Source organism: Acipenser ruthenus, chromosome 18, assembly GCF_902713425.1.
Source record: "Acipenser ruthenus chromosome 18, fAciRut3.2 maternal haplotype, whole genome shotgun sequence".
Taxonomy (NCBI): domain Eukaryota; kingdom Metazoa; phylum Chordata; class Actinopteri; order Acipenseriformes; family Acipenseridae; genus Acipenser; species Acipenser ruthenus.
Window position 1 is genome coordinate 14,574,044 of NC_081206.1, and position 267,549 is coordinate 14,841,592.

Consider the following 267,549-nt stretch of genomic DNA (forward strand, 5'->3'; position numbering starts at 1 on the left):
TGTAGATGTAATTCATAGCCCCTCCCCTTGCTGCTGTGAGCCCTCACAGAGGGAATGTAGTGGTAAGAAGGGTGAGCGCTGCAGCTACCTTTGTGGAATAGAAACCCGCTGGACAAGGCCTGGCCCTGCTCTCAAACTATGGAAGAATGTAGTAAACTAACACCAAGGAGTAGTGCTTTAAAGTCTGAACACAATTGTGGATCACTACAGCTTTAAACACCATTTAGTCTTGGTCATGGTTGCTGTGGTCTTACTCCCCCATGTTCTTATCACATGTATTAGGTTATTAGTGAAACAGTGTTGTTGTTCACCCTATTTTATTAATGCTGTGGTACCCCTACACTGCTAGGTGTCTTTTGCCATGATTCACTTGAATACTAAACACAGGCAGTGGTGAAATGTGAGCGGTAATGAATTAGCCAAAGCCCTGCTTGACTTACTTTCTTATAGTTTTGTCTTTAATATTTTAAATCTAGCCTTAATAACATTGTGTTAATGAAAGAACAAATACAAAGCTACAATGGGAATTATCCTGTATAACACTAAATTAAATAGGGCCCAATGATAAACCCAAAGGCAAGCAAAACCTAAAAGCTTTTTAAGAAGCTGTTGCCTCCAGTAGGTGATGCTGTTGTCTTGTGACAGAACCCCATGAATCAAGGTAAACTTGCGACAGACCGGAAAGCAACCCCGTCCCATAGATGTGTGCTTGAGAGCCATATAGCGTCAACGCCTGCTTCTGCACAGAGAGAGCTGCAAAGCAGCAGCTGCAGGCGAGATCAGTGTTCATGGAAACACAGTGCCATCTACTGCCCTCGCTGTGGTTGTATTCATCTATTCTGCTTGTTTCCGTTCCAAACTCTATTTCGCTTTGCTGTCTATAGAGTGGCTAACGTTATTTTCCAGAATATTTTTTTTTGTAATGTATACAGTATATATATATCCTTTTTTTTTTTTTTTTAATGTATACAAATGTATGTGTCCATCTAATCACACAAATACTTGCACCGTGAGGATAGGGACTTTTTTTTAATGTTACTAACACTACTAATTGTAATCTCTCCTCTTCCTCGTCGGTATATGTGTATATTTGCTGCTTCAATGAAGTGATCCTGAAGGAAATGTTCTTGCTCTTTAAACCTTTATTGGCAATGGACACGTCCCTCATCCAGAAACCCAGAGTGGCACCTGCTTAAATAACATATCAGTCAACAAGTAACTCAGCTGCCAAAGAATAACTTTTAAATCGGTCGGTCCACAGTAATTATATGATGGTTTCTGCCTGTCTGTCTTTGAAGCTGCATCTAGCCCATCACAAATAGCATCGCAGTCACCAAGCCATTTCAACTAATTTCTACAAGCCTTTTTAAGCAGTGAGGGGATGTATCATGCTGCTTATAGGGGCAACTGAAAATTACTAGCAAGAGTAAAGATGTGTCTACAAACTACCAATTGAGGAAAAAACTTCCGAATTCAGTAAAACTTATTCACAGTATATTTACTTATTGACAATATATTTGCTGTTGTATTATTCTCTTTCAGTGCAGCATAGGCTCCCCTGTGCCCTCTTGTCATAGGGAGAGTCACACTGGCTTTGAGGAGGAGTGTTTAAACTCCATTGCTTTTCAGTGAATGAAAAAGCTGAAGTGCTAGAAGCTGTCCTGTGTTACCCCGGCAGGATATCTATGTGGATAGGGGTCATCTTTTCTGGGAGACGTGGGCTGACTTTCCACTTGCTGTATGTCTGGTTGAAATGAGTGGTCTTCCTCTTAAGCACTCGCTGTGTACTATATATCAGCTCCTCAGGGAAGGAGTGTCTTTGTCTCTAAGCGATAGGGGTGCAGGGAGACACATTGCATATCACAGTATGTATCTTTCATTTTAACGTAAGGGATTTGTACAACAGTAAATCCTGTTCATTCATCATTCAAGAGCCACTTGCCAAGTAGCTGGGACGGAACCCTATTGCTGTAAACCTTTCATTGATCCCTGATAAAAGCTTTACTAAACTGAGGTCAGAAACACTAGCCCAGCCTTGCTAGGTATTCACTAAATAGAGGTTAATAGTACAGGCACTTTATAGCGGTGTTTGTAGAAGGACGTTTAATACAGTTATTGAAAGACAACATACCTTCCCATTGCCCTATCCAGAACTGTATTTATATTGAGGTCAAGACCATTTCTCGATTGCTCTTTAATCTGTATTAGCTGCGTAGTCCAGTGTCGTAGATCTTCAGAAAGCTATAGTATATATCCTGTCTGTATTCTGAATGCTGATAGAGATACTGTAACCATAATGTTTTTTTTCTCTTTTTAAGTTGTAAGATAGTGTAATATAGGGGCTATCAATAATACCTGCATGCACTACATAAACAAATGATATATGTACATGTACGCTTCATTCGGTATGATATGATTGTATACTAAGACCACTAAAACTGTAGATCTCTCGTCCGATTGTTTCCAGCTCCATTCGCCCGAGCTACCTGGCATGCAAAGCTACATACCTTTAACATGCAGAGAGCGGAGGTGAAAGGACGGGGAATCTGAAAGCTGCTGGTTTGGTTGCTTGATTACTACGGATTCTTTAAAAACAGTTTATAAAACTTGAATAACAAGATATTGGTCATTTAGGTGAGCTTGCTTAGAATAGGTTTGTACAAACTTCTATGCAGCCAGTGTGACTTCTTCATAGTCCTTAATATAGGTACTGTATACTTTATCCAGCCATTTGTGTCTGATTAATTGAGTGTTTAACATCATCAAGGCTTTATTGAATGTAGTATATGGGGCGATATGAAGTTTGTTTGGATAAGCTTATTTTCATGGCAGCTCATACAGTCCAGTGGCAGTTAAATCTTCAGATTATTTTCACCATTGCAACTAAAAGTGACTTTTAATGAAATCCTGTAATAGAAACTATATTGTTTTGAGTGTTTAATGTAAAAAGGATCATCACATACTACAAGTCATTTTTCTCTATAACACTGGAAAAAGGTCCTAGTAAATCGATGTATTAACATACACTCCCAGTGTCAAAGCACAGACAAGTAACTTTTAGGAACATTTCTGTGTTTTGACTAAAGTACATTTCTTGGTAATGAGTTAACCATTAATATAGCCTTGCTGTAGGCTCCTCTTCTGTCCAATAGAAATGCTCTAAACAGACATGAACACCCATTGGATCAAACCATAATGTTTTTCTGCCACATATAGCAAACAGGTTTTAACATATGTAATGTAATATTATGTTTAATCAAAATGATTTTAAAACTGGTTTTAGCTACTGTAAATAGCAATTCCATCATTCAGTGTTATTTTATATATGATCTTCACTACGCTCATTTGTGGTGCGTACTTTCAAAACATTGACTCCAGTCTTTAATTAAGTCAGAGAAAGACTCCTGCTTAGATCCAAACAGTGCAGTAATATAATACAAGCTCTGATGAGAATCTGCAAGTTTCTCTGGGATTTTTCTGCACTCAAAACATAGGAGTTGAATAAAAGCATGGTTCTGTATATGTAGTGGTGGGGTTCTAATACTTCCAGACATTGCTGTGTCATATATAATGCACAATACTGCACTCTTTTTTGATTGTGATGGTGAATCAGATCTCAAGACCTGTGTGGTTATTCATAGACTGTGACAGAAGAGAATGGCGCTGGTGCACCTTGTATCTGTATGTTGAAGCAGCCGCTTTCTTGGTTAACTCTTGGATCTCCAGAGCTCCGGTCTGTGCCTGTATCCCATTTCTGTGACTTGCTAGAGCGCTAACCATGGTTTTCTAATTCAGTTCTTAACTCCTAATTAGCGTTAGCAACATTATCACTGGTCCCCGTATTGTTGTACTGAAGATTATTTTGTTCTTTGCTTTTGAATTTGTTTTTATTTGTGTTTAAATTGCAGTTTCCGGGTATCTTATTACTGGCTGCTGCAGCTTCACTCCCGTGGCCTACCAGAGTGAGGCCAGACCACTGAACACATGAAGTGATGTGGTCACAGGAAGTAGCAGTTAAACTTGTGAAGCTGCTATGGTACTTGAAGCGTATGCATACCCCAATTAAAATTAAAAAAAGCTCAAGAGGGTTTCAACTCAATTAAGGGGACTTGTGATAATGCAGCTAATGATAATGAGCCTTGATTAGCACTCTTTAAGAATGAGTGTAGGTGCCCAAGGTGTTTCTTGAATAAGCTAGGGTTTTTAACAGGTATACAAAACCAGTTCAGGAAATTCAGCAGTGACCCGACGCTCAGTACTGGGTTGTAGAAATGGGGTATTATGACATGTTTCTATCAGCTCCATGAAACCAGTCTGTTAAACTCAATCTCATCTTGTTCCCAGTATTAAACTGGGGCTGCAGTCGGTTCCATCTGCAGTGTAGAATTGTTCTGCACTCCACGGTTTAGAACCCGCCACAAGCGTCCTTCACATTGTATTCACAGTGTGGCTGAGCACAATATCTCAGCACAGATTTCAAACTTGTGGAGTCCGAGACCCAGTGCTAATCATGCTGATGTAACTGCTGCAGATGGAAACAAACTGGGTTATGTGATCACTCAGCAGATATTGAGTAGAAACTATTTATGTTATTGGATTTCAGAGACTATTTAACTGACCATAATAGACTAGACTTTGGCCACTCTGTGTGTATGCCTGAATAACCATGTCAGTATAGGGGATTTTGTCCATGCTGTATCTGGAAATGGTATACAGTGTTAAACCATGTACATTCAGTGCTTTCATATACCACCTTGCAATTAAGATTAATATATACTGTAAAAAATAAAATATTTATAAAATAGTATGTGCAGTGATGAAAGAAGTTAGTCACCCTGGCTCGAGAAGTAATTCACACTGCTGATTGTAGAAAGATGAACTTTTATTTATTTATTTTATTTTGTCAGATCACTTTTCCAATACTAACCTTTGCAGTGCTGGACAGACGCCAGCTATCAATTGTCCTTTTTTGTTTGTTGTTTAATTTTTTTTTTTTTAAACCTGTAGTGTTCATGTTGCTTTCTGGTAGACTTCATGGGGATCAGTGCAGGAAGAGAAGAGGTTCTTTTTAAAATAGATTACTTTAATGCCACACAGAATTGATCTATTAAAACTCAGCTGTAGAAAGATTCCAGTTACACCATTCTTGCACTGTCTCTGAATGAAGTTGCTTGTCATGCAATTGTTTGTAACCTGGCTTCAGTACTGGTTTGCAAACAAGCATTACCCTTCAATTAACTGTAACAAGGGTATGTGGTTATGTACTGAAAATATCTTAAGAATTATCACATTATTAGGTCCAGTCTGTGTGCTCCTCACTAACCAGGAGGGGCAGGTCCAGTCTGTCTGCTCCTCACTGACCAGGAGGGGCAGGTCCAGTCTGTGTGCTCGTCACTGACCAGGATGGGCAGGTGGGGGTATATTATATGTGACTCAATTGATCTGTTACAACAGGTTGAGAGATAACACAAAACTGAACACCCAATTTAATCACTCCTCCCAGAGCTTTACTTATTGCTTGAATTACGCCTCTAAATGTGATCTTGCGCGCACACACACACATTCACAACTGCTCACACATTCAAGCTGCATTTCTTCCTGAATCTCACTTTTATTAATGTTACGACGTTGAAATGTATAGCAGTGGAAAGGCTGTGTACATCACTCAACTGAGAAATGCAATGTACATACAGCTGTAATTATTTATGTTGCTTTCATTTGTACCATATCCATGCCTTGTACAGTGTTTTATTATGTTCTGTTTTAAAATTATTTTGTATTTTATTTTTATAAACCGGTTATAAATAAAATATTCATTCAGCATGCAGACATAATTCTTGGTGTCGTTTGTTTAGTTTGCAATTTCTGAACAAGGTAGCTATGCAGTTACTGTAGGTAGTATTGTCGCCCGCTATCCTGCTTTTATCTGCAGAACGGCCCAGAGTTCCCCCTTTGGGATTGTTATGTCCTAAAACATCAGTGCTTTGTGCAGTCTTGGATATGGAAGCGCCGACCTTCAGTCCTCTAGCATAGTCAGGTCTGCTGTCTTACCCATCATGACTGAAAGGGGCCTGCAACAGGATGCCACTTATATACAGAAGTCTATTTAAACAAAGTGTGTACTACATATATATATATATCAGTTATTTTCAATTTTTTGTCAGCTGTATCAGAATCAATATCATGCTAACCTACTTTTGCATTGATCCCAGCCTTTGACTTGATAGGCTAACACATTTTTTGTGGTCAGAACTGGTGGCCCATCACTATGAACCAGTTGCAGATTACAAGGAGATTTCACCAAGGCCTTTGCAAAATGTGCAGTTGGTCATACAGCAATGAATAGGTGAGTATGGTTCCTCTCCAAACCCAGTGATATTTAACATCATCACAAATGTGTGTAAGGAAAACACTCCCAGCTCAGGTTTGCTGAAATCCACACAGGGAGGTAGCAATAGGTATTTGGTTGCTAAAGTATGCCACTAGACATGCCTAGAACCTCAGCTGTGAGTGTGGCTGCTGTTTGTCCCCAAATTCCATAATGTTACATTGACTATCATCTGCACTACGTAAAAGCACCAGGTACTGTCAGTCATGTCCATCACAGACTCAATGCGGGCCCTGGAACAGAAGATAAGCCCTGGATGCCTTTATCATGTCAATGAGAGACGTGCTGCTGCAGCTCCCTGCACTGCCAGGAATGAAGAATTCCAGCAGGCTTGCAGTGATGAAGCTCCGATCAGCTGCTTACAACATCCTGCCAGGAATGGATGCTGGAATTGAAGCAAACGGAAATCACATTGAACAGCATACGAGCTGAAGATGCTTCTGTGACTGCTTCACCAGTCATCCATTAAACTTCAAGTTCCACCTACCAGTTATTACTACAACAGACAAACACAAAATGGTGTGTTTAGAACAGGGTAACAGTAACAGTACTATGTGTAATAATAATTGTTTAGACACACACCATTCTAAGTCAATTGGAGATTTAGCTCCTAATAACACATAATACATCTCAGCGGTGTCATGTATATGAATCAGTCATCTGAGGGTCAATCTATTGTTGCAAAAGTGTTTGCAATGGAAACAAGAATCTTAAGATGACTTTGAATAACAAACAGACAGATGATTGAATACATTGATTATAATTTAACGGAGAAATACATCGTGTTGTTTGTATACTGTACTCTTGTTACCCCTGCGTCCGTTTGTCCGCCAGTGCGGTGCGCGCTCCCGAACTCTGTAAACGCGGCTTGTGGTGTGCGCGCGGCGCGTGCTCGGTGTAGAATGGCGGCTCTTTTGGAATCGGTGCTGCGGGAGGAGGTGGAGGCGAGTCGGGCCGTGCACTGGATCAAAAATGTGCAGGTGAGTGGTGGGGCTCTGCACTGCGCACTGGAGCCGGTTAGGGTCGGTGGCCGTGGCCGGCGTTGCTGTTTTTTAGTTTTTCAGTTTCTGTTGCATTGCTACGGGGCCTGCGAAAGGGTTGAGAAAATAGAAACTGTTAATCCCAGTAACCGTTTTCAGGTAATATACAGTGTTATATATATATATATATATATATATATATATATATATATATATATATATATATATAATATGCATTTAAACATCGTTCATTTGGAGAATACAGAGAGTAGCGCGGTCATGTCATGTTACGGGACGGGAGGATGACAGTGCTGTAGATTACATGTACTTCACGACCTGTGGAAACTTCTTACCCCTGCATTGCAAAGCCAATATGATATGCATTACATTGTAATAATTGGAGTTCAACATAAACTGTGTGAATTGTGTTGGTACTTTATTAACTGTTCAGATTAAGCGTGTTTAAACAAGCTTTTAAAACTATAAATTCATATCGCACAAAAAATCTGAAGTTGGTTATTTGAAGAACGGGTAATGGTTTCTTACCGTTTGAATTTTGAATTCATCTCGGTGTGCGGATCTGTTCTGTGGCGTGTTACCTGTGAATTCATTATACACACTTGAATATTTCGTAAATATAATAAGTGTATATGGCGGCTGAGGGGAGTGGGATTAATGTAAAAATGTAAATTCCAGTATTATTATTCGTGTAGTCAGAGTTGGGATTCTGATCCGTCCTGGCACAGTCATGCTGTTCTTGTCTATAGTAGGTGTTGTTATCCAGTGTTGAAGATACCGGATCTGTGTTTACACTGTACTGCCGCATCTATTCTCGTATACTCGGTTGTTATCCAGTGTTGAAGATACCAGATCTGTGTTTACACTGTACTGCCGCATCTATTCTCGTATACTTGGTTGTTATCCAGTGTTGAAGGTACCGGATCTGTGTTTACACTGTACTGCCGCATCTATTCTCGTATACTCGGTTGTTATCCAGTGTTGAAGATACCAGATCTGTGTTTACACTGTACTGCCGCATCTATTCTCGTATACTCGGTTGTTATCCAGTGTTGAAGATACCGGGTCTGTGTTTACACTGTACTACCGCATCTATTCTCGTATACTCGGTTGTTATCCAGTGTTGAAGGTACCGGATCTGTGTTTACACACTACTGCCGCATCTATTCTCGTATACTTGGTTGTTATCCAGTGTTGAAGATACCGGATCTGTGTTTACACTGTACTGCCGCATCTATTCTCGTATACTCGGTTGTTATCCAGTGTTGAAGATACCGGATCTGTGTTTACACTGTACTGCCGCATCTATTCTCGTATACTCGGTTGTTATCCAGTGTTGAAGATACCGGATCTGTGTTTACACTGTACTGCCGCATCTATTCTCGTATACTCGGTTGTTATCCAGTGTTGAAGATACCGGATCTGTGTTTACACTGTACTGCCGCATTTATTCTACTATACTCGGTGCATGCCGGCTCGTGCCCCCACAGTGATGTCACAATGAAGGATAGGAACCTTGTATGTGTTGAAACTACAGAGGGACTGAGCAGAACGGGGGCGATAAGCGGGGTTGACTTAATCGCTAGCCTGGCAAAATAAACATTAAAACACAAATATAATGAATAGGTTCCGGTTCAATGCAGATGTATACAATAGTATGCATTGCGCTTGCATGTAACCCTCCCGCTGTAGTTTCTGTGCCAGTGTTGTGCTTCTTGCACACTGTCTTTGAGCTCCACTGCTGTAACATTTTATACCCATGTTTTTAAATGCCCTCATGGCCAGCTATCCAATTGTGATGAAACCTGGCAATGATGTATTAGAAGTCATTCCACATACTGTAAATCAGTCATTTTAATATACTTGATACTAACACATCATTTGCATCTAGATCTCAAATGCCCCTGTACCATTTCCATTATTCATGCCATTTCTTATTCTGTACTGTCCTGCACATATAGTTGATGTACAGTACTGTGCAAAAGTTTTAGGCAGGTGTGAAAAAATGCTGTAAAGTAAGAATGCTTTCAAAAATAGACATGTTAATAGATTATATGCAAAGTGAGTGAACAGAAGAAAATTCTAAATCAAATCCATATTTGGTGTGACCACCCTTTGCCTTCAAAACAGCATCAATTCTTCTAGGTACACTTGCACAAAGTCAGGGATTTTGTAGGCATATAGTCAGGTGTATGATTAAACAATTATACCAAACAGGTGCTAATGATCATCAATTCAATATGTAGGTTGAAACACAATCATTAACTGAAACAGAAACTGCTGTGTAGGAGGAATAAAACTGGGTGAGGAACAGCCAAACTCAGCTAACAAGGTGAGGTTGGTGAAGAGTGTTTACTGTCAAAAGTCATACACCATGGCAAGACTGAGCACAGCAACAAGACACAAGGTAGTTATACTGCATCAGCAAGGTCTCTCCCAGGCAGAAATTTCAAGGCAGACAGGGGTTTCCAGATGTGCTGTCCAAGCTCTTTTGAAGAAGCACAAAGAAATGGGCAATGTTGAGAACCGTAGACGCAGTGGTCGGCCAAGGAAACTTACTGCAGCAGATGAAAGACACATCATGCTTAGTTCCCTTCACAATCGGAAGATGTCCAGCAGTGCCATCAGCTCAGAATTGGCAGAAAACAGTGGGACCCTGGTACACCCACCTACTGTCCGGAGAAGTCTGGTCAGAAGTGGCCTTCATGGAAGACTTGCGGCCAAAAAGTCATACCTCCGACGTGGAAACAAGGCCAAGCGACTCATCTATGCACGAAAACACAGGAACTGGGGTGCAGAAAAATGGCAGCAGGTGCTCTGGACTGATGAGTCAAAATTTGAAATATTTGGCTGTAGCAGAAGGCAGTTTGTTCGCCGAAGGGCTGGAGAGCGGTACACAAATGAGTGTCTGCAGGCAACAGTGAAGCATGGTGGAGGTTCCTTGCAAGTTTGGGGGCTGCATTTCTGCAAATGGTGTTGGGAATTTGGTCAGAATTATTGGTCTCCTCAATGCTGAGAAGTACAGGCAGATACTTATCCATCATGCAATACCATCAGGGAGGCATCTGATTGGCCCCAAATTTATTCTGCAGCATGACAACGACCCCAAACATACAGCGAAAGTCATTAAGAACTATCTTCAGCGTAAAGAAGAACAAGGAGTCCTGGAAGTGATGGTATGGCCCCCACAGAGCCCTGATCTCAACATCATCGAGTCTGTCTGGGATTACATGAAGAGAGAGAAGCAACTGAGGCTGCCTAAATCCACAGAAGAACTGTGGTTAGTTCTCCAAGATGTTTCGGCCAACCTACCTGCCGAGTTCCTTCAAAAACTGTGTGCAAGTGTACCTAGAAGAATTGATGCTGTTTTGAAGGCAAAGGGTGGTCACACCAAATATTGATTTGATGTAGATTTTTCTTCTGTTCACTCACTTTGCATTTAGTTAATTGATAAATATAATCTATTAACATGTCTATTTTTGAAAGCATTCTTACTTTACAGCATTTTTTCACACCTGCCTAAAACTTTTGCACATTACTGTATGTCATAGGGGATGTCTGTGGGGGATGCATGTTCCTGCCATATCTAGTCCCATTACACTGCATATGCTGGGTGTGTAGTGTGCCATATGGCTTTTGTTTTCATGTACTTATCCTCAGATGTTGGTTGGTTAGTTAACACAGACACACACAACAAAAGAAAAAACATACCTCAAGACTCACCTCTTCAGACAGCACCTGTAGAACTCCTCTTTTTTTCCCTCTGGACACTTTATCACTCTTCCTTAAATGCGCTTTACTTGCTCTTATCTGCCCCCTATTTTACTGCATTTAATCCTGTACTTTAGAGTACTGTAATCTGTCAAGTGTTATTTAATCTCTAGTATTTTGTATTTAATTATATCCTGATGTAACTGATGACACTGTTATCTGCTCTGTTATTGAATGGTATTTTGTTATACTTGTACTTGCTAGAACCAAAGTCATTGTATTTATCTTGCTCTTAATTGTATTATTACTTGTACTGTGATTCTTGAAATGTATTTTTGTTTACGACTGTTTACGTCTGCTAAGAAATAAATAATAATAATGGTTCACATTAGCATGGGAGTATCCAAATTATTGTTGATTTGATCGACATTCAGATATGACTAATATTCCAGGGATAGCTTGTGCTGTGGTTTAATTATTCATTAACCAATTAGGGATGGGCATTCCTGTGTTTTAATTATTGAATATAATTTACAAAACAATTACAGTATTACACTTAAAGTGCCAGTGGCTAAAAATAATGCTTACGTAAGCATTACGTAATGATTGCGTAATATCGCTTCCATATGCAGTTGGGCAGATCAGTGCGGGACGATACCGCTAGTCCCGCAGTGCCGCTGAGCGGTGCCGCTCAAATCGAATCCAAAGTGATTTTTTCTGGCTGCCGCGCGGTACCATCGGTGGATTAACCAATCACAGCCAAGTGCTGACAACACCAGGAAAAATCATGAATGAAACTGTTGTCTACGGAGGTGTCCAAGCACCCTGAAGGGTTTGATCCCTCCCGTATTTCATACAAGGACAGGCAGGTCTGTGTTTTATACATCGCCCCTGATAAGCATCCTTCCTGCCTTTTTTTATCATTTCTGTAGTTCACTGCTATTTTTACTGAATAACTGGCTGTAAAAGGATATATTTTCTCACACTTGATGTCAGCAACGTATTGTGTGTTTCTTTGGTCAGCTCAGATCGCTCATTTCATGCATCTGCATATAGATGACAGGAAAACAACATAAACCAGTGTTTTTATTTGGTAGATTATAGGGGAGGGGCATTACAGCCATGGCCAAATGTTTTGCATCACGTCCTATAGAATTAATAATGTCGCGTTGACATATTGAAGTTACACATCGCTTTGTAGTTTTCCAAAAAATGAAAAATGTGACATTTCAAAATCTAACATGAAATACTGTACTACTATTGTAGACTTTTGAGATGCCATTTTGTAGTGTTTTAGATTGCATGATGTTAAATAAAATATCGAAATTATGTTCATATAGGGTTTTTAATTATGTCTCCATCCTAATATTCTACTTTTGGCCATATGTGTTGATTTATTTTCAAGTACATAGCCTACAGCCGGAGCCGGCAATTCAATTTCATGACTCCAGTGTGCCGCGGCTGCAGAGATGCAGTTCACTTTTTGCTATCATATTTTAATCAAAACTTTACATGACTTTGCATAGCCACTTAGATTTGCATTATCTTCAGTGAATACAACTATGTTGTCATTTTTCCAAGCATTACATTAGAGGTAGCCTACCCTTTCCTGCAACGTGAACTGTCTATTTTGTGTAGTGTGTCGGTCCAGGTTCCTGATGTGATTATAAGCTTGTTTCAATTTCAAAAAGAAAACTGGACAATATCGTAGCTTTATCCATTCTATACCAGCACTTGCTCTTCTGTAAGGTCCAAACAGGAGGCCCTTTGACGATCCACCTGTGGGGTATACCTTCGGCCTCGTCTGTGATTCCATACTGGAATTTATTTGAGCACGCAGACTCAAGGATGTCTGTTTTTTAAAAATGTAGCACTAGAGGCGCAAAACAATTACATCCCAAAAGTAGACAAAAATCAAATCTAAAACAAAATGGTCAAAATGGTTTAATAGATCAATTTAAAAAAAAATCTGCGAAAAAAGGCACTTTACAGAGCGTTTAAAAGGGACCAAAAACAAAGTACACATAAAGAGTACTTGGAACTGCAAACGCAAGTCAAAAAGGAAGTTAGAAAGATAGAAATGAACATTGCTAAGGGGGCTAAAACCAATTCCAAAATGTTTTTCCAATATTATAACAGCAAGAGAACATTCAAAGAGGAGGTTCATTGTCTAAGAGATACAAATGGCAAAATCATAGACGAAGAAAAAAAAAATAGCAAATATATTAAATGATTACTTTTCACAAATTTTTACAAAGGAGGATACGGACAACATGCCCTACATGTCGACCTCTTCCTATCCAAATTTAAATAACTTTAGCATAACAGAGGCAGAAGTGTTGAAGGGACTAGGAGCTCTTAAAATAAACAAATCCCCTGGGCCGGATGAGATCCTCCCAATAGTATTCAAAGAAATGAAAGAAGTTATTTACAAACCGCTAACCAAGATTATGCAACAGTCTATTGACACAGGGGTTGTACCAACAGACTAGAGAATTGCAAACGGAATACCAATCCACAAAAAGGGAGATAAAACCAAACCAGGTAACTACAGACCAAAAAGCCTGACTTCTATTGTATGTAAACTTATGTAAACTATAATAGGATCCAAAATGGAAAATTACCTATATGGTAACAGTATCCTGGGAGACAGTCAGCATGGTTTTAGGAAAGGGAGATCATGTCTAACTAATCTACTTGATTTTTTTGAGGATGCAACATCGACAATGGATAATTGCAAAGCATATGATGTGGTTTATTTAGATTTCCAGAACACTTTTGACAAAGTCCTGCATAAAAGATTAATCCTCAAACTGAACGCAGTAGGGATTCAAGGAAATGCATGCACATGGATTAGGGAGTGGTTAACATGTAGAAAACAGAAAGTACTGATTAGAGGAGAAACCTCAAAATGGAGCGAGGTAACCAGTGGTGTACCGCAGGGATCAGTATTGGGTCTTCTGCTATTCCTAATCTACATTAATGATTTAGATTCTGGTATAGAAAGCAAACTTGTTAAATTTGCAGACGACACAAAAATAGAGTGGCAAACACTGTTGCAGCAGCAAAGGTCATTCAAAATGATCTAGACAGCATTCAGAACTGGGCAGACACATGGCAAATTACATTTAATAGAGAAAAGTATACTGCACGCAGGCAATAAAAATGTGCATTATAAATATCATATGGGAGATACTAAAATTGAAAAAGGAATCTATGAAAAAGACCTAGGAGTTTGTGTTGACTCAGAAATGTCTTCATCTAGACAATGTGGGGAAGCTATAAAAAAGGCCAACAAGATGCTGGGATATATTGTGAAAAGTGTTGAAGGGAAGTAATGTTAAAACTTTACAATGCATTAGTAAGACCTTATCTAGAATATTGTGTTCAGTTCTGGTCACCTCGTTACAAAAAGAATATTGCTGCTCTAGAAAGAGTGCAAAGAAGAGCGAACAGAATTATCCCGGGTTTAAAAGGCATGTCGTATGCAGATAAATAAAATAATTGAATCTATTCAGTCTTGAACAAAGAAGACTACGCGGCGATCTGATTCAAGCATTCAAAATTCTAAAAGGTATTGACAATGTCGACCCAGGGGACTTTTTCGACCTGAAAAAAGAAACAAGAACCATGGGTCACAAATGGAGATTAGATAAAGGGGAATTCCGAACAGAAAATAGGAGGCACTTTTTTACACAGAGAACTGTGAGGGTCTGGAACCAACTCCCCAGTAATGTTGTTGAAGCTGACACCCTGGAATCCTTCAAGAAGCTGCTTGATGAGATTCTACGATCAATAAGCTACTAACAACCAAACGAGCAAGATGGGCCGAAAGGCCTCCTCTTGTTTGTAAAATTTCTATGTTCTTCTGTTCTTATGACTGTTTGAAATGTCCCACTTCCTTAGGACTCTTTGAAAAAGGCAGAACCATTTTAGACTGAAAATACTCAGTCTAACCAATCTGAACACTTTTGGTTCTTGCACGGGGGTATGTTAGTTAGGTACACACCTTCTTTTTGCACAAGATCCCTCATACTGTCGGAATTAGGGTTTTGCCGTTGTTCTCATCCTTCTTGGCCGTTTTAGATTCAGAACTCTACAATTCCAGGAACAGCTTGAGTTTTAACATAAGCTGAACAGTCTATTCGTATAAATGGTGTCTAATAGGAAAAAAAACTGTTGTTAAAATGTGTAAGCACACAACAGTAAGCATACATAAATATCCCGCTTTCATCTCATGTTTCATTTTTTTGTGTATTTATGCAGCTTGCAGTATCTTTAATATTGACGTAATAAAACATTTTGTAGATTAGTGTATATTTCTGTATTATTTAAGGTACATCATTTTTTATGATTTTAGTGTATTTTACACAAATATTGAACAACTTTTACTGTAATAAAAAAAGATAATTTATTTTGTACAGCGCCTTTCATTAAAAGAAATCCCAAAGCTCTTCACATTTAAAAAAAACATAAAATACAATATAAACTATGCACTGCAGTAAGCCCATGTATAAAACAGAGTCTTGAGGCGCGATTAGACACACACTCAGTCCTATCCCTCACGTGTACAAAGAAGTGAACGGAAATAAAAGCAGTAACCTGATAACAGCACAAAATAAAACAATCATGTATAAACACTGTGTTTAAAATATTACACTGCATGCAGGCTATCCTCAATTTAAAATATTACACTGCATGCAGGCTATCCTCAATTTAAAATATTACACTGCATGCAGGCTATCCTCAATTTAAAATATTACACTGCATGCAGGCTATCCTCAATTTAAAATATTACACTGCATGCAGGCTATCCTCGACTTAAAATATTACACTGCATGCAGGCTATCCTCGACTTAAAATATTACACTGCATGCAGGCTATCCTCAATTTAAAATATTACACTGCATGCAGGCTATCCTCGACTTAAAATATTACACTGCATGCAGGCTATCCTCGACTTAAAATATTACACTGCATGCAGGCTATCCTCGACTTAAAATATTACACTGCATGCAGGCTATCTGATTTAAAATATTACACTGCATGCAAGCTATCCTTGATTTTAAAATATTACACTGCATGCAGGCTATCTGATTTAAAATATTACACTGCATGCAGGCTATCCTCGATTTTAAAATATTACACTGCATGCAGGCTATCCTCAATTTAAAATTTTACACTGCATGCAGGCTATCCTCAATTTAAAATATTACACTGCATGCAGGCTATCCTCAATTTAAAATATTACACTGCATGCAGGCTATCCTCAATTTAAAATATTACACTGCATGCAGGCTATCCTCAATTTAAAATATTACACTGCATGCAGGCTATCCTCGATTTTAAAATATTACACTGCATGCAGGCTATCCTCAATTTAAAATATTACACTGCATGCAGGCTATCCTCGATTTTAAAATATTACACTGCATGCAGGCTATCCTCAATTTAAAATATTACACTGCATGCAGGCTATCCTCAATTTAAAATATTACACTGCATGCAGCTGGTAAACAAAAATTAAATATGTATGCACGGTGGTTTAGAGAATATGTAATACCGTTAAAAAATCAATTCAACATCATTATTTAGTTTTTGTCGTCCTGCGTACCCTCCTGGAAGTACCCCCAGGGGTACCTGTTGAAAACCACTGGGCTACATACAGACAGTATAGTATATAATACATATGAGATATATTCATTGTGTTTAATCAAACCTTGCAAAAATACAAACATTAAAGTTGTCGCCGTTTTAATGATCATTAGTTTACCCACGCAGCATTACATGTGGACTAAAAAACACACACACCTTTAAAACAGTAAATTCAGCTCTTTGCAGGATAGATTAATTCAGTTGCACATAATAAAAAGAAAAACTGAAGTTTCACTTTTTACATACTGTCATTTCGGAGCCTCCAGTGCCTTGCATTTTTGCAGTGGACGCATTAAACGCCTCCCGGCTACAGTCAGAATAAAGAGAAAAATCACTGACCTGCATTGTCATAGAAGACAAGTTATGACAAATGTGCATACTATATAACTTGACTGTATAATAGTTGGTACAGAGGGTAGTGTTAGGATGTTTTGAGTTAACATGGGATTAATGAGTGTTATGTTACAACAGCGCCATCTAGGGGATTGAGGGTGTCACTTTGGGCGTTAATGTTGATTTTATTAATAAAGCAGGTTGTTCAGTTTCTACTCCTGATTCCCGCCCTCTAATAATAGCACAGAGTATAATAGTTTGGTACAGAGCAGTGAATCATTATAGTTGGGAGTACTGTACAGGTAGTATAAATACATATTTACATTAATATTATAATAAGGAAGCTGCAGATCATTTGAGATTCTTGCTGGACTGATCTTCTCCTGTACGGTTAAAAAAGGGGTGAGTGTGTTGTGCAGTATTTAAACTTGTAAACACTTTTTATAGTGCCTGATCTATTGATTTTAGTTCAATAACTATAACTCCTCCCGGTTGAACGAGCTTGAACAATCAATTGACTCGGAGCAGAACTCCAAACTGTGGAAGGCCATCCAGGTAAAAAACGCATGATTTACTACACATTCTAGTTTCGATTTAGTATGTGTTGTAATTCTAATTATTATGTGTCCTAATTTGGCTAATCAGATCGCAGAAAATGAAATGAGAACCAATGAATTTAAAGAAAACAGTCTGTGTAATAAATTATCCTATTAAGTCGCCTTACATTCGCCCAGTTGGTGGCGGTATATGGACTTGGCATTGCGCAAAGTCTGGTGAAAGATGGGTAGACCCGAACCGAGACGAGCATCAAGCGGCGGCTTCAGAGCCTCAGAAATCGCTTTAATTCAGCGGTAACTCCACTGTAACTAACATGTAATTTTAAAAAGTGTTGAAATCTCTGACATTTGAATCTAGTATTAGCTGTGGTAACTCAATATTTTTGTGTAAAACTGAAATAAACATAATTAAAAAAATAAATGACTGTGTACATCGTTAATACAAACTGACCCGTGGCACGGTCAACATTGTCTGTCTCAAGAAGTCGGCAGCACTCAGCAAATCTATAATTGCACCATAGAAGAAAATATCTCTTTGCCACGATTTGCATTTTCTTCTTCTCCTTTTTTGTAAGCGTATTTCATGTCTGAAATTAAAGATATCCCAAAGGTGACTGACTACTCTTAAAATGACCAGCCCCTACGTAGTTACAGTGCTACTGTAAAATGACCAGCCACTACTGTAGAAAATGCATTGTTAATTTACATTTATTTAGAACACATAGTTTTTTTTATTTTCTATGTATTCTGATTGGTCCAAATTAATACGTGTACTAAGTATTTGAAACGCATACTAAATAACGAGTTTTTGATCCAGATGGCCTTCCATACCAAACCAGAATTGCAAAGCTGCGACATTTTGCGTGTTGTCACACCGCGACAGCATCGCAACATTTAAATAGCTAGCTGTGGCTAACACTGTAGTTAGGGCGCTAATGCAAAAACTTGGATTTTGGAGCTGCCATCTTGAGTTTTGTATTTTCTTCTGTTTCTCGTTCCAGCTGGAGAATGGCAGCTGTGACAGCCTGGCTCAGTTTTCCGTGCTCCGGAGAGACTTTGTCCCATTCCTGCTCAACTTCCTCCGTGAGCAAGCCAGCCAGATCCTGGCCAATGGGCCTTCCACCCCGGCCAAGACCCCCAGCTCCAAGGGACAGCGGACCCCCGGGTACCCCAACGAGAGGAGTGGGGTCTCTCAGAGCGGCCGCGCGCCCCCGAAAGGAGCCAGCCGGGTGCAGCTGTTCTCGCCACCCCCCTGCAGTCCTGCGCAGCCTGAGTTTGACACGCCAGGCACCCAGTATCTCAGTGGAATCACCTTTTTGAGCAGCCCCAGCTTCACGGCCAGCCCTGCACCCCGGAGGTCTGACCAGAGAGCCAGCCTGGGAGAATTCCTGCCCTCCCCGGACCCCCAGCCCCCCCAGCGTCGCGGCAGGAGACGGGGTGGTCCGACCAGCAGTGGAGGCCGGCAGCCAGGCAGGGAGGCAGGACGCGGGCTTAATGAGGAGCCGGGCCGCTGGGACAGGGGAGGCAGGACTGAGACCTCTATCACCCCCCCTCCACCCCAGCTCAACATCAACAACCTGGAGGACTTCCCTCCTGTGGGGGCTACTCCTACACCAGCTGGGTGAGTCATCTCTTTACAGCCGTCAGGTTTAACGAAGGAAGCTGGTAATCATGCTATCATGATTCCTATTGTACCTCCAAATACTGTAATCAAGCATATCAAGTGAAGCAGCCAATGACCTGCCCAACAATTAAGATACCAAACACTGAAATGGCTGCTTCTCAGCAAATAATATATGTAATAAAAACCAGAAATCTAATTTGTAGTGATATTCCTAACTTATCTAATGCTTTGTTAATGCTAACTTGTTTACAAACAAAAGCAACAATAAAACAACCTGTTTTAAATTTGTTTGGTTGCCAAGGAAAGCGAGCAGCGGCTCCAATACCCAACTTGTTTAAAGTAAACCTCAGGTTGTTACTGTATGAAAACGTGTCAATAGCCACTGTTTACTGTGAAGAAACAGCAATGGCAAGGAATGAAAAAAAAGTAAAAGATCAATAAAATACGTTGTCAGCTTTATGTACTATTTTATTTACAGAATAAACAAAACAACGTTTAACTTGCACTGCTATTTGGCATCCTTTATTTTGTAGTGAATTCACTGGGTTAAAGGAAGTCCTACACAACGTATCCTTCACTCCTGGGATATTTTTCTATTTTAACGTGTTACATATTCTAAAAGCAATATAATGGCTTTTATTACTTTTTAAAAAAAGAACAAAATATATAAATTGAGCGAATATCCGAACATGAAAATCCCGTGTTCGCCCCAGCACTATATATATATGTATATGTATATGTATATGTATATGTATATGTATGAATGTCCTCTGTTTTCAGATGGAACAGTTCTATACATTTTCTACAGAATAATAAACCAGCCAATTTGTTTTATCGATCGTAAATAAAAAGTGAAAGTTTCCTTGAGAGCTGTTTTCTGTGCTGCAGTACAACGAAAGACTAATCAGAAGATTCTAAGGCTGGGGCGATGCCTAATCTTTCACTATTGATATATCGTTCTCCAAAAAAGCCGAACATCAATTAATCAACCGTATGAAAGGGTAAAAAAAATGCAGTAATCCATGTGGAGCTGTAGATTACTGTGTAACATTGCAAGTAACACTTTAAAAACGATTATGGATTTTACATTGATTACATCAGTTTATGCATACAGTAATTAAAAAAATATATTATTTATTTTTATTTTTTACCTTATTTGTACCAGTTGGGGGTCAAATCAAAATCCCCCCCGCCCCCCAAAAAAAAGTCATTTTATTCCACAGCAAGTCGGAGTAACAACCAATCAAAAAAAAGATAATTTCAAAAAAGTTATCACTGTCCACAGCATTTTAGTAACAAGAGTGTTGTCCATGGCTTATATTTGAATTGTGTTCAGGAAAAATGATAGTGTCCACATTTTGTTTTAATTTAAGCAATGACTGGCAATGGCTTACAATCTGCCCAGCATTACTGAATACCTGCTCACTAGGGACTGACGTTGCCGAGATGCTTAATACTTCCGACCAGAGATACAACTTTTGGAACGATCTTGGGTGTTTTTCTTAATTTTTAGACGAGGAGGGGGGTGGTGGTTGTGATGTATATATGGAGATTTTGTTTCAAGGTTTGTAGGGTGCCATCTCATTAAATGGTCACGGAAATTAGTTGTGTTACCGGAGTATCCCAAACATTAATTTCTATACTTTATTTTTACTTACTTTAGAAAATAATTGCCAAACATTGGAAGGCATTGTAGCTCGGTCGACACAGTATTTGTGATTCTAGCACAATGCTCTTAACTTGCGGTGTTACTTTGAAGACTCCTGCACAGATCCAATCCCATCAGTAAACACTCACAGGGTGGGGCAGGGGGGAGAATGTGAGATTCAGTGAGTCAGACCTGAGGGGAGCAGAGAAGCTCTGCTCTTAATGCAAAAAATAATTGCTGATTGCAAATGAAATAAAAAATAAAAGCTTTCCTTTGCTTAAATCCTTGCACAGAAACGATACGATGCATCAATTCAGGGTCACAGTTTACATGAAATATACTAATTCTCAAGAAGCCTAGTGGTAGGATTTCAAGATGTCTCCATGTCTGAAATTGACCAATATACCATTCATTCGGATGTCCCAAAAGTCTTGCTTTAAAAGTTGCATCTAATTTTTTTACTGCAGAGTAACTGCATCTCTTATTGTTTACGGCTGTGAAAAATTGAGTCATTTTTTCGACACAGCCCCGTGGTACTGTGAACCGGCAGCTAGTTAAACTGTACATGAAAAGTGTGGATAGTGCTTCAAACAAGTGTTTCAAACACTCCCTCCTCGTGTCTCTCCTGCCCTGTTTCCAGCAGTAAGACGAAGCCATCGCGACGGATAAACCCGACACCGGTGAGTGCAGAGCGGCCCCAATCGAAACCAAAGAACTGCTTCACCTCCACCCCGCTGAGCCAGCCACCCCCCTCCCCCGCCATCCCAGAGTCCCCGGGGGCAGGGCCGGACTGTTGGCTGCAGGAGGAGCGGGAGATGCTGCGCAGAGAGAGGTGTGTTCAGGCTCCGGCTTCAAGCGCCACTCCTGCGCTTCGCCTTGCTTGTACTAAGATGATGTGCCCTTTCCAGAGCAGGTGTGATTTAAAAGAGCACACAAACTGGCATTACTCATCATAGCCAACAAATATCTATAGACAGAGACAGTATGTGGGCCCAGAGTTAGCAGCTTACATTGTCATGCGAGTTTAATTGAATGGGGAAGGTTGCTAGTCTCTGAACTTGGTCTTCTCCAGACAAGATCAGCGCCAGGTAAAGGCATATTTAGAGATAAATAGTAATACTTTGATATTGGTGTAACAGAGCCAAGAACTGTGCACAATCAGTGCAAACAGCATCGAATCGTAAGGGGAATATAAAAATGTAAGGGCCGTATGTCATTGACCTGCTTATTTCACCTTCCCCTGATATGCTTCCTGTAACGGTCTTCTCCCTCTGTCTCCAGAGCCAAGCTGTCCCAGCAGACCAGCTCTCTAGGACTCCCCCCTGCCCTTGAACCCAGCACCCCCACCAAGCTGGGCTCCAGCAGAACCAGCGCCAGCGGGTCGGCGGACCGCCTCTCTCCGACCGCAGATTTGCACAAGGTCTCCACCTCCTGCCAGCTGGACCTGCTAGCTGAGCTGCACTGCGCCTGCATCGCGGGTAGGAGCCCAAGGACTCCCGTAGACTGTGTTGATTTGTTCTGCATTTCCCTTGTCTTTCTATTGCATTTGCAGTCATTGACAGTGCTGCAGTATTGAGTTCTGATTTTTACACGTTTTTGCGCTTGCCTGGAGAATAGCCCAGCACTCATTCCTTTACACCATGTGACAATATGACCTTTGAACTCTACAGGTCCAGCATACTTTAAATATAGAGTAGGTGGGATCAGCCAAGTTGGAAATTCATTCAATCACATGATTTGAATGAGGAATGAATATCTGTTCAGTCCTAGTGGGTTTGATTTGTTCCAGACAAGCTCGTTGACAGATGGACATCAATGGCAGGTTTCACAGACACCAATTAGCACTAATCCTGGACTGCAAACATTGGGTAGTCCATGATTAGTTCTTATCAGGGTCTGAAAAAATGACAAGTTAATATTTGATCAGCAGAACTGCAAAAATCATATTGGAAATATGGAGAAAAAAAAATAACATATGAAACATATTACTCTTTGGCTATCAAAGTTAACCCTGACTGTACCCTAACCCTAACCCAAACCCTAACCATGAAACATTACGAAACGTGAAAAACATGATGGCTTGACCTTTCATAAAAATACATGCATAAACAGTATGGCACCATTGATAAATCAATGCATACAAAATGAAAGGACAAGGACTAGAGGATTCAAAAAACAGTCTATAATATATTGTTTATGAACACTGAATATTTCCAGTATAGGTAATATACTTCAGGAAATTCTCCAGTGATCCACAGATCAGATTTTCGCACTCATGATCTCTTCAGAGCATTCTGGGATTGCCTTGAACACCCTGAATACCACATGACTGATGATACAGTACCACCATGTTCCCATGTCACTGATCACCTTTCCCTAGGTCATTCAGTGGTGCTTTGATTACATCTGTTGTATTTCTTTATTTCTACAACATATATTATACAGTGCATTTAGGTTCCAGAAATATTGAGCGTCTTCTTTAAGCACATATTTTTATTGAGACTCATAGGCTAAGTTAGAATAAAGGATGCAGGAAAACTACCATGAAACCCCTTGTAGGACCGAACTTTATGGGACATCTAGGGTATATTGCCGCTGTTATTGGAGTTGTTTCAGTGTTGTTCAAATTATGTTGCTGACAAAACAAGCACTTTACACTTTAAAAGAAAATAACAAAATACCAACAATTGTATTTTTTGTAATTTGGGAATCTGTAGTTATGTCCTGCCATATCAAATATTTAATTCTTTGGTGGGCCATTTCTCCACCTTGTAATCCTGCAAGTGTGTGTGCTGTTACCATGCTTGCCACATTTACAGCCTCGCTCAGTGCCTGTAATGTGCTTGTGTTTTGTAGAGAACCTGGTGCCCAATGTCTTCCTGGAGCTCTTCTTCGTGCTTCAGCTGCTGACGTCCCGTGGATCAGCTCCTTCTGAGGAGCGGCAAGGGGGTCCCGCAGTCTGCAGGGGTAGCTCTAAACACACCCCTCCTGCTTCCAACAGTGACTCGCAATATTCTCAAGTCTTGTTCTTGATTAGAACTTTTAATAGGATCAGCTAAATATGTACGCTGTCAGTAAAATACACTAGCTTTCAAAACCACAAAGGTCTCTTCCTTCAGGTGGTAGTGGATACTGAGGTAAAGAAAGTTCCTATCGAAAGCCAGTGTATTTTTTATATATATCTATATCTATATCTATACATGTATTCTTGCTGTGCTTCTCGTATCTGGACCGGCGTTTTTCCTGTTTGTTTTTAATACACATTCTTTTCCTCTCAGATGTGTTGGACAGGCCCTACTTCAACAGCGTGCACAACTGTGTGTACTTTGCAGTCAAGGTCCTGGAAAATAATTTTGAGTAAGTTCAGTCTGCATTCCATTCTTTTAAAATGTATCAAATGTTTTAATGCAAAAACAATGTGCTTTAATTTTGAAGATCATTTTGTTAAGCTTGTTATATTCAAAAGAGTTGATCACAAAAGAATATGAAAGTCTGTCCAAAATCACTTCACATGTGCAAATAACAGACAAGTAAAGGGGCTACCCATACAGTGCCTTGCGAAAGTATTCGGCCCCCTTGAACTTTGCGACCTTTTGCCACATTTCAGGCTTCAAACATAAAGATATGAAACTGTGATTTTTTGTGAAGAATCAACAACAAGTGGGACACAATCATGAAGTGGAACGAAATTTATTGGATATTTCAAACTTTTTTAACAAATAAAAAACTGAAAAATTGGGCGTGCAAAATTATTCAGCCCCTTTACTTTCAGTGCAGCAAACTCTCTCCAGAAGTTCAGTGAGGATCTCTGAATGATCCAATGTTGACCTAAATGACTAATGATGATAAATAGAATCCACCTGTGTGTAATCAAGTCTCCGTATAAATGCACCTGCACTGTGATAGTCTCAGAGGTCCGTTTAAAGCGCAGAGAGCATCATGAAGAACAAGGAACACACCAGGCAGGTCCGAGATACTGTTGTGGAGAAGTTTAAAGCCGGATTTGGATACAAAAAGATTTCCCAAGCTTTAAACATCCTAAGGAGCACTGTGCAAGCGATAATATTGAAATGGAAGGAGTATCAGACCACTGCAAATCTACCAAGACCTGGCCGTCCCTCTAAACTTTCAGCTCATACAAGGAGAAGACTGATCAGAGATGCAGCCAAGAGGCCCATGATCACTCTGGATGAACTGCAGAGATCTACAGCTGAGGTGGGAGACTCTGTCCATAGGACAACAATCAGTCGTATACTGCACAAATCTGGCCTTTATGGAAGAGTGGCAAGAAGAAAGCCATTTCTTAAAGATATCCATAAAAAGTGTTGTTTACAGTTTGCCACAAGCCACCTGGGAGACACACCAAACATGTGGAAGAAGGTGCTCTGGTCAGATGAAACCAAAATCGAACTTTTTGGCAACAATGCAAAACGTTATGTTTGGCGTAAAAGCAACACAGCTCATCACCCTGAACACACCATCCCCACTGTCAAACATGGTGGTGGCAGCATCATGGTTTGGGCCTGCTTTTCTTCAGCAGGGACAGGGAAGATGGTTAAAATTGATGGGAAGATGGATGGAGCCAAATACAGGACCATTCTGGAAGAAAACCTGATGGAGTCTGCAAAAGACCTGAGACTGGGACGGAGATTTGTCTTCCAACAAGACAATGATCCAAAACATAAAGCAAAATCTACAATGGAATGGTTCACAAATAAACATATCCAGGTGTTAGAATGGCTAAGTCAAAGTCCAGACCTGAATCCAATCGAGAATCTGTGGAAAGAACTGAAAACTGCTGTTCACAAATGCTCTCCATCCAACCTCACTGAGCTCGAGCTGTTTTGCAAGGAGGAATGGGCAAAAATTTCAGTCTCTCGATGTGCAAAACTGATAGAGACATACCCCAAGCGACTTACAGCTGTAATCGCAGCAAAAGGTGGCGCTACAAAGTATTAACTTAAGGGGGCTGAATAATTTTGCACGCCCAATTTTTCAGTTTTTTATTTGTAAAAAAAGTTTGAAATATCCAATAAATTTCGTTCCACTTCATGATTGTGTCCCACTTGTTGTTGATTCTTCACAAAAAATTACAGTTTCTTTATGTTTGAAGCCTGAAATGTGGCAAAAGGTCGCAAAGTTCAAGGGGGCCGAATACTTTCGCAAGGCACTGTATAAATTACATCTACAATAAGGGCCAAGTTATATAAAAAAGGATCAGCACTATAAGGATGTAATGCACACAAAACCTCACCCCCACTTTTGATTTGTGTTGCTCCTACTGCAATATAAATGGACTGCCAAGTTTGCCCCAATTGTCTTGTTCAACTGATCCTTTCTGCACATAACCTGTTCCCCTTTGGAGATCAGTCACATCTTTTATATGGCTGGTCCCTTTATGTTCACCTGTCTGTTTTTGCACATGTCAGATGTTTTAGGACAGATATAACTTCCCAGTGTGCCTTTCCTGGTTTATTGAACTCTGAAGCCACTGCTCCACCCAGTGTAGTGCTTTCTCATTGGTTTGTGGTGCTCACTGTTTATTGAGCTCTGAAGCCACTGCTGCACCGTGTGGTGCCATTGGTTTGTGGTGCTCAGTGGTGTTGCTCTTGTGTTGCAGTCTCATCTCCCAGCTGGATAAATGCACACTGCGGCTCCTCGCTGAGAACGAGAGGCTGGGCTCCTTCTCTCCAGCTCTGCGAGATCGGCTGCTTGCTGCCCATGAAAGCAGCACTGCCAAGGTGGGTGAGCGCTCTGTGTCTCCCAGAACAGCTTCCGGCCGGAGATTGACTTACTGACCAAGAGAACATGGTTTATATATGGCCCACATTGACAAAGTTTGCTGGTCAGGAAGGATTGATTTGCACTCCCAGAGAAATTTGCATAGTGCCTAACCTAAAGTGCCATTGTCCCTCACCTTTCATGAGTGTGTCCGTATCCTTGTAAGCTTGTGCATTTTTGGATTCCAGGTGATAAGGAGCCAACTTTTTAAAATATTTGCTTCATACTTGGTACTGTATTCTGTGATGCTCAAGGTTAAGTTCGATCGCTGATACCATACAAGAAAAAGTAACCCTTTTCTGGTAGTAATTTTACAGAGTTGCAGCTGCACTGTCAAAGCCTTAGATCTCAAAGACCATTGGAGGCAGTGACTTTTTTTAACCTTTCTGCTTTATTATGTATTGTCTAGTTATTTTGGTGATAACCTCTGGACATATCAGTGATACAGACCACATGATTTGAGAAGTGTCATTACCGGTGTTGTCCAGTAAAACTGTCCAATTTCACTGCCACATTGTTTTAACCTCTGGCCATATCAATAATACAGGCCACACACTTTTTCACATGCACATCTGGTTAGAGCAAGCTTTGCTTTGGTTCCCATGCTGAGGTTTTAACCCACCTGCTCTTGTAGGGTTTTCTAGAACAGGTATAAGCAAGAAATGGGAGCAGGAAGAAGAGATTGATCAGTGCAGCTCCTCAGTTCTGCACTGCTTGGCTCCATTGATGTTGAATGTGCTGTACATTTAGTGTTGCTGGTTTAGTGCTGCTTGGCAGGGCTACTGTTGCTGTTAAACTCAAAGATGCTATTATGGGGTGCCTGTTGTGTACATGCCTGAAAAACTGTTAGCAGTTATTACCCATGAAACAAATGCAAAATGGAATCAATGGAGTTTTATTAGAAGTAACCACACCATGACATCTTCTGAATTCTTTTGAATATCCTTTGCAACATTACACCTTCTGTGTCTATGGAGCACATCATGTTAGTCAGGCAGGTACGATCTGTGCCCTGTTTGGCATGACAGGAGTTCTAATGTGTCCTCCTTGTAACTGAGTTTTTTACCTCTGTATTGTAGGTGTCCCGAATAACCCCGTCCTTCATTCAGTCTGTTCCGTTCCAGCCAGCCACGGACAACCGCTCCAACTTCTGTAGTGACAAGGCCTTTCACATCTTCAAGAAGCAGAGGTACTGTGCTGGCATCACACTGAGAACGTGTGCTTCACAAAATACCCTAAAGAATCACTCACCTTTACAGTATCTATATTTGACTGGAGTTCTTTCATTGGAGCACCATGCAAGCTGCTGATTATGCAGGTTTTGACACTTTCACTTGGAGTTGTTTCTGACCAGCTGAGCTAACATGTTGTGATTGAGTGGGACGGAGATGCTTGTATCCAAAGTCAACAAATGACTGCATTAAGAACCCCTTGCAACCCGCTGACACATTAACAGGTTTCATAATGTTTCATTAAAGAACCCAAATTGGCTCCGAACTTGACGTTAACCTACTAAGAACCAGACAAGCATTGATGGGCTGAATGGCCATACAACGGAGGGTTAATTTGTATATTGTTATAAAGAGACCACCATATCATCCCAAACCTGTTTATTGCCCTATAGTTCTGCATTTGAGTAAAGGATATCCAAGCTCCTCACTGTGCAAGCAGGTATAGAGTTCTAGCTGCTGATCTGTGCTGTGCTCTGTATCCCCAGAGATATTTTCTACGAGCTGCTGAGAGAGTGGGAGGACTTCCACAAGGAGCCGGGCTGGGTGTTCGACATGGTGCTGGGCAGCAGAGTCAGGTGGGACCTGCAGCTTAATCTCTGTTTAGTCATCTGCAGTGAACTAAAAGCAGTGCACTAGCTGTGGATGATCCTGTGGTCAGCAGAGGACAGTACTAATGATAGACTGCAGGATAGGTGCAGTTGCAGTGAAATAGCTGGGGATCATCAATAATAAGAAATGTGGGGTCGGGGCAGTTAAACACGTGTTTCAGGGTTTCTTGTGAACATTTATGGTTTTATTTCTTTCAAAAATTATTTGGTCAAACTTTGAGAGTTTTGAAATTGATAAAACTTCACCTGGACATTTGTTCCACCACATGCTGCTTCTAAAATTGTTTTAGGTACTTAATTTATGAATGAAGGGGGTATAGCAGGCCACATTTACAAAGATTTTGCTTCAGTCCAGTGTTTGACACACTTATCCTCTGTGGGTGACCGGCACACGTTCGCATGTATGTCTCAGTTTTTTACAAACTGCATCTGAAGATTGTGACGAGTCAGGACGTTATTCCTGACTTACATGTAAAGATGTTTCTCCTCTCCCTTGCCCTCTCTGTCTTCAGGGGGATGGTGAGTCAGCTGACTGCAGCCAGCAATCACAGTCACTTTGCCAGGCTTTTCCAGAAGCAGCTCATCCAGGTAAGAGGTGCCCCCAGAGGCTGTTGTGCTAGAAACAGCCTGAGCTGCTGTCTGGCTATTGGGTTATCTTGACATAATGCAGTATATGGTATCATAATACAGGTATGTCGTTCTGTGATACAAACCAAAAGCACAGCGTAGCTCATTGTAGTTCTAGAATGAAGAATACGTATGTTTATGAATACGTACTCTCCCTATTTCATTACATTTAACAAAAGGGTCCATCATTGAATGATCATTTGATCTTATTATGCATCATGCAAGTAGCCCATCAGGCCCATCGCATGTATCGTGATATGTATCCTGTCATATCATGACATTAGTGTATCGTTACGCCCCTAGTCTCAGATGACAATCCTCATTCCTTAAGTAATGGGTGGCCAGGATGGTAGGAGTATTTGGGTTCTCCCCTCCCCGGTTTGGACTAGCGACTACCTTGATAACAAATCAGACCTTTTGAATTGTATAATACTAAGGGCTTTAATAAAAAACATTGCAGCATTGTGTTTTGTATAAGGATAACCAAACTGCTAATGTTCATGAACTAGCAAAGTAGCAACTCTGTGCATGTAGGAGCTCCTACAGGGAACCTCCTAAATTGTGTCAACTTAGTACTGGTATAAATACTAGGCTATGTGATTTGGCTCATAGTACAGTAATTTTTAACTCTCAACACTGCAGACCTGTGTGTGTGTCTTATTTCATCTTATCAGTAATGTGTAAGTTTACAGTAAGTATGAAGACTGACAGTGTTGCTTCTTTTTTTTCCATAAGAAATTGAACCAATTGAGTGTTGTGATGTTTGAGAGGTAAGACGCAGTGTTGTGATGTTAATGAGAGGTAAGACGCAGTGTTGTGATGTTAATGAGAGATAAGACACAGTGTTGTGGTGTTTGTGAGAGGTAAGACGCAGTGTTGTGATGTTAATGAGAGGTAAGACGCAGTGTTGTGGTGATTGTGAGAGGTAAGACGCAGTGTTGTGGTGATTGTGAGAGGTAAGACGCAGTGTTGTGGTGATTGTGAGAGGTAAGACGCAGTGTTGTGGTGATTGTGAGAGGTAAGACACAGTGTTGTGATGTTTGAGAGGTAAGACGCAGTGTTGTGATGTTAATGAGAGGTAAGACGCAGTGTTGTGATGTTAATGAGAGATAAGACACAGTGTTGTGGTGTTTGTGAGAGGTAAGACGCAGTGTTGTGATGTTAATGAGAGGTAAGACGCAGTGTTGTGGTGATTGTGAGAGGTAAGACGCAGTGTTGTGGTGATTGTGAGAGGTAAGACGCAGTGTTGTGGTGATTGTGAGAGGTAAGACGCAGTGTTGTGGTGATTGTGAGAGGTAAGACACAGTGTTGTGATGTTAATGAGAGGTAAGACGCTGTGTTGTGATGTTAATGAGAGGTAAGACGCTGTGTTGTGATGTTAATGAGAGGTAAGACGCTGTGTTGTAATGTTAATGAGAGGTAAGACGCAGTGTTGTGATGTTAATGAGAGGTAAGACGCAGTGTTGTGATGTATGAGAGGTAAGACGCAGTGTTGTGATGTCAATGAGAGGTAAGACGCAGTGTTGTGATGTTAATGAGAGGTAAGACGCAGTGTTGTGATGTTAATGAGAGGTAAGACGCAGTGTTGTGATGTTAATGAGAGGTAAGACGCAGTGTTGTGATGTATGAGAGGTAAGACGCAGTGTTGTGATGTCAATGAGAGGTAAGACGCAGTGTTGTGATGTTAGTGAGAGGTAAGACGCAGTGTTGTGATGTTAATGAGAGGTAAGACGCTGTGTTGTGATGTTAATGAGAGATAAGACACAGTGTTGTGGTGTTTGTGAGGGGTAAGACGCAGTGTTGTGATGTTAATGAGAGGTAAGACGCAGTGTTGTGGTGATTGTGAGAGGTAAGACGCAGTGTTGTGGTGATTGTGAGAGGTAAGACGCAGTGTTGTGATGTCAATGAGAGGTAAGACGCAGTGTTGTGATGTTAGTGAGAGGTAAGACGCAGTGTTGTGATGTTAATGAGAGGTAAGACGCAGTGTTGTGATGTTAATGAGAGATAAGACGCAGTGTTGTGGTGTTTGTGAGAGGTAAGACGCAGTGTTGTGATGTTAATGAGAGGTAAGACGCAGTGTTGTGGTGATTGTGAGAGGTAAGACGCAGTGTTGTGGTGATTGTGAGAGGTAAGACGCAGTGTTGTGGTGATTGTGAGAGGTAAGACGCAGTGTTGTGGTGATTGTGAGAGGTAAGACACAGTGTTGTGATGTTAATGAGAGGTAAGACGCTGTGTTGTGATGTTAATGAGAGGTAAGACGCTGTGTTGTGATGTTAATGAGAGGTAAGACGCTGTGTTGTAATGTTAATGAGAGGTAAGACGCAGTGTTGTGATGTTAATGAGAGGTAAGACGCAGTGTTGTGATGTATGAGAGGTAAGACGCAGTGTTGTGATGTCAATGAGAGGTAAGACGCAGTGTTGTGATGTTAATGAGAGGTAAGACGCAGTGTTGTGATGTTAATGAGAGGTAAGACGCAGTGTTGTGATGTTAATGAGAGGTAAGACGCAGTGTTGTGATGTATGAGAGGTAAGACGCAGTGTTGTGATGTCAATGAGAGGTAAGACGCAGTGTTGTGATGTTAGTGAGAGGTAAGACGCAGTGTTGTGATGTTAATGAGAGGTAAGACGCTGTGTTGTGATGTTAATGAGAGGTAAGACGCTGTGTTGTGATGTTAATGAGAGGTAAGACGCTGTGTTGTAATGTTAATGAGAGGTAAGACGCAGTGTTGTGATGTTAATGAGAGGTAAGACGCAGTGTTGTGATGTATGAGAGGTAAGACGCAGTGTTGTGATGTCAATGAGAGGTAAGACGCAGTGTTGTGATGTTAATGAGAGGTAAGACGCAGTGTTGTGATGTATGAGAGGTAAGACGCAGTGTTGTGATGTTAATGAGAGGTAAGACGCAGTGTTGAGATGTTAATGAGAGGTAAGACGCAGTGTTGTGATGTTAATGAGAGGTAAGACACAGTGTTGTGATGTTAATGAGAGGTAAGACGCAGTGTTGTGATGTTAATGAGAGGTAAGACGCAGTGTTGTGATGTTTGAGAGCTAAGACGCAGTGTTGTGATGTTAATGAGAGGTAAGACGCAGTGTTGTGATGTTAATGAGAGGTAAGACGCAGTGTTGTGATGTTAATGAGAGGTAAGACGCAGTGTTGTGATGTTAATGAGAGGTAAGACGCAGTGTTGTGATGTTAATGAGAGGTAAGACGCAGTGTTGTGATGTTAATGAGAGGTAAGACGCAGTGTTGTGATGTTAATGAGAGGTAAGACACAGTGTTGTGATGTTAATGAGAGGTAAGACGCAGTGTTGTGATGTTAATGAGAGGTAAGACGCAGTGTTGTGATGTTTGAGAGCTAAGACGCAGTGTTGTGATGTTAATGAGAGGTAAGACGCAGTGTTGTGATGTTAATAAGAGGTAAGACACAGTGTTGTGATGTATGAGAGGTAAGACGCAGTGTTGGAGCCCCAGTTCTCACTCTGAATGTCAATGCACTGCTCTGCTGTTTCCCACTCTGTAGATGTGCAAGGGGACGGGTGGAGAGGCGCCTGACCTGGATGTACTCGGCATGCTTGGAGCGGACAACCTGAGCCGTCTAAAGAGACTGCAGGAGCGCTTCATCCAGCCCCAAAGCATCATGGGACCGTGCCCCCCGCCCTCCTTCCCAGGGCATCAGGAATTCTTCCGGGATTTCCTCCTGACAGCTGGCAGGTGAGAACAACCACCAGTATTGCAACGTCCTCCAGGACAAAATAAACAACTGGCCTTGGCTGGAACAGTAATCTATTATCGTGATTAGCGATTCATTAGTTTGATCAGTTCTTGTACTGAAAAATGATAATCAAAGCTTACATTATCGGCTAGTGTTATCTGAGATGCAACTCTATTTTTCACCACCTTTGTGAAATGTTTCTTTTCTCTCCCCAGTTCCATATAGTAAAGCTATAAAACTAACTGCAGCTATCAGGGTTATCTGGATAAAATAAAAAAAATAGTGTCCAGGGAGGGAGCAATGTCATAGTTTGTTAGTGTGTTTGCAGAGTTGTGTATTATTTCTTTTTTTTTTCTGCAGCTACCAGCTGAACCAGCACCTGATGGACAGCCTGTGCCAGCAGATCCTGGAGCTTGACTCCATCTGCATCCTGGGGCCAGGCAGCAGCAAGGAAGAGGGGGAGGGTGATGTGGAGCAGCAGGTAAGAGGGGAGTGGAAAGGGAACATGGAGAAGGTGGTGAGGAGAGGATGGCATGGAACAGATGAGGGGGAGGGGAGCAGCAGATGAGAGGGGACGAGTGCTCCCCTTTTAACTCTGTAGTCAGTCAGTTTTGACTTGTTGGTACAATACAGTAAGAGCATGCAATACATGCAAATCACACACTCATTAATACTAGGAATATACTGGGTTGTCTTCTGCTTGGTTATTTTAAAATGAACTGCACAATCATATGACCTATTTGTAAACAGCACTCACATGAAACATGACTGTACATTGGAATAATATATACAATTAAAAACAATCAAATAAACATACAATTATATATGAATCCGGTTGCTTCCCAAGCAGGAATTCTATGAGGATGTGACATAATACAGGTCTATCGGGCCATCTGGGATAGTAAAAGGAGGGTTTTTGACAGCGAGGATATATCTTTAATTTGATGACACCACCCATAGTAAAACTGAGAATCCAGCCAATCGTATGGGTTTTCTTTATTAAGTGCCATCGTTAAAAATCTTTCTTTAAACGGGTGTGTGTGAGCTGACGCGGCTGTTGATTCTCTTGCAGGGTGAGAAGCAGCGGTTCTGCTCGGTGCTGACGACGGCTCGCCTTCTTGCCAAGTTCCTGGGTTTCATCACCTTCTTGCCGTACCAGACCAGGGAGCCACCAGCCAGGGGTGTGCAGGAGGCAGCCATTGGGGTCCGCAACAAGGTACAGCTCTGTCACTGCGAGCGGAAACTCGCTGCCTCCCACAGACACGATCAGGGGGCACTGACACTCACTGCAACTCGCTGCTTCCCACAGACATGATCAGGGAGCACTGACACTCACTGCAACTCACTGCCTCCCACAGACACGACCAGGGAGCACTGACACTCACTGCAACTCGCTGCTTCCCACAGACATGATCAGGGAGCACTGACACTCACTGCAACTCACTGCCTCCCACAGACACGATCAGGGAGCACTGACACTCACTGCAACTCACTGCCTCCCACAGACACGATCAGGGAGCACTGACACTCACTGCAACTCGCTGCTTCCCACAGACATGATCAGGGGGCACTGACACTCACTGAAACTCGCTCCTTCCCACAGACATGATCAGGGAGCACTGACACTCACTGCAACTCGCTGCCTCCCACAGACACGATCAGGAAGCACTGACACTCACTGCCTCCCACAGATACGATCAGGGAGCACTGACACTGCAACTCACTGCCTCCGACAGACACGATCAGGGAGCACTGACACTCACTGCAACTCACTGCCTCCCACAGACACGATCAGGGAGCACTGACACTCACTGGAACTCACTGCCTCCCACAGACACGATCAGGGGGCACTGACACTCACTGCCTGCTATATAGTTAGTGCAGATCTGTGTGAACGGCTGTTGAAAAGCTCCTTAGTGTGTGGTGTAAGTGTGTCTCTTGTCCTCATGTGCAGAGTGCTCCAGTGCTTGATGTGTGTGAGGTGCTGAGGCAGTCCATGGTGAAGCAGCGCACGGTGCTCACTGTCCCCTGGCTGGTCGAGTTTCTCTCCATGGTGGATCACACCGCCCCGTACCTGCTGCACTACAGGAGGGTCTTCACACTTCTGCTGCAGCTGTACAGGTGACATGACTTGCTCCCTGCTCCCCTCTCCCCACACCCCCAGGTCCTAGTGTACTGTACAGAGAGGCTGAGTCCTCCCCACACCTCCAGCTCCTAGTGTACTGTACAGTGAGGCTGAGTCCTCCCCTCTCCCCTCTCCCCACACCCCCCAGCTCCTAGTGTACTGTACAGTGAGGCTGAGTCCTCCCCTCTCCCCCCAACTCCTAGTGTACTGTACAGTGCGGCTGAATCCTCACCTCTCCCCCCACCCCCCAGCTCCTAGTGTACTGTACAGGGAGGCTGAGTCTTCCCCTCTCCCCCCAGGTCCTAGTGTACGGTACAGGGGGCTGAGTCCTCCCCTCTCCCCCCAGGTCTTAGTGTACTGTACAGTGAGTCCTCCCCTCTCTCCTCTCAATGACTTTACTTTGTGATGCAGTAATATTGCAATCTAAACACTTAAAGCAATATATTAAGTTATGAAAATGTAAATGTAAACATAGTAAGCAACTCACTTATCAAAGGGTCAATGCGAGAAACAGAACATTCTGTTAAAGTAGTTTAAAAAAAAAAAAACAACACAACTGCTCCTATCATGATGATCGCTGTATTGTGAAAGCGTGGACATTTACTATCGATTCATCCCTACAGCTAATGAGATTTAATTAGCCACATTTTTTATTACAAGGAAGCTTCACAGGTGTTGAAGGAATTTATCAAATTAGTTTTCCTCTCTTAACTATAGTGTCACATTGACACAGAAAATCCTTTTGTGGGAAACTACTGTAACTAGAAGCTTATTGTCATGGTCTGTAGTAGAGAAAATATTGTTTCAAGGAAACAAACAAAACTAGAATTGGAAACCAGTCTACTGTACAGCTCTTGCCAGAGGTTTAGCATCACCCTATAGAATTAACACGTTTCACTTCATAAAGTCAAATGAAACCTGCTGAATAATGTTAACATATTCAATACCGCTTGGTAGTTTTCCATATACTTAACGAAAAACTGACACACGTTGAAAAATGTGACATTTCGAAATCTAACGTGGAATACTGTACTGCTATTAAGGTTTCCGGTAGACTTGTGATTTATCATTTTGTACTTTTCTTTGATTACAATAAAATGTGTAAATTATGTTCATATAGTTTTTTTGTATTTTTTATTTTTTTTTGTCTCAATCATAAAATCCTAGATGTTGGTAAACTTTTGGCCATAGCTGTAGGTGCGAGAATGATTGAAATGTGTACATCCTTTTTCACACAAGGTCTTTGAGTCTCGGTTTGTTGCTTGTGTTCCAGGCGCACCTTGCTGGGGACGGACAGAGAGGGGCGCTTCCTGAACCAGCTGCTGATTGTTGCTGTGCTGGGCTGGCTCTTCCAGGTAAGGACACTGTACAAGTGATGTTGGGGAACTGGGGGAGAATTTTCTAGGATTTTATAGCCGTTTCATTTTCCAAATTTAATTAATGGTGTTGCATCCACTTTTCTTTCAAGTCGCATAGAAAGGATCTATCCTTTTCCATGTGATGTTGTATCCTGTAGTGCTGGGACGAGCTTGGGTTTTATGTGTTAGAATAATCTTTCAAAAATGTGATGAATATTGAACAGAGCAGAGGGAGGTTCTTGTACTCGCTGTACAGGACACAGAGCAGAGGGAGGATCTTATACTCACTGTACAGGACACAGAACAGAGGGGGGTTCTTATACTCAGTTTACAGGATGCAGAGCAGAGGGAGGTTCTTCTGTATTTTATGATTTGGTATTGGAAGGTATGGTTGAGCACCATATTAAACCTTGCTGGCTGCTTTTCTCTATTCCAGATCCCTGCTGTTCCTGAGGATCTGTTCTTTAGTGGGGATTTCAGAGATGAAACTGATGTCATTGAAACACCAGCTCCCACTCAAGGACTGGTAAGTATCTGTGGGCAATATTGAGAGAGACAGTGTTCCCTCACAAGTAGTGTTGGAGTTTAAAGATACAGTACATCATACACTGACTGACCAAAAAAATTGTATACAAGTTTGTGGTCACATGACATGTGATCCACTAGCCATATAAAAGCCATGTGAGTGTTGTGCAACTATTCGGCAACAATAATGGGAAAACGGAAGAATCTCAGTTACTTCATGTAACGTATTTGGACAAGCGACTGATATGCTCCAGTAGCCCAAATAGCAGAAACCGTCAACACTGGACTCACCTGTTGCTTCTCAAGCAATTCTGTACAGTTTCAGCCAGTCAGTGTACAGCAGCACGGATGCTGATATCAGGCACCGGTGCCTGTGCTGCCTCATTGTATTGGACAAGGCCAGCCAGTTACGGAAGGGGAGGGAGAGCAAGGTCTCATGGGTGGCCAAGATCAAATACCATTACAGTAAAGCACTTGGCATAGGGAAGGGCAAATCTGTAGCCTACCAGCACTCTAAAAAGGTATGTCGCGTAGTGTATGTATTCTGTGTTGATGTAGGTCAGGGTGACTGGTTCCTATAATGTGGTGTTCGTGTTGTTCTTAGGATTGTCTCCCCCTGGTGGATCAGCAGTTGCTTTATATCTGTTGCCCATATCTCAGTAAGTATGAACCCCATACAAACCCTTTTGCAGGGAGGATCGTACAGTTGCAGTGCTCTGATGGGCTTGTGAATATGACTGTACCTGTTGTGTTTTATTGCAATTCATTGTGTTTTCCTTATGACAGACATATTTAAAAAGACAATCAAGAAAAAAAGCTAATTAAACATTGTCCAAATTATTTTTTCAATAGATAAATGTGCCCCCTGATTGTATCAGTGGGTGCTCATGAGCTCTTGGTCACTGCATGGCTGAAATAGTCCTGTGATGAGTATTCAAACAAACACAGCTTGAAATGTATTCAGTGTGAAAAATGTTTTTTTGTTAATTTTGTATTCGTTCATATAATAGACTTTATAAACGACTATCAAATGTTTTGCAAAGGAAACCAATGCATCGTTGACACCTGAAATAAATAACACACATGTTTCTGTACAGAACAGTTTTCTGGTTTCTGGTATGAATTACAATATGCTTCTGTTATCCAGCAGGCATTCAGTAGACAACTAACCTCCAAACCCTCCCTCCCTCACAGGCGAGTTCCGCAAACTACTGGCTGCGTTTGTAGCAGGAAGTGCAGCGAAGAACGGGGGCTTGATCCGCAAAATAACACCAACCGCCGCGGAGCCACTGGAGTCTCCCGCCCCACTGTCCCAACAGAAACTACAGGTACCGCACAGCCGCACACGTGACGTGTGCTGATCCTACATACCACTACTCGAAGGGAGACCTCACAAACCACAAGTAATTGCAAATTTCATGACAGTCCCGCCTTCATTCTGTTTCGTGATTGCATCACAGTAATTAGGTCACAGTTGTCAGTTTATTTGTTTCCGTCTGTTTTGAATAGAAACAGAGCGTCGTTGTGAAGCGTGTGGTTTCAGATGGACACAAATGCAGTTGTGGTTACAAACAATGAACCCTTTTAAGGCCGAGCCCGAAGAGTTCAGGCCCTGGAGCACTTCCCTCAGGGCTGAGCCCGCCGTTTCACAGCGCTGCCTGATTTGTGCATCAATTGCATCATTTAAAATGAAGCTGAAATGTTATCTGTGTGTGCTGCTAGGCTTAAAACAGTCACGTGGACTGAAGGGAAGGAGTGAAAGCAGAGATGGATCATTTTGTGAGGAGTAAGAGATCACGCAGGATAGACGCGCAGGCTGCAGTGAAGTTGGTTTTAAGCCTGGGAGTGATTTTGATTACTCCAGTGGCAGGGAGGATCTACAGTGCCGTGAAAAAATATTTGCCCCCTGTCTGATTTTCTGCATTTTTGCACATTTTTCACATTGTATTTGGTCAGATTTTTTTGTGGGTTGTAGTAGTATATAGAGGGAGTCTGAGAGAAAAAAATTACACCAAAGTTTAGTGCCTCTTTCATTTGTTTGGTGCGCAAGGTAATCAAACATGCAATCTTCAGGTGAGACAAAGTTATTGCCCCCCTAGTTAACTCAACCCAATTAAAGGGATAATTAGGGTCAGCTGTTTGAGTACTTTGGTTAACAACCAGGCCTGATTTGGGCCAGCCCCGCCCAATATAAATCTGACTAACTTTGGCCCTTACCATCATAGTGAAGTTGTCAGCACACAGGTTCTAGAGGCACATCATGCCACGAACAAAAGAAATTCCTGAAGACCTCCGGAAAAAAGTTGTTGATGCCTATCAGTCTGGAAAGGGTTACAAAGCCATTTCTAAGGCTCTGGGGCTCCAGCGAACCACAGTCAGAGCCATAATGTCCAAATGGAGAAAGTTTGGGACAGTAGTGAATCTTCCCTGGAGTGGCCGTCCTGCCAAAATCTCTCCAAGAGCAAGGCGTAAAATCGTCCAGGAAGTCACAAAGAACCCTAGAACAACATCCAGGGATCTGCAGGCCTCTCTCGCCTCGGCTAAGGTCAGTGTTCATGACTCCACCATCAGAAAGACACTGGGCAAAAATGGGATTCATGGCAGAGTAGCAAGGCGGAAACCATTGCTCACTAAGAAGAACATGAATGCTCATCTCAAGTTTGCCAAAAAGCACCTGGATGATCCTCAAGAGTTCTGGAACAATGTTCTATGGACAGATGAGTCAAAAGTGGAGCTGTTTGGCCAACATGGGCCCCGTTATGTCTGGTGAAAACCAAACACTGCATTCCACAGTAAGAACCTCATACCAACGGTCAAGCATGGTGGTGGTAGTGTCATGGTTTGGGGGTGCTTTGCTGCATCAGGACCTGGATGCCTTGCCATCATTGAAGGAACCATGAATTCTGCTCTGTATCAGAGAATTCTACAGGAGAATGTCAGGCCATCCGTCCGTAAGCTGAAGCTGAAGCGCAGCTGGGTCATGCAGCAAGACAATGATCCGAAACACACAAGCAAGTCTACATCAGAATGGTTGAAGAACAAGAAATTTAAAGTTTTGGAATGGCCTAGAAAGTCCAGACCTAAACCCCATTGAGATGTTGTGGCAGGACCTGAAACGAGCAGTTCATGCTCGAAAACCCACAAATGTCACTGAGTTGAAGCAGTTCTGCATGGAGGAGTGGGCCAAAATTCCTCCACGGCGCTGTGAGAAACTAATCAATAACTACAGGAAGCGTTTGGTTGCAGTTATTGCTGCTAAAGGTGGCGTAACCAGTTATTGAGTCTAAGGGGGCGATTACTTTTTCACACGGGGGCATTGGGTGTTGCATAACTTTCTTTAATAAATAAATTAAATACGTATCACATTTTTGTGTTACTTGTTCACTCAGGGTCCCTTGTATCTAATATTAGGTTTTGGTTGAAGATCTGATAACATTGTGTCAAAAATATGCAAAAATGCACAAAATCAGACGGGGCAAATACTTTTTCACGGCACTGTATTACTATTCACTGTTTTACTATTTATTTACAATTTTGTATGTATTTATTTTAAAAAAAGATAGTAAATATATATATATATATATATAATATATATATATATATATAATATATATATATATATATATATATATATTTTGAACTCAAGAGGTCAAAGAAGTTAATTCTGTTTATGGTCTTCATGACTAAGTGAATCCATAAATAGTTATTGAAATATGCTTGTAATTTTACTTCGTAATCTCTTTGTAATTTCTGTGCCTTTTTATATTCCATCATGTTCTAAATTATGTAGATAGTTACTGGAAAAAAGTGTGTTCATATGGAGACAGATTGCTGCTCTATCTCTTGAGGGGACATTCCTGTGTCTGCAGCACCAGCATTGGGAGCCAGAACACTGGGGAGAGTAGAAGGATAATGGTGTTATGGGGAAACTTTTTTTCTGGTGACTATTCAAACTATTTGACTATTTTTACCTCAACTATTTGTCAAATTGGTATTTGCTCTTTTATACTAGGTTTCTGCGTGATGCATACTTTTAATATTTGATACACAGCTGTGTTTTCTGATTCTCCAGAACGGATTTTGTCCAGTAAAATATCATCTTTTCATCTCGGCGGTCGCCTTGTTTTGGCAGTACAGCCCACATGTTTTGAGCAGGTATCTTCACAAGTGGTACAAGGTTGTAATGGATTATTCTGCTGATCTTGTTCTCCTCTGCTTCTCTGGGTGCCAGGCGGAGTTGGAGCAGGCGTTCTTTCACAACCAGCCCCAGTCACTGCGCCGTACCGTGGAGTTCGTGGCAGAGAGAGTCGGCTCAAATTCTGTCAAACACATCAAGTGAGTAACGCAGTCCTGTGACATCTCTCCGACTCCTCCGTCTCTCAGCCTCCCAGAGGACTTTGAGACTCTCAGGTCTGTGCTATGGAGTTCAAGTTGCAGTCTTGCACAATTGATTTTTTTGTGTTTGTTTTTTTTTTACACCAATATACAATTCCTTTGTGTCCTGATTTTAATAAATTCTTCCACAGTCTGGACACCTTTGCACTTTATAAAATTGACAGGCCTGTTTACTTTGTTTTTAGTTGTACCTTCGAGCTATACTGCTCCTTCTGCTATTTTTTTTTTTTTTTTTTTTACAGGAAACCCTAAACCTTTCAGAATGTGCTAAAATGTGTGTATATATATATTTTATATATATATATATATATATATATATATATATATATATATATATATATATATATATATATATATATATATATATATGTGCGTATGTGGTTTTAATCTAATTTAATCGTCCGATCTGTTAACCGATTAATCACACCTGTTTGCTAGTGATATGAAATTGTATTGAAAGACAATTCTGAGTAATGCAAAGTATTAACAATGCTATTGTAGAAAGCCCCTTCCAGACCGATGTTTGTGAAACCAATCTATGTAACATTTATTCTTGTGCCCCGGATATACAGTAACTGATATTCTTGCAAGTTTAAAGCTGCCAAAGTAACGCCCTGATTACCGTAACTCCTCCACCACCCCTGCAAGCACTGCGGCACACACCATCACTCTCTTAAAGCTACAGCAGCTCCATTATAAATCTGCAGTACAAGTGTAACACAAACTGACTCCTCCCTGCCCCTGCAAGCACTGTGGCATGCACCATCACTCTCTTAAAGCTACAGCAGCTCCATTATAAATCTGCAGTACAAGCACTGCGGCACGCGCCATCACTCTTAAAGCTACAGCAGCTCCATTATAAATCTGCAGTACAAGTGTAACACAAACTCTTTTCATGATTACATTTTGAATGTAACTTTCAGATTATATGTAACTAACACTATTCACTGCAAATGTTGTATAATGCCAGCTAATGTGAAATATACAGTACATACAGCTACTACCGTAGAACAGGATGTGTCACACTCCAGTCATCCAGGGTCGCAAGGTCTTTTGGGTTTCATTACAACTTAAACTCTCAATTATCATAATGGATCCAATTGTTTGTTCAATTGGACATATTTAATATTTTTCAAAGTCTCTTACAGTTGATTTAGGAAATGCCCTTGATTTAAGAACATGACCAATGAAACATTCTGAGACCTCGGAAACTGTTGTTTAAATGTGTCAAATCAAATAACTCGACCAGTTAATCAAATAACTCTACCAGTTAATCAAATAACTCTACCAGTTGGGGGCTTCTGAGTGGCGCATCCGTTGAAGGCGGAGTGCAGGATGCTGTCTATAGCCTGGACGTCGCCGGTTCGAGTCCAGGCTATGTCACAGCCGACTGTGGACAAGAGCTCCCAGTGGGCGGCGCACGGGGGGAGGGAGGGCTTGGCTGAGCGTTGCCCGGGGGAGGGAGGGTTAGGTCGGCCAGGGTATCCTCGGCTCACCGCGCACCAGCAACCCCTGTAGTCTGGCCGGACGCCTGCGGGCTTGCCAGTAAGCTGCCTAAGAGCTGCGTTGTCCTCCGACGCTGTAGCTCTTGGGTGGCTGCATGGTGAGTCCGCAGTGTGAAAAAAAGCGGTCGGCTGATGGCACACGCTTCGGAGGACAGTGTGTGTTCGTCTTCGCCCTCCCGAGTCAGCACAGGGGTGGTAGTGGTGAGCTGAGCCTAAAAAATAATTGGTCATTCTAAATTGGGAGAAAATAATAAAAAATAATTGGCAACAACTAAATTAAAAAAAATAAATAAATAAAAAAGAACTCGACCAGTTAACCAAATAACTCGACCAATTAAGTAATTGAGAGCTTGGCTGGAATAAAAGCCAGAAGACACTAGGAACTGAGTTTGACACCCCTGCCCTAGAATTCTTAAATTTTGCTTCATAAAGTCAAATGAAACCTGCTGAATATGTTACGTGAACATCTTGAATTACATACTGCTTTGTTGTTTTCCCAGCTACTTAATGAAAAACTGATAAAAATTAAAAAATGTGACATTTTGAAATCCTGTACTTGTTCTCTGCAGGATCAATGTGCTGCATTCTCACTGATATCCTGCTGATATTAAAGGTTCTTGCAATCTATCTAACCTTTCTTCTTTTAGTGTCACCATCACTACTTGCTTTTACCTTGTGTAGTGAGGCATAGGGATGTATACAGTGGAGCACAAATCTGAATGTGTTGAGAGAGAAATGTGCCAAGGAACATGAAGCAAAAAGAGCATGTTGATGATGCAGTCAGAAAGAGTTAAGCATTGTTGAGTGCAGCAGACCAGCCCAGTAACAGTGCATCTCTCCTCTCTCTGTGCAGAGCCACGCTGGTCTCGGAGCTGGTGCAGTCCGGAGAGGCTCAGCTGCAAGGAAGGCTGAGGGATGAGAAGGCGAGCGTGGCCAGGCTCTTTGACTCCGTGTGCACCCAGCTGTGTGAGAGGGGCAGGCAGACGCTCAGCCGAGCCAGAGAGTAAGCACCTGCTGCTTCCAATACCTCCCTGCAGTACTGAGCCTGTGTGCCACGGCTGTGTTTTATAAATTAATATAATAAAATGTCATTTTTTATAACTAGCATTTAGCCCTTTGTCAGTGGCAAGGGGTGCCAGTGCATCCCAGTGACTGATTTCCGAGAGCAGCGAAAATGGTATGTCTGTCATATCTGCAGTAACACCGTACCAACTCAGGCTTATGCTGGCAGACAATGCCAATATTACTGAGAAGCGGGCGGGGGGGGGGGGGGTGTTTCTGTCTCTCTCTTGTCATTTCAAATCGCTTGCAGACTGGCTGGGCAGTGTTAAAGTGTTACAGAGCACCCTGCAGGCTACAAGAAGCACGTTGCATTACCGTTGCTGTGTCCCGCGGTGTCCTTATTGCACCATTACATAATGGGTCATAAATCAACCAGATCATGCACCTCCAGCACAGTGCTGGTTTTCTGTTCTCTCAATGCGCTACTCATTTCAATCAGAACACCAGCATGTTGCAGGAGGGAGCATGATCTGGATACGCTGCGATGCTTACAAGAAAAAAAGCATTCTCCTGGCGAACGTTCCCTAGTAAAATTTGAAAAACATTCAGTGTCTACTTGATTTACCTATGATGTGAGAATTAAGATAGCAAACTGTCGGCAATATGTTGGGGGGGGAAGAAAAGGCCTGCGGAATGACCAGCATGGGATAACACTGCAGGGGGTCCTGCAACACTAATGCAGAATCACAAGTGAAAGAAAGCAAAGTGATTGACAAAACAAGGCTTCAGAATCTAGCTGCTCCTATTCCACACTGACCTCCCTCACCAGTACCTCATTCTGTAGTGGAGATGTAACACTGAACCCACAGCGCCAGAACATTTATCAGGTTAAAAGAAAATGATTATGAAATATGTTGGCATCTGATTAAGAAAATTTACAAAAACTAGAATGTGTAAGAAGGCTGAGCTCCCATCTCTTCCTCTCATCCTGTTTCCTTGGCTTGCTCCAGGTTTTGCAGTGTGAAGAGCCCTGAAGCCATCAGGATTTTGCTTCCTGAAGAGACCTCTGCAGCAGTAAGGCATTTTAAAAATCTTATCGATCTTTTTTTCTTCTCTGTCAGTTCAACAAACATTCCTAATCATGTTGCCATGGTGTTTTCATGAATAGAAAACCGGTTGACCAGGTGCACACACTGCCATTTTTTTTTCAAAGGACGGTTTTAGTAAAAAATCCTATGGAATAAAAAATGTTTTTCTTAACTACATCTTCCCATATTACCCGTCTTATTGTGGGTCCGACGGGGGTCTGCATCATCAATAAACTGCAGAAGGGAAACCAAGCATTTCAATGAACAGCAGCTTGACTGGAAATGTTTTGAGGGTTAAACAACTCTAGTGTTTAGTTACTTTTCCAATGATCAAGATGTACTATTACTTCTCTTAGTCAGAAGGGTAATTGTTGGTTGTGGTTAGTTTTGGTGAGTCTTCAATATTCTGAGTATAAACTGAATTTAATTTTTTAAAGAACTACCAAAAATTTTAAAAATCTAATCAAAACTGAAACAGATTGTTGTTTTAGTCAGTGTTACTATTTCTACTGCAGTAATCTTGCACACAGTTATTTGGTGCTTCGTTTAGCCTCTGTAAGCACTACGGCCCCTGGTCAGAAGTGAATCCTCATTGGCTTCTTGGCAGTCACAGGAGCGTGCTTGTTCTGCAGGTTCTGAGCACAGCGGAGGACATTGCAGTCAGGTTAGCCACCGAGAAGGCGTGCACCTGGCTCTCTGCTAATATCGCAGGTAAGAGCCCACGCCTACTGGAGGCTTTAAAGTAATTGTAGCTGATAAAATAATTCCACAAAGCCTACCCATTTTTCACTTGTATTAGCTACACATTTCTCCTGGGCAGTTTCTAAAGGAACACACGTTATAACAAACATGCGTTTTCAATTGAAAACAGACTTCTGGTACTACACCACGTTCTCCGATTGCTTGCCTTACCGTCCAGGGAGTCTGTTACTGCTTTACTTCCTGGCAAACCAGGTGAAATTCACCTAGAATTTTAGAATTGAAACATAATTTAAAACAAAACTATATAAACATAATTTTAGATGTTTTATTTAACATCATGTAATCAAAATTGTATTGTAAAAGTCTACCGGCCACCATAATAGTACTACATTATTTCTTGTTCGATTTCGAAATGTCATGTTTTTCAGTTTGTCAGTTTAAGTATATGGACAACTATAAAGCAGTATGTAATTTAATTTGTTGACGTAACATTATTCAGCAGGTTTTGTGCAACTTTATGAAGCAACATTTGTTAATTCTGTAGGGTGATGCAAAACTTTTGGCCACAGCTGTACAGTTTTTAGACAAGTTTTTGGAATAACCAGTGGAACTTTATTGGCGGATTTCTGTCTTGCTAGCCCTGATTAAGCGGGAGTTGAAGGCGGCCTTCGACCGGATGATGAAATCCCTGCCGCCACCTCCTGTCGGTGCCTTGTCTGAGGGGGAGACCCCGAGAGAGCCCCCTGAACACACAGCGAGCAGACTGGAGGAGAAGGGGGCCAGCTGCCCCCCTGGCTGTGAGCACAAAGCCACGCTGCCCTCCGACCTCATCATTGAGATCAAGGTAAGCTGCTCTGTGTGTACTGAGCGGAGCTGCTCTGTGTGTGCTGAGCGGAGCTGCTCTGTGTGTGCTGAGCGGAGCTGCTCTGTGTGTGCTGAGCGGAGCTGCTCTGTGTTTCAGGAGCTGCTCTGTGTGTGCTGAGCGGAGCTGCTCTGTGTGTGCTGAGCGGAGCTGCTCTTGTGTGTGCTGAGCGGAGCTGCTCTGTGTTTCAGGAGCTGCTCTTGTGTGTGCTGAGCGGAGCTGCTCTGTGTTTCAGGAGCTGCTCTTGTGTGTGCTGAGCGGAGCTGCTCTGTGTGTGCTGAGCGGAGCTGCTCTTGTGTGTGCTGAGCTGAGCTGCTCTGTGTGTGCTGAGCGGAGCTGCTCTTGTGTGTGCTGAGCTGAGCTGCTCTGTGTGTGCTGAGCAGAGCTGCTCTTGTGTTTCAGGAGGTGCTGAGTGTGACGCTGGGGCCCCGGTCCCAGGAGGAGAGGGTCGGTTTCCAGCAGATCCAGGACCTTCTGCAAAGACTGGGGGAGACTCTGTGCTGCAGGAAGGTAGGCACACGCAGGCTGGTGGAGTGCTCTACTACACTGCACTTTATAACTAGCACTTGAACTGCTACAGCATAGATACACAGCAGTCGTGACAAAGTGTCAGAAGTGTTTTAGCAGTGATATATGAAAAATGCCGGAATTAAAACCTATTTCACGTTTGAGTCACTGGAGTTGGGTTTCCGCACTGAAACTCTCAATCAAGCCAGTAAATCGTGAGGTGCTGTTGTAGAAGCCCACAATAAAGCTGGCACTTAAACACCCATTGCTTTTTTCCTTCCCCCAGTTCATATTTCCAGTTCCAGAGCAGATGTTGGCCCGGTGCTCCGTCGGACTGGCTTGTGTGTTGGGTGAGTGAAGCTTGTTCATGTCGACCAGGGCGGAGTGCATGGAGAGTTAGACACACAAGTCTGTGCATATGGAGAGTTAGACACACAAGTCTGTGCATATGGAGAGTTAGACACACAAGTCTGTGCATTGATCTATTTATAACTTTGTGAAGTCCTCAGTGCTAATATGTAGTAGGTTTGTTAGATAATTAGAATAAAGACTAAACTTACAGAGAATAGGATTTTATTTTGCATGCCTGTACCTCAGTGTTCTTTGGAATGAGACTTTAGAAGCATGTAAAGAAGCACTGGATAACAGAAAAGATAAGTACATAATACCTACAGAATAAATAATAACTATGATCAAGAAAATAGATTTTTACTTTTGGAAATAAGTTACAAGCAGAATGGCCCAGAAAGGCTCAAAATATACCATTAGAATACATATGATATGTGGAGGGCATATTTGGAATATGGACACATGGAGAGAATCTCTTTTCCAGTTTCATCAACTAGTAAATAATATCCAGTCTAACATTTCAGTGGGTCTACGGTGGACAAAATCTGAAATTGAATTCTTAGATACCTTGGTTAAACTTGATCAAGGATCTATTCAAACAGATCTTTACCTGAAACCAGATAAATCCGATCCAAAGTAGAGCCATTCCTAAAGGACTGGGTATAAGGATAAAAATGATCTGTTCTGATGAAAATACCAATAAAACAGAGAGAAAGGAACAGAAAATAAATCTTAAGAGGATATAAAGAACATATTATTGAGAGAGAATTATTGAGTTGACAAAAAAAAAAAAAAACACTCCATTTAAGCGGTTCAGTGACTAACTTTCTATTCAAACAATAACTGCACTCAGACACTCAATACAATGTTACCGCGGCCGGGATTGAAGTACGGTGTGCCGAAAGGCTCAAGACACAGCAATGTAATTAACGCGTGTTAAAATAATTAATCTCTAAAAACATTTACGCGTTAATCACATATATATATGAGCTGTCAGTCAATTAATTTGTATATATAAAATATATATATATATATATATATATATATATATATATATATATATATATATATATATATATATATAAAAAGTTTTTGCTAAAAAAAAAAAAAAGTTACTTAAATAAATACATATTCAAAGTTGATCAGTCCAGAACTATATGTGTCAGAGGTGACATTAAAAACCTTCCCAGTATGATTTGTAAATGTCAGTTAGGAAAGAACACTGTTAAAATCACGAATAACATTCATTACTGCAGACTTCAAAAGAGGTCCAAGGCAAATAACAAAAAACTGCTTACTGCTCGTGCGATTTAAGGAAAATAACCCCTGTTGACACAGCAAGTTATATTAGGGTTTGCTCTGTTTCCTAATGCTGAAAAAGTCTGAGTCGTCAGTCATGCACGTTTGTTTCCGAGAAGCTTAGGCATAGTGTGAGTTATGGAATGGTTAGACAGCGTGTGTGTGTGTGTGTTGCGCTGAGCTCTGTTGTGTTTACGCAGTGTCAGGCCAGCTGCCTCTCAGTGAACCTGAGCTCCCTGCGGAGGAGGGCAGTGCCAGGGGGAGCCCGGTCCGCGCCCTGCTGGATCAGCTTCTGGGACTGTGGAGACACGTCTTCCGCACTCCTGTCCCTCTTCAGCTGCTCTTCACTGACAAACACCTGGCTTCCATCCTGGAGGCTGGACACACACAGGTAAGCCTGCCCTCGCCTAGACTGCATCTCTCCATCACTGCACAGAGGACCTACACTCCAGCAGCTCCAGGGAAAGGAACGTTTAATCAAATCAAAGTAAAGCAAATCCATCTCAATCAGAGTTTTAATTAAAATTTCCTACTGGGTGTGGTTCAAGTAGGAAGTGGCCACACTCTCCACTCTCCAAGTCTACAATATTATTGTGGGGGGTGGAGGGAGGACTCTGCTGTAAACCAAGCAGCTGCCATCTAACAGTCTCAGATCTGCTGTCCTGCCCATCGTGACTGCAGCTGACCTGCAGTAATACAGAATGCACGGTGGAGATGCTGTTTGCATTACAAATTCTATCTGTCATGTCAGGGACTTTTATTCCATGCTTATGGTAATTGGGTCATACCTCTGAATATTCTGAAGCCATTTTTAAAAACTGAACAGGTTACTGCTCTCTTGGTTATAAGGAGGACAGGTTTACTGTTGTGTTGCAAAGCCATTAAGAAAATTGCGAATGTACAGCCCCTTTCACACCGGCATGTTCTACCTGTGTCAGGACCTGCATGAAACCTTTATGCATGCGTGGCTGTTTGTTATTGCGTCGACTCACGAATGGCCATCATGTATTTTGTTCCGCTCAACCCAGGACAAAGCGTGTCGACCCACATCCTGAAGTGGGTCGCTGGGACCCACTACGTGGGATTAGGACGCGGGTTTCTCACTACGCGGGATTGGGACGCGGATCCTGACCCAAGTAGGAGTGCCAGTGTGAAAGGAGCTTACAATAGGGCTGTCTAGTTATTATTATTATTATCATTTGTTTATTTAGCAGATGCCTTTATCCAAGGCGACTTACAGAGACTAGGGTGTGTGAACTATGCATCAGCTGCAGAGTCACTTACAATTACATCTCACCCAAATGACGGAGCACAAGGAGGTGAAGTGACTTGCTCAGGGTCACACAATGAGTCAGTGGCTGAGGTGGGATTTGAACCAGGGACCTTTTGGTTACAAGCCTGTTTCTTTAACCACTGGACCACACAGCCTCCTATAATATTTAAAAAATGAAGTGGGAAGGAATGAGGCAATGTTGGGCAAAGGAGCTGAACCATGTGATTTACGGTAGTCTGACCATTTATTTACCCTCCTACATTTTGTTCTCGGCTCTAGGAGTCTGTATTGTCTAGCAAGATTAGAGTTTTGATTAGGTTATCTTACCCACAGTTGTCATACTTTGTACCTGGCATGGGAGGAAGTGGGAGCCCACATATTACCCTCCATGACTCAGGGTGCTGTATGTTTAAATGCGCTGTGATCGTGCCTTTGCCTGCAGTGGGAGGAGTTCCTGTTTCTTGTCAGCGAGCTGCAAGGAAGAGGCCTGCTGGGGGCAGAGGAGGTGCAGAGCAGCTGGAAGAGCCTGTCTGCGCTGTCTTGGCCCACGGTGAGTGCACTGAGACCGGGGCTCCGCCCACACTCTACCCCTGAACCATACACGGCGAGTGCACCGAGACCGGCACACTCTACCCCTGAACCATACACGGTGAGTGCACCGAGACCGTCACACTCTACCTCTGAACCATACACGGTGAGTGCACCGAGACCGTCACACTCTACCTCTGAACCATACACGGTGAGTGCACTGAGACCAGCACACTCTACCCCTGAACCATACACGGTGAGTGCACCGAGACCGGCACACTCTACCCCTGAACCATACACGGTGAGTGCACCGAGACCGGCACACTCTACCCCTGAACCATACACGGTCCCTTCTTTCTTGAGACTGTGCTAAATATTTGAGACACTTTTCATGTGCTTGATTTATCTAGTTTTGATGAAGCTTGCTGTGGACATTCATTATCTCAACTTATTAGTAGTATCAAAATATGACGGTATTTATTTGTGGCACCAGCTTTTTACATATTGAGAGAGAACGGATTTCCTAGCTAACTTGTTAATGACATTCTTTAGCAAAGTGTTTGATAGTTACACATCTATGGCAGGACTATGGAGACTTTTACATTTCCATTGGTTGGATGAAGATCATAGTGATGTCCTTTTTGGTGATGATTTACAGTTTACTTACATATTTGTTTATTTTTCTAATAGGACTTTATGGAACAAATCAACAGGGCAGCCTGCAGACTTCAGCAGGAGCAATACCAGGGAGTGCCACTGCAGAACAGTGACTGAACAGCAGGGGGTGCCAGTGGAGACTGGGATCCCTATATTGGAACTGACAATGGAGCCAGTGGAGAAGCACTGTGATGGAGTTTCTGAAACGCAAATGGTACAGGGGAGAAATTCAAGGAACCGCCTGACCCAGAATTGCACAGAAACTCGCCCCCTGTGGATACCAGTGATCTGGTTCACCTGTTCCATTGCAGTACCAAACATACAGACATGCCCCACCCAAAGCTACCTGCACACAGCATTTAGATTTCATCAGTAGGTGTGCTCTTTACAATAAGATGGGAGTGATTACCTCGCGTATGGTTTCCCCTATTACTTGGAGGTATTCCTGTTTCCCAGTGCAGGGGCAATCCACTGCAGAGAGCCAGCACCACATGCTGCTTAAAAAGCATCTGCTCCCGTTCACCTCTCTCCAGCAAGAATTGCTGCTGGGCTGGAGGGAGGGAAGAAAAGCCATAAAGTGGAAAGCCTTCCTAATGCAACTCACTGAGTGCCTTCCAAGCCTGTTTCTGGTGAGGTGAGGGTGCCTTACCTGCGCTGTACCAGGGGTGGGGATGAAGACTTGCATTCCACAGCAGTCCAAGCCATATCTCGGCTTTACTGAGACATCCAAGCTATTTCCACCTGTTCTGTTACTGGTGGCTACCCTTGCTCCATCCTTTGGCCACTGGCTATTGCCCCTTCTGTTGCCTTGGAGCCCAGCATGTTACCAGTGTGTGAGGAGCCCTGTGCCTCGTCTCGTGGTGTTTAACATGCTCTCATGCATGGTGTGATGCAGGCTGGGGGCTGCAGGAGCTGCCTTGAACCCTGGTGTTGATGCTGTTTCTGCCCTTCTCCATGAATGCTGACCAATGCGTTTGTGATTCCTCTCTAGTTCATATTGGACTTATTGTATCTTGTTAATCATGTCTTTTAAACCAAGTATTTGAATAAAATTATTTCTTTATTTAAAAATTTAATAGCCTTTTTTTTATCCCTCTTATGTAGAACTTCTCGTCCATGTATTTATGGCAAACCGTTTTAATGTTTAATCCTCAATTTCTGATACCAACAATTCTTTTACTGATATCCGTAATGTTTTGTTGGAGATATTGGTAATAACATTTGTGATATGAACAATAGACAAGATTATTGTTTGATATCAAAAGAATTGTTATCTGTAATTGTCACCATTTTTTATGTGAAAAATTGAATTGTTGATATAAAAAAATGAATTTTGTTATATAAAAAGCATACTAATTAGGTGACGACATGTGGTCTGTACTTTGCTTGTGTAAGCGTCATTGGAAAGCACTAGGCAGGCCTTTAGTACATGGCTGATAGAGAGGTATCTCCTGACAACAGTGTCGAGGGTATTAAGGCTGTTTTTTCCTCTATAGAAAGGGACAGATATGTGTAACAAACACAACGCTTCAGAATTCCTGTCATTAACACCCAGGTGTTTTCAAAGACGTTTTATTTTCAATTCTTGTTCAGTTTAAAATAGCTTTGCACAAATTTGATTAAACTTTGTTATTCTACACTTTGCTAATGCAGGTCTTGGTGACTGTCTGTTTAATGGTATTGACATCCAATGGCTGCTCTATTGATGGCTATATCTTGGGAACATCTCGTTTTAATTTTAATGAACCAGTGCATGGTAATTGTGTTATGAGATGTATTTTGCATGCAATGAATATTTTTTATGGAACTGGCCTCTTTCACAGTGGTGTTCTACCTTTGGTGGTAATGCATATTATTATTGCTACTTTCTTTCCATGATATTGTCATAGAGGTATGCATTGTTTGTATAAAGCACAGCACAGGTCATTGTTCACCAAGTGGTTCTTGAATGAAGAATAAGTGTGTTTCATAGTTGGGCTGATGAATACATACTCGCTCTGATGCATGTTTTCTTTAATAACAAAATAGTCCATCATTAAAATGATCATTTGATCTTATTATGTATCACACATGTAGCTCACCAGGACCATCACATGTATTAAGAATAAACAGATGTTACCCTGCACGCCCTGTAGGAATACAAGGATGTTACCCTGCACGTCCTGTTAGAATGATTTTCTGTTAATTGTCTGAAGGTGTTACTTCAAAAATTTGCTTTTCATTTCTCCACCACCGTGGGTTAAAAGGCAGTTTCTATTTGAGATCTAGTCTGAATTTCAGGGGAATTGACCTGCTTATTGTTATGACTTGTTATGCTGTGCACAGGCAGTGTGCTACCGCTGGCTTGACCCCAGTGCTGTCTACAAGTGAACTGTACATTCTTACATCTCGTATGCCACTCACTCCCTTTTTTCAGAACTTGATTTGCCCATTAAATTTAGAAGGAAACTTTTTCTAAGGAGTTGTCTACCATGCAGTAAGTGAAGGTTACACTTAGACTCTAGGCTCTTACCAGTGGTAAATTGTGTAGTGTAGCAACATTGTTTAAACAATGGAACTGTCTTGTAGTGGTAGATTATCAGGCTATAATCGAGTTTGGTCAGTCTTGAATTAAATTATTTTACCCCCAATTTTCTCCCCAATTTCAATTGTCCAATGAATGTTTCCTCATTTCAGCAATCCCCACACATCAGAAGTGAGGGTTCAGTGGGAATCCTCAGATCCCACAACCTAGCCAGCTTCCTGTTTTACACCCAGGATCTTTAGAGCAGATGTCAGCTCATCCTGCACACCACGTGATGGTTGAGCCAGGACCAGTCTTGATTATTTATTGAACTGAACGATTACGGGCGATCATGTTACTGACGTAAAGGTGTTTGACCCTCTAAAGCTAAAAAGCATCAGCACCACTGCTTGTGAGATGTTTTGTTCCTCTCTTGCTGGATATAGCCGGTATGTTCAGAGATGGGGGTTAAGTGTCATGTAATTGAACTGGGAATGGCGTTATTTCAAAAATCCAACAAGCAGGAAGGAGTCATGAAAATGTACTCTAGGAATAACATAAGTTACAACAGGATTTAAAGTAATCGTGAAGGTCAAACAGTCGGTGCTGCTTTATCGGGAAAAGGAAAAATATCCCAGAATAAGGGGCTGTTCCAATTAAACGAGAGGCAGTTGAGATGACCTTAGTCACACTTTTTTTTGTTTCTTAATGAAAAGTCAAAGGATCAAATCACATCACATTATGGTTAAATGTAATACATCATTCAAAATACAAGTCAATTACTTATTTTTTTTTATTCCTAAACAAGATTACTTGCTGTTTTGTTCTTTCTACATGAAATGATAAATAATGATATCACATCTTCTCACAAGGCGAGACACCTGCGATGTTGACACGCCAGCTTTCCTTGCAATAGCAGTCTGAGAAACCACAGGAAACTGCAGCTCCCTAAAGGGTTCAACCTGGTTTACGCAAGTCACAGCTAATCACGTACTCACTGCACTGCGCTACGCAAACCTGTCTTGCTCTGAAAAGCGATCTCCGGTCATTTGAAAATACAGTATCCCAATTAAACAACATGAATAGCACTGGGAAGAACCTCCCAGAGTTAAGAACATAAGAAAGATTACAAACGAGAGGAGGCCATTCAGCCCATCTTGCTCGTTTGGTTGTTAGTAGTTGATTAGTTTATTAGTAGTATCCCGATTAGGCAGTGCAGACTGTAATCATTTCTAGCAGGAAGGATATTTGAAAAGGTCATTATCATCCAACCCTACTGTCATAGCACCTGGAAATAATAATGAACAGTGAAACAGATTGTGTAAGAAAGAAAGAAAAATCCAACAAGCAGTACTTAAATAAAGCAAATATATTTGAAATAGAGATGTATAAATAAATGCAAAAACAAAACAATCAAAATATTACATGCTTTTATAAAAAAGTTACCAATACATGAATACAAAAAAAACCTTGATTTAAATACCACTTAAAAAGCATATTATATATGAACATGTAAAATAGGAACATGTAATATAGGAGGCAGTGTGGGCCAGTGGTTAAGGAAAAGGGCTTGTAACTAGGAGGTCCCCGGTTCAAATCCCACCTCAGCCACTGACTCATTGTGTGACCCTGAGCAAGTCACTTAACCTCCTTGTGCTCCGTCTGTCAGGTGAGACATAATTGTAAGTGACTCTGCAGCTGATGCATAGTTCACACACCCTAGTCTCTGTAAGTCGCCTTGGATAAAGGCATCTGCTAAATCTGCTAAATAAATAAAATTCTCTTACTTAAAAAAATAAAACCTGTACATTCTTCTAGTTTTCAGACAAACCTGGGGTAGTTCTTTTCATAATTCTTTGTCAATGGTTCCAGGAATTTTTGGCTGACTTTCAGCCTTTTCTGCAGCTGTAAATTAAATTTGTTTTCTTTTTTATGAAATTTCTGTATTTAATTCTTGAAGAGATGTTTGGATCTCATCAACCCCAAATTCAAAATATTTTCAGACTTGCGTTTTTCCTCTCCTCTCTCCCAAATACAGGAGATGTGGGTAACAGCCATTTGGAAGTAGTTGATAAAGAGCCTGTTTTGATTGGTTGATCAGGGTGGCTGATAAGCGCCTGTGGTTTTGATTGGTTGATCAGGGTGGCTGATAAGCGCCTGTGGTTTTGATTGATTGGTTGGTCTGGGTGGCAGATAAGAGCCTGTGGTTTTGATTGGTTGATCTGGGCAACAGTTTCCCAGGGATTGTTGCTGTGATGTCATTGCCGTTCACTGCTGACATAACGAGGTGAAGCACTTCAAGGCATCCGCTGCACGGTTGCAAGGAAATGACATCATACAAACGATTGTTCTTTCATTTCGGAGTCGTTGCAGGACAGGAGCTGTACCTCCTGTGTAGCTTCAGGCTGTGATTGTCAACACTTTCACTCACCTGCCCCGAGGTGGCATCCAAATACCAAGGAAACAATTCAGTTTTTCACATTTTTACACAGAATAAATTTTTTTAACCAAAGCTTACAGTGAATAAATCCAGTTTATATATAGTGGTTGTGTCTTGCAGGCTATGTTGGTAATGCTGTAAGTAAAATAACAGAAGGTGCTGTAGAGTGATACGAGAATACACCATGGTGAGGGTCTGTGTAAAGAGCGTTTGTCCACTCCATTTTAGATTTAAAAGTTTAAAGACGAGGTGATGATATACAAACCTCACCCAGTACAGCTGTGCTCCCCCTTGTGGTCAAACAGCTCACCACCACTCAATTGAGTGTGTAATCTGCCTCCTAGTAGTGCATCCGATACAGCAGGGCTTCCCAGCCCTGGTCCTGGGGACTCCCTGTGTCTGCTGGTTTTCATTCCAACCGAGCTCTCAATTACTGAACTGAACCCTGAATTGAACTAATAATTGGCTTAATTAGACCGTTTTAATTGTTCTCAGCTCCTAAAAAGTTGCAGAGTTCAAGTTACTTATAAAATGTTATAGCTTGAAATCTGCAACTGTTTTAAAAGCTGAAAATAAGTAAAAAGGTCTAATTAAGCAAAATATTTGTTCAATTAAGGGTTTAGTTAAGTAATTGAGAGTTCAGTTCTGATAAGAGTTCATACACTTTTTGTTAGCTACTAAGAAAACAAACTGTTACTGAATTTTAGCGTAATTGTTTAAAAAGCTGCTCGGGTCAACTGTTTGAAATAGATGCTTTAAATTCAATAAAACAAAGACTGATTCCTTAACAAAGTCCTATGTGATCAGGTAACCCTGACTGTACAGAAAACTGGACTGGAAACTACAGTACCAGCTTTAGATGTTTCAAGTTATAAAATGAAAACACTGAATTGCTTGAAGGCGATGCATCCTGAAATAAAGACTTCCAGTAGACTGGATTTGTCCCGTAATCTTTGGCACATAGTAGTTAATCAAAGGTAGTCTCTGTCCTCTCAGTTTGCGTTACACCAATCTTGGAGACGCCTTGTTCGTGGGCAAAGCAAGCAGGTAACCTCCTTGTCCCACGGTGGTAGCCCTTCCTAGAATATTTGTGCCCATCGTTTGCTGCCAGGATTCATTGATCTGTTGTGGAGGTTTGTTCCACAGCAGCACCAAGTACTCAACTGATCATCCTGTAGACACACAATTCCAGGTTACCCTTGTGTTGTGTGAGATTCTCCGGTGGTGGAATCCAGCGACGAGTGCCAGTGGGTTCTGGGAGGCTGCAGGGGGTCACAACCAGGTGCTGGTGCCTCTCACAGTGGGAAGAAGCTGGCCAGGTTTGCGATGACCATTGCCTGCCGCTTGGCTACGAACCCCAGCAGCCTCTGAGGCAGGGCAGGGGTGCCCAGGTCCACCTGCAGCGAGGGAAGAGAGACCAGGCTCAGCACTGCACAGCTATGCATGTACTCAGTGCTGACAATCTGTTTGTGTTCTGGTCCTAGCAGTAGCCCTTTGTAGTTCTGACTGCACCTTTTATTAAAGGGAGGGTTAATTCTCTTATCAGTTTCTTCTGGGCTAAGCCAAGAGGGTCATACAGCATGTCAAAGCTAGGTTAGATTAAGAGCTTGTTAGAAAGATGAACATTTTGTTTAGTTTAACATCCTAATAAGAACAAGCAAACCATTTATTTGTATTTAACTGCAAACAATAACTAAATAAAATGCATGTGTCAGCTGGTAGCACAGCCTCTGATTAGCACTAATGTTCCTCTACCACGCTGTGCCTGTAAGGTATTGCTTTTAATATTTTCACACGACGCAAACACTCAAGATGGGTAAGACCAGATTCCACCTGTTCTTTCAAGGGAAAGAGACTGAGCCCACCGGGGGTGTACTGCACCTGGGTCATGTAGACGACCTTGGTGACCTCCTTCCTGTGCCGAGTGTCCGGCTGCAGGACCCAGGCACTGGGCAGCACCTCCCCTCGGACCAGCTCTCTGCCCGGCCGTGGCAGGGCCTCGTCGTACACGGAGCGTAGTGCCAGAACAAACTGCTCCTCCTAAGGAAACACATAGACACGCACACACAGCGGGATCGGGGTAAGGAGCTGACTGATATGCACAATAGTGATGCTCAAACCGATTACTTGGAGCAAGCTGTCGACAGGTGAGTGTCATTGGTGCTGATTTCCCATTCAGAGTGATACAAGTGAAGAAACAGCTGCTTGGATTTGTGTGGATCGCTGTTCTCCACAGAGTGAGGCTGGAGATACACGTGCAATTTTTATTATCTGTCAATTCAACAAAATATTGACAACTGAATTTTGAAATGTCAAAGTAGAAAAACTGGACCAGACAGTGGCTGTGCCGCAGAAGTTCAGAGGTTCTTCAGTTTGTTTGTTGTCTCTGCAGATGATTTCCCTAAAATATTTGCTAATTCCTTGTATTTGTCATCTTTTATTGCGGTGTCTGTATTCTGCACATCTAACAGCCCATAACCACTGTCTATCATGAAAAAAAATACATCAATTCCAAAGTTTCCTCATGCGTCCACTTGTCTGTAGTCTTACTTCCTATTTACCAAATTGAGTGAAATCAGGTGCTTAGAAAATGCAATATCACTGGCTGAACACAAACAGCACGTAGACAGATTGTCAACTGATTTGTTGAAAAGAGAGAAGTGGTTTAGCAGAGCAACTCGATTGCCAATCTAAATTTTTTTGACAACTCTCGTTTCGTTAGTAACACACCGTTTTATTGTCAATTTGAGTTGCCAAGAAAAAATTGCTTGTGTGCCTGGCCTGTGCAGCACTAATGAGCAAACGCATCATTTAATGTTGTGCCAAATAGTGTGGCACAGCAAATAAAACAACTAATATTACAAGATATCCGTGCAGGAAAAGCTACTTTACCAAAAAGAAAATATCCCCTTCAGTGACTGTCTACCATGTTATGTTTCTGATCTATGCTATATTTTATAATGCATTCTGTATATGCTTATATGAATTACAAGTATAGCATTATAAGTCTTGGCAGTGCTACTTTACATACCTCATATACAGTTCACATAAACAGTTCTATTGTGTAGTATTCTCTTGGGTTCAGATCAACACAGCAGTGTTAAACACTGTATTCTATTGTGTAGTATTCTCTTGGGTTCAGATCAGCACAGCAGTGTTAAACACTGTATTGTGTAGTATTCTCTTGGGTTCAGATCAGCACAGCAGTGTTAAACACTATTCTATTGTGTAGTATTCTCTTGGGTTCAGATCAGCACAGCAGTGTTAAACACTGTATTCTATTGTGTGGTATTCTCTTGGGTTCAGATCAGCACAGCACTGTTAAACACTGTATTGTGTAGTATTCTCTTGGGTTCAGATCAGCACAGCAGTGTTAAACACTGTATTCTATTGTGTGGTATTCTCTTGGGTTCAGATCAGCACAGCAGTGTTAAACACTGTATTGTGTAGTATTCTCTTGGGTTCAGATCAGCACAGCAGTGTTAAACACTGTATTCTATTGTGTGGTATTCTCTTGGGTTCAGATCAGCACAGCAGTGTTAAACACTGTATTGTGTAGTATTCTCTTGGGTTCAGATCAGCACAGCAGTGTTAAACACTGTATTCTATTGTGTGGTATTCTCTTGGGTTCAGATCAGCACAGCAGTGTTAAACACTATATTCTATTGTGTAGTATTCTCTTGGGTTCGGATCAGCACAGCAGTGTTAAACACTGTATTCTATTGTGTGGTATTCTCTTGGGTTCAGATCAGCACAGCAGTGTTAAACACTGTATTCTATTGTGTGGTATTCTCTTGGGTTAAGATCAGCACAGCAGTGTTAAACACTCTATTCTATTGTGTGGTATTCTCTTGGGTTCAGATCAGCACAGCAGTGTTAAACACTGTATTCTACTGTGTAGTATTCTCTTGGGTTCAGATCAGCACAGCAGTGTTAAACACTGTATTCTATTGTGTGGTATTCTCTTGGGTTAAGATCAGCACAGCAGTGTTAAACACTCTATTCTATTGTGTGGTATTCTCTTGGGTTCAGATCAGCACAGCAGTGTTAAACACTATTCTATTGTGTGGTATTCTCTTGGGTTCAGATCAGCACAGCAGTGTTAAACACTATTCTATTGTGTGGTATTCTCTTGGATTCAGATCAGCACAGCAGTGTTAAACACTGTATTCTATTGTGTAGTATTCTCTTGGGTTCAGATCAGCACAGCAGTGTTAAACACTATTCTATTGTGTAGTATTCTCTTGGGTTCAGATCAGCACAGCAGTGTTAAACACTATTCTATTGTGTAGTATTCTCTTGGGTTCGGATCAGCACAGCAGTGTTAAACACTGTATTCTATTGTGTAGTATTCTCTTGGGTTCAGATCAGCACAGCAGTGTTAAACACTGTATTCTATTGTGTAGTATTCTCTTGGGTTCAGATCAGCACAGCACTGTTAAACACTCTATTCTATTGTGTAGTATTCTCTTGGGTTCAGATCAGCACAGCAGTGTTAAACACTGTATTCTATTGTGTAGTATTCTCTTGGGTTCAGATCAGCACAGCAGTGTTAAACACTATTCTATTGTGTAGTATTCTCTTGGGTTCGGATCAGCACAGCAGTGTTAAACACTGTATTCTATTGTGTGGTATTCTCTTGGGTTCAGATCAGCACAGCAGTGTTAAACACTGTATTGTGTAGTATTCTCTTGGGTTCAGATCAGCACAGCAGTGTTAAACACTGTATTCTATTGTGTGGTATTCTCTTGGGTTCAGATCAGCACAGCAGTGTTAAACACTATTCTATTGTGTAGTATTCTCTTGGGTTCAGATCAGCACAGCAGTGTTAAACACTATTCTATTGTGTAGTATTCTCTTGGGTTCAGATCAGCACAGCAGTGTTAAACACTATTCTATTGTGTAGTATTCTCTTGGGTTCAGATCAGCACAGCAGTGTTAAACACTGTATTCTATTGTGTGGTATTCTCTTGGGTTAAGATCAGCACAGCAGTGTTAAACACTATTCTATTGTGTAGTATTCTCTTGGGTTCGGATCAGCACAGCAGTGTTAAACACTGTATTCTATTGTGTGGTATTCTCTTGGGTTCAGATCAGCACAGCAGTGTTAAACACTGTATTGTGTAGTATTCTCTTGGGTTCAGATCAGCACAGCAGTGTTAAACACTGTATTCTATTGTGTGGTATTCTCTTGGGTTCAGATCAGCACAGCAGTGTTAAACACTATTCTATTGTGTAGTATTCTCTTGGGTTCAGATCAGCACAGCAGTGTTAAACACTATTCTATTGTGTAGTATTCTCTTGGGTTCAGATCAGCACAGCAGTGTTAAACACTATTCTATTGTGTAGTATTCTCTTGGGTTCGGATCAGCACAGCAGTGTTAAACACTGTATTCTATTGTGTAGTATTCTCTTGGGTTCAGATCAGCACAGCAGTGTTAAACACTGTATTCTATTGTGTAGTATTCTCTTGGGTTCAGATCAGCACAGCACTGTTAAACACTCTATTCTATTGTGTAGTATTCTCTTGGGTTCAGATCAGCACAGCAGTGTTAAACACTATTCTATTGTGTAGTATTCTCTTGAGTTCAGATCAGCACAGCAGTGTTAAACACTGTATTGTGTAGTATTCTCTTGGGTTCAGATCAGCACAGCAGTGTTAAACACTGTATTCTATTGTGTGGTATTCTCTTGGGTTCAGATCAGCACAGCAGTGTTAAACACTATTCTATTGTGTAGTATTCTCTTGGGTTCAGATCAGCACAGCAGTGTTAAACACTGTATTCTATTGTGTAGTATTCTCTTGGGTTCAGATCAGCACAGCAGTGTTAAACACTATTCTATTGTGTAGTATTCTCTTGGGTTCAGATCAGCACAGCAGTGTTAAACACTGTATTCTATTGTGTAGTATTCTCTTGGGTTCAGATCAGCACAGCAGTGTTAAACACTGTATTCTATTGTGTAGTATTCTCTTGGGTTCAGATCAGCACAGCAGTGTTAAACACTGTATTCTACTGTGTAGTATTCTCTTGGGTTCAGATCAGCACAGCAGTGTTAAACACTGTATTCTATTGTGTAGTATTCTCTTGGGTTCAGATCAGTACAGCAGTGTTAAACACTATATTGTACACATGTGTACAAACATACTGCCATATATACCATGTCAGGTTACAAAACTACCTTCATTTAAATCTGAGGAAGTGTTAAAGAACAGGTTACATTGTGTCATCTAAGACACAGGGTGGCAGCCCTTCAATCCCAACACCGGTGCTGAAGGAGCAGGAATGGGAGCCCCGGCTGGAGGGGAGTTTGGACTCACCTGCTTGGACTCTGCACTGATGCAGCAGAAATCCCGAGGTTGCTTGAGGCAGCAGAGCGAGGAGTCCATCACCAGGTACACTGGCAGCAAGCACAGGAGAGTCAGCAGGTATCAACACACAGTCAGGTACAGCAGGTATCAACACACAATCAGGTACAGCAGGTATCAACACACAATCAGGTACAGCAGCATCAACACACAATCAGGTACAGCAGGTATCAACACACAATCAGGTACAGCAGCTATCAACACACAATCAGGTACAGCAGCATCAACACACAATCAGGTACAGCAGGTATCAACACACAGTCAGGTATAGCAACATCAACACACAATCAGATACAGCAGGTATCAACACACAATCAGGTACAGCAGGTATCAACACACAATCAGGTACAGCAGGTATCAACACACAGTCAGGTACAGCAGCATCAACACACAATCAGGTACAGCAGGTATCAACACACAATCAGATACAGCAGGTATCAACACACAATCAGGTATAGCAACATCAACACACAATCAGATACAGCAGGTATCAACACACAATCAGGTATAGCAACATCAACACACAATCAGATACAGCAGGTATCAACACACAATCAGGTACAGCAGGTATCAACACACAATCAGGTATAGCAACATCAACACACAATCAGATACAGCAGGTATCAACACACAATCAGGTACAGCAGGTATCAACACACAGTCAGGTACAGCAGGTATCAACACACAGTCAGGTACAGTACTGTTAACTGTCAGCTAATTAGCCTCTTTTGAGCAATTTATGCACTGATTGGGAAATTTAAGAGCAACAAATTTCAGCCCAAAAGAAGGCAATGGCAACTTTACATACACGTCTGTAAATTAAAACCTTAATTTTATTGGAATAACATTTTTTTATTATATGGCAGCATTGCACGCATGTTTCTAAGTGTTCAGTGGCTGCCTCCAGTCAAGCTGAGAGTGTATTTTCATGCACTCTACTCTGTCAGGCCTGTCATACAAAGAGTACCAGTGAAAGTACACTCTCAACTTGAATAGAGGCAACCACTGAACACTTAGAAACAAGCCTTAATCTAAATAAAAAATAGATGATAACCAGATGTTAGCATACTTCATCTGTTGTTAAAGAACATTTCAAATACTTTGTCATTGTGAGTGTGAGATCACACTCAGTGAAACTGTAAGTGTAGCTGCTACTAATAGGTTCCAATGGGGACGGGACTTCTAATATTGCTAAGGATACACTGATTTCAAAGCGATCAACGGCTTGCGTTTGGATTGGGCTGGATTGCAGCCAAGCAATCGCTGGAAGTGAAATACTGTACAAGTGAGTGCAATAATGGGGTTAGAGGATTCAGAGAAAGAGCGAGCGTGAGAAAGAGCGAGCGTGAGAAACAGTAGCGCGAAAATTGGAGAGCACTTATAAAACAGAACAGAGCTATGGGATATACAGACACAAAGGTGGGGTAGCGGGCGGGGTATGTATATATATTTTTATAATGTCTTTAAATTGTCCGGCTCAATCGGTTGCTATTGGGTGTAACTGATTTCATGGGGTGATAATGATGCAATCGAACCCATTGAAAGTGCTTGTCTCACCCAGCTGAACCCCGTTCTCCACGCTGGTTACCCGTGCTGCTTTAATGGCTCTGTCGTAGAGGTGTGTCTTGGAGTGGTCTCTGATCAGACACCACACGCTGTGCAGGGGCTGCTCGATCACTCCGGCACACAGAAAGCCGTGCTTCGTGGGGCTCGGGAATGCCTTGTAATACGCCAGCACCCCTCTCTCTGTGCTCTGGTACCTGGCACACAAACACGTCTTACTCACAATGTGGGGCACTCCATTCACAATCATTAACTAAATAGCAAGTGGATGAAAAAAATACTTTAATTCTGTATATAAAACACATAAATATTACCATTGGTTTATAACAGCAATAATACCCCATGACAATCTGCCAGAAAACAGCCCATTATCTCTGCTAATTCCCTCTGGTACTTTCTTCACACTTGGATAAGATGTGCTGTATGTAAAACTGTAAGATTTTTTTATGCACGGTTGTATGAACCCTTGACAGTTATCAAAGCTGAAGGCTAGTCCTGTAATGAAATGGCTCTGTGATAGAGGACCCAGCAAGCTGAAGGCTAGTCCTGTAATGAAATGGCTCTGTGATAGAGGACCCAGCAAGCTGAAGGCTAGTCCTGTAATGAAATGGCTCTGTGATAGAGGACCCAGCAAGCTGAAGGCTAGTCCTGTAATGAAATGGCTCTGTGATAGAGGACCCAGCAAGCTGAATGCTAGTCCTGTAATGAAATGGCTCTGTGATAGAGGACCCAGCAAGCTGAAGGCTAGTCCTGTAATGAAATGGCTCTGTGATAGAGGACCCAGCAAGCTGAAGGCTAGTCCTGTAATGAAATGGCTCCCTGATAGAGGACCCAGCAAGCTGAAGGCTAGTCCTGTAATGAAATGGCTCCGTGATAGAGGACCCAGCAAGCTGAAGGCTAGTCCTGTAATGAAATGGCTCTGTGATAGAGGACCCAGCAAGCTGAAGGCTAGTCCTGTAATGAAATGGCTCTGTGATAGAGGACCCAGCAAGCTGAAGGCTAGTCCTGTAATGAAATGGCTCTGTGATAGAGGACCCAGCAAGCTGAAGGCTAGTCCTGTAATGAAATGGCTCTGTGATAGGGGACCCAGCAAGCTGAAGGCTAGTCCTGTAATGAAATGGCTCCCTGATAGAGGACCCAGCAAGCTGAAGGCTAGTCCTGTAATGAAATGGCTCTCTGATGCAGGACCCAGCAGGCTGAAGGCTAGTCCTGTAATGAAATGGCTCCCTGATAAAGGACCCAGCAAGCTCAGATTCTCCAGACTCACCTCCAGCTGGCTGCTGCCTTGCCCTTCAGCAGGTTCCCCAGGTCCCCTTCAGAGGCAGCCTGGATCTGAAACACAGGGCTCAACTTCTCACTCTGTGATCTTTAAACTTTACTGCAGTATATCATCCATTCACTGTCTAGTGGAAAGAACCCACAATAAACAAATCTCCCAGTAGCCAGTTTCACATCACTCATCATATCAACATGTATACAGTAGCAGACAGAAGTACTGGCACCCTACACTTAACATACGATCATTCAAGAAAGCATGCGAGATACAAGCATTTACTGAACATTAGCCACTAATAACATGACATCAATACTACATTTCTGGTAGTTTAACAAACAACCTTAATAAAAAAAATTAAAATAAAAAAGCACTTTACAATTTCAAACATTTGTTAAAAAGTATTGGCACCTTTACATTAAAATTCAATTGAACCCCTGCTCCTGCTCTGATGTTTAGGCTTGTGTTGCCTCACGGTGGTATAAAGAGTACACAGAGTACAGTGCACCTACCTCAGCTGTAGCACTGGCTACTGTGTGAGCGGCTATCTCCTGATAGGATGCTGACGTGGAGGAGGCGGAGCTAATGGAAGGGCCCCTCCCCCTCGTGCCTGAGCTGTGAGCAGGTTGCTGGCGTCCAGCTGGAACGTCATGGTGATTGGCAGAGGCTTCAGAACAGACATCTGGTTAAGAAGTGCAATAGGATTAGCAGATTAATAGAAGAGGCACACCATATTGAGGAAGGAAATCGTATTAAACTCATCAGAGTAGGCTGACTGAGCATCTTAAACCTGTAAATACTCCCAATTAGCTCGTCATTTTAAGCAATTATGTCCTTTCTAACCTTTAACTTTCAGTGGACTTTATTATTCTCTACTAGACAGGATGTATTGCTGGGATGTTTAACGTCCTTTGGATGAGAAGTAAAACCGCGGGCCTATTGTAAGTGACCCTGCAGCAGCAGTTGTGATGCATCGTTCACCCCCTAGACTCCAAATCGCTTTGGATAAAAGTGTCTGCTAAATGACTCATTAATAATAACTTCTTATTGTTTAAAGATGGCACTGACATTAAAAGTAGGAAAAATAACCTTAACATGAACAGAACTGCACAATGGGCCTACATAGGATTTGACACACATCATAAGGATGTGGCAATGGCCAAGTTATTTATGAGACCATGCCCCATGGTAGGAGAAACAACTCCCATAGTAAATATGACATCATCAGTCGTCACTCACAGGTCACATTCCCATCTTCTAGCCCCTTGTCTAAGAAACTACAGTGACAGCTGCACACTAGCTCGTCCATGTGCGGTGAAGTTCCTCACCGTGTTCTGACAGACACTGCCGTTGCAGTGCAGGCCGGCCCCTTGCTCCAGCCCTGGACTCCTCTGTGACCTCCGAACCCAGCTGAGGATGCAGAGAGAGGAGAGTTAAGAAGGGCACAGGACACCTCTGTGGCTACATATTTCCAGAAAAACACAAGGAAACTTGATCCAAAGCTGCAGATCACTAGATTGCACTGGCTCTCACCATCATGAAATCACTTCCAAAATGTTTTATAAAAAAACTAAATGATGTAGAAAAAGGCTGTAATTGAGTTGCTGGGCGCTGTGCTCTTACCTGCAGAGTGGCTTTGCTGCCCCCTGGTGGTGCAGTGGTGTTGCTGCTGTTGTACCCGGAGCTGGGCCCTGAAGACAGGCTGAGGCTGGAGCCAGTGCACAGGGTGCTGGTGCTGACCCGAGTCCTCAGCCTCAGCTCTTCCTGCGGAGGGAGGGACATGGAGCGGGGATTAGAGACAAAGAACAATACAGACTCCTCTCTCATGAGCTGAAAAACTGACAAGAAACCTGTCTAAGCAGATAAACACAAAACTATAATATTGTATATAGCACAATTACATACACAAGTATACCTTCCATTTTACCTGAATAATTCAAACAAGCTTCTGTATAACATTCCCTTATAAAATGTTTAAAAATACAATTATTTTCTTATTGACGTTTTCTAAGCTCCCATCCCTGTGCTCAGTATTGAATATGTTTGAATTCAATGCCAACCCAGCATTACATTAAACATGCCTTCTGCCAACCCAGCGAGGTGCGAGGTCTGTTATAAAAAAAAAAGCAGAAAATGTTTAATAAAAAGATGTATGATGTTAAAACATGGTGTATACTATACTGTTATTGATATACACCTAATTGAGTGTTTTTATTAATGTGTATCTGTAATAAAACAAAATGCTGTCCATGGAGAGCCCAGTGCATGAACCCAGACTGACCTTGACGAGCTGTGAGAGAGCCTGCTGCTGCAGCCGCCTCTTCTCCTGCTCCGTCCTCTCCCTCAGCCGGTCCCTGGCCCGCGCGATCTCCGTCCTCGCCTCCTCACGTGCCCTCCCGTAGTCGCGGAGCAGCAGCTCGATCTCCGAGGGGGTCTGCGCCAGCCACTTCTTGGGCTCCTTAACCCTGCAGGCACAGATGCACCAATCATCACAGAGCATCTTTCTGACCGATTCATTACACTGGATGAACAGGTCAAGCTGCAATTATTTAAAGACAGATCCAGAACAAAGATGAGAAGGGTTATCTGTAACATTTTAGTACAGGGATTCACTGTAAGTAACTATATACAGCCATATACATGTTATTAATTATGCTATTAACAGTTAAAGATTACAGTAACACTGGATACATGCTATACCATGTTGCAAGACTGTTACCGCCTACAATATCATATGATTCATAGACATATTAGTGAGCAATAACACATGATAAAGCAGCAGAGAAGTGGGCTGCATCAGTACAACCCACGCCTTCAAGTGTGTTACTGCACTTATTAAATAACACATGATAAGGCAGCAGAGAAGTGGGCTGCATCAGTACAACCCACGCCTTCAAGTGTGTTACTGCACTTATTAAATAACACATGATAAAGCAGCAGAGAAGTGGGCTGCATCAGTACAATCCACGCCTTCAAGTGTGTTACTGCACTTATTAAATGGCTTTAATGCAAATCAGTCCCTGTACGCTGGCGGTAGAGGACTACTAATTGTCTAGAACTTATCACTGCTGAATGAATTGTTCATTTGCAATGTAGATATGCAAATGTGTTTAATTATTTATTTAATAATATACTGCAGCTTTAATGTATTGCTCTTCTGAAAAGGAAAACTAAAAGACTTTAATGAAACTGCCTACTTGTATCGTCTTATACAATACTCCCACTCTGCACCTTTACATTTTAAACGCCACCAGTCCTCCAGACTCTCAGAGTGGCAGTGGCCTGTTGCTTGCTGGGAGCCACTCATAGTAAACACAAATGCAACTGTATTTCGATAGACACTATAACGTTGTTTACCCGATTACTTCTTGAACGGGTAACTTTAAAATCTGAACCTATTTTATTTTATTTATTTATTTATTTTCCCCCCATACGCGATCCCTTCGTAGTTAAGGTCCAACACAACTACGCTCAACCGCGGTTTTAGAAACGGTCTCAAGCCTGAGGCTTCAAAGGCGGTGTCACTGCGGCCGACCACATAGAAACATCGTGTTCTTAAAGAAATCACATCCGAGGAGATTGACTGTCATTTAAAATCTGTACGATTCCTGACGTGTTAGACCAAGAATTATGAATAAAGCTGATGTGGCCTCTAGCTCTTAATCAGCAGCTGCAATGGGGGTGAATTTCACTTTAGAAAGCTGTGGACCCAGGGGTGCTTTGATCTTAATGCATGGAATGACATGAGGTCTCACCCACTGGTTGTACTGTTTTAACAATATGGGTTAGAAATGTCAGCAGCCAAGCAGAACGCAGGACATTTCCAAGCCATTTGATAACCCCAAAGAACAGATTTCTAAAGGGTTACCTATTTGCATATCTCTATGAAACCGTGTCTGATCAGAACTGTACCTGTGTCTGATCATGGTTTAACATGTCTGCACATGGCTCTAACTAAACAATCCTGTCCATACCTAACTGTGCATGAATTGTACTTGTCCTCTCTTGTCCACGGTTGTCTCTTGTATTACCTACTTGTACGGTAGAGGTCTGTTCTGATTGGATCTGCCAGTATCTGGACCCATCTGTGCTTGTTCATGTATATTTCCTGTGTATTTCTAATGCCAACGGTGTGTCCTCCCCCTACCTGGTGCTCTCCACCACGCCCTGGCGAAGCTGCTGCAGGTACTCCCTGCGCTTGCTGGGCAGGTCTGGGTCCCGCGAGGCAGGTTCTCCCTGGGTCCCTGCACACAGCACTGGGTGTTTGTTGGGGCTCAAGCTACGCGCTCTCCTGCAGCTCTGCAGCCGCACCTCCCTCTCCCGCCGCAGCCCCTCGATGCTCTTCATGTGCCTGGGGACAGACAGCAGCACAGGGTTTGTACAGTACATGATCTGCTTCCCCCATTGAGGGCCAGCAAGATAAATGATATAGTGAAAGCCCTGCAATGTTCTAATGAATTTGAGAAGTCATGTCCCTTATTAGTACTACACTTGTAACTTTGCTGAGAGAGTAGACCTCACACTCAGAATAGAAATGACAAAACATAAGCAAGTTCTATAAAAATAAATCATGCTTATTATATGTTTTTTTGTCTGCTATTTATTTAGATTTAATGTCTCTTACACTTTTGTATGACAGACCCAACAAAGAGTGACACAACAAATACACTCTCAATATGATTAGAGGAAGCCACCTAAACAGGAAACATCATTTACAGGAACAGATTGTAAAACTGGAGACTATTAAAAAAAGGTTCAATACTGGTAGAATGGCTGTTTGTTAAATCACACCCTCATAGCCTGGTTTTGGTTGGGGGCAGGGGGTCACAGTATATTACATCTTATTTCTAAGTGCAGTATTATCTTTCTGTCTTTAGGTTTCCTGTTTTTTCGTGATATACATCACAGCATAAGACCTTTGGAATCCGAGGCTTTAGATTAAGTTGCCTACCTGTCATACAGCTGCTGTTTAATTGTCACTCCATCTGTCTCCTTCTCCGCCCCCGAATGCAGCTTGAGAAGGGTGTCCGTCTCCCCTAGCCCATAGTTCAGCTTGGCCTCAGTGAGTTCCACGGTCAGCTGATGAGGGTTCATCTCCAAACGGACTCCAGACATAATCTCAGTACGCTCCCTCCTCAGTTTCTCGATCTCCCTCATCCTTTCTCCCTCACATGCCCTAAACTCCGAGTCATTCTCCATCGGCTCGCCTTGAGACAGCCTCTTCATCTTCTGTGTCTGAGATCCACTGGCTGTCCCAACTGCAGCATTGCTTAAATGAGAGGGCGGGCGGAAATGAACACCTGACCAGTTGCTGAATTTGTTGTGCAGGGGTAGATCTTCAGGCACCCTGCATTTGCCGTGGTTATGAGAAGACGTTTGTGGATCGTCAACTATCGGGTTTATATTGAGGAGGACTTGTGTGTTGCACTTGCTAGGAGCTACTGATGTGGCATCATCGTTGTCTTCCTGAAGTTGGACGGTCATCTCACTCACTTCAGAAGGTTCAAAAGGATAAGGATCAGGAGACTGATTGTGACAGCTTGCAGATCCGATCCAGCCCTCACAACCATCAGAATCAGTTAGGTAGTGTGCTGCATTAGTCTTGCATGGGGTCCTGATTGTTAAAGAGCCTTCATGGGTCTGTGTGGAAGTGTTTTCCAGAGTGCTTATTGCTAGGCGCTCATGTGAGCTCTGTATCTGAGCAGATGTAGCACAGCCTTGCAACCTGCTAAAGGTGGAAGAACAAGATCCAGGGAGGTGTTGAACTGAGGAAGATTTCCTGAGATTTATTTCTTCCGAGCTTGACTGCCAGTCCATTTTCACTGGTATCTGCCTCCCACTCGTATCCACAAAATATTTGGTCCCAGCTGAATTACGGACATCTTCCATGCTAGAAGGCGCTGGCTTCAGGGGATAACTTTTTCTCCCCCTCATGCGTGGTTCACTGACGACGCTAACTTTTCCAACATCAGCCACAACTCTGTCGGTTGTCCTGCTAGTTGTAATGAAACGACTGTCTCTTTGCAAGCCATCTTCTGATTCTATCAGCTCACGGTGACTGTCTCTTGGCTCCTGGATGCCATACCTAAATGAAGATTGATATTTTCTTTGTCCATCTAGGGAGTCTTCTAGGAGTTCTGGGTTCTCCCCATCTGTGAGGCACTGGGTGGACTTGCTTCTGGCAACAGGACTACTTATTCCAGCCTCCAGCGTCAAAATGGGGGATGAAGCACGATCCACCATTTGAACTTGTTTAGAATGAGCTTTGGCTTTGCTGGACAGACTGCAATCCCTATCAGTGTCTCCCTCCTGGGACACCTGGTTTTCCAGTCTAGAGAGCTGTGAGCTGCTGATGGAGCAGCCCCGGAACACGTTACTTGGGGAACTGCTTTGCCCAGGGAGGCTGGAAGGAGGCCCAACAGGAGAAAGTCCAAGGATGATGGGGGCGCTATTCTGATCAGACTCCAGAGATGGTGTTGAAGCTCGAACACAAACAGGGGAAGCAACTGCAGAATGGTGGGATTCAAGAGATGTCTGAAAAAAACTTGCATTGCCAATCCTGAGGTCAGGCATGCTTTGCATCTTAACAGTTGCCTTTCTCTCCCTCTCCAGTAAGGTTAATGTGATGTCCTTATTCTCCTGAGATATGTTTAGAATATCAGAACCAACCACTTTGACTATTACATTGACTTCTTGTGGTCTCTTTGTGTCCTCGACTGGCAGGTGTTGTTTGATCACCCTGACTGCCTGGTGCAAATAATCTGTCTGAATTCCAACATCCACAGATGTCTGAGTGCAGCTGTCCATCGTTCTCCTTCCGTTCGAAGGTATGTAGCTATGCAAGGAATCCGGTGTATTAGACTGGAACAGTCTGATGGGCTGCAGCTGGGGATCCCCAGTTCCCAGGCTGTTGAGGTTGCCCAGAAGATCTGAGGTGTTGTGAAGCAGCTGGGAGAGATGGATGGACATGTTCTGCAAGCTTGCCCATGATGTAGGTCGTTGAGCCACATTTTCCTCGTCTTCTTTTCTGGAAACAGGAACCTGTGTGCTGCTTCTTCTGTGCCGGTTTACCTTTCTTTGTCTCGCCTCAGCTGATGTCTGGGTGCCCTGGTCACAGGTCACAGTTAGGGTAACTTCAGATAACGACTTTACTGTTGACTTTGGTTCAGAAGGGTACAGTAGCATTATTTCATCCACTTGAACACTGCTGTTGCCAAGAGCTCCTGGGGGAATCCGGTAGGAAGACACCCTGCTCTGTAAATTCAGTGCATCTCTGGGTCTAGGGAGGCTATGCTGGTGGGAATTATACTCTGTATCAAACAAATCTTGTCCCCGGAAGTCCTCCACACTGCTTAAAGTGCTGGAAGTCGCTCGTGCATTGGCATAAGAGCTCAAGTGGGAATGTAAGGGCGAGTTCTGAACATTCAAGCCATTATCCACACTGGAGCATCTCATTACTCTCTGGTTGCTGCCATCTTGGAGAGGTGGCTGGCAGGAGATGTCACTAGCACTGCCAAACGCGTGATGCTTCCAGCCAACTCTGGTGGTCTCTTCCTGTCGCCATGGGTGGACATAGGGGTTGATGTCACTGGAACCAAAGTGCATCATCTCTTTCTCATCATGCATGCCTGAGGTTCCTTCTTGAGGGTGGCATCGCTCTTTCCTGGAAGACTGTCTAGAGTGTCTCCTGTGGTGACTGAGAAAAGGAACTTGAGCTCCTTCTCCAATACTGTCATGGGTCATGACCTTTGCACCACTGGGACGTGTTGTCAGAGGCCTGGAACTCGTGCACTCTGGGTCTTCGTTGCATGATGTCTTTGTATTCTTCTTGAAAAGTTTTCCTTGGTGGCTTGGTGATTTAAGATTGGTTTTGGCATCCTTTAGGGCACCAGGCTGTAGATAACGTGTATCATCATCTGGGGGAATTGGAGATTTGCTCAAATGAAATTCCCCATTAGACTGAGCATGCATCCCTCTGAAGCCTTGATGGAAGTTAGCAGTGGATTCAACACCATGTTCAGCATCAGAAGGCAACCCAGCCATTAATAGTAGGGCTGATAACCTGTGCTTCTGTGAATGGGCCCTGTGCTCTTCATTGCTGTTTTCTAACCTGGAGTGTTCACTGTGCTTGTTCCCTCTATACCTGGGTGAGGATGCTGAGGGTCTGTCTGGAGATCTCCCAAGATGCTCGCCACTTTGTTCCTGAGATGAGCTATGTGTTGTGGCTTGTGAAGTGGAGCTGGAAGAATTATAACTTTCTGAAGGAGGTGGTTGTGGTTTTCCTCTTCTAAGTTTTTGTTTTTTCTTCTGGTTCTTGTCCACAGTTGCTCTGTCTCCATTATCCCAAAAGGCTCCCCTGTCATCTGTACTGGAAGAGTCTTCCTTTGCGGGGTCACTAACAGTGCACTCAGGGATAGAGAGGGACTCGAGGTCTTCCAGTGAGCTGCTTCTGTGAACGGAAGATGGGACTGAGGTTGAGGCCACTCTATGGCTTCCAACCATCGCCTCGCAGACAGTAGGGTATTGGATGTGTGTGTACGGAACTGTAATGTTCCCATCAGCTTCCAATTCTCGATGTCTCTGCGTGGCTTGTTTCTCAGTTATCTTTTGTTGCACATGCATCTCCCCTAAAGCTTGTGGGGAAAGCATTGTAGAAAACACAGGGACCTGGTTACTATTGAACTCAATGCCAGCAGATCTTTGTATTACCTGAATATCAACACTGTCGGCCTCAACATCTTTAGCACTGTTCTCTTCAGCCATTGGAAGCTTTATGAACCCCACAGCGCTTGTGGAGCCGATTGAAACGTTTCCCCTCCTGTAATCCTGAGTCACAGCTATTTCTGTTAATACTGCAGCAGGAAGATCTGTTTGTCTCTGCTCCTTGGAGGAGGACAGATTCAGAACACCTTGCTCTTGGGATTCAACTCCAGGTGTTCCACAGCTGATTTGTTTTTTTCCAATTCCTTCGGATGAGTTCAGAGCAGCTGATATATCAACTGGTCCTTCTACATGCTTACTCCCAGCAGACTTGTCTGTTAATGTGGGATTGTGTTGCTCTTCTGAGCAAGTCCTTTGAACAATGTGTTTATCTAGGCCTTGCAAACATTCAAATAGGGAGAAACTTGGCTTTTCAGTGAAATACAGAGGAGTGCCTCTGAGGTGTGTGGTGGACTTTAACAGATTGTTTTCAGGTTGGGCAGCTTTACTCGCTGGTCTGTCATGAACTGCTATGTTGAGTGGTGTTGATTTTAAAAACGCAGCATTGGGCTGATCATTGTGGTTATTGTTGGGGGTTTGAGGAGTAATATATACTGTTGTATATTCCTGGCACTCTTTGGGGTTGACTATCAGAACTATATCTCCGCTTGCCAGTTCCTCTTTTCCCTCTTTTTGACCCTCACCTTTGCATACCCCTCCTTTTAGTGCAGTAGACTGGACACCTGAATGACTAGAAGCAGTGTTCTCATTGTCTCCCTCCTCAGCGATGTCTGCACCGACAACCAGGGATGTCTTAGACCCCTTTTTCAACCTTCCAGCAAGTGAAATGAGAGATTCTGGGGCTTTGTTCTGGTCGGTTTCACTGCCAGAAAGTGCTACATCTGTAGAATCTTTAAGCAGTGCTGCGGTCTCATGAAGCTGTTCTAATTGTTCATGTCTTTGCTGGTAGGCTTTGTCAGACCCAGCCTCCAATGGCCTGTGTGTTAATACCACATCAGAGACAGTGTGGATTGCAAATGCACCCTCGCGGTTTAAACTGCCAGGAGGGTCTTTCTCAGACGGAGTTCCAAATGCCAAACTTTGATCACTGGATTCAATTCCTCTGCCCATCTCTGTTTCGGATCTAACTGCATGCACACTGAAATGTGAAGTCTGTAAAACTGAACTTTGGATCTGATTCATTTTGTTGAAATAGGTTGATCTTTCAGGTACAGACTGGACTGGCTGACCATGCTGAACGGTCCAGTTAGACATCCTTATGTCAAAATAATCTTGGGCACCAGGGTCCATCTGTATTTTGTAGACCCCTGGGGTTGTAGTTTGGGAGTCTTGCTGTGAAGTAGCTTTCATTTTTACACTCTCCTTAATCCCCCTTTCTGGAGGGGAGTATTCCTCTTTGGATGGTCTGGAAATGTTTTCCAGGTAGTTCTCCTCTGGTTCCAGTGAAGGCTCTGTGACGTCTTCCTGATTTCTTCGGTCTCTGTGATTGAATGCTTCACTCCCTACTGTATGAGAAGAAGGATACAGACTGCCCTCCAATGAGGACCTTTTATTTCCATGCTGAGTTTTACTCCATGGTGGAAAACCCTTGGCACCAGCATCCTGTGTCGCCATACTTCTCTCCTCCATAGATAATGGTTTATTGTGTTCACTGTCTGGTGAAACATGTTCAGTGTCAGTTGAAGCAGCCTCAGTGTTTTTGCTACATAAATGGTCATACATTATCATTTTTGCTGTATTGCTTGCCCCTGCTCTCTCGTGGCTATCATTTGTCCCCTCCACTAAATCAGCATCATCTTCTGCTATTCTAGGAATGTGGGTGCTGTAATGGCATTGTTTTGTGCCTATCTTTCCTGAAGTCATATTACCCGAAATCTGAATGGCAGAACCCTCCACTTCTCCTGGGCCAACTGCTTCTATTTCTTCAGATTCTTCCTCATACACAGCAGAGTGGAAGTTGCCAGTATCTCCAATCTGTGCATACTTTAGTCTTTCCATACTAGTCTCCCTCATGTTGCACTGGCTTGTACCAGGGTAGATTTTATGAGCTTTAGTCTGGGCAACATATCCTTCCTTATTTTTCTCTGTCTCTCTCACTCTCTCGTGATTCTGGGAGCAGGGTGGAAAGTGGGACTGTTTTTTAGAATCAAGGCAAAAGTTTGCCATGTCAATTCTGACATAGTTGTCTTTCAGAACTGCTGGTTTGCAAGTATTCAGTTGCTCAGGATTCAACAGAAAGCACAGTCCTTCTGAAGATGCACTGAAGTTTGGGGGCGGGCGCTGTGGTGAACCGATGAGATTGTTAGATCCTGGCCTTGTAGGTTTTTCTGTAAGATGTTTACTAATTAAAAGCTCTTCAGTTGTATTACTCTTGGAATGAGTTTCTGGAAATTCTAAGCTGTCACCTCCAGTGTTTTCAAGCCAATTCGTTGATGACATCAGGCCAACATCATGGTTTTCCATATGGCCAGATCTCAAGGGAACATCATCTGCTGCAATAAGGGATGCACTGGAGTCCTCTTCTGCCCCATCCCTTTCAGTACTGGTTCTGCTTTCAGCATTCTTCTCTCTGGTATTTGCATTGTTTGTTTCTTTGGGTATGCTAAAGGTGTACCTTTCTTTGTCACCAGTTGTGGAGGAGACGACATCCAGGACCAAATGAGAAGCCTCTGCACTGTCATTGCAAGCTTGCCCGTTGAAACTACCTCCAGGAGTCCTGGATTTCATCATGGATTCGGAGACACACTTCCCGCATTGCCCTTCTCTGATACTGCTTTGTGTTCCTTCCACTTTTATTTTCAGTAGGCCATTTGTTCCTTCAGTGCAGACCTCAATGGGCCGGCCTTGTAAACCTTTTGGAATATCAGATCTAGTCACGTGGTGTGGCTTATCAGTTCTAGTGGCCAGTGTAGGTCTGCTGTCTCTCTGTGGGTTCATGTTACCTTTGTGCATGAACTGTAAGACCGCTTGATTTGTGTCGGTGGAATTCAATGTTCCTGCTTCAACATCAGCATGCTGTTTAGGATTCCTCTCATTTATTTCTGTTGCTTTTCTGTCCTCTTGGTTTGTATGCAGCAACCCAGTGTGGTCTAATTTAGATTCTCCTGAAGGTATGGGACTGTACCTAGCAGAATGATGATGCTTTCTGACTTTACTGTTGCCGAGGGCATCAGCTGCTTCATTCTCTGCTTGATTTGGAATGACTGCTGCTTTTCCCCCTTCTCTAATGGTGCTATGCCTTTCCGCTACATCAAAGACACCACTATCTCTATGGATACTTGCTTCATTTGCAACCTTTTGAACCTCACTTTCCCTGTCCTCATTATTACCACAGTCTGGCACATCATTCTCTCTCACTGCAGAGCTACACTGTGCACTTTCCCCCGTTGAGATTCTCTGAACCATAGACCAGCTATCTGCTTTCTTCCCTTCTTTCCCCTCTCTTCGAACTGCTTGCTGGTTTCTCTCCACTCCCCCTCTAGGTTTCACATTCTCTGTGTCCTCCAGTCTCACTTCCTCAGCAATGTTTATTCTCTCTCCTGCTTGCCCAAGCTCTGTCTCATCACCACTCTTCTCTTCCTCCCTGCTTTCCTTAATAGCTAAATCAGAAACGTGGCTTTTACATGTTGGTGCTGTTAAATGGACATTCTTTATCTTTACAGCGCATATGTCTTTTCTAAATTCAGATGGTTGGATTTGCTTTTTGATAGTATCTTTCAGTACACTGGGGTCAACTTGACTGGTTTCCCCAGAAAGCTTGCAGACCTCCACACTGACATTGTCACTTGACCCCTCATTGAAGCCTTCATCAGTCATGCCAGTTCCCAAACTGCCTTCCCCTATTTCCATTCCTCTTTCTTTCTCTTTCTGTAATGGCTCTGGGTCAGCATCCAAACGTGGATTGGTGCTGCGTACAGTGGTTCTCTGATCCGACACTTGGACTGAACTGCATTCAAGCTGTGTTCTGTCCATTAGAAGTTTGATATCATTTTGAAGCTCTGTGGCTACGCTGTCTTTCCTCTGCCCCACTCCCACTCCCACTCCTCCTGAAAGCCTAAACTCATGCTTGGAAAGCAATGAGGATTTGTTCATGCTGGATTTGCCTTGGTTTTCTTCCACCTCAGCACCTTCTAAAAGTGTCTGACAAACCAAATCCCCATCCTTAGTCTTAGGAGTAGCCACATCCTTGACTGTAGTGGCACTTTCTCCTTCAGTCTGTTGCTTCAGATCTCTGTTTTTCTCAATAGAAGAGTTCACTTGCACACTCTTTAAACCCTTTTCTTCCCAAGTTGTCCTCTCTGGAGTGTTTGTCATGTCTGAAACCTCAGCTCTAATGCTGGTACTGCTGAATTCTTCAGTGGGTTGGCCTGTGTTGGGCCTGGCTATTTGCTGTTCTTGCAGGAAATCTGTTTGCATTGTTGTACCACAGTTTGGTTCTAAATTTGGAAAGCCGTTGTTCTCGTTCTCAGCCGAGGGATTCAAAATCAGCTCCTCTGTATCTCCCCCAGCTAAACTAAATTCCTTTTCCTCGTTGGTGATTCCAAGGTCTGGGACCAGGGCTGGATCTGCAGGGAAAGTTTCAAAAACAGCAGCTTGTAAGCTGTGATTCCTGTTTTTGTTCAGTAAAGTTCCTGCAGAACTCTCCTTTTTTGGAATCAGCATGCTCCCCATAGTGGGGTGGTCTTCCGACAGTGCTTCTGAAGAGGTGTAACCACGATCTTTCCTAAATTGGACTGACAGAACCTGCAGATTGGGTCCGGCACTGGGACAGGTACTGCCTGAAATGCAGGTAGCCTCGGCCTTCACGCTGTGCTTTAAGTCTCCAATAGCACGGCTGCTCTTAGTCTCCTGTTCTGAGAAGAATGGAGACGTATCAACCCCATCTTTTTTCACACCTTTGTCTAATGAGTGTTGGGTGTTAACTGGCACCAACATTAACTCTGTTAGCTCTTGAATTTGTGCAGCAGTTGCAGAGGCACTGGATAAGTCACTGTCTCTGATTATACCCTCCTCCTGTTCATTAATGCAGACTTCTCCACTGGATACACTTTTGTTCAGCTCTGCATGAATGTGGGTCCCTTCCACTACAGAAAGGCTCTCTTCAGGATAACCCAGCGAGAAATGGTTGCTACTCTCCGAGTCTGTAACATTGCTACCAGAGATAGCTGGATGCTTGTCTGGTGTAGTCTGGAGATGCTCAACCAAGTCTGGCTCAAAAGTGAGTGGGAGGCTTTCACTCCTACTGGTTGGTGATGGGCTGTTTATGCCCTGCTTTCTTCCATCAAGATGGTTGAAAACTGTTGAACCAGGAGACCCAATCCCATGTGATATAGGATCCTGGCTTTCTACCTCTGCCTCACTTCTCAAGCTACATGATAATGTGACAGCCAAACAACTCTCAGTCCTCCCAGCATCTGAACCGAGTGTGCTGGATTTAGCAGCACTGATAGCTGCGATGGGCTGTCCATGGTAAGCCTTGTTTTCAACACATGTGCCATTTAAAATCCAGTAGTTCTTTTCACCTTGGCTCAACTGCTGGTTTAAGTTACTGATGCATGAGTTTGTTTTACTTTGTAAACTTTCTAGCCCTTTCCCTGTAGCTGACAGATCTGGGTTGTCTGCTAACTGTTTTGATCCGTCAACCTTACTGGGGGTTTTGAAGATAGTCTGTTTTTTATGAAGCCCTTGGCTTTTATTCAGCGAGTCTTTGAGCATCCGGGGACTCTCAGATGACTCACAAGAGGACCATGCTTCAGTGAGAGACAGGGAAACTGCTCTTTCTCTGGAGTGTGTCTGAACAGAGGAAAGAGGATCTCCCAAACAAGGACTGTCATCCATTACAGGAGGGCTCGCCAATGTCCCCATTTCCTTTCTCTTCTCTTCACCTCCCATGTGTGGTTTATGCAGCACTGTGCTGTGCACATCTTGTGTTCTAGGGCTCTGGAGCTTCCAGTAAATCTCAGCCAGAATCTCATCTGAAGCTCCAGAGCCCTGGGGTGAGTGGTCTTCCGTTTCTTCCTCCTCACCATTAGCCAGGCTATCTAAAGAGACGCTTCTTCCCCACTTGTCGAGCCAGTTTCCAGGTGAACTGGGGTTATTAAACAGCCTTAATCCCTGCAAGCTTTGTGCTGCCACCTTGGGTGAATGTATAAGCTTCTTTCCACTCCCAGTCCCTGCCAGGGAGTCCTGAGACATCTGGCTGTCATCGCTCGCGCCATCACTCAGCTCACGCTCAGCTGTCTCCTCCTGCATTAGCTGCTCAGTCAAGGCTTTGGTGTAGGCCGAGGACAGGGAATCCAGCGAGGACAGGTTGTCAGAGTCTGAGGATTCACAGTCCTCTCTATCTTCCTCCCAGCCGTCCAGCAGCCTACCAGCTGTCTGCTTGATCCCATCGCTCAGGACCTCTGCGCTGTGCCACCTTCTCTCATGGCTGCAACCAGCTGTGGACTTGCCAAGCTGGTCCAGATCCTCAAAGGACGAGGCCATTTTGATGGGACGCTCCTTCACCGCACTCCTTTCCAGGCTGCAGGACAATCTGGTGGCTGCCTTTTTTGAACTTTTAGTTGCTCTCCCTGCCTGACCTGAAGGGGGCTTTCTAAACATCCCAGCTAGGATGGTTTTAATTCCCGGGCTAACGGATTGAGAAATCAGCATTTTTATTCGTTTTAAACATCTATTGCTTTTTGCAGAGCCCTTTGGTTCACTTGATGATTTTCCCAGAGGTTTTGATCTTCTGCTCTTGGATGCAGTCCTGTCTTTGTTCTTGGAGTGATCTAAAGCACTAGAACTTGGCTGCTGGGATTTGTGTATTCTATGTGTAATTGCGGCGGTGGTGGTGCATATTCTGGGTTGGTCTTTGTTAGGCCATGTGTGAAAGTCAGGCACCTTCAGTTTCTCCACTGAGCCTGTTTTGTGTCTTGAATGACGACGATCTCCTATGGAAACTCTTGTCCTCTTTCTAACCCCTGCCGCCGGGAGGCATTCCTCTGATAGACATTTCCGAGGGATCTGGGTGCACCAGTGGCTGGAACAGGCAGATGCTTCAGGTGATTTTTTCTGCTTCAGGAAATGGCTGAGGTGAAAAGGAATGAGAAAAGAAAGGCGTCAACCAGGCAGGCACCTTGAAACAACCAAGAACATCTTCTAGGAAAAAGAGTCTTAAATAAATCTACCTTTTTTGTAGTAGATACACACTTTATAGTGTGAACTAAATTTTAGTTATTTAATTTAAACATGCAGTAACTGGACAATATATTTGAGCAACACTTTTTTCTGCACCCGATGACCTGACAAGTAAGCAGTGGATGCCTCGGCATGTCCATGACAAATGTGCATTGGAAAATTATATTCATTTAATCATTTCATAACATTCTTTCCTATATAGACAGAGAAGATCGCAATTATGGGCATTTATATGAACCAATGGAATTAATTTCCACAATGACATTCATTGCGGATTACATGTATTGACAACACTGCAAGTCTGCCTGCACCTCCGGCATTGTGAAGCTCCCCTCCACTCTATCTGTGAGATGACTGAGCCTCTAGATATCCCCCAATTCTGGCAGCGCTCCATCAGGCCTCACTATGTGGTGGCGCTGTGAGAGTATGTCCCATTACAACTACAGTATCTGTATGTCTCACAGTTGATCTGGAGTAGATCAGGAGTAATTTAGAAGTAGGCATTGAAACACACATTACTGATGATGCTGGGTGACTGTGACGCGGCACATCGCTTATATTGTAAAATCAGGAATAATCTTCATGGGGATCTGCTGTCCTTGTTCAGTTCTTACACCAATCCTATGAGCTGCATGGAATTGGATGCTCAGGGAAGGGGTCCCAAAACAGGGATGGCAATAGCAGTAGCATAGCAGTTTGATCCATTCCTGGATTTACTATGAGTTTAATAAAAGACACACCTGAGCTTGTTCTCTATACATTAAGCTTGCATTAAAACCTGAAATGGGTGAAACTGCTATGCAATAGGAGTCTTATTTCTATCCCTGTAATACCAGCTAAACAGAACAGGAAACTGAGTGTATAACACCAGCGGTATAGTATTGTGGCAAGATAAATAGGATTCAGTACTACAATCTAAAAAGTCTAAAAAAGTCAAGGGACTTGTGGAAAGCTGAGAAAATGCTTGTTAAGCTCTTGGTTACCCGCATAAGTATCGAAGTCTTCCTTAAAAGTAGAGCAAAGTGTAGTAAAGCAGATTAAAAGGAAAGTGAGATCATGGTAAAGCACAGGCAAGCAAGGTGAATGACATCCAAGCCTGGTAAAGCATGTATAAATAAAGCATGTTTAACCATAAAAAAGCATGGCTATTACATAGCGTAAACATGGGAAAAACAACAGCAAACTGCAGAATTACTGTGCAAATTACTGTGTTAAATTGTTCTAAAGGTATTGCACCCAGTGCTGAATGCTCACCTGTAGATAGGTATGTGCTGGGGGTAAAGCCGGGAGAGCAGGTCGGCTGAGAAGGAGTGTCTCCTGCTGGGGGTGGGGGAGCTGCCTCTGCGCCGGCCCCTTGCCCAAGCGGGGATCTGCTGCTCTCTGAGGCTGTCCCTGTCCCTGTCCCTGTCCTCCAGCTGCTGCAGTTCCCTCTTGGCCTCGAGGAGCTGCTGCTTCCTGCCGATCCTCTCCAGCTGGAAGCGCACTCTCTTGCGGCGGATCCTCCTCTCAGCTCTCCTCAGCGCGTGGCTCCGGAGCAGCTCCTGCTGAACCAGCCTCTTCCTGTCCTCCAGAGAGGGCCCGCAGCCAGCAGCCTCCATCAAGACCTGCACCCCCGACTCAGAGCTCGAGGCCGGGTCTGTCTGCACCGCCAGGTCCCTCCTCTCCTTCTGCGCCAGAGATGCCAGGCGCTGCTTCTCCTGCAGCAGCCACTGCTGGTCTGCAGTGAATAAAATAATAATAAGAAGACATATACTAAATATATGAAATATGATCACCATGGTTTAATATAGTAGTGTAATGAAAGGTGGCCATAATGAACATGTTCAGCAATAGTTCATTATTCAGGTGATATGCACATACTGACTTGTTCTGTGTCTGTACCAAATTACAGCACAATACCGCCGCTAGGTAAGTCAAACCAAGTGTGGATAAACCCCAAGCAACTTCATGCCAGCCCTGCATTTGCACTGTAGAAGTGTGACTAACTTACGCAGCTTATACATATAAGTGCTATATAGTAGCAGGATAATAAATAAGTATGTACGAAACTTTTGGAACAAGCTGGAATTACACATGAAAGAGATGGACAGTTAGAATAGTTACAACAGTTTTAGTGTTCATGAATGCCATGTTTTAGTTTTCATGAATGCTATGTTTTAGTTTTCATGAATGCTATGTTTTATGTTGTTTTTAACACTTTTCATGGTTTGTTTTGGGATTATTCTGCATGTACTGTACAGTGTAACTTTTTGTAACTACCACCTGCTGCAGGACACTACTGTAAATTAAATGGTTTTTGTCCAGCATAAATATATTTTAAACAAAAGAATGTCTGTTGAGTCTTGTGGTGAGAATTTCAAAGCTGTTGCTGTGAACATGCGAGTATGACCGTGATGTACCTGATGCACAGTAAGTTGTGCAATCATGCGAAGGGCAATGCAGTAATAATAATAATAGAACTACAGAACTTTGTTTTGATAGCACATTAGCAACACTCATACACAGGCACTGACTCCACGGGGCTCCGGGGCTCAAGCACCCATGGGGTACAATAAGCGGGTGCTCAGCACCCACCCCATGATGTGATCAGATTAATGATCTGTCATGTTAAATACATCGCCCTGAAATTAAAACTTTAAAAAAACAGCTGAAACAAAAATTTCCCGCGCAGTGCAAATAAAGTACATAGCAGTCCAGTCCAATCAACTGTAGTGTGGATGCTTCCCAGTCACAACTATTGTAGCTGTTAAAGTCAAACATTCACTGGGCAGTTTCAAACAGGAAGGCAGAATAAGACCAGTAGACTGGTGTTCCAGGAGACTAGCAGTATGTGATTATGACCGTGATCAAGGAGACTAGCAGTATGTGATTATGACCGTGATCGAGGAGACTAGCAGTATGTGATTATGACCGTGATCGAGGAGACTAGCAGTATGTGATTATGACCGTGATCGAGGAGACTAGCAGTATGTGATTATGACCGTGTTCAAGGAGACTAGCAGTATGTGATTATGACCGTGTTCCAGGAGACTAGCAGTATGTGATTATGACCGTGATCGAGGAGACTAGCAGTATGTGATTATGACCGTGTTCAAGGAGACTAGCAGTATGTGATTATGACCGTGTTCAAGGAGACTAGCAGTATGTGATTATGACCGTGTTCCAGGAGACTAGCAGTATGTGATTATGACCGTGTTCAAGGAGACTAGCAGTATGTGATTATGACCGTGTTCAAGGAGACTAGCAGTATGTGATTATGACCGTGTTCCAGGAGACTAGCAGTATGTGATTATGACCGTGTTCCAGGAGACTAGCAGTATGTGATTATGACCGTGTTCCAGGAGACTAGCAGTATGTGATTATGACCGTGATCGAGGAGACTAGCAGTATGTGATTATGACCGTGTTCAAGGAGACTAGCAGTATGTGATTATGACCGTGTTCAAGGAGACTAGCAGTATGTGATTATGACCGTGTTCCAGGAGACTAGCAGTATGTGATTATGACCGTGATCGAGGAGACTAGCAGTATGTGATTATGACCGTGTTCAAGGAGACTAGCAGTATGTGATTATGACCGTGTTCAAGGAGACTAGCAGTATGTGATTATGACCGTGTTCCAGGAGACTAGCAGTATGTGATTATGACCGTGTTCAAGGAGACTAGCAGTATGTGATTATGACCGTGTTCAAGGAGACTAGCAGTATGTGATTATGACCGTGTTCCAGGAGACTAGCAGTATGTGATTATGACCGTGAGACTAGCAGTATGTGATTAATGACTGGTCTTGACAAGTCTGCTGTTCGAGAAAATCTGACAAGAATGAACCAGTCGAGCAAGTAATGGAGTTTTATGCAAATTACTTCAATGTGTAGAGATTAAACTTCATCGACACATTTTTTTGATATAACTCAGCAGAAAAATATCCAGTGTTCATGATGTCATGGGATAGACGAGGCTGAATCATGCTGCTGTTCTGAATGTTCATCAAGACCCTACCAGAGATCTAGATGTACATAAGACTGCTGACAATTTCATCCAGAGGGCTACAGTGAGATGTAATGTCTTTAAATTGGGACATTAGTGATGACCGTGTGTGTATGTGAGTACATTAATTATTGTAGTAATTCATAGTTATTTAAATCAGAGGCTGTAACCCCCAACTCCACAAACCAGCCCCCACCCCCCAGCACATATTAAACACACCCACTGGCAGAAACAAACATCAGCACTTCTTCACTCACAGTGACTCATTTAGATCTAAATGAATTATAAACAAGACACAATCAATTATACCAGCAACACCCACTTATTCAATATAGCGGAAATGCAAAAAGGTAGGACTGTATTTCTGAAAACATATTCGTTAATAGATGAAATGGTAGTTATGTTAGTCCAGAGATGATAGATAGACAAAGAGAAGGAGATGTGATACCTTTTATAGGACTAACTAAAGAATAATTGATCACAAGCTTTCAAGACCTCAAAGTGCTTCTGATTTGAAGTGGAGCGTGTGAGAGGCAGCTTTACCACCTCTGATTTGAAGCGGAGGGTGTGAGAGGCAGCTTTACCACCTCTGATTTGAAGCGGAGGGTGTGAGAGGCAGCTTTACCATCTCTGATTTGAAGCGGAGGCTATGAGAGGCAGCTTTACCATCTCTGATTTGAAGCGGAGCATGTCAGAGGCAGCTTTACTACCTCTGATTTGAAGCGGAGCGTGTGAGAGGCAGCTTTACCACCTCTGATTTGAAGAGGAGGGTGTGAGAGGCAGCGTTACCACCTCTGATTTGAAGAGGAGCGTGTGAGAGGCAGCTATACCACCTCTGATTTGAAGAGGAGAGTGTGAGAGGCAGCGTTACCACCTCTGATTTGAAGAGGAGCATGTGAGAGGCAGCTATACCACCTCTGATTTGAAGCGGAGGGTGTGAGAAGCAGCTTTACCACCTCTGATTTGAAGCAGAGCGTGTGAGAGGCAGCTATACCACCTCTGATTTGAAGAGGAGGGTGTGAGAGGCAGCTTTACTACCTGATTTGAAGCGGAGCGTGTGAGAGGCAGCTTTACCACCTCTGATTTGAAGAGGAGGGTGTGAGAGGCAGCTTTACCACCTCTGATTTGAAGCGGAGGGTGTGAGAGGCAGCTTTACCACCTCTGATTTGAAGCGGAGGCTATGAGAGGCAGCTTTACCACCTCTGATTTGAAGAGGAGCATGTCAGAGGCAGCTTTACCACCTCTGATTTGAAGCGGAGAGTGTGAGAGGCAGCTTTACTACCTCTGATTTGAAGAGGAGGGTGTGAGAGGCAGCTATACCACCCCTATTTGAAGCGGAGCATGTCAGAGGCAGCTTTACCACCTCTGATTTGAAGAGGAGTGTGTGAGAGGCAACTTTACCACCTCTGATTTGAAGAGGAGAGTGTGAGAGGCAGCTTTACCACCTCTGATTTGAAGAGGAGAGTGTGAGAGGCAGCTTTACCACCTCTGATTTGAAGAGGAGAGTGTGAGAGGCAGCTTTACCACCTCTGATTTGAAGAGGAGAGTGTGAGAGGCAGCTTTACCACCTCTGATTTGAAGAGGAGAGTGTGAGAGGTATCTTACTGTCTCGAAGCTGCTGGTTGATGCGTGTCTGCTCCCTCTCCAGCTCCTGCTCTGCACGGAGCTGCGCTGCCAGGATCTGCTCCCTCAGGCCCTCCACGTAGCGCTGCTGCTCCAACAGGCGCCAGCTGGGGGGGGTCTCGGGGGGCTCAGCCCCAGCCTGAGCCTCTGCACGCTCCCAGCTCCCCTCACTCAGACCCCTGCTGCACCAGACACAGAGAAAACCACGTCAGACACTTCATTTGTTTTTGGCAATCCATTTGTGTGCATCCATTTATCAGCATCCGATCTCTTAACATAAGCCAGCAGCTCATATCCTAGCACTGAAAAGAACTGTATTTATTGTGCCTTCGATCATGTTGCTAGGTGTCATTCTGTACCCAGGCAGGGACTTGTAAACCCTCAGAGTTTAGTCAAACAGAAGCTGCCGTCCCAAAGGCCCCTGTATTGATTCCTTGCTTTTCCTAGTGAAAAAGATGAGCTAGTGCACAGACTGCTGTTATATTAGTACTATACCTCAGGAAGCATTCTAATGGAGAAGTAGGCTCTATTAAAAAGCTACCTGGGCCTGCATTACCTCAAGATGGAAAATGACATTTCTATGGAGATTGATATATGCATAAAACTCCAAGCATGGTAAAGCATTGGTAAGCATTGTAAAGAATAGCAAGGCATGCCAAAGTATATTAATAAACATGGCAAACCAAGGTAAACTATGGTAAATGCATAGTAAAACCACGGGAAAACTGCAAAAATACTGCGGTAAACTTTAATAAGGGATTGCCCTGGCATACTGGCAGAGTCGAGCACTGCATTGTACAACGTGGTCAAATCCTCTCACTCACACGGCTCTCCCTGCACTTCACTTCAAATCCTCTCACTCACACGGCTCTCCCAGCACTTCACTTCACTTCAAATCCTCTCACTCACACGGCTCTCCCTGCACTTCACTTCAAATCCTCTCACTCACACGGCTCTCCTTGCACTTCACTTCAAATCCTCTCACTCACACGGCTCTCCCTGCACTTCACTTCAAATCCTCTCACTCACACGGCTCTCCCTGCACTTCACTTCACTTCAAATCCTCTCACTCACACGGCTCTCCCTGCACTTCACTTCAAATCCTCTCACTCACACGGCTCTCCCTGCACTTCACTTCAAATCCTCTCACTCACACGGCTCTCCCTGCACTTCACTTCAAATCCTCTCACTCACACGGCTCTCCCTGCACTTCACTTCACTTCAAATCCTCTCACTCACACGGCTCTCCCTGCAATTCACTTCAAATCCTCTCACTCACACGGCTCTCCCTGCACTTCACTTCAAATCCTCTCACTCACACGGCTCTCCCTGCACTTCACTTCACTTCAAATCCTCTCACTCACACGGCTCTCCCTGCACTTCACTTCAAATCCTCTCACTCACACGGCTCTCCCAGCACTTCACTTCACTTCAAATCCTCTCACTCACACGGCTCTCCCTGCACTTCACTTCAAATCCTCTCACTCACACGGCTCTCCCTGCACTTCACTTCAAATCCTCTCACTCACACGGCTCTCCCAGAACTTCACTTTCTCTTAGACTCGAAAACCAGCTTATATTTTTCTGTACCTTGATCAAGGCAGAGCTGTTGGGTAACCTAGCAACAGCAGAGTAAGCGACAGAAGGCAATGTCAGTCTGGCCTCACAGGGACTCAACTCAAAGATATTTAGTGCTGGGGGTGCATGTCACTGTTAAAAAAGCTTAGCTGTGATGCTGAAAATCTAAGACCCCGTTCACACTGCTGGGCTGGCCCAGGGCCGCCGCATATTTAGGTCTGCAACCTCGTTCACATTTGCGGTTTAAGGCGCCTTTACACGTTCACATATATGACTGAAAAGCAGGCCTAAAATGTATATTTAAAAAAAAAAAAACTATATATACAGTATATATATATATATATAATATTTTGACAATGTTATGGTGCATCAACGCTATTTGTGGATGAGAACAGTATTGTATATGTGTGTAAAAGCAAGCAGCTAAAGAAATGATCGTCATTTTAATGTAAAGACACACACTTCTGTAGCTGTGTATATCGCTGCGTACAAAATAAACAATGGTGGCTGAATATGATTATGAATCATTATTGAGATCCACACTCCTGCAGTTTTTATATTTATCACTTAGTTACTAAATAACAGGAAGAAAAGGTAATTGTGACAAGTTAAGCATAATTATGAATGCGCTGCAGCTCATATGTTATGTGACAGAAACAGCCTGAACTTTAACCTGCTAGATTGTGTTCTGTTTAATATTTTTATAATTAAAGTTGTATGATGTTGAAATAATTGCCATTCAATATTGATGCACTGCCATCTTGGCTAGCAGAGCATTCAGCTTTCTATTTACCTTTCACACGCGTGGGAGTATGGGAGTACTGAGCTACGTAACCACTTTGGTCATGTGATCTGAAAAGGCGGCCCTAAGTCTGCTTTGCATTCATACATATGTAAAGGCCGGCCCTGGTCCTGGATTGCAGGCCCTGAGCCACATCGAAACAGCGGCCTAAAGCACAATGAAAGCATGGTAAAATATAGGTTAAGAATTGAATTGAAAAAAGGGCTATGTTAAAGAATATTTAAAAAACATGGCAATGTAATATGTAAAAAGCATGAAAATAAATGACCATGCAAATTTACCATGGTATAAGGGTATTTACTGGTTTTATTTTCATTACAATTGGGTTAAATCATGCAGCAATAAAACTTCTCACATTCAAACCTTATACTAGCATTAATGCTAAAATATAAAATGAAATGTGTACCTCCAGACTGCCACTACATAAATACACCAATACTCTACATGCACTGCACAGGATTATGAAGTCAGGCAGCCCCTTTCGAATCCTTCTGTAGGAAAACCACCTACTGCAGAGCAAAAGCACTAACAGCTAGAGACACCAAATAAAGTGACCAGATTCTGACACCAATAAGTGTTACTGCTCAGTACAGTACAGACACCCCTGGTCATGTGCAGCAGACACCAGTAAGTGTTACTGCTCAATACAGTACAGCACAGACACCCCTGGTCATGTGCAGCTGACACCAATAAGTGTTACTGCTCAGTACAGTACAGACACCCCCTGGCTTCGGAGAAGGCTTGTACATACTTCTGTGCTTTAAAATGTTTTCACTGAGCTTTATTACACTTTGCTATGCTTTTACTAGGGGACACTTTTCTAAGTCTCAAAAGCACTGCAAGATATCCTTCAAAGAGTTGCAAAGCAGCCAAGTACTGTAACTTTATAACGAGCCTATGCAAATAAGTACCATGTATATGTGAGTGCGCGTAAACTAGAACAGCTTTTTAAATGAGCCAATACATTTGATATGTCTTCTATTTTTCGTGCTTCTCTTTTGATCCCATTAAACAATACATAAACAGGGAGGATCTAGACATGTTTAATGCATTTAACTATCTGTTGAACTCAACCCAGTTTCTCATATGAAGCAGTGTATTTATTGCTAGTCAATAGTTCCTGGAATTGCTGCTCGGACTAGTTTTGCCATCCACCCCCTACAATTCAAGGTATATTTAATAACCTGTTACTGCCAAGCTGGATAAGAACTGGATTATTTAATGAGGTTTAACAGCATTCTTACCATTACTGCAGCACTCACAGGAAGTCACAGGTCTACGGAATGTGATTTTATATTTCATGTAACTGACTCTGTAAAGCTGCTTGGTTATTTCCAGGCTGTTTCAGATTCAGCCTCAGTAACCATGACTACAGCTAGGCATGTGCTGAGCCCAAGTAGCCAGGCACTCCAGTCTTCACAACACAACACAGCACACTCAGGGCTGTAACCCAGACAATGCCCTGCCCACTAACATGCCAATCAATTCAAAACCAGGACCGGATCTTCAAAGCTCTTTACCAAATCGTTACTTAGGGTTACGATTTTTAAACTAATAAGAAACAATGCAGTTTAAATATACTGATGCTTCTTTCATTCTAGAACTCTTTTAAAACTTCATTTTTTGATCTAATTAGTTGACCATATTACCAGTCGTGCCAGTGTGCAGCCGTCAAAAGGGTCCCCTTTATTTTTTTGTTTCCTATTATTTGTTTATTTAGCAGACGCCTTTATCCAAGGTGACTTACAGAGACTAGGGTGTGTGAACTATGCATCAGTTGCAGACACTTACAACTACGTCTCACCTGAAAGACGGAGGACAAGGAGGTTAAGTGACTTGCTCAGGGTCACACAATGAGTCAGTTGCTGAAGTGGGATTTGAACCGGGGACCTCCTGTTTACAAGCCCTTTTCTTTAACCACTGGACCACACAGCCTCCTGTCCCACTTCCTCATCAAGAGATTAACATTTAAAGGAAGGGACCCTTTTTGAGTGCTGCACCTCAACACTCCTGGTAGGTCTGGTGTATAAGGTGAAAGCAACAGCTTTGTTGATCACCTTTAGCTCAAAATGAAAAGCTTGTAGTTGTTATGCCCCAGCTTACGGAATTCAATCCCAGTGGACATCAGGAAAGCCAGCGCACACTTTCAAATCTAGATCAGAGACGTATCAGTTTGAGAGGAACAGATTTAACCACAAGATAATTAGGGATCTTTTACATTTTAAGCACCCTGGGATGCCTTGGGATGAGAGTGCTAATTAAGAGTAAGTTTGTATTGTACTGTATTATCACCTTTACTAGGGATACATGCTTCAACAGACATCTGTACAGAGACTTGGGAGAAGAGAGAAGTGATCTGGGCTGTGCAGCTGACTGTGGTCATGGAAGATCACTGTAACCGAGTCAAGCATCCCACTATGTAACAGTAGTGTAGAACAGTGTTCCTCACGTCGACTCCATTCCACACCAGGATCCAGTCCAGTTTTTAATCATGTAAATGAACACCCCACAGCCATGTTCATGTTGAACCGAACCTTGGGGTCATTAGCGACCTTGCTGGAACAAAGTCCTGGACTGGAATTAACTGGGGCGAGCCACAGGTGAGTTTCTTTTTACATGTCAAGGATTAAAGATTGAGAGCGATAACCTGAGCAATCTCTTACCCTGTTTCTCCGAGCTGCTTCTCCTCCTCTGGTACCCCCCAGGGCTCCTGCCTGCAGACACAGACAGCAGAGCAGAGAGTTACTGTGCTGCCGTGACACACGCTGAGCAATAGGAATGTAGCAGCTTGTGAACAGAAAGCCCTTTTTAATTGGTGAGCAAAGTCTTAGTAAGGTTCCACCCTGCAACCCAGCACTCAAGTCACTATACTATGGGAAATGTGTATAGAGTAGTGAGGCAGAGTTAAAGCATGGTAAAATGAAGGCGTTTAGAGAAGTATAGACTAAAATGAACCTGCTTTCCTTTATTTTACCCTGCTTTCACTATGCTGTACTACATATTCACTATAGTATACTGTTAAGCATGAAACCATGGTAAATACTGTGTTGGTGCCTCTGTGTGTGTGTGTGTGTGTGTGTGTGTACTATCTGCTCTGTCTGTGTGTCTGTCTATGTGTGTCTGTGTGTGCATGTATCTGTGTATGTTGGTGCGTGTGTGTGTCTGTCATTTTTGTCTGTGCCTGCATTGTGCGTGCATGCATGTGTGTCTGTCTGTGTGTGCGTGCCTTTCTGTACTGTCTATGTGTGTGTGTCTGTTCTGCTGTGCGTGTGTGTGTGTCTGTCAGTACTATCAGTACTGTCTGTATGCGTCTCTCTGTGTCTGTATCTGTGTCTGCTTGTGCATGTGGGGTTGTGTCTGTTTGGGTGTGTGTGTCTGTGTGTGTTGTGTCTGTTTGTGTGTGTTTACCTGGCCGACAGGGATGGAGACAGGATGTACCAAGGGGATGGGCTAGACTCTCCCTCCAAATCCAGCCAATCACAGGATCTGCTGCTGAGCAAGAGGCCCTCGCTGGACTGCAGGGAGAAAACAGGAGGAGCAAGTTCAACAGCTGAGGGGACTACACAGCGCCTCCTCCTGGCATTCAGGGGAGAATTCAACCAAGTTCAACAGCTGAGGGGACTACACAGCGCCTCCTCCTGGCATTCAGGGGAATATTCAACCAAGTTCAACAGCTGAGGGGACTACACAGCGCCTCCTCCTGGCATTCAGGGGAGAATTCCTTCCTAGAGAATTCCCCTCTAAACCAATCAGAAAAACAGAACATTCCATTAAATCTTATGTTGCCCTGTTGTCTCACGCACAGTAAACTAGCAAATTACAAAAAAGACATGCAAATGGCATTACCGATGTTTTTGTTGTAGTTTTGTTTTTTACTGAAATGGATTTATATTAAGAGTATTATGTACAGCTGAGCCTGTCTCCTATGGTATAAGAGTGTTGTCTTCTTTCCTCTTGCCCACTAGAAGACTGTCCTGTACATTACTAATTATAAAAGGCACATCCCCATGGGAACCTATCTGCAGCAACTGCACTTAGAACGTTGCTGAGCATGTAGATCTCACACTCAGAATAGCAATGACAGAATTCAAAACTTTTAAACCTCAACAGGAATATGCATTAACTGACGAATACGTTAATATCAGCTTTTCTTCCGTTTTTATTTAGATTTAACAACTTATAATATGTTTCCCAGTGTTTAGTGGCTACCACTCATCAAGTTGAGAGCGTACGTTCTGTTGCACTCCTTGTATGACAGACCGGACTCGCTTCTCTCATGGATCTGACAAAGAGTGAGCAAGAAATACACTCTCAACTTGATGAGGCAGCCACTGAACACTTAGAAACATCCAACTGAAGCCTGAAATTGGTTCTGACTCATACCTCCCGTCCCGGGACAGGGCAGGCTGGAGGGAGAAGGGGTGTGACTCGTCTCCTCTGCCTGAGAACTGCAGCCTCGGCGGGGTGATTAAACCGGAACGTGTGGGTCCTGCCCAGCACAATCACTGCCCCTGAGAAAGAAATACAGAGAGAAATCATGTACAGGGTTACAATTCCATCAAGGGGTTCTGGTGATGTGATCAACCACGAGAACAAAGTAATGAACATACTTATATTTACACTTTTAATACAGAATAAACACAAGAATATATTTGAAAAAGCTGGTGTCAAAGAATTGAGAGTTGATTTCAAATCTTATTAAGTATACTTGTGATCTATTTTTATTTGTGTGATCAGACAGGAGTTTCACCACAAGACTGAAGGCTGCATGATTTATACAGTGAAAGTATGTAACATGTTTGTATCACATCTACATTCTATGAAATGTCAGGATTAGTACACTAATTCTCTAAAAGGCTCTTTTCCAAACGTTAAGTATGTTTAACGCTTCTTGCAGATAGAATGTGAACTCTAACCACATGTAACTCCGATGATGATGAAGCCCTGTGAAGGGATGTCACTCAGCTGGGTGTTACCTTGTGCCAGGCGGCAGGGCTCAGTGATCTCTCGTCCGTTCACGGTGCTCAGCCCCCCCTGGCCAGGCCTCAGGGTCACGACCCCGCGCTCATTCACAATATCACAACAGACTCTCTCCACCCCGGGACCCTGCAGGACTGCACAGCAACAGGAGGTTATACTCGTCTGTGTGTCCATGTCTGTGACAATGTGCATGTCGGTCTGTGGGCGTGCCGTCTGTGTGTGTGTGTGTGTGTCTTTATAATAGCTGCACAACATTAATGAATGATTAATCTGTCAGGTTAAGGATTTGTTGATCTCATTTGTGGTTAGAAATCTGTTTCTAAAATTTGGGGGGGGTGGAAATCAGTCTTCATCGAGTAAAACCTTAAAACCCAAGAGCATTTCTCTTTACCATAGGTCTGGCCTACTAGCAGTCTCGATGAATCAGGCCACCACAGCTCTCACAACCAGCTTGCTCTTTATTGTCAGTAAATACAGTAACTATTGCACATTGCTGCCATCTACTGGCTGCTTTGTGACATTGCATTATAAGTAACTATACAACATTAGAATGCCAGGGCACCACTCTTACTGATATCAGACTCGTCCTGTCCGTCACTCCTACCAATTCTGGTTGTTCCTTCCTGCAAGAAAGAGAAGGACTGGTTAACATCTCCAAGGGGGGTCACCTTCCATTCTAGCTGGGCTGGATGACTGGGAAAGTTACAGGGGACAAGCTTATCACCTGCACTATACTGAAGTGATTCTGGCCCTGGTTGGAAGGCTATTGCATTTCCATACAGGATATTAGTATTAGCACCCTTTTGTGCTGAAGATCTTTTGAGTTTTTTCTACTTGCTTGGTTAGAATTCTTTTTTGCAGCTGGCATATACAGACCCATAGGTTTTGATTCTCTCAATAACTTCTGCTACAGAAGGCCCTTAGCAAGCTTCATCACAATTGGAGACATGCATCTCTAGATACAGTAGATGTAAAACTAAAGATGTACAGAACACATCATCACATGAGAACTTCCATCATTTATCATATAGTCCATGCATTACACATTCCTGCTAGGCAGACACTGCAATGAATAGAATTGAAACAAATGAACACAAATCAATGCTTACAATAACTGGATAGGAGTGCTCAGTATATATAAATGGATAGGAGGGACAGCACAGCATGCTGTACGATCAGGCAAAACTGTGAAATTGCATGTTTCTCATGAACAGCATGGCAAGCACATGTCAGCTAGCACCTGCGTCTCATACCTACACTTCTACCCTCCTGCTTTAGGGTTCCCATCTTGAGCGATCCTCAGAAGTGACAGAAATAGTATTGAAAGACAGCACAGGAGCAGAAGCAACTACAGCCAGTGAAGAAAAGGCTACTTTACCTTTCATCACAGCGGAGTATCTGAAGAGACAGAGAGAGTGCGAGTGTGAGAGGAGGGAAAGAGAGATGAAGCAAAGAAAAATCTACAGGCATGGAAGAGAGGAGTAAGAAAAAGCACAGAGTTAGTGACATGGAACAGAAAAGAGCAGCATATGAGCTTGGAAACGCTGAGCATCCTTTACATTATAGTGATCAGGATTCGAACATCCTTTTCCTCACCCTCAATTACCATTGTCCTAGTCACATATAATAGTAATGACAACAACAATAGTCACATATAATAACACACACACATGGTATTATGTAAGGGGGATGTAACTGAAGTTTATAAAATACTACAGTATAGTGAACTCAAGTCACTACATAGAATAGAATATCTAAACACGAAGTACTGTTGCAACTGAAGTAATATGTCATCATTTTTTTTTATTATCTGCCTTAATATTTTACATAAGGAATCAAAAGCTAGCTGTAATGAACTTAACTGGGAACTTATTTGTACAGGATTGAAATACAATATATAAAATAAAATACAGACCGAGAGGCTGGTTCAACACCTTCTTTCATGGGGTTCGCTTCCCAAATCAGTCAAACGTCCTAAATGAGTCCATCCTGCCAAACCCCTTTCAAACCCAACACTCAGTAAACAAACAACCACATCACAACAGACAGACAAACGCAGACAGGCACACAGGCAGAGAGACAGGCAGGCAGGCAGAGAGACAGGCAGGCAGGCAGAGAGACAGGCAGGTACCCTGAGGTGATAGAAGACAATGCCAGTGCTCAAGACGTCTCCGTCCACGGCTATCAGGTGAGGCAGGTGGGAGTCGATGAGCACCCCGGCCTTCTCCCTGTTGATGTCCACCCTGTACTCCTCCATCAGCTCCTGCTTGTCCTTCCATTTATCACTCCAGTCTTTGGTGAGCTGCTCGACCTGTCAAAACGACACACAGGTGAATACTGGCCTGGCCTGGTGGGCGCAAGTCAGATCGGTTTTCTTTTCTTAAGACATTTTCAATAACTTCAGCAAAATAATGTTAACAGCAAGTTTATGACAACTGGAGAAGCAGCTCTCCAGATATATGGAAAAAAAATGTAAGTGTGTAGATTGTGTGAGTGAAGTGTGTAAGTGAAGTGTGTAGATTGTGTAAGTGAAGTGTGTAGATTGTGTAAATGAAGTGTGTAAGTGAAGTGTGTAGATTGTGTAAGTGAAGTGTGTAAGTGAAGTGTGTAGATTGTGTAAGTGAAGTGTGTAGATTGTGTAAGTGGTGTGTAAGTGAAGTGTGTAGATTGTGTAAATGAAGTGTGTAAGTGAAGTGTGTAGATTGTGCAAGTGAAGTGTGTAGATTGTGTAAGTGAAGTGTGTAGATTGTGTAAGTGGTGTGTAAGTGAAGTGTGTAGATTGTGCAAGTGAAGTGTGTAAGTAAAGTGTGTAGATTGTGTAAGTGAATTGTGCAAGTGAAGTGTGTAGATTGTGTAAGTGGTGTGTAAGTGAAGTGTGTAGATTGTGTAAGTGGCTTGTAAGTGAAGTGTGTAGATTGTGTAAGTGAAGTGTGTAGATTGTGTAAGTGATGTGTAAGTGAAGTGTGTAGATTGTGTAAGTGAAGTGTGTAAGTGAAGTGTGTAGATTGTGTAAGTGAAGTGTGTAGATTGTGTAAATGAAGTGTGTAAGTGAAGTGTGTAGATTGTGTAAGTGAAGTGTGTAGATTGTGTAAGTGAAGTGTGTAAGTGAAGTGTGTAGATTGTGTAAGAGAATTGTGCAAGTGAATTGTGCAGATTGTGTAAGTGGTGTGTAAGTGAAGTGTGTAGATTGTGTAAGTGAAGTGTGTAAGTGAAGTGTGTAGATTGTGTAAGTGGTGTGTAAGTGAAGTGTGTAGATTGTGCAAGTGAAGTGTGTAAGTAAAGTGTGTAGATTGTGTAAGTGGTGTGTAAGTGAAGTGTGTAGATTGTGTAAGTGAAGTGTGTAAGTGAAGTGTGTAGATTGTGCAAGTGAAGTGTGTAGATTGTGTAAGTGAAGTGTGTAGATTGTGCAAGTGAAGTGTGTAAGTGAAGTGTGTAGATTGTGTAAGTGAAGTGTGTAGATTGTGTAAATGAAGTGTGTAAGTGAAGTGTGTAGATTGTGTAAGTGAAGTGTGTAGATTGTGTAAGTGAAGTGTGTAAATGAAGTGTGTAGATTGTGTAAGTGAAGTGTGTAAGTGAAGTGTGTAGATTGTGTAAGTGAAGTGTGTAAGTGAAGTGTGTAGATTGTGTAAGAGAATTGTGCAAGTGAATTGTGCAGATTGTGTAAGTGGTGTGTAAGTGAAGTGTGTAAGTAAAGTGTGTAGATTGTGTAAGTGGCGTGTAAGTGAAGTGTGTAGATTGTGTAAGTGAAGTGTGTAGATTGTGTAAGTGAAGTGTGTAAGTGAAGTGTGTAGATTGTGTAAGTGGTGTGTAAGTGAAGTGTGTAGATTGTGCAAGTGAAGTGTGTAAGTAAAGTGTGTAGATTATGTAAGTGGTGTGTAAGTGAAGTGTGTAGATTGTGTAAGTGAAGTGTAAGTGAAGTGTGTAGATTGTGTAAGTGAAGTGTGTAGATTGTGTAAGTGAAGTGTGTAAGTGAAGTGTGTAGATTGTGCAAGTGAAGTGTGTAGATTGTGTAAGTGAAGTGTGTAGATTGTGTAAGTGGCGTGTAAGTAAAGTGTGTAGATTGTGTAAGTGAAGTGTGTAAGTGAAGTGTGTAGATTGTGCAAGTGAAGTGTGTAGATTGTGTAAGTGAAGTGTGTAGATTGTGTAAGTGGCGTGTAAGTAAAGTGTGTAGATTGTGTAAGTGAAGTGTGTAAGTGAAGTGTGTAGATTGTGTAAGTGAAGTGTGTAGATTGTACAAGTGAAGTGTGTAGATTGTGCAAGTGAAGTGTGTAAGTAAAGTGTGTAGATTGTGTAAGTGAATTGTGCAAGTGAAGTGTGTAGATTGTGTAAGTGGTGTGTAAGTGAAGTGTGTAGATTGTGTAAGTGGCGTGTAAGTGAAGTGTGTAGATTGTGTAAGTGAAGTGTGTAGATTGTGTAAGTGAAGTGTGTAGATTGTGTAAGTGAAGTGTGTAGATTGTACAAGTGAAGTGTGTAGATTGTGTAAGTGAAGTGTGTAGATTGTGTAAGTGAAGTGTGTAAGTGAAGTGTGTAGATTGTGCAAGTGAAGTGTGTAGATTGTGTAAGTGAAGTGTGTAGATTGTGTAAGTGGCGTGTAAGTAAAGTGTGTAGATTGTGTAAGTGAAGTGTGTAGATTGTGTAAGTGAAGTGTGTAGATTGTACAAGTGAAGTGTGTAGATTGTGCACGTGAAGTGTGTAGATTGTGCAAGTGAGTTGTGTAAGTGAAGTGCGTAGATTGTGTAAGTGAAGTGTGTAGATTGTGTAAGTGAAGTGTGTAGATTGTGTAAGTGAAGTGTGTAAGTGAAGTGTGTAGTTGTGCAAGTGAAGTGTGTAGATTGTGTAAGTGAAGTGTGTAGATTGTGTAAGTGGCGTGTAAGTAAAGTGTGTAGATTGTGTAAGTGAAGTGTGTAGATTGTGTAAGTGAAGTGTGTAGATTGTACAAGTGAAGTGTGTAGATTGTGCAAGTGAAGTGTGTAAGTAAAGTGTGTAGATTGTGTAAGTGAATTGTGCAAGTGAAGTGTGTAGATTGTGTAAGTGAAGTGTGTAGATTGTGCAAGTGAAGTGTGTAGATTGTGCAAGTGAAGTGTGTAAGTAAAGTGTGTAGATTGTGTAAGTGAATTGTGCAAGTGAAGTGTGTAGATTGTGTAAGTGGTGTGTAAGTGAAGTGTGTAGATTGTGCAAGTGAAGTGTGTAGATTGTATAAGTGAAGTGTGTAGATTGTGCAAGTGAAGTGTGTAGATTGTGTAAGTGGTGTGTAAGTGAAGTGTGTAGATTGTGCAAGTGAAGTGTGTAAGTAAAGTGTGTAGATTGTGTAAGTGAATTGTGCAAGTGAAGTGTGTAGATTGTGTAAGTGGTGTGTAAGTGAAGTGTGTAGATTGTGTAAGTGAAGTGTGTAAGTGAAGTGTGTAGATTGTGCAAGTGAAGTGTGTAGATTGTGTAAATGAAGTGTGTAAGTGAAGTGTGTAGATTGTGTAAGTGAAGTGTGTAGATTGTGTAAGTGAAGTGTGTAAGTGAAGTGTGTAGATTGTGTAAGTGAAGTGTGTAAGTGAAGTGTGTAGATTGTGTAAGAGAATTGTGCAAGTGAATTGTGCAGATTGTGTAAGTGGTGTGTAAGTGAAGTGTGTAAGTAAAGTGTGTAGATTGTGTAAGTGGCGTGTAAGTGAAGTGTGTAGATTGTGTAAGTGAAGTGTGTAGATTGTGTAAGTGAAGTGTGTAAGTGAAGTGTGTAGATTGTGTAAGTGGTGTGTAAGTGAAGTGTGTAGATTGTGCAAGTGAAGTGTGTAAGTAAAGTGTGTAGATTGTGTAAGTGGTGTGTAAGTGAAGTGTGTAGATTGTGTAAGTGAAGTGTAAGTGAAGTGTGTAGATTGTGTAAGTGAAGTGTGTAGATTGTGTAAGTGAAGTGTGTAAGTGAAGTGTGTAGATTGTGCAAGTGAAGTGTGTAGATTGTGTAAGTGAAGTGTGTAGATTGTGTAAGTGGCGTGTAAGTAAAGTGTGTAGATTGTGTAAGTGAAGTGTGTAGATTGTACAAGTGAAGTGTGTAGATTGTGCACGTGAAGTGTGTAGATTGTGCAAGTGAGTTGTGTAAGTGAAGTGTGTAGATTGTGCAAGTGAAGTGTGTAGATAGTGTAAGTGAAGTGTGTAGATTGTGCAAGTAAAGTGTGTAGATTGTGTAAGTGAATTGTGCAAGTGAAGTGTGTAGATTGTGTAAGTGGTGTGTAAGTGAAGTGTGTAGATTGTGTAAGTGGCGTGTAAGTGAAGTGTGTAGATTGTGTAAGTGAAGTGTGTAGATTGTGTAAGTGAAGTGTGTAAGTGAAGTGTGTAGTTGTGCAAGTGAAGTGTGTAGATTGTGTAAGTGAAGTGTGTAGATTGTGTAAGTGAAGTGTGTAGATTGTGTAAGTGGCGTGTAAGTAAAGTGTGTAGATTGTGTAAGTGAAGTGTGTAGATTGTGTAAGTGAAGTGTGTAGATTGTACAAGTGAAGTGTGTAGATTGTGCAAGTGAAGTGTGTAAGTAAAGTGTGTAGATTGTGTAAGTGAATTGTGCAAGTGAAGTGTGTAGATTGTGTAAGTGAAGTGTGTAGATTGTGCAAGTGGCGTGTAAGTAAAGTGTGTAGATTGTGTAAGTGAAGTGTGTAGATTGTGTAAGTGAAGTGTGTAGATTGTACAAGTGAAGTGTGTAGATTGTGCAAGTGAAGTGTGTAAGTAAAGTGTGTAGATTGTGTAAGTGAATTGTGCAAGTGAAGTGTGTAGATTGTGTAAGTGAAGTGTGTAGATTGTGCAAGTGAAGTGTGTAGATTGTGCAAGTGAAGTGTGTAAGTAAAGTGTGTAGATTGTGTAAGTGAATTGTGCAAGTGAAGTGTGTAGATTGTGTAAGTGGTGTGTAAGTGAAGTGTGTAGATTGTGCAAGTGAAGTGTGTAGATTGTATAAGTGAAGTGTGTAGATTGTGCAAGTGAAGTGTGTAGATTGTGTAAGTGGTGTGTAAGTGAAGTGTGTAGATTGTGCAAGTGAAGTGTGTAAGTAAAGTGTGTAGATTGTGTAAGTGAATTGTGCAAGTGAAGTGTGTAGATTGTGTAAGTGGTGTGTAAGTGAAGTGTGTAGATTGTGTAAGTGGCATGTAAGTGAAGTGTGTAGATTGTGTAAGTGTGTAGATTGTGTAAGTGAAATGTGTAAGTGAAGTGTGTAGATTGTGCAAGTGAAGTGTGTAGATTGTGTAAGTGAAGTGTGTAGATTGTGTAAGTGGCGTGTAAGTAAAGTGTGTAGATTGTGTAAGTGAAGTGTGTAGATTGTGTAAGTGAAGTGTGTAGATTGTGTAAGTGGCGTGTAAGTAAAGTGTGTAGATTGTGTAAGTGAAGTGTGTAGATTGTACAAGTGAAGTGTGTAGATTGTACAAGTGAAGTGTGTAGATTGTGCAAGTGAAGTGTGTAAGTAAAGTGTGTAGATTGTGTAAGTGAAGTGTGTAAGTGAAGTGTGTAGATTGTGTAAGTGAAGTGTGTAGATTGTACAAGTGAAGTGTGTAGATTGTGCAAGTGAATTGTGTAAGTGAAGTGTGTAGATTGTGCAAGTGAAGTGTGTAGATTGTGTAAGTGAAGTGTGTAGATTGTGCAAGTGAAGTGTGTAGATTGTGTAAGTGAAGTGTGTAGATTGTGTAAGTGAAGTGTGTAAGTGAAGTGTGTAGATCGTGTAAGTGAAGTGTGTAGATTGTGTAAGTGAAGTGTGTAAGTGAAGTGTGTAGTTTGTGTAAGTGAAGTGTGTAGATTGTGTAAGTGAAGTGTGTAAGTGAAGTGTGTAGATTGTGCAAGTGAAGTGTGTAGATTGTGTAAGTGAAGTGTGTAGATTGTGCAAGTGAAGTGTGTAAGTGAAGTGTGTAGATTGTGTAAGTGAATTGTGCAAGTGAAGTGTGTAGATTGTGCAAGTGAAGTGTGTAGATTGTGCAAGTGAAGTGTGTAGATTGTGTAAGTGAAGTGTGTAGATTGTGTAAGTGGCGTGTAAGTAAAGTGTGTAGATTGTGTAAGTGAAGTGTGTAGATTGTGTAAGTGAAGTGTGTAGATTGTGTAAGTGGCGTGTAAGTAAAGTGTGTAGATTGTGTAAGTGAAGTGTGTAGATTGTACAAGTGAAGTGTGTAGATTGTACAAGTGAAGTGTGTAGATTGTGCAAGTGAATTGTGTAAGTAAAGTGTGTAGATTGTGTAAGTGAAGTGTGTAAGTGAAGTGTGTAGATTGTGTAAGTGAAGTGTGTAGATTGTACAAGTGAAGTGTGTAGATTGTGCAAGTGAATTGTGCAAGTGAAGTGTGTAGATTGTGCAAGTGAAGTGTGTAGATTGTGTAAGTGAAGTGTGTAGATTGTGCAAGTGAAGTGTGTAGATTGTGTAAGTGAAGTGTGTAGATTGTGTAAGTGAAGTGTGTAAGTGAAGTGTGTAGATTGTGTAAGTGAAGTGTGTAAGTGAAGTGTGTAGTTTGTGTAAGTGAAGTGTGTAGATTGTGCAAGTGAAGTGTGTAAGTGAAGTGTGTAGATTGTGTAAGTGAATTGTGCAAGTGAAGTGTGTAGATTGTGCAAGTGAAGTGTGTAGATTGTGTAAGTGAAGTGTGTAGATTGTGTAAGTGAAGTGTGTAAGTGAAGTGTGTAGATTGTGTAAGTGAAGTGTGTAAGTGAAGTGTGTAGATTGTGCAAGTGAAGTGTGTAGATTGTGTAAGTGAAGTGTGTAGATTGTGCAAGTGAAGTGTGTAAGTGAAGTGTGTAGATTGTGTAAGTGAATTGTGCAAGTGAAGTGTGTAGATTGTGCAAGTGAAGTGTGTAGATTGTGTAAGTGAAGTGTGTAGATTGTGTAAGTGAATTGTGCAAGTGAAGTGTGTAGATTGTGCAAGTGAAGTGTGTAAGTGAAGTGTGTAGATTGTGTAAGTGAATTGTGCAAGTGAAGTGTGTAGATTGTGTAAGTGAAGTGTGTAGATTGTGTAAGTGAATTGTTCAAGTGAAGTGTGTAGATTGTACAAGTGAAGTGTGTAGATTGTGTAAGTGAAGTGTGTAAGTGAAGTGTGTAGATTGTGCAAGTGAAGTGTGTAGATTGTGTAAGTGAAGTGTGTAGATTGTGCAAGTGAAGTGTGTAAGTGAAGTGTGTAGATTGTGTAAGTGAATTGTGCAAGTGAAGTGTGTAGATTGTGCAAGTGAAGTGTGTAGATTGTGTAAGTGAAGTGTGTAGATTGTGTAAGTGAATTGTGCAAGTGAAGTGTGTAGATTGTGCAAGTGAAGTGTGTAAGTGAAGTGTGTAGATTGTGTAAGTGAATTGTGCAAGTGAAGTGTGTAGATTGTGTAAGTGAAGTGTGTAGATTGTGTAAGTGAATTGTTCAAGTGAAGTGTGTAGATTGTACAAGTGAAGTGTGTAGATTGTGTAAGTGAAGTGTGTAAGTGAAGTGTGTAGATTGTGCAAGTGAAGTGTGTAGATTGTGTAAGTGAAGTGTGTAGATTGTGCAAGTGAAGTGTGTAAGTGAAGTGTGTAGATTGTGTAAGTGAATTGTGCAAGTGAAGTGTGTAGATTGTGTAAGTGAAGTGTGTAGATTGTGTAAGTGAAGTGTGTAAGTGAAGTGTGTAGATTGTGCAAGTGAAGTGTGTAAGTGAAGTGTGTAGATTGTGTAAGTGAATTGTGCAAGTGAAGTGTGTAGATTGTGCAAGTGAAGTGTGTAGATTGTGTAAGTGAATTGTGCAAGTGAAGTGTGTAGATTGTGTAAGTGAAGTGTGTAGATTGTGTAAGTGAATTGTGCAAGTGAAGTGTGTAGATTGTGTAAGTGAATTGTGCAAGTGAAGTGTGTAGATTGTGCAAGTGAAGTGTGTAGATTGTGTAAGTGAAGTGTGTAGATTGTGTAAGTGAAGTGTGTAAGTGAAGTGTGTAGATTGTGTAAGTGAAGTGTGTAGATTGTGTAAGTGTGTAGATTATGTAAGTGAATTGTGCAAGTGAAGTGTGTAGATTGTGCAAGTGAAGTGTGTAAGTAAAGTGTGTAGATCATTCTAAATGGTTCTTATAAAATATTGTTTTACTTTTACTTTTTGCAGCTGTTTTAAGGTGATTTCTGAGGTCAGGAGCTTCTCTTCATTCTAGTTATTTTAGTCTATGATACTGTGAAGTATCTTTATATTGGTAATATTGTGTAGATTGTACAAGTGAAGTGTGTAGATTGTGCAAGTGAAGTGTGTAAGTAAAGTGTGTAAGTGAAGTGTGTAAGTGAAGTGTGTAGATTGTGTAAGTGAAGTGTGTAGATTGTACAAGTGAAGTGTGTAGATTGTGCAAGTGAATTGTGTAAGTGAAGTGTGTAGATTGTGCAAGTGAAGTGTGTAGATTGTGTAAGTGAAGTGTGTAGATTGTGCAAGTGAAGTGTGTAGATTGTGTAAGTGAAGTGTGTAGATTGTGTAAGTGAAGTGTGTAAGTGAAGTGTGTAGATTGTGTAAGTGAAGTGTGTAGATTGTGTAAGTGAAGTGTGTAAGTGAAGTGTGTAGTTTGTGTAAGTGAAGTGTGTAGATTGTGTAAGTGAAGTGTGTAAGTGAAGTGTGTAGATTGTGCAAGTGAAGTGTGTAGATTGTGTAAGTGAAGTGTGTAGATTGTGCAAGTGAAGTGTGTAAGTGAAGTGTGTAGATTGTGTAAGTGAATTGTGCAAGTGAAGTGTGTAGATTGTGCAAGTGAAGTGTGTAGATTGTGTAAGTGAAGTGTGTAAGTGAAGTGTGTAGATTGTGCAAGTGAAGTGTGTAAGTGAAGTGTGTAGATTGTGTAAGTGAATTGTGCAAGTGAAGTGTGTAGATTGTGCAAGTGAAGTGTGTAGATTGTGTAAGTGAATTGTGCAAGTGAAGTGTGTAGATTGTGTAAGTGAATTGTGCAAGTGAAGTGTGTAGATTGTGTAAGTGAATTGTGCAAGTGAAGTGTGTAGATTGTGCAAGTGAAGTGTGTAGATTGTGTAAGTGAAGTGTGTAGATTGTGTAAGTGAAGTGTGTAGATTGTGTAAGTGTGTAGATTGTGTAAGTGAATTGTGCAAGTGAAGTGTGTAGATTGTGCAAGTGAAGTGTGTAAGTAAAGTGTGTAGATCATTCTAAATGGTTCTTATTATAAAATATTGTTTTACTTTTACTTTTTGCAGCTGTTTTAAGGTGATTTCTGAGGTCAGGAGCTTCTCTTCATTCTAGTTATTTTAGTCTATGATACTGTGAAGTATCTTTATATTGGTAAGCACCAGCACCATACAGTGCACAGCTGTGTACTGCTAGCAATACTGTACAATAGGAATAGCTGACCACTAGATATGAACTGGCTCCTCTTCTATAAAGACACTTTAGCTAATCTAGGCTTTGTTACACATGTCTATAGCAGGCAACTAAATCTGAAGAGCAGCTCCTGAACTTGTAGCCACGGAACCTGAACACAGACTTATTAAAAAATGACAAACGCCATTGAATTCAATGAAAGTCCAAACATTTGCTAATGTATTTAAGTTTCTTTGGCTCTTTATTTTGTATGTGTTCTTAACCATTGCCTCTTAGTTTCCTAACTCACATTTTTTTTGTCATGTTAATAGTGTCACCATAATATTTTTATTATTTGTTTATTTAGCAGACGCCTTTATCCAAGGCGACTTACAGAGACTAGGGTTTGTGAACTATGCATCAGCTGCAGAGTCACTTACAACTACGTCTCACCCGAAAGATGGAGCACAAGGAGGTTAAGTGACTTGCTCAGGGTCACACAATGAGTCAGTGGCTGAGGTGGGATTTGAACTGGGGACCTCCTGGTTACAAGCCTGTTTCTTTAACCACTGGACCACACAGCTTCCTAGAGCCAATATTTGACCTGAGAGTGAGCAGTCTGTGAGCAAGGTGTAATGATCCTGTAAACTGTGCTGAAGCATCTTTAAAATCACAGGAATGGAGACACTGACCGTGAGCTCGTTCTGCAGCACAATATCTGCCAGGTTCCCATCTCTGTCCTCACTCAGGGAGGGGCTGGAGTTCCGCTGTCAGAGGAGGTGGTGGAGGAGGAGGAGGAGGAGGAGGAGGAGGAGGAGGAGAAGGAGAAGAAGGAGGAGGTGAAGGTTTTCGTATGACCATAATGTAAAGCTAGTGAAAGCATCGTAGAGTGGCAGTAAAGTGTCTCTTTTACTGGACACACTCGTAATGGAAGTTGTCTGAGAGAATACTGCTTTGTACCAAACATGAAGACAATATCTCAACGTGCGCTGTCCCTATCATGCAGAAACCTACAAAGTCATGTGACCTTAATATAACTCTTTTTAAAACTTAATTGTGTAATTCAAGCAATCTGTTATGAATGATTAAGCAGTTCATCTCGTCTCCTGTAGCACAGTATCAGAGTGTGTTCTTGTGAACACTTAATGATAACAACAATAATAATAATCTGGTACCAGTTCAAAGCTCATTAGCATTGTCTTCAGCCTGTCGATTTCTTCACGCAGTTCTCTGATCAGCTTCACACTGGCGTCCTGAAGGAGAAAGAACACAGTTCCAATGTGACCCCACTGTGGCAGTCAGTGCTGTAACACCCTACCCTTATACATGCTGTCCTATGACAGTGAATGCAGGAAAGCAGCCCCCGGTGAACACTGGGATTCTCCACCAATCCACATACCTGGGACATGCACCCCCACTGTATATAATAACCACTGAGAACAAAGCGGTGCTCGGCTCCAGCCCCCCTGAGCTCACCTCGTTGACCTGGGGCTTGTTGACGATGCTGCAGGCGTGTGATGCATAGCGAAGGGTACTGAGGGTATCACTGTAACTGCTGCTGGATGGGGAGATCGCTGAGGAACACAAATCAGCATTACCATTATTACAACTATATTGAGCGTTATTATATAAATACTTCTATAATACAAGCAAAAAGCAGCCGATAGGAGCTGCAGATAGCTGCAGAACACTTTCATTCTGGTTGTATACTTCAGAGAGTAAGCGGCTGCTTTTTTACCACCCCCTTATGTTTAGTGGTTTTGCAATCATGAGTCTGTCAAGGTGCTTTCACTGGAGTTCAAAACCTCTTCAGAACTAGACATGGCACGGACAACTGTTCTTCATTTTACTCCAAAACCTCTGCATTGGTGCTGCCAAAACTGGTACAAAATGATATCAGTCTTGACAGTCACTGTTGGGGTAATATGAAGAACAAGTGTCCAACACAGTCACTGCATTGGTAGCACATCGATCATATTTAGGGTACCACTGAACCTGTGGGGTGGCTTTTTAATTAAAATATCTCGCACATATTTAAAGAGGAGACAATGATCTATTCAGGGTGGGACACCAGGATATTTAGTGAGCCCCCCGCCCCCCAGCCATTCTGTTTCTGGCTGGTGACATCATCATTTTGACCACCACTGTATCCATGCTATTTAGAGAAGACCTCCAATAAGCAGCAGCACTCACTGGCCACCATGACGGTGTGAGAGTTGCCTCCGAGGCTCTCCTTGAGCAGCCAGGTGAGAGCGGAGTCTCTGTAGGGGATGTAGCAGTGCCTGCGCCCGCTGCCTGACTGGGAGCTGGACTGGCTGCCCGTGCTGCTGCCCTCCCCCTCGCTGCCCATGCTGCTAATGCTCTGGCAGCTGCTGAACATCTGACAGTTCTGGGCTGTGGAATCAAACACACACACATTCCTCTTAACACTCGGATACAAAACACACTCCACAGTAACAGCAGTGTCACACTCCAGACAGGGTTGCAAATCAGGGGACATTTATGCAGCCCTCTAAAGGTTTGGTGGGATTTGGATTGGTTAATTTTTTTTAAATACAAAAGGTGTAAATTGTGACCATAAAGTTACTGGGTTCTCTTGCCCTGCTTGCACCCCGCTGTACAACATCTGAAATTAGAGCACTTAATTCACTTGAATCCTTTGGAAAGACATTGCAATATACCCTTTAGTGTAGGCTGGCTATATACTGTATAACACAGAAGTAACAGTAAAGACAGCATGGCCCTGGTTAAAATGAGTTTGACACCCTGTACTAACATCCAGTTTTCTTCATGGGTTTTGATTGCAGATTTTGAGGTTCGCTCCTCAACCCATTTCATCTCTCAGTTTGCATGTTTTCCAGGCTTGCTTTCAGGGAATCTCTTACACTTACACTTCCTAGGTCAGTTCATCTTAACAGTGTCTTTGGGGTCGATTTAGAGTCATTAAGGGAATCAGCTGGCTGGTTAGTGACAGGAAAGAAGGCATAGTAAAAGGTCAAGCTACCAGACACTGCTGTGTTTTGTTTCTGCTCAGTTTTGTGCTCATGTTGTGTCACAGTTTGGTATAATAAATGTCACTGTGTTTCAAGACTGCTCATTTCAGTATGGCAGGGCACTGTATATTTACTGTATGCCCACGTGAGTCCTGCCAGGGACTGGGAAATGCATGACAGGTATGAATTATGGAATTATTTCACCAGCTAGAACCTCTTTAAGGTTAGGCTCCAGCTGTGTACTGTGAGTTTCCAACAGGCTTCCCTGAGAGCTGGAGTGGCTGTTCAGAAAGCAGAGCCCTGCTGGGATGCCCTACCCACCTAGAGTGGAGAGGACGATGCCCAGGGTGACCAGCGACTTGCTGGGAGGCCCTACCCACCTAGAGTGGAGATGACGATGCCCAGGGTGACCAGCGACTTGCTGGGAGGCCCTACCCACCTAGAGTGGAGATGACGATGCCCAGGGTGACCAGGGACTTGTTGATGTTGGCGCCCTCTGTGATGCGATCCCGGCAGTAGTTAGGATCCGCCCTCTCACTGCAACAAACACAAATTCAGAGGCACCAAGAAGTAATGATAGATACAGCAAGCACAGCTTAACAACATCACCAGCTGATTGAATCAACTGCATATTTTTTTTGTATGTCAATGAGCTGTGTTGATCTTGTGATGTCATAGGGACACACAACATCAAGGTCTTTCTCTTGTTGCCTGCTCTTTGGTATGTGAATTCTACGTTTTTGTGACCTTACATCTATTTACATAAAATTGTATTTGCCCCGTTCCTGCCCAGTTCTATATGCTGTGTTGGACACCCCTGCAGCTTTGTGTATCTTTTTGTTCCTTGTTTTGTCACAACAAAATATGCCATGAAGAGAAGCATTCCAGAAAATGGCTTTAAAAAGGTGCTGACGATGAAGGCTGTTTGATAAACTCATCAGTATTGAGGTTACAGTATGCTCAGGTGATATTCCGTTCAGCCACATGGGGGCACTGCAGTGTTAGAAAAAAGCACCACTAAAAAAACAAAGTGAAGCAGACTGCCCTACTGCATACAAGTGCCAATTTCCCTGATAATAGTGTGTAAATTACACCTTTACAATCGGTTAATTGGTACTTGGGAAAATACTAAGTGAATGACATCCCATACTACCAGTGCATAATGACTGGAGTGGAACTGTGATTACTGGCACGTGTGCCATATGCTGTGAGGCAGATCTGGAATAAGTGTGGGTGTGACCCTCAAATAAAGACGCTGTTACAACACAGTATCTTACCTCCCCGCCAAGTCCACCAGGTTAATTTTACTGATGATTTCAGAGGGCAGGTTGTTCTCCAGTATGGCCTAAATACAGAAATAAAAATATATATTAAGAATAGAAATAATAACAAACACATATAACTACCTCTTGTCTTATTAAATTAGCTCTAACCACTAGCCCACACTGCCTCCCAGCCCCTCAGCTCTAACCACACTGCCTCCCAGTCCCTCAGCTCTAACCACTAGACCACACTGCCTCCCAGCCCCTCAGCTCTAACCACACTGCCTCCCAGCCCCTCAGCTCTAACCACATTGCCTCCCAGTCTCTCAGCTCTAACCACTAGACCACACTGCCTCCCAGTCCCTCAGCTCTGTCCACTAGACCACACTGCCTCCCAGTCCCTCAGCTCTGTCCACTAGACCACACTGCCTCCCAGTCCCTCAGCTCTGTCCACTAGACCACACTGCCTCCCAGCCCCTCAGCTCTGTACACTAGCCTAGGCCACACTCCTCACAGTCCCTCAGTAATGTTGTTTTTTGCAGAATGTTTGTCAGCTGATTACTTTCCATGTACAGAAGTAGCCTTAAAAGCAACATTTGCTACACAGTAGCAGTAGGAGGGTCTTCATCTGAAATGAAAAATCTAAATTTCCAAATCAGCAAATAAAAAAATTAATTGCAAGCCAACTCTCACTCAAGGGGATTTGGGGACAATAATATTTCCGTCTATTCAATCCCTTCTGTGTAAAACGCAAACAGTCAGATGGCAGACTGTTTACTGAAAGACAGCTGACTGCCCTCTGTGTATAGCAATCCCCACCTGGCAAATCAATGCAGTGAAATGAATGGCTGATTCCAGTGCTATGATGGATGAAATGAAAGAAAACAAGCCAGATGAACTAATAAAAGTATACAAGGTATGCTGAATCGATAGGGCTCGTCTGTGTGTGAATGTGTGTTCACATCTGAAATACTTCATATACAGTATCTCTCGTCTGCTGGAATTCAAACTCCACAGTCCAGTGTACAGAGTATCTGAATGCTGGGTTTGATTTAGTGCACAATTTCCAGAGCCAAGTGAGAAGCCAAGTTCCTCCAGAGCCAAGTTCATTTTTTTCACAAAAAACAAAAACGGGTAAAATTACTGAAGTAAATGAGGATCTCTTTTTTTTTGTAGTTAGCTAACCTCAAGGTATGGGGAGCATTCATTCTGTCTTTAAATTAAATTGAATTTATTTTAAACACTACGGCTTGCTTTATCTCCATGTCTGTAACGGTTTGGAGCAATCCCAACACATAATACAACAGAACAGGACAGGGGCCTTCATTAGCAATGGTGTAGAGCCATGGATAACAATGAGAGATTGCATCACAAACAGATGTTCCTTAATGTTATACATGTTGGAAACAATGTCAAAATGAGCTTGTGTCATTCATATATATATATATATATACAGTATATATACAGTACACAATGCTTCCTCTTAAACTTGCAAAGCCACTTACATCATTCATTTTGAATTAGTGTTGTTTGGATAAATATTGCTTGGTTGGGGTGCAATACTGAATGTATTCTGATGCCCCCAGTGATGTTTTAATAATGCCCTAATGCTGTATTCCAAACTTGGCACAGTTCAGTGGTTCATAGAACAATGATGGAGAGGTTCACAAAGTATGTTAGGAATTGAGCAGGAAAGAATGGGGAGGACACAGATTATCACTCTACTCTGATGGGACCAGAGCCAGGCAGAAGAATTGGAATCCTGTAGACCAGGGGTCCTGCAAGCACGAGGGCCACATGGGAATCAATCCAAACACGAGGCCACATGGGAATCAATCCAAGCACCAGGGTCACATGGGAATCAATCCAAGCACGAGGGCCACATGGGAATCAATCCAAGCACCAGGGCCACATGGGAATCAATCCAAGCACCAGGGCCACATGGGAATCAATCCAAGCACGAGGGCCACATGGGAATCAATCCAAGCACGAGGGCCACACGGGAATCAATCCAAACACGAGGGCCACATGGGAATCAATCCAAACACGAGGCCACATGGGAATCAATCCAAACACGAGGCCACATGGGAATCAATCCAAGCACCAGGGCCACATGGGAATCAATCCAAGCACCAGGGCCACATGGGAATCAATCCAAGCACCAGGGCCACATGGGAATCAATCCAAGCACCAGGGTCACATGGGAATCAATCCAAGCACGAGGGCCACATGGGAATCAATCCAAGCACCAGGGCCACATGGGAATCAATCCAAGCACCAGGGCCACATGGGAATCAATCCAAGCACCAGGGCCACATGGGAATCAATCCAAGCACGAGGCCACATGGGAATCAATCAAAGCACGAGGGCCACATGGGAATCAATCCAAGCACCAGGGCCACACGGGAATCAATCCAAACACGAGGGCCACATGGGAATCAATCCAAGCACCAGAGTCACATGGGAATCAATCCAAGCACGAGGGCCACACGGGAATCAATCCAAGCACCAGAGTCACATGGGAATCAATCCAAGCACGAGGCCACATGGGAATCAATCCAAGCACCAGGGCCACATGGGAATCAATCCAAGCACCAGGGCCACATGGGAATCAATCCAAGCACGAGGCCACATGGGAATCAATCCAAGCACGAGGCCACATGGGAATCAATCCAAGCACCAGGGCCACATGGGAATCAATCCAAGCACGAGGGCCACACGGGAATCAATCCAAGCACCAGAGTCACATGGGAATCAATCCAAGCACGAGGGCCACATGGGAATCAATCCAAGCACGAGGGCCACATGGGAATCAATCCAAGCACGAGGGCCACATGGGAATCAATCCAAGCACGAGGGCCACATGGGAATCAATCCAAGCACGAGGGCCACATGGGAATCAATCCAAGCACCAGGGCCACATGGGAATCAATCCAAGCACTAGGCCACATGGGAATCAATCAAAGCACGAGGGCCACATGGGAATCAATCCAAGCACCAGGGTCACATGGGAATCAAGGTTAGCCCCCCACCCACTTGCAGTTATTTCCTATACTGTAGGTCACATTTTAGCACAGCATGACAGAGGGTTAGCAAGTTTAACTAGTGGGAATGGAAAGGTTACAGTGTAGTCTGGTGCTGGCATGCAGGCTCTGACCTGAGTGTACTGGATAGTGAATATGGCGTGGGAGCGGCTGCTGGCATCATGGACATGGGTGGCAGCAGTTATTCTAAAACAGGAACAAAACAAAACAAACACAACTCAGACACACCAAACACAACAGCAGCACGGACACCAGAATGGCAAAGGGTTCCTTCTGTGGAATGTTACATTTCTCACACTGATACTACTGCAAAAGGAAATATAGTTTGAAAACAAAACTGTGGTTGGGAATTAGGAAGCAGTGCCGCTCAGTGTCTGATTTCATATTTCTGAAATGGAACTGAATTAGGGGAAGCTTTAGGATTTCAATACAAACGCATATTGGATGGAGATGGATTTCATGGTACAGGTATGCCACAGGATAACAAAACAAACACATTGGTAGACTCCCCTGGGGTAGGGAAATAATTATGCATTACCAATGATTCCTTCTTCTCACAAATCAGATCACTGGATAAAGGGGTCTCCATTGGTCCCTAACCTGGCATTGGAGGCACTGGGAATTTGAATCTTTTAGTAAGAACTGTTGCTTCTTCCAGCATTTGTTAAAGTATTGGTGTTCTATGTGGAACTGCTTTCAATGCAAGCTCTCCCTTTCCCACCTACCTGTTTGCTATTCCCTCGTCCAACAGATCCACCACTTGCTTGTAGTCTGAAACTACATGTTGGGACAGGCCTGGAGGAAAACACAGAGTAGAGAGATTGCTATGGGTTCCATACCAACCAATAAACAGAACTCAGACCTTCGACCTGATAGAGACACACACCATCATCCATACAGAACCATTAAACACGCAATAGCCCTGGAGTGCACTGGAGTTTGAGATCTGTCCTCTAAATCACTGCAGGAAGAGAGAATCTGTTCCGTACCACATCATGGATCATTATTGTTATTGCTGTGGGCAATAATCCTAACACTATCAGCGCACTAGAGGGGCCATTTTGAAAAGAGCTTTGAAACAGACTAAAGTTAGAAGTGTAAAAAGTTGTCAGGTTGTTAACAATGAAAAGAAAAATTACAGGTATGTTATTTAAACAGTTGTAGCAACATGTGGGAATGTGTAATGCTATATTTTGATGAGTGGACAGGTACCGAATTACTGTAGGCAATTCAACATCTGTGAAAGCATGAGCTGAAAGCAATAACATTAACATCCAAATAACAATATCATGAACTTTGCAATTGGAACCAACTCCCCAGCAATGTTGTTGAAGCTGACACTCTGGGATCCTTCAAGAAGCTGCTTGACGAGATTCTGGGATCAATAAGCTACTAACAACCAAACGAGCAAGATTGGCCAAATGGCCTCCTCTCGTTTGGAAACTTTCTTATGTTCTTATGTTCTTATAGCTTTTTAGCTTTCCACTGTAATATTTACACGTGGCCTCTTTTCAAATGGTAATATTAAAAGACCAATAACCAAATCTGAATATCCTACGCATTACCTCTTATTAGCTTCAACCAATCACTGCCCGCTGCAGTTGTGCTGAAGATCCTTTTTCTGTATAGCTTTCAGATCAATTCAAATGCAGCATTGTGTAGTATATAAAAAAAACAATCTGCATACTGTAGCTGCATTAAGTAAAATAAACAAGCGATCTTCAGCACAATAGAAGAGGGAGAGCGATGAGTCTTACTGTCTTAATATTTTGTTACAAAGAAACACAAACGTAACACGAGACAACCAGAGACCCTGCTTTTCAATGTGAACATGGAGAAACCCAGATCAGCATTAACAATGGCATGTGTGCTGTTTCTGTGTTTCTACTCCTCAGCCTTTGTTTTCTTATTTCCGCATGGATGACTGGCATGCTGCCAGCCTACCGCACCCTGTCATGAGTTAATGAACCCCCCTAATTGCAAACCAGTCCATTTTCCACCTACATGTGCTGGTTTTCTGCTTCTGTGATTACTTGATATTCCCAGAACAGAAGCCGATTAGGGAAGGGGAATCTGATTATTACACCTCTCCGACTGCAACCCTCTTCACATCATCGCATCTGCACTACTGCATGCTGATCGCAGAGAGTAAAGTGGGGAGTCAGTTAAGCAGGTTTTCATATCTGGTAGATTCAATTCACAGGCGTGTTTATATCCTGAAGGAACGGCACACACAAAAAACAATGCAGTAACAGCACCAAACACTTAGATGCTGACCAGATTACTAAAAGCTACAATTCAAGCAACTGGGTATGAGTATGCAATAGCACAGTAATCTTAACTAATGTGTTCTTCTTTGAAGCTTTTCCTTGAATATGTTCTCTATGATTGCGACAGGATGCTCTCAGGCTAAATCATTTCCAGTAATTAAATACACAGTGTTAGCATGTGGGTCGGCCTTTAATTTGTCTTCTGTTGTGTAAAAGGGATGAGTTTGAGCATGCTGCACAGTCACTTTCAGGAGATCTATGAAGTTGTACAGAATGCCTATATGGTGCATATAGGTCATTTGTTCTTTGTCTGCGGAGCAAATAACACACGAGTGTGTCACAAGGAAATCATCCCCCTTGAGACCCGCTATTAATAAAACCAATTTCATAAAGCCAGGAAGCACCCCCCTCCAGCCTGTTAATAATCTTTCACTGAATTTGGCCACAACACAGCTTCCAAGGGGATGATGTCACTTCCTCAGTGCTGTCCTGCCCCAGGACCCCGAAGGAAGCCTGAAGCTTTTCCAGGACGAGGATGAAATGTGGAGCAGGGAGGGACTGCAGTTAACTCTCTCTCTCGCACTGCCTGGGAATGCATGGAGCAGGGAATGCAGACCTTAACTCTCTCTCGCACTGCCTGGGATCGCATGGAGCTGTTTCAATAATAGTAATGAGTTGTGTTGCAGTCTCCCTGCCTCCCTGCAGCTCTGCAATCTCCCTGTCTGAGAAGTCTCACCCTGAACGTAGGGGCCCTTCTCAGGGTGCTCCCGAACCCGAAGTGTGAAGGGTTTCTTCTTGTCAGGGCGCTGGAGCAGGTCCCGCACACGCTCATTGTAGATCTCGAGAAAGCTGGGAGATAAACAGTTAGAAATGACTTCTTAAAAACACAGAACTACAAAGTACTGACTGTTTATCTAAAGTGAAGACTAGTGCTTAAAGCTGAGCGACTGGGAGGGAGGCAGTGTGGCCTAGTGGTTAGATCTGAGGGACTTGGAGGGAGACAGTGTGGTCTAGTGGTTAGAGCTGAGGGACTGGGAGTGAAGCAGTGTGGTCGAGTGGTTAGAGCTGAGCAACTGGGAGGGAGGTAGTGTGGCCTAGTGGTTAGAGCTGAGGGACTGGTAGGGAGGCAGTGTGGTCTACTGGTTAGAGTTGAGGGACTGGGAGGGAGGCAGTGTGGCCTAGTGCTTAGAGCTGAGGGACTGGGAGGGAGGCAGTGTGGTCTAGTGGTTAGAACCGAGGGACTGGGAGGGAGGCAGTGTAGTCTAGTGGTTAGAGTCGAGGGACTGGGAGGGAGGCAGTGTGGTCTACTGGTTAGAGCTGAGGGACTGGGAGGGAGGCAGTGTGGCCTAGTGGTTAGAACCGAGGGACTGGGTGGGAGGCAGTGTGGTCTAGTGGTTAGAACCGAGGGACTGGGAGGGAGGCAGTGTAGTCTAGTGGTTAGAGCCGAGGGACTGGGAGGCAGCGTGGTCTAGTGGTTAGAGCCAAGGGACTTATAATAAGGCTTTTAAAGTAAAGTAATTAGAGCGGAGAGCTGCAGTGCAGACTGGCACTATGGGTTGTTCTGTATCCAGTTTTATGCCGGAACATTGAAAGGCAGTGGTGCACTAGACCATGGGTAGGTATTGAAGTCTCAATTGAAAGGCAGTGGAGCACTAGACCATGGGTAGGTATTGAAGACTCAATTGAAAGGCAGTGGAGCACTAGACCATGGGTAGGTATTGAAGACTCAACTGAAAGGCAGTGGAGCACTAGACCATGGGTAGGTGTTGAAGACTCAAGAGACAGCTCCTACCTGACTTCCACTCTGCAGGAATTTTGTCCTTCTGGATAATCATCAGCCCTGGAAAACAGAGCCTATGGAAACAAAATATGTTTTAATATTTCAGTATATTTTTCATTAAAAAATCAATGTAAAAGATACTGCAATAAAAGTATTTGTGATGAAGCAATACCTCACATATCCTGGGGGTTAACCCTAAAGACACCTGTTAAAGAGAAGGATGAAACTGTTACATTCAATATTTCACATACTGTACTAGCCTTCCAAACTACGATTGTATCTGGATATAGGAAAGACAACTCCACTCAGCAGAAGAACCTAATACATCAATACCCATTAATTTGTATTCAGTTTAAGGCACAGAAACTACTGAAGTAGTTACCTAGGGTAGTCTTTCTGTAAAATAACCCATATGAGCTAAAGCTCTGTAAATATGGCCAGGGGTCACTTCTACTTCTTTCTTTAAATAACTGGAAGTGTTTGTGGTTGCATTTCAGTTTGCTTGCTTTCCAAACACTAGACAAAACATCACATAATACATGTACTGTGATCTTTGGTTATCTGGTGTTTTGTGATGGGTGTCTCTTGTACTCAGCTAACTACTATTAACTATTGTAGCAGGGTGATTGCCCTGCACGTGTGTATTTTAGTGTGGATATAATTTGTATGGGGAAATGGGTTTATTGCGTGTCGTTTTGGAGTTGATTTGTTTAATTGAATTATTGTTTTACAGACGGGCGCTCGATTGAGATTTGCTGCCTGCTAGGCTTGGTTGAGGGGAAGGGCAGCAGGTGATTGGCTGTGCTGGACCTCAATCAGCAGGTGGGCGGGTCTTGACCGAATGTCCGTCAGTTCAAAAGCATCCACGGGAGATGGTTCGAGGCGACTGCAACGCCATGCCAGAGGGGAGCGGCGTATACTCTGGAGGAGAGGGTCAGCTCTGCAGGAACGACAGCTACGCAACCCTGAGACTGCAAGCGGTGCTTGTGAAGGCAATGCCCAGCCAAGGCCGTATGAAGCAGCACGAGTCGTTGTATGAATACCGGCTCATGAGTAGGTTAGTTAGGGGATTGTGATCCCATGTGATGTATAGCGAGGGTTCCGTAGTGTAGCCGGTTCCTGGAGCGGGACGCCTCGTTTTAAGGCTAGCGCTCGCCCTCTGGGGCACCTTTTATTTGTAGTTTTTGTGTTTTTATTTTGCCTTTTGTTCAGCTTGCTGTATGTGTCCTCTGTGCGTTACCATGGCTGGTAACGTCACATAACCACTTTTACTTTCTTTTCTGTTTGTATTAATAAATCCTGCGCGCCTGTGCCGGCGTTTCAACTTCACCACCCAATGTCTCTCTGTGTTGCTTGAACAGCGGTGATCCACGCACGTGACGTAAGACCCGGTCACAAATACAGTGCCTTGCGAAAGTATTCGGCCCCCTTGAACTTTGCGACCTTTTGCCACATTTCAGGCTTCAAACATAAAGATATGAAACTGTAATTTTTTGTGAAGAATCAACAACAAGTGGGACACAATCATGAAGTGGAACGAAATTTATTGGATATTTCAAACTTTTTTAACAAATAAAAAACTGAAAAATTGGGCGTGCAAAATTATTCAGCCCCTTTACTTTCAGTGCAGCAAACTCTCTCCAGAAGTTCAGTGAGGATCTCTGAATGATCCAATGTTGACCTAAATGACTAATGATGATAAATAGAATCCACCTGTGTGTAATCAAGTCTCCGTATAAATGCACCTGCACTGCGATAGTCTCAGAGGTCCGTTTAAAGCGCAGAGAGCATCATGAAGAACAAGGAACACACCAGGCAGGTCCGAGATACTGTTGTGGAGAAGTTTAAAGCCGGATTTGGATACAAAAAGATTTCCCAAGCTTTAAACATCCCAAGGAGCACTGTGCAAGCGATAATATTGAAATGGAAGGAGTATCAGACCACTGCAAATCTACCAAGACCTGGCCGTCCCTCTAAACTTTCAGCTCATACAAGGAGAAGACTGATCAGAGATGCAGCCAAGAGGCCCATGATCACTCTGGATGAACTGCAGAGATCTACAGCTGAGGTGGGAGACTCTGTCCATAGGACAACAATCAGTCGTATACTGCACAAATCTGGCCTTTATGGAAGAGTGGCAAGAAGAAAGCCATTTCTTAAAGATATCCATAAAAAGTGTCGTTTACAGTTTGCCACAAGCCACCTGGGAGACACACCAAACATGTGGAAGAAGGTGCTCTGGTCAGATGAAACCAAAATCGAACTTTTTGGCAACAATGCAAAACGTTATGTTTGGCGTAAAAGCAACACAGCTCATCACCCTGAACACACCATCCCCACTGTCAAACATGGTGGTGGCAGCATCATGGTTTGGGCCTGCTTTTCTTCAGCAGGGACAGGGAAGATGGTTAAAATTGATGGGAAGATGGATGGAGCCAAATACAGGACCATTCTGGAAGAAAACCTGATGGAGTCTGCAAAAGACCTGAGACTGGGACGGAGATTTGTCTTCCAACAAGACAATGATCCAAAACATAAAGCAAAATCTACAATGGAATGGTTCACAAATAAACATATCCAGGTGTTAGAATGGCCAAGTCAAAGTCCAGACCTGAATCCAATCGAGAATCTGTGGAAAGAACTGAAAACTGCTGTTCACAAATGCTCTCCATCCAACCTCACTGAGCTCGAGCTGTTTTGCAAGGAGGAATGGGCAAAAATTTCAGTCTCTCTATAGAGACATACCCCAAGCGACTTACAGCTGTAATCGCAGCAAAAGGTGGCGCTACAAAGTATTAACTTAAGGGGGCTGAATAATTTTGCACGCCCAATTTTTCAGTTTTTTATTTGTTAAAAAAGTTTGAAATATCCAATAAATTTCGTTCCACTTCATGATTGTGTCCCACTTGTTGTTGATTCTTCACAAAAAATTACAGTTTCATATCTTTATGTTTGAAGCCTGAAATGTGGCAAAAGGTCGCAAAGTTCAAGGGGGCCGAATACTTTCGCAAGGCACTGTATATACAAGAGTTGTCATCTTTTTAACTTTAGGATTGCTCTTTTTGTTTAATGGTATGCCAGCTGTGCACAGTATAGGATGTACTGAACTCAAATTTGGACAAATTCTTATCAGTGACTTTTTGACTTCTCATATGTGTGGTACAGAAAGAGAAGTACAGAAGAAGGAGAAAATGAGAGAGAGGGAGAGAATAAAAGGGAGAGAGGCAGCTTAAGAACAAAAATAAAAAAAAGAAAAGAGAAATAACAAGGCAATACAGCCACCCCTCCACAGCCCCCCCTGTGAGAGACCCAGCCCTTACCGGTGTTCCCATCATGGTGTAGGTCTTCCCCGAGCCCGTCTGCCCATATGCAAACAGACACACATTGTAGCCCTTCACAGCTCCAGACAGCACTGAAGTACCAAGGTCCTGAAACACCTGCCCCAGGAAGAAACACACAGACCCTCAACATCACAGCTGTGTGGAGCAGAGACCCTCAACATCACAGCAGTGTGGAGGACAGAAACCCTCAACATCACAGCAGTGTGGAACAGAGACCCTCAACATCACAGCAGTGTGGAGCAGAGACCCTCAACATCACAGCAGTGTGGAGGAGAGAAACCCTCAACATCACAGCAGTGTGGAGCAGAGACCCTCAACATCACAGCAGTGTGGAGCAGAGACCCTCAACATCACAGCGGTGTGGAGCAGAGACCCTCAACATCACAGCAGTGTGGAGCAGAGACCCTCAACATCACAGCAGTGTGGAGCAGAGACCCTCAACATCACAGCAGTGTGGAGGAGAGAAACCCTCAACATCACAGCAGTGTGGAGCAGAGACCCTCAACATCACAGCAGTGTGGAGCAGAGAGACCCTCAACATCACAACAGTGTGGAGCAGAGAGACCCTCAACATCACAGCAGTGTGGAGCAGAGAGACCCTCAACATCACAGCAGTGTGGAGCAGAGAGACCCTCAACACCACAGCACTGTGGAGCAGAGAGACCCTCAACATCACAGCAGTGTGGAGCAGAGACCCTCAACATCACAGCAGTGTGGAGCAGAGACCCTCAACATCACAGCAGTGTGGAGGAGAGAAACCCTCAACATCACAGCAGTGTGGAGCAGAGAGACCCTCAACATCACAGCAGTGCGGAGCAGAGAGACCCTCAACATCACAGCAGTGTGGAGCAGAGAGACCCTCAACATCACAGCAGTGTGGAGCAGAGAGACCCTCAACATCACAGCAGTGTGGAGCAGAGAGACCCTCAACATCACAGCAGTGTGGAGCAGAGAGACCCTCAACATCACAGCAGTGTGGAGCAGAGAGACCCTCAACATCACAGCACTGTGGAGCAGAGAGACCCTCAACATCACAGCAGTGTGGAGCAGAGAGACCCTCAACATCACAACAGTGTGGAGGAGAGAAACCCTCAACATCACAGCAGTGTGGAGCAGAGACCCTCAACATCACAGCAGTGTGGAGCAGAGACCCTCAACATCACAGCAGTGTGGAGCAGAGACCCTCAACATCACAGCAGTGCAGAGCAGAGAGACCCTCAACATCACAGCAGTGTGGAGCAGAGAGACCCTCAACATCACAGCAGTGTGGAGCATTTTTTAAACTCTAACCACTAGACCACAATGCCTCCCAGTCCCTCAGCTCTAACCACTAGACCACACTGCCTCCCAGTCCCTCAGCTCTAACCACTAGACCACACTGCCTCCCAGTCCCTCAGCTCTAACCACTAGACCACACTGCCTCCCAGTCCCTCAGCTCTAACCACTAGACCACACTGCCTCCCAATCCGAGCTCTAACAACTAGACCACACTGCCTCCCAGTCCCTCAGCTCTAACCACTAGACCACACTGCCTCCAAGTCCCTCAGCTCTAACCACTAGACCACACTGCCTCCCAATCCCTGAGCTCTAACCACTAGACCACACTGCCTCAAGCACTGCTGAAATGTAACCACGGGAGTTGCAATTAATAGCTCAGCAGTCCATCAATTAATAGAGTGGCTTCACCTTCAGGTCATGTACCTTGGTGTTTTGCCCAAGTGTGTACAGCAGCATTTCTCATATAGCCCTCATAGTAAAGTATGTGGCTCAGAGCCAGCCCTGGCTCAATTGTTTCCTGGGGAAATGTTTTCTTAAGGGTCAGGAAAAAACAGCGCTGCTCTAAAACTTAAGACTTATTTTGCATGAGTTGTAATCACTACTAGACAATGTCTTACTTAGTGCAGAGTGTAATAGTTCATTTTTATATTCATTAATAGCAGTTATTATAATACAGTTTCATTTCTCCTATAATTGACAGATGAATCGTTCAGTACTAAAGGAATTTAACATTTTGCCAGTAGTTAGTGAGACTGTGAATGTTCAGTTCTCCAATGCCAGCTTTTAGAAAAAAAAGAAGTGACATATTTTACAACTGAAAGTATTATTCTGTTATCACATATTACAATCAATAAGACAAATACATAGTGTATCACAATCACTAGTGTATCTGCACTAAACAGTGGACCATCAGTATTTGCTGCCAGGAAACAATTCATTAAACACAATAAAACATTATCCTGTCCCCAGCAGTAATGAGCTGTAAAGGACTGCAAAATAAACAAAAGATGAGGACTGCAGCACCTGTTTTTCAATATCAGGAAACTGTACCCTAGGTATAGTGTCCAAATAGAAACATCCACAGTGAAGATTAGGAGCTAGATCCTGGGTTTGATCAGTCCTTAATGCCATGTTTCCATCTGCACCACGAAACCAGTCTGTAAAACTCGTTCCAATAGCAAAGTGGGACTGCCACCCATTCCATCAGCAGTCTACAATCTGGTTTGCAACCAGTATCAAAGGGCTACAATCACCAGATATTAACAGAGTTGCATCACAGGTGAATGTACAGTATGTATTCTATTTACAAACACTATTATTAACCCAATTCATTAATCCTGTACAGTAGAACACTTTGGTATAAGATGGGTTTCAAAATGACAAGAGGCAAGTCTTTCAGTTAGAAAAAACAAAATGTGAACCGCAGCATCAGAGAAGCAACAATTAATAAATCAAGCGATTATTGATTGCCATGGCATTTATTTGGAGATCGATTTATTGCCCTGGTGTCCTATATGGAGTGTAACGCATCACATCACTAGATACCCAATAGCACAATAGTTTTCTAAATATAGTAATTGTATAATAATGTGCACACATGGATCTTTTCCGATTTCATTTTTTCTGCTTCTTGCTGTTGAATAATAAGTGTTCTGTTTTGATTATTAAATTGTTTTCTGATTACAGCAGCTTGCAGCTCTCTCCACCCCCTCATCTCAGGTGTTATAGTACAGAGTGCTTCCTCACAAGACACTGATGAATACACTGACGGAAACGCATGTCTGCTTGTGTCATACCTCCACTGAAATCCTCAAGGACTCACCTCACTGATTGCCTAGTGTGGGGCTGAGAGTATTTCAGTATTGTGCAGACTTGAGCTGGGGTGCAGCATACCAGGCTACAAAAACAACACTACCATGGCCAGTTTATGTACACCTTATACACCCAGATACAGAGAGGCGGTCTCCAGGGAGCACTGTGAAACCACAACACAACACAACTCCATGAACACGGATATGGAGCCACGACAAGGCAATGGACATGTGTGTCAACAGATTGGTCTTTCCATTATATCTCATCCAGGAGTAAGTTCTTAAACTAACAGTCTGTTAGCTCAATATATTAAGCATTAGTAGGAACCTTTTTTTTTACTTGACTTACTGGGAATTTAATTATAGTTTTTAAAAAGTATCAGATAACAAACACTTCGATAACTATACACAGTTTTGACAGGAATATACTTTGAAGTTTTAGGAAAAATCTGAAACTTTTTTACACTTGAAAAATGTTTAAAAGTTTAAAATCTAAGTTTCACAGTTTAGAATGAATTCAGTGCTGGGAAATGCACACACACTTGGAAGGGATCCCACAGAGAGAGGCTCTGTCCTGCCACTGGACCATGAACCACCCCGGGGAACGCCTCTGTCAGAGTGAACAAGAGTCTTCAGGTTAAAAACACTGTCACTGTGGGTCAACAAAGCTTCATTTCTACTGCTTAAAAACCATCAATTTATAACTAGAGAGACACTGGCCCTAGTCTCTTATGGTGCCATTTATTTGTCACTTTGCACAAAGGGGGACAGCTCCCCCACAGCTCCTGCTTTGGGGGCTCTGGTGAATTACACAAATCATGCTTTTATTCATGAAGAAAAGTCAAGAGATGGAACAGTGCCACTAGAGAACACAGACATTGAGCGCTGCAGCTTGAGCGTCTCCAGTGTCCTGAGGTTTCTGTGCAGTTCTGGGCAGGAGGTTCCTATAGGGCTTGCATTGTGATGCCCTTAATGAATTAGCGGGATTATCCTCGTCTGTGAATGGCCCGCTGTGGTCTAGCACTAATGAGCGGTCTGAGTGCCCAGAGAGCGCCGGCTGCCTGCCTGCCCGCCCATGCCAGCTAGGAGCTCAGGCGTGTGTTTGCTGAAACTGAGCTCCCACTCCTGCGCCACCCTGCCTGGCTGAAAACACTCTGAAAACACCACATATGCGTGCTAGTCTGCTCTTAGAAAAGGGCTGCGAAGTTAGTCCCACAGTGCATTTATACATATTTACAGAATGGTGTTTTCATATTTACAGTACAACGCATTACATTTCAGTTCGAATTTCCTTTCAATTTTCAATTAGTTTTGAATTAGCTGAAAAATGTATGATTCAAGTATAATACCATATTGCAGTTAAATCAAAACTGGCATTGAAAAAGACACTTGTCAAAGCCCCTGTCTACTTGACTATATTCTAGTTTAACCTCAATTCTAAGTCAGTGCAGCTGCAATTACTGTCCACCCTGCAACTGTGTCAACGGTGAGACAGTATATACATACAAAATCAATATGTCAGAGAGGACAAGAAACCCCTCCCATGTTAAAAGGGACATTTTTGACAGAACAGTTAGTAGGCTTGTAACTATACCGTAATGTCACGATTCCATACAAGCTATGGTCCTGATGAGCTGCTTTGTATGATGCATAATGAGATCAAATGTTAAACGACAACATATTAATAAGATGGAGATGTGTTCATCATACCAACTTTACAGAGCGTTTAAAAGGGACCAAAAACAAAGTACACAGAAAGAGTACTTGGAACTGCAAACACAAGTCAAAAAGGAAGTTAGAAAGGCCAAGAGAGAGATAGAAATCAATATTGCTAAGGGGGCTAAAACCAATTCTAAAATGTTTTTCCAATATTATAACACCAAGAGAACATTCAAAAGAGGAGGTTAAATGTCTAAGAGACACAAATGGCAAAATCATAGATGAAGAAAAAAAACAGCAAATATATTAAATGATTACTTTTCACAGGTTTTTACAAAGGAAGACACGGACAACATGCCCCACATGACGACCTGTTCCTATCCAGTTTTAAATAACTTTAGCATAACAGAGGCAGAAGTGTTAAAGGGACTAGGAGCTCTTAAAATAAACAAATCCCCTGGGCCAATAGTACCAATAGTAATAGTAGGTTCTGCAATGGAAATATTACAACTTGACCGCCGCTGGAACGAGGTCCTGCAATGGAAATATTACAACATGACCGCCGCTGTGTGGAACGAAGTTCTGCAATGGAAATATTACAACATGACCGCCGCTGTGTGGAACAAGGTTCTGCAATGGAAATATTACAACATGACCGCCGCTGTGTGGATGGAGGTCCTGCAATGGAAATATTACAACATGACCGCCGCTGTGTGGAACGAAGTTCTGCAATGGAAATATTACAACATGACCGCCGCTGTGTGGATGGAGGTTCTTCAATGGAAATATTACAACATGACCGCGCTGTGTGGAACAAGGTTCTGCAATGGAAATATTACAACATGACCGCCGCTGTGTGGAACAAGGTTCTGCAATGGAAATATTACAACATGACCGCCGCTGTGTGGAACAAGGTTCTGCAATGGAAATATTACAACATGACCGCCGCTGTGTGGATGGAGGTTCTGCAATGGAAATATTACAACATGACCGCCGCTGTGTGGAACGAGGTTCTGCAATGGAAATATTACAACATGACCGCCGCTGTGTGGAACAAGGTTCTGCAATGGAAATATTACAACATGACCGCCGCTGTGTGGATGGAGGTTCTGCAATGGAAATATTACAACATGACCGCCGCTGTGTGGATGGAGGTTCTGCAATGGAAATATTACAACATGACCGCCGCTGTGTGGAACAAGGTTCTGCAATGGAAATATTACAACATGACCGCCGCTGTGTGGATGGAGGTTCTGCAATGGAAATATTACAACATGACCGCCGCTGTGTGGATGGAGGTTCTGCAATGGAAATATTACAACATGACCGCTGCTGTGTGGATGGAGGTCCTGCAATGGAAATATTACAACATGACCGCCGCTGTGTGGATGGAGGTTCTGCAATGGAAATATTACAACATGACCGCCGCTGTGTGGATGGAGGCCCTGCAATGGAAATATTACAACATGACCGCCGCTGTGTGGATGGAGGTTCTGCAATGGAAATATTACAACATGACCGCCGCTGTGTGGAACGAGGTCCTGCAATGGAAATATTACAACATGACCGCGCTGTGTGGAACGAGGTCCTGCAATGGAAATATTACAACATGACCGCCGCTGTGTGGATGGAGGTCCTGCAATGGAAATATTACAACATGACCGCCGCTGTGTGGAACGAGGTTCCTAACGGAAATATTACAACATGACCGCCGCTGTGTGGATGGAGGTTCTGCAATGAAATATTACAACATGACCGCCGCTGTGTGGATGGAGGTCCTGCAATGGAAATATTACAACATGACCGCCGCTGTGTGGAACAAGGTTCTGCAATGGAAATATTACAACATGACCGCCGCTGTGTGGATGGAGGTTCTGCAATGGAAATATTACAACATGACCGCCGCTGTGTGGAACAAGGTTCTGCAATGGAAATATTACAACATGACCGCCGCTGTGTGGATGGAGGTTCTGCAATGGAAATATTACAACATGACCGCCGCTGTGTGGAACAAGGTTCTGCAATGGAAATATTACAACATGACCGCCGCTGTGTGGATGGAGGTCCTGCAATGGAAATATTACAACATGACCGCCGCTGTGTGGATGGAGGTTCTGCAATGGAAATATTACAACATGACCGCCGCTGTGTGGATGGAGGTCCTGCAATGGAAATATTACAACATGACCGCCGCTGTGTGGATGGAGGTTCTGCAATGGAAATATTACAACATGACCGCCGCTGTGTGGATGGAGGTCCTGCAATGGAAATATTACAACATGACCGCCGCTGTGTGGAACAAGGTTCTGCAATGGAAATATTACAACATGACCGCCGCTGTGTGGAACGAGGTCCTGTAATGGAAATATTACAACATGACCACCGCTGTGTGGATGGAGGTCCTGCAATGGAAATATTACAACATGACCGCCGCTGTGTGGATGGAGGTCCTGCAATGGAAATATTACAACATGACCGCCGCTGTGTGGAACGAGGTTCCTAACGGAAATATTACAACATGACCGCCGCTGTGTGGAACGAGGTTCTGCAATGGAAATATTACAACATGACCGCCGCTGTGTGGATGGAGGTCCTGCAATGGAAATATTACAACATGACCGCCGCTGTGTGGAACAAGGTTCTGCAATGGAAATATTACAACATGACCGCCGCTGTGTGGATGGAGGTTCTGCAATGGAAATATTACAACATGACCGCCGCTGTGTGGATGGAGGTCCTGCAATGGAAATATTACAACATGACCGCCGCTGTGTGGATGGAGGTTCTGCAATGGAAATATTACAACATGACCGCCGCTGTGTGGAACGAGGTTCCTAACGGAAATATTACAACATGACCGCCGCTGTGTGGAACGAGGTTCTGCAATGGAAATATTACAACATGACCGCCGCTGTGTGGATGGAGGTCCTGCAATGGAAATATTACAACATGACCGCCGCTGTGTGGATGGAGGTCCTGCAATGGAAATATTACAACATGACCGCCGCTGTGTGGAACGAAGTTCTGCAATGGAAATATTACAACATGACCGCCGCTGTGTGGATGGAGGTTCTGCAATGGAAATATTACAACATGACCGCCGCTGTGTGGATGGAGGTTCTGCAATGGAAATATTACAACATGACCGCCGCTGTGTGGAACGAGGTCCTGTAATGGAAATATTACAACATGACCGCCGCTGTGTGGATGGAGGTCCTGCAATGGAAATATTACAACATGACCGCCGCTGTGTGGATGGAGGTCCTGCAATGGAAATATTACAACATGACCGCCGCTGTGTGGAACGAGGTTCCTAACGGAAATATTACAACATGACCGCCGCTGTGTGGAACGAGGTTCTGCAATGGAAATATTACAACATGACCGCCGCTGTGTGGATGGAGGTCCTGCAATGGAAATATTACAACATGACCGCCGCTGTGTGGAACAAGGTTCTGCAATGGAAATATTACAACATGACCGCCGCTGTGTGGATGGAGGTTCTGCAATGGAAATATTACAACATGACCGCCGCTGTGTGGATGGAGGTTCTGCAATGGAAATATTACAACATGACCACCGCTGTGTGGAACGAGGTTCTGCAGCAGGAAAGGGGGGAGATGGCAAGACATCTTCTTAACTAAGTACTGTAGTGTCTACCTTTATAAAAGTTTACCACAGTACATCTGTACAGTCATTTTGCACTGATTGTGCATGTAAAAAAGTGTTACCTACTGACACAAGCACAGGTTCCTCCATACTGTACATCCTCTAATTCTGATACAATAGTCTCTGGCTAAGAGAACACCCCTCGGGAAGCAAGCAAAGTGTTCTCCAAGACAGAGTTGACCACCGGACACAATATGACAAGGCCAACCACAAAATGAATCAATAAATACAAATGTATTTATTACGTATGTCATGACGTACATGCATCAATATATGAAATGAACAGAATAAGTAAGAGAAAAGCAATAGGCAAGTGTATGTTAATAAACTATAATAATAAACTAAGTGACAAACTAAATTAACAAACCGCCCCTACATACAATAAAAACACAGAAAAGGCTCCAACTGTATGAGTACGAGAATTAATTTGAACACAGTGGTTATTAACACAGCAGCGCCACACACATCAAACATGCAGCCACAGCTCTACATTACTCTCCCGATGACAAGTCAGCTTTGAAAAGATTAAATAAACCATTTCAATTTGAGTCTGATGATGATGTGTTATCAGGTTACAAAACAGCAACAAATAGCTATCGCTGCCAAAAAGGTGTTCTTTTAAGCAAAGTCCTGTTCCTTTAGGCAGAGCATTTACAAGAGGAAAAATCTGTACCTGCTTACCCAAATTCTGATACTCTCAATAACTTGAATTTCCTAACCAAGTTTCAATGGAAGTGGACAAACAGTTGTATATGTAAAAATCTAAGCGTGCGTAGAGTCTGTGCATACATAAAGACAGATGGACAGGTGTCATCTTTTTATAAGGCACATCCCCATTGGAACCTATCAGCAGCAGCTACATGTAGAAGAGCTCCGATTTTATAAGTGTTTAAACCACAGGTTCTATAAAAACGGATTATAGCTTTTCGTCTGTTTTTTATTTAGATGTAATGACTTCTAATATGTTTCTAAGTGTTCAGTAGCTACCTCTACACAAGTTGAGAGTGTACTATCTATTGCACTCTTTGTATGACGGCCTGACACAGCAAAGACTGAGCGAGAAATACACTTGATTAGAGGCAGCTACCGAACACCTATACAGATACAATGTACTCAATACAATACTGCATAAGAACATAAGAACATAAGAACATAAGAAAGTTTACAAACGAGAGGAGGCCATTCAGCCCATCTTGCTCGTTTGGTTGTTAGTAGCTTATTGATCCCAGAATCTCATCAAGCAGCTTCTTGAAGGATCCCAGGGTGTCAGCTTCAACAACATTACTGGGGAGTTGGTTCCAGACCCTCACAATTCTCTGTGTAAAAAAGTGCCTCCTATTTTCTGTTCTGAATGCCCCTTTATCTAATCTCCATTTGTGACCCCTGGTCCTTGTTTCTTTTTTCAAGTCAAAGAAGTCCCCCGGGTTGACATTGTCTATACCTTTTAGGATTTTGAATGTTTGAATCAGATCGCCGCGTAGTCTTCTTTGTTCAAGACTGAATAGATTCAATTCTTTTAGCCTGTCTGCATACGACATGCCTTTTAAACCCGGGATAATTCTGGTCGCTCTTCTTTGCACTCTTTCTAGAGCAGCAATATCCTTTTTGTAACGAGGTGACCAGAACTGAACACAATATTCTAGGTGAGGTCTTACTAATGCATTGTAAAGTTTTAACATTACTTCCCTTGATTTAAATTCAACACTTCTCACAATATATCCAAGCATCTTGTTAGCCTTTTTTATAGCTTCCCCACATTGTCTAGATGAAGACATTTCTGAGTCAACATAAACTCCTAGGTCTTTTTCATAGTTCCCTTCTTCAATTTCACTATCTCCCATATGATATTCATAATGCACATTTTTATTGCCCGCATGCAATACTTTACACTTTTCTCTATTAAATTTCATTTGCCATGTGTCTGCCCAATTTTGAATGCTGTCTAGATCATTTTGATCATTTTTTAAAAAATAATGGTGCTGCCAAAACCATTACTAAACATAGATATTGCTGAGCCGTTAACTTTTAATTCAAGACAGGGTGCCAGCCGCCGTTTGATCTTACGATATAGTCCTTGAATAAAAATATATATTTTCTGGCCTAGTGCATTTAAAAGGCTCATGTTTCTGTAGGACGTTGAGACTGTAATTGAAAATGCAGCAGATGTAGGTGGTTGAGTTAAAGCTGGTGGAAGGCGGGTAATGCAGTATCCATTCCTCCCTCCAGGGCCCTCTTTCAGAATAAACAGCAGGAAGCATGCTCCCAGGCAGATCGGGAGAGGGAGACACTGGAAAAAACACATTCCTCATACAGGGCCAGGAAATATCTACAAACAATGAGACTGTAACAAACAGGGATGGCTTTTGGAAAGGGAATCCTGGTGCTGTGGATTACCTAAACAAAAGGGATGGCTTTTGGAAAGGGAATCCTGGTGCTGTGGATTACCTAAACACAGCAGTGGAGTCACCCGGATCTCTTTCAGCAGCATTCACTCAAAACTCGAATAAGCAGGGTGTGCAAAATGAATACATCTCTAACCTAATTATAGTTTCCCTGTAATGAACACTTACATCTCGTTAGTAGCAGCAATAAACCTCAGCCCAACACACTTGGCAGCAGGGAAGCTCGCACAGTTGTTGAAGGTGAGGCTAACATCAAACCAGTCTCACTCCCTTATCTTTAGCCAGACATGTCTTGTAATGATCTTTAGTATATATTGCTATGAGCCTTGCTGAGATCATTTAAAAAAAAAAAAAAAAGGTTTTAAAGATGTGATAAATAACAGAAACAAAGCAAGAATTGGAAACCAAATTCTTTAAAATATATGTGGGTGGGAAAATGATGTCATTGTGCACACTTGATTTGTTCTAGCTTGAAGACCTACAGACACAGACAGAACTCTTTAAGACTGTGTAACTCATGACTAGCTCAAACTAGGAGCCTCAGGCTGCTCAGAGTTATCCGAGTACAATTCTCAAAGGAATATGGTTCACATTGACATTTGTTGCCATTGTAGACTTGTTTGTACATTGGCAGTATTTAGCAAGAGGAGGTACTGTAGTTAGTGCCCCGAACCTCAACTAAGCTCCGAGATCACAGAGAGACTCCTTGAACCACAGGTCCCAGCTGACTGCGGGTTTGAAGTGGTGCTGTGCCTACAACCAACTTGGAAAACTCCAGCTTCACTACTGCAGTCAACGCTTCACAGAGTGCGGTTTCACAAAGAACCACATCTTTCTTTGATCAAAACAAAATCACCACCAGCTGCCCCCCCCCCATCCCCCTCCTACTGCCCGTTAGAAATGACGTACTCTATTACCAGATTGTAGGGATTGTAACTCTAGAAGAACCCTGCGCGATTTAGCCAGGATGTTTTCTGCTTCTGAAAAGCTTGGTGACAATCTCCTCAATGCACACATACATTAAATTTGTAAACACCTGTACTGTAAACACTGATTGATGATGCAAGTGCAGCCTGATTGGCTGATTTTCCAGTACAGACTAATTCTGTTAGAGCCAGGGCACAAGCTACTATAATTTATAATTTCACTGCCTTCCACACTGCAGCCTACCACCTTAACCACTGAGCTACTCAAATCCACTACCTTCTGCACTGCAGCCCAGCACTAACCACTGAGTTACTCAAATCCACTACCTTCCACACTGCAGCACAGCACTCTAATCACTGAGGTGTATACCAATTACCTTCCAAACTAGAGCCAAACAGTTTAGCTGCTTAAGTGTTCAGCTTCTTAAGTGGTATCTGTCTGAGTTGTACATTCAAATGCGGTAATCCAGCCTGGCACATGAAGTCAGCCACAGCTAATTATTTCAATCCCCACAAAGAAAGAACTATTAAAAAAACAGCTTTCTCAGAGGAGAGAGAGCGAGAGACAGGGAGTGACACAGACAGAGACACAGAGACAGAGACAGAGACAGAGACAGAGACAGAGACAGAGACAGAGAGACAGAGACACAGAGAGAGAGACCGAGACACAGAGAGACCGAGACACAGAGAGACCGAGACAGAGACAGAGAGACCAAGAGAGAGAGACCGAGACACAGAGAGACCGAGACACAGAGAGAGTCAGACAGAGAGAGACCGAGACACAGAGAGACCGAGACACAGAGAGACTGAGACAGAGACAGAGAGACCAAGAGAGAGAGAGACCGAGACACAGAAAGACCGAGACAGAGAGAGAGACAGACAGAGAGAGACCGAGACACAGAGAGACCGAGACACAGAGACAGAGAGAGAAAAAAGAGAGAGAGAGAGCGACAGAGACAGACAGAGACAGAGACCGAGGGAGAGAGACAGAGAGAGAGAGAGAGACAGAGACAGAGAGAAAGACAGAGACACAGACAGAGAGACAGAAAGACAGAGAGAGACAGACAGAGAGAGGGACAGGAAGTGCACTGGCAGTTGTTCATTTCCATTCTTGCTTGTAACACTTCTCTAGAATGTGTAGGTCAAGTCTCCCTAGGAGGGGGAGGGGGAGTGAATTTTCAGATTATAAATTTCAGATTATAATACTGTACTGTCTCTCTCTCAATTCTCCAACTGTTGAATTTATTTCTTGTTTTTCTCTCTCTTCCATTTAACAGTCGTTGTGTGCAAAACTGCATGCGTACATCATTTGATTGTACATGGAAAAGACTGTGAAGAAACATTGAATATAATAAAATTGGCTTACTTTACATTGTACACTTGCTACTATGTAAACACTAAGGCTAACACTTGTATTTGGCCTGCATATTTTTGACAGTGGTTAAATGTTAATTTAAAAAGTTGAACCCTTGCCAAACATTTTAACATTAAACTACTTACACTCCTAGTAAAAAAAAAACATGAACACTAAATTACTTACACCTCCCGTAAAAAAACATGAACACTAAACTACTTACACCCCCCATAAAAAACATGAACACTAAACTACTTACACCCCCGTAAAAAACATGAACACGAAACTACTTACACCCCCCGTAAAAAAAACATGAACACTAAACTACTTACACCCCCCGTAAAAAACATGAACACTAAACTACTTACACCTCCCGTAAAAAACATGAACACTAAACTACTTACACCCCCCATAAAAAACATGAACACTAAACTACTTACACCCCCCATAAAAAACATGAACACTAAACTACTTACACCTCCCGTAAAAAACATGAACACTAAACTACTTACACCCCCATAAAAAAAACATGAACACAAACTACTTACACCTCCCGTAAAAAACATGAACACTAAACTACTTACACCCCCCATAAAAAAAACATGAACACTAAACTACTTACACCCCCCATAAAAAAAAACATGAACACTAAACTACTTACACCCCCCGTAAAAAACATGAACACTAAACTACTTACACCCCCCGTAAAAAACATGAACACTAAACTACTTACACCCCCATAAAAAAAACATGAACACTAAACTACTTACACCCCCCATAAAAAAACATGAACACTAAACTACTTACACCCCCCATAAAAAAACATGAACACTAAACTACTTACACCCCCCGTAAAAAACATGAACACTAAACTACTTACACCCCCCGTAAAAAAAAAGAACACTAAACTACTTACACCCCCCATAAAAAAAAAACATGAACACTAAACTACTTACACCCCCCGTAAAAAACATGAACACTAAACTACTTACACCCCCCATAAAAAACATGAACACTAAACTACTTACACCACCCATAAAAAAACATGAACACTAAACTACTTACACCACCCATAAAAAAACATGAACACTAAACTACTTACACCCCCCATAAAAAAACATGAACACTAAACTACTTACACCCCCCGTAAAAAACATGAACACTAAACTACTTACACCCCCCGTAAAAAAACATGAACACTAAACTACTTACACCCCCCGTAAAAAAACATGAACACTAAACTACTTACACCCCCATAAAAAAAAACATGAACACTAAACTACTTACACCCCCCGTAAAAAAACATGAACACTAAACTACTTACACCCCCATAAAAAAAACATGAACACTAAACTACTTACACCCCCCATAAAAAAACATGAACACTAAACTACTTACACCCCCCGTAAAAAAACATGAACACTAAACTACTTACACCCCCGTAAAAAAAACATGAACACTAAACTACTTACACCCCCCGTAAAAAAACATGAACACTAAACTACTTACACCCCCGTAAAAAAACATGAACACTAAACTATTTACACCCCCGTAAAAAAACATGAACACTAAACTACTTACACCCCTAGTAACGAAAAAAACATGAACACTAAACTACTTACACCCCCCGTAAAAAAACATGAACACTAAACTACTTACACCCCCATAAAAAAAACATGAACACTAAACTACTTACACCCCCCATAAAAAAACATGAACACTAAACTACTTACACCCCCCGTAAAAAAACATGAACACTAAACTACTTACACCCCCCGTAAAAAAACATGAACACTAAACTACTTACACCCCTCATAAAAAACATGAACACTAAACTACTTACACCTCCCGTAAAAAACATGAACACTAAACTACTTACACCCCCCATAAAAAACATGAACACTAAACTACTTACACCCCCCATAAAAAACATGAACACTAAACTACTTACACCTCCCGTAAAAAACATGAACACTAAACTACTTACACCCCCATAAAAAAAACATGAACACAAACTACTTACACCTCCCGTAAAAAACATGAACACTAAACTACTTACACCCCCCATAAAAAAAACATGAACACTAAACTACTTACACCCCCCATAAAAAAAAACATGAACACTAAACTACTTACACCCCCCGTAAAAAACATGAACACTAAACTACTTACACCCCCCGTAAAAAACATGAACACTAAACTACTTACACCCCCATAAAAAAAACATGAACACTAAACTACTTACACCCCCCATAAAAAAACATGAACACTAAACTACTTACACCCCCCATAAAAAAACATGAACACTAAACTACTTACACCCCCCGTAAAAAACATGAACACTAAACTACTTACACCCCCCGTAAAAAAAAAAGAACACTAAACTACTTACACCCCCCGTAAAAAAAAAACATGAACACTAAACTACTTACACCCCCCGTAAAAAACATGAACACTAAACTACTTACACCCCCCATAAAAAACATGAACACTAAACTACTTACACCACCCATAAAAAAACATGAACACTAAACTACTTACACCACCCATAAAAAAACATGAACACTAAACTACTTACACCCCCCATAAAAAAACATGAACACTAAACTACTTACACCCCCATAAAAAAAACATGAACACTAAACTACTTACACCCCCCATAAAAAAACATGAACACTAAACTACTTACACCCCCCGTAAAAAAACATGAACACTAAACTACTTACACCCCCCGTAAAAAAACATGAACACTAAACTACTTACACCCCTCATAAAAAACATGAACACTAAACTACTTACACCTCCTGTAAAAAACATGAACACTAAACTACTTACACCCCCATAAAAAAACATGAACACTAAACTACTTACACCTCCAATAAAAAAAAAACATGAACACTAAACTACTTACACCCCCCGTAAAAAAAAACATGAACACTAAACTACTTACACCCCCCCGTAAAAAACATGAACACTAAACTACTTACACCCCCATAAAAAAACATGAACACTAAACTACTTACACCCCCCATAAAAAAAACATGAACACTAAACTACTTACACCCCCCATAAAAAACATGAACACTAAACTACTTACACCCCCCGTAAAAAACATGAACACTAAACTACTTACACCCCCCATAAAAAAACATGAACACTAAACTACTTACACCCCCCATAAAAAAACATGAACACTAAACTACTTACACCCCCCGTAAAAAAAAACATGAACACTAAACTACTTACACCCCCCGTAAGAAAACATGAACACTAAACTACTTACACCCCTAGTAACGAAAAAAACATGAACACTAAACTACTTACACCCCCCGTAAAAAAAACATGAACACTAAACTACTTACACCCCCCGTAAAAAAAAACATGAACACTAAACTACTTACACCCCCCGTAAAAAAACATGAACACTAAACTACTTACACCCCCATAAAAAAAAAACATGAACACTAAACTACTTACACCCCATAAAAAAAACATGAACACTAAACTACTTACACCCCCCGTAAAAAAACATGAACACTAAACTACTTACACCCCTAGTAACGAAAAAAACATGAACACTAAACTACTTACACCCCCCGTAAAAAAACATGAACACGAAACTACTTACACCCCTAGTAATGAAAAAAACATGAACACTAAACTACTTACACCCCCCGTAAAAAAACATGAACACTAACTACTTACACCCTCCATAAAAAAACATGAACACTAAACTACTTACACCCCTAGTAACGAAAAAAAACATGAACACGAAACTACTTACACCCCCATAAAAAACAAAACATGAACACTAAACTACTTACACCCCCCGTAAAAAAACATGAACACGAAACTACTTACACCCCCCGTAAAAAAACATGAACACGAAACTACTTACACCCCCATAAAAAAACATGAACACTAAACTACTTACACCCCCCGTAAAAAAAAACATGAACACTAAACTACTTACACCCCCATAACAAAACATGAACACTAAACTACTTACACCCCCCGTAAAAAAAAAACATGAACACTAAACTACTTACACCCCCCGTAAAAAAACATGAACACTAACTACTTACACCCTCCATAAAAAAACATGAACACTAAACTACTTACACCCCTAGTAACGAAAAAAAACATGAACACGAAACTACTTACACCCCCATAAAAAACAAAACATGAACACTAAACTACTTACACCCCCCGTAAAAAAAAACATGAACACTAAACTACTTACACCCCCCGTAAAAAAAAACATGAACACTAAACTACTTACACCCCCCGTAAAAAAACATGAACACTAAACTACTTACACCCCCATAAAAAAAAAACATGAACACTAAACTACTTACACCCCATAAAAAAAACATGAACACTAAACTACTTACACCCCCCGTAAAAAAACATGAACACTAAACTACTTACACCCCTAGTAACGAAAAAAACATGAACACTAAACTACTTACACCCCCCGTAAAAAAAAACATGAACACTAAACTACTTACACCCCCCGTAAAAAACATGAACACTAAACTACTTACACCCCCCATAAAAAAACATGAACACTAAACTACTTACACCCCCCGTAAATAACATGAACACTAAACTACTTACACCCCCCATAAAAAACATGAACACTGAACTACTTACACCCCCCATAAAAAAAACATGAACACTAAACTACTTACACCCCCATAAAAAAAACATGAACACTAAACTACTTACACCCCCCGTAAAAAACATGAACACTAAACTACTTACACCCCCCATAAAAAAACATGAACACTAAACTACTTACACCCCCCGTAAGAAAACATGAACACTAAACTACTTACACCCCTAGTAACGAAAAAAACATGAACACTAAACTACTTACACCCCCCGTAAAAAAAACATGAACACTAAACTACTTACACCCCCCGTAAAAAAAAACATGAACACTAAACTACTTACACCCCCCGTAAAAAAACATGAACACTAAACTACTTACACCCCCATAAAAAAAAAACATGAACACTAAACTACTTACACCCCATAAAAAAAACATGAACACTAAACTACTTACACCCCCCGTAAAAAAACATGAACACTAAACTACTTACACCCCTAGTAACGAAAAAAACATGAACACTAAACTACTTACACCCCCCGTAAAAAAACATGAACACGAAACTACTTACACCCCTAGTAATGAAAAAAACATGAACACTAAACTACTTACACCCCCCGTAAAAAAACATGAACACTAACTACTTACACCCTCCATAAAAAAACATGAACACTAAACTACTTACACCCCTAGTAACGAAAAAAAACATGAACACGAAACTACTTACACCCCCATAAAAAACAAAACATGAACACTAAACTACTTACACCCCCCGTAAAAAAACATGAACACGAAACTACTTACACCCCCCGTAAAAAAACATGAACACGAAACTACTTACACCCCCCGTAAAAAAACATGAACACGAAACTACTTACACCCCCATAAAAAAACATGAACACTAAACTACTTACACCCCCCGTAAAAAAAAACATGAACACTAAACTACTTACACCCCCATAACAAAACATGAACACTAAACTACTTACACCCCCCGTAAAAAAAAAACATGAACACTAAACTACTTACACCCCCCGTAAAAAAACATGAACACTAACTACTTACACCCTCCATAAAAAAACATGAACACTAAACTACTTACACCCCTAGTAACGAAAAAAAACATGAACACGAAACTACTTACACCCCCATAAAAAACAAAACATGAACACTAAACTACTTACACCCCCCGTAAAAAAAAACATGAACACTAAACTACTTACACCCCCCGTAAAAAAAAACATGAACACTAAACTACTTACACCCCCCGTAAAAAAAAACATGAACACTAAACTACTTACACCCCCATAAAAAAAAAACATGAACACTAAACTACTTACACCCCATAAAAAAAACATGAACACTAAACTACTTACACCCCCCGTAAAAAAACATGAACACTAAACTACTTACACCCCTAGTAACGAAAAAAACATGAACACTAAACTACTTACACCCCCCGTAAAAAAACATGAACACGAAACTACTTACACCCCTAGTAATGAAAAAAACATGAACACTAAACTACTTACACCCCCCGTAAAAAAACATGAACACTAACTACTTACACCCTCCATAAAAAAACATGAACACTAAACTACTTACACCCCTAGTAACGAAAAAAAACATGAACACGAAACTACTTACACCCCCATAAAAAACAAAACATGAACACTAAACTACTTACACCCCCCGTAAAAAAACATGAACACGAAACTACTTACACCCCCCGTAAAAAAACATGAACACGAAACTACTTACACCCCCATAAAAAAACATGAACACTAAACTACTTACACCCCCCGTAAAAAAAAAACATGAACACGAAACTACTTACACCCCCATAAAAAAAACATGAACACTAAACTACTTACACCCCCGTAAAAAAAACATGAACACTAAACTACTTACACCCCCCATAAAAAAACATGAACACGAAACTACTTACACCCCCATAAAAAAAAACATGAACACTAAACTACTTACACCCCTCGTAAAAAACATGAACACGAAACTACTTACACCCCTAGTAATGAAAAAAACCCACAGAACAATAGTGTACCTTTACCATGGCAACCCAGGCACCTAAGTTGGGCCCAATGAGTTTATAATAAGGCCTGTATTTACATCTATCACATTAGCCACGTACCTTCGGTCTCTCTTTGTATTAGTGCTTGTACTATTGAGATGTACCTGTGCTGGCCCTGCGGGCACTAAGTGAATAAACTAAACTAAACGTGTCCTTTAAGATTCCCCCAGTGATAAGTATATCATATTTCAGGTGTTCTGGCATCACAAGAGAAGGACAGTACGAGTTTAAAATCCACTGCTCGTACAACGGCAGTAATCAATGCCCTTTCCCAGGCTTGGAGTCACGTCTCTGATCTCTCCTGTGAGTCTGCCTGCCTCTCCCTTCCTATCTGTGTCACTGGGTCATGCTTTCTCCCACTCCGTGTTGGACTGCATGGCATTGCTGGAACCCCATTGTTTGGCACTAGGCTGTGCCACTTTTACCTGAGCCACACAGAGCATGTCTGCAATGAAGTTCACCAATTCTCCTGTACAGAAGAGTGTTCCTCTCCTTTCTTCATAGGTGATCTCTCAGGGACATTTTGAAATATGGTATGAATAATACTTTTGCTTTCCATTATTTAAAAATGAAAGAAAATTTGAACATGAAAACCCCAGGTCTGTCCCAGCACAAGTAAACACTGACACAAAAAATGAACCACAATTTATAGCGTTGAAACAATCTGTGAGACAACAGAACTGGGTTTTTGTGTTCTTCTCTTTTCTTTGTCTGTTGTGTGCCATTGACACTGTAGATTTATAAACCTTTCAAACTAGAAATGGGGGCTTTTATGAACAAAAACAAAGTCATAATGTAGGGAGAACAGAACGTGAACAGTTTGTAAAAAAAAAAAAAAGGTATAATGTGAAAAAGATCATAATGATTGATGTGCCAGAGGTAGTGAAACAGGTGACGCCCCTGTAATGCAACCTAACTGAGAGAATCATAGAACACAGCTGTGTACTAGACCATTAATACCCGTAGCTGTGCCCCACTCTGAAGTGTGCATACTAAATATCTTGGAATAACAGATAAATAGCCCCACTTCCAAATCTGCAAAAGCAATGAGCAACTGCAAGGTCTGTATCATTCCAGAAAACACAGAATACAGACTGACACTGGCAGGGGAAGCTTTGTAAAACCACTGCCACAAAATCATTTTTCTTGTACTCCTCACAATCAAACGTGGCCTACAGAACGTTAGAATACAGCTGTGTACCAAGTGTGATCCCAATATCGGAAATATAGCGAGGCCTTTATCATCCTGAAACCAAGGTCACAGGAACACAATACGACAGCCAGCTAGGACTCAGGTCCATGTTATGTTACAGTAAGAGTTTCCACAACACTGAAAATATGAAGTCGGCATCAGCTGAATAATCTATTGTGATAGTTTAAACGTTTAATTGACTCTTTCTCAGAGGTTACGATGGACTGTTTGAAATGACACATTATAGTGCATGTACAGACGTGCTCAAATTTGTTGGTACCCTTACATTCCTCCTGAAAAGTGATGAAATTAAAAGCTATTTTATCATGTATACCTGCATGCCTTTGGTATGCCATAGAATAAAGCAAAGAAGCTGTGAAAAGAGATGAATTATTGCTTATTCTACAAAGATATTCTAAAATGGCCTGGACACATTTGTTGGTACCCCTTAGAAAATGTAATAAATAATTGGATTATAGTGATATTTCAAACTAATTAGTTTCTTTAATTAGTATCACACATGTCTCCAATCTTGTAATCAGTCATTCAGCCTATTTAAATGGAGAAAAGTAGTCACTGTGCTGTTTGGTATCATTGTGTGCACCACACTGAACATGGACCAGAGAAAGCAAAGGAGAGAGTTGTCTGAGGAGATCAGAAAGAAAATAATAGACAAGCATGGTAAAGGTAAAGGCTACAAGACCATCTCCAAGCAGCTTGATATTCCTGTGACAACAGTTGCAAATATTATTAAGAAGTTTAAGGTCCATGGAACTGTAGCCAACCTCCCTGGGTGCGGCCGCAAGAGGAAAATCGACCCCAGAGTGAACAGAAGGATAGTGCGAATGGTAGAAAAAGAACCAAGGATAACTGCCAAAGAGATACAAGCTGAACTCCAAGGTGAAGGTACGTCAGTTTCTGATCGCACCATCCGTCGCTTTTTGAGCGAAAGTGGGCTCCATGGAAGAAGACCCAGGAGGACTCCACTTTTGACAGAAAAACATAAAAAAGCCAGACTGGAATTTGCTAAAATGCATATTGACAAGCCACAATCCTTCTGGGAGAATGTCCTTTGGACAGATGAGTCAAAACTGGAGCTTTTTGGCAAGTTACATCAGCTCTATGTTCACAGACGAAAAAATGAACCTTTCAAAGAAAAGAACACCATACATACAGTGAAACATGGAGGAGGCTCGGTTATGTTTTGGGGCTGCTTTGCTGCGCCTGGCACAGGGTGCCTTGAATCTGTGCAGGACACAATGAAATCTCAAGACTATCAAGGCATTCTGGAGCGAAACGTACTGCCCAGTGTCAGAAAGCTCTGTCTCAGTCGCAGGTCATGGGTCCTCCAACAGGATAATGACCCAAAACACACAGCTAAAAGCACCCAAGAATGGATAAGAACAAAACATTGGACTATTCTGAAGTGGCCTTCTATGAGTCCTCATCTGAATCCTATCGAACATCTATGGAAAGAGCTGAAACTTGCAGTCTGCAGAAGGCACCCATCAAACCTGAGACAGCTGGAGCAGTTTGCTCAGGAAGAGTGGGCCAAACTACCGGTTAACAGGTGCAGAAGTCTCATTGACAGCTACAGAAAACGTTTGATTGCAGTGATTGCCTCTAAAGGTTGTGCAACAAAATATTAGGTTAGCGGTCCCATCATTTCTGTCCATGCCATTTTCATTTGTTTTCTTATTTACAATATTATGTTGAATAAAAAATCAAAAGCAAAGTCTGATTTCTATTAAATATGGAATAAACAATGGTGGATGCCAATTGCTTTTGTCAGTTTCAAGTTATTTCAGAGAAAATTGTGCATTCTTCGTTTTTTGTGGAGGGGTACCAACAAATTTGAGCACGTCTGTATATGAAGTGCCAGGCAGACCCTGTTTGATTTCCTGCAGTTACTACTCTATATTACAATGTTAGGGGAAATAACTTGTATCTTTTCAATGTAATGCACAAAGTGCCTTGTAATAAACGCCTTTTCAGCAAAACAAAACTTCAGCTGTTAATAAAAAGCAGCATTGTGCTTGCGATCAAGTGACGTTCTTGGAGTAAAATGTCAGAGGGAAAAGAATAACGGACCATTTAAACTGCGGCAGCTGTGCTTTTGGCAAAACGCAGCCAGAGAGACTGGGCTCTTATGCTGCAGCCCCCACCCCCTTGAAGATAAGCATTCTCGGGGCAAGTCTCTGCAATTACAATACAGCCGGATTCAATTATTGCACAAAACAGCCATTCTGCTGCTGCTGGTCTTCTCCTCAGCTCAGACTCACAATGCCAGTGAGCAGAGGAATGCATGCAACCTTGCAAATATCCTAGAGGCATTCATATCTCCCCTGCAAACACCCACAAACTCGGCACAATATGCATGAATATTCTTTAGGATTCAACACAATTTAAAAGCTTAAACTTTCACATACTGGGAAAAGCATCACAAGAAGCCCTCCTTCCATTTTTATACATGACTGCAGTATCTGTGTAGAAGACTCTGTGTACAGAATGTAATTGTATATGGAAAAGACTTTAAATAAATATTGAATATGAAATGAATTGCACTGTACACTTAATGTGCATTTATTACTGACCCCTATTTGGACTGCAGACTATTAAAGCCTGTAGTTTTATCCCACTGACCCCTTGCATACTAAACATCATGAATCATCGTTATTGGTCCCATTTCAAATCTGCAATGAGCAAATGATGACTGCCAAATCTACTAGGATATAAATGTTGTGGAAGATGGTTATTCAACACATCATCTTTTTTCATATTATGCTTTTATTATACTGATAGCATTTTACAGGAATAATTAAACAACAAAAGAGGGTTCAAGCAGACAGCACACGTGTGCAGTGATATTAACACACACACACACACACACACACACACGCCCATTCACGCACACACACTCTCACACACACACACACACACTCTATTGACTGACTATTTTAATCTGTGTGGTATCTCATGTGTTTGGATGTGTTCATAGCTAACCTGAACCAATGCTTTAAGTGCAGCACAGAAACCAGCTGTAAATGCAGTGGAGACAGTCTTTGGACAGAGGGGAGGAGATACTTCTTCACACAGAGGGGCGAGGGGGTGGAATGGGCTGCCTGGTCATGTTGTTGAGGCAGAATCACTGGAATCCTTTAAGACCCAACATGATAAAGTTCTGAGATCAATCAGCTACTAGGAAACGCATGAGGCAAATAGCCCCCTCTCGTTTGAAAACTTTCTTATGTGCAGTCAGTCCCTAAAGAATTCCCTACATCAACAGGAGATATAAACAAACTGCTTCCTGAACGCAGAGTTGCATTTAGTGATACAAAATAAAAAGCCCCACAGGAAGCGAGAGGAAAGTGAGCCAGGCAGCACCTCTTAAAGGGAGGCACTGGAGTCTGCAGAGGATCTTGTTTCCATTAGAAGTGGATTTGAATCGTGGTTTCTTGCTTCCATCAGCAGTAAAGAGACTGAGATCAATCCTGTTTGAATGGGTACTCTGTCAGCCCCAGTTTGGATTGGAGCTTGCACTAATACTATTAATGTTAATTAATGAAGATCACTCCAGCACAAATGTTATATTAGGTAGGTGTCAATCCATGGACTGCAGGGGCTCTAAATGATCTTTTACAGCTTATTAAAATATTTAAGATAGAGAAATGGGAATTCTATACAAGCATGCCAGTAGCACACTGTACATTCCCCATTGCCACAGATGTCAATTTAAAATTAGAGCTCTCAGTAAGATGAAGAAGGTGATGCCCATGAGGGTGTGTGGTCCAGTGGTTAAAGAAAAGGGCTTGTAACCAGGAGGTCCCCGGTTCAAATCCCACCTCAGCTACTGACTCATTGTGTGACCCTGAGCAAGTCACTTAACCTCCTTGTGCACCGTCTTTCGGGTGAGACGTAGTTGTAAGTGATGCAGCTGATGCATGGTTCACATACCCTACCTAGTCTCTGTAAGTCGCCTTGGATAAAGGCGTCTGCTAAATAAACAAATAATAATGACGTGTATCAGCAGTGCAGAATGTTCTAGAATAAGTAATAGCAATGAATAGTTATGAAAACTAGATAAGCAGTATTTAAGATCTCGGCTACAGGTCATAAGGTGAGCAGATGAGGTGTTAGTGTCATAGTATAGCAATGACTGATTTACCATACATGGAATAACATGTTCTCACATTCAGAGAGACAGACCCTTCATGTGTGTTAAAGTGAAAGCTACTTGAAAAAATATTTGTTTCCATTCCAGGATCTCCCTAGAAATGAGACCTGGAGTCCACCCAGCACCCTGCCATCTCCACTTACACCAAACTCAGAGCTCAGGACAAACCACCCAGCACCCTGCCATCTCCACTTACACCAAACTCAGAGCTCAGGACAAACCACCCAGCACCCTGCCATCTCCACTTACACCAAACTCAGAGCTCAGGACAAACCACCCAACACCCTGCCATCTCCACTTACACCAAACTCAGAGCTCAGGACAAACCACCCAGCACCCTGCCATCTCCACTTACACCAAACTCAGAGCTCAGGACAAAGCACCCTGCCATCTCCACTTACACCAAACTCAGAGCTCAGGACAAACCACCCAACACCCTGCCATCTCCACTTACACCAAACTCAGAGCCCAGGACAAACCACCCAACACCCTGCCATCTCCACTTACACCAAACTCAGAGCTCAGGACAAACCACCCAACACCCTGCCATCTCCACTTACACCAAACTCAGAGCTCAGGACAAACCACCCAACACCCTGCCATCTCCACTTACACCAAACTCAGAGCTCAGGACAAACCACCCAACACCCTGCCATCTCCACTTACACCAAACTCAGAGCTCAGGACAAACCACCCAACACCCTGCCATCTCCACGTACACCAAACTCAGAGCTCAGGACAAACCACCCAACACCCTGTCATCTCCACGTACACCAAACTCAGAGCTCAGGACAAACCACCCAACACCCTGTCATTTCCACGTACACCAAACTCAGAGCTCAGGACAAACCACCCAACACCCTGTCATCTCCACTTACACCAAACTCAGAGCTCAGGACAAACCACCCAACACCCTGTCATCTCCACTTACACCAAACTCAGAGCTCAGGACAAACCACCCAACACCCTGCCATCTCCACGTACACCAAACTCAGAGCTGGTGTAGAGGGGTAAAAATGGGGTTGATTTTCGATACGAATTGCACACCCCTGATAAATGATCGATTAATCATATGATCTATCAAATCGATTAACTACACCTGTTTGCCAGTGATATAAAATTGTATTGAAATAAAATTACAAGTAATACAGCGCATTAATACAATGCTATTGTAGTCAGCTGATTGGTGAAAGCAAACCACTTCCAGACAGATACTCGTGTATATAGCCTGCAAGCTAGAGAAGACTTCAAGCTACCTTTCAAGAGCATCACAAAAGACACCTAGGTGCCACGTGCAATGAGAGTAAGTATATAAAAAACAAACAGCAATTACTCTGATTAGCGTGTGGGAAGGGCAGGGCTCAGCAGCATAATAATCAGGAACCCGATACAATCAGAACAACCTATTCTGTTTGCATCCTAAACAAGGCAGCTCCCCCAGGCTGTATCGCTTCCTTTGAGATTACAGAAACACTGTGTTATGTACGTATTTATGTATAACTCGATTCCCTCACTAATACAGTTTGTACAGGGTGTGGTCATTGCCACTTTACTGGGAAGGGGGTCATGAAAATCTCTGAGCACTCTTTTGTCCAACACAGCTTGCCACATTAGATTTCCAGAAAGCTTTTGACAAAGTCCCGCATAAAAGATTAATTCTCAAACTGAACGCAGTAGGGATTCAAGGAAATGCATGCACATGGATTAGGGAGTGGTTAACAGGTAGAAAACAGAAAGTACTGATTAGAGGAGAAACCTCGAAATGGAGTGAGGTAACCAATGGTGTACCACAGGGATCAGTATTAGGTCCTCTGCTATTCCTAATCTACATTAATGATTTAGACTCTGATATAGTAAGCAAACTCGTTAAATTTGCAGACGACACAAAAATAGGAGGAGTGGCAGACACTGTTGAAGCAGCAAAGGTCATTCAAAATGATCTAGACAGCATTCAAAATTGGGCAGACACATGGCAAATGAAATTTAATAGAGAAAAGTGTAAAGTATTGCATGCGGGCAATAAAAATGTGCATTATGAATATCATATGGGAGATAGTGAAATTGAAGAAGGGAACTATGAAAAAGACCTAGGAGTTTATGTTGACTCAGAAATGTCTTCATCTAGACAATGTGGGGAAGCTATAAAAAAGGCTAACAAGATGCTTGGATATATTGTGAGAAGTGTTGAATTTAAATCAAGGGAAGTAATGTTAAAACTTTACAATGCATTAGTAAGACCTCACCTAGAATATTGTGTTCAGTTCTGGTCACCTCGTTACAAAAAGGATATTGCTGCTCTAGAAAGAGTGCAAAGAAGAGCGACCAGAATTATCCCGGGTTTAAAAGGCATGTCGTATGCAGACAGGCTAAAAGAATTGAATCTATTCAGTCTTGAACAAAGAAGACTACGCGGCGATCTGATTCAAACATTCAAAATCCTAAAAGGTATAGACAATGTCAACCCGGGGGACTTCTTTGACTTGAAAAAAGAAACAAGGACCAGGGGTCACAAATGGAGATTAGATAAAGGGGCATTCAGAACAGAAAATAGGAGGCACTTTTTTACACAGAGAATTGTGAGGGTCTGGAACCAACTCCCCAGTAATGTTGTTGAAGCTGACACCCTGGGATCCTTCAAGAAGCTGCTTGATGAGATTCTGGGATCAATAAGCTACTAACAACCAAACGAGCAAGATGGGCTGAATGGCCTCCTCTCGTTTGTAAACTTTCTTATGTTCTTATGTTCTTATGTCCTTGTGCACCATGAAACCAGTCTCTAAAACTCACTCATCTGCTTCCAATAGCAAACTGGGGCTGCTGTCTGCAGTCTACAAAATACAATCCAATCACACCTGTATGTGTAATGCTTGCTAATCAGTTATTAAATTAATGCAACAACCTCTAATATTTCCCCGATGTAATAATATATTTGCAGTCCCTTCATGTCCAGCCTGCTGTACGGATTGTTTTTCTGCAGTCCCTTCATGTCCACTCTGCTGTACGGATTGTTTTTCTGCAGTCCCTTCATGTCCACTCTGCTGTACGGATTGTTTTTCTGCAGTCCCTTCATGTCCACTCTGCTGTACGGATTGTTTTTCTGCAGTCCCTTCATGTCCACTCTGCTGTATGGATTGTTTTTCTGCAGTCCCTTCATGTCCACTCTGCTGTACGGATTGTTTTTCTGCAGTCCCTTCATGTCCACTCTGCTGTACGGATTGTTTTTCTGCAGTCCCTTCATGTCCACTCTGCTGTACAGATTGTTTTTCTGCAGTCCCTTCATGTCCACTCTGCTGTACGGATTGTTTTTCTGCAGTCCCTTCATGTCCACTCTGCTGTACGGATTGTTTTTCTGCAGTCCCTTCATGTCCACTCTGCTGTACGGATTGTTTTTCTGCAGTCCCTTCATGTCCACTCTGCTGTATGGATTGTTTTTCTGCAGTCCCTTCATGTCCACTCTGCTGTACGGATTGTTTTTCTGCAGTCCCTTCATGTCCACTCTGCTGTATGGATTGTTTTTCTGCAGTCCCTTCATGTCCACTCTGCTGTACGGATTGTTTTTCTGCAGTCCCTTCATGTCCACTCTGCTGTATGGATTGTTTTTCTGCAGTCCCTTCATGTCCACTCTGCTGTACGGATTGTTTTTCTGCAGTCCCTTCATGTCCACTCTGCTGTACGGATTGTTTTTCTGCAGTCCCTTCATGTCCACTCTGCTGTACGGATTGTTTTTCTGCAGTCCCTTCATGTCCACTCTGCTGTATGGATTGTTTTTCTGCAGTCCCTTCATGTCCACTCTGCTGTACGGATTGTTTTTCTGCAGTCCCTTCATGTCCACTCTGCTGTACGGATTGTTTTTCTGCAGTCCCTTCATGTCCACTCTGCTGTACGGATTGTTTTTCTGCAGTCCCTTCATGTCCACTCTGCTGTACGGATTGTTTTTCTGCAGTCCCTTCATGTCCACTCTGCTGTACGGATTGTTTTTCTGCAGTCCCTTCATGTCCACTCTGCTGTACGGATTGTTTTTCTGCAGTCAGAGATTCACTTCCCTCTTGTGTGCTGTGCATTGGAAGCTCATTAGGTAACTCTACCATCAGCGCGGGTTGGAGAGATTGTGTTCTGCATGTCGCAATACTAACTGAGGCTGCGGGAATCCCAACTGATTTGATCTCGATCTGCTCATGTAAATGAGTCTGAATTCAAATCGCTTTTAAGTCAGGCCAAGTCGCATAACTGTCTTTAGCATTTGTGGTGTTGTGTGCATTGATCAACACAATCATTGTTTATACCTTTTCTACAGCCAACTAACTTACTCTAGACCTTTTATATTCAGGGATACCAAAATGAACAAAGAGGTCTCTGTGGTATAAAAGTGCTAAGAAACGCCCTAACCCCTTGACGTTTTGCATTCAGTCATCTGTCCATGCATACCTTGGGTGACCACATGGTTGTAGGTTCACCAGGACAAGTTTGGGACTGTACACACATTGTGATAGTCCTGTGTCTCTTATAGAAATGATTAAAACTGGTCACCCAAAGCATACTATTCCTACAGTATATCACACATAGTAGTGTTGGGACTAACATGGCTTTTTCATGTTCAAATATTCTGCCAATAGTTAAAAGAATGTTCAAATATTCTTTAATTTTGAATTTGCTGGAAAACTAAAAGTATAATTATTATATGTAACCGCATCAAATGTATATTTTATTTCAGATGTCATTTATGGATTGGTTTCTTTTTGTCTTATTGATACATTCATTTATAAATTCTAAAATGACCCAGTACAAACACAGTCTTTTATGCCACTGAATACATTCCAAGCAGTGTTTGTTCAAATACTTCAATATTTATCCAAGCACTACTGCATACATACATATTGTAACATGTTTAATTTAGAAACACTGTTGGCCGGTGTGACAGGGTGGCTGGGCGGTGATGTCACGACAGAAGCAGGAAAGTAAACAAACTGACACCAAATACTACAGTTGCAAAAGAAATACGCTGGTGGCCGCCATTTTATTTAAATACAAAAATAAATAAAAGGTTTTAACAAAAAGACTTGCTCACAGAGCGAAATAAAAAGGTTAAACAGAACAAATCTCTTACACAAAATACTACGAAAACAACACAAAACAATACAGGTCAGACTGGGCAGTAGCCTTCACTGTTCCTCTATTATGATTATTTTAAAGTTTAGTTTCGTTTTCGCTCGCTCTCTCCGCTCTCATTCCTCCTCTTGAACACTGAACACCCACACCATGAGTGCAGCGAGCTGCAGGCTTTTATGCAGGTGACCATCTCCTGATTAGCAACAAATTAAATCACTTAATTAATTCGGGAGATGGCCACCTTCTGCACGAGCTTTTCTAATTATTCCTGGCAGAGGACGAGTACCCACTCTCGCCTCTGCCAGAACACATTTTAAATAAAACAATAACAAAACCTGCGGCGCCTCGCCGTCACAGAAATAAATACATTACTAAATAAATACAAAACCACACGGCGCCTCGCCGTCATAAATAATAAATACATAAACAAACACGCACGACTTTCGCCGTCATACATTTAAATACAATAAAACAAATAAACAATACAAAATAACACAGGGGCGGAGGAGGAGACCCCGTTCTAAAAATAAACAAACCCTGTACAGGGCTGCTCGCTCTGTTACAGCCATTTACAATAGTCTTCCATTTTTTTAAACTTTGTGTATCCTGCCTCTCTCAGAAATATGACCTTGTGGACCAGTTTGTTTGCAGTTAATTTGTTTGATATTATTTCTCAGGAACCCCCTGTTGCGAGGTGGTATTTTCAACACTATTAACGTAGGGCACTAACAGTTTAAAACACAGCTGCTGTGCTATGTATAACCACATCAACACATTTCCTATGCAGTCCGCCCGAGTGTGAGGTCCACATTAAGTAATAAAGTAGTCATCTAAGAGAAAGAAGGCTGGTTAGTTGACAATGGACCAGGTTGCGATAATCTCTCTACTTAAATCCTTCAGCCTGTATACTGCTCCCACTTGTCAGGTTTATTTAAGATCCCCAGGCTCCATATCAAGAAGGGATGCTATGGCAACATTAAACTCAACCGGCTGTTTGTCTGTGTTAACCTTCCAGATAAACAACTTTGGGTTTGAACTTACAAAATACATTGTCCTGTCTAATTTACAATAAGAATGTATACAAAACCCACTGCCTTCCACACTGCAGCCCAGCACTCTAACCACTGAGCTACTCAAACCACTGCATTCTACACTGCAGCCCAGCACTCTAACCACTGAGCTACTCAAACCACTGCCTTCCACGCTGCAGCCCAGCATTCTAACCACTGAGCTACTCAAACCACTGCATTTCACACTGCAGCCCAGCACTCTAACCACTGAGCTACTCAAACTACTGCATTTCACACTGCAGTCCAGCACTCTAACTACTGAGCTACTCAAACCACTGCATTCCACACTGCAGCCCAGCACTCTAAAAACTGCCTTCCACACTGCAGCCCAGCACTTTAACCACTGAGCTACTCAAACCACTGCATTCCACGCTGCAGCCCAGCACTCTAACCACTGAGCTACTCAAACCACTGCATTTCACACTGCAGTCCAGCACTCTAACTACTGAGCTACTCAAACCACTGCATTCCACACTGCAGCCCAGCACTCTAAAAACTGCCTTCCACACTGCAGCCCAGCACTTTAACCACTGAGCTACTCAAACCACTGCATTCCACGCTGCAGCCCAGCACTCTAACCACTGAGCTACTCAAACCACTGCATTTCACACTGCAGCCCAGCACTCTAACCACTGAGCTACTCAAACCACTGCATTTCACACTGCAGCCCAGCACTCTAACCACTGAGCTACTCAAACCACTGCATTCCACACTGCAGCCCAGCACTCTAACCCTGAGCCACCCGACCGAACACTTTCTAGCGCAGGACTAAAAACTCCATGAGTTGCAAGGTTAATTCCGCTCTGTTCATGTATCAGGAGGGGTGTTGGCTGTACAAGCTCAGGCTTGCCTGTGTGGGACTGGGTGTTGCAGGCAGACCTCAGCACAAGAAAGACACTGTCCCTTGAGTAACACCTGCCATCTCGGCCTCAACCAACTGCCGTTTGACAGTAAACAAGCCGGTGACCCACAGCCCCATAAACTCCTCTCCATCACACAGCAACCAGTGATCGCTTCAGTTATAGAAATCAGTCTTGTATTTCAACCACACTGCAACCAGTGCTCGCTTCAGTCATAGAAATCAGTCTTGTATTTCAATCAAAAATCAGCTCAAAAGTTCCAACCTTGTCTTGGCTCACTGATGTTGAATGAGTTGTGCTACAGACGGGAGGGGAAGGGGAGGGGGGAACACTGCAATAAAACAAAAGGCAGCTTTATCTGCTCCACAATGAGCCAGTTCTTTACCCAACACTGGGGAAACTCATACTCACTGCCTGCCAGTCTGCAACCCCCCTGGCACTGTCCTATAGTAACTCCATCCTAGCTGGCTGCCCTATCCCTCAAGGGACACATTGAACCTGCACTTCAGCAACACAAACCTGCTAATTACAGTACATGCCATCGCTCATTCACACAATGCAAGCATCACCTCAAATGCTAAGAAAGCCATTTGCTATTTCCACTTCCCGCTAAGCAGGGGTGCCCAGTAAACCCGGTGAGTGAGTCCCAACAAGATAATCTACAGCTATGACCAAAAGTTTTACAGCACCTAGAATTTCAGGATTTTATTTAACATCATGTAATCAAGACACTACAAAATAATATCGCAAAACAACATTTAAAATAGTTTCCTTGAAATTCCCAGGAGATGCAGTTCCATAGCCCAGCCAGTCAATGGAGTAAAAAGAGTCGGCACTCACCTCTTCCTGGGATGAGTAATTCAGGTCATTGGGATCAACCGACCAGTAGCAGTAATCAAACCCGAAGCCCATCAGCTTCTCCCTGGAGTCTCCTGGACCATCGAGCTTCCCATCCAGCTGGGACAGAACAAAACAGCAAGGACACCAGGGTCACATATCACATGCAGAACAAAACAGCAAGGACACCAGGGTCACACATCACACGCAGAACAAAACAGCATGGACACCAGGGTCACACATCACACGCAGAACAAAACAGCAAGGACACCAGGGTCACACATCACACGCAGAACAAAACAGCATGGACACCAGGGTCACACATCACACGCAGAACAAAACAGCAAGGACACCAGGGTCACATATCACACGCAGAACAACACAGCATGGACACCAGGGTCACACATCACACGCAGAACAAAACAGCAAGGACACCAGGGTCACATATCACACGCAGAACAACACAGCAAGGACACCAGGGTCACACATCAGACGCAGAACAAAACAGCATGGACACCAGGGTCACATATCACACGCAGAACAAAACAGCATGGACACCAGGGTCACACATCACACGCAGAACAAAACAGCAAGGACACCAGGGTCACACATCACACGCAGAACAAAACAGCAAGGACACCAGGGTCACACATCACACGCAGAACAAAACAGCATGGACACCAGGGTCACATATCACACGCAGAACAACTAGGAAGCATTTGTAGCCCCTTTTTTTACCCCAATCATTTATGTTGCTCATTAAAGGTCAAAAGGACAGAGTCTTTAAGATAGGGCTACTGATTTTCCACGATCGCGGAATCATGGACGGAATCGCGGAATTAGGCATTGGGAATGGAATTGGCATTCTGGGAATGGAATTCTGCTTTGCAACTGTACCTTTAAAAAAAAAAAACTGCACAAACAGTCTTTTACCACTGTTATTCTCCTATAAAAAATAATTGATTTCTTTGAAATCTACACTACCCAGAAGCCAGGCGATGACACGTGTATAAAACGTTTCTGTATGTTATTTGGATCATTGGTGGTTTTGTGGGCGTTACGCTGATGGACTGACTGTCTCTGTTGCGGCACCGACTGTGTGCAACTAGCTGTTTCGTGAGAGTTGTGTTCTGTGCAATAATTTTGGAGTTGTATATACAGAAAAGTCAAAAGTACCTGAAAAAACGATTGTCAACTCCTCGATTAAAAAAACTTAATTGAATTTATGTATTCATTTATTTAGTTATTATTGCAAATCCATTACCCATTCACCCGCTCAACACAGGGAACGGTGGTTGAGGTGAAACCTTACTTTAGTTTTATAACTTGTTATTAACTCCTTAATAATACTGCGTACTCAAGAGTGATTTTTGGTTTTATTTTTACTTGTGTTGCTATAACATGGCTCTCTCAAAATTGTAGATTCAACAACGAGTGGACCAATAAATACTTATTTATTTTACCACCTGTACTGAACGCAAAGCCAATGTGTTTATTGTGCAATGAATGTGTGTCAGTACTTAAGCAATACAATATGAAAAGGCATTTTGAAACCAAACAAGGAGCTTTTGGAAATACGTATCCAGAGGGCACAGTAGTTAGAAGCTCAAAAGTAGAAGCGCTGATCTCTTCTTAAGTTATACTATTAATATGTCACATACATTTTAAAATGTTTGTAATGATACTCTGTTAAATTCTCACACTGTTCTATTATTAAAGTATTATTCATATGGTAAAATGTGTAAGTTTTGTTCAATATATGAACATTAAGTTATGTACTATTTATTATTGCTTAAAAATGTGCAGAGTAAAATACTCTGCCCTGCCTACTCCTAACTTTTTTTCCAATCAGGCCCCCTTAAATTTTAAAAAACAAGCGGAAGAGCCCTGCTCTAACTAAGGCAACTCTATCTGTCCAGGGTATACGAGGAACACATGCAAGCAGCTTAACAGCAAATACAGCATAAACCAGGCTGCGTTGTTGCAGATGAAACTACAGATGGAAGAGATAAAAGTGTCCTGAACATTGTATTCAATTTAATATTTTTGTAATAATGCCACTCGTTTTTGACTAGTCTGTATATTGTTATGCCAGCAATAAGCTGTTTTTTCAAAACACCTTTAATTCTTGACTGACCTACAGTACATTATTACTAGTAGACTGCTTTAAGAAAGATTTTCCTGAAAACTACAGTATCTCAGGGACTTATAAAAAAAATATCAATAGTTTTTTACTGTAAAAATGTTATTTATGTTCAAATTACATTGTTAATTCTTAATATAAATTGGTTAAAATGGAATTGGTCATTTTGAAAAATGGAATTTGCCATTCCCAAGAATGGAAAATCAGGAGCCCTAAGACAGGAACGTTGCCCAGAAGTGAAATTTAAAAAAAATAATAAATACTTTCAAAGTTGTTTCACTACCGTAGGGTATATTACTACTATGTGTATTGAATCCTATGTACACGCACACTTGGTAATTTCAGGTTCTTTTTTCTACTGTGCACCCATTTTTATAACAATAACATCTTTTAATATTCATCCCCTCTCATTCTGCTAAACAGCACGCTGAGGGCTGAAGAGGGCCTGCACTGGATTCAATACGCATGCAGAAAAGAAGCATGTGGCAGAACAGACAAGCTCCTTCCTGCAAATGGGAGAGTGGTCCCTATGATAACTCCAGCACAGGTGAAACACCTTCCAGAGGAGAGAATGTCATTGTTAGCAGCACATTTTCCTTCTAGACCCCCGTCCACCTGAAACTGAACAGTATTACTCAGTTGTTTGGTTCTAGTTTTGTAAAATTAGCAGGAGTTTTCTCAGGAGTTAATTAAAGGCTGGAGTAAACACTTTGAAAATATTCCCCTCATAGCAAGATTATTATTATTTGTTTAATATAAATCAAATCAAAGCCACAGATAGCCATTCATTTAGATTCATATTTTCAAAGCGTTTCCTCCATTCTTTAATGAACTTCTGGTTGTTTTAAAGGAGAAGAATCATGTTAATGTTACAAAATGAATCCACAAAACACAGTGAGAGTGCTGAAGAGGGCTTGAAATATACAGCATAGTTGTTTGGCTACAGTTTTGTAACACTAACAGGTGTCTCTCCTTTCAAAAAATACAGGAGTTAATAAAAGACTGAAATATGGTCCCACATGTGGTACAATTCAATGTGTAGGCCTATATGGAACAGAATATGAAAACATACTGAACATGAAACAGACAACCTGGCACTCTTCAGTTACTACTGTATGAACACAAAGGCCAGCATGTTCACAGTACTGCCAAGCTCACCAGACCTGTCCTCTCTAAAACCACACACACAGAAGAAAGAGGCACCTTTAATATTACTGCCTTGTTTACTAATGCTGGCTGTGTGGAAACATTCCCTTGGTAACCCGGCGCTCCTAGCTGTTCATTCCATATATAATCACAGAATAGAGAACAGTCCCATCTTATATACTGTACAAATACTTTAATGAGCACATTTAAAATACAGTGAGTGGAACCCCAAATAATATCCAAACTGGCCAGCGCAATGGTCTTCCATCCACATGTTTAAGAGTCTGTCTCAGTTATCGCCACACAACAGGAAGAATGCTTATTACTACTCAGCTTTTTCTGTGGTGTTTATTAGTAAAAGCTCCTGGATAACTGTTGCAGTTTCATAAACTCTTAATCATCACAATACTTTTTATTTATGTAACATCCTGGGCCCTTGGCATAACATCTTTTGAAAAGTTTGGACTTGTTTTACTGTTGATCATTTTGTTTTCTGGACTTTTAGTTCACTTTTCCCTCAGCTAATACGTTCTGCCACAAGTCTATAGTTAACTTCTACAGGACCCCCTCTCAAGCCTTATTCTAAGCGTTCAATTGGAAACTTGTGTATGTGGGGTCAGGGGGGGGGGGCCTATTACACTATTACATGTGTAACTGTGTCACACTGCCTGCTTATCCCGTTACCATGGAGATGTGTATTAACACTATTTAGCATAATGTATTGAAACATATCAGATTGTGAGGATATAGGGTGCTGTCTGTTTGTCTGTGTATCTGTCCATCTCTATATGATATTTTCATGTTTCCATGTCTCTAGAGAACTGCTTATAACTGCCCAAGTTCAGACGCTTCTCTTCATAAGTTACCCACCCCAGAGCAGCCACAGTGCCTTTGCAGTAGTAAGGGCCAGCCCCCTCTATGAAATGATCAGGTGCCACAATCAGACCCATAGACATGACAGACGAGACTTATTACACAGTATTAACTCCTGGGTAACACTAAAATAACAGCTGCAAATCCATATGAATTCCATAGCAGTAACATCTGAATAGCACATGTTTTGTTGTTATTTTGTAATGTTTTTTTCTAGTCCTTTAGATTATATAAAAAACAGGTACAAATTCACAATGAATTCCAGTGGAACACCAGAGGAACAGCAGCTCAAGCACTGGAATGCAATGCAACCTGCAGCCACTATTTTAAAGTGGAAATGTTTAAAAAAAATAAATTTTAAAAATCATATAAACTGAAAATAGAATCTATCGACAATCTTGAACAATTCCACGAATAGCAAACTGTATTCATAAAAACAGACTTTGTAAAAACATTTTTAAACAGAGCTTTTAAGAATAGGGTACATCATAGCATGCATTATGTCATGAGAAAGCACTGCTTCTCTGGATGAGGGCTGGCTCCCTGGGATGGGAAGTGCAGCGAGAGCCCATCAAACACGCCTAATTGCTCTGGAATACCCCAGAGGGGTGCTACTCCACTGCTTTCCCAGGAGTCGGGCTCTGCATTGAGAGCTTAGCAGGAGCGTGTGGGGATTGTCAGCTCTAATCCCTGCAGCGCTGCTGCCCTGTGCAGCTCAAACCATCAGAAACCCTGCGCTAAGCTGCTTAATAAACACACCCTTCTACTGGAGACTGTGCCAGAGACTGCACATTTGGGTTTCTGAATTTGTGATTATGTGGAGTTGAGGCACAAGAAACAAGGAGAGTTTTAACCATGTATCTCCGTATATCAATCCCCGGGCTTGGAATTGTATAGCAAGAAACCACATTGTCATTGATTTCTATACCAATACTATACAATAGTATCCACTTCCACACACAGTCATTTCGATTTATATACAGTGATCCCCTTTATAAAGCGGTCCTTTCTACTGTGCAACAGGCTGTACAGCAGCATGGGCAGGGCTCTCACTTTCACCACACTGCCATTCCATTAGCACTAGTATTCTAGTTATAAGGCAGAATACAAATAGCACAGTCTTATAACCATGGCTCCTGACTACAGTGTTATAAAGGGGAGCGCTGCACCAATACTACAGTGTTATAAAGAGGAGCGCTGTACCAATACAACAGTGTTATAAAGGGGAGCTCTGCACCAATACTACAGTGTTATAAAGAGGAGCGCTGTACCAATACTACAGAGTTATAAAGGGGAGCTCTGCACCAATACTACAGTGTTATAAAGGGGAGCGCTGCACCAATACTACAGTGTTATAAAGGGGAGCTCTGCATCTATACTACAGTGTTATAAAGAGGAGCTCTGTACCAATACTACAGTGTTATAAAGGGAAGCTCTGCATCTATACTGCAGTGTTATAAAGGGGAGCTCTGCAACTATACTACAGTGTTATAAAGGGGAGCTCTGCACCAATACTACAGTGTTATAAAGAGGAGCTCTGCACTATACTACAGTGTTATAAAGGGGAGCGCTGCACCAATAGTACAGTGTTATAAAGGGGAGCTCTGTATCAATACTACAGATTAATACATATTCAAATTAAATTAGTAAATGATCATAGTAATTTTACAATGGTTAGGGCTGTACCTTTTGCACTGTAAACAAAGTGCTTTATTTCACAGCATTTCACTGTCTAAATATAGATATTTCAAGTTATTTCACTATGAAACATAATAGTTATTAAAGCAGAACAAAATATGATCTTTTTCTCTGGAGCTATTATACAACAAATGTCCTTAAATATTTAAATACTTACCTGAAAAACAGTCAGTGCTAAATTGTTAACTATCAAAACAAAATTAAAACATAAATAAATGTTAAAATAACAACAGACAGATGAAATGTCCCCTTCTTGTACTGGACAGAGCGATCAGCAGAAATATTTCCGATTTTTGATGCAGCGCTTGTCTTTCGTTGAAGCCATTTTAAAGAAATCGTGCAGCTCTATGCAGTGTGTGTTCAATCATTTACCAGAAGCAGGCTCCTCCATGCAGTGGAACAGGTAGTGCGTCAGACCAGGTAAACATTTGCTGTAATTATTTTTAAGTGATAAAATGTATATTAACACTGTTCTTTCAGAAGTGGGCATTTTCACACAGAGTGCACGACGATGGGATAATTTCACAGAAATCGTGAAATCTGCGAAGAAAAATGACTATTGTTTCAAATATGGGTCTGATTTTTGTCTGCAATGTTTATTGTTTTATATGTAATATTGACTTAGAAAAACCTCCTTCCGTTGCTTACTGACAAAACTTTTATAACCAACTTCACTTGCCATCAGGGCTCCACTCCCCTTTCACATTGTTTCCTATGGGGTTCTAGACTCAGGTGTGGTCCTATTAGCTGGCCAGTCATGCACTTTCATTCACGGTGTACTGTAGCTCTCAAATGTGCAGTTTTGAAAGAAACACGTGTTATTTCAAACATGGATTTAAAAAACATGATGCTGGGTGCGGCACCATATTCTGTTTTTTAAACTGGAGAACAATTAATGAAAGGCAGATTGGACAGCGTACAAGGGGTAGAGGGTGGAGTTTGTGACTGACTGGATACCTTTAAAACACGACTCTGTTCTATCTAACCAAGTCAAATCTGAGTGAAAGACTCCAGGGAGTGGCTACTTGAATGATTCAGACAGCAGCAGCAGTACTTCAATCTGTGGATCTGAAGCTGGGTAAAGAGGAGCCTGCTCAGACTGAGTGTGCTGTTAATGAAGAGCTGCTGTGTGGGGGGGTGATCTATCAGGGTGGTTTTAACTGATGTGTTCTTCTTGTTTAGATTCACTTTGTACTAGGGCTGCCACTCAATTACACATTTTGATTGTTTAATTTATGGGCATGAGTTGATTAAATCGGTAGATTAATCCGTGCACATTTTTAAGAAAGGTAACAATCTTATAGCGGCTGTCCTGCATAGTAATACTAAAAAATCAATAAAATTAAAAAAATAAATAAATAAAAATCAGCCCAATGGGAATTTGGTCTTTTTAAAAGCATTTTTATTTTTATTTTCGTAAATGTAACATATTTTCACAGAAAAAACGTTGTTTCAGGGCACTGTCAGTCTCATACATGAAAACACAAGACAGCTGAGCTGCGTTTCCATTGTCGGTTATTTAATCTACCGTTACAGCTACGTACCGGCTTCCTGTACTTCTGCTTTTATTCATTCTGAATCTAGAGGTACCCGAGAATACTGTGGCTGTTGACAAGCGATTGCTTAACATGCTGTCGTAGTCAGAAATCAGAGGAAGTAATTCCACATAATTACCTCTGTTTGAGGAACTGGTGCTTCATCGTGCCCTCTTGCTTGCCAAGTTAAACAACAGAATCAATCAAGCGTTTAGGAACAGGAGTGTGCAATTTTTGAAAAAAACTTGTCCACGGGACAAAATACTAGAAAAATGTGCTTGCCCCCTCCCTGCTGCACAAAACACACACAAAAAAGTAGAATATAACTTGTAGGATTAGTGAACACAATCAATCAATTAGTGATTGACAGGGGCAGATCTAGCTTTGTAGTTTGACTAGTTCACTAAATTCTTCAAGATACACAAAAGCTTCCCTGTGACCCCACCTCACCTCAACAAATATATAACATACTTTAAGGAAATGTTCCTTTCAGTGCAGTGTGGAACACATTCGCTAGTAAATTTAAGTAACATACTAGGAGTATACTATAACTATAATAAGCAATACTTGGGAGTTATTCAAATATAAAAATAGCTACTGCCTGTTTTTTCCAAAAACTGACTTTTGGAATATTCCGATACATTTTCCGAAAACTGTGTTTACATGATATTTGATATCGGAATTAGTTTTCCGAAAAATATCGGAATTCTTATAAAAGCACTGAATGATTTGGTCTGAATACTTTAAACCCACCCTAACTACTGAGTGACAGCACATTCCTACATTGACTTTTTTGACCAAAAAAAAGAAACAAGGACCAGGGGTCACAAATGGAGATTAGATAAAGGGGTATTCAGAACAGAAAATAGGAGGCACTTTTTTTTACACAGAGAATTGTGAGGGTCTGGAACAAACTCCCCAGTAATGCTGTTGAAGCTGACACCCTGGGGTCATTCAAGAAGCTGCTTGATGAGATCCTGGGATAAATAAGCTACTAACAACCAAACGAGCAAGATGGGCTGAATGGCCTCCTCTCTTTGTAAACTTTCTTATGTTCTTATTGCTATTAGAGATTTCGCTTGCAAGATTTAAAACGAGATCAGGAATGTACATAAATGCCTACACACAAAATCCCCAGAAGAATGTGCCCGTGACCATAAGGATTTCGCTGTGGAATACAGCAAAGGAAAGGTGGTACAACTTAAGTGTGCAAGTACTGTCGAGTTACTACTGTACATATTTTGACATAAAAAAAACATTCAAGCATTTTGGAAAGTAACCGAAAACACTAATTTCATACAATTTCAAAAACGAAAGCCCCGAAAAAAATGATTTACATAAAACTCGAAAACAGCTAAAAATAAGCACAGAAAAATATAATTAATAAAACCCGATAAACAGAAGCCCTAGTTATAAGGTGTCACAGTTGTGGCTCCCATTTGCCCCTCCATCAGCACTTGCATTCTTGGTGGAACACAAATACCACAGTCTCATAATTACGGATCCCGACTACAGCATTACAAAGTGCACTGTACAAAGGTGTTCTTCTTTACATCCACTAGGGGCAGAGTGTTGCAGGGGGGCAGGTTAATGGTTACACTCTGGTGTACCGGATTTACTTGACATGATTGTGACTGAAAGTTGCTCTTCAAGACCACTGTTTAGATCATTAAAATAGACACCATTAGTTACCTAGATAGAAACACCAGTTTATTAAACAGCATAGCTGGAGGTATCCATCTTTAACCTGTTCAGGAAAACCCCTGATTTCCCAGCATTGGAGTTCTTGTACATTTCTGTGTTCTCTGTGCATTTCGTATCCTTAAGTGACCTGCCTGGGAAAGACTTGGGATCCTGACCGGACTGGATACAAACACCCCAGAGCTGCACCATCTTCCCAAGGTATCTGCAAGGAGAGCTGTGCACCAGGCATGATCCAAGTCATGCATGTTTCATTACAGCTCTCTCTAAATGCAAAGCAGCTGCTGCATGCATCCAACATGTGTTTGAACCTCAGAAAAGATAGCCTCCATATACAAAAACTGTTAAAACAACCTATCTATTGACATGGTGCCTTTTGTTTCCTGTAAACTACAAATTAGAAAAAAATGGCAGTGGAAGTTCATTTACAAGTGCATTTAGTTGCCAAGTGCTTCAGTGGTTCAGTCCATTTCAATGTGGTGGCTGTAGAATGAGTTGTGTTGGTCTATTTGCACAGTGCAGTAGTGAGGGAGAAGGCTGTCTGAAGTCAAGCACACTCACTGTGTCCTCTAGTTATAGCTATTGTGTGACATGTGCTGGACTTTGGACTACAGCTGCAGTGGCAATGCACACTGTTTCACATTGAGACTTTGTTTCTTTTGTTTATCCAAATTGCAGTGTGCAGGAGAACATGTTTAGGAATCCCAATGAAACTGAACAGTAGATATATGTAATAAATGAATGAATGCTCCTCAATGACAGGACTCCCCTGCTGTGCACTGAACTCCCAGCACAGCCCAGCGGCTGGCTCCCTGAATGCACCATGGCTGAGAAATACCGCAGTCTTACTATCAAATCTTCTGGACTGGATCATTTGAGGCGCATTCAGCTTCTTTTTCAAGCCCAGATTTATTTTCTGGAATTTGCAGCTGCCACTAACAGCTGGACCTCAGCATGCCTTCCCCATTTCAGACACTCAGACAAACACACACTCACTCAGACTGAGACAAACACACTCACCCACAGACCGAGACAAACACACACTCACAGACTCTGACAAACACACACTCACAGACTCAGACAAACACACACTCACAGACTGAGACAAACACACACTCACAGACTGAGACAAACACTCACAGACTGAGACAAACACTCACAGACTGAGACAAACACTCACAGACTGAGACAAACACACACTCACAGACTCTGACAAACACACACTTACAGACTCTGACAAACACTCACTCACAGACTGAGACAAACACACACTCACTCACAGACTGAGACAAACACACACTCACAGACTCAGACGCATACACACACACACACACACACACACCAGACACAGAAACTAATAAAATAAACTAATAAAAGTCCAAATGGGAAGTTATCCCTTAACGTAACTGTGACAGAGATCGAATGATTCTTGGTGTGAGGGCGCTGTGTAAAGGGAACAGATTACCCTGGACTGGTTGGCCCGACAATTCATTCCCAGGGTTCGGCGGAAGTCGACCATCTAGAAAGGGGGCGTAGCTACAGTACACTAAACCATTGACCCGGAAGGTTAATGCCGTGGCATCCGAGGATTGGAGGAGCGGATGTGTTAGTTAACCAAGGGGTCATGGTTGACGGTATAAAAAAGGGACATAGTGATGTGATCTGTTCCTTGTAATGGTTATGCTATGACCGAAAGGACCAGAGTGAGAAACTAACCATAAGTGTTTTTGTTTGTTTTGTCTGTCTGTCTAAAGTCTACTGTTTGTCTTGTTTGTTAGACTAGACGGTTAACACGATCCAGAGCTGTCGCCCACAGCCAGCACAAAACCCAGACAACAGAGCACTAACTGTTCACAAATAAATTGTACTTTCACCACCCGCACTGCAGCACTCACATCGCTGTGTATTGCCAGTCCTCCTATTTGTTGTATGTCTTTTCATTGTTGGATTACTGCACTGCACCTGCACGTACCACTTACCACTGTGCCACAGTAACCTATAAAACATACAACACAAAAGCACGCAGATCTGAATGCATTACACAACACTACACGTGGAGTCTGTGTTATTAGGGGGTGTGTCACTTAAAGAGACAGAACAAAATGTACTGCTCTTAAAGGCAAGCATTAACAAGTGGTCATTACTATACACAGAACAGAAAGACCTGTCCCTAAAGGGAAGAATTACTAACAATTACTGAATAGAATATACAGAACAGAAAACACTGTTCTTAAAAAGGTACAAGTAAGTATAGTATTACTGAGACCAAAATGGTAATTACATCCCCCCCTTTCTTTAGAAAATGGTCCGCCCTCAGATCCATAATGTAGCTACAGCTAACACTGCAATCACAACCACAACTTTCCTGACAGGAATGCCATCTGTTAAGGCACCATAACATAACTTACAGGATATTAGCATGGTTTTAAAAAGTAAAAAAATTCAATTGTGCGTCTGTAAACCTTGTTCCTATTATTACAGTAATGTTGCTGTAGACTAATCAATAAATCAATGGCCTATACGCTGACTTTTATGGGGTACACCGTGCTGTTAACAGACAGGACAGAATGAAGACGCTAATTCAGGGACGCGGTAAGACTACAAGCAAGCAAACTTCCGGAGAGACCGGGCTGCCTGAAGCTGCTCACAATCAAACAAAATACTGGAAGTTATTTCAAGTGATCCAGAATGCTAAGAAACAAGGTCACAGGTACTGCTCTCACTCTTTATAAACATGATGCTCACTCTTGGGGGAAGAAATCTAGCGAGGGAGGCCTGATTTAAATCAGTCACAGCCCCTTAGTACTGGTGGTAATGAAGTGGGTTTCAAATCAGCACAGGTTTTATACAGGGTTGATAGAATACGCTATGTTGGCAGTCTCTGCTGTATCATAGACTGCAGAGAGTAAATATGTTTAAGTTATACAGATGAGTCAAGTTATACAGTTCAAGCTGATCCGAGCCAGTGAGCTCAGCTGGGATCTGTGAACAGCTGTGCTGGAGCACAGGAAGAAGGGGAATTGCTTTCTCTGCCTGCCCAAGAGCTGAAGCCAAGATCTGCACTGGAATCATGTGTGGCCTGTCATGAGGGAGCTACAAACAGGACTGTGCAGGATAAGACTTCAGGCTGGCCAAACACAATGAATACAGGACCATGAATTTGAGAATGCCATCCTTCCTTCCATATCAAGAAGGGTGCTAGCTAGTACAGTGCTAACCAGGGGATCACTTCCAGCTCTATACAGGGCTGGAAATAAGATTCCTATTGCATAGCAGTTTCACCCATTCCAAGTTTTACTACATGTTTGATTAGCCACAGTGTATAGGTAAGGGGCCAGCCAAAATTATCGACATTTTCTGAAAGCGTACAAAGTGTGCATGTGTATGTGTGTGTGTGTGTGTGGGGGGTCTTCTTGAAAGGGAGCACACTATGTACACTTGCTGTAATTGACGATAATTTTGGACAAACCCTAACAAGCTCAGATGTGTCTTATTAAACTCTTAGTAAAACCAGAAATAGATAAAATTAAATGGGAGTCTTTTTTTCCATCCCTGCTACACTATCTTATTACAAATTGCAATTAAAAGACAGGAAAAACAGCATAATCAGATGTTAGTGTTCAACGTATCTCTTGGTTTGTGGGGGTCTTGCATTGTTATACTGCATATTTCAACTCACTTTAAAGCAGTATTACAACATTACAACTGACCCGATCCTGCAGACTAGCATTAGTAAGGTCCTCCATACTCACCACAGGATCATCACCAGCTAGTAACTGCTTTTAGTTCATTGCAATTGGCCCCAAGTGAGCAGGTAAAGGCAGTTTTTTAGAAGTGTATTTTCTGTTGTTGGGTTTACACTGCTAAGACCTGCAGAGCACTATGGGGTGAATGAGGTATCCTGTTATTGGTACATTGAGAGACACAAGAACATGATGAGGGCTCTGAAAATGGGAAACTATCTGTTTCACTAGCATGTAGCACCTCACTTAAGCCTTGAAGTATAACTGTGTAAACAGGAGCATCACCGACTTTTTCAGAAAGCAGTAAAAGAGAAAGATAAATGGGAAAATCTCTCAAAAATCAATTTCCAGCGGTTTAATATGGCCTTGCTACAATGACAATTTAACATGCTGTTATATAGTAATGCAGAGATCTCCCCGCCCCCTCAAGTCATAACTCAGCTTTGAGGAGCTTATACTCGGGGACAGGTCCAAGGGCTTATACAGGAAACCAAAGGGTTAACTGTCGTCTCAGAAAATAGCGAGTACCCAAGTATAGACCGCGCGCCTATCTGTGTGATTATACGACACGTGCGACTGTAAATAACGAACCAATTCCTTACCTTGATGTTTGTGATTCTCACCACTTTCTCGTCCACCTGCACAGCGATCCTGCCCCCCTCCGCACTCTCCCTGAGGACAGGACACAAAACAGCTGTAAGCACTCCAGCAAGCACGTGCACATTTTATAATGCACTCACTATACCCACTAGATGGCACTATGGAGTTGCGAGCCTGCTCCAATAAACTGAACAATGATTTTACTAGATGCTGACATGCCACAAGGGGAAGAGCAACACAGACAACGGAGGTAAGCAGCAAGCCCTAAGTCAAAATGATTTAGATTCAGAAAACATTCATTTAGTTTAAGGAATGCAAAAATAATCTACTTTGAAATAAACATATATATATATTGTAATATAGCGGGTTGTGAGAGACGGCAGGGAGGGAGAATGCATGTGAGAATGCACCGTGTTGTATTGCTTTATTGTTTCATTTAGTTTGTTAATTTGCTTATTGTTTAGTTTAATTGTTTGATTATTAATTATCATCCGCACCTGGGCTATTAGGGAATTAGACTCAGGTGCGGGAGTTTAAAAGGAGAGCAAGCAGTCTGCTCGAGGCTGCTGAATGGAAGGAGGCAGAGAGGGGTGCTGTCTCTGAGTAGCCAGAGGAAGAGAGAGAAAAAGAAAAGTAAGTGTGTGGTACCAAACGGGTGTTTTGAAAGGACGGGAAAACAGCTTAGCTGTCCCGTGTTAGGAAGGGTGTTCCTGGAAGTTGAGTTAGTGCTCCAAGAGGAGCTAGGTGTTTATTTTGCTTTTGTGTGTTTTGTTTTGTTTTGTGTTTATTAAAAAAATAGCGCAAACGCGCTTGGAAAAATCCACTTCTGTGTGCTGGGTCGTATTTTTAAAGGGGCAACGAACCCGAGCAAGGGTCAATCTGTTGCAATATCTATAAGAAGCACATTCACATAGGTTTGTACAGTACATTATAGATAGGCTCAATTGTTCATACTGGTTTAGGTACTGGTTTGCATTTCATTTAGTATCTTAATTACTGGCCAATATTTGTATTAATTTTACTGGGAAAATGAGCCTTATAAACAGAGCTCCCCTTTTTAACGCTTTATTCTGAAGCCATAAGAAGGAGACGGTAGGGGTCATCGTGATTAGCCTACACCCTGAATAAGCCACTGCTGGGTTTCATTGGTGCAGTTTACAGCACTAGGAGGTCCCCCTGGATTTCATCAACCACCCTTTTTAGTGGTAATCCCGGCCCATGGATAAGTGGCTGGAGCAATCCATGGAGATACCCCAGCCCTCTCCACTGTGTACTAAACTCAGAACATGGAGACACCCCAGCCCTCTCCACTGTGTACTAAACTCAGAACATGGAGACACCCCAGCGCTCTCCACTGTGTACTAAACTCAGAACATGGAGACACCCCAGCCCTCTCCACTGTGTACTAAACTCAGAACATGGAGACACCCCAGCGCTCTCCACTGTGTACTAAACTCAGAACATGGAGACACCCCAGAGCTCTCCACTGTGTACTAAACTCAGAACATGGAGACACCCCAGCGCTCTCCACTGTGTACTAAACTCAGAACATGGAGACACCCCAGAGCTCTCCACTGTGTACTAAACTCAGAACATGGAGACACCCCAGCCCTCTCCACTGTGTACTAAACTCAGAACATGGAGACACCCCAGCGCTCTCCACTGTGTACTAAACTCAGAACATGGAGACACCCCAGAGCTCTCCACTGTGTACTAAACTCAGAACATGGAGACACCCCAGCCCTCTCCACTGTGTACTAAACTCAGAACATGGAGATACCCCAGCCCTCTCCACTGTGTACTAAACTCAGAACAGTCCTCCTTAAATGTGGACTCCCTCTCAGAGCAGCTAGCTACTCTGGAAAGAGAAAACAAGTCAGGAACTGCCTGGGGATGTTTTAAAGTTCAGACCCCAACTGATGCAATACAGTGCAATCTGGAGAATAGTCTGCATTACTCTGATAATGAAACGTAACACACAAAATAACTTAATTCTGAGAAGAAAAGATATACATACAGAAATAAAATAAACTCCCATCACTGTCTTCAATTACAACTTTCCATTGATGAAAACGGAGATACGGCTTTTAATTTCCCTGATGACACTCAACTTTCTGTTGTCTAATTCAAAGATAAGGCTAATTCAAAGATAACCTATTGTAGTGTGAATCATGCATGACGTGTGCAATAGCTGCTGCCCTCCATCTTCACACAAACTGCAAACAGTGCATTGAGAAAAGAAAGCACGAAACATATGAAGCAATCTACACTGGATAGTCTTTTCAAGGGAAAGGACATGCAATTACTGTATTCAGCATGTTAGTGTACATTCCTTTTTCATTTCTTTACTGTTTTCTTTTAAACACACTGTTTAAATGTCGATCAATGTGAAGTCATCTTCATAAAGTACTATATATTGATGTTCAATTCAAATTTGGCGGTTCTTCATTATTTGGATGAAGCAAATTGCCAAAGCCTATTGTAATGAACAGTGATATAACAAACATTTCTCCAGGTCCCATGTGGGTTTGTTTAACTGCTGTACAAGCCAAGTCACTTGGTGATCATCCTTTGTATTACACACGAGAACCCTCACCATGGAAAGGAACTTCAGTTACACCTTCTGCTCACAACAAACCCCAGGCAACTGCAGCAGGTAAGACAGGTGTGTTTATTGAAGGCTGACAATGGGTTACCTGGAGGAGCAGCCAAGGGGCTCGGCATGTTTAATAAGAATGGCTTGTTCCTGGAACCACACTGATGGACAGCCAGGCTTTTCAACCCTCTAGAAAGTCAACAACAATGGATAAACTGAGTGTCTAAGTGAACTCTTCTGATGAATAAACTGAGCGTCTAAGTGAACTGTTCTGATGAATAAACTGAGTGTCTAAGTGAACTCTTCTGATGGATAAACTGAGTGTCTAAGTGAACTCTTCTGATGGATAAACTGAGTGTCTAAGTGAACTCTTCTGATGGATAAACTGAGTGTCTAAGTGAATTCTTCTGATGGATAAACTGAGTGTCTAAGTGAACTCTTCTGATGAATAAACTGAGTGTCTAAGTGAACTGTTCTGACTGGGGTTTTGTTGACGAATTAACAGTTTTGTGTGGATTTGTAGCACAAACTGTGGATTCATTAATCAAAAATACTACTCCACACTCCCCTTCCCTTCAAAGACACTCAGCCACTTTTAGTTAGAAGATTTATAGAATTAATCAATCAAAAGATTAAAGTGTGATGTCACAGAAAAGTTTGAAGAGGCAACATACACAGGAAGTGTGTTAAATATACAAGGTGCGTAGCATACTTGAGTGTAGTGTACATGTGCATCTTAGGTACATGAATACTAATCCACTTTTCAGTTACAGTCAAAACACAACTTAACCCAAAGCTTCAGCATTGGGATTGTCTGACTTTATAACAAGTGAACAGTTCATACTTAATTGATACATTGATAATATAGTCTATAAACACAGAATGATTGGTCCTACATATTATTATTATTTAAGACAGGGCACCTCTATATACCAGATTCTGAAACTCTTAAAAACATTTGCTTAGAATGTCCTTCAAGAGTTGTCATGACTGGACAATGCAAACAGTGACATGCATACAAGTGGTAGTCATAGTTTTTTATCTTGTCCACTAAAATACACACGTTAGTATTAGTTTTCGTCAAGGTACTGAATTTTAGTCAGTTTAGTTTTAGTCGTCGAAAATGTTTTGTTTTTTATTTTATATTTACTTTGTCACCTTGTAAACATACGACTTTGCAACCATGGAATGCAAGTCACGTGACCCCTCCTAGGCTCCCATAGTACTATCAGCTAGCATATAGTTCTGCATAGCACCCAATGCAAAACCGGGGCAGTGGGAGGCGCTACACTCTGCTGTTAAACTTTTCAAATAGTTCAGCACCAATTTTCACACCTCATTGGGATGGCTCAAATGCTAAGAATCTGTTAATCTAATCAACCCTAAACCAGGTCACCTCTGTCACCCGACACAATCCGGCAGGAACACAACTGTGTGCCCTCCGTGAGCTGCAGGCAGGTAAGGAAAGCAACACAGTACCATCTGCAATACGGATTTGTAACAGTATGGATACAGTAACAGCAAATCGTCAGGTTTTGTCATGCAAATCCGGGCGATGCTTTCCTCTTGAACTACATGGACGGGTTGATGCTCAACTGCATTTTGTAAGGATAATTTCCAAACCTACCCCTTTATATGCAAATACCAAGACACGCTTTAACTGAGACAATGACAATACCAGATTGGTATGGACAGGAGATGACGAAAGACAGACACGTTTTTTACTCTAGGCTTGGTTAAATCCTGTAACTAAACCCCGACACTGTTGCTAAGTGTAGGAGTTCTACGCAGACAGTGCAATGTTTGTTTTGAACTGCAACTAAATACCATACGTTTTCTTAAACAACGAACTGTTTGACCGGGGTTTTATGTTTTATTATACTGGCGAACTATCTTAACAAACAATTTTTTGCAATTTAATCTGACAGTCGCCTACGACTTATGAACAGAAAACAAGCCAACTAAAATGAAATGTAACAGATGTGTTTTTGTTTTGTTTTTAACCAGACGTAATCGCTTCGGTTTGACACATTTACGCTGTTTAAAAGGGTATTTTCTGGGTAGAGACGATTTCAATCTGAAACAGGCTTCAGTGACATGTTGGTGTCACCACAAGAACACACACTAGTCAAACAACTACGCATCATTTAAGACACCTAAATACAATATCTAATTAAAAATCAATTAAGGCTGCATTCATTTGGAAGGCTAAAAAAATCTCCTCGTTTTGTAACTCACGGTACAGCAACACAGAAGAATCATCCAGTCTTAGCTCATATTGCACAGTGCAAGCGAGTTTCCTTTCACTTTACAGATAATAATCAAAACTTAAATAATAACAATAATTGTTCTAACCTTTTGCTCAGCGGTCGGACTCGAACGGCAACTTTCACATTGGCCATGTTGCCAGGGAAACGGGTACTGTGCGTTTGTTGTTGCAATCATTCAACGCGTTAGATGGTTTCGATGTTTAGGCGCTCAGATAGCTGCCCCGGCTCAAGTCATTTTTGTTCCTTCTCTGGGTTCCTCGCTCGGCGAGTGTCAGCGGGACAGACCGCTCTCACTTCCTGCTGGGAGGGGATTCAAGCCCGGAGGGGGCAGAGAGGGCGGGGACGGCAACCGACGATCAGAGATCAAAATAATATTTCAGCGTGATGTCCAGTTTTTCCCCACACTTAATTTCTTCCAGATGAACGACTTGGCTGTCAGTCACAGATTGTAGGAGGTGTTGGAATAATGATATCGAATGGGGTCAGGGAAATATCCCTGTCACTCATGAAGGCTATAGGTAGTTTTTTTTTATTGCACACAAGATTCCTCCCCTAAAGCGTTCAATGCTGTTCTCAAAGATTATAATTTCACCATGCTTTCAAATGATAACATTTCTAAAATATGGACAAGTGTCTTTATACGGGTATGAGGCACAGCATACCCAATATGGGCATGGAGACTGAATTGCTTTCTATGTCCCCCCCAAGAGCTGGTGTGGTTCCTCACTCTCTCCAGCCCAGCTTACCCCTAATTGTCATTTTTAAACTGGCCATAGTGCAGAAGTGCCACCTTGCTCAGGCTTGCTCAGGGACAGTCCCAAATATCAAATGCTCTGGTAACCACTGTATGGCGAGCTACCTCCAGCGTTGCACCCAGCGTCGCTCACAGGAGTCTCTGCTGAGTTCACACATTATACCTGGAGATGGGCGCCCTCTGGTGGCTCTCTCATAATTATTATTATTATTATTATTATTATTATTATTATTTATTTCTTAGCAGACGCCCTTATCCAGGGCGACTTACAATCGCAAGCAAATACAAATACATTCAAGTGTTACAATATAAGTCATACAAAAAGAACAAGAAATACAATAATTCTCAAGTGTGACAAACCACAATTCAATAATACAGCAGATAATAGTGAAAGTTACATCAGGATATGATTAAATAGTGATAGTTACATCAGGATATGATTAAGTACAAAATACTACAGATTAAACACTTGGCAGATTACAATATTCTGAGGTACAGGATTAAATGCAGTAAAATAGGGGGCAGATAAGAGCAAAATAAAGCATATTTAAATGAAGGGTGATAGTGTCCCAGGATACAACAGAGGAGTTCTACAGGTGCTGTTTGAAGAGGTGAGGCTTAAGGAGGCGCCGGAATGTGGTCAGGGACTGGGCAGTCCTGACATCTGTAGGAAGGTCGTTCCACCACTGCGGAGCAAGGGTGGAGAAGGAGCGGGCTCGGGAGGCAGGGGAGCGTAGCGGAGGTAGAGCCAGTCTTCTAGTGCAGGCGGAGCGGAGAGGTCGAGTGGGGGTGTAGGGAAAGATGAGGGTCTGGAGGTAGCTGGGTGCAGTCTGATCAAGGCATCTGTAGGCTAGTACAAGAGTCTTGAACTGGATGCGAGCGGTGATCGGGAGCCAGTGGAGCGAGCGGAGTAGTGGAGTAGCGTGGGCGAAGCGAGGTAGAGAGAACACCAGGCGAGCAGCAGAGTTCTGGATGAGCTGGAGCGGACGGGTGGCGGACGCAGGGAGGCCAGCCAGGAGGGAGTTGCAGTAGTCTAGGCGGGAGAGTACCAGGGCCTGGACCAGGAGCTGGGTAGCATAGTTGGTGAGGAAGGGTAATAATAATAGTTCCAGACCTTGAAAAAGGCTTTCATTAGTTTAAATATTAAAGGTGCTGTGGCACATATTAACATATTGTTAGCCTATGGAGCCTATGATAGAAACATCTGATCTGTAGGGAGTTTCATGTTTACACTGTAATACAGTAACACCTATCTGAACCCCTGTTATCCGAGCAGTCCATGGTAACCTGTCTTGTTGTGTGCTGTGCTTTCCTGCCTTGTTAAAAAAATTCACCAACCAACCCTGACTCTGTTATTTACAGTAGTGCAGTACTTATTTAAAGGTAAAGTAGTGGTATAGTATTTTTTTAGGAGTGATTTCTTGATTAGGAAAGTCAGACAATTTCGCAATTGATTATCCGGACCCCCTGGTAGTTCTGATGACAGTGGTTTTAATACAAACATGAAATCACACCAGGCTTCTTCTCTGTTGGGGCATCTTGTGACCACACTGCGCCCTCAGGCATGTCTTCACTCTCAGTACAGAGGTACAGCTGGGGTGAGAATCAAACTGATATTTGAGAAATTTCAAACATCTTTCACTGATAACATGGAAGTGATTCGGGCACAGGTGCCCTCTGCTACTACCAGCGCTATTATGTTTCAGTATCACAGAGCTTAAGGCTGTGATACTGAAATGTAATCTTCAGACCTGTAGTTTGGATCCTTGGCCTGGCTTATTAGGAAGTGTCTGCCTGCTTTGGGTCTTATTGTAACTCAGATTGTTCACTCCTCTGACTGGAAGGGCTTCCCTTACTCTAACACTGACAGAGGTGAATCCCCTTCTGAAGAAACATAGCTTATCCCCCACATAATCTTGGAAATTACAGGCCTATTTCTAATATACCTTTTCTTGCTAAATTGATTGAAAAAATGTGAAGTAACTCCGCTTCAAGATCATTTGTAGGAATGGTTTATTAGAAACATTTCAGTCTGGATTTCGCCTTATTGAGGGTCTGTAATGACCTACTGGACACATGTCTGTTTTAGTGTTGCTTGATCTGTCTGCTGTGGACCATGGGATCTCACTGGAGAGATTACAGAATCATCCTGGCATTCCAGGCATTGCTTTGCAAGGGTGGCGCTCCTGTTTGTTCCATCACTGTGGATCTGTCTCTCTGAGTCAGTACTCTTCTGAGACAGGTGACATGAAGTATGGAGCTTCTGTTTGTTCCATCACTGTGGATCTGTCTCTCTGGGTCAGTACTCTTCTGAGACAGGTGACATGAAGTATGGAGCTTCTGTTTGTTACATCACTGTGGATCTGTCTCTCTGGGTCAGTACTCTTCTGAGACAGGTGACATGAAGTATGGAGCTCCTGTTTGTTACATCACTGGGGATCTGTCTCTCTGGGTCAGTACTCTTCTAAGACAGGTGACATGAAGTATGGAGCTCCTGTTTGTTACATCACTGTGGATCTGTCTCTGGGTCAGTACTCTTCTGAGACAGGTCACATGAAGTATGGAGCTCCTCGGGGCTCAACCCTGGCTCGCCCGCTCTTCAGTGTCTCTCTGCACCCCCTGGGATTAACAAATCTAACCTTATGCAGATTAAACTCAGAGATAGTGTTCTTTTCTTACTAAGCTGGAGATGGCGGTTTCTGTGCTATCAGTGCCTGAGTGAAATTCAGTCATGGATTGTGTAAATTATCTTTAGACAATAAGACAGGAGGTGCTATTGCTGGGCACCAGACACAGTTTGGCGAATCACCCTGTATTGAAATCTCCTTTGATGGCAATCTTAAAACTCCACTATGGAATCAACTGTTTGGATACCCACATGAGCTCTGTTATGAAGCTCTCATTTCATTGATGAGCATTGCCACATTGAGATCCATTCTATCTGATAAAGATGCAGAGATGTTGGATCATGCTTTTATTATTTCTCTGTTAGATTACTGTAATGCTGCAGTTCTTACTCGCACACGTCTTTCACAGCACAGCACTCCACTTCTTAATCCTGTGCACTGGCTTCCAGAGTTCATACTCACACACTCCGCTCACAGCACAGCACTCCACTTCTTAATCCTGTGCACTGCCTTCCTGTTAAATGCAGGATTCATTTTAAAATTCTGCTTACTACTTACAAGGCCCTTCATGGTTTTGGATCTTTATATTTACAGCAAATGTTGGTACCTTGTGCTCCTAGTCGCACCTGGAGATCAGCTCAGCTTGTGGTAGTTCCTAGAATCTCTGAAATCAGGAGGGCGAGGGCCTTCATGCTCTGTTCCCTGCCTGTGGAACTCTGTCCCGAGTCATATCAGGAATGCTGGCAGCAGAATCTTTTAAATCAAGTTTCAAAACGTATCTGTTTGCGTCGGCTTATTCTTGAGCTGGACTGATTGGCCAACGGCTTTTATTTTTAATTTTTATTGTAAAGCTCCTGGGATGCTCCGCATGAAGAGCGCAGTATAAAGCAAACTGTATTGTATTGTATTGTATTGTGTTGTACACCCGGTGTAACCATTAACCTGTTCCTCTGCAGCAGTCTGGTGGATGTAAGAAATGGAACATAGAACATACAGGGTATTTCTGAGTGTTGCAGGGGGACTGGGTAATGGTTGCACTGTGGTGTACCAGCTGTACTTAGAGAGAAGAATGTTTGAGAGCTCTAAAGGCCTGGTCACATGGGCGACTTTTGTCAACGGCAACATGGGGATGTCAGCTGGGGTGTGGCCTCCCTGGTCAACACCCCAGCAATGTGGCTCCCACTTTAGGACGATGTTCTATTTTTCAGGCGACACGGGGGCAACATTTTCAATACCAGCCAATCATATTTGATAGTAGTGTCACATGATAATAAAACGGCAATGTGGACACATGATTAGGAAATGAAGCTAATAGATTATTTAGCTTTTTTTATTGGTTTGAGAAATAATTACATAAAAGAAAATAAAAGGTTTCCTTTGTTTGATTTTTTTTTAGAAAAAAAAATGTTATAAGGTTTGTTTTTAGTGCAAGTTTAAAAACAAGTGATACAATAACATTTCTTCACATCTCATAACCCAGGGCCCAACCCCAAACTTTCTTTATTTCTACTCTCCTCCTCTTCTAACATTGCTATTAAAACAGCAGCAGCCTTTCTTTGCAGAATGGTTACATCTCGTGACTCAAGCGTGCATTATGATTGGGTTGCATTACGTCAACCGCATGCTTGTCTCTCATGTGATCACCGCAAACTGCAAGGCAACACGCAGAAGTCACCCGTGTGACCAGGCTTTAAAGGGGCTCTAGGAGGCTTTACCAGGATGTGCTGACTGAAACAGAAAGTGACATGCACAGCATATCTAAAGAGAACAGAAATTAACTTGTATTTCAGAGACATGCCAAGTTGCTCTATGATGAGTAAAAGGTGATTATTCCCAAATGCAATGTGAAAGGAGTCAATGATAAAATGAGAAGTTCAGTTACCATGTTCAGTGTGACAGGCGGACACGCTCGGTGCATAAGGACAACGGAATAAGGACTCTAATAACGAACAACACTCAGTAAGCTTTCATATTTATTTTATTTAAAAATCACATTTTAATAAATAGTCTGATACAAAATGTGTACAAAAGTTTTTTTTCTTCTTTTACATTTTTTTTTTTCAAATGAAACACGACCAAGTAAAAGGGAAATTCTTCTGTTCAGTTTTGATGGCAGATATCGGTTACAATCTGGATTTCGTACAGTAAGGCCCCAGGATTTTGGCAACAGAACTTCCACTCACTGTCTCGTCTTTGAGACGAATACACAGTGCAGTAACACTTAAACACACAGACAAAATAAATAAATAAATAAATAAAGAGACACATACAACAAAACCGGGCTCAACATGCAGGACACTACCCACCCCTCCAAAAACACACAGTCATCTGTATGGCTTACAAAACGAACATTACTGGTCTTTAGTGAAATGGAACAACATTGTTTCTCAAACTACTGGCTCAGTCATGTTAAAATAACAGTTTAAACTGCGTGCCCATTTCGTATGTATTCTTATCCTTATTATTAACATCATTACTACTGCCCTATATATGCTGAGAATCTCCTTGACTTTTTTGATGTTAATTCAGGATATGCAGGTATTTCAAATACAACCACATTGATGATCTGCTGCAACACATGAGTTTTTGAAGCACTGATTTTGTGAGAGAGAACATTGTTTCTGTTGATTTTACAAAAGGCCTTTTGTTGCCTATTTCACACAGTTGGCAATTACATAAATACAGTTAAACAGAAGTTTGTTAACTATGAGTCACACTCATAGGCAAGGCAAACAGTCCAGTCTAATGTACAAAGGCTGGACTCAATATTAGACTCCTGCCATAATACTACAAGGAAGACAGTGACTCTACTGTCTACTAGTGTTCTAATTCTCAATTACCTCTCTTTTCCAGCTTTTCTATATTACACAAATGTTTGAGATGCTAAAAGTGTGTGCTACATAAGGAGTTTCCATTTTTTTTCCAACCTCTGTACTGTATCGTTTGAAAATATATACTGCAGTCTGTTACACACACTGAAGCAGATGTCAAAGCACTATTTCAAGTCCTGATTGAAATACAAAAAGTGCTGGGTTCTGAGACTGACTGTATTAGACTTTGATTAATTATTATCATTAATGAATGGAAACGTTTCTGTATGTTCTAGAATTCCAAACCCATGAACCACTTTATCACAGCTGTTACTGACATGTTTAAAAATGCACAGACCCATTCCTAGCTACAGACACATTTAGATTTGGGCATTATCAAGGCTTTACCCCTATAACTCACTTATAACTAGGGCTTCTGATTTTCAGTTTTAACCGGTAAAAACCAATAAAACACCCCGATACTCGTGACCAGAAGAAGGTACAACTTAGGTGTGCAAATACTGTCGAGTTACTACGATACATATTTTGACAGAAAAAACGCCAAAGCATTTTGGAAAGTAACTGAAAACAATAATTTCATCCAGTATATAAAAAGCGAAAGCCCTGAAAAAAACAGATTTCGGGGTATCTCGGAAATCGCAAAAAATATGAACCGAAAAATAAAATTCATAAAAACCAAAAAACAGTAGCCTTACTTCTAAGCAAGGTGTTAAAAAAGTGTTCTATTATTCACACTAGCAACATTGCCTCTGGTACCCTTTGTGCTGTATGTTGTTGGCTTGACTAAAGCCATTCAGAAAGACTTATAGACATTTGACATTGAACTGGTTTCTTTTAGGATTTCTAAATAGCAGGACCTGAAGCAAAAGGAAGCAGGACATCTTTAAAACTTTCCAAATCTGGAGGTGTTGTACTGGAAAAGGCTACCCATTCAAAAAGAGGCAAGAACAAAACAAGAACTACAAAAGCACACCTGCAGGGCCTTGAGTTCCTGGGTGTGGAAGAAGAAGCTGGCTCGTGAGATCGGAGGGCCTCCACTGAGCTTCAGTCCTCCTGAGCTGTGTGCGGAATTGCTGCGGTGAGGGGGAGGAATTGAACATTCTAAACTGGGGAGAAATACGGGGTCAAATTATTAAAAAAAAAAAAAATGCTTTGGATTGATTTACAAACTAAAAACAAGTCATTTTAATATATTACATACCACACCAAATAATACCTTAAGAACTATTTAAATAACTATATATATATATGTAAATCTATACGGGAAGCTGGTCAGTCGCTGCTTCCTTTTCAATTGGAAATGTGAGTGCTGTAAAGGAAACAGAATTTACTATATAACGTATAAGTCTTATAAGAGGAGTACTCCCCGTAGTGGAAAATATAATTGCTTCTTCCAATAGCCAGAAAGTTTAACATTCACTATCAATTCAATGCAGTACATTGATCCTCATTCACTCTGGCTGTGGGGGCTGCCCTTCGCTACTGAAGTACAGTATTATTAATATGAAAGTGAAATTGCCTCAGAAGTACAGTTCTGTGCGTGTCTTTGTTCCGTTTCACCGCGTGTATAACATGAATAACAATGTGTGGCACTATGACATCCAGGAATGTTCTTTTAAGAAAAGTATATGATATGTTTCCGTTGATTTTCCTTGTTAAATCCTTTTTAATTAATAAATGAAAGTAGTCAATGTTGCACTAATATTGGCAGTGCTGGTCCTCAATATATTATTGTAACAGTTTCAAAACAACGGCTCTATTAGAGGAACTGTTTGTTCTCACCCCGTGCTGCCTTTGGATTTCCTGATTGCTGACATCATTGGAGAATCATATTATCAAATTGCCCTCGTCTTTCAATATAATATTAACAAAATGATAACGTATTAATAAAACCAATGGAACTTCAGTCCACTTGACAATTGAGACAGATGTCTTGAGAAAGACACTCTGTAACAGTCTGACAGACTAAAACACTAATAGATGTCTTAGCGCCGACACTAGATATTTTAGTTTTATGAAGTACGGTTTCTTCAAATGAACTAATCATTTGATACAAGAGCCCAGAGAATTCCGCATTCAGGATAAGATTTAATAAATTAACAATGTAGCTTTTAGTTCTCAGTTTTGTTCAGTTTTGGCTGGGACGCATGTGAATTTAATTATGACAGCTTAAAGAAGTCCTAAATAACAAATTGAAGACCGTGAGACTGATTTCTAGTTTGGCAAGGTTGGCAAAATGAAATCCTACCAGTGTTTTTTAGTTATGCGTGGACAAAAATGGGATAGAAGAAAACTGACGTATTTGGCATTTTTAGCTCAACGTATTTGCAATTGTCCTCATCACTAGTCATTCCATACTTCTTAAAGCCACTCCAGTAAAACCTCTGTTATCCTCCGAGCAGCCCCTGGTAACCGCCCTGTTGTGTGTTCTGCTCTCCTGCCTTGTCATAGAAAATGCACTTTTCAGCTCTCAATCTCTGGGATCAGTATCTAACAAGTACTAGATGTTATATATTTACTTGCAAAGGGGAAGAATATCTTTTTAGGGTTCTTGTTTGGCTATGAGAGGTTTTACTGTATTAGTAAAGTGGCACCATCATTCAAACTGTCTCCCAGCAGGAGTCGCACACCCTGTCTCCCAGCCCGAGTCGCACACCCTGCCGCCCCCCCACCCCCCGACCCCTAGCTACAACTGCTCCTCTAGGATGCTGTTGACGGCCTCCTCCAGTGCCGAGGTCCCGCGGCCCTGGAAGTCCTGCAGAGGGGGCTCGGACAGGGCTGCCTGGCCCTGCAGTCTCTGCAGCAGAAGGATGCTGTCGATGGCGCTCTGGAGGTCCTCGGTGAGGGCGCTGTCGTCTGGGGGGCTCCTGCAGCCCGGGTCCTCTGCCTCCGATCGCGGGCGCTTGGCGTGGGGAGGGGGCTGGCCCCAGGAGGCCTCCGGAGAGTCTTCTACTGTCCTTCGGCCAGAAAAGACAGGCCCTGCCGCCCCCTGCTGCTTCACTGGGGGCCCAGCCTGTGCCACCGATATCCGCTCCGCCAGCAGCCCATTCCGGCAGGCGTCAAACAAGTCCTGGCGATCCATAGCTTTGGGAACCAGAGGGGGGGAGACAGGAGGAGGGTCAGCTTCCCTGAAATCCAAACCATCCCATCGCTGTCCCCGAGTGGAGTTCCCGTTCATCAGCCCCCCCAAGCGCTCCCGGCTGTGCCCAGCTGTAGTGGCCTCTCCCTGGGGCTCGCAGGCCGAATTGCGCACCACTTTCCTGGAGCCGGCCTCCTGCTTGATGGTGAGTTTCAGCCCCCCCCGGCTGCTGGAAGGGTATGTCCTCAGCCCTCGGGGAGGGGAGCAGGGCGGTCTGCCCCCGCCCAGTCTGGAGGCCCTGCGCAGGGGAGAGATCGCAGACGAGCCGGGGGCCGTGACAGACAGAGCGGCTGGAGAGAGGCTGGAAGCAGGTTTGTACATTGAGGCGATGTAGCCGTCTGGGAGAGGGAATCAAAAAAAGGGGAGTTCAAAAAATATTCACAATATATAGTGCACAGCATGCACCTACAAACATTTTCATTTAATAAATCAGATACTGCAGGTCAGGGCTGGACAATTCCGGTCCTTGGGGTCCGGAGCCCTCCTGGTTTTTGTTCCAACCCTAAATGACTTCATTGAACCTTCCAGGTCTTAATCTCTTAATTACACTGCTGTGTTTTTACTATAGGACACTGTTATAAGGGTTAGTTTGCTATGTTTTTTTTTATATATATATGCTTTACCATACCTCTCTATGCTTTACAACACTTTCATTGTGCGTTTTTACTATGGTGAACTTTCTAAGGGACTATTCCAGGTAAAACTGCTGTTTAAAAGACTCTTCAAAGATGACTGCTGGGAAGTTTCTCACTGTAGCACAGGCCTCAGTGAACACATCCACATCACGTTAGAAAACCACAGTGCTTCCATAAGTGAAATAGTTAGTAAGCATGGCAAATAACGATCTAAGAAAAAGAAAAAGAAGATGACACCCAGATCACATAGACTAACCCTAGGGCCCTTTATTTATTTCTGGTGTTCGTTTTCGAGGGACACACAAAAAGCTGCAATAAATCACTGAGCTTTTAGAGGAACACGTTTGTTTTGAGCAGACCTGGGTCGTCCACAATGAAACTTTCTAATGATGCTTCTTCAACATAAACGTACAAAATAAACAGCCCAAGTATCCCTTTAAATTAGCTGTGTATCAAACTGCGATGCAATAAGAGTTCCGGGTGTTGGTTACAGTAGGGCTCCATGAGCAGTATTGCTAGAGAAAGCTGCTCTACTCTTACCCGGGTCCAGCCTGGCTCTCCTCCGCTCCTCTCCCAGCCCGCTCCTCTCATCCTGTAGGAACAAGCGCTCCAGCATGACCATCTCTGCTGACGGACTCACCTGCTGCAGGAGCAACAACCAGCGAAGAGACACAGTGACCCCTGCGCTGCTGCTAACACAGCAAACACAACGCTTTGCACAATCACAAGGAAATACAGCAGGACTAAACCTACCACTCAGGAACTGTATGATTCAACTAGAATGGCTAGAACTGTGCTCCACCTTTGTTAGCAGTACAGACAGCAGTGGAATCTCTCGGCTCCAACCACCAAAGAGTGAAATGTTGGTAGCTTGGTCTCTTAACTATGGCTCCCAACTACAGCTTTATGAAAAGCACTGTAGAACGAAACTTTCAGATCTGTTTCTACATGAATAGTGGTTGACAGGGAGTGGTGTTCTTAATGGTGAGCTGATCACATGTGACTGTATATATGCATTAACTGTTTGAAAGATTGAATTCATCATAGCTTTAAATACCCCGTAGCTAAAAGCTAATAGATTTATTTAGTAACCTTGAGTGCACTGCTACCTGCTGGTCTCAATATATATGTTGTGAAGGAATCATACTTTCCTAAAATTCCCCAAAAGCTTATAGAGAGAGGTTTTTAGCTTCTCCCATACCTTGCCTGCCTGACTGGTTCTTGGAATCATGGATGAGTTAAGGAATCACTGGTGGAGACATAGCGATTGGTGGCTGTTTTCATCTCCACCACTGGAACTCCTTCGTTGGGTCAGTTGATTCCATGACTCTCCCAGGCTCCTCTTGGTGCAATGGGGGGCTCAGCCCAGTGGACAATGTCAGGCATGTTCAGCATGCACAGTGATGCGCTCTTACCCTGGCCTCCTGGAGCAGCAGCAGCCGGTACTTGCTCAGCATCTCCTGGGTGCGTTTCAGCAGCAGGCTGGACACCACTCCAAACTGCTCATCCACTAGACACAGAGAAACACAGGAGCACTTCAAATCACAAGGAGCAAATCCGACCCCACCAAACACACAGAGCACTCACAGCAAGTGGAATTACATGCGTGAACTATTTGATACATTACTATTATAGTTTGTATAGGCTTTTATTAGGTATAAGACTCCTGTCTATCATTAAAGTCACAGACCCTTGTTAGCACTAACCATGGAGTAGCCAATGTGACTGTAGGTCCTAGATTAGTGCTAACCAGGGTCTGTGAAACCAGCTGTGTATGTCCTTTGCAACATTAAAGGTAAATGGATTCGTCACACTGTTTGGTTTCCAGTTCTGTTTAGCTCCTGATTTGTAGCACATCCTTGCAGCTTCTTTTTTGATTGTTTAAGCTTTCATGTCATAGATACTTTGCAATTAACGTGTTTGTAATTCAATAAATCTTGCCTGTCCTGTGGCTCCATTTTCAGGTGAGATGCTGTGTTGAAAAGACTTGTAGCAAAAAAGCATATTCATTTCAAAATATATATCTGGTACTACACTAGACTGAGTCTATCTCTGCTCATAAGCCATACTTTTAAGTAGGCATTTCCTTGGTCGTATTACTTGAAGACCAAGCGAGCAAGATGGGCTGAATGGCCTCCTCTTGTTTGTAAACTTTCTTATGTTCTTATGTTCTTAAGAGTAAAATTGTCCTTAAACACCCAGCTTTTCTTGTATTGAGTCTCATATTTTGCAGCCAGTAACATGCTTTGACCCCGAAGACACAGCTGAGGTGAAATGGCCTAGGAAGTGAAAGTTAGGCAAGCAAAGTGCGAACTTTCTGTAACTTAGTGATGTCCCAGGTACCCTGTTTTAAAATGGAAATACACGTGTGCTGTAAAACCACGCCTTTGAGACCTGATTAGCGGACAGAAGTGCAGCACAGGTAAGAGTTATGGAAATATTAGAACATAAGAACATAAGAAAGTTTACAAACGAGAGGAGGCCATTCGACCCATCTTGCTCGTTTGGTTGTTAGTAGCTTGTTGATCCCAGAATCTCATTAAGCAGCTTCTTGAAGGATCCCAGGGTGTCGGCTTCAACAACATTACTGGGAGTTGGTTCCAGACCCTCACAATTCTCTGTGTAAAAAAGTGCCTCCTATTTTCTGTTCTGAATGAATGCCCCTTTATCTAATCTCCATTTGTGACCCCTGGCCCTTGTTTCTTTTTTCAGGTCGAAAAAGTCCCCTGGGTCAACATTGTGTATACCGTTTAGGCATTCTATGTTCTGTTAGCTGTGACTACTTTAAAGCCTATATCCCTGCAGCTCTAACAACTGTAATGCCTGTCACCTCTTCACTGTATCCCCAGCCAGGGATTACCCTCCAGCGTTACTGTACCTATGTGGAATTCCCCCGTCGAGGGCAGTGTCCCCACGCAGGTGTGGTAGGGGAGGAGCCGGCAGAGTGTGTCCTGAAGCGAGACGAATGCAGACGTGCAATCGGGATCCATCACGGAGCTCTGATGACAGCGCAACTGCTCCTGAAACCTGCAATCCACAGAAAACAACTACAGCAATGCAATCCACAAAACACAACTACAGCAATGCAAACCACAGAACACAACTACAGTGATGCAATCCACAGAACACAACTACAGCAATGCAATCGACAGAACACAACTACAGTGATGCAATCCACTAAACACAACTACAGCAATGCAATCGACAGAACACAACTACAGCGATGCAAACCACAGAACACAACTACAGCGATGCAATCCACAGAACACAACTACAGCAATGCAATCCACTAAACACAGCTACAGCAATGCAATCCACTAAACACAACTACAGCGATGCAATCCACTGAACACAACTACAGCGATGCAATCCACTGAACACAACTACAGCGATGCAATCCACAGAACACAACTACAGCAATGCAATCCACTAAACACAGCTACAGCAATGCAATCCACAGAACACAACTACAGCGATGCAATTCACAGAACACAACTACAGCGATGCAAACCACAGAACACAGCTACAGCAATGCAATCCACAGAACACAACTACAGCAATCCAATTCACAGAACACAACTACAGCGATGCAAACCACAGAACACAACTACAGCGATGCAATCCACTGAACACAACTACAGCGATGCAATCCACTGACCACAACTACAGCAATGCAATCCACTGAACACAACTACAGCAATGCAATCCACTGAACACAACTACAGCAATGCAATCCACTGAACACAACTACAGCGATGCAATCCACTGAACACAACTACAGCGATGCAATCCACTGAACACAACTACAGCGATGCAATCCACTGAACACAACTACAGCGATGCAATCCACTGAACACAACTACAGCAATGCTGCCTATGAAGCCTGCCTCATGGGACACCCTGTATAGTGAAGGAAAAGCAGCGGTACCAATTCAGAATTCATTTGTGATGACCTACTTTAAACTTGCCATATATGAAACTGTGTCAAATGTCTCACAGTTTCTAGGTGAATTGTCACAGCATTACAAGCTCTTGAGGAAACGTCTGGGGGATATCTTTCCCCACTCTTCTTGACATATCAGCTGATCCGTACCAAGCTCGATGTGATTCAGAGCTGGAGATTTGATTGTACTTCCCAGTTACATCACCCAGGAGTAGTTGAAGTCTATGGGACTAATGAACACAACTCTGCAGTAAGATCTCACTTCCTACCATGTTTAATGTGCAACCCTCTATAACCCTGCGCGGTGATGGTTTGGTTCTGACCTTTGTCTTGTGAGCTGAGTGACGACACACCTCTCCACACTCACCGTCAGGGCTGGACGCTGTCAAAGAGAAGACAAGTCACTGTGACTGAAACAGCACAGGATCCCTTTCATATATGAGACAGAATTAAGCACCGTGGAGTGCCTGTAGGGGGTCTTGGTAACTAACTCAATTACTTTGCATTTTGTGGCCCCATAGTTGCACACGATTGATACAACCTGGTTAAAATGAAGAAACAAGCCATGGAGAAGGACAACAACCTTGTGGTGCTGTTTGCTATTGCACTGTGATTACTGAAGGGATTTGTTCCAATGGCAGTGAAAGCTGCCTGACTTCATGGAAAGTGCTTTTGAAAAGGTTCATTGCTCATGTTTTGCTGTATAATTTGTTCATGGTACATATGCTGTGTGAAGTGTGACACACACATTTATTACAACAACCCATTGATTCTGTTGTTTTGATTTGAAATTAAACCACTGTAATGGAAAATCTTGGAAAATTGTCAAAATAGGCAAATTAGTGATGGTCTAATTGAATTGATGTCTTTAATAGGCCATGCGTGCAATTCATTTAAAATAGTAAGAGAAAAGGAACACCCAGCCACAAGTCGTAAAATGCTTGAGACTTTTAGAAGTTGTTTAAGATGCCTAATTAAAGTGGTCTAACATTTTCACACATTGTTTCTATGTAACTGATTACTGACCGAAAATGGCAATACTCACCCCCAGAGGTTTTCACGCAGGCAGGTATATAAAGGATATAAATGACACATCTTGAGGGGTCTAATAACGTACACACTACTGTCTGCATGGACATACGTAAGTACAACCGCCTCTATTTTATCCCATCGAAGAGGATTTCATCACCAACGGGGGATAATTATGGTTTCTGAAAGTTACTGCAGAATCATTTTTGGTGCCGCTGCTACTAACTTGAATACACAGCCTGATGTCAAAACGAAAGCCCTCCCTCTACCTGTGGTCCTGGCTGCCCCAGTGGCTTGATGTGTAGGCCCTGGACCTGCCCCTGAATTTGCCGGGATTCGGGTTCAACCCCGAGGCTCAGCTTCCCGTCCACAGCAATGACAGCAGAGGGCTCTGCGGAGAGAAATGTACCGAGTCAAACTTCATGCCACTCAAATACGACAAATCCTAGCAACAGCCATCAATACTGCAGGTGAAAGATTGGAATCACAGATTGTAATTACCACTGATGAAGGCATTAGCTGAAAATAACTAAACACTTGTCATGTAATATCTATAACTAGATGCTACATCAAGGAGACAGCAGCCTCTCTCTCTAGTATAACATCCTGGACTGCCTCGGCATATATCCACTAGGAAGACTCCTCTTACACTCAAAGCACCCTGTAGTTATCACTTTGATACCCCTGTCATGAAGTGTGGCTCTTTCATAAGCAACAATCTGAGACAAGCAGATTGAATAGTGCTGCATTGAGGGGATGTTTGACTGCATGATTGCCTTGTCTCTTAGTCTGCTAAAGCTGCTGATACTCACTGCTCCGACAGAGCATCTGGAGAGGTGGCTGAGGCTGCACGGAGAGACCGGACTGCTGCACAGAGGGGGGCAGGTGAGTTTGTGGGGGGCTCACTGGGGTCAGCAGGGTCACAGTCGCCCCACTCTGTGAGCTTGTGAGGGTCACTGTCTGTCCGAGGAGAGGGGAGGACAGGGCCCCTGCCTGTCCATTCACTGGGGGAGTGGGTGTCACTGCCTGCCTCTGATTGGCCAGCGGAGAGGAGAGGGTCACTGCTTGTCCAATCACAGGATTAGTGGGGGCTGATGTCTCTCTGTGATTGGTTTGTGTGGATGGCAGGCCCACTGTTTGGCCAGTAAGCAAAGAGGGAGTGGTTACAGTGTTACTGGTAGGTGGGTCTGGCAACTGCAGGACCTGCTGTTAAAAAAACAAAAAACAAAGAGTGAGTGAACGAATGTAAGAATGTAAGTCAGACATGTGTTCATGCAGACAGACAGATTCAGATGTGTACAGAATGTCGAAGCCAGGTTTGATCACGATTGGATGTGTTAAATGTAAAAATCAGCTAGACATTTGTATGGGTGCAGGTATGCATCATGGTTTTGGCAAGAGTAATTCAAAGGAAGCTCAAAGCCAGATAAAGCCAGAGAGAATCACGATGACTGAATACTGCTGTGCACACTGGAACATGTATTTTTTGTCAAGTTTAATCAGAGGTTAAATCTTGCCCAGGACTACAATCCCACAATTCACTGCACAGTTGACACTTTTCTATGGAAACGAGCAAATTGAAAATCAGGAAGTGAACTCAAAATAATTTGATATCAAACAGGTAAAAGATAAAATAGTGGTTGGCGTCATGGCTGTGTGAAGTAGGCCGGTCTTCGCTGGGGACTCCGAAGGGAGGCAAAAGATAACCCTACTGGCCAGGCGCCCAGAGAGCTCAAAGGCAGACACGTGCAGTGCTGGCCTTTGTCCTCCAGAGGTTGGTAGTTCGCTGACATCTGCTCTCGAGTTTGGGTAAAAAAGCTGGCTTGGTCGTGGGATCGGAGGACGCCCTCTGAACCTTTAGGACTCCTGAGCCATGTGGGAAATTGCTGGGGTGAGGGGAAAAGCGACTGGGCATAATAACTGCACACACTAAATAAAAAAAAAATTACAAATTTACAAAAAGGGAATTTCTCAGATTTTCAGAGTATCTGCTCAGCTGTACTATTTACCATGTCTTGCAAACATGGGCCCTATTCACAAATTATTTAAAGACAATAATGACCCTTTTTTGTTTTGCTCTCTGAGCCTACCTGCTGCAGATGCTGTACTGCGAGCTGCTTGGGGTCAGCGCTGTTCCCAGTAACAGCTCGGGGGCCAGGGCCTGCTGGCTCTGACGGCAGGCTGTCCTTCACAAGAGCAGCCGGGTCCAGCAGCTGAGCTGAAGCCTGGGCCTGGAGTGAGGACACAGCCTGCGACTGGAGCACGGCGGCAGGCAGGATCTGTAGCTGAGTTTGGGACTGGGGCTGGATTTGGTTTGCAGTTTGGAGGTGGATTTGGTTCTGAACTTGAGGCTAAAAGATACATACCGTATATAAACATATAGTTATACAGGGTCACAGTCACTTACTAGTTAAACAGTAAGCAATCTATATATTTCACTGGGCAGCTTGTAGCAGTGTGACATCACAATAGCAGCTTCGCCAGCCTTTGAATTCAGAGCGCCTCACAGCAACAGCCAATGTTTAATTCGTAAAACCAATTTTTTTTAAAAATATTCCTATCATTAGTAAATGGTTAACTATGAGCGGTATAAACAGAAAACACGGTGGTTCTTCGTGGGTAACTGAATTAATCAATTTGTGAGTAAAGACAGAAACAACTCCCTCTGTGTTTATGTCTTCCCTCTCTGACTGATTATTTTTGTGTTCCTCACTTAGAACCATAATGTATCATGGTTTCTTTTCAACATGGAAAGCTAGCATCCTGCTTATCCTTTTCTCCACCTGACCTCAGTCAGACGGGACTGGAGCAGTTACCTGTTGCAGGTGTAGGAGCTGCCCATTACTGAGGGGTCCCTGCAATCCAAGCACACTCTCCTCTCTGTGTGCTGTTGACGGTTGAGCTCTGGGGGCTCCCTCTGCTCCTACCAGAGGAGTCAGTGTGGGCCGCTGTCCCGGGACCACGGGCTGTCCATTCACAATGGACAGCGAGGCCAGGTCTGCGCTGTGCTGGACACTCACTGCTCGACCCAGCACTCCAGAGCTGTTGAGCACTGTGATATGGTTCGCCAAGGGGGCGCTGTGGAGCAAGGTTTGGGGCGGCTGCACAGTTGTTGCTCCCCCTCGAGGGCCGGGCGGCTGGGGGGTGAATGCTCCGGCCAGGTGGGCTGGCATCTGGAAGATACCAGGCTGGAACTGGAGGGGGCCCGAGAGGATGGTGCCCTGCCTCACTGCCAACTGACCACTGGGCGTCGTGAACACCGGTCCGAAATTCAACTGGCCAGGGAGGATCTGGGGTGTGTCCATCACCTGACCAGAGGAGTTCCGCCTGACCCCTTGGGTGGGCTGACCAGCAGAGCTTTGGTTGGTCAATCCAGCCGTGGGCTGAGGGATCGTCACTGGGGGGTTGCCTGCCAGATGTCCCGGCAGGATGAACTGGTTGGGAGCTGGGAAGATGCCCTGGGGTTGGATGACGATGCTGCCGGCTTGGTTCAGGAGCTGCAAGCTGACGGGCTTGGCCAGGCCCTGGGGAGGAGGATGCTGCTGCTGCTGCTGCTGCTTGACGATGCTGTTGTGTGGCGGCCCAGAGAGAAGGAGGTTCTGTGAGGGGCTACCAGAGACAAAGGTTAGCCCTGATGGGGGGTTGGGATGCTGGGCGGTCGTGATGGCAGTGCCAGGGGGTTTGGGGCTGATCTGGACCAGCCTGGGCTGGATGCTGATGGGGAGTTTGGGCTGGATGGGCATCAAGGGTCCTCTGGGAAAGAAGAGGCCTGGCTGGGGGTTGGTTCGGAGTGCATTAGCGATGGAGGCGCTGGTGAACAGAGAGCTCCCATTGAAGTTCGGCAGGGCCTTCTGAATCAGAACACTGGAGCTGTGGGCCGGGTTCAGGGTGAGAGGCTGCTCCATGGTTGGAGTGGGGAAAACAGTCCCTGGGAGGAGGCTCATAAGCTGGGGAGGGGCTGGCTTTCCCAAGAGTGAGGGGCAGCCAGGGCCAACAGCCATCAAGGAGGGCTGGGGGGGGTCCACCGCCCCTTGGGTGTCTTTGGGTATGTTCTGGAGGCCTGCCACCAGCCCATGTAGTGGGTGCACAGTCAGTGCTTTGGGCAGGAAGGGGGCGGCAGGGCCGGGGGTACTGACCGGCGCCTCGTACAGGGGCAGGACATCCCCAGGATGGGTCAGGGCTCCGGCAGCCAGGCCTGCCTCCTCTGCCAGGGTCTGCTCAGTGATATCCGCCTCCTGGAGGCTCTGTCGCAGGATATCGCAGGCTTCCTCCACCTCCACCTCCTCCTCCTCCTCCCTCTCCTCGCCCCTCTCTTCGCTCCCCGGACCCTCACTCGAGGGTCGGGGGGGAGATCCCAGCAGAGTCTCCTCCAGGAAGGACAGGTCCACGCAGCCCGGGGGAGGGGTGCCCTGCACAGGGGGGTCATCAGCCAGCAGGGAGACCGGGCTCTGCAACACAATCATATTTAGTTTTGCACGCCTAGATAACTCACAGAGCTAACAATATACAGGGAATTCTACTTACCTAATATGTTTTACCATCATTTCACAGATCTCACATATAAAAAACAAACACATTATGGTATATTTGTATTTGATTTCTTTAATAGCATTTTTTCAAATCTACTTTTGAAATAAACTTAAAGAAGTCACATTACGGAACACAGAACTAAACAGCGACTTGATTACAGTGGTTGAAGCTTTTTGAGTTCTGAACCTACACAGTATACTAGATCACCATGACCTACACTGTCTATAACAGTGATGTAATCCACTAGTATACTAGATCACTATTACCTACACTGTATACTAGATCACGTTTACCCTCACTGCATACTAGATCACTATTACCTGCACTGTATACTAGATCACTATTGCCTACACTGTATACTAGGCCTACATAATATACTCACAGTGGAATCAGTGAACAGGGAGCTGTCTGTCCCAGCAGCGTTAATAAGCAGGTCTTCAGTCTCCAGCTGCTGAGGGATCAGAGAGACAGATTACACATAATGTGATTTTTTTCAAACATTTCTATCTTGGGTAACTTTTGTCTGTGTAACTACCACCCCCCCGCTACTGACATGTGGGCTTTACAGTGAAAGCTGTAGAGCACTGCAGTGCGGTAAACAAAGGCCTACCTCACTGGTCCCATGTAAGAAGTCATTCAGGGCTTGGGGATCACTGCAACAGAGAGAGCACACATCAGAAAAGATTACTGCATCCGCAGTGGAGCTGCGAGGCAGGGCACAGCACTCGATATGATCTGTCACATACATACATTCACTGCAACAGAGAGAGCACACATCAGAAAAGATTACTGCATCCGCAGTGGAGCTGCGAGGCAAGGCAGAGCACTCAATATGATCTGTCACATACATACATTCACTGCAACAGAGAGAGCACACATCAGAAAAGATTACTGCCATCCGCAGTGGAGCTGCGAGGCAAGGCAGAGCACTCGATATGATCTGTCACATACATACATACAAGCGGCTCAGAATGTGAATTTTCGGCATGCTTTAGGGGTTATGGGCGATGGCTGCTGCTACTACTCACCACAAAACATCAAGCAAACAGGTGCCATCTTCATCATCCATGTCAACTGAGGAAGAACAGTCAAGAATGAGCAAACAATGAGGAACAAAACGCTGCTGGGAAATGCTTGTACTGGTGACTTGGTGGTGTATTTTGTGGCCATATATAGTTCTAAAGCAGTGATGGAAACACTATAAAGAACTGGGTCATTGCATGAGCACACTTCGAGTATTGTCATATCATTTTTCATGTAAGTCATTTTTTACAAAGTAATGGCATTGTATGTTACATCAGCTGAGTTTTCTAGTACCGTACTTTTTTATTTAGAGTGCATCCCCAGTCTGTTCTCTAAGGACAACAGATCAACGAACAACCTACAGATTCATATCAGCTCTTGGATGAACACAGGTTCGAATATGTCTGATATTTTAATATTTGTTCCAGCACTAATTTGTATCCTGCCATTTATCATTTGTTGCCTTGCATCATTGTGTAAGAAACGCCAATTTTTAAGACAATTTTGTTAAACGTCTTTCACATAAAATGCAATATCACTGTGCATGATAAGAAAGAGATGGAACCAAAGAGATATGCTCATGAAGTTTGACAAGAACACACCACAATCTACTTTCAAATCCTATGCATGCTGGCCATTTTCTCATGTAACTTTCACATGCCATTCAGAACTACTGAACAGTATTTCTAATTTTAGAGTAGAAATACTAAAAATACTAAAAGAAAATAAATTAAATGACAAGCATTTTAACTAAGGGCCTTTCTCTATGTCTTCTTGTCTTATTCTAGTTGAAATGTCTGCCATTGAATTTATTACGTTTCTTTTTGTATTTTTACACTTTCACATACCCCAGCCATCACGACACAATTTGTTACAAGCAAGGAGGCTGTGTGGTCCAGTGGTTAAAGAAAAGGGCTTGTAACCAGGAGGTCCCCGGTTCAAATCCCACCTCAGCCACTGACTCATTGTGTGACCCTGAGCAAGTCACTTAACCTCCTTGTGCTCCGTCTTTCGGGTGAGACGTAATTGTAAGTGACTCTGCAGCTGATGCATAGTTCACACACCCTAGTCTCTGTAAGTCGCCTTGGATAAAGGCGTCTGCTAAATAAACAAATAATAAATACTTTTCTAAATGAATTGAGGGAGCTCATTAGGGAGACCCTCCTCTCTCAGGACAAACCAAGTAAAGCCCACTCACTTCACAAGGACTCAGGCTCCATCGAGTGCACACTTGTTGAGGGGGTCCAGGAGCTGCATGGAACTCTGGTTGGGGCCCTTAAGGCAAGGCTGGGGTTTGGCGCGGTGCCCAACGGGCTGAGTTCAGTAGCACTGGTCCCCTCTGCATTTCCACTGCAGCTCTGCAGTATGCACAAAGTCACGAAGGTCTATTCAAACACAACAGGAAAACAAGGGAGTTATTGTACAACCGAATCCACCTCATAACCCAGAGCACAGTGTGAGATAAGATGGGACTTCTTCAACTCACTCACAGCTTGGATGACTCCCTGTGTGATTTGGATGTGGTACATTATAATGTGAAAGTTATATCAGCATTAATTAAAAAGTAAATCACCATATTTTCATACATACAGGCAGGTTCCTCAATTCATCCCCATTCAAGTGTGTGTGTATATATATATATATATATATATATATATATATATATATATATATATATATATATAGATAGATAGATAGATAGATAGATAGATAGATAGATAGATAGATAGATAGATAGATATACTGGATATGTATAAAAATGTGACATACGGGGCTCCCGAGTGGCGCATCCAGTAAAAGCACTCGCTGGAGTGCAGGATGCGCTCTATAGCCTGGACGTCGCGAGTTCAAGTCCAGGCTATTCCACAGCCGACCGTGGACGAGAGCTTCCAGGGGGCGGCGCTCAATTGGCCGAGCGTCGCCCGGGGGGAGGGAGGGTTAGGTCGGCCAGGGTGTCCTCGGCTCACCGCGCACCAGCGACCCCTGTAGTCTGGCCGGGCACCTGCGGGCTTGCTTGTAAGCTGCCCAGAGCTGCGTTGTCCTCCGACGCTGTAGCTCTGAGGCGGCTGCACGGTGAGTCTGCAGAGTGTAAAGAAGCGGGCGGCTGACGGCACACGCTTCGGAGGACAGCATGTGTTCATCTTCGCCCCTCCCGAGTCAGCGCAGGGGTGGTAGCGGTGAGCTGAGCCTAAAAAATAATTGGGCATTTCAAATTGGGGAGAAAATAATAAAAACTAATTGGCAACGACTACATTTAAAAAAAATAAATAAATAAATAAAATTTTAAAAAATGTGACATACGGTCAGATGGAAAGGCAGACAGCATTTCATCACACTTGGAGCTCTATATATGTGTCTAAAGTGTGACATGTTTGCAAATCTGCTTGGTTCTTTTTCTTTGCATAAACCTTTTATTAAGTTTTAAAGGGTACAGTGGACAGAAGTATTCACTAACACACTGTAACAGGGTGGAGCCGTGTGGGTGTGTACTCGCTACTGAGTGACAGGTAGGAGATCCAGACAGAGGTTGGAGTTGATACGGCACGCAGGTGTGCAGATTTTATTTACACACACACAGACACTCACGTGACACTACCTGCATTGGTAGCGCACGGAGGACATACAAAGGAATGTACAAAAGCAAAATAAAAAACTATCTAATAAAAGGTGCCGTGTAAACAGCAGCGCTACTCCCTGATACATGGAGGGCCCGCTTATTCACCTCGCTATACTTTAGATCGGAACTAATCTTCATTCTTGTCTATAAATAAACCCGACTCCGGCTACACACCCGGCCAGATGTGGTTTCGGCTTCTTGTTTAGGCGCCAATCCCAGTTCACCCACACGAGCGATCGGAGCTTTTCAAGATGTCTCTGTCTCTTTGTCCGGGTGGACGATCTTCAGCCCTTCAGCTGTGTAGGTAAAGAAGCTTCTGCCGAGGCACGATTATAATGGGTGACCTTCAAAGATAAACAGGAACAGCAGACAATGGCAGGTAGCTGTGACAGGCGAGTGCTGTGTGGGTGCGTGCATTCACTGCTGAGTGACAGGCAGGACATTGAGATGGAGGTTAAGGGTGATATGTCTGGGGTGGTGTGGACGATCTTCGCCCGCTGGTGTATAAACAGGACCTGCTGGAACACACCGACCTGCTGATTCGATTCCACAGCTGGTAATCACACACAGCAGGCAGGCTCTCCCAGGAACGGCAGGTACTTCATTACCCCCTGCTTGCCCCCTATTTGCCCCGTCTGCCCCCTAAATTCATAAAAAACAGATTTGCCAAAATATATGAAATTCTTCAACAAAATTCTCTGGACCAATGAGACTAAACCAGAACTTTTCAAAAATGGACAACAGGATGTTTTTAGAAAAAAAAGGGAAAGCCTTTAATGAAGAAACTCTTGTACCTACAGTTAAAAATTGAGGTGGTTCGATCATGATAAGGGGGTGTTTTAGCAGTTCAGGGACTGGAGACATTCATGTGATTGAAGATCAAATTAATGCAGCCATGTATCAAAAATTCTACAAAGTACAGTAGTCTCTGCGTATAGGAACACCTCCTAAGAGAACACTTCCCCTAAGGGAACACCCTTGTGGTGAAACAGATTGTTCCCATCGTTAATGCTCTGGCTAAAGGAACAGGAACTTCACTTAAAAGAACACCTTCTTGGCAACGATAACGATTTGTTCACAACGGACACAGTATAACTTATCATCATCACATTTAAATTAAAATGATTTATTCAGTCTTTTCAAAAGCGACTTGTCATCCCGAGTGTCTTGACGCACACTGATTGGTTTATTCAATCTTTCCAGAACCACTGTCACATCATTGCTTTGTTTTGTATTCTGATTTCCACGAGTGCACCTCATCGCTACAAAATGGCACGTAAACAAACCGTAAGATGCGCCTCCTGTTTCTCTTGCTACACAAAGTTGGAAATTGTTCGAGCGCCTGAAAAAACCCTGAATCAGACACTAGTAACAGAGTAATTTGGTGTTTCCCATTCTGTTAAATAATGTGCATGCCTGGTATAGTGCTGCTGCATTTTTTAAAGTGTGTAGGGGTGTTTAGTTTGTCTGTTACTTTATTATTATAGTTTATTAACATACACTTGCCTATTGCTTTTCTCTTACTTATTCTGTTCATTCCATATGTTGATGCACGTGCGTCATGACAAGTAATACATATTTATTTATTTATCGATTCATATTGTGTCTGGTGGCTCACTCCGTCTTAGAGAACACTTTGGCTATAAGAACACTTTGCTTGCTTCCCGAGGGGTGTTCTCTTAGGTGGAGATGACTGTACAATGATACCATCTGCTCGTAGGATGATTGGCAGACAGTTGACCTTCCAACGCAACAACGACCCAAAGCATACGGCTAACTCAACTCTGGAGTTATTGAAGAAAATGAAGATAAAAGTTCTGGAATGGCCTTTGCAATCACTAGATCTCAACACAACAGAAATGCTTTTGATTGATCTGAAAAAAGCTGTAGCCAAGCATTGTGTATCCAATCTGTCTGAGCTGAAGGAAACAGGCCCAGATTTCACCAACAAGATGTAACACACTGGTTAAGAATTATCATAAATGTCTGAAAGCCGTAATAAAAGCAAAAGACACAAAATACTAAAGCAGGGGGGGCAATACTTTTGTCATGAATGAATACTTTAAATGAAATAAGTTTGTTGTCTTATAAAAATTATTTGTTAGATTACTAGACATTGTGTATTTAGCTTTTTGTTTTATTAAAAGTGGTTTAAGTCTATTAAATGCTTGTCCTTAATCTGTTACCTTGAATTATGGTATAATAAGCATAGGGTGCCGATAATATTGTCTGCGAATGTAACCCCTCATAGAATTTATAAAAGCATTGCAAAGTGTAAGAATAATAGTGAATCTAAGCCTTAATCCAAAGTAGCAAGGTAAACCACACTAAAAAACATGGCAAATCATGGTATAGTATGGGAAATGCGTAGTATACCCATGGGAAATGCATGGGGGAGCACTGTGCAATGACCATGGCATCAGGACCTGCCTCACTCACACACAATCACAAAACAATAAACCTTGGAATTACAATATACTGCTTTTTAACTAGTGTTCTGTCTGATCTGGATCAATTCAATAGACATTCAGTTTAATACACCTGCACTGGTGTAATTCACTGACTCTAGATCAGACAGTTTGAAGTCCTGTATTTAAAGTTGTAGGGTGCAATTGTACACTAATAGAATTATTTCTTGGTACTAAATTCTTCCAGTCTATACATCTTTGTGCTCTGCTTTATCAGCAGCCTTGACAAACACTGGCCCCTGCTGTGCACTGTGCTGTAATGACACGGCATGCCCTTGTTTAAAATGAGCCACTCTACTGGCACCTGAACATGTTGATCAGTACTGGTTAATACTAATACACCCTGAAACCTGAAGAAGAAATCGCTTCACAGGAAACCGAATTAACACCAATGACTTCATAGTGTGTGCCAACTGGAGGGGCACATACTGTTTTCTCACATGGCTGGATGCTTATTTGAATATTTGGAAGTTTGCTTCTATGACATTTAGTTTCTCTTACAGCTTGTTAAAATGTGCACACACAGGGGCTCCCGAGTGGCGCATCCAGTAAAAGCACTTGCCTAGAGTGCAGGATGCGCCCTATAGTCTGGACGTCGCGAGTTCGAGTCCAGGCTATTCCTTTGCCGACCGGGGACAGTAGCTTCCAGGGGGCGGCGCTCAATTGGCCGCGCGCCACCCGGGGGGAGGGAGGGTTAGGTCGGCCAGGGTGTCCTCGGCTCACCGCGCACCAGCGACCCCTGTAGTCTGGCCGGGCGCCTGCGGGCTTGCCTGTAAGCTGCCCGAGAGCTGCATTGTCCTTCGACGCTGTAGCTCTTTGGTGGCTGCATGGTGAGTCCGCAGTGTGAAAAAAAGCGGTCGGCTGACGGCACACGCTTCGGTGGACAGTGTGTGTTCGTCTTCACCCTCCCGAGTCAGCGCAGGGGTGGTAGCGGTGAGCTGAGCATAATAAAATAATTGGCCATTCCAAATTGGGAGAAAATAATAAAAATAATTGGCAACGGCTAAATTTATGAAAAAAAAAAAAAATGTGCACACACTTTCTAACTGGAGTGGGGATGAAACAGGTCCAGGTACAGATTAACAGAGCGTTAGCGTTCCCCAAAAACACTGGCAAACACCCCCCAGCTATGAACACAACACAGGGCATATTAAACACATGAGCACCACGCCTTCAATAGGTAGAGTAAACAGGGAATATAAACAGCCTGACAGACTACTCAGTTAACACATTCATACTGTGTTCTTATGTGTGCAGACTGGCACGGGTTGTGTGTATGGATGCATGCAGACAGATATTTGGAAGTGTTTTAATGAAAGCTTGTGACTTGTTGGGATTGATTTGAGAATGTTATAACAATGTGCTCCCTCAAAACAATACACAACCTCCACTAGCTACTAATAGACATATGAGCATATTCACATTGGCGTGTGATCTGCTGGGTTGGGCAAACACCCTTCCAGGTATTATTATTAGAGGGTATTAAAGCAGAGAGAGACCCATCAATTGGCAGGGATGAACTATTGGTTAGCAATCTTTGTATTTTTAACACTGGTCTAACTAACTCATCGATAGCTTTTGTTTAGTTAGTTATTTATTGCATTGTAAAACTCAACAAGTTGAGATTACTTAAGATATAGACAAAATGAACTGGCTTATTAAAATTTAGTGACCTCAGTATCTCAGCTCATACAGCTTGTATAATGTGAGTTCCAGGGTACTGAACAAGCCACTATAAACTAGAATGGAAGGATAAATGACGAAAAAAAACGTACTGTGAAGTCTCTTTTAAAAGTTTAATACAGTAGATTTGCACGACAATTCTGAAGCTTTCCCTGTCTGTGTTCTTTTCATGTGTTTTACCATACCTCTCTGTGCTTTACAATGATTCCCTATGCTTTACCATACCTCTGTGTGCTTTACAATGATTCCCTATGCTTTACCATACCTCTCTGTTTTACATTGCTTCCCTATGCTTTACCATACCTCTCTGTTTTACAATGCTTCCCTATGCTTTACCATACCTCTCTGTGCATTACAATGCTCCCCTATGCTTTACCAGACCTCTCTGTGCTTTACCACACCTCTCTGTGCTTTACAATACTTACCTGTGCTTTACCATGCTTTCACTGTGCTATATTTTACTATGGGAACCTGCTAAGGGGTATATCTGGGAGATGTTTCTGTTATATATAGAATAGTTTTTGTGTGTTGAATTGACCAGTGGCTGTCTTTATTAACACGATGGCCACAACCCTAAGTTACCACTACAGGACACTGCCCTGAGCATGCTCAGCTCTGAAAGCAGAGCTCACTAATACCGTGAACTCCTTGTGACAAAAGTAAAACGAAAAACATAAAAACCGCTCACTCCAGTTCCAAGGGAACTTTGTTTTTAACACACATGAACTAAACTGTAGCAGGAATATGGATGCTAATTGTGCCGTTGTAAACTATGCACAGCATTTCATTTGTAATTTGTTTTAGGAAGTAAAGTTTAAATATATGCTATACTAATAACATTTTATAAAAGCATCACAAAAATTAGATTCAACATATGATAATATAACACCCTTCTTAAAGAGGCCTGCGATATGTACTTTGTTATGCAAACAGTATTGTTGCAAAGTAACATCTAGAGGCGTGCTTCCCAGCCCTGGTCCTGGGGACCCCCGTGTGCAGGTTTTCATTCCAGCGCAGCTCTCAGTACCTGAACTACTCATAAGCTTAATTAGACCTTTTTATTGTTCTCAGCGTTTAAACAGCTGCAGATTTCAAGTTAACTATACTATTTTATAAGTAACTTGAAATCAGCACCTTTTTTAGGAGCCGAGAACAATTAAAAAGGTCTAATTAAGCGACAGTAATTAGTTCAATTCAGGGTTGAGTTCAGTAACTGAGAGCTCAGCTGGAATGAAAACCAGCAGTCACAGGGGGTCCCCAGGACCAGGGCTTGGGAAGCTCTTCTCTAGAGGCTGCATCTCCCTGCTTCAATCAGAGCTGCAGTCAATTCCCATTCTAACCACCTCATTGTAATTGGAGTCAGTGGAGCCTTGGCACACCTGTGTACTTGGAATTGTAACTATACAATAGAATTAGACCCAGTCAATCACACTTCTATTACACATTTACTTGCCATTGTTATTATTTCACAATGTTATAATTTGATAAGCATATGCTTGACATTAGAAGCAGCTTAAGCAGATCAAATCTAATTGCATTTACCAAACAATGAAAGAACAGTATATCTTGATCAGAGACCAACGGTCAAAATGAATTACACTTCAATTGAAATACATGTGAACAGCTCATTATGAAATCTCATCTGTAGTTCCATGTTGTGTTTTACATCGAGTGATCATTATTCTCAGATTCTCAATCACTTTTAGTGACCCCATTTGTTTGAAAAAATAAAAGTGACATGGTGTTTGTGTATTTGTACCTGTGATTATTTAGAACAGAGTAAACATGTGAATGTGTGTAGTTGTTTATGTTATTTTCAGTACAGTTGTAATTACTGTAAGTGTAATTGTAATTTCTGTAATTGTAATTGAGCCCAGGTCTGGTTTCAAGTCAGTATCGGTTACAATGGGCTGGGCAGCAGATACTTTCAACAGAGATGCTAGTGCTTGTTTGACAGGTGCATTTGTATCCAAGGCTGCATTTCTCTACAGCTATGGCTAGTGTGTAATTCAATAGTTAACGTAACATTATTCAGCATGTTTCATTGGACTTTATGAAGCAAAATGAGTTTATTCTATAGGGTGATGCAAAATTCTCTGAAGGAATTACAGACTGTAATCAGCTAGAAGGGTCACTTAATGAAATCACTGTGCAGACTGGTCATGTTGAATCAACTCAGGGTGGCTCTGAATCCTATTTACAGTGCTATGGCAGGTGTTTCTCAGTCTTATTATTATTAATAATATTATTATTATTATTATTATTATTATTATTATTATTTATTTCTTAGCAGACGCCCTTATCCAGGGCGACTTACAAATAATAATAATAATAATAATAATAATAATAATAATAATAATAATAATAATAATAATAATAATAATAATAATACAACCGTTTAACCATTTTAGCAAATTAGGAGGACATTATTCTGATTTCACAGTTGTAGTAGGCAACCAGGCATTAATTCCCAGCTCACTTCCAGCATCATCACAGCGCTGCGTAGCCGAGCCACATTGTGTTCCCCAATACCGTACTACACAAAATCACCGTCACGGGTAGCGAGCTACGTTTTATCAACGTGCTTTTTTTTTAACACAATATCGACTTTAACATAAAAAGGGCATAATGTCTTTGTCATGTACATGCAAACATACACTGCATATTATTATTATTATTATTATTATTATTATTATTATTATTATTATTATTATTATTATTATTATTATTATATGAAACCACTGCGTCTACTGCAGCTGCAAGAACCCCGACATATTGTTACTTTGTGAGAGACCGTTCGGAGGGGCGGTGTTGTTCTTTGTACTGTTCGCTGTCACGCTCCGTTTCTCCAGTACTATAACACACATATTATCTTATATTCCACACTCAGTATATGTTGCAAGAACGCCCTTCTCTATTACTAACAGAGCAGACGGTTCAAATTTGGCAGCACGCCGAAGATCTGTTTTTACATAACGGGTTTTGTAAACAAAGTGACCTCGTTGGCGCAAGAGCTGCTTGCTAAATCTCTGTCAATACTTTGTTATTACGCTTATTATACTAACGAAATGCAAACATTTCATGGGTTTACAGGTGTGTATTAATATAAACGTCTTCCTAACCTAATCTCTTCATAGAAACCAAAGCAAGAAATCACAAGGCGTCATTTACTGCTAGAACAAAATATATCACAACTATGCAGAATACGGCTTTTGAACTAATGTTTGCTCCACACCGAAGATAATCTCTCTAGGCACGCATTCTAGAAGTAAACGGCCACACGCCAAGTATTAACATGTCCACCCACCCACTCAATGTACGGCTAAATTGTCTATTTAATCCGCATCTTGATTAAGTGAAGAGAACGGAAGCTCTGTTCCAATTATAAAGCAAACTCCTCCAAACACACGTTTTTTTTACCAAGGGAGGAGGTCCTTCTCAGAAAGCAAAGACCTCCCAACCCTGTCTCTTTTTCTTATTTTATTTACAACTCGCAACACAACTGCTACATGGCGACTTCTTTTACAACGCTCCTCTGCTGGCATGCACGCTGCTCTGTGTACTAAGAGAATTCAAAATCACCAGCCATCTCATTTATTGTTTTTGTATCTCAAACGACAACGCGCCGAATACAAGCTCGTGTCCATTTCGGCATGAGAGAAGATGTATTGTGAACGATGCGAGCCGAAGAACAAAGATTGCTTCTGTCTGTCTGAACAGCACCAGCACTCTGTCTAGCTAGCAACAGCAGCACAGTGCTGCGGAAAAGGCACTGTAAAGGCTACGGATGATGCGGCTTTTTTTTCTGCAAAACACAAAGGACACTGTTTTCAATGCATGCATTCTCCCCATCACCCCTTTTGCTCTGCCTACAATTGTATTTAACTTTCTTTTAAAGGAAACTCACCGGTAATGTGCGTTACTGTCTTGTCAAAGAAGCATCTGCGCCATCGATTCAGGGCTGCCTTTTCAGATGCTAAGGGGGGAAACAAGACTGAGAAGAAATCACAACACAAAGGTGAAAGAGGCTGGGGCTCTCGGCTCGGCTGTGTTAGCTTCGTCCTTCACGGAGATGCTCGCATTGTATACAGCAAACCTTTAAAATACCCGCTTTTCACGGAGAGCAGTTATTGTACCAATTCAAGTTCATAATATTAAAGACGCATCATTTCGCATCATTGCCGTCCAGTTACAACGACCCCTGTAATGTTACCGATTGTTTGTTTAATCCTAAAACGTGCAATTGCTACATACAATAACCACCTTTACACACGTATCAAAGTAAAGCACCGCTACACAAACTAATCGCTACAATGTGCCTTTTTAGAAAGTGCACATCACATCAGACACTATTGTTAACACTTCCCATATCACTATTTCCAACCCAAATGCGCACAGTCTTGTTATATTTGAAATGATGGAATCGGTCTAAAAAAAAAACAACAAACAAACATGCCTTTAAAAACGTGCTTTCAAAAAATCCAAAGACAGGTTAAAACGAACAAGGTGTACAAAGGTGAATCAATAAGTATCTCCCGCGAGCTCCATCATGTGTGAAAATCAATACCTCTTAGGAACAACAAGGGGCACCCCTGCCAAGTGATTGGCCAGAGCCCCGCTGATTGACAACTTGATTGTGTTTCTAAGTGCAGCGGTGGGCGGGATCACTGCTTCAGGTTGAAGTAGCTGCCCCGATGCGCTGGGGCTGACGTTGCGGCAGGTTGCATGTGCATTGATAGAACCTGACATTTGAAGCCTGCCTGGTACTAGATAACAGATTCATTTTAATCATGTGCTAATGTACAGGGTCAGGACACAGCGCTGTTTTTAAATCGTTTTGTTGTTTAGAACGACCGATGGAGTAATCAATTTGGAGAAGAATCAGGCTTTCCAATTGGCTTGTTTCGGAAGCACCTGCTAACCGAGCTGCTACTAGCAGCCTTTCCTTGAAGTCTGCCAGATGCAGCTTTGTATACTAACAGCAATGCTTTTAAGGGTGCCATCGTGACACTTATTGAAGTGTGTGTTTGATGGTCATTTTGCAGCTTGCAATGGTCGACCAGCCCTTGATATATGCGCTTCCATAGTTCCCATTCATCCCCCATGCTTGGCAATGCTTTTAAGGTGTTACGCTTTAACCACTGTTTACAGCACCTTTATAAGGGGTGTTACACATTGCAAGGATTACACCAGCTATACCATCAGATTATAATATTACACCAGCTATACCCTCACAGAGATTACAATATTACACCAGCTATACCCTCACAGAGATTACAATATTACACCAGCTATACCCTCACAGAGATTACAATATTACACCAGCTATACCCTCAGAGATTACAATATTACACCAGCTATACTCTCAGAGATTACAATATTACACCAGCTATACCATCAGATTACAATATTACACCAGCTATACCCTCACAGAGATTACAATATTACACCAGATAGACCCTCACAGAGATTACAATATTACACCAGCTATACCATCAGATTACAATATTACACCAGCTATACCCTCACAGAGATTACAATATTACACCAGATAGACCCTCACAGAGATTACAATATTACACCAGCTATACCCTCAGAGATTACAATATTACACCAGCTATACCCTCACAGAGATTACAATATTACACCAGATATACCCTCACAGAGATTACAATATTACACCAGATATACCCTCACAGAGATTACAATATTACACCAGATAGACCCTCACAGAGATTACAATATTACACCAGCTGTACCCTCACAGAGATTACAATATTACACCAGATATACCCTCAGAGATTACAATATTAGACCAGCTATACCCTCAGATTACAATATTACACCAGCTATACCCTCACAGAGATTACAATATTACACCAGCTATACCCTCAGAGATTACAATATTACACCAGCTATACCCTCAGAGATTACAATATTACACCAGCTATACCCTCCCAGAGATTACAATATTACACCAGATATACCATCAGAGATTACAATATTAGACCAGCAATACCCTCAGATTACAATATTACACCAGCTATACCCTCACAAAGATTACAATATTACACCAGCTATACTCTCAGCGATTACAATATTACACCAGCTATATCCTCACAGAGATTACAATATTACACCAGCTATACTCTCAGAGATTACAATATTACACCAGCTATACCCTCACAGAGATTACAATATTACACCAGCTACACTGAGACAGATTGTAATTAGGTCATGAGGCAAGAGAGTTCATAAATTGGTGTTTGGAAGAGCATTTTACATAAATAATAATGGAATTTGCACAACACATTGTTGCAACATGGCATGTGTTTGTGATCTGAAGAAAGTGTAAAATTGACAGTAACCATACATGTCAATAACCATAGTTCCATATGTTGTGTAAAATAAACAGTTTCTAGTAATTATAAGAATCTGGATAAGGACGTCTGCTAAGGAATAAAATAATAATAATCCCATTTTCATTCCTAAAGAAATTATTATTAGTTTATTTAGCAGACGCCTTTATCCAAGGCGACTTACAGAGACTAGGGTGGGTGAACTATGCATCATCTGCAGAGTCACTTACAATTACGTCTCACCCGAAAGACGGAGCACAAGGAGGTTAAGTGACTTGCTCAGGGTCACACAATGAGTCAGTGAGTGAGCTGGGATTTCAACCAGGGTTACAAGCCCTTTTCATTAACCACCGGACCACACAGCCTCCTAAATGCTGAAATATGAGTTCAACATTTAAGAAGATCAGTAGTAATTACATAAATGTACACAAGTCTTGGTAAAATGATTTTTTAAATTAATAACAATTCCAACAGTTTAGATGGAAGGCCTGCTTCAAAGGACACGAATGAAATTAAACATACAAACAAGACAATTAGCAAAGTTATGAACAAAAGAGGGCCATTCGTTCCATTAGTGCTCGTCCGGTTCCTGGCAGCTGGTTCATCCCAGAATGTTCACTAGTCTGTTCTTAACAGATCCCTAAGTGCAGCAGCACTTTCTATACAGACAGTGGTTAGGGTATGGAATGCACCACTCACTGGACTCTGGTACTGGGCTCTGTGATATACATAGAATGCTGGCGAAGGTTAACTTGGATTTCATACATTTAGCAAACGACATATAATAAAAAGAGAGATTAGCCTACTAAAGCCAGTAAGAGCTTTATATATATATATATATATATATATATATATATATATATATATATATATATATATATATATATATATATACAGACGTGCTCAAATTTGTTGGTACCCTTACAGCTCATTGAAATAATGCTTCATTCCTCCTGAAAAGTGATGAAATTAAAAGCTATTTTATCATGTATACTTGCATGCCTTTGGTATGTCATAGAATAAAGCAAAGAAGCTGTGAAAAGAGATGAATTATTGCTTATTCTACAAAGATATTCTAAAATGGCCTGGACACATTTGTTGGTACCCCTTAGAAAAGATAATAAATAATTGGATTATAGTGATATTTCAAACTAATTAGTTTCTTTAATTAGTATCACACATGTCTCCAATCTTGTAATCAGTCATTCAGCCTATTTAAATGGAGAAAAGTAGTCACTGTGCTGTTTGGTATCATTGTGTGCACCACACTGAACATGGGCCAGAGAAAGCAAAGGAGAGAGTTGTCTGAGGAGATCAGAAAGAAAATAATAGACAAGCATGGTAAAGGTAAAGGCTACAAGACCATCTCCAAGCAGCTTGATGTTCCTGTGACAACAGTTGCAAATATTATTAAGAAGTTGAAGGTCCATGGAACTGTAGCCAACCTCCCTGGGCGCGGCCGCAAGAGGAAAATCGACCTCAGATTGAACAGAAGGATAGTGTGAATGGTAGAAAAAGAACCAAGGATAACTGCCAAAGAGATACAAGCTGAACTCCAAGGTGAAGGTACGTCAGTTTCTGATCACACCACCCGTCGCTTTTTGAGCGAAAGTGGGGTCCATGGAAGAAGACCCAGGAGGACTCCACTTTTGAAAGAAAAACATAAAAAAGCCAGACTGGAATTTGCTAAAATGCATATTGACAAGCCACAATCCTTCTGGGAGAATGTCCTTTGGACAGATGAGTCAAAACTGGAGCTTTTTGGCAAGTCACATCAGCTCTATGTTCACAGACGAAAAAATGAAGCTTTCAAAGAAAAGAACACCATACCTACAGTGAAACATGGAGGAGGCTCGGTTATGTTTTGGGGCTGCTTTGCCGCGCCTGGCACAGGGTGCCTTGAATCTGTGCAGGGCACAATGAAATCTCAAAACTATCAAGGCATTCTGGAGCGAAACGTACTGCCCAGTGTCAGAAAGCTCTGTCTCAGTCGCAGGTCATGGGTCCTCCAACAGGATAATGACCCAAAACACACAGCTAAAAGCACCCAAGAATGGATAAGAACAAAACATTGGACTATTCTGAAGTGGCCTTCTAAGAGTCCTCATCTGAATCCTATCGAACATCTATGGAAAGAGCTGAAACTTGCAGTCTGGAGAAGGCACCCATCAAACCTGAGACAGCTGGAGCAGTTTGCTCAGGAAGAGTGGGCCAAACTACCTGTTAACAGGTGCAGAAGTCTCATTGAGAGCTACAGAAAACGTTTGATTGCAGTGATTGCCTCTAAAGGTTGTGCATCAAAATATTAGGTTAGCGGTCCCATCATTTTTGTCCATGCCATTTTGATTTTTTTTATTATTTACAATATTATGTTGAATGAAAAATCAAAAGCAAAGTCTGATTTCTATTAAATATGGAATAAACAATGGTGGATGCCAATGACTTTTGTCAGTTTCAAGTTATTTCAGAGAAAATTGTGCATTCTTCGTTTTTTGTGGAGGGGTACCAACAAATTTGAGCACGTCTGTGTATATATACATTGCCTTGCGAAAGTATTCGGCCCCCTTGAACTTTGCGACCTTTTGCCACATTTCAGGCTTCAAACATAAGATATGAAACTGTAATTTTTTGTGAAGAATCAACAACAAGTGGGACACAATCATGAAGTGGAACGAAATTTATTGGATATTTCAAACTTTTTTAACAAATAAAAAACTGAAAAATTGGGCGTGCAAAATTATTCAGCCCCCTTAAGTTAATACTTTGTAGCGCCACCTTTTGCTGCGATTACAGCTGTAAGTCGCTTGGGGTATGTCTCTATAGAGAGACTGAAATTTTTGCCCATTCCTCCTTGCAAAACAGCTCGAGCTCAGTGAGGTTGGATGGAGAGCATTTGTGAACAGCAGTTTTCAGTTCTTTCCACAGATTCTCGATTGGATTCAGGTCTGGACTTTGACTTGGCCATTCTAACACCTGGATATGTTTATTTGTGAACCATTCCATTGTAGATTTTGCTTTATGTTTTGGATCATTGTCTTGTTGGAAGACAAATCTCCGTCCCAGTCTCAGGTCTTTTGCAGACTCCATCAGGTTTTCTTCCAGAATGGTCCTGTATTTGGCTCCATCCATCTTCCCATCAATTTTAACCATCTTCCCTGTCCCTGCTGAAGAAAAGCAGGCCCAAACCATGATGCTGCCACCACCATGTTTGACAGTGGGGATGGTGTGTTCAGGGTGATGAGCTGTGTTGCTTTTACGCCAAACATAACGTTTTGCATTGTTGCCAAAAAGTTCGATTTTGGTTTCATCTGACCAGAGCACCTTCTTCCACATGTTTGGTGTGTCTCCCAGGTGGCTTGTGGCAAACTGTAAACAACACTTTTTATGGATATCTTTAAGAAATGGCTTTCTTCTTGCCACTCTTCCATAAAGGCCAGATTTGTGCAGTATACGACTGATTGTTGTCCTATGGACAGAGTCTCCCACCTCAGCTGTAGATCTCTGCAGTTCATCCAGAGTGATCATGGGCCTCTTGGCTGCATCTCTGATCAGTCTTCTCCTTGTATGAGCTGAAAGTTTAGAGGGACGGCCAGGTCTTGGTAGATTTGCAGTGGTCTGATACTCCTTCCATTTCAATATTATCGCTTGCACAGTGCTCCTTGGGATGTTTAAAGCTTGGGAAATCTTTTTGTATCCAAATCCGGCTTTAAACTTCTCCACAACAGTATCTCGGACCTGCCTGGTGTGTTCCTTGTTCTTCATGATGCTCTCTGCGCTTTAAACGAACCTCTGAGACTATCGCAGTGCAGGTGCATTTATACGGAGACTTGATTACACACAGGTGGATTCTATTTATCATCATTAGTCATTTAGGTCAACATTGGATCATTCAGAGATCCTCACTGAACTTCTGGAGAGAGTTTGCTGCGCTGAAAGTAAAGGGGCTGAATAATTTTGCACGCCCAATTTTTCAGTTTTTTATTTGTTAAAAAAGTTTGAAATATCCAATAAATTTCGTTCCACTTCATGATTGTGTCCCACTTGTTGTTGATTCTTCACAAAAAATTACAGTATCATATCTTTATGTTTGAAGCCTGAAATGTGGCAAAAGGTTGCAAAGTTCAAGGGGGCCGAATACTTTCGCAAGGCACTGTATATATATATATATATATATATATATATATATATATATATATATATATATATACACATACACTGAGTGTACAAAACATTAGGAACACCTGATCTTTCCATGAAATAGACTGACGAGGTGAATCCAGGTGAAAGCTATGATCCCTTATTGATGTAACCTGTTAAATCCACTTCAATCAGTGCAGATGAAGGGGAGACAGGTTAAAGAAGGATTTTTAAGCCTTGACACAATTGAGACATGGATTGTGTATGTGTGCCATTCAGAGGGTAAATGGGCAAGACAAAAGATTTAAGTCCCTTTGAACGGGGGTATGGTAGTAGGTGCCAGGCGTGCCGGTTTGAGTGTGTCAAGAACTGCAACACTGCTGGGTTTTTCACCCTCAACAGTTTCCCATGTGTATCAAGGATGGTCCACCACCCAAAGGACATCCAGCCAACGGCAGGAAAGTGGTCGAAAACGGCTCATTGATGAAAGAGGCCAAAGGAGGCTGACATGAATTGTGCAGAGCAACAGACGGGCTACAGTTAGTCAACTGACAGTCCAGTACAACATTGGTGCCTAAAGACCCATAAAAGAATGCACAACTCGTCGTACCTTGACACGAATGAGGTATGGCAGCCGACGACCTAACAGAGTTCCACTTCTTTCAGCAAAACACAAGAAACTGCGGTTGCAGTGGGCTAAGGAATGAAAACACTGGAGGATTGGAAAAACATTGCCTGGTCTGATGAATCCCGGTTCTGCTGTTTCAAGCTGATGGGAGGACTAGGGTATGGAGAAAACCACGAGTACATGCATCCATCATTCCGCGTGTCAACATTGCAGGCTGGTGGTGGTGGTGTGATGGTGTGGGTGTGTTTTCATGGCATACATTGGATCCCTTGATAAAAGTGGAACAACGTTTGAATGCCACAGGATATCGGAACATCATTGCCAATCAGGTGCAACCCTTCATGGCAGCAGTGTATCCATCTGCTAATGGATTTTTCAGCAGGATAATGCCCCATGCCACAAGGCTAGGATTGTCCAGGAATGGTTCCACGAACATGACAGTGAATTCAGCTTACTGCAGTGGCCTGCCCAGTCACCAGATCTCAATCCAATTGAGCATCTGTGGAATGAGATGGAACAAGCCATTCGGAGTAGAGATCCACTATCAGCCAACTTGACACAACTGTGGGAAGCATTGGAGTCAACATGGGCCAGCATCCCTGTGGAACGCTTTCGACACCTTGTAGAGTCCATGCCCCGACGAACTGAGGCTGTTCTGAGGGCAAAAGGGGGTGCAACTCAATATTAGGAAGGTGTTCCTAATGTTTGGTACACTGAGTATATGTATATATAAATCTGTTTCCTTATATACCTATTTATTTAATTAGAAAATAACACAGCAGTATTCACAAAAATATGACGTGGTGTTATAGTTAGTTGATAAACCGTCCATGTAAATAAAATCCATCTTGTTTTGTTAAAGAATGTGGTACATGTGGTCATGTCTGATAGTAATACAGCAATATGGGGTTTTGTCCTTACTGTGCATTGCTGTGTGAGCACTCCATCTAGTGGCTTTACCCAATATTGCTTAAAATCTCAGTTTCAAAATTCAGCCTTTACAGTACTTCATTGACTAGGAAAAGTAACACATCAGACATACAATAACGAGAACTACTGCCAAAAGATTCAGTCTCTACCTCAGTGTTACACAGTGTTCCCTCTTTATAAGGCGTTTCCTTTGTAACATGGATCATTCAGTATAGTCGAGGCTCCTATTGTCCTCTTATGTATGGCAGTGTGACAGAAATACAATGAGTTCTGGTGATAAATCTTCCTCCCGACCTGTGAGGGCGCTAAAGAACGGGAGGAGAAGTATCTGGAAGGGCTGGCCTGACAGTTCGTTTCCGGGACCGGAAAGTGGGTCAGCCTGGAAGGAAGCGAGACTCTGTTGTAAGACCGTATTGATTTGACAGGTAAACAAGGGGCAGCTGCAAGTAATAAGGCAGCTGCAACCGTTTACCTAGATATCATGCGGGATTACATATAGGGGCCAGGGTAACGCTGTTCTTTTCCTTCGTTTGGGTTAAACGTTTGGAGAGAGAAGGATCGAGAGAGGAGCTCTCATCGTTAAAAAGAAAATAACTACGTGTTGTGTTGTGTTGTGTTTGTCTGTGTAATTGTCTGTGTTTTTCACCACCACACCAGACAGTTAAGCACTACTCCGGAGCTGTCGCCAAGGGTCAGCACTATCCGGAGCACCACTGCACCCCGCACTATCTGTGTTTGCCCCAGCAATACTGCACTCACCCAGGACTGGTGACCGTCTGTTTGTTTTTGTTCAGGACTGTGCCTTGTTTATTGTTATCCCCGTGCGTTACACATCGTTGTGTATCGCCGGGGATTTAGTTGCTTTGCGGTCACCAGACCTGGAAAAAGAATAAACCACTGTTTTCACTGGAATACCGTTGTCTGCCTGTCACTCCTGCACCGCATCACCGCTACACCTGTTCCCCTTACTTACCACTTTGCCACACGTGGTGTCAGACTACGGGATCATGGACCGCAACGCACTGGCGGAGCTGCTGCAGGCGCTGGAGAGCAGGCGCGACGCAGAGGAGAGAAGGAGGGAGGAGCGCTACACGGCGCTCATTGAACGGGTAGGGCTGGCCGTTGCTGCAGCGACGACCCCTACCACAACACCGCTGATGTCGCCCCCGAAGGCACGGGCAATGAAGATGTCGGCGGAGGATGACCCGGAGGCGTATTTGGTGGCGTTCGAGCGGCTGGCTACCGCGGCGGCTTGGCCGCGGGAGTTCTGGGCCAGCCAGTTGGGACCCTGCCTGATTGGGGAGGCTCAGGCAGCCTACCAAGCCATGAGCGACCATCACGCCACCGATTATGACCTGGTCAAGCAGGCTATCCTCCGCCGGCTGAACATCACCACGGAGACCCACCGGGCGCGATTTAGGGAGTACCGGAGAGCCCCGGAGACACGCCCCAGGGTGGTTGCAGAGCGGTTGTGCGACCACATGGTGCATTGGCTGACCCCCGGGAAGAAGACCGCCCAGCAGATGGGGGAAGCCATTGTGGTAGAGCAATTCTGCCATGTGGTCGGCGCCGAAACCCAGGCGTGGATACGGCGCCACAACCCCGACACCCTGGAGGAGGCGGTCAAACTGGCCGAAGACTTCGAGGACTCCCTGACCTCTGCCCGGATCGGGATCCTGTCGGCCCCTGCCCTTCGGAGCAGCCGACCTCTCCCTCCCTCTCCTCCAACACCACCACCACCACCACCCCCCACGTTCCAGGGACCCAGACCTCCCAGAGCACCGACCCCATTGGGCCCCCTTGCCTCCCCCCCATGGAGACCAAGGTTGGCCCCCAGCTGGGGTAGAGGTGCTGCCCCTGCCCCGTTGCCATACCAGCAGCGGGACAGATTTCTGACCTATGCCCCCTCTGTCCCTCCTATCTGTTTTAGGTGCCACCAGCCGGGACATCTGGCCAGGTCATGCCCCGCTGCCATGGAGTGTGACGTGGCCGCGTGCAATTGGGCACCTGAAACTGGTAAGCGTGGGGAATATGGTCGGGAGGGGCCTTGTTTGATTAATGTTGTGTTAGGGAATGTGAAAACCCACGCATTAGTGGACACAGGGTGTGAGCAAACCTTGATTAGGACAGCTCTCCTGGGCGGTGTGTCGTGGCGGCCACGAGGTCAGGTGGCCATCTCCTGTATCCATGGAGACACGGCGGCATACCCCACATTAAAAGTATATTTATCGGTAGGACCGATAAAACGTCACCTTGTAGTCGGGGTGGCGGAAAGGTTGCCACACCCAGTTATTCTGGGTCGAGACTGGCCAAAATTCAAAGAATTGATGCAAACAATGGCAGTCTCAGCCACACACGTAAACGTGGCAGAAAAAAAAAAAAAAGAGGAACGAATTGGTGATGTGTTTCCTTTTCACACTGAAATGTTTTCCCCTCTTTTCCGTCCTAGAAAAACAAATAAGGAGAGACGGACCGCGAAATGGGAGGGAGCATTTGTGAGACAAGGCTGGGGTCTGGTGGGAGAGTGCTGCAATGGTAACAAACGCCAGTCGAAGGGAGTGGGAACGCAGTGTGACCGAGAGAGCGAGGTTACTGGACCGACTAGAGCAGAGGTTATTCCAGCCCCTCTCAATGTACCGGACCCGTGGTACTCAAGCGCGGACCTAGTGTGGGGCCAACAAAACGACCCGTCACTGGTGCACGCTTGGGGGCAGGTCCGGTCCATTGAAGGTAAGGATGTTGACGGCGCTGGGGCGCTAGTATATCCACATTTCAGTATCAAGGGGCAATTACTATATAGGGTAAACCTAGCCGCGGGCACAGGACAGCCTGTAACACAATTGTTGGTTCCCCCGTCTTGTCGGACCGAGGTCATGAGGCTGGCGCATGATATCCCTTTTGCGGGGCACCTCGGAGCCGAGAAGACGAGGGAACGGATATTGGCTCGATTCTATTGGGTAGGTCTTCATACTGATGTGTCGAGATATGTAGCCACCTGCCCAGACTGCCAGCGAGTAGCGCCGGGTCGAGTGCGCCCCGCCCCTTTGGTCCCACTGCCGATTATTTCCACTCCTTTCGAGCGCATTGCAATGGACATAGTCGGCCCTTTGCTACCTTCTGACTCCGGGTATACGCACATTTTAGTAGTGGTGGATTATGCAACGCGATACCCGGAGGCAGTTCCATTGAGGTCCACTAGTGCCGCTGCAATAGCCACCGAGTTAGCACAGATTATGGCCAGAGTAGGGATCCCCAAGGAGATTTTGACCGATCACGGAACTAACTTTTTGTCCAATACGTTACAGCAGGTGTACAAAATATTAAAAATACGTCCCATCAGGACGTCCGTTTATCATCCACAATCGGACGGTCTGGTGGAACGTTTTAATCAGACCTTAAAGTCGATGCTGAGGCGATTTGTGACACAAGAGCAGAAACATTGGGCATCACTTCTCCCCTACCTCCTTTTTGCAGTGAGAGAAGTGCCGCAGAGTTCAACGGGGTTCTCCCCCTTTGAGCTCCTGTACGGCCGGCAGCCTCGCGGCATTCTCGACCTGCTGAGAGAGGGGTGGGAGGAGCACAAAGGCTCGTCTAAAAATGTAGTGAAGTATGTGCTCCTACTCCGAGATCGCCTGGATTTGGTCGGTCGTTTGGCCCAAGACAACCTCAGATCGGCTCAGCACCGACAAGAGCAGCATTATAACAAAAATGCACGGATTCGAACCTTTCGACCAGGGGACAAGGTAATGCTGCTACTTCCCTCATCAGAGTCAAAACTGTGTGCTAAATGGCAGGGGCCGTATGAGGTGATTCGGGCTATAGGGAAAGTAAATTATGAAATTAGACAGCCCGATCGCCGGAATGAACGTGAAATTTACCACATTAATTTGTTGAAGCCCTGGCAGGCAAGAGAGGTCTTATTTATAGCCCCAGGCAATAATGGAGGATGATTTAGGTCCCTGTCCAGAGACCCCGAGCACAAGAGCGATTTCAATGGGGGAACAATTAGTTCCGGATCAGCAAAGAGAGCTGCGTAAGCTTATTGAGGAGTTCAACGATGTTTTTTCTGATGTGCCCGGCAGGACGAACTTAGTTGAATATGACATTATCTCTCCCCCAGGTGTCACAGTGCGAGAGAGACCGTACCGGATCCCGGAAAGTCGACGAAGTGGCGTTCGCAAAGAGGTACGGGATATGCTCGAGCTTGGAGTGATTGAACCTTCCAGGAGCGAGTGGTGCAGTCCTATTGTAATAGTGGCTAAGAAGGACGGCACCAACCGCTTCTGCGTAGATTTCAGAAAGGTGAATGCTATTGCCAAGTTCGATGCGTATCCCATGCCTCGGGTCGACGAACTTTTAGACAGACTGGGAAAAGCGAGGTTTATTTCCACTCTGGACCTGACGAAGGGATACTGGCAAATCCCTCTAACCCGCAGCTCCAGAGAGAAAACCGCATTTTCAACACCAGAGGGGCTGTTCCACTTTAAAACCATGCCGTTTGGGCTACATGGTGCGCCCGCTGCCTTTCAGAGACTGATGGACCAGGTTTTACGCCCACATCATGAATATGCAGCAGCGTATATTGATGACGTGGTGATTTACAGCTCCACCTGGCGAGAGCATTTGGCTAGGGTTGCAGCCGTTCTTCAGTCTCTAAGGGCAGCCCGGCTGACAGCTAACTTGAGGAAATGTGCGTTTGCCAAGACAGAGACTCAATATTTGGGATTTGTAATGGGAAATGGAAGGGTGAAACCTGTGGTCACCAAAATCCAGGCTTTGGTTGATGCAGCGATCCCCAAAACCAAGACTCAGGTGAGGTCACTACTGGGCTTAGCCGGTTATTACCGCCGCTTCATCCCCGAGTACGCCACAGTGGTTAACCCGTTAGTCGACCTCACCAAAAAGAGTGCTCCAAATTTAATTAAATGGTCAGCTGAGTGTCAGGGGGCGTTTGATACGATTAAGCGTAAACTTTGCCAGGCCCCCACTCTTATTACCCCAGATTTCACCAAGAGATTCATCCTCCACACCGACGCCTCGGATGTAGGTTTGGGTGCAGTCTTGTCCCAAAAAGTAGCTGGAGTAGAACACCCGATATTGTACCTGAGCAAAAAAATGTTACCTCGGGAGCGTAACTACTCCGTAGTCGAAAAAGAGTGTTTGGCCATTAAATGGGCTACTCACTCTTTACGATACTACCTGCTGGGACACTCATTTGATCTTGTCACAGACCACGCCCCACTCCAGTGGTTAAGCACCATGAAGGACAGCAATGCCCGGATAACTCGGTGGTATCTGGCATTGCAGCCCTTCATGTACCATATGGTACACCGTGCGGGGAAAGACCACCAAAATGCGGATTATTTTTCCCGGGAGGGGGGAGCAATGGGAAAGGTAGATTTAGCCGAGTGTTCCTTCGGCTCCACTCTGAGCGGTGGGATATGTGACAGAAATACAATGAGTTCTGGTGATAAATCTTCCTCCCGACCTGTGAGGGCGCTAAAGAACGGGAGGAGAAGTATCTGGAAGGGCTGGCCTGACAGTTCGTTTCCGGGACCGGAAAGTGGGTCAGCCTGGAAGGAAGCGAGACTCTGTTGTAAGACCGTATTGATTTGACAGGTAAACAAGGGGCAGCTGCAAGTAATAAGGCAGCTGCAACCGTTTACCTAGATATCATGCGGGATTACATATAGGGGCCAGGGTAACGCTGTTCTTTTCCTTCGTTTGGGTTAAACGTTTGGAGAGAGAAGGATCGAGAGAGGAGCTCTCATCGTTAAAAAGAAAATAACTACGTGTTGTGTTGTGTTGTGTTTGTCTGTGTAATTGTCTGTGTTTTTCACCACCAGACAGTTAAAGCACTACTCCGGAGCTGTCGCCAAGGGTCAGCACTATCCGGAGCACCACTGCACCCCGCACTATCTGTGTTTGCCCCAGCAATACTGCACTCACCCAGGACTGGTGACCGTCTGTTTGTTTTTGTTCAGGACTGTGCCTTGTTTATTGTTATCCCCGTGCGTTACACATCGTTGTGTATCGCCGGGGATTTAGTTGCTTTGCGGTCACCAGACCTGGAAAAAGAATAAAGCACTGTTTTCACTGGAATACCGTTGTCTGCCTGTCACTCCTGCACCGCATCACCGCTACACCTGTTCCCCTTACTTACCACTTTGCCACAGGCAGACATATATATCACTATCAAGGACTACAAGTGTAACCTTCTTATGCCCAATTAAAAATACACAAAAACAAGCAAATACATACAATTATTAATATTGCATTAATGTTTCACCCCCAATTTAGTGTTTCACGCGTAGGAAGCTTCCGATATCATTCTCATATATTTGATGTACATGTCCATTCTTTTTGAGGGGTTCAGTTTGCACTCAGACACTCTGCCTGGATTTAGATACAGTAGCTCTCATGCTCTGGTTGCCAGATGGTTTTTCAGCACAGACAGACATAAAGCAGGCGGAATCAGCAAAGCGTCTGCATAGCTTTAGCAGCCAGTAGCATTAAGTGAACAGGAATGGTTTGCAGGTAGTGTGTATTGACAGCATTACAAAAGGAAACTTGAGTCACTAGATAGCGCTCTCTCTTAAACTGCACAACACACTTTGCTGATCCAGCCATGTTACCTACATATGAACTCAGGACAAGGCACTAGAACACAGATCTTGCAAGAAGAACCACTCGGTGTTACTGGAAACACAAAGTGGTAAGAGGACTGTCCTTTGAAAGCCTACATATTTTCAGAATAGTAATTGATAAGCAAGTCCAAGACTGACTCAAGAAATGAGGAGCATGCTGTTCTTTTTCAGGGACTAAAACCATCATGATTAGCCTGCATGGAGGGTAGTTTTGGAACTTGCAGTACTTGTCGCCCCCATGGCCATCACTAGGTATGAGGACACCGCGGGTGCGTCCGCAGTTTTTTTTTTTTTTTGCATCATCAATGCTGATGCTCATGTAAAAATTCTTGTGAAGTACAAAAAGACTCCTTAATTTTCTCTGTTGGTTTGCCGTTTAACGTGGATTTGGAGGTTGAATAGTAAATACAAAGCAGTCATATAAATACTGCAGCTATGGCATGAAACTTGAGTGTGACCTCGGTAGAATGTGAGCTCTGGTATACGACGCTGGTCGTCTCCACTTGTTTTCAACAGATGTACGATTGCTTATAAAAAATAAAAAGTAACAATGTGCCCGTACTCTCCAAAGAACATTAAAGTGGTTGTAGCCTGCAATACCGTGCATTTTATTTATTTTTAAATTTGGAATCACCAATTTTTTTTTTTTTTTACCCCATTTTCTCCCCAATTTGAAATGCTGAATTCTTTAAGCCTGGCTCACCGCTGCAACCCCCGCGCTGACTCGGGAGAGACAAAGACAAACACACATGTCCTCCAAAACGTGTGCCGTCAGCTGTCCACTTTTCACTCTGCCGACCCGGCATGCAGCTACCTTCAGAGCTACAGCGTCGGAGAACACCGCAGCCCTGGGCCACTTGCAGGCAGGCCCGCAGGCACCCTGCCAGTCCACAGGGGTTGCTGGTGCGCAGAGAGCCAAGGACACCCTGGCCCACCTAAATAAGTTTCAAAATGTTAAAATAACTGTTAGCTGCTACAACCACCACCAGTACTGTTAAATATGTTTGTAGAAACATGCTTACCTCTCCACAAGAGGATCAACACTGGTCAGTCCCACTTTTTTGTATTTCAGAGACAGTGCTACAACATACAGAAATCACTTGCTGTGTTGTCTCGCTCCAATGGGCTAGCTGAAATGTGGCCATGTGGTCTGACCTCACAGTAAGCGATTACTGACGGTAACATGTTCTTTTGATGAAGTCAGAATTCAAGTACTAGATTTACATTCAAAGCTACAAATGGAAATACAAAACAAGTGATCAGTAAGGATGGAGAAGTGTGAGTACAAACAAGCACCTCCCCGGACTCTGATCCTTTAACACTCAGAGTGCCCCAACTAAGTTTCACCACAACTGGGTAAGTGGTTCTCTGGATGTATACAATATCAGCGCAACATGGCATTGGGAACCCTTTAGAATTTCTCAAGAATACGTAGAATTTATTTATTTTAAAATTACAATGGTAGCACTCTTGGAAGCTACATTTGAACACGAGGACCACATTTCACAAGAATAAGTGGGCACATTATTATTCCAGAGAGGTTTACCCTTTTAAAAACAAAATACTCACAAAAAATAAACAAATATTCCCAGTTACAACTAAACCAATTTCCCAGAGTAAGACGGAACACAATGCCCCTCCCAATCGAGGTGGTCTGCAGGACCAGTGCACGTCGCAAACGTGCTCATTCACAAAACCCAAACAAGGGTGAAAAAAAGTATAGAACAGGTACACAGAGGAATTTTATTTCAGTCAAAATACAGTAAAAAGAAAATGTGTCATTGTACAGAGCACTCACACAAGACCTACAAAAAAGAGCAATCATTCAGGAGAACTTAAAACATCTGCATTGGAAAGAGATTTGCCGTCAGATTTGACACCGACATTTGTTACGAGACCTTTCTCCAAACAAGTGGTGCAAGGTCACAAACAGTACAATACAGGTCTAAAGTAAATCACTACCAAACCCAACTTAGAAACATGTTCATAGCGTGCAGGAATTGTCATGAATGGTAACCTAGCAGAATGATCTATAGAAAAAAAATAGGCAGATAAGGTAAAGAAACACACTTCTAGCAAGTGCCACCTGACGGAACTGCAGCACTACAACAATGAAAACCCCTCTGCACAGGGGTGGGCAGCCTGAGCCCTTCCATGCCAGGTCCTTCATAACATGAGAGGAAATAAACCTCTGACCAGGCCCTCAAGCAGTTTAATTACAACTATTAAACCATGAGTGCAACAGCCCTCCAGGACCAGGGCTGCCTGTCCTCTCTTCCATCAGAAACTAAAATAGGTCTAAACTTCTGAAAAGACATTCATTCAGGGGCAACTAAAATACAGAAAGCTTTTTTTTTATTTTTTACTTTTTTTAAACAAAACAACCCCACTCAAATATAAATTCAGTGAATTAGTCAAGAACTCAATGAACACTGAGCTACTATAATACAAACAGTGGTGTACGGTGACTCCACCACGCTCTGCACTGCCCTGCCCTGCCCCCCCCACGGTTCCAGCTCCCTCTCTATTTGCCTGCCTGCTGGGCTTGGCGACGCAGCAGCACATAGATCTTCTCTTTAATCCAATCCTTGTTGTAGGGCTGGTATGTCTGAGTGTCTGCCCGGTATCTACAGAGGAAGAAACAAGCACACATTACTCAAAGAGGGCAGCAGTGGTGCTTGGGGAAGATGGTTACCAACACAAAGGGACTTTGTGTAACTAATCAAAAAGCATAATGGGACTTTGTGAATATAGAAAAGACTTTGAATACGTATGAAGTAACCTTTCTGTACACATCCCCCTGTACAGCACCACAGGTGACCTATACTTGACAATGTTTAACAACCCTTGTGCTTGGAATGGATTACCCGAATGAATAACACTGTTCTGAAACCGTGCTTACTGATGAAATGCTCAGGCCCTGCTCTCAATGTTAACTCAGTCAGTGGACTACAATTATTTCAAGCAGAGAGGTAAATAAATAACCTTAAAACATAGTATATTAGTGGCAAGAACATTGTTACAAAATGTAGCGGCTCATTTATATTAACTCAATTATGATTCTCAGTTATAATGTACGCTTTCATATCCAAAAGAAAGGTACCATGAACATCTGTGACACCTAATAAATAAATTGCACATCATTTATTTCCATGAAGAGGATTTTGTTAGGGTACTACTGGCTGGTAAAAGCAGTTGACCACTTAATTCAGACTAAACTTTTGTGAAATTCTGCTTTTTTTATGGCGTTCTGCCACAAGGGGTGAAATCATGTAGCTTCAAACATAGTGATACAAAGGAACATTCACTTACACAAGGCAGCTGAGATCAGCAAGGTCGTCAATGAAATCAAACAGCTGGCTGATATCGTACGTAATGGATGGGCTGTTGGGATTCATCCTCTTCAAATGCTCTTCATACATCTTGCAGACGCCTGCAAGAACACAAATCCTTTTAAAACATGCCAGACCATCATTCACAGACTGTTCTCCCCAGCATGCAACAGTCCTACTACTCCAGGGGCCTGGATGCTTCTTTAGCAGGGTATACTCTGGACTCCATGTCTGGGAAGCACTTGCTGTGCATCATTCTCACACCTGGTGGTGTTCATACCCCTTGCTGCAAGGTCAATGAAAGTTCCCATCAAATACTAGATTTCATTGTCAAACATTAAGGTTAAACAGAAGCTAAAATGACATTTTCGTAACCATCAAAAAAGTGATCATGAGAAGCCCTCCATTAGAGCCCTGCTCCCTTATTATTATTATTATTATTTGTTTATTTAGCAGACGCCTTTATCCAAGGCGACTTACAGAGACTAGGGTGTGTGAACTATGCATCAGCTGCAGTCACTTACAATTACATCTCACCCGAAAGAGCACAAGGAGGTTAAGTGACTTGCTCAGGGTCACACAATGAGTTAGTGGCTGAGGTGGGATTTGAACCAGGGATCTCCTGGTTACAAGCCCTTTTCTTCAACCACTGGATCACACAGCCTCCTTATGATAACTGCAACATTAAAGTGGATGAGACCGTGGATGTTAAACACTAGAACCGCCACGGCAGTCATTGACGGTTTTCACTTTTAAAATTGAAATTACTTTGTGTGTGTGAAAGATACAGTTGTCCATTCTTCACTTTTCCTAAATACATGTGTTAAATACCGATGGCGTTTGAAAGGCAGGATCGCAAAAAAAAAAAAGTTATAATCCCCTCTACCTAGAACCGCCAAAGCAGTCATTTTGACTGCCTTTTACAATATATGTTTATTTTGAATATAACCTACAACATTCTATTTTACGTTTATATACAAGCCTGTTCTCACTGGACCTGGCAGCTACCAATTCTTTCGTTTTGTACAAGGAATGCAAAGGGGGAAAATATCAGAAGGAGAGATCTTGAAGCTAGCCACAGCGCTTCGGCAGAAACATTTCGATCAGAAAACTGCAAAGTAACAGAGAAAATATGTTACTTTTGTTTAATTAAAAACTACTTTTGTTTTTACAGTTTTGTATGTACATATACCTGTTTACATAGTTTCTTTTATTCACTAGTTTTGTTTATTTTATTATAGTTTTTCATTTTTTGAAGTAGTGCTTTATTTTCATATATAATTTTTTTTAAAATTTGGAATCACCAATTATTTTTCTGATTTTCTCCCCAAATTTGGAAAGCCCAATTATAATAATTTTTTTTATTTCAACCCGGCCCGCCGCTGCCACCCCCGCGCTGACTCGGGAGAGAATAAGACGGACACACGCGTCCTCCGAAATGTGCGCCGTCAGCCATCCACTTCTTTCACTCTGTAGGCATGCCATGCAGCCACCTCAGAGATACAGCATCGGAGGACCATGCAGCCCTGGGCAACTTACAGGCAGGACTGCAGACCTAAGCTCTCCCCCACCCGGGCGGCACCACCTGGGAGCTCCGGTCCACGGTCGGCAGTGGAATAGCCTGGTCTCGAACCGGCAACCTCCAGGCTATAGGGTGCATCCTGCACTCCACGCGGAGTCCCTTTACCGGATGCGCCACTCGGGAACCCTTGAAGTAGTGCTTTATATGTGTTAAGTTAGAAAATAAACCCTTTTATGTTTAATTGTTCATTTAAATAGTGTTTCGGATGTGCAGATGTTTGATATGATTGAATAAAACTGAAGTTGACCGATAGTTTGTTTTGCATTTTAAACATTAAAATGAAACCGTCATAATGACTGTCGGCGGCAGTTTTAGGTATGAGTATAACCGCAGCGGTTCTAGTGTTAGACATATTTAAAAAATAACTTTACAGTACAAGCACCAGAGCTGACCTCTATTTATATATGCTAAACGTCGGTAAAACGACTAGCTATTTTTTATTCTCTTAAAAAATAATTTAGAAATCCTCTCTAGTTTGTGTAGCTTTTATAGTTGGTCTGTCCCATCTCCGTTCCGCTCTGAATGGCTGGGAGTCACTGTCAGTCATCTCAGTGGTCTGTTAGTACATTAGTTTCACCCTGTTCGGACAGATCTCATTGACTGAAGCAGCGCTAGAAAGCTCTTTCGTTTAAATGACTGTCAATCAAGACCTGCACCGACTGTGCACTTTCATTTGCCAGCTACAGCGCCTGTCATTCAAAGCGCCTACTTTGAAATTAGCGGGTTAAGGTGTAGGTAAGCTTTTGTTTTAGGTACACGGTGAGAGTTACTAGCTTGATTTGAAAATGAGGCGCAAGAGAAAAACACTTAATGAATATTGAGCACAATACCCTGGCCGACGGCTGAAGTCCGCAGCAGGACAAAGCTCGCCCGTCTGCCTTGTGACTCTGTGTCCAGCTGTACTGAAGCAGGAGAGGGGCGGAGCTCAGACTGATTAATAAGTGCAAGTTAGTTCTGTTCAACTATTTAATGTTTTGTTCAGTACATATTATTTTCACTCGTAAATATAAGCTATAAAAGTCTGTGCAATACACTTATATGCTGCGTTTTCTACGGTTTATTTGAGACTATTTGTGTAGGATCTCTCTTTACAAGCTATAGCTCCGCTGTAACCAAACGTTATTTCAATTAGAATGTTGGTAACCATGGTTTTGTTGCATGTTGAATATGATAAAGGGGTTTCGCTAAATGAGACGTTTTTGAATGGCATAAAAGGTATTTTCTTTTTTAAAGCATAAAGGTCGATTTCACCCACTCTGCTTGAATTGAAAAATACATTTAAAAAAAACAAGTTATTCTTGCTAAAATAAATGTCGATTTGGCAAAAAAATAAGTGGAATAGTAGCAAGTCTAAATACATCTGTACATATGTTTTTGTAATGCTCAGCTTACCTTCCATGCACTCGTTGACAGATTCATAATCTGCATACGTCCTGCCTTCTGGCCTCTTGGTAGGTTGGACTAGCAAAATTGTGTGAGACTGAAAACAGAAAAAGTGAATGTTATTACTTGCTTTCCCAAACATAAGCTAGCTCTGCCATTTTTTGGTTGAAATTTCATTTCCACATATACCAGAACTTAACAAGTACACCTGGCTGCAGTAAACAATGTATAACTATCTAAAATGAAGAAGATATGGAACCATCTCATACAACGAAATAGTAAAACTAGAATTCAGGAATAGTGGTTTACAGGGGTGTAGCAATACAGGAACGTCACAATGTAGAACTATCATAAGCAAGCCCAAAGACCCCAGACACTATACACGTGATACTTAATAGCGGAGCATGCATTCACACAAACGTATAAATTACATTTATTTATCAATCATGAACAATTTGATGGGACTACAAGCTGAGGATTTTGATCACAAATCAAAAGCATCCTGATTCATCAATACACAATGAACCATCTTATACAGTGCTCAGGTCATGCTTTCAACAGCAACTTCATGGCAATCTGGAGATACCTCGCGCATGGGTCAGACAGTGTACTTCTTAACATTGACCGTTACAGGACTGAATATAGCTAGCTCCAAGCACAGGGGTTCTCAAAAGAGAGGGCTCACTGCAGCTAGCTCCAAGCATAGGGGTTCACAGAGAGAGGGCTCACTGCAGCTAGCTCCAAGCATAGGGGTTCACAGAGAGAGGGCTCACTGCAGCTAGCTCCAAGCATAGGGGTTCACAGAGAGAGGGCTCACTGCAGCTAGCTCTAGGGGTTCACAGAGAGAGGGCTCACTGCAGCTAGCTCCAAGCATAGGGGTTCTCAGAGTGTGGGGTGGGAGAGGTCTCATGTTGTATTGTTGCAATGGGATAAGCCAGTCTGGCAGGCCATACCAGTTGCTATGCAACACTACACATTTGGGTGCCAGTACATTTGAATAAATCAATAAGGTTTTGGCAATGTAGACTGCTATGCTGGTTAAAAAAATAGTATGATTTAAAATGCGATCCACAAGGAGGCATGAATAAATAAAGCACAGAGACAACATGAACGTGGGTACGTGTTAGTTATTTTACTCAGGAGACAAGAGAATGATTAAATCAGCACGAGAGAGGGGGAGGGGTGTCCCTCTCAGCCAGAGTACACTCAGAACTGTTCTAGCACGAGCATCTAGAATAGCTTGTTTAGCAGAAAATGATGTGCAAATCACATTACTTCAATTTAGGCGCAGCACGCACCTGTGAACACGAGTTTTAATCAAGAACGTTTTAAAGCTGTTTTAAAGTCGTGGTCGCATATAACTAATAAATGTAAAACAAACATACGATAAAAACATGTATGCGGTGCCTGGGCCTTTCACGCTTCATCTATATATTTTTTTTTATTTTTGCAGCGCTCTAAAGAACTAGTAATCCTTACTCATTGCTTGTTGTATTGACTAGGTAGGATTAACCAGTGCTCACTCGTGTACACCACATTACAGTTCAATTTCCTCGACTGTTAGAGAACCGTAAATAAGACACTAAACAACGCATTTGTTAAGCCATTAGTTCAGGTGCTTGCGTTATTTGTTTTTAGACGTGGCTACGACTGAATGGAAAATACAATAACGATTTAACTAACATTTCCCACAATGCACTCCGCATCTCGGCCTACACGCTAAATGTGTGAACGGTTTGATACGCTCTATCAGAAAGGCAGTTGGTACAATAAACCTGTGTCGTATTCACTTTCACACGGGGTGTACAATTATCTATAATTTTCTCCTCACCATCTCTGAGTTCCGCGGCCTGTTCTGTAATGGTTTCTTTTCGGTTTCAGTAAAATTGTTCAGCGCTTCTGTCTCTTTTCTGCAATAGACCACAGCACGACTCAGTTCAGTGCCTTTCACCAGCGGAAGCGAGGTATGACGCAGGCCCGGTTTTCAGGATGGAATCGCACAAGAGTCTCGCGTTTTGATTGGTCCTTGTCTGTCACAGGAATATGACGTGGGGAAGCTTGGAGGCATTGTGATCGGAGAGGGAGAGAGGATAGAGGGATAAATGTGTTTCCGGAATGGATGATGGAAAAACCAAACTGTTGTATAAAATTGAGTGAGCAAGTGAAGAAAGGAGGAGAAAAAATGGAACTGAAAAGAAAGAGTCAAGCTTTTGTAGAGGAGAAGAGTATGGAGGCATTATGTATATATACAGATGGATCCAAGGATCCAAAAACAGGAAGAGTGGCAATAGCATATTATATCCCAGAATTAGATATCTGTAAAATAGCGAGGATATCTGACCATTTATCTGTATTTGTTGCAGAAATGGTAGCTATACTATTTGCAATAGTTAAAATAGCTGAAATAAAGCCTAAAAAAATGGTCATATTTTCCGATTCATTAAGTGACGTTATTGCATTAAAAGGGGAGTTTAATGATAGAAGAGATATCATGGTTGAAATAATGCAACAATATAACGAATGTGCAATAATGGGGATCGAAGTGATTTTAGTTTGGATTCCTGGTCACTCTGGCATTCTGGGCAACGAGATGGTAGATCTGGCAGCAAAAAATTGGTTAAAAAGAGAGGAAATTGATGTGGTGATTCCTTTGGGATCGCAGGAAATGGGAGGTTATGTGAAAAAAATGATAGTAAAAGAATGGCAGGAGAGATGAGATGAAAGCATAAAAGGAAGGGTTTATTATAATATCCAGAAAGAGGTGAATAACAGTTGGGTAAACAAAGAGTTGGGAAGGAAAGAGGAAAGAGCATTGGATAGGTTAAGGATTGGGCATAGTTCTTTAAATGAACATCTTTTAAGACTGGGGAAACATGAAGATGGAAAGTGTGAAAAATGTAAAGTAGCAGAAACAGTAGAACATTATTTATTAAAGTGTGAGAAATATGAGGAGCAGAGAAGGAAAATGGAGAGGAGGCTGAGAGAAATGGAGGTATATGAAGTCAATATAAAGAACTTGCTGGGAAAAGGGAAAGAGGAAGGGAGACTGAATAGAGAAAGGAGACTGAATAGAGAAAGGATACTGACGAAATATATAAAGGAAACAGGAAAAGAAGGGACGTTATAATAAATAAAGATGACAGAAAGATAAAGTAAAACAGACAGACAAAGGATTACAGATAGAGTGCGCTAATCATCTAAAATAATAGATGGAATGTGCCCTATATATTAACCAGAAGAAGAAGAAGGAAGGAGGGATACTGTTTACTATTAAAATATATGTTTTCTCTGTCTTTATGTATTTTAGTTGTTTGTGCCATGTATGTGCTTTGGCAACACAATTCTTTTTTTTATTGTCGTGCCAATAAAGCCATATTGAATTGAATTGAGAGAGAGAGAGAGAGAGAGAGATCTGCTTCCCAGAACCTTTCAATTAAAATATAATGTGGTATTTTGCTGTACTAATATAACAAACTATGGGTGACTATTACTTTATATCAATTGTTATGCACAAATACAAGAATTGGCTTTCTGTAGCGATCTATTTCTTTCAAATAGCATATACAGTGCCTTGCGAAAGTATTCGGCCCCCTTGAACTTTGCGACCTTTTGCCACATTTCAGGCTTCAAACATAGATATGAAACTGTAATTTTTTGTGAAGAATCAACAACAAGTGGGACACAATCATGAAGTGGAACGAAATTTATTGGATATTTCAAACTTTTTTAACAAATAAAAAACTGAAAAATTGGGCGTGCAAAATTATTCAGCCCCCTTAAGTTAATACTTTGTAGCGCCACCTTTTGCTGCGATTACAGCTGTAAGTCGCTTGGGGTATGTCTCTATAGAGAGACTGAAATTTTTGCCCATTCCTCCTTGCAAAACAGCTCGAGCTCAGTGAGGTTGGATGGAGAGCATTTGTGAACAGCAGTTTTCAGTTCTTTCCACAGATTCTCGATTGGATTCAGGTCTGGACTTTGACTTGGCCATTCTAACACCTGGATATGTTTATTTGTGAACCATTCCATTGTATATTTTGCTTTATGTTTTGGATCATTGTCTTGTTGGAAGACAAATCTCCGTCCCAGTCTCAGGTCTTTTGCAGACTCCATCAGGTTTTCTTCCAGAATGGTCCTGTATTTGGCTCCATCCATCTTCCCATCAATTTTAACCATCTTCCCTGTCCCTGCTGAAGAAAAGCAGGCCCAAACCATGATGCTGCCACCACCATGTTTGACAGTGGGGATGGTGTGTTCAGGGTGATGAGCTGTGTTGCTTTTACGCCAAACATAACGTTTTGCATTGTTGCCAAAAAGTTCGATTTTGGTTTCATCTGACCAGAGCACCTTCTTCCACATGTTTGGTGTGTCTCCCAGGTGGCTTGTGGCAAACTGTAAACGACACTTTTTATGGATATCTTTAAGAAATGGCTTTCTTCTTGCCACTCTTCCATAAAGGCCAGATTTGTGCAGTATACGACTGATTGTTGTCCTATGGACAGAGTCTCCCACCTCAGCTGTAGATCTCTGCAGTTCATCCAGAGTGATCATGGGCCTCTTGGCTGCATCTCTGATCAGTCTTCTCCTTGTATGAGCTGAAAGTTTAGAGGGACGGCCAGGTCTTGGTAGATTTGCAGTGGTCTGATACTCCTTCCATTTCAATATTATCGCTTGCACAGTGCTCCTTGGGATGTTTAAAGCTTGGGAAATCTTTTTGTATCCAAATCCGGCTTTAAACTTCTCCACAACAGTATCTCGGACCTGCCTGGTGTGTTCCTTGTTCTTCATGATGCTCTCTGCGCTTTAAACGGACCTCTGAGACTATCACAGTGCAGGTGCATTTATACGGAGACTTGATTACACACAGGTGGATTCTATTTATCATCATTAGTCATTTAGGTCAACATTGGATCATTCAGAGATCCTCACTGAACTTCTGGAGAGAGTTTGCTGCACTGAAAGTAAAGGGGCTGAATAATTTTGCACGCCCAATTTTTCAGTTTTTTATTTGTTAAAAAAGTTTGAAATATCCAATAAATTTCGTTCCACTTCATGATTGTGTCCCACTTGTTGTTGATTCTTCACAAAAAATTACAGTTTCATATCTTTATGTTTGAAGCCTGAAATGTGGCAAAAGGTCGCAAAGTTCAAGGGGGCCGAATACTTTCGCAAGGCACTGTATCTATAGTCCTTTGCATGATTTATTTTAATTGCAAATATATACCCTGCCCATTATTACAGTTTTGTTAAAGGATTCGTTCGCTGACAGCCAAGTTTCTAAGTCATGTATGCTCAGTTTACCATAAAAAAGTACACGAGAACTGGATTTAAGAGTAACCCTTAGTACATGAATCAAAGTGACTTCCATGTCATGTATAGTGAGGCCAGGAGCTGTAGACTGTTCCAACATCACCACTAACTCATTGACGTAAATATTGAACAGCGTTGGACTCAGGCTGCAGCCTTATCTCACTCCATGCCCCTGTGAGAAGAACTCTGTTCTTTTGTTGTCAATTATATTAATTATATCATGAACTTTACCCCCTACTCCGCTTTGGAGAATTTTATAAAATAAACCCTTGTGCCAAATAGATGCTTTTTTGAAATCAGTGAAGCATGCAAACATTTTGCCCTTATTTTTTTGGTGGACGTGTTTATTAATAAGGGTGTGTAGGGTGGTGTTTTGGTAGAAACTCAATCTGACCCTTACTCAGGACATTGTGTTCGATAAGAAAGGCCAGTATCCAGGCATTAATGATACTGCAGAATACCTTCCCCAGATTACTGCTCACACAGATTATTATTATTATTTATTTCTTAGCAGACACCCTTATCCAGGGCAACTTACAATTGTTACACAATATCACATTATCTTTACATACAATTACCCATTTATACAGTTGGGTGTTTACTGGAGCAATCTAGGTAAAGTACCTTGCTCAAGGGTACAGCAGCAGTGTCCCCCACCTGGGATTGGACCCACAACCCTCTGGTCAAGAGTCCAGAGCCCTAACCACTACTCCACACAGATGCCCCAGTAGTTGTTGGGGTTGAATTAGTCACCATTCTTGTAAATTAGGGATACAAGCCCTTGGTTCCAGATGTCAGGGAAACTGCCTGTATTCAGTACCCGGTTGAATAATTTAAGCAAGGCCTTCTGCAGCTCAGGGTTGCTGTATTTGAGCATCTCAGTTCTGATGCTGTCAGAGCCGCAGGCTTTTCTGCATTTAAGTGTTCGGAGCTTCTCTGTTAACTCTTGCAGGGTGATTGGGGTGTCTAGTGGGTTTTGTTTGTTTTTAATTGATGACTCAAGCATTTTTAATTTTTCCTGAATTATTTTTTGTTCCAATTTTAAATCCTTTTGGGGAATTTCTTTATAGAGGTTTTCAAAGTATTCGTTCCAAAGTGCTCCATTTTGAATATCCAGTTCCTGCGGTTTTGTCGTGTTTAAATTATTCCACATTTCCCAGAACTGATTTTGATCGATGGATTCTTCAATTTCGGTGAGAGTTTTGTGGATGTGTTTTTGTTTTTTCTGTTTGAGGGTGTGTTTATATTGTTTCAAGTTTTCACAGTACTGCAGGTGTAAATCTGGGTCATTTTTAGTTAGTGATAAGTTGAACTAATTGCTTTGGTAAATTTGTCTGTGCTGTTTGCTGCCCATCTGTATGTCTAGTTTAAGTTGTACAGCTTACGGGGCTGTGTGTGCGTGTTCCTGAGTTGTCCAATTCTTTTCAGGAACACCGTGATTTGGCTGTGTTCTGACAGGGGGGGGTTGTGGCCTGACAATGTATGCGTTGATAGAGTAGGGGTCCATGTCAGTGATGGCATAGCCGACTACACTTGTCTCAAGAGCTGAGCAGTAGATGAACCTCCCTAAAGAGTCCCCTCTGATCCTGCCATTAACGATGTACAGACCCAGGGCTTGACAGAGATTCACTAACTCTCTCCCATTCTTGTTTACAGCACGGTCATGGTTGTTTTTGTGTATTGTGGTGGGTGTGAAGTACAGAGGGGTCTGTCCAAATACATGGCTGTTACCCTGTGTGCTAATACAGTTAGGCTCTGTGCCTGTCCTGGCGTTGAAATCCCCACAGATCAGCACATTTCCCAGGGCCTGGAAGTGGCCGATCACTGTGTGGAGGGTGTTAAAGTATTCCTCATTGTAATAGGGGGATTCAGAAGGGGGGTGTAGGCTGCACATAGATAGATATCTTTGTTACACAGGGCTATTGCCCTTCTTTATTCTGAGCCATGTGTGTGTTGGTCCTTGTTTGACTGGGCTGATGTAGTTAGCCAGCTCCCCTCTGTACCACACTATAATTCCCCCAGACTTCCCCATGACTTCCCTGTAGCCTGAGGGACAGTGAGTGATCACGTCTGTGCGGCACCACGTCTATAACAAAATTACAAAGTTATTTACATTTTTAATAAACTCTGTGCTCTTCGGCCCGAAAGCCGAGGAATACAAACCCTGTATGTTTCAACAACTGATTGAAAAAAATCTCATGTTTAATTTCTATTTTTTGTTTGTTTGTTTGTTTATTTTTATACTAATAGAATGCAAACAACACCACAAAAATAGTTTTTGGTACTCATCTATACAGTATATAAGTATATATATATATATATATATATATATATATATATATATATATGTACAGAGTTTTTTCTTTTTTTAAATATTATATATATTATTTTTACCTGTTTATTTATTAGTTTTAATTTTCATGTATATTTTCAATGTGAATAAAACTATCCAGATGTAGGTGTATATATAAAGGCAGAACTGTACCCGGGTGCAGTGGAGCTCAGTTCAGCATGCTGAGGAGCTGCCTGATCTCGCACAGCTCATTGGGGGCGGGGGGGGCAGCTGGGCCATGGCTGCGGCATAGCTGGGCTGCTGCTGGGTGGCGTTGGGTCTGGGGGAGGGGGGCCAGGTGCGGGGGGGCTGCATGAAGGTGTGGGGCATTAGGGGGTGTGCTGTGACACCGGGGGGTTTCATGTTGCGTTGGGCTCTGCTGGGGTGTTGAGACGGGGGCTGGTTGGACCACCGCCGAGGGCTGCATCCTTCAGGGTCCTGGCGAAGACCCCCACCTCCTTCTTGTTGAGGTGCACCTTGTCGTACAGGTGCTAGGATGGTGTGCCAGGTGCACATTGGACAGGGTGGCGCAGTCCCTGACTAGCTCTGTGTTGATGGCGTCGATGATGTGTGGAGGGGTGTCGGCTTGTGGTAGCAGTGTGGAGATCACCACTCTGGAGTCGGGGAACTCCTCTGCCACTCTCTTCATGGCTCTGCCGGTGTGCTGGCACAGGGAGCCCAGGTCGATGATGTATGGAGGGGTGTCGACTCGTGGTAGCAGTGTGGAGATCACCACTCTGGAGTCAGGGAACTCCAGCGAGGCTCTCTCTGCCACTCTCTTCATGGCTCTGCCGGTGTGCTGGTACAGGGAGTCCAGGTCGATGATGCCGGTGTGGATGACGATGCAGGCTGGGCTCCCCAGCGTGTGGCGGTCCAGCAGCTGCAGGGCTCGCTCCGTGTTCACACAACGGATCTTGTTCACCTGATGGCCGGGGAACAACCTCGGCGTGTCAAGGTGTTTCAAGGTGTTTCCCATTGGAGTCAATGAGAAGGGCCACTTCTGCTTTGGTCTTCTTTATGGCTGGTGTGTTTGGCAGTGGCTGTGTGTCGGGGTGGGGGGGGGATGTGTTTCATGGGGGAGCTATGTGTCGGGGTTGGGGGGGATGTGTTTCATGGGGGAGCTGTGTGTCGGGGGGAGGGCTGTGTGTCAGGGGGGAGCTGTGTGTCGGGGGGGAGGGCTGTGTGTCGGGGGGGAGCTGTGTGTCAGGGGGGGAGCTGTGTGTCGGGGTGGGGGGGGATGTGTTTCATGGGGGAGCTGTGTGTCGGGGGGGAGCTGTGTGTCGGGGGGAGGGCTGTGTGTCGGGGGGAGCTGTGTGTCGGGGTGGGGGGGATGTGTTTCATGGGGGAGCTGTGTGTCGGGGGGAGCTGTGTGTCAGGGGGGAGCTGTGTGTCAGGGGGGAGCTGTGTGTCGGGGGGAGGGCTGTGTGTCGGGGTGGGGGGGATGTGTTTCATGGGGGAGCTGTGTGTCGGGGGGAGGGCTGTGTGTCGGGGGGGAGGGCTGTGTGTCGGGGGGGACCTGTGTGTCAGGGGGGGAGCTGTGTGTCGGGGTGGGGGGGGATGTGTTTCATGGGGGAGCTGTGTGTCGGGGGGGAGCTGTGTGTCGGGGGGGGAGCTGTGTGTCGGGGGGGAGGGCTTTGTGTCGGGGTGGGGGGGATGTGTTTCATGGGGGAGCTGTGTGTCAGGGGGGGAGCTGTGTGTCGGGGGGGAGGGCTTTGTGTCGGGGTGGGGGGGGATGTGTTTCATGGGGGAGCTGTGTGTCGGGGGGAGGGCTGTGTGTCAGGGGGGGAGCTGTGTGTCGGGGGGGAGGGCTTTGTGTCGGGGTGGGGGGGGATGTGTTTCATGGGGGAGCTGTGTGTCGGGGGGAGCTGTGTGTCGGGGGAGGGCTGTGTGTCAGGGGGGGAGCTGTGTGTTGGGGGGGGAGGGCTGTGTGTCGGGGGGAGCTGTGTGTCGGGGCGGAGGGCTTTGTGTCGGGGGGAGCTGTGTGTCGGGGTGGGGGGGGATGTGTTTCATGGGGGAGCTGTGTGTCGGGGGAGCTGTGTGTCGGGGTGGGGGGGGATGTGTTTCATGGGGGAGCTGTGTGTCGGGGGGGAGGGCTGTGTGTCGGTGGGGAGGGCTGTGTGTCAGGGGGGGAGCTGTGTGTCGGGGTGGGGGGGGATGTGTTTCATGGGGGAGCTGTGTGTCGGGGGGAGGGCTGTGTGTCGGGGGGAGCTGTGTGTCGGTGGGGAGGGCTGTGTGTCAGGGGGGGAGCTGTGTGTCAGGGTGGGGGGGATGTGTTTCATGGGGGAGCTGTGTGTCAGGGGGGGAGCTGTGTGTCGGGGGGAGGGCTGTGTTTCATGGGGGAGCTGTGTGTCTGTGGAGCTGCTCCCTCAGCCCCTGCAGCTCCTTGGTGTGGGTCCTCTCTCTGCACTTCATGTCCTTCATGACACTGGCCAGCTGGGCTCTCAGGTCTTCATTCTCCACCTCGGTAATCAGTTTGCTGATGGCTCTCTCTCTCTCTCTCCAATCACAATGCCTCCAAGTGTTCCCACTCATGTAGATGTCATATTCCTGTGACAGACAAGGACCAATCAAAACGCAAGACTCTTATGTGGTTCCAGCCTAAAAACCAGGCCTGGTTCATACCTCAACCACGCCTGCTTAAACAAGTGTAGGGACGGGTTTCCACCGGTCTAACCAATCATAGCCTAAACAGCGGGTGGGTGTAGCCTGCGGCAGTGGCTTTCTAATTAAAGATGCAGAATCGTTTTTATTTTTTATATAGTGTGTGTTGTTACAACCGATGCTGAAAATAATAATACAAAAAAACATTACAGTTATTTACTGAAAAATAGTATCAGCGTAAAAATAAAATCCCGGAGATCTGTTGTATATTAATTTCATACCTTTATAAAGGCCAACACCAGTCATGTGCAATTTGACACTAAAAGGACATTAATTTCTGCATTTTTCAACGATTATCATTCTGTGTACAATACAACAATACAGAAAGCAGACCTGGTTGACAGTCCACGTTGTTTACATTCCTAGTTATTATTATTATTATTATTATTATTATTATTATTATTATTATTATTATTATTATTTATTTATTTATTTCTTAGCAGACGCCCTTATCCAGGGCGACTTACAATCGTAAGCAAATACATTTCAAGTGTTACAATACAGGTAATACAATAAGAGCAAGAAATACAATAACTTTTGTTCAAGCAAAGTACAAGTGTGACAAACCACAATTCAATAGTACAGCAGATAATAGTGATAGTTACATCAGGATATGATTAAATAGTGATAGTTACATCAGGATATGATTAAATACAGAGTACTGCAGGTTAAACACTTGGCAGATTACAGTATTCTGAAGTACAGGATTAAATGCAGTAAAATAGGGGCAGATAAGAGCAAAATAAAGCACATTTACATGAAGGGTGATAGTGTCCCAGGATACAAACAGAGGAGTTCTACAGGTGCTCTTTGAAGAGGTGAGTCTTAAGGAGGCGCCGGAATGTGGTCAAGGACTGGGCAGTCCTGACATCTGTAGGAAGGTCATTCCACCACTGCGGAGCAAGGGTGGAGAAGGAGCAGGCTCTGGAGGCAGGGGAGCGTAGCGGAGGTAGTTTTGGTTTTATATATATATTATATTTTTATATTATATAAAATTTAGCAGACGCTTTTATCCAAAGCGACTTACAGAGACTAGGGGGTGAACTATGCATCACAACTGTTGCTGCAGAGTCACTTACAATAGGACCAATAGGTTTTACGTCTCATCCGAAGGACGGAGCACAAGGAGGTTAAGTGACTTGCTCAGGGTCATAGGGACCGCCATGATATCAAGCGCCTTTCTTTAATCAGTGGGCCTCCATTTACTTATATATAAGTTATCATACTGAAGAATATATTTAAAAATGACTCTTCTTCTCATTTGTGTTTTTGTTATAGTGAAACAAGTAAATGTATTGAATCTGTTTCTGTGTTCCTGCATATATTCGTCTTCAGAACGGAAGAGAAATATAGTGGACTACACTTTACGTAGTAAACGAGTGATGTAACTTCCTGTCCAGATGCGAAAGGAAGTTGTGGAGTAGGGGTCCCTCGACTGGCAGAGTGAAATAATAAGGATTGAAGAAGCGTTGAAGTGTACGGTACACTAACATCAATATACAAGCGAAATAACCCGTACATCCAGTAATTACTCAAATACACCTTTTAGGATATCGGTGTTGAATTAGCGCTGTATCATTGGACTTCAACCAGGTAAGATATGAACATGTTCCTCTGAGCACAATCATTCAGTTGTCTTAGAGAGACGTCTCGCGGGTAGTGTACTAGTTTTCTTTGTTGGAAAAACATACCCTCATCGTTTTGCGGTATGTCATCTGTGTTTTGTATAACCACAAAAAAATGAAGTCATTCCTAGGTTTTGTATTATTCTCCCATGTTTCCAATTGTGGGATTATATTCATACGTAAGTCTTCAGTGAATTAATGTAATATTTTGGTATGACTTGATTGGCTGGCTGTTTTTGGATGAACACCAATCATTGTCATACATCCTGTTATGTGTTGTTGAATCATTCCTTGTTTTGTTTTGATAAACCAACGCCAACAATTCATTCAATTGGAAAAAATCTCAACAATCACTAAATCACTTCAAATTTACATAGACTGACAATAAGATTCCTCATCCCGCTTTACAGACATGTGGAGTATAACACTGGCTCCGGTTTGTAGGGTATTGTCACGATTCGCCCTTAGAATTACTGCCATGCTGAGACACCCCCTCTGCTCCGTATCTAACTGTTTTGTGAAGAGTTGAGACCTCAATCATTCTAATACAGATGACACGTTTAAACTACAACATGTATTTCATAATGGAGTCAGAGCCTACCTTTACCCATTAGTTGTAGGTTTACCTGGGGTAGTCATATGCAACTGTTTATATTTTCATATGTATTGTTAGTGCCCCTTGCGGGTTTAAAATTGTTATTTTATGAAGGTTAAACAAATTCTGATATGTTTTGTGTAACTTTCAAACACAATTTAGAGAAAAAACCTGTCTATAATTTCTATTTTGCTTTGAGTTTGAACCATTATAACATCGGACTGCAGCAACACTTGTGTGAAAATGTCTGTGGGGTTCATGTATCGTTCTAGTAGCAGACAGGTTTCAAACGAGCAGAACGCTTTTGTTTCTTCTGTTAAATCTGTCTTTGGGGAATGTAAACAAACATGGTTGTCAACAAGGCCTGTTACTTGAGACAGTGCACAGAACTAATATTCTAAGAGTTTAGTATGGTTTTGATGTGGAAGACGATTCATGGGACAGAACAGCTTTAAAAGTTTGTCTTTTCTGTAACTAAAGCACAGTCGTAAAATCTGGCCCTATATATGTGATGTCTAAAAGAAATCTTACCCTATATATGAGATATCCTAAAGAGTAGTTTAGGGGCTTGATACATACTGACATACATACAGTACAGACTTGACTCTAACCTGGCTGAGAGCACTGTGCAGCACTGTGCTGGGCTTGATACTGACATACATACAGTACAGACCTGACTTCAGCCTGGCTGAGAGCACTGTGCAGCACTGTGCTGGGCTTGATACTGACATACATACAGTACAGACTTTGCTCCTTGGTTCCCACCCCTCTGAATCATCCTTTTGCCAAGATACTGCACTTTTATCTCTACTTCCTTACTGGAGGCATCAAGCTGTAAAGTGAGTGATAAAATGAACTTCGCTGTATAAGTTTGTAATTTACTAAAACATGACTTATTGTCAAATACCAGCACACCCTTTTATACCTTATATTCAAAGATTATGTTTACATAAAGTTAAAGTATGATGGTGGATCCCTCTTGTTTTCCTTTTCCATTGCTTTTCCACTTTTCTTCTGTAGTATTTCTTACTAGTGTGTTACTTTTCCTAGAGGAGGAGTGTTGGAGGGGCTGGTTAATAATTACTCTGGTGTACCATTACCTGGAGGTTAGACGTGATTCTTGGTTCTCTATCGAGGCCGTGGGAGTGCTTTAAACTTTTGAAAAGTCAGCCGGAGGTAATGACTGAAACAGAAAATAGTACAAAGTGAATCTTAACAAAAACAAAATACATTTGCTAACATAAGGCAGATATTTAATACCTGCACCAAGCTGCTCTTTAAAGCTGTGCAACGAGAAAGCTGATAACTGGACCCTTAACATTAAAACAATATTGAAGGCATATTGCTGGAACACTGCTGCTGTTTTAGCCCCCCTATTGAATTCCTTGTTTTGTCTTTTGCTGCTGTAGGTTTGTATGAGCGCGGAAGAGGAGACTGTTTTTCCAAATGGCTGAAAACCTGGCAAACGTTTTGCATGAGCAACTGTCTGAGGGTTTTCCAGATACCCACAGAAATAATTCGGTAAGGTTGTTTTATTTTCTTGTTTTTTTATTGCAGATTTGTCAAATCAAATTCTCCTCACCAAAAGTCATGTGTGCAGCTAGGTCAGAAAGTTTAGGTGTAAAAACAGCAAGTAAACATGAGACAGAAGAAGCATGTAAATACAAAGCAAACAGTGTGGCTTAATGGGTAGAGCTCTGGGACTGGGAGGGAAGCACTTGTACTTAGTGCTGTGGTTGAAATCCTCCTGGTTGTTGGTCGTAGTACCTTTGAACTGGTGTCCGTTTTATTACTCTCTCCATTTTTGCAGCTACAGGTGTATCAACATGTTGTTTGCAGGGATGGAAATAAGAATCTTCTTGCATCACATTTTCACCCATCACAGGTTTTAATCGGAGTTTGATTAGTGTATAGGTAACAAGCTCAGGTGAGTGTCACTAAACTCACATTAAAATCAGGAATGGATCAAACTGCTCTGCATCCCTGTGCTTGTATAGGTGCGAGAATGAATAATAGCTGAACAGTACATCTTGCTATTGCAGCTTTTCCGTGTGGATACACCTTCACTCAGCATGTCTGAGCCTGCAGGACTAGCAGGCTGGAAACGTGTTCACAATGTCATGTTGTTTCTGCTGCACCCTTTATGGTGTGTGCAGCCATTTGAGTGCTTCTCATTGCAATTACTGCACACACATACTGATTTTATTTTTTTGGTTTGATAAGTCTATGTTAAGGTGATTTGATTGAGTTCTGGAGCTGCTCTTTATTTCTTTATCCTGCAACAGATATGTGTTAATGGACTAGATCAGCCAAAGTGGCTTTCTAGAAGAGTAGTGGTCCACCACTTTGGATCAAGTTTCCTTTTGTTGTTCTGGCATTACACAGACGGTGCTGGAGTTTTTTTTTTATATAAAAACATGTTAGCTGATCAGTGTGTCTGTGGCAGGCAACTGCAACTGAAGAGCAGCTCCTGAACTCAAGAGTCAAAGCACTTCACCACAAACTTAAAGAAAAACATCATCAATGTTACTGTGAGGCGAGAGCTGAAAAGTAGTTCTAACAAAAATAACTAAGAGCATGTCATCTGAAGGTCCTTACTCTTTCAGCGTGTCCTCCTGTATGTGGGGTGGTGCTAATGCACTGTACAGCAAAACTAACACTTAGCAATAATTCCAAAAAAAGGGAGGGGCCAAGGACTTTACATTTCAATATGTTTTTAGTTCCACAAATGCCTCCTCTTTTTTTCAGTTTGCTCCTTATTTAAGCATGTTGCAATGTGGTGATGTCTTTGTTTCCAAAAACAGCTCGGCTTTAATTCCAGATGTGTGCTGTGGAGAGGGTGTATGCTGATCCTGGGCAGCAGGAAATGGAAATCAGGCTCCTATTGCATAGCAGTTTCACCCATCAAACTGTTACCAGCTTGATTAGCCACATAGTATAAACAATCTTAGGTGTGTCTTATTACATTTGTAGTAATACCAGGACTGGATCAAACTGCTATGCAATAGGAGTCTTATTTCCATCCCTGTACAGTTAGTCATTTTTGGATGGCCTGTTCAGAGTCTCATCTTACCACAGAGGTTGCGCTTCATGCTTAAAACCAGCGTTTTATATGAATTGTACTGCAGTACAGTAGAACCTGTACGATACCGGATCCTGTACGATGTCTTTTATTAACCAATGGACCTCTGGCATGTGTTATTTGCACATGCTTCTACCAACTGAACAGTACAGAAGGAAACTGATCAATGTACATTGTATTAGGATTGAAAACAGGAGATTCAGCTATTAGCAGGACAGCAGATACAAAAAAAATAATCAAATAAAAAAAGACGGTGCATTTGTTTTGCAGTAATATTCACAGATTTTCTTTGTATAGTTGCAGTACGTACTGCCATGTTTTAGACATGCTGATGTACCTGACATTAACTACAGCTCAGACATGTGAGAGTTACAGTATTCACATGTCTGATGGACCCCGGAACCAATTACATCGGCTATGACAGGTTCTACTGTGTTCATATTGCACCACCATTTAAAACATGTGTTTATGCTACTAGAAACAATAAAACAATCTCACTTTCTTGGACTGTGTTCAATCAGAAATAGTGCAGCAGCAAGCATACTCAAAAGCATGACAGAAAATATTACCAATGTAATGTTTGTGGATGATTTTCTTCTCTAGATCATTATGTAGAGTTTTCATTCATGCATTGGGATCCTACAGCACTGTATGTGTGCAGTGTATCATAAACCCTACCACTCCCAGCACACTGTGCACTGTATGTGTGCAGTGTATCATACACCCTACCACTCCAACCACACTGTGCTCTGTATGTGTGCAGTGTATCATACACCCTACCACTCCCAGCACACTGTGCACTGTATGTGTGCAGTGTATCATAAACCCTACCACTCCCAGCACACTGTGCACTGTATGTGTGCAGTGTATCATACACCCTACCACTCCCACCACACTGTGCACTGTATGTGTGCAGTGTATCATAAACCCTACCACTCCCAGCACACTGTGCACTGTATGTGTGCAGTGTATCATAAACCCTACCACTCCCAGCACACTGTGCACTGTATGTGTGCAGTGTATCATAAACCCTACCACTCCCACCACACTGTGCACTGTATGTGTGCAGTGTATCATACACCCTACCACTCCAACCACACTGTGCTCTGTATGTGTGCAATGTATCATACACCCTACCAGGAGCCACCATGCCCACCACACTGTGCACTGGCCAGGGCCAGGGTGCTGCATCTGTTTGAAAGGCGAGGGACCCGTATATGAATAGAGTGTGTCGCGGGTGCAGAATGAAGAGTTGGGAATTGCACAGTTACAGTTGTAATTGACCTCAGGTCTAGGTCTGGGTCTGAGATCTTATTAAATCTGAGTTTTGGAAATATATGGCTGTCATTTTTCACTGTGAATTTGCTCCAGACATACAGTAGAGACCAGTACATAATGATTTTGATAGACCAAACCAGTTCAGATTGGAATGTATTCATTTTAACCAGGACAAAGAACCCTGAAATACAGCTCCTTCTCACAGGGCTCCTGGTAAGATGACGGCAGCAGTACCAGATTAAAAACAAGTACACGATTTCTAACAATACATAACCAATTATTCGTTTTCCTCAAGTGATTAGAATTCAGCCATTCCTGACCTATTGAAGCTCTTTCAGGATTCTTCACTTTCATCTCCTCACATTTACAAAACCATTTGAGATTTGCAGGCAGAGATAAAAGCCTCCTGGAAGCACACAGATTAAAAACTTTCCGATACTGGCTTCATGTTTGATACAGATCTGAATTATATTAAATTATATTATAGGGTTTGGTCCCCTTGAGCTGGACTGAGCCCTGTTGATTTTACCCTACCTTGATCCTACCTGGATCCTACCTGGATATTCATCTGTTTTCCAGACTTCATTTTCATTGAAGCTGCCACCACACTGTAGGATCCGCTCCCCATTCACTTCCTGTGTTACAGGTAATAGGCACAGCTTCCTGTGTGCAGAATCAGGTGTGATCCTATTACTTTTAGCACAGGAAGGGAAAGCACAAGGGCAGGGAAACCACCTTTGAAATAAAGCTACAAAAAAATCTGTAATTAACAAAACAGTTTTTATAGTCTAATGCTGGCCAATGCCTATTACACTCCCTGGCAAAGGCACGCAGTGTTGAGTCCACTAGAGGGCGCCATGACTCTTATATATACTGCAGGTGTCAGTTAAATCTGTTGGTGCAAGTACATGTCATTATTATTATTATTTATTTCTTAGCAGACGCCCTTATCCAGGGCGACTTACAATCGCAAGCAAATACAAATACATTCAAGTGTTACAATATAAGTCATACAATAAGAACAAGAAATACAATAATTCTCAAGTGTGACAAACCACAATTCAATAATACAGCAGATAATAGTGAAAGTTACATCAGGATATGATTAAATAGTGATAGTTACATCAGGATATGATTAAGTACAAAATACTACAGATTAAACACTTGGCAGATTACAATATTCTGAGGTACAGGATTAAATGCAGTAAAATAGGGGGCAGATAAGAGCAAAATAAAGCATATTTAAATGAAGGGTGATAGTGTCCCAGGATACAACAGAGGAGTTCTACAGGTGCTGTTTGAAGAGGTGAGTCTTAAGGAGGCGCCGGAATGTGGTCAGGGACTGGGCAGAGTTATTAAAGTCTTTCAAGTCATAGCTTGAACATTGGGCACAGAACTGTTTTAAGTATCAAACCCTAGTATTGTGCTCCCAAGTGAGTGCAAGAGTACATAAACTTATCATACAGTGCCCTTTAGGAAGCAACATTCAGAAATAATAAAGCAAAGATAATATTGCTGGTGCCTTATAAAAAGATTTGATTTTAAAGGCGTGCTACCTGAAGGTTTTAAAATCTGCTTTCTTAACTTTTGATTAGCACTAGCAACATTATCACTGCCTCCCTTTAAATGAATGCTAAATGGGTTTGAAAGCACTCTTTTTAAATCCCCTCATATCAGTCTGTTATCCCAGTCAGAAGAGCTCTAGTGGTCCCTGTCTCACTACATGGTGTGTGTGCTTGTGTCTCTGCAGGACGAGGGTGCAGACAGGAGACGGGTGGTGGAGGGGGTGGACCAGGAGCTGAATGGACAGCCTCCCTCGGCACGCCCATCCCAGCGCCTGGAGAGCGAGGAAGACGAGGATGAGGAGCTCACCCTGAAATACGGCGCCAAGCACGTCATCATGCTCTTCGTCCCTGTCACACTCTGCATGGTTGTCGTCGTGGCAACCATCAAATCGGTCAGCTTCTACACGCAGAAGGACGGGCAGCTGTGAGTATTGAGCTGAGATGGGAAAGAAGAGACTGGCTTCCTTTAGGTTAGAGCTGAGGGACTGGCAGGGAGGTGGTGTGACCTTGTGGTTGGAGCTGAGGGACTGGGAGGGAGCAGTGTAGCCCACTGGTTAGAGATGTGGGACTGGGAGGTAAGCAGCGTGGCCTACTGTTAATAGGTAATACAATTGCAGTTCCACCAGGTCTCACTAGATGGTGCTATGTTTGTTTGAAGATAATACACTTCCATTTTAACAGAACTCCACACTTAAACACTGAGATCTTTAATTGACACTTTTCACATCTTTATTTCCATTTACTGTGTATTTGTCTTCTCTTTTTCTCTCATGCCTATGTGACTAACTAGCCCCTCACCCCTCTGCAAGTCCCTCACCCCTCTGCAAGCCCCTCACCACTGCAATGTCCCGTAGGGTGATTAATGTGCCCATTAAGAGACCATTCACACTTTCACAATCGCTCCAAAAGAATAGAAGCATGTGACTCCAAAACCATTCCAACATTGGAAGACATTGAAAAAGACTTCTAGTTGAAAGGCTTGTCGTTGAATTTCTTACTTTCAGTATATCTAAATTGAGCACTATAGAGAGTGTAATAGTTATGGATGATAATACAGAATACAACTACAGAAAAGTGCATCATTGTTCTAGTTTTAGGTATTCAAGGATGGACACAAGACACATTTCAGTGTTCGATCTATTCCAGTCTTGTTAACTCAACACTGTAGAGCCCTGTTAACGGCTAATTGGCAATAAGGATGGAAGTTCCATATTTAGACATTGTATTTAAACAGCAGTACAGTCCATTTGTATTGTAAGGCTAATATAGTCTTTTCTTTATATCCACAATGCTGTACCTGTGGAGATTTCTAAACACATTTGATATAATATATATATACAGTACTGTGCAAAAGTTTTAGGCAGGTGTGAAAAAATGCTGTAAAGTAAGAATGCTTTCAAAAATAGACATGTTAATAGATTATATTTATCAATTTAACTAAATGCAAAGTGAGTGAACAGAAGAAAAATCTAAATCAACTCCATATTTGGTGTGACCACCCTTTGCCTTCAAAACAGCATCAATTCTTCTAGGTACACTTGCACACAGTTTTTGAAGGAACTCGGCAGGTAGGTTGGTCCAAACATCTTGGAGAACTAACCACAGTTCTTCTGTGGATTTAGGCAGCCTCAGTTGCTTCTCTCTCTTCATGTAATCCCAGACAGACTCGATGATGTTGAGATCAGGGCTCTGTGGGGGCCATACCATCACTTCCAGGACTCCTTGTTCTTCTTTATGCTGAAGATAGTTCTTAATGACTTTCACTGTATGTTTGGGGTCGTTGTCATGCTGCAGAATAAATTTGGGGCCAATCAGATGCCTCCCTGATGGTATTGCACGATGGATAAGTATCTGCCTGTACTTCTCAGCATTGAGGAGACCATTAATTCTGACCAAATCCCCAACACCATTTGCAGAAATGCAGCCCCAAACTTGCAAGGAACCTCCACCATGCTTCACTGTTGCCTGCAGACACTCATTCGTGTACCGCTCTCCAGCCCTTCGGCGAACAAACTGCCTTCTGCTACAGCCAAATATTTCAAATTTTGACTCATCAGTCCAGAGCACCTGCTGCCATTTTTCTGCACCCCAGTTCCTGTGTTTTCGTGCATAGTTGAGTCGCTTGGCCTTGTTTCCACGTCGGAGGTATGGCTTTTTGGCCGCAAGTCTTCCATGAAGGCCACTTCTGACCAGACTTCTCCGGACAGTAGGTGGGTGTACCAGGGTCCCACTGTTTTCTGCCAATTCTGAGCTGATGGCACTGCTGGACATCTTCTGATTGCGAAGGGAACTAAGTATGATGTGTCTTTCATCTGCTGCAGTAAGTTTCCTTGGCCGACCACTGCATCTACGGTCCTCAGCGTTGCCCGTTTCTTTGTGCTTCTTCAAAAGAGCTTGGACAGCACATCTGGAAACCCCTGTCTGCCTTGAAATTTCTGCCTGGGAGAGACCTTGCTGATGCAGTATAACTACCTTGTGTCTTGTTGCTGTGCTCAGTCTTGCCATGGTGTATGACTTTTGACAGTAAACACTCTTCAGCAACCTCACCTTGTTAGCTGAGTTTGGCTGTTCCTCACCCAGTTTTATTCCTCCTACACAGCTGTTACTGTTTCAGTTAATGATTGTGTTTTAACCTACATATTGAATTGATGATCATTAGCACCTGTTTGGTATAATTGTTTAATCATACACCTGACTATATGCCTACAAAATCCCTGACTTTGTGCAAGTGTACCTAGAAGAACTGATGCTGTTTTGAAGGCAAAGGGTGGTCACACCAAATATGGAGTTGATTTAGATTTTTCTTCTGTTCACTCACTTTGCATTTAGTTAATTGATAAATATAATCTATTAACATGTCTATTTTTGAAAGCATTCTTACTTTACAGCATTTTTTCACACCTGCCTAAAACTTTTGCACAGTACTGTATAATCAGAACTCTAGTGGGCTTTGTGACATTTATGAAATGGAGCAGCCATGTCCTATATGGAGTGCTGCACTAACCAGCGCTCACACTAGGTGGACTTGACTACCAGTAATTCTAGTGAGGATCGTTTGAAAGGGGTTGGCTTCTTTAGGCAAATGACATTTCAGCATTACTAGAATGAGAACATTCCAATCATTTAAGCACTGCCCTTAATACCTAAAGGCACTGCGAAATGACTGCTTAGACACAGCGTTTGTACTTGTGGCACCCAGAACCACATCATTAGTCAAATTAAGCAGTAGAATTACAGATATTTAAAGTGGTAGCAGCTAACAAAATAACTTCACCTTGCCTGTTCTGCACTAACTATATACGTCTCAAATGTGTGCAAGAAACTGGTGTTCAAGCAAAACATGATCTGGTACTAAACTTGCTTAAAGAACATTCTCGGTTTCTATGTCTTGCCTTCCAGGAAGTCTGTTACTGCTTTACTTCCTTGGTCATTTCTGTCTTTGTGGTCAGCATGGTTACTGACTGGGAAGGAGGCCCTGATGGGTGGGGATTTCGCTCACCACCTGAAGTGACACAGGAAGTGTGAGATAATCTGAAAGCATTTCTTGCAAACAGATATTTCTTGAACCTAGTGTAGTACCAGAGATCATTAGGGTTTATAATGAAAATACAGGCTTGCTAAAATGTGTGTTCATTTCAAAACTCCACATTTGTGACCTATATAGTGGTGTGGATGTGCATGGTATGGAGAATTCATGCAGCTATTTTTTTAGCCAATCAGTTTAATAACGACATCGGTCAATAAGTCAGTGTTGACACTATGAGCTCTGAAGGTATGTCCTGTAAAACATTCACCTTCCCTGAACAACAGCTGAGCTTTCGCATGATGTTAAACCGCTCCTGCAGCTGCAGGTACAGCAAGAGCAAGAGCGAGAGAGACTTTTTTTATAGAGTGACAAGAAGGTTGTGTGCCTGCAGCGGAAGCTACCCATAGGGAATGTAACCCTACTGAAGAGCCAACTAGGTCTGCTCTCTAATGAAGCAGAGTGCACACTGACAGGTAATAAACAGTAACCAAGGAATTGGATTCTAATAATAGCGAAAATGAATGTTGGACCCTACAGACCACCACAGAAGAGCTGCCTGAACCCTGCAGACCACCACAGAAGAGCTGCCTGAACCCTGCAGACCACCACAGAAGAGCTGCCTGAACCCTGCAGACCACCACAGAAGAGCTGCCTAAACCCTGCAGACCACCACAGAAGAGCTGCCTAAACCCTGCAGACCACCACAGAAGAGCTGCCTGAACCCTGCAGACCACCACAGAAGAGCTGCCTGAACCCTGCAGACCACCACAGAAGAGCTGCCTGAACCCTGCAGACCACCACAGAAGAGCTGCCTGAACCCTACAGACCACCACAGAAGAGCTGCCTGAACCCTACAGACCACCACAGAAGAGCTGCCTAAACCCTGCAGACCACCACAGAAGAGCTGCCTGAACCCTGCAGACCACCACAGAAGAGCTGCCTGAACCCTGCAGACCACCACAGAAGAGCTGCCTGAACCCTACAGACCACCACAGAAGAGCTGCCTGAACCCTACAGACCACCACAGAAGAGCTGCCTGAACCCTACAGACCACCACAGAAGAGCTGCCTGAACCCTACAGACCACCACAGAAGAGCTGCCTGAACCCTGCAGACCACCACAGAAGAGCTGCCTAAACCCTGCAGACCACCACAGAAGAGCTGCCTGAACCCTGCAGACCACCACAGAAGAGCTGCCTGAACCCTGCAGACCACCACAGAAGAGCTGCCTGAACCCTGCAGACCACCACAGAAGAGCTGCCTAAACCCTGCAGACCACCACAGAAGAGCTGCCTGAACCCTGCAGACCACCACAGAAGAGCTGCCTAAACCCTACAGACCACCACAGAAGAGCTGCCTAAACCCTACAGACCACCACAGAAGAGCTGCCTGAACCCTGCAGACCACCACAGAAGAGCTGCCTAAACCCTGCAGACCACCACAGAAGAGCTGCCTAAACCCTGCAGACCACCACAGAAGAGCTGCCTGAACCCTACAGACCACCACAGAAGAGCTGCCTAAACCCTACAGACCACCACAGAAGAGCTGCCTAAACCCTACAGACCACCACAGAAGAGCTGCCTAAACTACCAAATGGTCAGTGGTGTGATACTGACCTGCACTGTGAAACCATTGTTAACTCTTCGGCACCTGGACTGTGAAACCATTGTTAACTATTCCGATCCTGCACTGTGAAACCATTGTTAACTATTCGGATTCAGACTTCTAGGTAAACTCAAGTAGGAAATGCAGTTGTATTTTGAATTACCATGCTACTTAATACATTTGCTACCAAGACCATTACTTGACCTACCTTTTATTGTGAATATACTGTAGTGACATGAAAGTTGAGGGACGGTAGCACTTACTACTGTGAAGCAGAGCTTCCTCTTCCAGCTCTGCGAGAGAGACTGCATCTCAATCCTGACCTGAGCAACCCCTGTCTGTCTGCCGTCCAGTCCTGGGTCTCTCTCAAGCAGAGACTCCCATTAAATGTCCACTTTGAGGTGAAACCCATTTCCCTTGAGCTGGATTCCGACTCGGGGTACCCCTCTTCCTGGCTCTGTGCCGAGTTGTCGCTGATCCTGCTTTCCTGTGTGTTGCAGGATCTACACCCCCTTCCCTGAGGACACGGAGACGGTGGGACAGCGAGCGCTCAACTCCATCCTCAACGCTGCCATCATGATCAGTGTGATCATCGTCATGACGCTGCTGCTGGTTGTGCTCTACAAGTACCGCTGCTACAAGGTGAGTCTGCTGGAGACACTGGCTCCATTCACACCGCTGCACATCGGCACTTCTGCTTAAAGAAGGGTCTTATGTTTCAAATCAAGTTCGGTATGCATGAAACTGTTCTTTACTGTGGTTCATGAAATCACCAATAGGCCAGAACAGTTTCAGGAAAGTGAACCTTGATTTTCTTCCTAGTAACAGACTTTGAAAAACATTCTTTGAACAACTCCTGAGTTAAGTTTGTGAATAACAGGAATTCCAATTGCATTATTCAATCCATTTGCTATTTACGTTCATAAACTAAAAAGATACAAAATACAACTATTTAATATATTGTAGACCCTGATCTCTTTCCATAAAAACAGCCCAATGTGGATTTATTTAACACATGTACCCGCATGATTAGAAAGCTTTTGCTGCAGCTGACAATGTGCAAATTGATTTCTGAAACTAAACAAGAGAAAGAAAATGTTTGGCACTAGAATGCGATGCTTGAATGAACTCTGTGCCTAGAGTTTTTTTGCAAAGAATAAGGTTATAGAAGATGGGGATTTTGCGTACAAGTGACGGACACAAATGCAATATTTACTGTGGAGGTTGTTCCATCTTTAATGGAACTAGCATTAGGTATATTTGCAGAAACTAACTTGTCTATTGCCACATTCTTCATTTTTTCATTGTGTTTTGAATACTATGTACCATATGCCCACTTGTGCAGTTGTGCTCATTTTGAGGTTCAGTATTTCTCCTAATTCCATCTCTTTATAGTGTGAGCACCAGCTTTAAACATGCTGCTCTGCAGTGTGGTATTTAGCATTATGAGATGTCATAAGTAATAAAATAAAGAACGTGTCAATATACAAGTTAATAAACCCCATGGTAGTTACATTAAAGGGGAACACTTCCATAGTAAATCTTTCATTTCACTTGTAGACACAATTCTTCTAGGCGCCAGTCCTTTTCAGAGAGGAATAAAATCAATGGAAGAGTATAAAACAAACAAGATGTGAGCAACTTGCAGGAAGGAATGTTCAAATAATTGTGTTCCTGTCTTAAAAACCTCCTGCTGGTGCAGGTAGAAGCAGAAACGTGCCTCTTTATTACACAGAGAGAGGAAGTGTCTGTGCGTGCAGCTGAAACTACCTTCTGGGAATGGAAACAAACTGGTAACCAACAAGGTGTGGCTTCTGGTGAAGCATAGGGCATAGAAGGGTTGACTACATTCCTAACAGAACAAACTCACTCAACTATACTTGAAACTGGGGTAGCAGAACAATCGACTAGTCAAATAGAAAAGAGAAGGTGGAAAAGTCTTAATGTCATTCTATTCAGCTGTTTTGTTTGAAACGGAAAGTCATTGTGAAGCGCAGTTGTGGTTGAACTGGACATATGAGAACATTTAATAAATAGTTTTCCAGAATTCCAGGTAGTTTTAAGCTGTAGTGCACAAACAGTGTTACAAAACCATACGTTCACAAATAGAGCACCAGACATTTATTTATTCATATTTTTATAGGGGCAATGAGTTGACCTATTTAACTATTTTAGTAGCCATTCTACCATTAGTTGAAACTTTAAAACAGCTAAAAATACATGCATCTAAGATCTAAGAATGATGACATGAGGCTTGACCCACTGTGGTGCGTGCCTGTCCAGTGAGCGATCTTTAAAAATAACTAAACAACTTGAAGACTGCTCTCACACTCGCCCTTCCTGTTAGCCGATAGCAAATTCCAACAGTATGAAAAACATAATACAAAAATATGTTTAAAACAGAAGAAAATCCTGTTTACACTATCTGTGGGAGCTTGCAAAGCCAACACTAGTATTATCATTTTATGAAAAGCGTTGAATGTATTTGTATTTGCTTGCGATTGTAAGTCGCCCTGGATAAGGGCGTCTGCTAAGAAATAAATAATAATAATATGCCCTAAAGTTTAATATGTATAGAAACACACACAAATTCCAGATTTAATTAAATGATGTCTTCTTTCAAGAGGTGTGTGCCTGCCAAAGGCTGCTTTCTATTGTTCCTAATATTATCTTGATAAGAAGACCCTTCTTTGAGAAAGGGTTATTGGAATACTAAAAAACCAAAGTTTTAATATCCATAGTTTTGTACATAGAGGATACGCTGTGATGGTTCTTGGAGTGTTGTAGTTATTACACAGACATTGTTTTACAATAGCCCTTTGTGTACAGCTATCCTCATGAGGTAAAATATAACAAGTAGGCTTATATAACAAGAACAGTGTTTGTAAAAGAAAGTGTGTTTAAACCTGTATTTGACAGCTGATATCACAAGAACTTTCCTTGAATCAAACTCTGTATCTGCTTAACAACGCTGTGTAATGTGCAACGTTATTCAGACTCGTAACAGCTGGTTTCACAGACCCTGATTAACACTAATCTTTGACTGCCTAATGGTGCCTTTAGCTAAAGAAGTTCAAAACTAGTGCTAATCGGAGTCAGTGAAACCAGCAGTAAATGTGTGTCATTTTAACCCTGGGTTAAGTATGTTTTGTATTTAATTATGTTTTAATTGAACACACTGTAATATATAGAACTATGGTTATTGAAACTTATTTCAACTGCCTGAATGATCTGAGTGTGTGTGACAACTGCTCTTGCTCTGCTCTCCAGGTGATCCACGGCTGGCTCATCATCTCTTCCCTGCTCCTGCTTTTCTTCTTCTCCTTCATCTACCTGGGGTGAGTACACCAGTCACCTGTCCACTCCTCGGCTGTGCTGGGTAGGACTGCATAGGTAGCTGCTTCATTGCTGGGGGAGTGACAGGATGCAGTTCTAGTGCTGGTAACCAGGCATCACCTGCGGGGTCACAATCCACAGCAGCAGTGCTTTATACACAGGCACTGTGGGCTCCCGAGTGGCGCATCCAGTAAACGCACTCACTAGAGTGCAGGATGCGCTCTGTAGCCTGGACGTCGCCGGTTCGAGTCCAGGCTATTCCAGGGGGCGGCACTCAATTGGCCGTGCGTCACCCGGGGGGGAGGGAGGGTTAGGTCGGCCAGGGTGTCCTCGGCTCACCGCGCACCAGCGACCCCTGTAGTCTGGCCGGGCGCCTGCGGGCTTGCTTGTAAACTGCCCAGAGCTGCGTTGTCCTCCGACGCTGTAGCTCTGAGGCGGCTGCACGGTGGGCCTGCAGAGTGTAAAGAAGCGGGCGGCTGATGGCACACGCTTCGGAGGAGAGCGTGTGTTCATCTTCACCCCTCCCGAGTCAGCGCAGGGGTGGTAGCGGTGAGCTGAGCCTAAAAAATAATTGGGCATTTCAAATTGGGGAGAAAATAATAAAAACTAATTGGCAACGACTACATTTAAAAAAATAAATAAATAAATAATAAAATTTAAAAAAATGTGACATACGGTCAGATGGAAAGGCAGACAGAATTTCATCACACTTGGAGCTCTATGTATGTGCCTAAAGTGTGACATGTTTGCAAATCTGCGTGGTTCTTTTTTTTTTGCATAAACCTTTTATTAAGTTTTAAAGGGTACAGTGGACAGAAGTATTCAGTAACACACTGTAACAGGGTGGAGCCGTGTGGGTGTGTACTCGGGGGGGAGGGAGGGTTAGGTCGGCCAGGGTGTCCTCGGCTCACCGCTCTCCAGCGACCCCTGTAGTCTGGCCGGGCGCCTGCGGGCTTGCCTGTAAGCTGCCCAGAGCTGCGTTGTCCTCCGACGCTGTAGTTCTGAGGCAGCTGCAAGGTGAGTCTGTAGAGTGTAAAGAAGCGAGTGGCTGACGGCACATGCTTCGGAGGACAGCGTGTGTTCATCTTCGCCCCTCCCAGGGGTGGAGCGGTGAGCTGAGCCTAAAAATAAGTGGGCATTTCAAATTGGGGAGAAAATAATAAAAACTAATTGGCAACGACTAAATTTAAAAAAAAAAAATACACAGGCACTGCTCTGCTACAGAAGGAAGGCGCAAAATGCTGCAGTAAACAATGTCAATTGGGTTGGGGGGTTTAATAGGATGCAAGTACCCACAGGTTCAGAAGAATCAGTGCCAGTGAGTGTGGCATGTAAATGCTGCTAGTTTGTATTGGGACTCAAAAAGATTCCATTAGGAAGGATGGATTCCTTGTCCATGTAAACGTTGTAAATGCCGAAAACTCGTTTTCGTGTGCCTGCTTAACCAAGAAGTTTCTATTGTTTAGCTTGGTTTTTGGTTGCAGAAATACATATGAATCGAGAAGCTCTGTCCTTGTGTAACACTCCTCCCCCTGCAGGGAAGTGTTCAAGACCTACAATGTGGGGATGGACTACATCACGCTGGCCCTGATCATCTGGAACTTCGGGGTGGTGGGGATGATCTGTATCCATTGGAAGGGGCCCCTCCACCTGCAGCAGGCCTACCTCATCATGATCAGTGCGCTCATGGCCCTGGTTTTCATCAAGTACCTTCCCGAGTGGACAGCCTGGCTCATCCTGGCCGTCATCTCGGTCTACGGTGAGGCAGCCCTCGCGGCTTTATAGAGGAGAGTCCCCCTTTTATGGAGGTTACCATAGTCAAAGCACAGCGACATGTCTGTTACGCTTACATGGGTCATTTCCAAGTGTCGTCTTGCTCAAAGCGTGTTACTGGCTGAAAGCATGTCAGGCAGTTGGAGAAGCAGCAGCTGGTTGGTTAATGACAGGATCAAGATATAAAAGGGTGGGGACAATTTCACCTTCCAGGTGACAATTTCTTTCAAAACTGCACATTTGAGACATGAATGAATGGTACATTTTTAAGGAATAATTCTGTTGGCTACAATCACTCTACACTCTGATACGGCTGTGTCTTTGTGTGTCATACATGCTTCACCATCTAACCCCTCTCTGCTGTAATGAATGGAAAGCAGAGTTAGAAATCCCTGGATGCAGTGTCTTGGTGTGGATTGATTCACAGCCAGGGGCTGAGCTGCCTGTTCCCTAGGAGCCTCTCTGGAGATGGGAAGGGTAACATCTCGGAGGGTTCTTTTGAGCTAAATTTAAATTGTACACAAACAAAAGCACTTCAGATAGCGTGTCTTGTATACAAGCTCTTCCTGTTTGCCTGAAGCAGAATCCACAGAGACACGGGACACATAGCACCATACAACAGAGTTCAAGCAGAGCTTGTAACTGGAAACACAGAATCCACAGAGACACGGGCCACGTAGAAGCATACAAACACTTCCAGTTAGTCTTTGAGTCCTGTGAAAACGTCCACGTATTTCCCACTGTTTAGATCGGCTGAAGACTGGTTAAGATATTTCTTTCCAAGCTATTTCTGCCTGTTTACACACATTCAAAATATGCTTTGAAAAAAAAAAAAGCTGACGGGATAATGAAACGACTGTCATGTGTACCTGCACTTTAAAACACTGAAACACAGTGTGCCCCTACTCAAAGGCAAAGCTTAATCACCTGAGTGAAAGAAGCATGGATTTCTAAGAGCCTGCACTTCTAAGAGCCTGCACAGCGTGTGGCAGGAGTGCTGTGATGTAGGGCGTGTTTGTTTTGTAGCAGCCCTGTGCTTTCTGCTGGGCATGTTTACATTAAAGATATCCAGATGTAACAGAAGTGAGGACGGCTGAATCACATCCTGTATCTCACAATCTACAGTGTGTGGAATAACTTCCAGTAACAAATGCCAATGCAAGTTGTAGCCTACATTAGTTAATCAGTAATGGCTTGTTTCACAGACCCCTATTAGCTGTACTCTTGGACTAACATGTTATTTAAAAGTAAAGTAGATCAACAATAGTGCTAACCGGGTTCTGTGAAACCAGGCATTTGTCTATAATGAGTTAATAATAATATATTTATTATTATTAATATAGTGCCTTTCATTAAAATAAATCCCAAAGCGCTTCACATTAAAAAATACATAAAACAATACAATAAAAACTATGCACTGTAGTAAGCCAATGTATAAAAATGAAGAAAAATGATAGACCTTGGAAGGGAGTTCCAGAGACGAGAGGCCAAAGAGCAAAAGGCACAATCTCCTGTAGTTTGTAACTTTGTTCTTGGCATGGAAAGGAGATCATTTTTAGTTGATTGCAAGCTGCCTTGGGGAATGTAGCAGCAAAGCAGATCCTTGGTGTAAGATGGACCCAGGCTATTCAAGGCCTTGAAGGTCAGCAGCAAGATCTTAAAATCAATTCTATATATAACTGGTAACTAGTGGAGAGATGCTAAAACTGGGGTTGTATGGTCATGCTGTCTTTTTCATGTTAAAACTTGAGCAGCAGCAAACAAGGCATTACAGTAGTCCAATTCTCAATGAAATGAAGGCATGTATCCGTTTCTCCGCATCAAACATTGACAAAGATGATCTAAGGCGAGCGATATTTCATAGATGAAAAAAATAAACTAATGTGGGCCCCAGAAGACAGCACAGAGTCAAATTTAACATCCAGTTTTTTTTAATTCAGACGTAGGACTAATCTCAAGTCCATTGATGACCATACTAAAACTACCAACTTTACACAACTGGAGCAGAGAACCCAATAGCATGAAATTCTGCTGCATCCAAGTTTTAATTTCAGTCAGGCAGTTAAGTACAGAAACAGCCAAAGCAGTATCAGGTTTAGTCTGCAAGTAGATTTGCGTGTCGTCAGCATAGCAATGAAAACTAATGCCATGATGATGAATTATTTGACAAAGAGGGAGCATATAGATACTGAATAAAAAAGGTCACAGGACAGAGCCCTGAGGGACACTGGCAGTAACCGAGCCAACGTCAGACCTACAGCTGCCTATGCTAACAAATTGTCTTTTGTTAAACTGAAGAGCAGTGTCACCAATGTAGTTCTCTAAACGAGGTACAAGAACATCATGATAAGTGTCAAAGTCCACACTGAGGTCTAAAAGAACAAGAACAGATGGAGAGCCTGAATCTGTAGCCATCAATAAATCATTTACCACCAAGGATGTTTCCATGCTGTGTGAAGGTCTAAAACCAGGCTGAAAAGATTCATAGAGAGTGACTGAAGTTGAGAACCCACCACCCGTTCTAAAATGTTTACAAGAACAGGTCAATTTGAAATTGTCCTGTAGTTGTACTGTACATCAGAGTCCAAAATAGTTTTATTTTTAATAAAGGAGTAACAGCAGCAAGTTTGAGGGGTGAGGGAACAATTTCAGATCTTGGTGATTCATTAATAATACTAACAAAGAGACCCACGGCTTAGAAACAAGATTTCAATAAGGAAGTCACACTTGCGATTTAAGGCGGCCCTGGGCCGTCTTTTCTCATATGTGAACGCTTCAAAAAAGAAAAGGTAGCCCAGGAATCCGTTTGCTGCGGAATAACAAGGAAAAAGGCAGATTTTCTATGATAACCATATCAGTACACGTACCATATATAAACATTAACACAGGCAACTTCGCTTTAAATTTACTTAAACATACCTGTCTGAATGAGACTTCGGTTTACAGAGCTGTTCAAAGATGCTGAAAACAATAAAAATCACCCCTAAAAATCAGGTTAACAGCGAGTTTGGCAGGGATGAATTTCACGTAGATGGTAATGTGCTGTTTTGTACTTCATGCAGCAAGTCTAGATACACTCGTAGGCACACCATTGCAGAACACATGGGAAGCACTAAACATACATTGAATGAAAGGAAACGTGAACAACAGCAAACTTGGGATTCTTTTCTGTGCTCAACGCCAGCGTCTCACGACAATCACAGCTGAACTAACATGAATAAAAAAAAAAAAAAAAAAAACTAATGCTAATGTTCAGTCTTTACTGGTAATGGTTAGGGACTAGAGAATAATAATAACAAGTAAACGATAAAGACGGTATGCATACAGGCTAAACAAATACGTATAAATGAGAAGAAACATGTGTAATGTAAAATGTATGAGTGTTTATTGTAAATGGAATGAATGTTAAATTTATTTTTGTATAAAATGATTCCAGGTGTATCCGGTTATTGAATAATTAGTTAATTATTATTTAATGCCGTGTCTCTCCTTGGGAGGGAGCAGTAGTATTAGGTGGAGCTTGTCTTGTGAATGTCAGTCATTGTGTATAACCTGATAGTCATTTGCAATCTGAGTGAAGTATCCATTACGAAAATAAATACTTATACCTGTCAACACTAGCAAGTTGCTGTTTCCTGCGTTCTTCCTTGTTCTTGAGAGAATAAGATTGTGGGTGGGGGTAAGCTCGGACCGTCACCCTGTTACACACCATAACATTACGTCAAAATAACATTATATATATATATATATACACACTGTGTATATATATATACACTGTGTGTAATATATATATATATATATATATATATATTGTGAAGGGTTTTAGTCCTTCGGGTTCTTTTCCAGCACTTAAAATGACCCAGCCACACACAAAACTTGATTTTTAACAGCGCTGTTGCGCTAATTTTTTAATAGTCACAAAACCAAAATAAACACAATACAAAACAAACACCTAGCTCTGTACGAGCACTAACTACACCTCAGGAACACCCTGACTACCAGTGGGACAGCTAGGCTGTTTCCCCACTACACAATAAACACCACACAGGTTTCATACAACGTACTTTTACCTTACGACTGCTGGGAAGCAGAGTACCTCTTCCTGCCTCCTTCTACTCAGCAGCCTAGAACAGACTGGCTGCTCTCTTTAAATACCCTGCACCTGGCTCTAATTTACAATGATCACCAGGTGCAGGGGATAATTAAATAATAAAACAAAACAATTACAACAACCAATGTGCATTTGCACATGTTTTCTGCAGGGAGGATATTAACCCCCTCCCTGCTGTGTTACTATATATATATATATATATATATATATATATATATATATATATATATATATATATATATATATATATATATATATAATTTTTTTTTTCTTTTCAAAGCTGTGCTGGTTAAACTGAACGCTGTTATATGAGGAGGGTGTTAAATGTCAGCAAAACTTGCAAAGAAAATGTACAAAATGAAATTCACTGGTTACATAAGTATTCAGCCCCTTAAGTCAGTACTTTGTAAAAGCACCTTTTGCAGCAATTACTGATATGTTTTCGATAGGTCTCTACTAGCTTTGCACAGTAGGATGGTGACATTTTTGCCAATTTTTCATGGGAAAATTGCTCCAGTTCTGATAAGTTTGTTGGGGCTCATCGATGGACTACACTCTTCAAATCTCGCCATAACTTTTCAATTAGATTCAAGTCAGGACTTTGACTGGGCCACTCAAGAACATTAATTCTCTTCTTGTTGAACCACTCCAGTGTGGCTTTGGCTTTGTGCTTCGGGTCATTGTCCTGCTGAAATGTGAATTTCCTCCCCAGTTTCAGAGTCTTGGCTGACTCAAACAGATTTTCCTCAAGGAGTCGCCTGTACTTTGCACCATCCATTCTCCTCTCTATCCTGACAAGCTTCCCAGTTCCTTTTTCCACATGTCTGCAGTATCATCTACATGCTTTTTCGCAAACTCCACACGTGCTTTAAGAGGCTTTTTGAGTAATGGCTTCTTTCTTCCCACCCGTCCATACTGGCCAGCTTTGTGTAGGGACCGGCTTATTGTTAATGTGTGAACATTGACTCCCATCTCATACTCAGAACTTTGCAGATCTCTCAAGGTCATTGTTGGCTTCAGAGTGACATCCCGAACCAGTTTCCTCCTTGCCCGGCTGCTCAGTTTGGGAGGGCGACCTGGTCTTTTTCAGGAGCAAAAAAGTTAAAGATGTTGCCAAGAGTATGATTTTAAAACTTGACCATATCATAGGTAGAAGGTCACCATGTTTAAAAAGTGCTGCATTTCGGAAAGCATATTCAAATGCTCCAGACTAACTCTGTCCCCTTCAGTTTGTTTTAATCAAACCGAGTTTGTTTGGGCAGACAAACCAACAAAACAGACTTTACTGCTAAGTGAACAGAGTTGTTTTGCGCTTGAGTGTGATGTGAATTGAGAAGGAGATCAGTTCTTTGGGTTAAAAAAAAAAAGTTACTGTTTTATTCCAGAAGAACTGTACTGGGTAATTTGGAAACTAACAATATGTGAGAAGGTCCTTATTTGGTTTCATAATGTACAAATACAAAAAAAAGCAGTAAAAATCAAAACCGCTTTTCCTTTCAGATAATATCATGGTTAAGTTTTCAATAATTAGGGTGCAAAATGATTTCTGTTAAGAGGCACCCAACACATGACATATTAACATTATAAGTAACTCAAAAATAGAAAAGTGTTCAGAATGCTTTGCACAAGAGGAGAAACAAGATACAGTTTGACAAATCCTTAACAGTGAGTGGTGAATTTCTCCTCCATGGTTTCTAACAGTTTTTCAGCAGAGGCACAGCGTGCACTGTGATTCCTGTCTGGGCTGTTATTGGATAGGAGCAACTCTCAGGATGCAATTCAAGAACGAATTGACCATCAAAGCCTGAAAATGTCTAAAAATAGACAGTGAAAAGGGGAATAGATCAATCCTGAAAATCCGAACCCCCAGTTATAATGCATTCTCCTCCAAGCAGAGGTTTTCTTGTGTGTTCTAATGCTGTTTGTTTCTCCCCCGCCCAAGACCTGGTTGCAGTGCTGTGCCCCAAGGGTCCCCTGCGGATGCTGGTGGAGACGGCCCAGGAGAGGAACGAACCCATCTTCCCAGCGCTCATCTACTCCTGTGAGTCTCAGCAGGGCTGGATGAAAATATTCCCTCATCTACTCCTGGGAGTGGGGGGAAAGAGGGGAGGGGAGGGGAGTGGGGAGGAAAGAGGGGAAGGCTATTTTGTGTGGAGGGAAAAAGTAGGCAGAAGTTAGAGAAACTGCCCATATAGTTATAGGAAAATGCTTCTTCTAGAAATAAACGTTTTCTTTCAATATTGTATGTGTTGTACATTTAAATTGATCCGTTTCAAATTTTTCTTAATTAACCAAATTTAGCAGGGGATACATTTGTTTGAAATATTAAAACTTATTTTTCAACAAGTCCTAGTCCTGGGCCTTTTCACTGTGGCTTGCAGAAAGTAGAGAGATGGGGTGGAGGTTAAGTTCACGGTCTATCCAGGGAGTTAGAGAGAAGCAGCCTAGTGAAAACACTGACATACAGTGCCGCACTCACCCTACCATGTTGCTCCTCTTCCATCAGCTACAATGGTGTGGTTGGTGAACATGGCTGACACAGACGCAGAGTCACGGAAAAAGCCGGCCCTGAATTCCACCACGCCAGAGAGCCAGGGTGAGTTCAGGCTTCACCATCAATCTGAAGAGCCACCATGCGGCTATCTGTTTCGACTGGGGCAGGTAAACAAGACAGCGTCACAAGGTTTGCCGTTTGTACTTTAAGTGATTGACCACCTGGAGGTGATAACGGAAGCTGAGTTACTAATAGAAAATGTGTTGCGTTTTTAAAAATAGATGTAAAAACTCTTTTATAATTAGGGGGTTCTGATTTATACCCTGAATGTTTTCAAAGCAATTTTGACCAAAAATAAAGTTATAACCATTGAGTAATGTCTTTATAAAGTAGTCATTCTAAATGTTCTGAATCCATGTGGTCACTGTCCTCTCCATGTTGCCTGAATGTAATCATTCTAAATGTTCTGAATCCATGTCGTCACTGTCCTCTCCATGTTGCCTCTACCCCTGTCCCCTAGCTGCCAGCCTAGGCCATTGTAAATGTTGGTTACTTGTAACCCACCCTATCATTGTAGCCCCCACCCAAATAGATTTCTTAGCGTATAAACATTTTCATACCAGCAAAATGTTTAACTTTTATGTTATTGAGACAAAAAAAAATATTGTATAATAAATATCCTACCTACCTTCCCCACTTCATAACCCCAAGTTGTGTAAGGTTACACCAAACCAACAATTGAAGGGTCAACATGACTGCTGAATGACCTGTTTAAGGTAGTAAGAAACAAGTCGGATAGAGGAAGAATCTCTGTACACCACTGATGAGCTTTTATGAAACATTATCATAATTTTATTTCATTTAGAAAAAGGTGGAGCAAATATTGCACTGGAGCAAAAACGTGTAGGTAATCCAGACTGTAATAGGACTGTAAAACCACAGATTAGTTGATTGGTCCATTTACATATGTGTTTAGAAAGTGGGGGAAAAAATTGTAGTTTTAAGTATTTGTTGAATAAATATGACTATACTGTTGTCTTGTGGCTCCCAGCAATTTTATAGCTGCTAATGTGGTGATTACCTTGAGTAAAGGGGGTAGAACTTTAATTCTCTTTCTTTCTTTTTCTCTCTCTCTCCTCCCAGCTGCACCCAGCCAGTCTGCGCAGGGGCCGGATGACGGAGGCTTCACTACGGACTGGGAGTTGCGGCAACAGGAGACGCTGGGGCACATGGAGTCCAGCGAGGAGACACGCAGACAGGTGCAGGAAATGCCCTCGGCACGACCTCCTGCCATTCAGAGTGACGACTCGGAGGAGAGTGAGTATTGAGCAAGGGCTCCGGGTACACAGTACACCTGGGACATGGCAAAGTGTACAGGAATATGGGATCAATTCAGGTGTCCATGTTACTGCCATCCTATATGAATGATGCACACCAAAACTGGAACAATGGTCCTAACTCTGGCCCTCGAGATCCAGTCCAGGACTGTTCCAGTTAAGTCCTAAATTAGGTTATTGACCCATGGGCTGTTCAATTCACTCATTTTCCAGCATAGTGGAGTTGGTCCAGAATGATGCATTTGCATACGGTTCTAAATGTTGATGATCTATTTAATTAAAGTAACATGGCTCCGTATAGCTCTCTCGAGTTCACAAAGCGCTTTGTAATGGCTTGTAATTACACACTTCTGCGAGGGGGGGGGGGGGGGGCATTAGGACCCATTGTGGTTTTACATGTGTTCAATATGCTTCCCCATGCTTTGACTGTGTTTGGCAGTGTCCCTCAGTTTTGGGTAACTCTCAAGCAGATGAGAGGCTGGTGAAGTTTTTGGCATTTTAATTATGTGGTAACACTATGTAACACAATTTTTGTTCCTGGGTAGTAAGTGTTATTTCCTAATTGCTTATGCCTCAAAAGTATAGAAAATGGCTATTATTCCCCACAAACTTTGCTTTTGTGACCAGGACAGTGATATTTTGAAATTTACCTATTTCCAATGAGAAAACGGGCAAATTTCAGCAAACGGGCAAACTTCATGAACTTTTCGTTCATAAAGTCAGAAAAAAACAACATATGAATCCAAATTAACATGTATTTATACTAAAGTAATACAAAAATGACTACAAAAGATTTAGAAGTGAGTAGTTTTTTAAGATTTACGATTATACTGTAAATCACTTTCACGAATCAGCCCCCAAATGTAGTCTCCCATCATGTTCTCGTTCTCGTTCTCATTAACAGAAATGAGGATGGCTGAACCACAGCTTGTTTGAGGAGGTGTCAGTATCTCATGATCTACATTCCCAGTGTGTGGAATAACTTTCCAGTCACCAATGTCAATGCAAACTTGTAACCTACATTAGACGAACCATTTAAAGTCTATAATGAAGAAGTAGGTCACCGTGAAGTGGTTTCTCAAATATGCTTAGGAAGTGCTAAAAAAAAAGTGTTTAATCGCAAGTGAATAAGTGGTTTTCAGGATCTTAAAGTGAATATACTTGAGTATGGGCACCTCCACTATATCCCCTTGCCATTTAGAATAATGCTGCCAGTCTCCTCACAAGAGGTATTTTCTTTCTTTGTCTGATGCTGAGAAGTTAATTCATGCTTTTGTTTAGTCTAGACTTGACTACTGCAATGCCTTATTTGCTGATCTTCCACATCATGCTTTGTCACGTTTGCAGCTTGTTCAAAATGCAGCTGCTAGGGTTCTCACCAGAACAAACCAGATCACATAACTCCTTTGCTGGCCTTGCTGCACTGGCTTCCAGTGCGTTTTAGAATTGATTCTAAAATCTTACTTTTGACATAGAAAGCACTACGTGGCTTAGCAGCAGCTTACCTGGGAGATTCTGTCATCATATAAACCTCTGTACACTGTAAGGTCAGCTAACGCTGGCCTTTTGTGCCTCCCAAAGGTAAAATTGGAGTGGAGAAAGTGCATTTAGTTATAGAGCCCCCAGATTGTGGAACTCATTGCACTTTTCTGTTGGAGATGGTGCTTCGGTCAATAAGTCAAGATTAAAGACTTACTTTTATTGTCTAGTGTTCTTAACCTGACTTGCAAATAGAATTTATTTATTTATTTCACTTGCTTTTTTTTGTAATTTTGTGTTTTATATCTCATTTGTTTCCAGTTTTCTTCAACTGTTAATTTATTTAAATGTTTTTTATTGTTATTTACCGATATAGTTTTAGTATAATTATGTATTGCTGTTTTGTAATTTTTACTATATATATTTTTTTTTAATACTGCAGGCTTCTTTCTGTTTTAACCGACATGTAAAGCGCTTTGAAATACTGTGGTATGAAAGGCGCTATATAAATAAATCAAACTGACAGAGCATGATTCTGCTCCGTGTGTGTGTGGCAGGGGGGAGGAGTGGTGGAGTGCTGTCTCATGGAAAGACGTTTTAATAAGGGCAGACATTAATATATGGAAATGCCTCGGTCCTGTTAAGATGGGAAGGTGACACAGTCAGAGGGGGGGGGGGGGGGGGGGACTGCACTACAGCTCCCAGCTTACTAAGCAATTTGTTCAGACTCTTCTGTAATTCTGTAATTATACTAAATTAACAATTACACTCTACATCATTTTTGTCGTTCCAGCTCCATAGAACTGCTAATTAAGAATGAGTGGAGCTTGTATGAATTTTCAAATCCGTTGCTACAACAGTATCTCACAAACAGTATCAGTCTGCAACTTTCCAGTGTTTTGGAAAGTCCTCTAGTAAAGTCTAACGCCACTCTTCCATTACCACATTGTTCTTAACCTCTTCCACATCAATGGAAGCGTTCTATGAGTCTCTCAGTAAAGTCCCATGACAGGTGGTGTCCTGTAGAAATGAACCAATTCACTGCTGTATTGTTTTTAACACAGCCGTGGATGGAAATAAGACTCCTATTGCATAGCAGTTTTACCGAGTCTAGGTTTTACTATAAGCTTGATTAGCCACAGTGTATAGGTAACAAACTCAGATGTGTCTCATTAAACTCATAGTAAAACCAAGAATGGATCAAACTGCTATGCAGTGGAAGTCTTAATTCCATCCCTGCATGTACAGATATTTACTTCATGTTTACAAACCATTCGGTACCCTACCTATAAAACCCCTCGTAAGACCAAAGACACTTGAAGCCCTCATAAAGCCCGGTGTAACCTGGGCATGGTTCTGCCAGGTGTGTGTGCTGACGCTGTGCTCTCTGTCTCCAGGGGGGGTGAAGCTGGGTCTGGGGGATTTCATCTTCTACAGCGTGCTTGTGGGTAAGGCCTCCGCCACAGCCAGCGGGGACTGGAACACGACGCTGGCCTGCTTCGTCGCCATCCTCATCGTGAGTCCCTCTCTTCATTCCTGAAACATTAGTAGAATAGAGCCTGCTGTGTGTACCAGGCGCAAGGGAGTCCCTGTTTGCCTTTATAAAAGTATTTTATCCACCCCATGTCAGGAAAGCAAAATGCTCCACTTGACCCATACTAGGTGTGGATAATCAGCTAATCAGACTCACTTTGAAGAACAAGCACACCTTTAGTTTATTTGTTTATTTAGCAGACGCCTTTATCCAAGGCGACTTACAGAGACTAGGGTGTGTGAACTGTGCATCAGCTGCAGAGTCACTTACAAATACGTCTCATCCGAAAGACGGAGCACAAGGAGGTTAAGTGACTTGCTCAGGGTCACACAATGAGTCAGTGGCTGAGGTGGGATTTGAACCAGGGACCTCCTGGTTACAAGCCCTTTTCTTTAACCACTGGACCACACAGGCTCCTATGTTACTGCTCTTCTATCCAGCACACTGGATGCGCAGCAGTTACAAAATAGCAAGCCAAGAATCTAGGGGGAAGAGCCATAATCAGCGAACTGATGGAGGCACTAGCCCAAACTTTAGTCTGCTTGACGTAACTTAATTATGTGTTTTAAGCTCTGTGATATAATTACTGTAGACATGTGTATAGCCAGTACCATCGTTAACTTGACTTAAAATTGTCTTGTTACTGTAAGGGTAATTATCACTATTTAAGGGAGCTGCTACAGATTTGTAATTTCAAAGTGAAAAAACCTCTTTGAGCTACAGAATTACGGTATACCACTTGTGGATTTAAATAACTCCACCTTTTAAAGCTAGTAAATATAACAGACTTCTTTCCAATGTAGGTTGATTCCGTTTAATGGTGTTATTAAAGTGGTTGCAGCTAACATAATAATGTTATAATCCTTCCTCTCCAGTCTCTCTGCACTGGGTTTAAAACATTTACCATGGCTTTCTCTCTGGGAATTTCACATACTAGCATTTCCTGGGTCATTTCACCTTGGCAATGTGGTCTGGGTCAAAACATGTTACTGGGTGAAAGCATGTCAATCAACAGGGGAAGCAGCTCACTGGTTATTGATTGGAAAGAAGTCCCTGAAGGGGTGGGAACAGTTTTACACTTCTTGGTCATGTCAACTGAAAGTACAAGACTGTGAAAGCAAGGCCTGCAAACAGATTTCTTTGAGTAGTGTAGTACCAGATATCATTTTATTCAATGAAAATACATTGCTAAAACGTCCCATTTGAGACCTGTATAGTGAATGGATGTGCAAGGTGTGGACAATTAACAGAATTATTTTGTTAGCATGGTATATATATATATATATATATATATATATATATATATATATATATATATATATATATATAATATATGTGTGTGTGTATTTTTAGCCTGCAGTCACTTTTAAAATTGACAATGCAAAGAAAGCATACAGTAGAGAAAACCCAGAAAGTGCATAAAGTTCAATTTAGATTAAAGTTCAATTAAAACAGATTTTGCAACCCATGCTAATTGATGCTGGATCTCTGCTCCTCTTCCCCTCCCAGGGCCTGTGTCTGACCCTGCTGCTCCTAGCCATCTTCAAGAAAGCTCTGCCCGCCCTGCCCATCTCTATCACCTTCGGTCTCGTCTTCTATTTTGCCACAGACAACCTGGTGCGCCCCTTCATGGACCAGCTCGCCCTTCACCAGTTCTACATCTAGCACTGGCTGTCTGGGACTCGGGCATCTTCCCCCACCACACACAAAACAAAAAAAAAGAAATGAATGCGATCAAGTTAAATAACGTAATACTGGAAAAGGGAGACGCTGTGTCCCCCCAGTCCCCCCTTTATGTTTCCCCAATCTCTGTATTCCTGGAACTTCCTTAACTGGGAACAGTTTGTTCATCCAGTTTGGAATGGATTCAAGACTCTGTGTGCTAATCCCTCTCCTCCTAACTTCTATTTCTAATAAGCATTAAAAATGAACTGTACACAATCGGAGCCTTTTTTTTCCTGGTGATGTTTCATGTCGAGTCTGCATGGGAAATGATTGGACGATGTTGGCTCTATACACAACTGCATTTGCAGGCTCCTTGGGACCGGGCCAGTGTAAAGAAAATATTGAGAGCCGCGGAGACTGGGAGCCTGAAAGCATTAGTCCTGTTGCATTATTCCAGCTCTCTATCAAGCTGGCTTAGGCTGGGGCGAGCGAGGCGTGTCTACTGCAGTGAGAAAGGGGATTGCTGTAAGTAATCGACAACCAGTTTAGATAGAATTCCTGACTGCAGCTTTTGAAATGTACTGTACCTGTCAGGTTTTTTTTTCTGTGTCATAATAAAAAAAATACAAATTTAAAAAAAAAAGATTTGTGGGAAGCATTTATCATTTGAGAATTTTTTTCACAGATTACATTTTTCATTTCAGTTAGCTCAATAGAAATGTACAGTGTTTATGTACAGGATTACTGAAGAAACCTAACTCGGGAGTGAAATTAAGCATTACCCCAACATACAGTAGTGTGCTTTCTGGTTATTTCATATGTCTGGTAATGCACACAAAAACCTGGGGACGTGAGGACAGGTTTTTCTTTTTTTTTTTATCTTTTAGGAATTTAATATATATAAATTTCACTTGTGACGAGTCAATACATTTCAAGCAGGTATTTGTTTGCATACTTGTCAAAGGACCATCAAACCAGGGTTCTTTCTTTCTTTTTCTTTCTTTCTCAGCTTTCCTGTGTAAGCTACACATGTAAGAACGTTCAGGGTCTATTCCACGGTGCAGACATGTTGAGGACTTCCCTTTCACAGTTTTTCTGTTTTCTCCATTTCTTAAGGTAAAACTTCTAGAAGCTATGCCGTTATTTTGATCAGCCTGTACCCTGCCGGAATGAGCCGCAGGTGGATTTTTTTTCAGCACATTTTACAGCACTGCAGTCACTCTGGATTGCATCAACCACAGATTCTTCAGGGTTATTTTAATGGGTAATCCTGGGGAAATGTTTACAAATAAATAAATAAAATAAATACGTCCATCGCTTATCTCTGCGAGATATAGGTTGATCAACCCAACTCGACAAATGTTTCAGACAGTGCCTTCATTACATTTATAAATGCAAGAGCCTAAAACTTTTGCCATCCTCATTTAGTTTCTTTGTAAGTTTAACTTTTTAAGACTGAGCGTTCTTTAAATTTTGAGTCTCTGTTTTAACCAGGTTGTTTTTGTGCACCGACTGTCCAGAGGAAATGTAACTACTCTGGGCAGATTAACTGTAAAGAGGATCCTTGTACAGCAAACCCCAACAATACTGCTTTAATATACAGTGCTCTTGGGAATCCTGTTTGGATGCGTATATACAGTAATCCTGTTTAGCTTTTAATATTTCTAGAAGTATTGATTGCTTAGTGTCAGAAACCACAACTCATCTTCGCTTTGCTGTTGGTCTGTCTGGGGGCATGTGTGGTCCAGTGGTTAAAGAAAAGGGCTTGTAACCAGGAGGTCCCCGGTTCAAATCCCACCTCAGCCACTGACTCATTGTGTGACCCTGAGCAAGTCACTTAACCTCCTTGTGCTCCGTCTTTCGGGTTAGACGATAGTTGTAAGTGACTCTACAGCTGATGCATAGTTCACACACCCTAGTCTCTGTAAGTCGCCTTGGATAAAGGCGTCTGCTAAATAAACAAATAATATTAGCTGAGAGGGTGCTGGCATCGTGTGTCGTGCAGTGCTGCTGCCCTGTGGCTTAGCTGATAGGGCACTTGGATTGGACTTGGGAGGACCCAGGTTCAGTTATTGAGTAAATCACCCAAAGGCTGTGGTTAAAGGACTTAGAGCCTTGTCGCCTGGTGGTTCCAGTTTAGTCCTGGGAGTCAGGGAATTTAGTTTTTGAGGTGGGGTTTATACAACCAATTTTATTCCAGGTGGAAGTCTATCATGCAAGAATATCATGTCTGGGTTTCTTGGTGTGACCAAATTTAAGAAGTGTTCAAGAGTCCTTTTTTAATTCTTGTGATAAATTCATTCCTCTCTGTCTATGTGTTGTACAGTCTGATTGGTCTCTCTAGTTCTGGGAAGTATTTGTTTAATGTAACATGTCCTGCCAAGCCGTCTTTTTTTCGCGCTGCAGGTCTACAGCGAAGCCACCAGACCCATAGTGCCGGAGGACAACACAGATCGGAGTGGCTTCTACAGCAGACCCTATCAGCCACAGGAGTCGCTGGTGCGCAGTGAACCAAGGATTACCCTGCCGATCTGAGCCCTCCCCACCCGGGTGGCGCTCAGCCAATTGTGCGTCGTCCCCTGGGAACTCCCGGCCACGCTCGGCGATGGCATAACCTGGACTTGAACCAGCGATCTCCAGGCTATAGGGC

At 42.6% G+C, this 267,549-nt stretch overlaps 6 protein-coding genes and 1 long non-coding RNA gene across 20 annotated transcripts; 4 read left to right on the forward strand and 3 right to left on the reverse strand.

Moving 5' to 3' along the window:
* The first annotated feature begins 7,062 nt into the window (after positions 1 to 7,062).
* Positions 7,063 to 52,120, forward strand: LOC117424432 (codanin-1-like). Of its 8 annotated transcripts, none has more exons than XM_058991249.1 (28): positions 7,063 to 7,368; positions 18,644 to 19,263; positions 21,555 to 21,827; positions 22,196 to 22,392; positions 23,771 to 23,914; positions 24,193 to 24,271; positions 26,535 to 26,655; positions 27,775 to 27,884; positions 28,413 to 28,502; positions 29,048 to 29,123; positions 32,684 to 32,874; positions 33,236 to 33,356; positions 33,948 to 34,091; positions 34,830 to 34,996; positions 36,274 to 36,355; positions 36,795 to 36,884; positions 37,488 to 37,542; positions 38,078 to 38,211; positions 41,115 to 41,218; positions 43,637 to 43,786; positions 44,796 to 44,859; positions 45,506 to 45,584; positions 46,214 to 46,419; positions 46,840 to 46,947; positions 47,231 to 47,294; positions 48,792 to 48,982; positions 50,307 to 50,513; positions 51,083 to 52,120. In XM_058991249.1, the coding sequence occupies exons 1-28, from the start codon at positions 7,129 to 7,131 to the stop codon at positions 51,164 to 51,166; spliced, it is 4,191 nt and encodes a 1,396-aa protein (XP_058847232.1). In that variant the 5' UTR covers positions 7,063 to 7,128; the 3' UTR covers positions 51,167 to 52,120. The 8 variants fall into 8 exon arrangements, with proteins under 8 accessions (XP_058847232.1, XP_058847233.1, XP_058847235.1 ...); XM_058991250.1 differs by having other exon boundaries at positions 21,558 to 21,827; XM_058991252.1 differs by having other exon boundaries at positions 7,064 to 7,368; positions 50,307 to 50,468.
* Positions 52,121 to 54,965: 2,845 nt separating this feature from the next.
* LOC117419668 (uncharacterized) lies at positions 54,966 to 171,650 on the reverse strand. Of its 2 annotated transcripts, none has more exons than XM_058991248.1 (34): positions 171,401 to 171,650; positions 166,452 to 166,521; positions 153,014 to 153,130; positions 119,948 to 120,064; positions 116,800 to 116,832; positions 116,640 to 116,701; positions 115,584 to 115,696; positions 113,303 to 113,372; positions 112,691 to 112,763; positions 109,549 to 109,616; positions 108,711 to 108,808; positions 107,472 to 107,672; positions 106,755 to 106,852; positions 106,454 to 106,531; positions 105,971 to 106,045; positions 96,198 to 96,377; positions 94,638 to 94,689; positions 94,063 to 94,200; positions 93,470 to 93,597; positions 92,495 to 92,601; positions 91,750 to 91,800; positions 86,689 to 86,885; positions 82,353 to 82,815; positions 70,147 to 80,988; positions 69,343 to 69,546; positions 67,477 to 67,660; positions 66,819 to 66,959; positions 66,524 to 66,605; positions 65,708 to 65,877; positions 65,190 to 65,254; positions 63,917 to 64,119; positions 62,312 to 62,391; positions 57,874 to 58,032; positions 54,966 to 57,389 (listed from the first exon to the last, which is right to left on the reverse strand). In XM_058991248.1, the coding sequence occupies exons 1-34, from the start codon at positions 171,445 to 171,447 to the stop codon at positions 57,288 to 57,290; spliced, it is 14,868 nt and encodes a 4,955-aa protein (XP_058847231.1). In that variant the 5' UTR covers positions 171,448 to 171,650; the 3' UTR covers positions 54,966 to 57,287. The 2 variants fall into 2 exon arrangements, with proteins under 2 accessions (XP_058847231.1, XP_058847230.1); XM_058991247.1 differs by having other exon boundaries at positions 86,689 to 86,888.
* LOC131698631 (uncharacterized) lies at positions 170,327 to 184,215 on the forward strand. Of its 4 annotated transcripts, none has more exons than XR_009307679.1 (3): positions 170,327 to 170,503; positions 178,366 to 178,605; positions 184,151 to 184,215. It is a non-coding gene; the product is annotated as an uncharacterized LOC131698631 (long non-coding RNA). The 4 variants fall into 4 exon arrangements; XR_009307681.1 differs by having other exon boundaries at positions 184,155 to 184,198; XR_009307678.1 differs by lacking the exon at positions 184,151 to 184,215 and adding an exon at positions 180,147 to 180,213.
* On the reverse strand, positions 179,162 to 203,182 carry LOC131698629 (BRD4-interacting chromatin-remodeling complex-associated protein-like). Of its 2 annotated transcripts, XM_058991256.1 has the most exons (15): positions 202,502 to 203,182; positions 194,618 to 194,787; positions 193,025 to 193,211; positions 191,832 to 191,877; positions 191,414 to 191,456; positions 191,186 to 191,251; positions 189,090 to 190,721; positions 188,364 to 188,624; positions 187,086 to 187,479; positions 186,543 to 186,664; positions 185,568 to 185,626; positions 184,180 to 184,328; positions 182,717 to 182,811; positions 181,842 to 181,944; positions 179,162 to 181,004 (listed from the first exon to the last, which is right to left on the reverse strand). In XM_058991256.1, the coding sequence occupies exons 4-15, from the start codon at positions 191,870 to 191,872 to the stop codon at positions 180,214 to 180,216; spliced, it is 3,756 nt and encodes a 1,251-aa protein (XP_058847239.1). In that variant the 5' UTR covers positions 191,873 to 191,877; positions 193,025 to 193,211; positions 194,618 to 194,787; positions 202,502 to 203,182; the 3' UTR covers positions 179,162 to 180,213. The 2 variants fall into 2 exon arrangements, with proteins under 2 accessions (XP_058847239.1, XP_058847240.1); XM_058991257.1 differs by lacking the exon at positions 194,618 to 194,787.
* Positions 203,183 to 211,557: 8,375 nt separating this feature from the next.
* On the forward strand, positions 211,558 to 216,805 carry LOC131698632 (zinc finger and SCAN domain-containing protein 29-like). The gene is made up of 2 exons (XM_058991258.1): positions 211,558 to 212,664; positions 216,495 to 216,805. Exons 1-2 carry the CDS (start codon positions 211,656 to 211,658, stop codon positions 216,500 to 216,502), a joined length of 1,017 nt encoding a protein of 338 aa, XP_058847241.1. The 5' UTR covers positions 211,558 to 211,655; the 3' UTR covers positions 216,503 to 216,805.
* Positions 216,806 to 219,024: 2,219 nt separating this feature from the next.
* LOC117418118 (enhancer of rudimentary homolog) lies at positions 219,025 to 225,582 on the reverse strand. The gene is made up of 4 exons (XM_034030732.3): positions 225,424 to 225,582; positions 223,602 to 223,689; positions 220,608 to 220,728; positions 219,025 to 219,922 (listed from the first exon to the last, which is right to left on the reverse strand). Exons 1-4 carry the CDS (start codon positions 225,424 to 225,426, stop codon positions 219,820 to 219,822), a joined length of 315 nt encoding a protein of 104 aa, XP_033886623.1. The 5' UTR covers positions 225,427 to 225,582; the 3' UTR covers positions 219,025 to 219,819.
* Positions 225,583 to 235,262: 9,680 nt separating this feature from the next.
* LOC117433704 (presenilin-1) lies at positions 235,263 to 265,530 on the forward strand. 2 transcript variants are annotated; one of them, XR_004548966.3, is made up of 11 exons: positions 235,263 to 235,488; positions 237,525 to 237,636; positions 242,226 to 242,464; positions 247,671 to 247,812; positions 250,441 to 250,508; positions 252,045 to 252,265; positions 258,333 to 258,431; positions 258,897 to 259,051; positions 260,028 to 260,201; positions 263,098 to 263,216; positions 264,744 to 264,765. XR_004548966.3 is itself a non-coding variant. In XM_034056150.3 (11 exons), the coding sequence occupies exons 2-11, from the start codon at positions 237,562 to 237,564 to the stop codon at positions 264,897 to 264,899; spliced, it is 1,383 nt and encodes a 460-aa protein (XP_033912041.1). In that variant the 5' UTR covers positions 235,266 to 235,488; positions 237,525 to 237,561; the 3' UTR covers positions 264,900 to 265,530. The 2 variants fall into 2 exon arrangements, 1 of the variants encoding a protein (XP_033912041.1); XM_034056150.3 differs by having other exon boundaries at positions 235,266 to 235,488; positions 258,897 to 258,986; positions 264,744 to 265,530.
* Positions 265,531 to 267,549: the final 2,019 nt, after the last annotated feature.

What these genes read in the sequence shown, in the direction of transcription:
- LOC117433704 (XM_034056150.3), top strand. Translation starts at nt 237,562, where the DNA reads ATGGCTGAAAACCTGGCAAACGTTTTGCATGAGCAACTGTCTGAGGGT. An exon ending in ACAAGTACCGCTGCTACAAG is followed by an intron (nt 247,813 to 250,440) that starts GTGAGTCTGCTG and finishes TCTGCTCTCCAG; the next exon opens with GTGATCCACGGCTGGCTCAT. An exon ending in CACCACGCCAGAGAGCCAGG is followed by an intron (nt 258,987 to 260,027) that starts GTGAGTTCAGGC and finishes CTCTCCTCCCAG; the next exon opens with CTGCACCCAGCCAGTCTGCG.
- LOC117424432 (XM_058991249.1), top strand. Translation starts at nt 7,129, where the DNA reads ATGATTGAATACATTGATTATAATTTAACGGAGAAATACATCGTGTTG. An exon ending in TATCTGTTGCCCATATCTCA is followed by an intron (nt 37,543 to 38,077) that starts GTAAGTATGAAC and finishes CCTCCCTCACAG; the next exon opens with GCGAGTTCCGCAAACTACTG. An exon ending in CTGAAGAGACCTCTGCAGCA is followed by an intron (nt 44,860 to 45,505) that starts GTAAGGCATTTT and finishes CTTGTTCTGCAG; the next exon opens with GTTCTGAGCACAGCGGAGGA.
- LOC117419668 (XM_058991247.1), bottom strand. Translation starts at nt 171,447, where the DNA reads ATGGCCAATGTGAAAGTTGCCGTTCGAGTCCGACCGCTGAGCAAAAG. An exon ending in GAAGGGCCCCTACGTTCAGG is followed by an intron (nt 113,373 to 115,583) that starts GTGAGACTTCTC and finishes GTTTTCCTCCAG; the next exon opens with GCCTGTCCCAACATGTAGTT. An exon ending in TAGCCAGTGCTACAGCTGAG is followed by an intron (nt 65,255 to 65,707) that starts GTAGGTGCACTG and finishes CCTGTGTTTCAG; the next exon opens with ATCCAGGCTGCCTCTGAAGG.
- LOC131698629 (XM_058991257.1), bottom strand. Translation starts at nt 191,872, where the DNA reads ATGGATGATGAAGATGGCACCTGTTTGCTTGATGTTTTGTG. An exon ending in TGTTTGCTTGATGTTTTGTG is followed by an intron (nt 191,457 to 191,831) that starts GTGAGTAGTAGC and finishes TCTCTGTTGCAG; the next exon opens with TGATCCCCAAGCCCTGAATG. An exon ending in AGCTCCTACACCTGCAACAG is followed by an intron (nt 188,625 to 189,089) that starts GTAACTGCTCCA and finishes TGTATCTTTTAG; the next exon opens with CCTCAAGTTCAGAACCAAAT.
- LOC117418118 (XM_034030732.3), bottom strand. An exon ending in TGTCAACGAGTGCATGGAAG is followed by an intron (nt 220,729 to 223,601) that starts GTAAGCTGAGCA and finishes GTGTTCTTGCAG; the next exon opens with GCGTCTGCAAGATGTATGAA. An exon ending in GCTGATCTCAGCTGCCTTGT is followed by an intron (nt 219,923 to 220,607) that starts GTAAGTGAATGT and finishes CTTCCTCTGTAG; the next exon opens with ATACCGGGCAGACACTCAGA.
- LOC131698632 (XM_058991258.1), top strand. Translation starts at nt 211,656, where the DNA reads ATGGACCGCAACGCACTGGCGGAGCTGCTGCAGGCGCTGGAGAGCAGG.